Source organism: Castor canadensis, chromosome 3 (assembly GCF_047511655.1).
Source record: "Castor canadensis chromosome 3, mCasCan1.hap1v2, whole genome shotgun sequence".
NCBI lineage: Eukaryota > Metazoa > Chordata > Mammalia > Rodentia > Castoridae > Castor > Castor canadensis.
In genome coordinates this window covers 102,487,249-102,775,606 of record NC_133388.1, presented here as the reverse complement: position 1 = coordinate 102,775,606, position 288,358 = coordinate 102,487,249, and the positions used below count along the sequence as shown (strand labels likewise).

The window sequence follows — 288,358 nt, the reverse complement described above, 5'->3', positions numbered from 1 at the left end:
TCTTCCTGTCTTTTGGCTTCCCAGCATGAAGTGGATGATTTGATCTGCTGCACACTCTCAGCCATTACGTGCTGCCTCATCACAGACCCAAAAGCTGCTCCATGTCAAGACTGCCACACCTGTTGCAGCAGCACTGGGATTTGGGTGGTGTGCCCCACATGGTGGACAACAAGGTCAAGCATCCCACTTAGGCCTTGCGTGTCATACTACCCATCTTTGTGTCCTGAAATGACACTTTTTTTCTCATTTGGTCTTAATCCTGAAAATCAACATTTACTAGCAGAAATGGAGCCAATAGAATAGAATGAATCATCATGTTGGTGAGAGGTGAAGCCAGAAGTTGCTCATCATTTGCAGAAGGCTGAGCAAAAACGGCTGTGCTGGCAGAATTTCACTGGGCAGTTCAGTTTTTTCCCTTCTGGAAGCTTCATTTGGAACCTGCGGGAAATGGGTAGTCTAGGCAGAGTGCCCTGCCATCCTTGTGTGAACAGTGGTGCTCCTGGGGCTTGTGCAGACATGACCTGCACCAGGTAGCAAAGAAGAGGGATAGCCAAGGCCTCATGCCACATGCCAAGGAGGTGGCACTCGGTCACCTTCACATTCTGCTGTGGATCCCGTGACACTCACCTGTGCATTAAAAGGAACCTTTGATTGTCAACTGATGGAGTCTTCTTCCCAGAGTTGGCAGAGTCCCAGGGTGACTAGCTCCCAAGCCAGGCCTCGCCAAAGCCGCACAATTAAAAGGGCTCAAGCTGGAGGGCATGGCGATGTGGCTTTGACTCGGACCCAGCAGCCAGGGAAGGTGGCTTCTCCCTTTGTTGCAATAATGCTTTGCCAACAGCAAGATGTGTTGGGGGTGTGGTGGAGCTGAGATGGAGAATGATTCATGGGAAAGATCTCAGGCTAGGGACTTGCTCCTGTGGGATTCCCACGTTATGTACTCCTCAGTCCCAACGCCAAGTGTTTGCATTCCCTCTTATAAGCGACTGGTCCCCGTGCAGGCAGTGCCAGGAAGTTTCACAGAACACTCATGCAGGAAGCTGGAGGAGCTGCTAACAACCTTGCCATAGGTCCACTTTTCATAGTCTAATTCCATTTTTCTAGCACCAGTCAGGATATCACCAAAAAGATTGGTACATTTCAAAGCTGGGTACATCCAGTTTCTATCATATACTCAATTTTTCAATTTGCTGTAAAAAAGCAGACGAATGCGCCTTAAGAGCACTGTGACAATCCAGACTTGAGACACACCTGTGTGTTTTAAAGTAAGTTCTTAAAGTTGCATACATCATGAAACTGATGATGGCAGAAATATTTCCTAGTAGTGTTTTTATTCTTAAAATATATTCTTCATTTAAGTACAAGGTGGTTAGTTTTTAATGTGAGAAGTCGAGATGGCAGGATTTTTTTTTTGAAAGAAAGATGATTTCTGGAGTAATTACTTAAGATTTAGTATGTTTTTGTTTAAATGCAAATGTTGACAGAAAGAAGAGAAGTAGATCAATGTTTTGAAAAGAAATTAAATCTATTTTGCTTTCCTCTAAAAGGCTTAGGATAATATTAAATTGTGGCAAACATCACCTGTATGTTAACAATACCTTTAATATTAACCTTTCTATTGTTTTAGTTATTGGTGAAGACAACTTGATCTGCAGTACTCTACCAGCTTTTATTTTAAATTGATTTGGGTTATGAGCTAAGTCAGAAAGATTATATTTTTTTTCTGTTTCCAGTGTTCTGAATCCATTTAACTTATACTCCATAAATAAAACTGACTGGTTGACCAGTTCCAATGGAATTTACCTATTAAGGTAACCACAAAATCTTACATCTTTTCTTACCTTATCTTGACTCAAGGATAAAGATCTTGGATTCACAGCCAAATCTACTACATAAAAAATACACTATTAGCATGTATTTTCAAAGCATAGAGGTGTTTCATGACAGCATTTTGGTGCATCGGGTGGGATTGGAGGCACCCAGCATGTTCTGATCTACTTCCTCTTCCTCCTGGAGTCACTGAGGCATGGGGAGGGGATGGGCCACTCTTTCCGCTCATAAGGCCCCAGCACCTTTACAGCAGGTGCATAGTAAATACTTGAAGGACAATTAAATAAAATGTCTGGTAATTTCATTTTTAATTAGTTGATAAAGAAGACAGAGGAACTTTGGGAAAAGGTGCTTAGTGTGGCCTATTAAATCTGTATTGAATGTGGTTCATATTCCTGCCCTGTGCCACCAATGGCTCACTGTCCCTGAGGAACGCATTTAAAGGTACAGTCCAAGCCAACCTGAACTTTCCTTTTATAATATGTGTTTTTATAATATATTTACATTATTTATATGATATAACATACACACCTTAGTCAGCTCTCTGTGGCTATAATAAGATGCCTGACTCTGGGTACTTTATACAGAAAAGAGGTTTATTCAGCTCACAGATCTGGAGAATGAAATGTCCATTAGCATGGTGCTGGCACCTGCTCAATGTCAGGTGAAAGCCTTCCTGCTGGCAAGAGGGCATCGCATGGGGAGACAGAGCAAGGGAGCCTGAGAGAAGTTGCTCATATAGCAAAGTCATTCCTAAAATAGCCCATTGATCCATATATGGATTGATCTACTTGCAAGGGCACAATCCTCATGACCCAATCACCTTTTAACATCTTGCCTGGTGCTACTTCTTAAAAAAAAAAGTCAGTGTTTAAATATCTTTAATTTTTTAATTCAAATGAAATACAATCGTACATTTATCAGGCTGGAAAAAATAAAAACAGTTGACATTATCTGCAGTGGTCCTACTTCTCAATACCTCACAATGGGGATTAATTTTATCACTTTTGGTGTGGACATTCAGACCACAGCAATATGTGTTTTAAAATATGTATGTGGACCCATAGCTATACACACATAGTTTATACAGATGTGGTATTTGTATAACACCTGCATGAGATGTGTGTAGATTTCACCTTTTCCTCCTGGAAAGCCCCATCATGAGGGCTGGAAAGGAAAATTTCTAAGGCATTGGTGCTCTGGATTGGCTGCCTGCCTGCCTTCCTTCAGCCTCAGAGTCTTCGGTTGGGATTTTTCTTTTTAATCTGACTTGATGATTAGATGACTAAAAACTGTTAAGAATGATTATGTTCCCAATGTCTTTGATCCTACTTTTCATTAAAAATAAAACTCTTAAATAAAACAATGGGGATGTGGCTTAGGTGGTGGAGAGCTTGCCTAGCAAGCATAGGCCCTGAGTTCAAACCCCAGCACTAAAACAAAACAACAGAACAAAATAAAACATAAAAAGAAGATAAATTCAGGTTTTACTTTGTGTGCTTCTTCATAAGCAATTTTCTGTCTTTAAAAGCAGTATTCAATGCATAGTCCTTTTGTTACCCACAGTTGTGACAACAGCCCAGGAGTGCATTTGGCAGCCTGGGCTTGGGCAATGAGGGCAGAGCTGGGTTCTCATCCTATCAACAGCGTGAGAAAGTTTCCCAGGGTAGTCTATGGCTGGGAACCTGCAGGAGCTCAAACCTGCTACACAGCTTTGTCACTTGGCCACTCACGAGGCCCGTCCCTCCAAGCCTTTACTCAGCTCCCAGGTCACTCCCAGAGCCCTGTCCCCACTGGGCAGCTTTCCCACGTGCTGCTCCTGCCGCTTGGCTTCCTGAGATTGTGAAACCTGTTTATTGAATGTGTTTCACAGCAAGCTGTGGATCATGCATTTCCCACGAAGCCCTGCCCTTTTTGTTAGGTCAGATGATTAGTTCATAGGGTTTGATTTCACCGTAGGACTTGCCAAAGCTTTGAGTGCTGTCACTTTCTAGGGGTGGTTGCAGGTCACTTGAGATTCTAATATGACAACAGAGCTCTTTTTTTTTTTTAACTCTTGGGTGTCATTTGTGGGTTGGTGGTGCTCATTTGGTGGTGGTTTTATTTAACATACTCAGAGGTCAAAACCAGTGTGTTTTGCACTTTATGAAAGTATCCTGCTCAGAATAAAATGAGAATGAAATAATTGCCACAGACTCCCTGAAGAGCTCACCCCACTCTTGTCTCTTTTACAGTCCCTTCCACAGAGTTCTGAGAGAAAGAATTGATGCTGGACACCTGGGGCCTTTGTGTCCTATGCGGGGCCATCTCTTTTATCTGATTTCATTGGGCTCGTGGTGGATCGGTCCAAATGTATCAGAATTTGTGGGAAAGACTCAAAACAGGGAACACCTTTTTCCCTATTCTAAATTGAAAGGTTGCTGAGATGATAAATAAGCACTGAGTTACATGGAGAGTATCACATATTAAAGAGAGCAAAGACATCCAGGGTTTCAGAGGTAAAATTTACCTTCTTTACCTGATATACCTTTGCCCTTGCCTCGAGATCTACCCTTTCAGCCAGAAAACTGATGACTTCTGGGAACTGTCAGTTACAAAGATTAAGCAAAGGTAATTTAGAATGTACTGGTTGTGCTTCCATCCCTCTTGTCAGACCCACTGTCACACAGCTGTGCCAGCCCCTACTTCTGCTGCATTGCATGTGCTCCTAGGAAGGAAGGGGACTCGGGGCTCTGGAGAGAGCAGGGTGCTGTCTTGGAGGGTGGCACAATGCCAGTTCAGCATGAAGGTGGAAAGCAAGGCAACTCCTTTACTCCTGCATTGGTCCCTCTTTTTACCAATATAATAATATATTATCTTTTACTGAAGAATAAAAATAAAACATATGAAGGTCATTTCTCCCCCCTTCCCCCCATACATTGTATGCACATATAAATAAAAGAAAAAAAAATTTATAATCATCAAAAAATAAAGTAAAATAAAAAAGCAAAGTAAAAAAAAAATGAAGATGTTTATTAATGAAGAAGGATATTATGCTATATTATTAAGTGAAAAATGGAAAAATATAAACTAGAATTCTAAGGACAAAAAATTACAAAGAAATCTTAATTCATATTGTAATAATACTATAAGCAATTCAGTGTATTACTATTTTGAATATGTATCATATTGTAATAAGTAATAACTATTATTTTGAATATATCTTGTTGCATAAAGCAAAAATTAATTCTAAAAATAAAATATGAAGGTAAATTTGATTTTCTCTTTGTGCCAGATATTCAAGAAAATGGAATCAGGGTTGTTTCCTTGAACCATCCTGTGGTAGCCCACTGGCTTTATTATGACTCTCATGGTCATCCAGTTTTCTGAATAAAGCAAATTGTAATATAAAGTAAGTCCACTTTACTAATGGGTTTATTACACATGCTTTTGACCAAGCCTGATTAAGGAAAGAAAGAAAGAAAAATTTCCCACACATCACACAGCTCAGTTGATGCAGAGAAGCTCTCAGTCAGTCCTGCTGCTAGCATTGGGTGTGTTTAAACCCCATGCACCCCAAGTGTGCAGGCTCTTCCTCACAGTAGTCTCCTTGGAATCACGTACCTGCAGGTGCCTGGGGTGTACCGTACGTTAACAGTTGTAAGATTTTACTGCTTTTGAATTAGTTTCATGAGAAGTCAGATGCTCTCTACTCATTACTCTTATAGTCAATGTTACTGTAACCCTTTCTTAATGAGTTTGATCCATTCATCGATTGATCCAGTATTTACTGAGGACACGCTAAGTGTTAGGCAATGTACTGGCTCCTGGGATTGTTCTCTTTACACCTGTGGAATGAGCTTACAGTCTGGTAAGAAAGAGGATAAACTGGGGTGTGGATAGGAAATATTGTATTTCCTACTATATGCTTTTCTACCTTACCCTTTAAAAACTATATTTTAGTGTGCATATTATTTGATATATAAAATATAATACAATAGTGCAAATATGCACTTAAATTTTTTTAGTGGTACTGGGCCTTATGCTAGGCAAATACTCTGCCACTTGAGCCATGCCTCTAGCCTTCTTGGTTTGTAAGGTCTCCTGGTTTTGCCCTGGCCAGCCTCAGACTGCTATCCTATTACCTCTGCCTCCTGAGCAGATGGGATTGCCAGTGTACACTACCACTCCCAGTTTACAATAGCTTTTAGGTGAAATAAGACAGCATTTATCTCTCTTGTCTGTATTAGAAGATATTTAGTCATTCAAGTCTAATATCATTTACACTAGATTAGCTTCTTTCATGCTACTGTCCACTGCAGAGTTCTGTATAATTTATGACTTCAATTATTTCCCTTAATTGCCTTGCCTAACTCTAAGATCTGGGCATTTCCTGGTCACTTTTTGTCTCATCATGTTTTGTTTTGTTTTGTTTTTCCCCTCTCTAGCTCTTTGATTTATTACAAGGCATTCTGTGTATATGACAAATGTGTGAGAATTTAGCCAGGTCAAGATATGGAAAAGCACTAGGAAGGGTGGTCAGTGGTCAGGGAAATGAAACCATAGCACAGAGTGTTTCCAGATAAGTCAGTGGGAGCTACACTCCCCCTCCCCAAATCTCTGCCTTCCTCTTGAAATCACAGTCACATGCTGCATAATGACATTTCTGTCAGTTGATGCTGGTATCCCATACATTATAATGGAGCTGTAAAGTTCCTATAGTCTGGTGACATCATGGCTACCACAATGTTGTAAAGAGCACATCACTCATGTTTCTGTGGCAATGCTGGTGTAAACAAAGCTACAGTGCTGCCAGTCCTGCAAAGGTAGAACTTGTACAATTACACACAGTACTTAATACTTAATAAGGATAATGACTTACTGTGTGCATGTGTTTACTATGCTATACTTTTAACCATTATTTTAGAATGTATTGTCATTTATAACATGACATTTCTAAAAATGTGCAGTGTTATACTGGCAGTAGCCTTGTACATCTTGTGTTTACAGTCTGTTGTGCTTCATTGCTTTCATTTTATTTTGTCCATCATGGCTCTGGAAGCAGTAGGCTGTACCATATAAATATATCATAATGTAGCCTAGGTGTGCAGTACGCTGTACCCTCTAGGTTTATGTGAATGTACACTATCATATTTACATAACAGCCAAATTGTCTAAGGACACATTTTTGAGAATGTGTCCCCATTGTTAAGTGATACATGACTATCTGTTCTTCTTATGCTTTCATGTTTGCTCCTTGTAAGCTTCTAGACTAAGCAGCATCATTGGAATACATATTAGTTATTGGTAACATGGTGAAGGAAGTTGGTGCAATATTGTGTGAGGCTTGGGAATTGCTAAATATTCTTCACTCCTTTGCTCCAGTGCCCTGGCGACCTGTTCTTTGCACTGCATAAGACTCACTCGCCCAGCAAGCATGCCAGAAGTACTCTTTCCTTTGGGCATAACACTAGGACCTCTATTACTATGATAATACAACTCAAAAAAATATAAGTAAGTAAATAAAACATAACATTTTCTCTGGAAACATCTCCCAGTCGTCTGTACCATTTGCCTTTCCTATACATTTATTAGTCAGTGTAGCCTCATTGTGTTAAAAAGAATTCTGAACTCTCAGAGTTCAACCCAATGGTTTATTTCTTACAACACTTACATAGATTTGGGGTTGATCAGGGAGAGTGGTAACCGTTGAGTGTAGATGTGGGTTTGTGGGGATGTGAAGTCCTTGTTCCACATAGTCACGAAGGAACCCAGGCTCTGCTCAACTGGAAATCAGCCATTGCTGGGACAGGGTTTCTAAAATGTTGACATTTTAGGCTGGGTAATCCATTGTTGTGGAACCATCCTCTGCATTGTAAGGCTACCAGCATGCCTGAGATCTCTCTATCCACTAGTTGCAAGTAGCACCCTGCTGTGTTGTTACTGGAAATAAATTTACCCGTAACTGAGACCCTCCCTTGGCTTCTATGCAATGACCAGCAAGCAGAAGAAAGACAGTGGGGAAGACTGTACAGGAAGGTTTGAGGGCTAGAGCCAGAAGCTAGTGTGTCTCACTTAGCCCACATTCCATTGGCCAGGCTCAGTCACATGACCCCTGCAAAGGAGGCTGGGAAATATGATGAGGCTGACAAAAGGGAGAGAAAGGGAGGGAGAGAGGATAGAGAGAGAGAAATAGTATTTTCACTTAAAATCACAATAGTAAACCGTCCAATATGCAAATGTTCTGACTCTCTGAAAAATTATGTCTTCAAATATTTTTCTTCCTTATAAATTTCAGCTGGTTTTTATATGCTATATTTATACACATTGTGTGTATGTGTGTACATGCGTGTACATCTACAGACATAAATGATTTCTCTACATTCTTTGTCTTTATACTGTGATTATCAATTGAACAGTGGAAACTGATGTGATATATAGTAAAAACAAAACAACTGGGGAGGCAGGAGGTAGCTCAAATAATGTATACACATGTAAGCAAATGTAAAAACAATAAAATAAAATTTAAAAAACCCAACTCAGTAGATCCTTTATGACTGGCACATAAATAGAAGTATGCTTCATCACACTCTCCCATTGTTGTAGGAAAGTCTTCAGTGGCTCCAAAGGGAGATGCTGGTGAGATGGGCAGCAGGTGCTCAAGCACTGGAGATCTCAGTGTGTTCCCAAGTCCAGTGAAGGTGGAGCAATCTGTCCACTCAGCAGAATGCTGAAAAACTTAGCCAAATAAGCGTGGTGGTCTGATGATTTTATGTATTATAGCATATGTGGTCCTGGTTTTGAGGGTGTAGATGTAACCCTTTAAACAGGTCTGAATGTTAACTTCATATTGCACTAGATGCAAGGGGAGGGCACAAAGGAAATGGAAGTCATGGCCCATGTACTCAAGGAATTTACAACTTGATAGATTATACACACATGCCGTGAATATGGGACGTTTTGGCTGACAGCCAGAGGTAGATCCGTTCCCTTATTCACTCTGTCTTCCTACATTTTCCACTAGGTATCTCGCACCAGAATAAGCAGGATCATCTGAAAGAGCTCTTCCTTTATTAGATGACTGTTTTGTGTCTTTTATGGTAAATATCAGCCCTCTTAGAGATGGGGCATAGGTCTACATGGCCAAATAAGATGACCGAAATACTTTCTGAGTACATTAAAGGCGTGAATTATCATATTATTCTGGATGCTTTTGCTTTGTCACAGCTTTTCTTTTTTCATTCCCAAATCTATGAAGACTCTCCATTCATCAGATTTCCCCCAGAAACTAACTTTACCTCCCCAGCTTATTTTACCTGCACAGCTACTGCTCAGGTTATGATGGACAGCTGTCAGTCTGGTAGCTGAAGCACTGCCAGGCCTGTGGCAGGCTTGGTGCCAGTAGAGGCTGCTGCATTCATGGGCAGACAGGTCTGTGCTACACTGGGGAGGACTCTGCCCTTTTGAAGGGAGGCAACCTTTCCCAGCAGAAGAGAATGCTTTCCCACCTGCTTTGCAAGGCAGTATCATGCAGTCTTGAAGCCCTGCAAAATTTTGGGTCCTTTTAACACATAAAAAGCCAAAACCAAACTAAAGAAATTTAACTTAGCTATTTAAGGATGGCCTCAATTTTCTGCTTTCCATCTCTTCCCTACCTTCACCTATCACCCCAGCTACTTATGAGTAGCCAGGGGAGGTCCAGGGAGTGTCCTCTCAGGCTAACGTACACACACACACACACACACACACACACACACCAGAGCCACAGGGCATTTGTAGAGCCAGGTCCCTGGGCAGCAACAGAATTTAAGTACATTTGGTTGTTTTTGTTTGAGCTCATGTTGGAGGAGAAGACCCAAATGAAATAACATAATACCTATTTGGGTTAACATTAGCTGGGACCCTTTTATTTTCAGAGTGTGAATGGCTTCATTTCCTGGGTTTCCTATGATGGCTGAACTTCTGTGTACACTGATCAGTTCCCCAAAAGGTAACTGAAACATAATCTGAAATGGACCACCTCCTCAAATAAACCAGCAAGCAGTTTGGGGCACAGATCCTTATTTTATTTCATTTTAGTCAAATAGTGTTCTATTTTTTTAACAGCTGTGGTTTTGTGAGAAAAGCTACATTTCTTGGTCTGCCACAAAGCACCACTGGATGCCTTCCCTGGTAAATCTCATTGGAAAGTCTGGGGAGGAAGTACTAGTCCATTTCCCCATTCTATAATCAAGAAACTAGATGGTAACAACCTTAAACTTCCCAAGCTTACAAAGCTTGCACCTGTAGGGTCCTGAATCTAGGCCCATATACTCCGAGGTTAACTCAGTACTCACAGAGCTGAAGTTCTAATGAGGTCAAATTGATGACATGGTAGTAGGAGAGCTTAGAAGGTAAAGTAGTTCCTCCATCTTCCCTTCTACTCAGGTTTCAAACATATTTTAGGGTTTTTTTTGTTTGTTTGTTTTGGCATGTAGTTTTTATTCCTGGAATGTTTTAGCTGTCTAACACGTGATTACATTTATCTTGTAGTTCTTCATAATGCCATCATTTATGGTTCTTAGCACAAGAAGGAATCCATGCCTTGTGCAGTCTCTCTTGAAGCCATACATTTGCATCCTTATACAGTAGTCAGGGGACAAGGCAGAACCAATGATACACAAGGAAAGAAGACTCTCATCTGGAGATCAGTCCTTGGAACTGAACTATACTCACCTCAAATTGATATGTCAAAAGCCTGCCCCACAATGTGATTGTATTAGGAAGTGAGGTCTTTGGGAATTAATGAGATTTAGATGAGGTTCTGGGGGTGAAGCCCTCATGATGGGATTAGTGTACTCACAAGCAGAGACAGAGAGGAGAGAGCTTGCTTCCGGTCTGCTTTCTGTAGGGTGAGGATTCAATGAGAAAGGGCCACCTGCAAACTTGGAAGAGAGCCCTTGCCAGACACCGACTTTGTCAACATCTTGACTTGCCCAGCTTCCAGACTGTGAGAAATAAATGCTTGTTCTTTAAGTCACCCAGTCTAGAGTAATTTGTTCTAGTAGCCCAAACTAACTGATGTCGCCCATATTTCAGACTGGTTTATATTCAGTAGCTGTGTGACTCTGGGCAAACAGATGAGTTTCCTCATTTGTTAGTGGAGATATCAATACTTATTAGGAGGGTCATGATAATAAAATAATTCATGAAAGTATTTTGGAGGGTTGGTGGAGTGGCTCAAGTGGCACCTGCCTACCAAGTATGAGATCATGAGTTCAAGCCCCAGTGCTGCCATAAAGCAAAAAAAAAAAAAAGTATCTTGGAAATGACCAATGTCCATGCACAGATGACGAATCAAATTGGGTTTCATCTCCAAAGAGTCATCATTATCATGACGAATCATCTGCTCAGGTCTGGACGACTTTCAAATCTAAGTCCTGGTGAGTCAAACCATAGTTGGGTGGTCTTTGGGGATAAGAACAGAACAGGAGTATAGAAAAAAAAAAACATTTCTACTTGCTTTACTTTTTAGTATCTCTATCGTCTGTAATTATTAGCAAATACAATTTGGTGGTATTTAATGTATTTTGCGGAAATACTCTGCAACATTCTCTTGGTGGGATTTCATTTTTCATTTAAATCTTACATGGATAAACAAATCAAAATATGAAAACACCAGATTGACTATTTTAAAATCGTTGCTGCTCAGAAGTGCCTTTTTTCTTAAACTGAAGACTTTTCTAGATCATTGGTAATAGAGATGGTGCCTTTGAGTATTTTACATAGTTTGAAGGAACTCAGCCACATGCATTGTTTTCTCTTGACAAAACAGATTTGCTAATTCAGTTTTCCATATAAGCCTGTTCCCACAGGACCTAACTTCTTCCATTTTTCTACAGTGCCAGAAATTCTGCTATGAGATTTTATTCTATGAATTAACATGTCAGCATACATGGATTAATTAACTCTGTGTTCAAGGGTTTTTGTAAAAAATAAAACTCATTTAGGCCTGTGCCTGGACAGTGGAGCAGGTGGGTTCCATCTTTCACTTCCTGCACCAGAGGGCAAGTGCAAAGGAAAATGCCAGCACCATTCTAGCCTGTTTGGGGTTCTATGAAGCAATATAGGGTAAATTTAAGACAGAATGTAAAATACAGTTATGCTTCTGAAGTTTTAAGAGTTCATAAAGTCCCAAACTATTGATAAGCAAAGCAAAACAAATGACCCACTGTTCTGCTCTGTGCTTGGGGAACTCCATGTCTCAGCTGTATGGCTTGGAGTCCGGGCTTCTGTAACCCCAGGACTTCCTTGTGAGTCACTAGAGACTGGTAATAGCCCCAGAGCACTGGAGTGGAGGTCTGTGCAGTCCAGTGTCTCCATCCTCTTTGCCTAGTTGGGCCAGGATGTTGGCATCGGCCGAACCCCCTACACCTGCTGTCTTCTGAGGCACAGCTAGCACAGAAGGCCAGCCAGATGCTGTATGAATTACCCTGTCCTTCCTCTGCTTCTTTCCCTGTGTCCCCACAACAAGGACCTGGAATTGGTTTCATTGGTTTTAAACAGCGCATTGGAAGTTGTATGAAATGATCATTGGCAACACGTGGGCCTGCAGTACTGTGCGGGCGAGGCCAGCGAATGGGGCGCGCCTTCAGGTTCTGGCTGGGTCCTTGTCAGGGTTCTCCCAACACAGTGCATCCGGCCCAGTCCATTCCGTGCCAGAACAGGACCGGCCAACGGGGCCCTCCTGTGCCACAAGGAGAAGGAGCTGCTGTCCGCGGCCCGCAGCCAGCTCGCGTTGTGCGCCACGGTGGCCGGGCGGGGACGGCCCCTCTGCCTGCTGCGGGTCCCCACCCCCCAGGGTCGCCGGGCCAGGCAGGGAATCGCTGTGCTTGACATCTGCGCCATGCACCTTTGTCCTTGAGTGCTCTGGAGACGGGTTTTCTCCCAGCGGGGACACCACCCCCAGTCGGGCGCTCCCAGTTAGTGGCGAGACGTCCCAGCAAGGTCTCCATCCGGAGCACCCGGGCCGCCCGGGCAGCCTGACGGCTTCCGGTCCCAGCGCTCCCACAGGCCTCGCTGCCTCTCCACGCATCTGTTTTCATTTCTTTTAGTGTTTAAACTTGATTCTGTCCCCACCTCCGTGTCCTCCCACCACTCCCATGAAAGACAGAAGATGGATTTCATCTGCGTCCGGAAAGAGGGCAAGGAGCACTCAGGACTGGGGACCCTGGAATGCACAGTGCATCAGTGCATGCTATGGCCTGGGCAGTCTCTGGAGAAATATAAAGGACAGTTACAAGTTTTAATTAAGACTCCAACAGAAAGGTCCATCATTTTTTTTAACCACTCAAACAAGCTTTACCAATGATATATGAGATGCACAAACCAAATGGTTTCTTAGGTGCATCCCTGTTTGATTCATTTACTTTTCTTTAAAAAAAAAAAAAAACTACTAAGGTAAGTGGTTGGAACCAGGAGATGCATCTCCTGATTACATCTCTTTGCATCTCAGTATCTGGATATTTAGTAACCTTATTACTCCAGTGGTATTCTGTATGTAATCAGTGACTCCACCCAGATGGACCAGCAAGGATCCCAGATACCATGTATCTATATCCATATTCATCTGTGTATCTATCTCACAAAATTCCTCAAATTTTTCTCTAAATTGGCAGAGGGCTAGAAGAGGAAGGAGAGAAGAGGTAGGTGTCAGACCAGTCTCTCAATCCCTCTCAGTTCCTCACTCCCAGCCACAGCATGCCTGAGGTTTCCAACAAGACTGCCCAGGCCATGACCCCTCCCAGTTCCAGTCTCACAGTTTTAGGGAAGTTACATTTAAAAAAAAAATTAAACATAAGTTTAAGACTAAAGGGATTAAGCACTCTAGAGGAATTTGCCCTTGGGGGTGGGGTAGAGTTGAAAAGAACTTTGCTGATAATGTACCAGGAAGATTTCCTTCTCTTTTTAAGAGGCAACCATGGAGGAAGAATTCTTTCCCAGTCATTCCTGTAAAACTCACTTCCCCAAAGATTTCTGCCAGGTGGCTTTGTGACCGTAGGGTCAGTTAGCAGGAGACTAATCCTGAGTTTTTCTTTGAGAAATATTGTTCTTGGAGTACCTTTCCACGTCACTGTGTTTTACTGGATTTTTCTTGCAGCAAGATGTTGTGCTTTGGTAGTGGCTTCTTCCTGGAGTTGTCCCAGAAGATATTTTACCTGTCCTGGCACTTCAGTAGAACTCCAAATTTTATTGGGATCGATACTGTTGAAAATCAAAGTCTGCTAAGAACAAAAGGATTTTTGTTATTTTCACTTGAATACACTCTTTGAAGTTTCAGTTGATGAGATAAATTCTAAGTTGGCTAATACAAGTTATCTGGTGTGAATTTTCTCTTATGTGACCAAATAAAAAGGAATAAAATTTCCTCTGTACATATATGTATTTGTATATGAATTCTAATTTTTCATATTTAATAAGTTTTCATGCATATTAGATGCTATATAAAGTATATATAACATTAAAAATGATTGATAAGCAAATAAAAACATAGAATGACGTATTTTATCTAATGGATTTTCAAAGAATTAGTTTACTTTTAATATAGTTTGACTCATCCCAAAATCAGAAGCTTAGTCTCTTGATAACCTCATTTGCAGTAAGGCTGCTCAGTAGCTCCTGGAAAATGGAAACCTAGAATGAGAATTTCCTCTAACCTCCCTTTTCTTCTTCCTCCTACCTCTTTGTATTAAAAATCACTTAAAACAATCAGTACCTTTTCACTGCAAGGGGTAACTGACAGGAAGAGCAGAATGAGTCATTTCAGAAACAGGGAAGGAAAAATCAGTGTGACTCCTTTCATTTTCATCTAAAGGGAACCAGTGAATGTGTTAATGTGGTCATCAAGAGCTGCCAGCGGGAGTTTCTCAATGACTGCTTTCCAAGGTGGCCCCAGGGGCCCATCCTATTGCCAGCATCTTCCCTGGGGCCATGAAGTTAATCTCTTTCCTGAGCACTGGAGAGGCCAGAGCTTTTCTCAATGCATTACCTTCACTGGAACTTTGAATGGACAAGGAAAGAAGATTCAGAACTGAAGTCAGAGGAAGTAAGCAAGGCAAACCTTTCTAAATGGCAAGGCTGTTTTTAAGGAGCACTTGGTGACCCTTGCCTTGATACAAGTGAGCCATAGTGTGCTACTTGTCAAAGGGAAACACTGAACCTTTATGCAGAGTTTGGGAGGTTTAGAGGTCTGAGATTTATGGAAACAGGATTTTTAAAAAGAAGAAGCCTCCCTTGACTGGCTGCAGGTGCAGGGCAGGTGGAGCCTTGCCTTCTTGGTGGAGTAAAGAGATCTGCCTTCTGGAAGTCCATGTTAGGTAGTGTTCTGGTCTGCCGGACCTCAGCTGACTCTCCATTTTTTGGGATCAAGACAGGAGGAGGGTAGGGCTCCACCTGGGGAGGGCGGGCTTGCTGTCCAGAAACAGAGTTGGGCTATGAAGCATTTGAATGGTCTTGGGACACAAGGAACAAGCCTTGAAATGTGATCTGGATTGCAGCAGCGTCTGACTCCTGCTCAGAGGCTCTATGTCTCCCCTGTGTTTCCATTGAGGTTGACAAGAAGAAAGGCAGTTTGGGTTAATGAAACCAGATAACGACTGCACTCAGAGTTCCTTGGGCAAGTTATTAAATCCCTCTGGGCTGATTTGGAGTCAGATTGCCCAGGTTTTAACACTGATACTGGCTGTGCAATCTTTAGTGAGGTGTTCAATCTTTCTGTGCCTTAGTTTCTTGCCTAGTAGTGAAAGTACCTACTTTGGTTATTATGAGGATTAAATGAGAAAATACAGGTGCTTCAATTAGAATTCTTGTTTGCAAACATCATCCGGTAACCACTGGTTTACTTAAGCAGGAAATTAGCTTATTTGGAAGGGTACCATGGCACAGCTAAAAAAGTATGTTTAAAAATGAGCAGGAGGCAAGGGAGGCTGGACCCTGGCAGCCCCAAAGCCGTGGTTGGGTGTCCAGAGCTGCTGTAGGACAACCCCACTGAGGCCTCAAGAAAGACTTTCTGTTCTGAAATGGGACAATTTCCTCCAGATTCAATCGCCCATCTGAAGGCTGGGATGAAACTACCAGTGTGTACTGAGGAAAATGGGATTCATTCCTCCACATAGCCTGGGGGTTCAGATAGATGCTGAGTTACCAACTACTGGAAATGTCCACCAAGACTCATCAGGTATGTGGGATCATGCTTGGAGAGGAGAAGCTGATATCACAGCAATTCACGTGTGCATTCCCTAGGGGTTATGGCAGCATCTGCCTGGAAAGCCAGAACTGTATTAAAGCTTTCTTTACCTGACATGTAATGACATGTGGTCACACGTGCCAGCTGACATCATTAGGGAAATAGAACAGACAATTCAAGCTCATAGGTAAGTTAAAATAGTTTAGTCTGATCAGTAGCTACAATGCTTTCCCCATGAGTTGTTTTAAAGATATCACTATAAAGGAGCAGATCAGCCAGGTTTCCTCTCCTTGGTTTATGTTTCTGCTTCACTATCATCACTTCCTTGTACCAGCTTCCTAGGAGGGAGAACATTTCCTAAAAGTGAATTTTCTCTGAAAAACAAATTATATTGTGAAGTGTGTACATGTGACACAGAAAGCAGTATCTATTCATTTCTACTTTATTTTCTAAATCTTGGGTAAATGCTTGTTTTTAATTAAGAGCAATGTACATTGTGTTGGGAAGAATGTAAATGATGTCCGTGTGCAGATTTGTTTTTAAATTGGAGCTGTATGTGCTAATGATGTTCTTAGACCTCAGATGAGAACAAATTAAGGGTTAAAGATTTTATATGTTTCATATACTTTTTATGAAAAATATAACCTGTTCTGGGGATTAAAAGGCGTAGAGGAGAAAAAGTGCATGAGGTACATACCTTCCATTCTGTCTGAGGATATGTTCCCGCATAAGGAAAGCGCCATTTGTGAGGTTCCACTGTCAGATGTTCCACAGCTACCTGTACTTGCTATTTCTCCTGTAATTAATACACAACTTGTCTTTGTTTAGTCTCTGTGTTCTCCCTTAGGACTCAGGAAAGCAGGAGCTGTTGATGTTTTGTGGGCTGTGGTTGTCATGGGATCCACCAGTGGGTTAGTACTTGAACTCCTGAGCAGAGACCTGGGTGAAGTATCAGGTTTGCTCCTTCTGTACTGTGTTTCATGTGCCAGAGCCGAAACCTCTTCACATCTCAGTTTCCTCATCAGGAAAACTGGGCTGAGGAGGTTATCTGCTTCATAAGGTACTGTGAAGGGCAAAGAAGGTACTGCAAACAAACCAGGACACTGCAGGGCCTGCAATAAACATCAGCAAGGATCAGGAAGGGCTTTTTGACTGTTGAGTTACAGGTGGTCTGTCCTGCAAGGCATGAACCTACCCACCCACCCACCCCAAAGACGGAAAACTTTAAGGTCATTCAAGAACAACTGGAAGAGCAAGACCATTTGTAAGACACTTATTAGAGACACAAATGCAAAAGACTTAGGATTTAGGATGTGTTCTGGAAACAGGACTACAGAAAACATAAGAAGGGCCTTATGAAACATGTATGTTTGGTGGCTGATAAATTTTCTACTTAGGCAGGATTTCTTAAAAAAAATTTTTAAATAGTGTTCACCTGAAAGCAAGTCAGCAATTCTACTGGTTTTGCATTACCCCAAACACTTTGGTTCACTTGGGAAGGGGTTTTCTGTGTGTTGGCAATAGCATAGGATATAGTGGATGGGGATGTTAAGCGGGGAAAGCTGACATGCTTCATGTTCTGCCCTACAAGTGTTCATCCCTGTGCAATGGCTGCTGGGTAGTGGCCCCACTTGTCCACAGTAGAGTTACGTTGCTGTAAGTGTACAACAAGGGCATAGACACAGTAAACCTCCGTGCACTTCCCTTTTGACAGTGCTGGGGCCATTTAAGACCCTAATTAAGGATTTTGCCAGTAAGTGAGCTTGACTCTGAGGCTACAGGAAACAATATGTCTGTCTACTGGCAAACCCAGGCTCTGGTGCTCAGATTGGATTTCTCAACTGCAGGGGCCTCCCTGGGTTTCTTTGGCACTTTTCATCTAAATAAAAGCTTCTTGGAGAGCTAGGAAGACTGACCAGAGCCTCAGCTGCACAGCTTTACTGGTAATCAGTAGCTCAGCAGTCTCGAAAAAACAGCAGCAGAAGTTGGTTAAGTAGGTTTTGGCGAATCCGTGCATGCACCTGTACTTGTATGCATTTGGTGTCCGTGCTTGCTCATTTCACAGGTGGTCCTTCGGCTTTATCTGCCTTGTGTCTCCCTTCTTCTTGCTATTTGCTCCTGTAACTCTGAGCATCACGGGCCAGGTTACATGAGGTACTTCTGCGGCTGGCTCTGTTCCAACATTGTTCACTATTGTTTTGCCCTTTGAGCACAGGAGGAAGTAGGCCTTGGGCCTCTGAAAGCCCATGCTAGAAGGACAAAAATCTCTCTAATCTATGTTGCTACGTTTATAAGTGGTTTAATGATGAGTGTGGTGTAGAAAAGTATTTTGGGGGAGGGAGAAGGGCTGGCAATAAGTTAGCACCATTCAAGATGGTACCTTCAAGGAATAAACATCCAGGAGGAAACCACATATTGACCACAATGAGCTGGATTGTAGACCGCACACAAGAATAGACAGGCCACCACTTCCTGAGGAGAGTGGCTTTGCTTACTGTGACCTTAGGGAGTCATTGGAGAGCAAAAGTGAGGGGTTCACCTGAGCTCTGGTTTATGCGGAATGCTAAGCATTTTGAGTCTGCTAACACTTGGGGTTCAGATTTTACCTGGAAGCAGGTACACATACATGTGGAGAAGACCAGAGAGTGGTCTTGCACACACTGCACGGCTTGTAACCCAGGACACGAAGGAAGCAGCCAGAGGAATGAAAAAGAAGCCTCAAATTATTTCTCTCTTTGTCATGAAAATATGTCTTGCCTGTGTTTCCTTGTAATGTTAAATCCATCTACAGAATATAATGATGCAACTGTATTTACATGTTCATCATCAGGGTGCTTTGCCCACTCTTGAAAAGTCTCACTCATACACTGTGGCATTCCTTATCTTTTATCACCTAGACACTAATTTAGTGTCTCTCTGCAATTAGATTTGGCTTCCAACATGGATTCATTTCTCAGCAGGATTACTCAATGAATTACTTTATTGTCTCTTTGTTCCATTAATGGGGTCCTTTCAAACAAGCAGAGGGGAAATGTTGCTGCTGGGCAAATCCCAGCACCCAGGGGGACAGGAGGATAAGCAATTGACTGATGGTGTCCTCTGGGCCTTGGTTACTAGGACATGTTCCTTTCCTCCTGTTTGACAGCAAAGAGTTAGCAAGAAGAATCCAAAGCTGATAGCTTTTAAATAAAGAACCCCCTAAGACATGTTGGCTGTGGAAATTCATGCTTAATACTTAGTAAATACTTTCTTCACTCTGAAACACCCATCAGCCCATCAGACTCCTGAGCTCCACAGGGAGTTTTTGCCTTTTGTAAGAACGCTTAGCACAGAGCATTCCTTTTAAATTGGAGACAGAGAGCGTTGTTAGAAATATAACTGGGGCTCACAAACACCTGCTCACCCTCCCACATCATGCATGCATGTACAAGTGCATTCTTCAGGTTGATTTCCCAATTGCTTTAACAGGTAAAAACTGGCAGAACCTGCACTCTAATTGTCCTTCTAGCTGATACCTGTTCTGAGCTGCTCCAAGTGGATCTTATAAAGCCCTCCTATAAGGATCCAACTATGAAGCATTCCAGTGGGCTTGCTTTGAAAGCTTGGTGGTTGCACAGATCATATAGAATGAATTTGAGAATTACAAAGTTGCTGGAGTAGGAAGCAGTACATGGTGTGACTTCCCAAACACCCTGGGCAGAACAGGTGTATGTAAAGGTGACTCTTACTCTCAGGAGACAGCGCCCTGAGGGGCTGCAAGTAGGAGCATGCTATGAGGTTTTCAGGAGTGAGGCATAAAATTCCAAAGGGTTTTGGAATTTTGGGTTCAGTGCAGATAAGCACCCACATGTTCAGCAGAAGCCTGTCTGAAATGTCTCAACAGCCTGTTAAAACACATTGGAAATCTTGCAGTAAGTCCCTTTCTCCAGAGGTCTTTGCTACTTCCTGTGTCAGCCCAGAATAGCTTGGCTATGTCTGCGCCAGAGATGGAAAAGTAATGAGGCAGCCTCCTCGCGTTCTGTTGTTTTTTTGTTTAAAGGTTGTGCTTACTGGATGGTCGTGAGTGCTTTACACACAGATGAAGTAATAGGAACATTCAGACATCCAGACTCCTGCTTGGTTTTGGAAGTCTGCAGAAGCAGGGGTGGGAGTGGGTTCTGATTTCACTCAGCTGGTTACCCGCAGGCAGTCTCTTCCCGCTTTGTACTCACTGGCCTTCTGAGGAAGGAGAAAAGCTGAATAGTGGACCTGCTCTTTGTGCCAGAGACCACATTCTCTGGGAGTTGATAGAAAGATTGTGCTGACCAGCGAATCTGAGTTGATTTCCTGGGGACTCTGCCCAACAGGCAGCAGGGGGACAGGAAGACTTGACCTGTTGGTGTCACTGCAGAGCCAGGGCAGGGGGCTGCAGGCTGGGAACTTTACAGACCCAGCTTTTCCAAACTCTACACTGCTCTCAAATATTATACAAGGCTGCGTGTTGGGCTTCTTGCAGTGGAAGATAATAATGAAACAGCTGCTTCCATCAGAAGCAAAACCGGATGCTTTTTGCTCACCAGGAAGAGACAAAACTGCATTCAGGTTCCTAAGAACTTTGCAAGCAGCAGCCCCTTTTCAGAGGGTAGGAAGGCTGCAGAAACAAGACCTGAAGGACTGTGGGAAGTGAGGCAGCTCATGCCTCAGTGATGGAGATGTTGCAAATGAGCTTCCCTCTAGTCCCCTCTCATGATGGTGTATCTGATTTTCAAAGCCCAGAAGCACTGGAAAGCATGTTGGGCAGCCACTTCCTGGATTTTCTCAACATCCTTCTCTATTATTCATTTTAATGCAACTTCAAAGCAGTTTGGGAAAGAGTTTTTCTTTTTCTTTTTTTTAGCAGGGCCATGTTAGATGACAGAATCCACCCTGCTGCTGGGCTTTTCCTGGTGAGTCTCATTCCTTTTAGGGACAGATGCCTGGTGATTCAGCCCAGGGGGTGTGGTTTGGATCTGACAAGTGCCTTGCTCTGGTGCAAAGCACCATACTGCCTTGAGGGGTGAGGGGCTGATGTTTCAGCCCACCATCTCTTGGCACACTGGGGGAATCCTGCTCCATCTGGTATGGCAGCTGAATTGTCTGTGGAAACCCGGGGTGGGGGAGGGGGTTCAGGCTGCAAAGGTGGAGCTAAGGCTTCACACCTACTTCCTTGCTGGTGGTGGTGGTGGGGAATCCTGTCTTATCAGTAGTCAGGGTCCCTTGGCTACCAGGAGACCAAGGTCACCCCGGGAAGCATCTCCTCATTGTGGAGAAGTGTTAATGATGTCGGAAGCCAAATGATACAGAACATTTGGAAATATCTGAAGGAAAGATCAAAGTCTTTGAATTTAATTACCCAACCCCACCTAATTAGCTGCGGCTGTGCTGCTCTGCCTTCCATGCTGGGATTATTGATGGGCTGCTGCCCTCTTTCCTGCCTGCCTTGGGTGGCTGCACCCTGAAAGCAAGTTTTCAGATATTTGCAGATGAAAATTGATGACAGCAGCAGGGAGCTCAGGTTGGGTGAAGGGCCTAAGACAGGAAGAGATGAGAGTGGTGGAGGGACAGAGGGACAGAGGTGTCCTCTGACATGTTGTGGACTGTGTACACTTGGGAGCCAAAGTCATGATTTTGTTTCAGAATCTGAAGACACCAGATGGACTGACTTTTGACTCCTATCTGATGCACAAATCTCTGCGGTATCAATACTGAAATGCTTCCAGGGAAGACTATTCTTTTACTAGAGTCTGCAGCTGAATGGAGTGGGTGGGTAGGTGCATGGGGTTTACAGCATCCTTGGGTGGGGTCTAGGTGGCAGTGACCAGGGACCATGGTTGGTTGGCTGGAATTCAGCATAGGTCCATTGGCCTGTTTACTGGCCTCTAGTTGTCTCTTGCTTGTCCTGGGGTGTCTGCTCTGCAGAGGAGTTGATCCACTTTAGGGTACAGGAGGCATCCCTAAGAGGTTACCGGTAGTGGGCCCCTCCTGTCCTGGTGGAGTGAACATCCTGTGCCTTATAAGTCACCCAAACAGAGCAAATCCTTCATCCAACTCCCATAGAGTTTTAGAACCTGTAGCATTAGTCTGTTTAGCATGGTGCTCAAACATCATGGAGCACATTGAGGAGCCAAAGGTCTCCCACAGAATGATTCTTTTACGTTTCATTAATGTGGACACTACTCTACAATCAAATGCATGTTAGAAGGGCTCACACATTCTGAGCCATGGCAGACAAGTGTCTGGGTCTCCTGGGTTCTAAGACTCTGTGTGTTTATGGCACTGGTATGCTGTGGGAGAGAGGGGGTCATAGATACTGATGAGGTGAGTCCTGGCTCTGCTACCTCCATCCTGCAGGCTAAGCTGATGCGAATGGATCATTTCCTGTATGTTTCTCAAATACTTTCTTCAGGATATATATTTTAACCCTTCCTTTGGGGTTTCATTTCAAGGTCATTGCTGTGGTTTCCTTTCCCTTCACCTGGATTACTGTTTAGGTAATATTTTGGGGCTCTCCTTTTCTCCTCCCCCTTCATCCATTTGCTGGGTATTTTAAGTCATAGATACATATTCAAAACACTCCCATCTATTTTGTATTCCTCAGTTTCCTTTAACCATCATTGACATTACTGGACTCTGGATCAGAAAACAGGCTGGCCCAGCCTCATGGAGTGTTAGGGAATGTGGGGACAGAGACTCTCTTGGACTTTGGGGGAGGGGGTCCACCTGATGCACAGAAACTGCTTATGAGTGGCAGAAGCCTCAGCAGATCATCCAGAAACCCTAGTCTGTCCTCTGGGGTTCTTGCTGTGATTGGTTGATTATTTTTAGGCTGTATTAATCTTCTAACTAGCATTCTGGAAGTCATTTATTTTCCAGAGAATCTTGCTAGTGTCCTGTCATGATCCATTTTCTGTTTTGGTAACAGAATACCACAGACTGGGAAATTTATTTAAAAATACATTCAGCTAATGGTTCTGGAGGTCCAAGGTTGAGGGGTTGTGTCTGGTGATGGCTTTCTTGCTGGTGGGTACTCTCTGCAGAGTCCCAAGGAGTTGCAGGGTATACATGAGACAGAGCAAGCTTACTAACTTGGGTCTCTCTTCTCACAAAGCCACTAATGCTATCACGGGGATCACATTCTTATGGCACCCCTCGATCATAATTGCCTGCCAAAGGCCCCAGCTCCAAAACCCATAGCCAAACTTATCTCCACCCTCCTAAAACCTCACAATGGCGATTCAATTGCAACCTGAGTTTAGGTGGAGACATGCAAACCACAGTCCCTCCTTTCTCTGGAAGAAACACAGTCCAGGGAGCCTAGAGAAACCCAACAGGTTGCAGTAAGCTGGGCCCTTTGTGTCCATGGTAAGGATAGAAGCTGCCCCTGAGGTCTCAGAAGGCACCAAGAAGTCACAACACTTTGCAATTCCCTCCTCAGCCACCCAGCCACATTCAAACCCTGTTTGGGAGAGCAGTGCAGGCATATGGCTTTCTGGGTCTTTTCTGACATGGTCAATCTCAGATTCTGAGTCTTTAGATCAAAAACTGACTTGGCCTTTGGCCTTTGCCCTTTAATTCCCACACTGCTCTGAATCCACATGCATGGGCAGTGCCCCATCTGTGGAATACGTGTGACCATCCGTCCACTCCATGCTTCCTAAAGGTCTTGTTTGTTTACCATCCACACACAGGTTTGCCGAAGTGGCAGCCTGAGTGGGTTCTCCCTGCTTGCTTTTGGTGTGTGAAAAGCACAGAAATTTCATGTTTATTATTGTTGAACTTTTCTCAGCTAAACTGAAGAAATATATCGAGATAGTTTATTCTTAGGGGACTGAGTTCAGACATTTCACAATGTATAAATAATTATCTTTTACATAAACCACTTATTCTATGTCTTCTTTGTTTACAAAGAATTTTCCTTCTTCAGTATTAGTAAAATGGCTAACGCACACTTTGTGGATTGGGGTCTAATGCCATTTTCTTGATCTAATCTCACATCTTTGATAAGAGGATTCTCATCAATGTGGGACCCTTGGCATGCTTTGAAGTTCTTTGACAAGCCTCACTGTGTTCTACTCCCTGCCCTTGGTGCTGGGGATGCGATACAGAACATGACAAAGACCCATGGTGTCTCCTCAGGGTTCAGTCCCAGAGCATTCTCAGTTTGGTCCAAATGAGCTTCTACAGCAACTCTTGAATGGGCACCTTACATTAGAAAGCCAAAGGACTCAACATAAATTAATTTCTCAAGAACCTTAATCCCAGGTCCTTTGAAAACATACTGGTCATTCAATCTCAAACCAGAGGAGGACTTTTCCAGCATAATTTCTCCCTGTGTGTGGCAGGCTGGTTCTCCTAAAAAAAAAAAAAAAGCACATGTACTCCCTGAAAACATTGGTATCTATGTGAATCAGTATTCTTGCAAAAGTCATGACTCGATTTCACAATGTTGATTTTGGTTGCCTTAATCATACAAAAGAACATTTTCTGAGCTCTAAAATAAAATGGGAGGCTATTTCTTCTTCATCTTATTTCCATAACATTCCAGACTCAGAATCACAAAAGGGAATGTGCCAAAACGAAAAACTTTTGGGAAACAAGAAAACCCACAAGGCATTATTAAGCAATCAGCATTCAAAGCTTGCAGGTTTTGACCCAACATATTATTTTAAAATGCTTTGGAGCCAGACATGTCTGGATTGCCACCTTCTCTGTCCCTGAGCAAGCTCCTTCCTGATCCTAATGTTCTCTGTGCCATGAGGCAAGTGGCCCCAGCCACATGGGAGTCAGGGGACGATGTGTAGAGCACCAGCACCTGCACAGAGGAGGTGCTCAAAGTCAGCACATTGGTTAGTTATACTATTCTTTGCTGTTCCTTCCTTCCCTTAGTGTTATCTACCTAATTGGTAAATGTGTTCTCTTTAAAAAATGGATCCCATTGTGGTGGCAGCTGGTAGATTTCTCTCCAAAGTAAAGGGAGGGATAGGGGGCCTATGTGGATATTAAGGGTATTGGAAAATGGTGGCAGGAACTTAAGATTGGATCAGACCAAATTTATTGATGGGAGCCCACTAAGCAGAGATTCTGCATTTACTTTTGTAGCTGCTTGGGAGTTGGTTGGTTGGTTGACTGAAACATAGACTAAAAGATGGCCCCCAATTGGGTGCTAGTGGCTCATGTCTTAATCCTAGTTACTCTGGAGGCAGAAATCAGGAGGATTGCAGTTCAAAGACAGCCTGGGCAAATAGTTTTGCAAGACTCTTTGTCAAAAAAACCCATCACCAAAAAAGGGCTGGTGAAGTGACTCAAGGTGTAGGCCCTGAGTTCAAACTCCAGTACCGCAAAAAAAAAAAAAAAAAAAAAAAAGATGGCCCATAGTGAGTGAGTTGGATATGCTAGGCCTGTAGTAATTTAATGCAGAGGAAAGGAGTCAAAGACAGGGAGACTGGAATGCTGGGGTTGATTTTCCACTTACGACCCACTTACCCACACTGGAGGGTTCAGAAGTCACAGTCAGAACTGTGAGCAATGAATTTGTGAGGACAGCCTGAGCATCCTTGAAGTGCTCTGTAGGCCAGACCTACAGAGGGAACTGCTGTCACTGCGCTGGGAAACCTAAATTCAGCAGGAGTAATTGGGTCCTGAAGTGACCGGGGTCAGGTACTGGCATTCGTGTGCCAAAGGCAAGGTTGGCCTGGTTACCAGCGGTGGGCAGCAAGCAGAGTAGTCTGATCATGGCTAGCTAGTTTATCGTGTTGTTCCTAGACGTGAAGTAGACAGTAAGCCTCTCAAATCCTTTCTCGATCTGTGTAAGCTGAGAAGTTCTAGGTCCAGTGAATGAAGTTTATCTTGAGCTACAAAAACAGACAGCCATAATCCCTCAGACCTGAGGCAGTTTACAGACCCAGACCTCTTGAAAGAAGGATACTGTGGGTCCCGTTGAGGAAGGACCTCAACACACGACCAAAAGTTTACACTCTTAATCTTTCTCTCAGCCATAGACACCTAGAAGCCTCCAGACTCGAACTGCAGCATTTCTTCTCCTGATTCTCCAGCCCAGTGGCCTTTGGGCTTGGAGCCCCAGCCTACCAGCCCACACTGAAGATTTTGGATTTCCTCCTCCCATAATTGAGTGAATTTCTTAAAGTAAATCTCTCTACAGATACACACAACCTATTTTGATTCTCTGGAGACCGTTGGTCAGCAGAAATGCAGTAGAGCTGTTGGCCAGCTGTCAGTGTCCAATCACCCTGGGCTGGAGGTTCAGAGTGCAGTGCTTTCTGTCAGGTACCCTGATGACTAGGGACCCTTGTGGGGACACTTTTCTCCATTCTGCTTGGCATAGCCTTCAGGCTGTCATTCTCTTTCTAGTCCCAGCCAGAAACCTCTGTGCCTTGAGAGTTGTGCTGTCTTTCTGGGAAATGCAGTTTCCTTACTTACTCCCGGTTCTTCTGACAGTCTCTGACAGTCTCTGTTGCTGTTCACTTTCAAGCACCTTTGAAAGACTCCACTCCTGGGGATACTCTTCTGCTTGTCCTCTTTAGGAGCAAGCTGAGCCTGGCTTGTGGGTCACTGCCTGTTGCAAACCAGGCTGTGCTTTGGAGTCTTTGCACGTCCTGTTCTCTGTGTGGTCTTTCTCTTGAAGTACTCACCTCGCCTTCTGTGTGACTGTGCAATATTGAAAGGCAGCATTTGTCTTTTGTCTTCCTTTATACTTGTTGTCAACTGGAACTTGTGTATACATTGATAGGCGATTACCTGACCCTTCAAAGTCCCCTTCTCCCGAATTTGTGAAAAAAATAGCATAGACTTCACTAGTCTGCATAGTCATTCAATTGGGGCTCTCCTCACAAATTTATCATTGAGGCCAGGTGAAAGGTTTGACTGTAGAGCCTTTGGCATGTAGATCACTGTCATGCATTGCAAATTTACAATGGAACACTTCATGCTAGCAGAGTTGATACTAGAATCTGATCTTAATTTCCCATGTCTTGCTCCTACATACAAGCCCACCAAAAACCTTTGGAACCATGGTTTCTTTCTTTGTAGAGAGAATGTTAACAATCCAAAAAGCTAAATTTTAAATGAACATACAGTAGAACAGAGTTTTCTGCATGTGTGCACACTTCCATGAGGTTCACTGATGCCTCCATCATCAGCATGCAGAGTGCTGCAGCTCCCAAACACTCCCGAGCCACATATATGTAGTCACACCCTCCTCCAAAGCCTCCAGGAGCCACCAATCTGTTCTCTGCTCCACAAATATGATCCAACGTTATGGAAGCTTTGAGATTGGCTTCTGCTCGCATAGTTTCCTGGAGATTCCAAGGTGGAGAACATTACTAGTTGGTTCTTTTTTGTTGCTGGCTAGTATGTCATTGCATAGAAATATGACCGTTTGTTTATACATCCATTATAGGACATTTGGACTATGTCCAGTTTTTGGTTGTTATGAGTAGAACTGCTATAAACACACACACACACACAGAATTTTAAGTAAACATAAATTTCCACGTCTCTAGAGTAGGGCTGACAACCTTTTTCTTTAAGGGCCAACTAATGAATATTTCAGGATTTGTGGGCCAAGAAGTAAAATCAAAGCTAATGTGCTGGTACTTTTCTGATTATTTGAAACCCTTAAAACCATTTGTGACTTTCTCTGATCACAAAACAAAACTAAAACAGGTAGCACCTATCCTTGAGTATTTTTTATTGAATGTAGTCATGCCCACTTGTCCCATATTTTTGGATGGCTGCATTCTACAACAGTGGAATTGGGTTGTGACAAATACCTCAAGTCTGAACTATTTACTCTCTGTTCCTTTAAGAAAAGCTTTCCACACTGGGTAAAGTGCTTATATAGCACCAGCATGTACAAAGTCCTGGTCTGATCCCCAGCACTGAAAAAAGAAAAAAGAGTTTTCTAATCCTGTTCTAGAGGAACTACCTAAGTATGTACATTTTAATTTTAATAAACTGCCAAATTGTTTTTTAGAGCAACTGTACCATTTTGCATTCTACTAGCAATGTACATGACTATTTCTGTTTCTTCACATCCTCACCAGCACTTGGTATTGTTAGAATTTTTATTTTTTTTACTTCAATATGTGTATAGTAATTTCTCACAGTAGTTTAATTTGCATTTCCCTAATGAATGATGCTGAGCATCTTTTTTTTAAATGTTTATTTACCATCCACTCTCCTCTTTGGTAAAGTATGTTAAGTCTTTCTCACATTTTAAAAAATTTAGGTTTTTTTATGTTGCATTATGCAAATTCTTTACATATTCTGGATACATGTACTTTCTCTGCTTTGTGATTTGCAAATATGTTTGCCCAGTCTGTAGCTTGACTTTTTATTTTCTTAATAGTATCTTTGGCAAAACAAAGACTTTCAGTTTTGATGGAACCTGATCAATTATTATTTTATTTTTAGATCATGCGTATGGTGACATATTTAAGGACTCTTTGCTTTACTCTAAGTCATAATGATGGTTTTTCTTAATGCTTTTCTCTAGAAGTTTCATAGTTCTATGATTTACATGCCAGCCTATGATTTATTTCAAGGTAAGTTTTATATAAATTTTGAGGGTAAAGCTGAGGTCAAGTTGAGCTTCATCTGATGTCCAGTTGTTTCAGTCTCATTTGCTAAGATGACTGCCTGTCTCCCTTGAATTGCCTATCTGCCTTTGTCAGAAATCAGTTAGTTGTGTTTGTGTGGATCTATTTTTGGACTCTTTTATGTACCAGTCTATCTATACCCCACCAATACCATACTCAGTTCATATATGTAACTTTTCAATGATCTCTGAACTGAGTAGTATTATTTAACCTTAAGCTTTTCTCACTGAGCATTTATTTTACAGGTTTCACAGGTGATCCACACTCACACTGCTAATGTTTCTTTAGTTCCAACCAGCAAGTCTCTATTTGGCACAATTTAACTCAGATAATAGATGTACAAGCTTGCTACAAGGGTACAAGCTTGTTTACAGAACTGGCATTACCACAGAACTTGTAGTACCTTACAGAGAACGCACTTACTCTTTTACAGCTGCAGAACTGGGCATTTTGCAAAGCATCTCCATAGGTATTTTTTCGCTTAACCTCCCCCAGACGGCATGAGATGTTTTCTGAGGTATATTTAAACATGGGGAAGTGAAGGCTCAGAGAGATATGTAACTTGCCTGAGAAACCAGTTTCCAAACATGAAAATGGACTGAAGCACATCTCAGTCATGTCCCCATTTCACATCCTCCTAAAGAGTCTTCTCAGACTTTTTCCTCAGAGTAAGGTCCAAAGATCACACCCAACTCCCAGTATGTCCTGGATGCTCTAGCAGCCTGGCCTCCTTGCTGTTTCTTGCATGTCCCAGGCACGCCCCTCCTGGCTCTCCGTGCTGATCTCAACCATCTGTTTCAGGCCTCTGCCCCAGTAGCACCTCCTCACTCAGTCACCCCTCCATTAGAAAGGTACACTGTACTGCACGAATCTTCCAATTTCCCTTGTCACTTTGCTGCTTCCATTTTACTTGGTGGTTATGTTTTTTGATTCTTCCTTCTAGACTAGAAGCACAAGGATGGTAGGACTTTGTGCCTTGTTCACCTCTTATCCCAGGCTTTTTTTCTTTTTTTTTTGTAATAGATCAAGGTTTCCACTGATTAGTTTCCTATATAAGAGAGCATTTTTTTTTTTTAAAACTCCTTTGGCTTCCAGTAGATGTCTTTGATCAAAATTCTAATGTCCACATATGAGGGAGAACATATGATTTTTGGTCTTTTGGGCCAGGCTAACCTCACTCAGAATGATGTTCTCCAATTCCATCCATTTACCAGCGAATGATAACATTTCGTTCTTCTTCATGGCTGCATAAAATTCCACTGTGTATAGATACGTTTTCTTAATCCATTCGTCAGTGGTGGGGCATCTTGGCTGTTTCCATAACTTGGCTATTGTGAATAGTGCCACAATAAACATGGGTGTGCAGGTGCCTCTGGAGTAACCTGTGTCACAGTCTTTTGGGTATATCCCCAAGAGTGGTATTGCTGGATCAAATGGTAGATCGATGTCCAGCTTTTTAAGTAGCCTCCAAATTTTTTTCCAGAGTGGTTGTACTAGTCTACATTCCCACCAACAGTGTAAGAGGGTTCCTTTCCTCCCCCCCCCACCCGCATCCTCGCCAACACCTGTTGTTGGTGGTGTTGCTAATGATGGCTATTCTAACAGGGGTGAGGTGGAATCTTAGCGTGGTTTTAATTTGCATTTCCTTTATTGCTAGAGATGGTGAGCATTTTTTCATGTGTTTTCTGGCCATTTGAATTTCTTCTTTTGAGAAAGTTCTGTTTAGTTCACTTGCCTATTTCTTTATTGTTTCATTAGTTTTGGGAGAATTTAGTTTTTTAAGTTCCCTATATATTCTGGTTATCAGTCCTTTGTCTGATGTATAGTTGGCAAATATTTTCTCCCACTCTGTGGGTGTTCTCTTAGAAGAATGCATTTTAAAATGCAAATGGACTCATAAGGAACCATACTTTACCAAAATGATCTTGATAAAGAGAAACAAGTCTGTAGCACTCATACTTGCTGACTTCAAACTTTCTATACAGCTACCGTGACCAAAACAGTCTACACAAATGGACACATAGACTGATGGAATAAAATAAAAGCCCAGAAATAAATCCTTACATATATGGCCAACTAATTTTTGACAAGTATGTTATAACTATCCAATGGATAAAAGGAAGTCTCTTGAGCTGGAGTGTAGCTCAGTGGTAGTGTTAATGGCAATGATGCAGACACTGACCAGAAGATTTTCAAATTCTTTGCATCCCATGTAGAAGAATCCATGTAGGACACATGGGTGTAATGAAGTTTATTAAAAATTAGGAGGGGAATTACAAAAGGGGTCATGGTGGGGCCAGGTGGAATCTGGAAGCAGAGAGAGAGAGAGAGAGAGAGAGTCTTTCTCTTTTCCAAGTGCTTTTAAAATTTATGCTAACCTATGGGAAGGGAAGAACCTGGTGATTTCTAACCAGTAATTGATGAGTAGGGAGGGGCCATAGGTGGTCCCTGGGCCAGGTGAAGGGTGTGAATAACCTACACATTTGCAATTAAAAAGACAGCCCAGAGAAAGAGAGGAATTGTATTGTAGAAAAATCGAGGAAAATTTAATGGCTTCAAATTTGATAATAAATAACTTCTTGGATATGACACCAAAACATAGCAAACAAAATAAAAAAAATAGATATATTGGACTTCAATGAGTTGAAAAATATTTGTGCATTAATAGACACTATCAACAAAGTGAAAAGGAGACTCACAATGTTGGGGAAAATATTTGCAAATCAGGTATGTAATAAGGGATTGATAACCAGAATATATAAAGAATTTCTAAAACTCCACAAGAACAAAAAAAAAAGACCCAATTTTAAGAGCAAAAGACTTGAATAGACATTTCTTCAAAGAAGATATACAATTGTCAATAAGCACTAGAAAAGATACTCAACATCGCTAATTATTAGGGAAATGAAAAACAAAATCACAATGAGATAGCACTTTATACCTATCAAGATTGCTCTCTAAGACACAGAAAATGACAAGTATTGAGAAGTTGGACTGCTGGTACACAGTTGGTGGGATGTCAGGTGGTGCAGGTGCCATAGAAAGAATATGGCAGTTACTTCAGAAATTAAACAGAATCACCATACAAGCCACAATCCCTTTCTGCTTGCATCTGAGAGAATTGGAAGGAAGGTACTCAAATACGTTTCCATCAATGTTCATAGCACCATACTTATAACAGCAAAAGGTGGAAGCAACCCAGGAATCCATTGATGGGTGAATGGAATATTACTCAACTTAAAAAGAAATGAAATTCCAGCTGGGTGCTGGTGGCTCACACCTGTAATACTAGCTACTTGGGAGGCTGAAACCAGGAGGATAGCAGTTCCAGGCCAGTCTGGACTATAAAAAAAATTTCATGAGACCTCCCCACCCCCCACATATCAATGGAAAAAGCTGGAAGTGGTGGTACACACCTGTCATCCCAGCAACAGAAGGAAACATAAAATAGGAAGATTAAGGTCCAGACTGGCCTGGGCAAAAAGTGAGACCCTGTTTGCAAAATAACCAGAGCAAAAAGAGCTGGAGGCATGACTCAAGTGCTAGAGTACAGGAAGCCCTGAGTTCAAACCCCAGTACTGCCAAAATAAAAAAAAAAGAAATGAAATCTGGACACATGCTACAACATGGATGAAACTAGGCAATACCCTGAGAGAAGTAAGTCAGACACAAAAGGAAAATATTGTCTGATTCCCCTTATGTGAAATATCTTGAGTAGACAGATTCGTAGAGAGAGGAAGTAGAATGGTGATTGCCAGGACTGAGGGGCAGGGGAAAATGGGGACAGAGTTTCTTTATAGGAAGAGAGAGAGGTTTTGCTGATGCATAGTGGTGTTGGTTGCACAACAAAGCGAATGTAGTTAATGACACTGAACTGTGAACACTTTGTAATGGTTAAAATGGTAAATTTTATGTTATGTATATTCTACTATGGTCTTTAAAAATCATCCCGTCACTGCACAGGAACCACAAGGTCAATGTGTAATGGTATCTCCTAAAGTAATGTTCTGTCCGTGACAACTGGAGAAGTTGGTCCAAATGTCACTGATGACACATGGGCCTAGTGGGAGGCCACAGTGACTTCTGGGAGCCATTGGTTCATTCTAAATAAAGCAGATTCAGTCAAGGAAAAAAAATGAGCTGCAATTGCAGAAAATTTTCCTGAACACACTATTATTGTATTAAGTTCCCTTGAACCATGGGCTCTTATTACATGAGTTCTTTGCCCATGTCTGGAACTCTATCTTGTGGTCAAAGAGGGAAAATTTTCTTAAAATGTTGAGGATATATATTGCATGTAGAGAAAAAGAGGCCATTTAAAAAGAAAGCATCTTAAAGCACTTAAAAAATATCTACCTCTGCCTGACACCCTCAAAATGGCTGAACTGTAACTGCTGTATGGCTTTGACTCACAGCCCCCCTTTTGTGTGGGCTCCATTTTAGACCACATGGCTTTAAGGTTGCAAAATGGGTGTGGCTTATAAATACCCAAATTATAGCAGCCAGCCTGCATGAATGATTTTCCCCTTTGTAATAATAATTTCAGGACTGTTATTACATTGGCTCCGTAGGGGACTGGAAGTGTTCCTCAGATGGCAAGCGCTTCCAGCACTAGGCTCTTTCAAGAGCTCCATTCCCATGTACTTGCTGGAAACTTTCAGGAAACCGCATTCCTTTTCACATCCCCATTTAGCAATGTGATCTCTCCCAGCCAGAATGCTTCCCAGACCACCTCATCAGCCAGGCCTGGGAATGGAATGTGCCCACAAGGGGCTTGCACATTGGGGGTTAGGTCCTGTTTCCATGTTGTGTTTGTAAGAGAGGAAAGGAATGATTTTTTTTTCCTCCTGAGAATATTTTGTCAACCCCCAGCATATTTCAAAGAATTCAACATCTCTAATGAATTCAAGGATTCAGTCTCTAATCTGGAAATGTGGAGAATGGAACTTTTGATTACAATAATATCAAATTCTGTCACAAAGTGGCTACCTGGAGTTTAGGTCAGTGGACATTTGACAAGTGTCAGGAAAATTCATAGGACTTGTACTAGTAATTTTCTGTTACTTGGAAATAATCAGACCAAAGGAGATTAACTGTAAGAGGAGCAAGATGGTGATCGCTTATTTTCAAATTCAATACAAAACAAAAAAGAAAAAGGGAGGGATGGGGCGAAAAAGAAAAATCAGTTTTTGAAAAACAAGACAGAAACTTTGAATATTACATGATTTTGAATAAGTGATTTGCTTTAGAAATCCCGTAAAGCAAATCTCAACACAAAGCAAGAATATATATATATAAAAAATTGAACCACATGGCTTATTGGATTATTACTACACACCATCACAAGTCATGGGGGGGTTGTGTTGCCGTGGTAACATTTGGCATACTGAAGCTCCTGACCACATGGAGACCAGCTTCTGTAGGATGAGTAAGTATATGTGGTAGAGCCTTGACCATGGGAGGTGAGATGGTTGGAGTAACTACCTTTAAGGGGAGGTGGCATTTGGTGATTAGATAGGGCCACATTTTATTTTTTCAGGTGTTCATTTGATTCAACTACTTAGTTTTCTATATAAAACAAGTAAAATTTATTTCCTTCCTGATTGAAATCTGTAAACTCCAATTATGTTAGTTGTCAAAGATTTCTGTGCAGCACAAGGAAATATGGGAAAAGCCCCTACTAGTCCCTAAACTTCTCCCTGTGGTGGAAAAACTTACTTTACAATTTGCTTCTTAGAGGGGGAAGTCTGTTTGTAGAAAAACAGAGAGGTGAGTTCTGTGCCTCTTTCCTCAACAGCCTCTGTAACCATGAGCTGTTGCTGGGCACCGTAAGTTTTATGTATTCCTAGAGTCAGTAATTGCTTAGGTGTATACACATGTTCGTTGATGTCTTGGCTCACTGATGCTCCTGGCACCTTCCACCTCCCCCTTACGTCCTTTATTAGTGGTACTTCAGTGAAGGCTGCGACTGATAAATTCCTTATTATCTGAAAAAGTCTATTTTACCTTCCTCTCAAACAGTAATTCAGCTAAGTGTAAAATTCAACCCAACAATGAGTTTCTCTCAACACCTTTAAGATGTTATTCTATTATGTCTGGCTTCCTTTTGAGGAATCTGCTCTCAATCTAAATGTGTTTCTCTGTAGTGACTTTTATGATTTCCTATCTCCCCTTAGTGTTTTGGGTGTGTCTAAGCACAGATTTATTTTTAAACTTTCTGGTTGGGACTTCATTCTTAGTGTTTGCCTTAGAGACTTTCTATTTAAATACTGTCTCAGCCCTGTTCTCTCTATTCTGTCCTTTGAGACTATTACACATTTTTTCAACTAAAAACATTTCATCAAGCTACATCAGATAGAAAATGCAACTTAACAGTGGCTTGAATAAATAAGAGAAGTTTTTTTTTTTTTCCTCACAGGCTGAGGACCTTTAGCTTTCTGGTACATCATCCTGACACGGGGTAAGCTTTTAAAGAACATCCCCAGGAACTTGACTTAGACATTTCCTACTATTTCATTGACAGAAAGGCACCACTTGGCTACTTCTCTGCTTTGGGGAGCTGAGAAAGTTTTTTTAAGTGAGCACAATGTAATCCCAAACAAATCAGCAACATGTGAGTAAAGATGTCAGAGTTGTGGCTCAAGTGGCTAGAGACCATTAGTTCAAACCCGATACCTCAAAAAAAAAAAAAAAAAAGAAAAAAGGGATGTTAGAAATATATCTGGAGAAGCAACAATCAGGCCATGCTGGGGGATGTGCAGGAGGGGTGGTGATGGTGCTTTGCACATCTTATGTCTCTCAATGCTGCTTTTAGGATTCTGTCCCTGTCTCTCTGTGTCTTGAGATTCCAGATGACTTTCCTAGATACATATTCTAATTCACTAATTCATCTGTGTCTAACATGGGATGTGAACCAATCACTAATTTTTTTCCCAATCACTAATTTTTAATGCCTGTGTTTTTGCTCTGTAAAAGTTTTCTGTTTTTCAAAGAAATAAATTTAAAAATATTTTTAATTTAAAAGTATTTATTTTATAACTCACTTGAGTCTCATTATTTCAGTTTCCTAGGATTTAATGTATGAAGTCTTACTCATTGATAAATAGTTGTATATTTAGAAACTTTAGTTATGAGATTCTCATAAAAGTTATGAGAGAAATCTCATGATTTTCTCTTGCAATCTTGTGAACAGTTTTGTGCTTGCTTTTCAAGATACCTTGGGCCAGGTACCAGTGGCTCACACCTGTAATCCTAGCTACTCAGGAGGCAAAGATCAGGAAGATCGCAGTTCGAAGCCAGCCCAGGCAAATAGTTCATGAGACTCTATGTCAAAACAACAACAACAAAAACCCCATCACACAAAAAGGCTGGTGGAATGGCATAGGTGTAGGCCTTGAGTTCAAGCCCCAGTACCGGGGGAAAAAAAAATGTCTTGGTGGTTCCTTAACCAGGACATCAGACCAAATGAGGCACTCTTCCTTGGTGAGGTATATTTTTCTCATGGGGGCCTTAGCAAGCAACTGGGCTGGCTTGCAGCCCTTTTTCCTCCAGATGCTTTGGGATTTGGGTTCCCACTCATCTCTGCCCCCTACATGGTATGTGGTTTGCCATATCACCACAAGGCCTGGAAAGAGTTAACAGTACAAAAGAGAGCTTTCAGTGAACTGAGGGACAACTCATAGCCAGCACAGACATTGGAGGCTCTCTGAGAAGTTGACTATCTTGTGGGAATAGTGTTTCAATAAGAGTGGGAGTAAACAGTCAAAAGAACAATGCAGGAGGTATCACGATACCTGACTTCAAACTATATTACAAAGCAATAACAATAAAAACAGCATGGTACTGGCACAAACACAGACATGAAGACCAGTGGAACAGAATAGAGGACCCAGATATGAAGCCACACAACTATAACCAACTTGTCTTTGACAAAGGAGCTAAAAATATATGATGGAGAAATAGCAGCCTCTTCAACAAAAACTGCTGGGAAAACTGGTTAGCAGTCTGCAAAAAACTGAAACTAGATCCATGTATATCACCCTATACCAATATTAACTCAAAATGGATCAAGGACCTTAATATCAGACCCCAAACTCTTAAGTTGATACAGGAAAGAGTAGGAAATACTCTGGAATTAGTAGGTATAGGTAAGAACTTTCTCAATGAAACCCCAGCAGCACAGCAACTAAGAGATAGCATAGATAAATGGGACCTCATAAAACTAAAAAGCTTCTGTTCATCAAAAGAAATGGTCTCTAAACTGAAGAGAACACCCACAGAGTGGGAGAAAATATTTGCCAACTATACATCAGACAAAGGACTGATAACCAGAATATATAGGGAACTTAAAAAACTAAATTCTCCCAAAACTAATGAACCAATAAAGAAATGGGCAAGTGAACTAAACAGAACTTTCTCAAAAGAAGAAATTCAAATGGCCAGAAAACACACAAAAAAATGCTCACCATCTCTAGCAATAAAGGAAATGCAAATTAAAACCACGCTAAGATTCCACCTCACCCCTGTTAGAATAGCCATCATCAGCAACACCACCACCAACTGGTGTTGGCGAGGATGCGGGGAAAAAGGAACCCTCTTACACTGTTGGTGGGAATGTAAACTAGTACAACCACTCTGGAAAAAAATTTGGAGGCTACTTAAAAAGCTAGACATCGATCTACCATTTGATCCAGCAATACCACTCTTGGGGATATACCCAAAAGACTGTGACACAGGTTACTCCAGAGGCACCTGCACACCCATGTTTATTGCGGCACTATTCACAATAGCCAAGTTTTGGAAACAGCCAAGATGCCCCACCACTGACGAATGGATTAAGAAAATGTGGTATCTATACACAGTGGAATTTTATGCAGCCATGAAGAAGAACGAAATGTTATCATTCGCTAGTAAATGGATGGAATTGGAGAACATCATTCTGAGTGAGGTTAGCCTGGCCCAAAAGACCAAAAATCGTATGTTCTCCCTCATATGTGGACATTAGATCAAGGGCAAACACAGCAAGTGGATTGGACTATGAGCACATGATAAAAGCGAGAGCACACAAGGAAGGGGTGAGGATAGGTAAGACACCTAAAAAACTAGCTAGCATTTGTTGCCCTTAACACAGAGAAACTAAAGCAGATACCTTAAAGCAACTGAGGCCAATAGGAAAAGGGGAACAGGTACTAGAGAAAAGGTTAGATCAAAAAGAATTAACCTAGAAGGTAACACACACGCACTGGAAATCAATGTGAGTCAATGCCCTGTATAGCTATCCTTATCTCAACCAGCAAAAACCCTTGTTCCTTCCTATTATTGCTTATACTCTCTCTACAACAAAATTAGAGATAAGGGCAAAATAGTTTCTGCTGGGTATTGAGGTGGGGGAGAGGGAGGGGGGAGAGTGGGAGGTAAGGGAGGGGGTGGGGGCAGGGGGGAGAAATGAACCAAGCCTTGTATGCACATATGAATAATAAAATAAAAATAAAAAAAAAAAAGAGTGGGAGTAAAGATGTTAATTCTACATACTGGTTTCATTCCTTTTGGTTATATACCTAGCAGTATTGCTGAATTCTGTGGCAATTCTACTTCTAGTTTTTTGAAGAACCTCCATATTGTTTTCTATAATAGCTGCACTAAATTACATTTCTACAAAGAATACAGTTATTTTCTTTTTGATAATACCCATTCTAAATGGGATGAGATGATAGCCCACTGTGGGTTTGGCTTGCATTTTCCTGGTGATTGGTAATGTTGAGCATTTGTTCATATTCTGGTTGGTCATTTGTTAAGGCTTCTTTTGAGAAATGCCCGGATAAACCCATTTAAAGTAGCTCTACCTAATATACTTTGTAACACTTCAGTTTTTTAATTTATTATCTACATTCGGTCTTCCTATAAGATAGCAAGGTCCATGCAAACCAATTTTTTTTCTACAATGACTAAAACACACTGTATTATGCCCACAGCAGAGAAAATTATTCAGCACATAATAAAATGTATTCATCAGGTGGGTGAAAGGACATGCCAAGGTTCTGAATGTGGGTAGGCAGAGTAAAATCCTTCTTTGGACCCTCGTCCAGGGTAAACAGGCACCAGGAGGTGCATTGCAGCTGTCTGAGGTCACTGAGCAGGAGAGCCGGGCTCTACCTCTCCATCCTGCATCTGCCTGGGTCTCTGGCCTTCCCAACTTCAGCAATGCCCTTATGCCAGTTAGGATTCTTTCTATTTTCTTTCTTAAAATAATCTTTTAGCAATCTTTTTCTCTTAAATTTTTCACCTCATATCTACAGAATGTACTTATTATTCCTGCTATGAATTACTTAAAAAGCATTTTTCACTGCTCATGTGCACCTTCCCAAGCTGTGTACCCTGTTTGCTTCACCAGGAGAATCCATAAGTGGATCAAATCGTGTCCTTTGCCTTTGCAATGTGCAAAGTAGAATCTGACTTAAACCAGAAAAAGAAAGAGAAAAGGCATTCCAAACTCAAAACAACCTTCGTGTTCTTTCTCTAGTCCCTGTGAATTCAGTCAGTGACTCTAAGAAAGAATGTAGTGCTTAGGATAAATTGCCATTTTTTTGAAAGTCAAAGTGAGCATGACACTTGAGGGTTCCTTTCCACCCCAGTAGGAGCAAAGTACTGAGTATGGGGTGAGCAAGTGAAATCTGAGGTTCACATGATCGTTCCACAAATAGCTTCGTCTCGGAGGCCATGGAGTCCTTGCCTGCCGAAAGCATTTGTGCTTACTAAGAAAAGCAACTCTGAAGCTCTTACTTTCCTCCTAAAAAGTAAGCACATAGCCTCGGTACTTATTCTGTATGTGTATTCTTTGACAGCTACTAAATTCATAGAGAGTAGGAGACAGATTACTGGTTCTACTTTATGCTTTCTGATTTTCAACCCCCAGGAAATCTTAGGGGGGGCACAGCACCCCATCTTGTAGTCAGTCACCAGCCATGCCACATGGCGAGCTGGCCAATCGAGGCCAGAGGCATCTGGAGAAAGCCTTTCAGAGAAAGACATTTCTGCTATCTTTGAAGGAAGCGTCCTTTTGTTCTCCTTCCAGAAGGTCACATGGCTGGTCAGCCTCCTCCAGAGCAGGAGAAATTCCTCAGGAGCTCCCTGGAATTGGGCTTCTGTTCTATATCAGGCCACAAGTGGCTGGCTGATCTGTTTACAAGATACCCTGTGGCTTCTCAGGGTGACCTGGTTTAAGAGAGCAGGTCCCAGGTGGAACATGAAAGTTGTTCCAGCTCTAGAGACAGCAGAAGGCATTTGTCAGCAAGGCATGTCCTTGGAGTGAGGGAGCACAAAGGCTCTTCCAGGGGGGCTTGCTCTTTGGAGTTCTCTGATTCAGTAAGAAATTGGGGAACGTGCTAATCTTTGCAGGGTCCTGAGCACTCTTCATCTTGTATTTATTCTGGCCAGACATCAGCCTCCTACATCTTCGAAGAATGGGGGAGCACAGGGAACTTCAGTGTGCAACTCAGGGCTCCCACATCTAATGGCTACCCACTTGTCACTTGTGAGTGGTATAAAAACTTTTGGTAATAGTTGATGAAGCAGTTTCTTCCACATTAAATATTTTCACTTCGTGGTCCTTGAAATTGAAGGATGTTTCAATATAAATTGGGGCCTCAAATTCACTGTACAAGTACTCAATCAACAAGAAAAGACTAGATTACTCCCTCATGCTGGCTGTGAGCAAGCATACCTTGTTACACTTTTAAAATATTACTTTTCTCTCCCAAAGGATGGTGATTGATTCATAAGTCCCTGGACTTGCTTAACTGTCTTATTTTACCATAATTTTAAAGTTTGTAGAAGTACCATTTTGAACCACAAAAAACCAATAATATTGCACCTTGGAAAAATTTTTAAATGCTGCTCAACTTTGTTTCAACTGATATCTCAAATTTCCTTCCTGAAACAAAGGTAGCAAGCATTATTATGATTTTTATTGCAAATGTGGTGGTAAGTTGGAGAAAGACCAAGGACTTAACTGAAGTCAAGCTGAAGGAGAGCCAAAAATTCAATAATTTTGGATTTGCTCCTCACATAGGTAATATTCACAAAAAAGGGTTCTACTGTAAATGTAATTCTTTAGAATTTTTGTAAGTTGAGTTTTTTTTTTGTTACCAAATAATATAAATTCCAGGTCAATGGAAAGAGTTGGTTTTTAACATTGTAATTGAGAAACCCCATTTATATTGTATGACATTCTCTATACCTGATTATCTTTTTTGTGTGTGTGTGTGCTAGGGTTTGAACTCAAGGCTTTGTGTTTGCTAGGTAGGCATTCTACTTGAGCCATGCCTCCACCCCTATACCTGATTATCTTGAGTGAAGCAGTCCTCTCTGCATTTCATGACGCATGCCTGTGACACACTTCGTGTTCTCAATGTACTCAGGCTGCTATCTAGAGCCAATGGTCAGGGCTGGGAGTCTAGCTTCACGGTACGCCCTTGCCTACCATGCATGAGCCCTTCGGGCCCAATCCCCAGCACTGTAAAAACTACAGCAATAAAAACAAAGAGTCTTGTGTGTGTCCTGACTGGTTGGCGGGGGTCAATCCTACAAGGATGTGCACATTTGGACACGTTGGAAGTACAGTATATCATCAGGAAAGTCCTGGGAGGCTAAGGACATCCTAGATGCAGCTTTGAGAGTAGCTCTACAAGTTCAGGTACACAACCAACACACTGTACTTGAGGCTGAGGAGTGGGGTCTATCCCAGTGTAGCTTGGCCAGTAGTGTGCTTGGCCACCATGGGCACATCACTCTACTTCAGCCTTGCTTTTCTCACCTATGAACGCACAGTGCAGAATGCCAAACTCCCTCCCATTTCAAAGTTGTTACAAGGATGTGGCAGGCCAGGCAGGATAGGATCCAGGGGAACAATGGAGTTCCAGCAACAATGAGTCTCATGGTGGATTAGGGTGGGCAGTGAGTGGGAAAGGCTGATTCAAGGGGCAAGCCTAGGAAGGCAAGATTCTGCTAAGCACTGTGAATACCAGATCTAAGGGTTCAGTTATAGTCACTGGGATGGCAGGAAGCAGTCTGGATTTGGAAAAGAGCTAGGCTTTGGACTTTGACAAGGGATAGACTTTACCCTAAATCTGCTGTCATTCTCAAGGAGTCAACCTCAGTGTTCTTGTCTGTAAATGGGGATAATACTACTAGCCTTACAAGATTGTTCTGCAAATGATGTCAGATATGGGGAAGTCCTTAGCACATAACAAGTGTTTGGTGAATGTTCTTTCTTTGTTTTTGGGGGGATTTGTTTGCTGAGTCCACATGGTGAGGACTTCAGTGACCACTATCCAGTAGGGTTGGTGAGACAGGATCAACACAGTCATCTAATGACCCTGTGTCCTAGCTGTGATGTCCTTGTTAATCTCAGTGAGGCCATCTTGCAGCAGTGTGTGTGTGTATTGTGTTATCAGGGATTGAACCCTGGGCCTCAAACTTGCTGGGCAAGCACTGTAACACTTGAGTCCCACCCCTAGCCCTTTTGTTTTGTATTTTATTTTTAAGATAGGGTCTCACTGATTTTTGTCCAGGTTGGCCTTGAATTCATGATTCTCTTGCCCTTGCAAGAGAATAGACGAGCTATACCACACCTAGCTTACTTTGCAGTTCTTAACACACATTAGGAGAACTTGTTGGAGACACCTACAATTGTTCTTGCTCTATTGGTGCCAGTATTGCCGATCTCAGAGGTGGCTATGCAGATAAGGTCAACAGTGTTGCTGTGGCCTTCCTTGGAAAGAGCTAAAGGAGGACCAAGGCTGAAAGGTTGAGGCAAGGAAGGCACATTATGTTTCTGGGTTCTTCCATCCCTCCTTTTGAGGCCTAGAAATGCTGAGAGGAGACCTCCTTTTGAGCTTCCAACCTGGAAGTTTCTGTGTTGAGCCCGGGCTCGGTTCCCTCACTTGTGGAGAATATCATCGGTGCAGATGTACCCTGGAAGCCCACGTTGAAATGTGCCAGGTATAACTTATTCTGAGATGGTCTGAGTAATCTTCTTTTGAATGTACAAAGAGGTTGTCTATGTGGCTACTCCACATAAAGATTGTATGTCAGTTGTGGAGCGGGTTCATGGTGACCAGATAGATACCCCTGGTGCAACCTCCTTCCTCAGGGTGTTGGCCCAATCTCAGGGTACAGTCACAGTGGCAGGGCAATCTCTTTTCAACCAGTTGTGGTGGTGGCTACTCCCTCACTCCACTTAGAATGGGAAGACTGGCCTCTGTGTTTAATTTTGTAACTCTGGTGATCTGTGCAAGGCGAGGCGCACAGGTGGTGCTTATGAACTGGTAGATGAATGAAAGGCTTGAGTCAGCACATGGTGCTGTCAGACCCTGTTTAGGATTATGCTACTTCTATACTACTTGGGTCAAATGCATGTGTAAACCTAGCATCCACTGAAACTCCCTTTTTATGTCCTTTCCAGGGCCCATCCTACCTCCCAGCATTGCTTATGTACAAGTTCACTTGTGTATTTGTCTGTCTCTCACTTCCCACTAGAATGTAAGTCCTTTGCTGTAATGGAAGAGATATTTTCTGTCTTGTTGATATTCTTCTCAAGTGCTTGGAACAGTACCTCATCCACATAGGCACTCAGTAAATATCTCCTGAACTCATTTGAGTGGTTTATGATGGTCATTAGATACATAGATATGCAATACAGCAGTATTCAATCATCTGGAAGTCAGAATTTTGGCAACTTGAACTTTCTAGAAAATGTCTTTGAACCTAGAAATAAAAAAGGGCTAATGGCCAGATGTGTCAGGAAGAAAACTCCTACATGAAATGAGTATTAGACTTTCAGCCTTGATAGTGTGCTAAACTGACTTCTAGATGGTATTCAAGTCTTAAATCAGGCTACCTTATTTTTAAGTTCACACCAGATTAGTAGGAGTAGACAGGAACTGTGCTGGAGACAGATATGGACACAACAGCTTTCTGACAAAGTAGAGTGGCAAAACTAAGAAGTCAGGTTCTCTGAATGCATCTGGTCATCAGAGACCTTCTGCTTAGCTGGGACACCTCCTGAGTTGTTGGGAATCCTGTGGTTATGAGGTAGGGGATCATAGATAGTTCCCCCAGACACATGGATAAGGCCTGTAGACGTACCTCACCCTCCTCTTGCTACCTTGTAAGTGTGAACACATAAAAGGGCGAGCTCTATTCATTTGGTGTATATTTACCTATTTCTACATTGTCCAGCGGGTACTCATTTTGTTCTAAAGAGAAAAACACTGGTGTTGCTATCAAACACAACTCACATGAATGAATTTTTCTTTTTATGCTCAAGTGTTTGTAAGAAGCATGTTTTCACTACATTGGTTAGATAGCTCCTGTAGACCATTTCTTGTCTCTAGACAATGGTGTTAGGAATATGGCTATCTCACCACTAAAGACTGAGTCTGTAAACAGGCTTTGTGTGGCTGGCATGGCCACAGCTGTTCTTATTTTTAACTGCTTTTGCGTGAAAATACAGAGAGAAATATCATGTGAAGAATGGGGTGTTTTGGACATCTTCTCTCTGCATTACCTAATACTGAAGTTGTAGATTGCACAAGGTTCAGCTGAAGGTGTTACAAGCAACACAGATGAACATTCTTACATGCTAGGCCCATGATGGGAGCACGTGAAAAATGCCACAAATGATCTTATGATGCCATAGTTATTGGTCTGGGATGATCACTCTGATGTGGCACAGAGGATCTCATTTACGGAAGTTGGGTTCTCATTGTATTGCCCAAGGCAGTTATCCAACTTTGGGGGGATGGGGTTGGTGTCCACATTAGTGAACCCAGAAAAACAATGTATTCTGTGACTGTTAGACAGGGCCACCATGTAATCAGGTGAGGTGCTGGTGGGAGTCTTACATATGCAGACTTTCCTGTCCCAGGGAAATTTATTGGAAGGTGAATTTGGCACTTGCATTTCTCAGCAACTACTTGAATCTTTATGCTGTTATTCAACACAGCCCAAGTTATGGGAATAAATTGGAAGTGCAACTCTAAAACCATTCCTCAGAAAGGTGATCATCTGAACATAGCACCTGCTCATGGCAACACCTGGTCCCTGAGTGCAAACTCACAGAGGAGCAGTGTTGAAGAATAACCTTCTCCACTTTCCCAGGGCTACGGGAGATGTTCGGTGGGACTCCTTCACCAAAAACCTTGGGCCATAGGACCTTTCCTTGTTAGAGCTTCAGCTCCATCAGGGTTTCTTAAGGCTACCATGCAACTTTAGGGAGTGAGGCAGGCTAGAAGTAGGTCATGGAACTCCTCAGATTTCATGTGGCTTATTTGTGGCACATTTCATGCTAAACTCCTTACCTTAGCCCAATGTTATCCTTTGCTGTTGTAAATTGTGGGACAAAGTCTTGGGATGATCCCATCCTCCATTATCCCTCAGATAGAAACATGAATATTGATCACACTCTAGGCCAGGGACAACCCAAACCCTAGCCCAGGGACCACCTGAACTACTCTCCACTAGATTATTGGTGATTGAGAACTGCCCAGGTTTTTCCCTTTCCATAGGTTAGCACAGGTTTTAAAAGCATCTGAAAACAGAAAAGGTTCTGTCGCTACTGCTGGCTCACACCTGGTCCTTCATGGTCTTTTGTAACACCTTTCCCTAATATTTAATAAACTTATTATCACCCTTACTATGTGTACGTATCCTGCCTGGATGCATCCACGTAGGATATAAGAATCTGGAATTTCTGATTACCAGTGACTACAACAGGAGCATCAGTGGACTTAAGGGTGGACTCTACTCTGTTCTCCTACAATGTGGGTAGAGGTTTATGGCTTCCCTTTTGGCCAACTCTTCCAGCAGCACTCACAAAGGGGGAAACAGAAAAGCTGATCTAATTACACCAGTGATTGAAAACTGCCCCAAAGAGCAATATAAACATCATGGCATTTACTCCAGCCAGGAACCATGGTTAATAACAGAGCATTATGGTTAAAAGCCAGGCACAGAGTTGAAACCTTAGCTCCTTCCCTCTGTATGACAGTGGGTGGGTGTATGACCACTCTGGGACTCAGTTTCCTCGATTGTAACATACTTGGTCATCAGTGGATATAGTGGGATTTAAATTAGGTTGACACTGGAGCCATCAAGACAGTGCTGGCACACAGTGACTGCTTAGTCACTGCTCACCACTTCATTCTTCTAAGGTGAGGAGAATGAGGTGCAGAAGTGAAAGGTCTTGCTCAAGGTCACCCTGTCAGGCAGCTAGTCCATTAGTCTCCTTCTTAAACTCGAGACTTGTTCACTACTCCCAGCAATGTCTACAGTAGAGGAGGAAAATGCAAAAAAGCTTGCTGTCTCTGCTGAGGACAGAGTTTTGCCCTCTTTTGAGGTGGAAATTCCCTTTAGATTTCTCTGAACCTGGGGCCAGTGAAAAACTTGGCTAGGATGAGCAGCCCCACAGTAGCCGTTTCATGGCTATCATTTATCCTGACATTGGGGCTGGTGGCTCTGCATCTTACTCAAGGAAATCAAACACAGACCACAAATGAACAGTGCTACTGCATAACTGGCAAACGCTTTCCTTTTTTCCTGTATAAAACTCACCAAGATAAAATATTTTTCTTGAAATCATATGCCTGTAATTCTCACCAACTGCTTGGCAGAAGGTGACCGTGGTCTGAAGATGACATTGATTTTTATTTCAATTTATTTTTGCAAGAGGTTTGGACTGTTGCTCTCTCCCTGTGTAGTGCACACTGACTCCTATCTCTGCTTAGCAGACTTGACTGCTGGGTTTGCCTGCCAGGAGCTGTGGATTTCAAAGTGGTTCTTGCCTCGGTAGCTACAGAGCGGAGAACACGTAGAAGAGTTGTGTTGGGATCCTCTTGAGGAGACAGATAGGCTTATGTGTTCATCAGGAGTCCTTGGCCTCGGAGCCAGATGATTCTGTACTGGCTGCTGAGCAGCAGCCCCAGTCTCTACTCAGTAGGTGCCAGTCATACCCACAACCTACAGTCAGGACAACCGAGAATGGCTGCAGACATGGCTTCATGTCCCTGGGGGAGGGGGTCACCCGTAATCAAGGGCCACTGTGTTAAAAGTTTGGAGCCCTTGGCTTTAGCAGGGTGATCAGAGGCAGGTTGGGCCTACATGGAGTAGGGAGAGAAGAAAGCTTTCATGATAGGGTTATTTGCATATTGAAACATAGACAAAATAACTATGCCAGCGCTTTGTGGCCTAGCTGGCCTTCAAAAAACCACTCAACTGTTTTTAGAATGATCTTGTACATCCAGAGGCATGTTGCCCTATTTCTCACTGTGTAAAAAAGTTTGCTATGTGTAAAGATATCATGTCCCTCCACATATCACTCCCACCTCTTTAGAAATAAATTCCACAAAGCAGAGGAAAGGTTTGGAACAGGTAGATATGCTACCTGTTGCATCAAGCCTGCTCTGCGACTTTCATTTCTTCTGCCCTGGTTTCTCGGAAGCTCATAGCATGTTTGCATAGCAGGGCTAAGTGTTCCCCTGCCCCGCTGGGGGCAGAACTAGGATAATTAAGATAAGGGTGGGGAGCAGAAAAAGGACAGCTGGCTTTCCCAGGCAGCATTGACCACAGTCCAGTGCTCCTTTGACTGTTTCTGTCACTGCCACTGTGACTCGTGGTGTGTCTGTGTGTCTCTGTTTTGAGAGGTGTGTGTGTGTGTGTGTGTGTGTGTGTGTGTGCGTCTCCCTGTCTCTCTGTGTATATGAGTGTGTCTGTGTGCTCCTGTATATTTCTGTGTATGCGTGAGTGTGTGTGTGTCCGAGTTTCTCTCTGTGTGTATCTTGGTGCCTATGTGTGTGAGCAGGTATCTGTGTGTTCCTGTGTATGTCTGTGTATACACTTGTATGTCTTTGTGTTTCTTTGTTTCCATGTGTGCCTGCACACATGTATGTGTTTGAGACTTGGTTGTTGGTCCTGGGTGGGCCTTGCCATCTCTTCATGCCCAGCACAGAAAAAGCTGTAGGCAAACGCCCTGAACTTTGGAGGGCAAAGATAGCATTGCTCTGTGGAGCTGGTTTCCAGTGGGTTTTGTTTTGAATCTACAAGTTCATTCAAATCCAATCACAGCAAAATTCATAGATTGTGATGTCATGTGGATAGAAACCAAAAAAGGCTGTCCGGGATGCTCTCTGCCAGATCCACTCCCAGCGTCAGGAAACTCCCCCACCCACCAGTCTTTTTTCTTTGCTTTGCTTTGCGAGCCAAAACTTCAGGGCCCTGCTTTACTCAACCTCACATCCATTTACAGAGTTTTCTTTTTTTAATAGCCGCTGGGCCTAAGGAAGTCACTGTGCTACTATTTCTCTAAGCTCATATCAATGTAATTTATTTTTACATTATAGAGGGAATCTATTCTCTTAATTGTATAGATTGGAGCAGTGTTGATGGCAGAGCAAGGGTGGATATAGCAGGACTCTATCAATGACCCCAGTCACCTGCTGTGGCTTTTTTGGAGTTCCCTGAGCTGAGGGGACATCTCCATGCACAGGAGTGTCCTGTTAGGGTTGTCTTCCTGCTGAGTGACCTCCCTAAAGCTGAGCTAACTTTCCCAGGCCCATGGCAGAATCAGCATACTTTCTTGTCTCCGTGGGTGGGGCTGGCTGTTGGGGTTCTGAGAGGAATGGAAGTGATTTTAAGAGAGGCTGTGGCTGTTGGGACCTCAGGACAAGCAAGGCAGGCTCTTGGGTTCACACCCTCCATTCCTCTGTGTCTGTCATGCTCAGAATGTCAGGGGCAACTAGCATTCCTTCCACACTGCCCTCTGGGGACAGGGCCACACCCCTTTCTGGACTACATTAGAAGTAGGGTTACACCTAATTTCCTGTAGGGAGCCTTTTTCTAGCTGGAGAAAACCAAAACCCTCCTCCTCATGTTATTCCTGAATGATACTAAAGTGTTAGATCAAATGGTCAGGAACAGGGAGTGGAATTCAAATAATGAATTAATTGATAGGTGTAGAAGTGACTTAGGAGTCAGGTGTACTCAGTGAATTGTCTCAGTCCAGACATCCTCCTTTTCTACCATTTTCTTCCTTTCCAGCATCTTTCTGCTAAAGAGATTATACTCACATGTTGTTGAGTGGGCCCTGGGTAGGCAGCTGGGGGCTGCCTTGTTCACCTTTGTATCTCTAGAGCAGGAGACAGGGCCTGGCCACTGCAGCTCTATCAGAGAAATCAGGATGAGTGATTAGAAGTGAATGTGTTGAAGAGAAACTATGAGGGTATATGTGGGCTTCTGATAGGGACCGTGATGTTATCTTTGGTAGACACTGGAGACACAGGGGGACCAAGGAGTCCAGTTTGAGAAGGAAGAGGATACATTTCCTTGCCAATGTACTGAATTTCAACGGATGGTGTGAAATTCAAGTAGAAATGTCTAGTTTCAGTGGAAGAATGCACCTAGAACTTGAGAAATATGTCTAGGCTACAACTTTAGATCCTAAATCATTAGTTTAAACATCAGTAGGGAGATACCTGCTGAAGAATACAGTATGTAGAGAGAAGTAGAAGTCCAGGTTCTCAGACATGGGGTTCAACTAGGATGAGCTGGTCAGGAAGAAAGACATCTGGCAGAACAGTGATGAGAGGCAGTGAGGAGCAATGTAGAAATCGTATTAGCTGAGCAGGCTTGCTAGCAACATCAGGCTGCTGTTTTTGAGTCCTGAGTTCAGAAGAGACAGGATGAATTGGTTGGGAATCCTGTCATTACTCGTAGCCCAGAGTGTGGGCAATGAGAGCGGGTAGCTTAGGGAACCAGGTCACAGGGTTTTCCAGTCTCTGATTGTAACCTTTCCACTGACAGACTTCAAAGTGCTGTGTTCCAAAGGTAAAAAGTCACTGCCAGATAAGGAACTTTTGCTGTGTTGGTTTCTATCTCTGAAGAAGGCCTGGATATAAACAAGCCCAGTCCTTGAAGTTCAGAGGCAATTCCTGAGAAACAGACCCTCCCCTACTGCACAGATGTGAAGAAATTTCAGGCTCAGGGAGTAGGATGTGTTCTTGATGGATCTATAAGAATTCTTCATCTCTTGTTTGCTTTAATGTTATTTTAAAATAGTGTTTGTGGTTTAATCGTTTTTTGAGATCTTGCTACTAGATTTTAAAAATCTGTTGTTAGAAGCCAAGATAATTTGCTCATATAATTGTTTTTTGAAACAGATCTTATGCAAGATATTCTGTACTGGTAAAGCTGAGTTGAGCATCTGCTGACTTGTGGCCAGACACCAAGAAGGACCCCAGCTGATTAGCAAAGTTGTACCCTTGCCAGGGACTGGATCTGAGACACATGTGGCTGTCCTCCTGACTCACAGGAGGTGGGGACTAAAATCACTGAGGGCAGAACAGGCCTGGCTGGAAGCCGGCTCCCTCTTCACGGGAGGGATAAGCTGAGATAAGCACTTCTTCTCCAGCCAGCAACATTTGCCTCCCAGACCCTGGGGAGTGGGCCCAGCTTCCTCTGCTACCCTGCCCCCATCACGGGAGGCTCCAGGCCACCACAGTCCTTCCCTAGAAGAAGCATTGGCCAGCCTGGGCTTTTGCTGCAACGTTAACATTGCCATACATCGTATTTCTGTAAGTCCTGAAATGGGTCAATAGAGTTACTCAAGAAAGACCGGGTGGAGGCTCGCCCAGATCCATTTCAGATAGTGATGTTACATGTTCTTGGATTTTTTGGGTCTGGCAAAAAGCAAGGGGGAAAAAAGATTTCAATCATCAGAATTACTGTAAAATTAAAAACAGTTTCAGCAAGCATGGCTACAGTCTGCTTGAGCCCAGAGATGGTTGGTGGGAACTTGGGATTGTTAAAAAAAAAAAAAAAGTTCCTGTCTTCTTTTTATTACAACTCCACTAGCAAGGACTGCGTAGGCGGCAGGCGATCAGAAATAAATGTCTGACTTGGATTTTGCACAATTGGGTCCTGCTCCAAAGCACGCCCGCTGACCCAGCTCGAGTTTTACAGGGACAGTAAATAGGTATAGTTTGGGAAATCTCAGGGCCCCTCAGGGCTGCACTGGGCACTGGCTGGTTTGCAGGTCGCTCCTGATTAGAAGGCCCCCAGCTGTTCCGCTACCCTGTTCTATTCCGAGAACACCACAAAAACGCATCTAGTTTCTTTTAATTTTTTTTTCCGGGGGCATTTTCTTCTTCTTTGATTCCTTCTCCTCCCTCCTCTTTCTCTTTCTCTTGTTTTTACAATCTCCCTGTAATGACTAATTGGCAGTGTTTCCCAGCTTTTTTTAATGTTTCTCTTGCTCTGGTTACAAGTCGTACTAACCCAGTAATATCCACAGGGACCTATAGACAGCCAACATTTCCAAATGATATACAGCATTCCCCTTTCTTTCAAAGTGTAAAACATTTACAAGGAAATGTACAAATGTATTCGGAACATTTCCCGGGTCGGTCATTAGCGCGCCTCCCCCGCGCCCGGGGTGCGCCCTGCCCAGCCCCTCACGGTCCCCTCCGGAGCGCACGCTTCCGTGTGCCAGCGGGGCGGCCCGCGAGACCGCAATTGCTCTGGCTGGGTTGACGAGCCTCCGATGCCCATTTACTGCGCGCAGCAGCCACTCTGGAGCCGCCGCACATCTGGATGGAGTCAGCTGTGAGCGCCAGGGGCCAGCGCGGCCGAGCCAGCCGAGCGCGGCGGCGAGCGCGAGGGAGGCCGGCGCCCGGGCCGCCTCCGCCGGCCGCCCTCGTCCCCCGTCCCCCGTCCCCCGTCCCCACCCGGCCGAGTTTCCTGATGTAAACAGAGCCGCTCTGCTGAATGTGTCATTGAGTGTTCTTTATCTGCTTGGGGTCAGCCTAGCGACTTAGAAAAACAGAAGCGTTGCTTTGAATCGAAACAGCTCCGAAGCCACAGACATTGCTCTGCGGGGCGGGGGAGGGGGCGCCTGGAACCCTAGCTGCCGCTTTGGTGTTTACTTGTTCCACTTTATGGTAATTCGGGGGCTAATTTCATTATCTACAGCCAAATTGGAAACAAGATGCCTTTTCTGTTAGTGGTGCTAAAGGCATGTGTGAGTTTCTGTGCTGGAGGCTCCACGTCCCCGGCGTCCCCCCCCCCCCCCCCAGCACTGGCAGGCATGCTGCAAAAGTGCTGGGACTCGGTTTTCCCCAGGGAAGAGGGTGGTAGCGACTGCCAGGCTTTGGTAGTATTGCTTCCTGTCACTGAGCTCCAGCCAGGAATGCCGCTCCTTCCTGGGTTCCCAGAAGGGCTCCAGGTGCAAGGACCTTCGTCTTACGTTCAAGAGCTGGACGCCTCTCCTCTTCTGCTTTTAAGCGAGCAGAGGCCATGGCCTCCTCCACATGGCCACATGGCCTCTGCTTGCGGCCCGGGCTGGGGGTCTCCCTGCTTCACTGTGCTGATTGACTTCCCTCCTACTGCAGGCCCGAGCTCTTAAGGAGTTTTGGTTCTGAATGCTCATGAAAGTAGAAATCAGTGAAGGATAAAACCATAACAAAGTCGTTTTGACATGGACGGTAGAGAGGGAAAACTCAAAATGACGGCAGGCCTGTGTTGTCATCGCCGATAATTAAAATGAAATGTGGATGCGTTTCCAGCTCAGTCTCAAACCATTTAAACTGTCGCGTCTAGAAATTTCTACTGGCTGCAACTTCCTCGGGCACTGGCACTGGCAGAGCTTCTCTGAGGGCAGTCTTGGCCCTGAGTGGATGCAGCGGGCCTGGGGAGGCCGGGCTGTGTGAGACTCCAGTCGTGAGGCTGGCTGCCTGTGAGTTCTGTCCAGGCGCCCAGTCACAGGCAACTATTGCGCTTAGGAGCACGTTCACGAGGAAAGAACCCTATGTCCCTGTCACTGTAGGCCAGAGCAGGTTCTGTATTACTGAAGGGGTTGCTCACAGCCAGCCCTCATTCCTGCTGGGATTTATCAGCACGTATAGGTTAATAAGGCACTTCTCTTCCTCTCAAAGGTAGTATTTGATGGAGGTACCAGAATTGTGGCCAAAACTGGTGGAAAAACTAAGTTTCCACTGAGCAAATTGACAGATCTGCTTGGTGGTTTGATAAGATAGGGCAAACCAGTAACAATGAGTTTTACTTTGCACCATCTCCCATTCCTACAAAGGCGAAGAGAGGATGACTGCAGAGCTCCCGTCTGTGTTGAGGCAGTAGGATGAACCAGGGAAGCTCTGGATCACTCCAGTGTCCCAGCCCAGTGTCCCCAAGAGCTCAGGAGTTCAGAGCAACTGTCCCTGACTTGACATCAATAAAAAAAAATTTTTTTTTCTTTTATTATTCATATGTGCATACAAGGCTTGGGTCTTTCTCCCCCCTGCCCCTACCCCCTCCCTTACCACCCACTCCACCCCCTCCCTCTCCCCTCCACCGCCTCAATATTCAGCAGACACTATTTTGCCCTTATTTCTAATTTTGTTGTAGAGAGAGTATAAGCAATAATAGGAAGGAACAAGGGTTTTTGCTGGTTGAGATAAGGATAGCTATACAGGGCATTGACTCACATTGATTTCCTGTGCGTGGGTGTTACCTTCTAGGTTAATTCTTTTTGATCTACCCTTTTCTCTAGTTCCTGGTCCCCTTTTCCTATTGACCTCAGTTGCTTTTAAGGTATCTGCTTTAGTTTCTCTGCGTTAAGGGCAACAAATGCTAGCTAATTTTTTAGGTGTCTTACCTATCCTCTCCCCTCCCTTGTGTGCTCTCGTTTTTATCATGTGCTCAAAGTCCAATCCACTTGTTGTGTTTGCCCTTGATCTAATGTCCACATATGAGGGAGAACATATGATTTTTGGTCTTTTAGGCCAGGCTAACCTCACTCAGAATGATGTTCTCCAATTCCATCCATTTACCAGCGAATGATAACATTTCGTTCTTCTTCATGGCTGCATAAAATTCCATTGTGTATAGATACCACATTTTCTTAATCCATTCGTCAGTAGTGGGGCATCTTGGCTGTTTCCATAACTTGGCTATTGTGAATAGTGCTGCAATAAACATGGGTGTGCAGGTGCCTCTGGAGTAACCTGTGTCACAGTCTTTTGGGTATATCCCCAAGAGTGGTATTACTGGATCAAATGGTAGATCAATATCTAGCTTTTTAAGTAGCCTCCAAATTTTTTTCCAGAGTTAGTAGGTATAGGTAAGAACTTTCTCAACGAAACCCCAGCAGCACAGCAACTAAGAGATAGCATAGATAAATGGGAACTCATAAAGCTCAAAAGCTTCTGTTCATCAAAAGAAATGGTCTCTAAACTGAAGAGAACACCCACAGAGTGGGAGAAAATATTTGCCAGCTATACATCAGACAAAGGACTGATAACCAGAATATATAGGGAACTTAAAAAACTAAATTCTCCCAAAACTAATGAACCAATAAAGAAATGGGCAAGTGAACTAAACAGAACTTTCTCAAAAGAAGAAATTCAAATGGCCAAAAAACACATGAAAAAATGCTCACCATCTCTAGCAATAAAGGAAATGCAAATTAAAACCACGCTAAGATTCCACCTCACCCCTGTTAGAATAGCCATCATCAGCAACACCACCACCAACAGGTATTGGTGAGGATGTGGGGAAAAAGGAACCCTCATACACTGTTGGTGGGAATGTAGACTAGTACAACCACTCTGAAAAAAAAAAATTTTAAGTACCCATGGAAACAGACAGCAGAAGAGAGAACATGGGCACTCAGTCTTCAAACCACTCTCACCACTGTTTCCTTATCTCTACTATGTGAACATCTGCATGCCAGGTTACTTGAGGTTAAATTAGATAATGCCTATGGGGCTCACCTGGGGCCAGTTACTGGTAGATATCTGTGGAGGAAGCCTTCTTCCCCAGTGCTTTGGTTTTGTGTTTGGCCCTTTGTCTTTCCACCTATAAAAGACAAGACATTTTGTTCTCTTGTCCTTGAAAAGATCTCTAACATGCATTCTAGCCATACACCTTGCGTTTTGTGAGAGCTTGTTGATTTCAAACCCTGTGTTTTATATCAGTCCTATGTCAGGCTGAGCGTACTGGCTTTTGGAGGCTGACTGATATGTTTGCTTTGAACACTGTCTTATCTATTGGATCTGTAGAAACAGATGTGGTGCCCAGTCAGCCATGCCATCCTGTCTCACCTGGTCTGGCCAAAGGATGATCAGGAGCCCATCTTCTGATGGTGGTGGTATTGGCGGGGGGATTCTGAACCAGAAAAGAGCCCAGCTCAGAGTACTCCCTCAGTCATAGCTCATGATTTTTATTTACCTGAAATTGTTGTTCAGATTGTAATAGATCTACAGGTAGTGTGAGACATGTGAAGAACCTATGTACTCTTCACCCAAGTTTCTTGGTTTTTACAAAGCTATGGTATAAGATCTACTGGGATATTGATACACACTCAGGTTTATTGGTACTCATTTTCATGTGTGTATTTATTCTTTGTAATTTTTTCACGTGTGTAATGTTTTCACATATACACTGTATAATTATACATCCTTTTATAGCCATACCTACTTCCCTCCCACACTTCCTTCCTCCCTTTTTTGTCCTAATCCTTGACACTGCCAATCTGTTTTACTATTCCAAAATTTTGCCATAAAAATGAAATATAAATAGAACCATGCAGTGCTATTTTGGGGATCAGCTTTTCCACTCAGCCATAATTCCCTGGAGATTCATTCAAGTTGTTCCTTTTCATTGCTGAATTGTACTTCAGGGTGTGCCTGGATTACAGCTGGTCTTTCCCCCACTGAAGGACATTTGGGTTGCTTCCAGTTTGGGGCTATTACAAGTACAGCTACTATGAACATTCATGCACAGGTTTTCATGTGAACATAGTTTTCTGGGCTACATGTCTTAAAGTACTATTACTGGGTTGTATGGTAGTTTAAGGTTCAATTTCTTGTAGACATTGCAGTTTCTCTGGAGTGGCTGTATGCTTTTACATGCCTACCAATGTATGATCAAGCCAGTATCTTTGCATCCTTGGCAGAATTTCTGCTGTCACTTGTTTTCATTTTAGTTAATCTGATAAGTGTGTGGTGGACACCATTATGCTCTTAATGTTTAGTTCCCTGAAGACTAGTGATGTTGAACATATTTTTGTGTGTGCTTATTTGCCTTATGTATATTATATCTTCTTCAGTGGAATATCTCTATGTCTCTTGCTCATTTTATAATTGAATTTCTCTAATGTAGAGTTTTTAGGATTCTTTATATATTCTAGATACTAGTCCTTTGTCAGATGTGAGGTTTGCCAATAGTTTCTCCCCATCTGTAGCTGGTGTTGTCCTTTTCACTTGGGCATTTTAATGAGATCTCATTTTTCAATATTTCCCTTTATGGGTAGGTTTTGGGTTTCAAATCTTTTTTTTTTTTGGTTGTACTGGGATTTGGACTCAAGGCTTTGGTCTTGCTTGGCAGGTGCTCTGCCACTTTAGCCACACTTCCAGCTAAAGAATCCTTTGTCTAATCTTAGATCTTGAAGATTTTTTCTTATTTCCTTTCCTGAAAGTACGACTATAATTCTACATTTTACAAGTCTATGGTTAGGTTAGAATTAATTTTTGTATACGAGGTTTTTATTTGTGTGTGTACGGTACTAGGATTGAACTCAGGCCTCACACATGCCAGGCAAGCACTCTACCGCTTGAGCCATCCCCCTTCCCCCCGCCAGCCCTTTTGGGTTTTCTTGAGATAATTTCTCTAACTTCGTCCAGGCTGGTTCTCCTGCCTCTTCCTCCTATAACCCCTCTTGGGATTATAGGCTTGCCCCACCATTCCCAGCCTAGCCTTTCCTCATTGTATTACTTTTTCACCTTTGTAAAACTATTAAGAATATTTGTTGAGCCCAAACAATGTGTACTCATGTGAGTAAATGTAAAAACAGTGAAATAAGAAAATTGTCTGAGTCTGCTTTAGGGTTCCCTACTCTGCCTCATTGATCTGTGGGGCTGGGTCTCACCGCAGGATACACCATCTTGTGTAAGACTTGAGAGCAAGTACAGAACTTCCTTCCACCTTGTTTCTTTACAAGGCTATTTTGCTTTTGCCTGTGCTTTCCAGACAGGTTTTACGAGTTAATCGGAATCTACGAAGAAAGAAAAGAAAAAGGTAGGGTGTGGTGACTCACACAACTTGAAATCTTAGCAACTTGGGAGACAGAGAGCCAAGGGATTGTGGTTTGAGGGCAGCCAGGGCAAAAAGTTTGTGAGATCCAATCTGAACCAATAAAAGCTGGCCACCTGTCATCCCGGCTATGCCAAAGGTATAAAGTAGGAAGATTGAGGTCCAGGCTGGCCTGGGCAAAAAACATAAGACCCCCCGCTAAAGCAAAAAGGGCTTGAAGACATGGCTTAAGTGGTAGGGTGCCCTGCTTACCAAGCACAAGGCCCTGTGTTCAAACCCCAGTACCTCTACACTGGCAAGCCTCGTGAACTTGCTGGCTTTGGAGAGAATTGTCTTTAGCTTACAGACCCATTTTAAGAGATTTGACTTTGTTGTTAATGTTGAGTTTTCCACTCTATTAACAGATATGTCTCTTCATTTATTTATGTCTTTTTTATTTTTTCCATCAACATTTTATAATTTGCAGCATAGAGGTCCTGTATATGCTTTGTTCAACATATATCTAAACGTGTCAGTTTCTTTGGTGTGATTATAATTGTATGAGAGCATAACTTTAGTCACTGCATGTTCATCGTCACACGTAGAAATGCAAGGGGTGTTTGTGGGCTTATCTTGCATCCGGTGGCCTTACTGAACTTATTCATTGCTCTTGGAGTTTTCTGTGTAAATTCTTCGGGGTTTTATTTTCTCTCTCTCTCTCTCTTTTGGTAAATACTAAGATTTGAACTCAGAGCTTCACACTTGCTAGGCAGGCACTCTCCCATGCCTTCAGTCCTTCTTTGGAATTTTCTACATAATCAATACAATGTACAGATCAAGCAGGTTTTAGCTCTTCCTTTCAATATGTGTGTCCTTTATTTCTTTTCCTTTCTTTTGTAGTGGATAGACCTAGTACTAGGTTGAATTGAAGTGGCAGAACCTCACTGCAGGGGAAACGCTGTTTCACCACTAAGTATAATGTTAGCTGTAGAATTTTTGTTAGAAGATACACAAGTTGAGCTAGTTTCCCTCTATTTCTAATGCCTACTTTTGTTGTGAGTGAGTGTTAGATTTTGCCAAATGCTGTCTCTGTATCAATTAATATGGCTTTTCTTATTTCCTTACTGAATTTAAAATATGCTGAATTAACTCTGCACACCTGCAACAATTCCACTTGGTCATGGTGTGTAATTCTTTTAATGTACTGTTAACTTGATTTGCTAACATTTTATGAGGATTTTGCATGTAAGTTCATTTTATGTATAAAATGATCTGATTTTATAGTTTTCCTTCCTTCCTTTCTTTCTCCCTTCCTCCCATTCTGCCCCTCCCTCCTTCCTTTCCCCTTCTTTGCTTGATTTTGGTTACAGAATCCTGTTTACATTATTGGGAAGTGTCTGCTCCCCTTTCATTTTTATGGAGGAGACTATAAGATTACTTTCAATTTTTCTCTGTTTGGTGCAATTTTTAGTTCAGTGAAACCATCTGTCATAAAGATTACATTTTTGGTAGCTTTTTAATTATGAATTTAATTTCTTTAATACTTACAGAACTATTCAGATTATTTTACCTTGTAGTTTTGGTAGTTTGTGGTTTTTGAAGAACTGGTCATTTTCTTCTATGGTTGAGAATTTGCAAATGTAATTTTGTTCATAGTATTAACTTTTACCTTTTTAATTACTGCAGGATCAGTACAGACACCACCAGTTTCATTCTTAATAAATTCATGTCTCCACACTTTTTATTTTTGTTATTCTTCTATTACTTTGTCAATTATATTAATTTTTCATAGAACTAGCTTTGGCTTCATTTATTTTTTGTCTTTGATTTTCCTATTTTCAGTTCATTGAGTTCTGCTCTTATATTATTTCTTGCCTTCTGGTTTCTTTAAGTTAATTTTGTCCCTTTTTTCTTAGCTTTTTCAGGTAGAAATGTAAACACTTCCTTATTTCTAGTATAGGCATTCTTACTACTGTAAATTTACTTCTTGTAACTGCTTTAACTGCACCCTACATATTTTGATATATCATGTTCATTTTTGTTCTGCTCTGCATTTTTCCTTAAGTTACCTTTGAGATTTCCCTTTGACGCATGAATTATTTAGATTTTTTTTGGAGATTTTTCCTAATATCTCCTTATGATTGATTTGTGTTTTGAGTCCATTGTGGTTGAGGACTCTGTATGGTTTTATGTTTCCAAATTTGTTGATCTTTGTTTTATTGTCTGACATGCCATATGTGCTTGAAATGACTTATATTCTGCTGTTGTGTTGTAGGGTGTTCTATGCATGTCAGTTAAATCCCATTGGTTGCCTCTATTTGTGTTTAGAAGCACTGTCGACTGTCCAAATGGGCTATTGAAACCATCAGTGCATTTGTGGATTTATGCATTTCTCTTTTCAGTTCTATCAGAAGTTGCTTCCTTTTTTTTGAGACTCTGCCATTCATTGCACACACAATTAGGATCACTTTCAGCCTGGTGGACTGATACTTTATCAATATAGAATATCCCTCTTTTCCGCTAGGAATTTAATTGCTCTGAAGTCTACTTTATCAATATCAATAAAGCTACCCTGGGACTTTAAAAATTAGTATTTATACAGTATATCAACTTCTGCACTTTTGTTTTTAATCTGCCTATCTCATTGTATAGGAAAGAACTTTTTGTAAGCAGCACTTAGTTGGGTCATTTTTCTTTATATATTCTGCCAATTTACATTTCTGATTGGTATGTGTAGATAATTTACAGTTAAGGTGACTAATGTGGTATATTAATACTTAAATGTGCCATTTTATTTATTTATTTATTGTGGTACTGGGGTTTGAACTCAGGGCTTTGCACTTGCTAGGCAAGTGCTCTACTGCCTAAGCCACACCCCTAGCCTCATTTCATTTTTTGTTTAAGTAGGCTCTTGATCCTCTGTTCTGCTTTCTTTTCTCTGGGTTATTTGATACAGCTTTAGGATTCCAACTTGGTTTTTCATTACATTTTAGTATCATTTTAGATACATTTTAGATACATTTTAGTGTATCTCTTTAGGTAATTTTTGTAGTGATTAATCTGGATTTCAGGATATACATATGTGACTTATCACAGTTGACGGATACCACTATCTGACCACTTTCAGTACAGTAAGGAACCCGCACTTCTCCTTTGGGGACCCCAGCTTCCCCCCTTAAAATGTCATTTTCTTGTAAGTCAGAAGATAGAGTTTTTGGCCCAGTTTTCAAATATAATTTATAAAACTCACAAGGAAAAGAATAGTGTATTGTCTGTATGTATCCATGTGTATTCTTTCCATTGTTCCTTCTTTCCTGATTCTCCCAAATTCTTTCTTCTATTATTTCTTTTCTGTTTCTTTCTTTAGACAATGTTTAAACCAAGACTTGGCACTGAGTGGTCCTCTGGCTCTTTGCTAATGACAAATTACTTAGTTTTGGCATCTAGAATATTTTATTTTTCCTTCATTGCAGGATAGTTTTGCTGGATATAGAATTCTAAGAATTCTTCTCTTTCTATGCTTTAAAAGTATCATTTAGGTTTTGTTCACCTTTTTTTTGGTGGGGGCTAGGGGTTTGCACTCAGGGCTTCTCATTTGCAAAGCAGATGCTCTACCACTTGAGCCACACCTCAAGTTCTTGTTCAGCTTTTTAATCTGTTTTTTGGCTGATTAGTGAAGTTTTCAGCTACCATTTTTTTCCATACACATTCAGCCTTATACTTCTCTTTTTGTTTCAGGACTCCAATGATAAGAATGTTGGAGCTTTTGTCTCAGAGATGCCCGATGCTCTGGTCAGTTTTTAAAACCTGTGTTGTTAATGGAAAAGTAAGACCTGTTGAAACTATTCCAGGAATGGGGGGAGGGAAGACAAAGGAGAATGATGGAGGGGGTGAATTCAAATATGATATATTTGGTATCTTGTAAGAATCTTTGTAAATGCCACAATGTACCCCCGCCAAGCACAACAATAAAAATAAATATATTTTAAAAATTAAAAAACATCTGTGTTGTATGTAATGGGTGAATTCTTTTGTTCTGTCCTACAGTTTATTGCTTTGATCTGCTTCACCTTTGATATATCACTAAGTATATCAAGCACATTTTTATATCTATTAGTGTGTATTTAGTTCTGTAATCCCCATTTGGCAATGGAAATAAATTGTATTTATTTTCTAAAATTTACTTTTTTTGTTTCAATTTTTTAATTGATTGTTGAAACATTTTTGTTTCTTCTACTTTAAAATCCCTTCCAGTAATTTCAACATTGGATTGGTCTTACTCTTGGCATCAGTTTTATTGTCTTTTAATCCTCCACGTTGTGATTTTCCTGGTTCTTGTTATGACAGCTGATTTTTAGTTGTATGCTGGGCATTTTGTCTATTATGTCAGGAGTCTCTGGGCACTGCTTAAATCCCTATTTAGGGTTAGCACACCATCCTGGACTATTTTGTGGATTGTGGTTCAAAAGCAATTAATTTTCAGTGTTTTGCTGTGTTGCTTCAGTTTTTTTTTTGGTTCCTTGGGGATCCCAAGGGTTTGTACTGATGCCCCTGTCCAGGCATCTGTCAGTGGGAGAGTGGTATGGCTGGATCCATGCACATGTGCTCTAGCTTCCCAGGTCTCTGCACAGGGGAGGAGAACCCCAGGCCCTTTGCAAACAGCCTCTGTCACTAGCTGCTTGCTGGAGTGGTGGGCGGGTATGGGCGGTCACTTTTCTGGTTCTTGTGTCTTGGCAGGAAAGGGTGTCTTGGGCTCAACATGAAGGAGATCCTCTAGCTACTAGTTATTACTCTCTATATATGTGACATTTATATCTGGTGGGGTTCCACTGTGCTCCTGCTGGTGGCTCACATGACATTGTTGGAGGAGCCTGGTTCCACTTGGAGGATGCACCACCTGAGTGCCTGCTGGAGCTGGGTGGGGTTGGAGACCACCCCTGGGGGCCTTCCTCTGTGGGCAGAGACCAAGGCTTGGTACTGAGTGGTCCTTTTGGGTCCTGATAAGCCTGCCTTCCTCTCCTCTCCTCTGGCAGTCCTACTGGGGTACTTGTGTTCCTCTCCTGGGTTTGCAGGTGTGCTTGGGGTGGACTTGCAGGAGCAGAGAGAAGGGCCTTATCCATTTTGTCTTTATACATGGCTTTTATCTTGGCCCTTCATCAGGAAAGTAGCTCAGTGATTTATTTGGGTGTCTGTCATGCAGCAAGGCAGTGTGACTATGAGCCCAGCCTTGGATCACTGCTTCCTGGTTCTATTCAGTGTGTACCACAGCCTCACACCATGACCTTGGAGGTGTGTTTTCAGTGCTTGGACACTGCACAGCTGTGCAGTATGGCTGGAGTGGACTCTAAGCCAGTGTATTGTACCTGCTGCCATGTGTGGTTCCTGGAAGGGTACCCCTTCCACTCCTTTGGGACTGTGATTTGGACAGTAAATTACGTGGTCACCCCATCCCTAGGGCTGTTGTGAGGCTTCTATTGGAGAACCCAGGTGAAGAGCTTGGTTCATAATAGCTCAGTGAATGTTATCTAATGTTATGATATACATTTTTTCTTCAAAGGTGTAATATAAATATGTATGTCCTACATTAACCATTTTTTGAATATTAAGAAAGCTCTGTTTCTTATTTTAATAAACATAAATGTGAGTTAAAGTTCTAATGTCTCCTTCCACACCCTAGTGGTGTGTCTGCTGTGCTTCTGGGCATCCCTGTGTGGACCAGCCTGCAAGTGAGTGTTCTTAGTCTGATTTGAACAGGTGAGCACAGGCAGGCAGTGAGTGAGAAATGTGCAAACCGGGGTGGAGGTACGGCAGGTAAGGGACAAGGGTGGGAGGCAGCATCGCTTCCTAGTGGAGAGCATGTCACAGGACAATGCAGGCATACTTTCCATACTTCCTTCCAACTTCATGAACACTGCTTTTTCCCTGTATACAAGACAGCAATGGCTGACTTTGCTTTCAGTCTGGGACTCTGCTTAGAGACCCAGCTGTTGGGGACACTTGGTGTGTTAATTTAGAGAAGGAAGATTTGAGTTGTGGATGAAGTAGATGAGCAAACAGGAGGCAATATCTGTTTTATTTGAAATTCTTTAATTGTGATTACTTAAAGTTTTAGGAAGTGCTGTAACAGCAAGCTACATTCCTGCCCTTGGGAGTGAGCAATTTGTTTTAAAAAATATGCTATTAGTCGATTCATGGATTTCCTCTTGCTTTTTGCAAAGTCTGTTTGAACTTTGTTCCACTGCTGGCTTGTTTAGCATCCAGACATTTTTAATAGTGACAGAAACATGTTTCTTTGCTTCTTGATTATATTTTTGTTTTAATTTAATGACATATTGTACAGAGGGGCACAGTTACTTATAAAAAGGGGATTGTTTTACCTGTATTTTCTTGCCAAAGGATTTCCTGATAATATGGATATTTCTAGAAGACTTACTACAAATTTGCCACTCATTTCAATATATTGTTTCAAAAAAGATTCATGTTTTCAGCAAACTGGTTTTTAAAAAGGTGATGAAGGCCGTCTTTGCCACTCAGGGAAAGAGTTGAAATTTAGTTAGTCATCGTCCCTGCTGGTATTCACTGTGAAGTTTTTAGGAGATAATTCATATTTCCTTCCCCAATTTTCATTTTGATATTTTTTCAGCTATGTAAAAATCTTATAGGGGGTAAATGAGATTCTTGGCCATACAATGCAGGAATAACTACTTTCATTTTTAATCTTCAGTTTACTTCAATAATATTTTCCATCTATTCTATAAAAGCTAAGCCAACTACATTCCTGTGATTTGTCAGAGTGAAAATTGCTTTCAATGAGTTGGTTCCCCAGTGAGATACTGAATCTGCCTGAGAACCTTTAATAATATGACGCTTTAAATGTATACTTGAAGGCCTCTAGGTTTTATCTTATAGATGTGTTTTCTTTAAGGAAAAAAAAACATATTGGAGACTTTTTCACTTGTGAAAGCACTCCATATTATTATTATTATTATTATTATTATTATTTTGGTGGCACTGGGGTTTTAACTCAGGGCCACACACTTGCTAGGCAGGCACTTTACCACTTGAGCCACTCTGCCAGTCCTTTTTTGTGTTGGGGATTTTTCAAGATAGCTATTTGGTTGAGCTGGCTGCGAACTGGAATCCTCCTGATCCCTACCTCCTGAGTAGCTAGGATTATGCATGAGCCACCAGTGTGCGGCCTCATGTTATTATTTAAGAGAACATTTAGAATAAGACATTTCTTAAAGCCCTAATGCTATAACTGTATTACTGATTTAGACAACTTCCCACGAAAGTCTTAAAATGTTTTATACTATTTCCATACTTTCTTTTTTCACTAGAAGAACCAAGGCCTTGATTCCATAGTCCTATCATCCAAAAGCAGTACTCTGCAGGAAGTATGGTTGGGCACAGTCCAGCCTGTTGGTGCCTATACGTTATAGTTAATTCACTAAGTACACAGCATAACCAGGGAAAGCCACTTATAATAGCCATCAAATGACATGGATGAGGCATTATGGACAGCTTAGGTCAGATAGAAGGGCACCCAGAAGAATTTGGAAAGTGCAGATGAGAGATGAGTAACTTCATGCTAGCTGTGCACATAAGGGTACCAGCCAAGGGCAAAGACAGCAGGTGGCCACTGTCTGGGTGTATCTTTGTTAAATGATAATTTTCAGAAAATAAGTGAAAGTGTCATTCTCATGCAGACAGAACTCAATGCATGGTGAAGATTTTGTTTTACTTGGTGAAGATTTTGTTTTACTTTTTAGTTCACAAGGGAACCAGACATATGTTAACACCAGCCCAAAGAAAAGCAAAAGCACACGTTTATACAGAGTTAATGAACTGAGTTGCAAATGGAGATAGAAATTAATTAGTTAATAATTAATTAATTAGTTTTGTAGAACTGGGGATGGAACCCAGGGCCTCCTGCTTGCTAGGCAAATGGTCTGTCTATGAGCTGCATCCCCATCCTTGGAACTGATCTTTCCCCACAGAAACAGTGAAGTGAGTTGAAATTCTCCAGAAGAAGACATGTTTGCATATCCATCCCTCACCTGTAGCTTTCAAAGATGTGCAAAATAGCTTGATACCAGCAAACAGGGTAAAAGGCAGACCAGCTGGAAGACTGTGGTATAGACAATGCCTCGTTTTTCACTGAAGCACAAATTCTTTTTTCTGCGTTGTCCTTGGATTCATTTTCATGCCTTTTCTCCCTTGTAAATGAATTAAATCAGGAAAGGGACTTTGAGACAAAAATGGCGCTTGAGCAATCCTTCATTTCACTGGGAATAAGCCACAGAAATGAAAGCACATTGTTTCCAAGTCACTTAGTGAAAGGCAAGCTTGAGCTGCAATGGAACAGGTTTTCTTTATTAGTAAGGCCATCTTATTATTCTTTCAGGAACATTACTTTTGAGGTCAGGGAACTACTGAACTAATACTGTCTACAGAGCAGAAAAAACAAAGTCTCATAGAAGCAGGGGGACGTGAAATAGTAACAATGTCACATGCTGCACAGACAAGTATTTACCATAGCTTTTCATATATGTCCCAAGAGCCTCCTTTAAATTTAAAGACCTCATCCTGCTAGGGTCCCATCAGCCTTGAGGCACAGCCACCATGACTGGACATGGTTCAACAAGAGCTAGAATAGGATTAAAAAACTGGGGAGTATATTTCACTTGTTCCAAACTTTTCCTCACTAGCTTAGAGGTAAAAACAGTTTTAAACTGTCAAGAATTTAGCATTTCATCTGCCTCTGGGAAGGTGAGAAGTGGAAGAAAGGGTTGATGAACTAGTTTTCCTTTTGGGCAAGAAAAGCGTAGGTGCCTTTTAAACCAAACAAGAGAATTTAAGGTTGTTTTGATGGTGTATAGCCCCAGTAGCTGAGATGAGCCAGTTGATCAGCTCAGCAGGAACATTAAATACTGCCTCCCTGCACCTCGGGTGATCTGCATCCAAAGGCAAGGGCAGGACCTGCCGCGGGCCCTAATTTCTCCAAGAGTGGCTTGGCGTTAACTCAAAATGGATCAAGGATCTTAATATCAGACCACAAACTCTAAAGTTGATAAAGGAAAGAGTAGGAAATACTCTGGAGTTAGTAGGTATAGGTAAGAACTTTCTCAATGGAACCCCAGCAGCACAGCAACTAAGAGATAGCATAGATAAATGGGACCTCATAAAACTAAAAAGCTTCTGTTCATCAAAAGATATGGTCTCTAAACTGAAGAGAACACCCACAGAGTGGGAGAAAATATTTGCCAACTATACATCAGACAAAGGACTGATAACCAGAATATACAGGGAACTTAAAAAACTAAATTCTCCCAAAACTAATGAACCAATAAAGAAATGGGCAAGTGAACTAAACAGAACTTTCTCAAAAGAAGAAATTCAAATGGCCAAAAAACACATGAAAAAATGCTTACCATCTCTAGCAATAAAGGAAATGCAAATTAAAACCACGCTAAGATTCCACCTCACCCCTGTTAGAATAGCCATCATCAGCAACACCACCACCAACAGGTGTTGGCGAGGATGCGGGGAAAAAGGAACCCTCATACACTGTTGGTGGGAATGTAAACTAGTACAACCACTCTGGAAAAAAATTTGGAGGCTACTTAAAAAGCTAGACATCGATCTACCATTTGATCCAGTAATACCACTCTTGGGGATATACCCAAAAGACTGTGACACAGGTTACTCCAGAGGCACCTGCACACCCATGTTTATTGCGGCACTATTTGCAATAGCCAAGTTATGGAAACAGCCAAGATGCCTCACCACTGACGAATGGATTAAGAAAATGTGGTATCTATACACAATGGAATTTTATGCAGCCATGAAGAAGAACGAAATGTTATCATTCGCTAGTAAGTGGATGGAATTGGAGAACATCATTCTGAGTGAGGTTAGCCTGGCCCAAAAGACCAAAAATCATATGTTCTCCCTCATATGTGGACACTAGATCAAGGGCAAACACAAGTGGATTGGACTTTGAGCACATGATAAAAGCTTTAGCACACAAGGGAGGGGTGAGATAGGTAAGACACCTAAAAAATTAGCTGGCATTTGTTGCCCTTAACGCAGAGAAACTAAAGCAGATACCTTAAAAGCAACTGAGGCCAATAAGAAAAGGGGACCAGAAACTAGAGAAAAGGTTAGATCAAAAAGAATTAACCTAGAAGGTAACACCCACGCACAGGAAATCAATGTGAGTCAATGCCCTGTATAGCTATCCTTATCTCAACCAGCAAAAACCCTTGTTCCTTCCTATTATTGCTTATACTCTCTCTACAACAAAATTAGAAATAAGGGCAAAATAGTTTCTGCTGGATATTGAGGGGGTGGGGGTGAGAGGGAGGGGGCGGAGTGGGTGGTAAGGGGGGGGGTGGGGGCAGGGGGGAGAAATGACCCAAGCCTTGTATGCACATATGAATAAAAAAAAAAAAGATAGGAAACACACTATTTCTCAAAATTAAAAAAAAAAAAAAAAGAGTGGCTTGGCAAGGCATACTGACTACTGAAGGCACTTAATGCTTTCTCCTACACTAACCCTACCAAGCCTTGGGGCTAACAATAGTGATCATATAGAGTTATAAAAATAAAATAACACTGTATCCAGTGCAGAGGCAGACTTTCTTGCTCACCAGTGAATCAGTTGACAGAGGCTCTGATTGAGGCCACCCACCCTAAAGGAGAGTCCTCTCTCCAGTGGCCCTGCCTGGCTTCATGCCAAGCCTGTGAGAGGTTGGGCCCTGTTGACTGAGGACTAGAATGGAAGGCAGCTTGGCCTAGGGAAAAGGATATGGCTTTAGATGCAGGAAGATGCAGGTTCAAATCTTTGCCTTTCCCCTACAAGTTACATATGTGGCCAGTGGTAATTTAATAAGGTTTCCATAAATGAAAATCCATAAGTGATTCTGCCCCACCAGTAGGCATTTAGTATGTACTTAGTAAGAACTACATGAGGCCACAGGGTTAATCTCTTGGTTCCCAGTGCTTCATAAGTGATGTCATGTCATTATAATGTTCCTGAAGCTGACCCATGAGATCATTCCTCTCTTCTCAGTCTTTGTGATCCATTGCCAGCCATCTGTGGTGCTCTAGTACAAAGAGCCATTCCCTTGTGAGGCTTCCCTTGATTTTGTGGCTAATGAGCCAGTAGCTCCCTCCTTCTTTAGCTCTGTGTTCCCTCATTTGCCTTCAGGCCATGATGCCCAGGGGCTCTCAACAGGGGCTGAATGTGGAACGTTGGCACCTCAGAGGTTCATTTGTGACAATTTGCTGAGGGAAGAAGTAACACGTGGCCCTATTCCTGACCAAAACATTGTATAAACTTTCCTTGAAATCAGCAACATAAGGGTGAAGTGCTTGGCTTTCTCAAATCTTGTATTCCTTATCACTAAAGTGATGGTAATGGTAGCTTATAGATTTTTATAGTCTTCTGAAAGAGATTGGCTGTGAGCACAGGAAAAGCAAGAGTTTATTGAATAGTATCCCAGCTTCCACAGATACTTCCTGCATCATAGGATGGAGTTTATTCATGTGTCTTCTTGGTCAGTGCAGTATCTGCAGACAAGGCCCTTCATGGCCCCCAACTCTCATATTCTTTCTTTTGTTGGGCCCCAGTTCAGACATACATGGAAAACTCAAGAGAAGACAACTACCTTTGAAGGCTTTTCTTCTGCTTTTCCTAAGGGTGTCCAGGAATCACCTGCATAGTCTCCCATACCTTGTTTCCACTGGTCTTCTGATGGCTACAGTGGAGTCAAAACCAAGGAGGAAGCTCCTTCTCCCCTGCAGTTGACCACTGTGCTGCTGGAAAAAGCAGCTCCTGTGAGATGCAAGGGCAACCCCATAGCCCATAAGGACCAGAGAGGACTTCCATCCGAAGACTCCACTCTGCACTGGCATAGGTGGCAGAGAGCAAACAGCTCAGGAGGACGCAGCTTCTCCTCACGTCTCTGATTCCTCAAATGCAGGGCATTAGCAAAGCTGCATTCAGTCCAGAGGAAAGGGGGACAGGAGAAAAGAGGGAGCCTGAACTTAAACTAGAGTGGTAAGTGATGACTTCCGGAGGCCTCCTGGTTGGGGTGCATACTGCTCCATGTGTGTGCTTGCTCTTTCCTTTTAGGAATTTCCCTATGTTTTGAAGCCATGTAGTGGAGTGAACCATGCCACCTTAGCATCAGACATCCTGGATCAAAATCGAGGGTACACGACCTGGGACAACTTACTTAAACTTTGTGTGTTCCATCACTCCAGCTTCCAAAAATGAGGATAACAGTCCTCACCACACTTAATCATTGTGAGTAATACATGAGAAAATTTGTGAAATTGTTGGCTGTGAGTAGGTACTCAATAAAAGTCCATTAATTAATTTTATTTTGCCGATACTCATGTTGACATAAATTTTTCTAGAACTTAATTTTTAAATTCCTATTACACATTAATACTTTAATTATTTATTATATTGTCCTTTATGGTAATTTCCTGCTCAGAACCTTTACCCTCCACACTCTGCCTAGACACTTTGACCCTGAAAACCAATGTCACACCTCTCTCCCTACATTACCTTGGCCTTATGCTATTCCTTTGGTTTGACAAGCATCATTTCCTTTGTCTGGGAATCTCCTGTCTAGGTAGACAGTTTGTTCATTATAGGAACTTCTGAGACCCATCAAATCTTCAATGGAAAGTTTCATAGATAGTGTATTCTCTAAGACCCAAAGGAATCTCTGTCTCCAAGTTCTTGCCTTGCTGTTTCCTCCTGTCTTAGATGATTGTGTCTTGATTTTTACCCCATCTCAGCTGAGTCTGCTTTAACTCTGACCTGCTCTTTTCTGTTCTAGCCCCTGATTAAGTTTCAGGAGGTGTTGTTCCCCCTCACTGTGGTGTGTCATGAACTCAGCTCTGTGCTAATGGGTTGAGTTGGTGATGTTTGGGGAGCCAGGCTTCAACAGTGTCAGAGGTCTGGTTGTCTGGTCCTTGACTGGGACACAGTGCCCTGCTCTGAATCCTGCTGGGCCTGGGACTCCTGACTGCAAGGCAGGGGTAGGTGGCTCTGTACAGTGGGGAACACAGAGCTCCTTTGATGGACTCTCAGGGCTGAGTTTATTTTGTCTCCTAGGAGCAAGGATGCTTTTGAGATATCTGTTGGCTGGATGAGCAGATTTGAGAAATGTTTGCCATTGGTGGAAACTTACCTCATTATTGTTAATAATTATTATTATTTTGTGGTGGTGAGGACAAAACCCAAAGCCTTGCAAATCCTAGGCAAAGGCTCTACAACTGAGCTACATGTTCAACCTCCTTATTAACACTATTTGTGTCTATTTCTGTCCCTGTTGTTTTTATTGTCCCTCCATTGAAACCATTCCTCAGTCCTGGGGGTTGAGAAGTTCTGAGATTTTGTTTTGGGACCAGTATCCTTTGGACCACATTTGGTCCAAATGTCATTCATCAACACTGTTGGAGAACTTTCCTCAGTTTTGTCTTCTGTCAGGCAGAGGCAGTCTGGGAGACATGGCCTCAGAAAAATCTCTCCATTCTTCCAAGGTCACAAGTCTTATATGTGGTTTGGAGTTGAATGGCTATCTGCTAGGTTGAGGGGAGGGGAGTCTGGGATATGGGGTACAGAAGCAACATTTTTGGACAAGTTTTCCCTACACTCTCATGGATTTGTTCCAATCTAAATGTAAGTCTAATCTGGACTCTTGTTTCATGAATAACATGTTCATACTATTATCCCAAATAGTGTGCTAATCTTTCTAAGTGGCATAGTTTCACTAAGTTGTTTGTGAAACTTGATATGACCAAGAAAGTTTATTGGAGATACATCTTAGAAAAAAAAAGGACCAAAGTTTTAAACTTCAGTAGCCTCCATTCTTTAATTAATATGAGAATGCCACATCACTAGATCAAAACAAAGACCATTTTAACTGCCAAAATTTCTTCCTTAAGAGATTCCTTCACTCAGGCAAAAGAAACATGTGGAAAACTTAAAAAATTGGGTTTTTCAGATCCTCATAACTCACAAATTTTGTCTGATAGCCTTTCTCCTACTGTTTCCTTCTGCATCCCATATGCCGTTTCCTTTTGCCCCTGTTTTGTCCTCTGGTCCACTCTCTTCCCTCCTGACCTTCCAGAAACCTCTAAGACTCAGGGTAAACCTCCTTCAGAACAGGAAGTCCTGTCTGTTGATCTGAAGCCCTGGTCTTTTTCTGAACTGACTGCCATTGTTAGATTTTTTTCAAAGACCTGACTGGATAGAGAGACATTTGCAGAATGATTTAGATAGTTTTAGGAATATCTAATCTGAGATATGGCAATTGGTTTATTGTTAGAGAGGACCTTAATTGATAAAATCTAGGTTGAAAAGGAGGATGGGAATTACCAAGAATGATTTAAAAGATCTCAAATTTCACAGGCAACCAGAGGGGCTCAGAAAGGCTATGGTAGATCTCTTGGAGGTTGTTCCAAAGTCTTCCCTGTGAAAATAGTTTGGACTCTAATCTAGTTTTGCAAGCAGGGAGAGGGCAGAGGTGGCAACCTCAGGTGAGCTCCAGGACACTATGGACAGTATCTGGGGTGGACCTTGAACTAGATGGACACCTGCTCCTGCTTTGCCTTTTGGAAATAAGCGTTAAGCTAGAAATTAGGGATAAATACATAAACAGTAGATTCCAGTAGATCTGGAAATAACCCCATTGACAGAACTCCTTACTAAATGTCCTGAAAATGCCTTAGAATGGAAGGAAAGTCAAATCCTGAGTAAGCCTGTGGCTTTATAGATAAAACAACTAGATTCTCCTGCCTCTGTCATCCATTCACAAAGAAGGGAATCTCATGATAAAGATTCTTGTAGACAATGTAATCTAGAGAATATGGAAATAAGAATTGCCTATCTTGGCTAAGAAAACAGAGACCATACTTAAAAACATGAAATGAATGGTCAATAGAGTACCCAGAGGGAATTTTCAAGAAGTTGATCTAAAGATTAGAAGAGCTCTTCTGGCTTGTAGAGGTAAGTAAGTGCAAATAATGGATCAAAAAAGCTATGAAATGTGTTAAAATCTAAGCAAAATTTGCTCTACTTTGATGTGCTTATTTCTTTGGTTTACTGTATATGGCTCACCTAAAGTATGAGAGGGATAATTTTTCCATGTAATTTATAAAAAACATTGTTTTGGCAGGATACTCTGTGTTTGATCAGGTACTTTTATGATTATTAAGTGTTTTTTTACATTTCATAGTACTGTTTTCATAAAATATATTGATTGTGCAAAATTAACTGTAAAATATATTCATTATACAAAATAATGGATTTCATTATGTCATTTTCACATGTTAAGTGTTTTATTGTTGAAAACATAGCCACATACTCTTTCTCAAGCACCCACAATCCTATCTTGAATGTTCAAATTTCCTGACATTTTTTCCTTATCAACAATAATTTCTAAATGTAAAATGAAGTAAAATAACTTTAAGGCTATATTTTGTACCTAAACATATCTTTGCGATTTCCCAGATCCCTGAAAAATCTCAAAGGTTTCTTCTTCCACCTTCAAAACAGGTATGCCTGAAATAATTAGGATTGTTTCACATGTTATTATTATTGATGAGCTTCACAGAAAGAACTCGAATCAGAAGAGATACTCAGCCTTCTTTATATGGAATATTTCAGAAATTGTATGCTGTGTTGGAAGGAGCTAGCTATTGGTCAGAGACTTGCTATTATATTATTTTCTCCTCAGGGTCCTGATGCTAGGCAACAACAGTGCAGTTATCAGCCCTAATTTCAGTTGATATTGAAATGTTTACTTAGTCACAATCCTACTTTCATTTGAGCCTATTGTCTTCTAGGTTAGTGCTTTTAATATGAGATGCACTTAGGAAATTCCATGTTAACTGAGATGTTTAGAGACTGCTTCAGATTCACTGCATATGTTTATACTTGATGTATTTTTGACATATTTTTATATGTCAAAATATAATATATATAATTTTTTCTCAGTATTGGGGTTTGAACCCAGGTCCTCATGCTTGCTGGGCAAGTGCTCTGCCATTTGAGCCATGCCCCTAGCCCTTTTGTTTTTATTTTGGTTTTTAGATAGGGTCTTGCTACCTTTGCCTGAGCTTTCCTGGAACTTGTCATCCTCTTGAGTAAGTAGGATTACAGTTGTGAGTCACCACACCTGCCTATGCTTAGTATATTCTTATGTGTTATACATGTTATGTCTCTGGATAATTATATATTGTATCTCAATATTTTTTTCCTGTATGACAAGTCCACTTTTATAAATCAGATTCACAGTAACTGTCTTTGAAATTACTCTTTACCATTACTCTCATAGACATTTGTTTTAAAACTCTAGATATATTTATTATGTTCTTTCTGCATGCCATAGAAACAACCACATTTGTTTGTCACTAACATTATTATAATTAAGTATCATCAGATTTTTCATTTTGGAAAGAATTGGTAATATGGTAATTGTGACCATCGTAAATTTTATCACTTACAAATACTGTTTCTTTGGTGATTCCTTGAAGTCTCAGCAGTAGGCCAGAGTTCCTGTCTTCCTAACACCAATCACAAGAACTCTACTAGGGATTATTAACAGGTACCCCAGAAGTGCTAGGGGATTGGGTACTGGTTCATGTCCCTAAACTAAAGAAACATCAATATCTTCAAATCACAGGAAGATCACCCCCATTGGGGACCTCTAGCTCAGGATTCTTAGGAGCCCCCAAAATGAAGCAGCTGGGCTTAGGACATAGTTGGCTTCCACCCAAGATCCCTGGATTTAGACACAGATCTGGACTCTGGATTCTGCTTTCCTTCTCTATTCTAGCTGCCTTCTTCCTCTTACTGGCTTAAGGCATCTTTAACTATTTGTAAGTCTCCTATTTTTAATATTGATTGGGTACCCTTACTGTTTCCATGGGGCTCAATATTTGGCTATAATGTACTATGAGCTGATTGAAGCCCTAAGATTCAAAGGGACCTCTCATCTCAAAGGCCTGGCCTTGCCATTTTCCCCAATCCTAAGGGATGTATTGAGGTTGCTGCCCAATCCTAATGAAGTTCCTATTTTGAAAGTCCCACTTTAAATTTTAACTTTAGTTTCCCATAAATTCAGACTTGGCCTTCCCTCCCCTGAAACCCTGCCAGTGTTTGAGGGGTGGTGTCTCCCTTACTGCTATGAGCTGTCAGCTCAGCTTCACCTTATCTCAGGGTCTATTGATGATGTTTGGGAGCCAGGCTTTGACACACCTCTCATATGCTAGATATTTCAGAGAGGTTATGAAACACAGGACTTGAAAGAGGACTGCTCCTTATGTGCTGAAAATTTCTGCTGTCATTCTGAATTAAGCTTTATAGGTTTGAACATCATCTAAAATAAATGCAGTATTTTTTTTCAAGGTTCAACAGACACCTCTTTGAGTTTTTTTTTTAACTAATGATTGTGCATTTGCTAGTAATTCTGGGACTATCTGCGAGTTGGGGTAGAAATGAGCATCTACTCAGTGTCTGGCCTTTTTCCAGAAGCTACCCATGTGGCCATCATCATCATCTTTAGAGTGATTGGTTACAAGGTTGTCTTGTTTTACAGGTGGGGAGACTGAGGCTCAGGTCACAGGTCTCAGCTGGACAGCATTTCAGACCTGTGCTTGTCTTTCATTCTTCTTTTGCCTTGGTGTTTACTGCCTTCCTGCTAAAGGTGGCTGTGGCTATAGACACTGGGCACCCAATTGTGAGGCATAGCCTGGGCCATCAAGAGCAGGTGGGCTTTCCTTTCATGGAGAATTGTGAAATGAGCCACCTGTAAATGCAGCACCAAACCTGAATCTTTGCTCCAAAGTTTGAATTGAACTAGAATGTTTGGATTCTGAGCTCTCCTCTTTTCCTTCAAGGGTTTCAAGGGCTCCCCTGCTCAGGGTTTCCCGTCTGTCTTTTTGGTTCCCAGGAATGTCAGCATGGTCTATTTTGGTTTCCATCTTCCAGCTGCACCTGTTATAAGCCCAGGTGGCCATCCTTGCGTCTCACCATCATTCACTGACTCCCAGATGGTTCCTTATAGTACTCGTTCATGTTGTGACTTCTTTATTGTGTTTGGGATCTGATACCTCAAGGAGGTGGGGGAACACACCTGTGACACAGAGATTCCCTGTCTGCACCAGCCTCACTTTCCAGGAGTCACTTGGGGTCTTCAACTTTCTCTTCTCAGAGGGAGTTTACTGCTTGGAGACTGCCTGACAGGCTGTCCAATCTTTCTCTTCATTGTTTCATTCAGGGAAATATGAACTGTTCATGTCAGAGGACTTCTGGCTCATGATGACATGTCCGAGTTTCCAGAAGGAAAATTAGATTAGATGAATCTGGGATATTTAACACACTTTAAATGACTCAATTCCTTGAAATGCATTCAAGTCTTATTCAGGGCCATCTTTCTTATAACTCACAAAGCATTATTCTCTCTCTCTCTCTCTCTCTCAGTCTCTTTCCCTCCCTCCCTCCCCTCTTTTTGTGTTTTCTGAATAATGTACCATCAGGTAGCTATTAGCAAATCTGCTGGAGGATACTGCGTTTTGGAAGGCAAGCCTTCTCAACTGTCATGAGTTTAATTCAGGTTACATAACTTTTAGTTGGTCCTTAGCCAAAGACCATTTTTATTGGGAATAAGTTATTACTATTAAGTACTACATTCCTAATCCTTTTGGATATTTAAGAATCCTTATCAGAATCAAGAGGGACACCAGTAACTTTTGGTCCTTTCCAAATAAAATAACTTTGTTCCACTGTAGCCAGAATTTATTTCAGTGTTATGACAGATTTTAATTGTATTATTTACAACTCACTTATTTATCCCTTTGAGGGAATGATGTCCTAGAAGGAAGTTTACATCAGGTTTGGGAAACTTTTCAGTTTCTCCTTGTGAGTAGCTTCTCTGAGACTGGGCTGCGGAGAGTAGAAGGATGGGGGAATTGGGAGAGGGAAGTGATGCCAATGAGCCAGTGCCTCAGATGATGAGAACAAGGGCTGTGTAACTAAATCCCCTGGGAGTAAAACCATGCTGACATAAGCATCCAACCAACCAGAAAAATATCTTTTTTGGAAAATATCAAGGTTATGGATGCCCCACAATGTTGAATGAAAATAAATTTTTAAAAAGTCAAAAGGAAAACTTTTCTTTTTCTTTTTTTTCCAAATACTATCTATATGAGATCATCTAAGCATTTTGGGTTGGATAGATAGCCTGTTTTGTGATGGAACTGATTTCATCTAAAAAAAAATGTATTCATCTTTAGAACCCCCAAATAAGGAGACGGACGGGAATCCTTGCCTGGAGCTGATACAGGCTGCTCTTTTCACTTCTACAGAATAAAAATCTTCGTCTCAGATTCCAGAGGCTCTGTTTTTGTTGTTTGTAAAGTGACCTTATAGTAGAACAGAAGGGTACTTCATGGATTCTATTTTCAGGATTTATAAATTCTTAATCATCATGGATACATTCTTACTAGTGGAGTTAAATGGTCAAAGCTCTCACAGTCACAGGCTGAGAACCCAAGTTAGAGGAAGTCCAGATCAGCTGTGTCCAGATGTTCCTCCTTCAGCCTATGGCCAGAGGCCTTGAGAGGAAGAGGACAGCTTGCTTTGCCTGCACAGTAAAAATGTTAACTGCCTCCTGTTCCTGATAGATTAGATTTAGGGTACAGCCAAATCTGTATCTAAAAACTTTAACCAACAGGAATCCTGCACTAACCCTTTAATGCATAGGCATACATATGTTTGAGAACAAAGTCTGGTTTATCAGCAAATGTATGATGTCAGATGCATTTTCTCAGCTGCTTTTTGACATGTAGCAGTGGTTTCAAAGGCAGCATAATTGAAGGACATTAAAGGTATAATTTCAAAGGTTGAGTTAGTTTGAAGTCCTGGATATTGTTTACTCATACTGGTACTTATTCAGATGTATTTGGATTCTCTGTGATTACGTCTAGTTATTGTCACACAGGTTTTTATTGAAAGCCTTGTAACTCACCAGTCTTTTGGGCATAAGCTGAAAGTGACACACAGTTCAGGAGCTTTGCTTCAGGTTGCAGTTCCACTTTCACTGCCCACAAAAAGGCTTGGAAATATGGCACAAACATGGCCATACTGCTATGGGAGCATATTTGGAGATTAGAACAAAAAGGAGCTCTAGACCTGAGCAAACACCTGAAATTCCAATTCCAGTAAAAGTAATTTACAAAAAGCAATGCCAAATAAACAGCCAGGTCAGCAACCCTGTCATGCCACATTGGACTTATTTGGGTAACTCTGCCAGTTTGGCTGAACTGGGGAGGGTCAGTCTAATTAGCTTTGCATTTTCTTAGGCACAGCATGATAATTGCTCTGTGTCTTTACACAGAGAATGCCAAGGGGTGTGAATTGGAGCTCTTGCTGCGATTAGGGCTGGTTTAGAGAATGATCTTGAGTGTCTAGTCTTCAGCAGTGTGCTTTGATTTCAGGGAAGAAAGTACACAGATGACAAACCTGGTTCTGTGGATGCCCCTGGTTTGCACATGCTGGCTGTGGTTGCCTGCACTTGGATTCAGCAGCATGTTAAGTACCATGCCTTACAGAGACATGCCACCAGCCTCAAGTGTGGTGATGGCTTCTGTCTGAGGACATTATGAGAATGGGGAATCAGCTTTCAGCAAAACAGGGAGGGGATGGCTGGGAGGAGCTAACTCTTAGAAAAAGTAAAAAAAAAAAAAAAAAAAAAAAGGATGTACTTATCACCCACACTTTGAAATCTTCTTTGACTTTGTATCCATAAAGTCTAAACTTGGCCTTTACAAATAGTCCTTTGTAAGGGCATTTGGGCTAAGTCATCATGGAAGACTTACTTGGCTCCTTCAGGATTTGGAAATGGCATTCTTCACCTCCTCCACACTAGTCTTTTCAGTTGCTTGCCAAGCATAAGGGGAAAAATCCCTTAATTCTGGTTAGAAGTGTTTTAAATGTTACATAAAGGGTAGCTTGGCTGGTTAACTGCGAGAGCAGTGTGGCTCCTTCTAAATAAGTTTTATTTCAGGAAGCATTTGGACATGCTCTGTAGGACAGCACTGCTGGTACCTATCAGTGATTTAAAGCCCTCCCTACCACCTCAGCATCTTTACTGCCTCATTATTCTGCCCAAGAATGCCACCAGTATATAAAAATAACAAATACATTGTGGCGGCTCAGACATCTTTTCCTACATTTGCAAAGGTGCAATAAATTCCAATTAGAAAAATACAATTCTCTGATGAAAATATTTCTTTTTTCAGGTTTTGCATCTTTGGCCTTCACATGGATTTCACACATCGACATATTCAACATTTCTAATCCAAAATATAAGATTTCCATTCATCAATGAAATTAGGAAATGTGCTATTATGTTCCAACCTTCTCAATGCTGTCATCAGGTCTATTTTTGGTTCTCTATTTTTCATTTGTACAGAAAACCGAAACAAATTCCCCTGTGCACTGACTGTTGAGAGAGGAGCATTGAGTCTTTAAGTTATAAAAGTAACTCTCAGTTTAACCTGGTATTTGCAATTTGTAGGAACAAATTGTGTGTCCTTGTTTTGGTAAATTCTGTGGATGCCACAATGGTGTGTCTCAGTGTTTTGTGGTTGGGAACAAAATTTCATGCTCGATCTTGGAGTAGAAGTGGAAAAAAGTTCTTCTGTATTACAGGGGTGGTCATGGTAGATGACTCCGTGTGGCTGCTTCCAGCCACAGGGTACCCTTACTAGGTACTCAAGTGAATAGGGATGATGTGGGTGGAATTCTCTCCAGCTGTTGGCACTTTGTTTTTGCTGGGGAGAACTTGTTCCCAAGTGCATGGGTGATTATATGCCAGGATTTGTGAGTTATAACAAATAGGGTTCTTCCTGGTATTTCTAAATTCTGTGGGAGCCACAATACTAGCACCAGGCACCTGTCATCAGCAATGCTATCTCTCCAAGAAATTTCCAGCATCTTCCACATTTGCTCTTCCAGGGTAAACATTGTCTCCTGGGAGCTGACTTCATTCTTTTCCTGGTGATTTTACTGGGCTGAAATGTGAGCTGATTTTTATACCACTTGCCCTCTCTGCCCTGTCTCTCTCTCCAGGGTCTCCATTCATTCTCTAACCCCCCCCCCCATAATGAACTATTCCCTCTACCTCCTTTTGTTGCTTGTTAGTTTAAGGCATGTTTATTTTTCTTAAGAATCCCTTTTATAAAACTTGAAGCTTTTGAGATAAAAACATTAATAAGTGCTGTGTAGAAAACTTAGTGAAGGAAATTAAAGAAATACGGGTTTATGCTTTTTCTATATAAAGATTCTGCCCAAGAGAAATACCTAAACCTGGCTTTTCAGATGGACACTTTAGATACCCTACACTTTGCTAGGAGGTGGAAACATCACAGAGAAGACAGATTTTTTTTTCTCATGTATTCATATGTGCATACATTGTTTGGGCCATTTCTCCCCCCTTTCCCCCCTGAGAAGACAGATTTTGAGTGCAGCCATGTCATGGATTGCAGGAAGTTGGGATCCGGGATGGGTGCACAGGAGGTGGGGTCAGCGCCTGGCCTCTAACAGCTCTGTCAGCTCAGATAAATTGCAGAGTCCTGGTCCAGATCCTGAGTCTTCAAAGCTGGGGTGTCAGATTACATTTTATAAGTAGAAAGTCAGATTCAAAAGACTTACAGAGATAATACAGCCCTAACTCAGAAACCCTTAAAAACGTACTTTTGATAGTTCTGTGCTTTACTTGCACAGACTCTGGCTTCTGCCAGCCCTGTGTAGGCCAGAACTGTAAACCTGTGATTGTCTTCATCCTTCCACCACAAAGCTGGCCTGACTTCTGGCAGCTTTACTTCACCATCTCCTATCAGTTTCCCTTCTCCCCCAATCGGGGCAGGTCCTTCTGTATGAATGGAGCCCATCATTGGGGCTCCGGAGACCCGGCACCCCGACAGCACAAGGCAGTTGTCACTTCCCTCACGGCAGGGCTGACCGTCCAGTCGTATGAGTAACTAGTGCATCCGGTGCCTCCACAGCTGCTTATGGAAACCCTCCATTACACTTCATTAAATAGCCGGCCTTGGGCGCTTCTACCCAGCCCAACTCCCAGTCTCGCGTGGACACGCGGTCCCTGGGACCATTTTGACGTCCCCGTCCCCTCTTCAGTCCAAACTCCAGCTTAGTTCCTTCGACTTGAATCTCTTCATGGGATTTGGGCCTATTGGACAGTCCTCTTTCAGAGAATCATTAGGCAGTTCCCAGAATTCCTACTTGCAAGCGAATGACACCACCGAGTCCCCGCTGTCTGCTGACAGCAGGTCAGGGCCCGAGTTGGCCCTGGTGGGGTGGGCAGGGCGGCTTTGGGAGCCCAGCCCTGGGGGTGGTGGCTCATCGCCCAGCGGTGCAGCGCACACTGTCCCTTGCGGGCCGGGCTTCGCTGCACCTCCAGGGCTCCCCGCCCGCCCCCACCGCGCGCTCTCATTAGGGAAATAACTTGTTTTCTTTTGCATTCCACTACCTCCCGCTTCTCATTTGACGCTCTGGAAATCCGTCGTGCTGGCTATGGCAGATGGAGCGGAGGGCTGCAAGGGGAAGAAAAAGCCCAGGGAGTAAATGAGTGTCAAGGAACTCATTGTCTGCGCTCCACCTGTTGTTATTCTGGTCCCAATCAACCTGCTCGCCAGGCTGGAGCCGGCGGCCATCTGGAAACACTGCTCTGTTTATAAACTTGGCACGGAACAGCACTCCCGGCCCTGACCTCCCACACGAATCTGGAAACAATTAGAGCAAGATGATAGGCAGGCAGGGAGTGCTCCGGGAGGGAGGGGGAGGGAGGCGCGGGGCGGGGGCGGTGACGGGGGTACGGGGGTGGAGGTTTGCGGGGAGGGGGGCAGCCTGAGCCTGGGGCGGTGGGGAGCAACGGGGTACCCCCGGAAGGCTGGGGAATGGGCTTGGGCGGCCTAGCAACCTGGTGGGGAGACCCCAGGGAGGCCTGGCTGGAGGTGAGGTGGCGAGGGTACTGGAGTTGTGTGGAAGAAGTGGGGGTTAGGGGGCCGCTGAGGGTCTGGTTTGGAGTTGGGATTCTGAGAGTTGCCCAGACAGCTCTGGGTGCTGGTAAGAAATGGGAGTGGCCGGCCTGCCTGCCTGGGATGTGAGGACCAGGAGCAGGCTGGATGCTTGCTTTAGTTCCATTGCTGCATGCACCCCGGTGTCCCTAAGCTGTAGCCTCATGGGGTGACCTTCTAGTTTCCTGAGACCTCCCAAGAAACCAGATGAGTGAGGCTAAGAGAGCACCCGCTTGCCCCATTAGGGTGAGCGGAGAGCCAGTGTATGGTGCACTCCGTGAATGAAGGTCTTTCATGTCCTGCAAAGTGAGCACTGCACACTTTCATGTTATGCTGTTCCTTTCAGAAACACATTTTTGGAAAGCCCTTTTTCACAAAGGAAGTTGAAGCGTGTTTCTTTCTGCTGCAGAAGAACAAAGTGTTCCTTGGACTGTAGGGGTGCTTAGGGTGTTTGCTTGCAAGAGTACACAAATCTGTGTCCACCCATGCCATGCTTTCAGGTTTGGGGATCTGATACAGGCTTCCAGATTCCTGAGCATTACCAAGAGATTCTGTACTTGGGAAAGTGTCTCTCTCTTTTTTTCCCTGCAGTTTTGAAATGTGATTCCTGACTCCAAGTCAATGCTGTTTTCAGCTGGGTTTCTGATTCCTGAAATACTAAGCTGGAGGAGTTGCTGGAAAACCAATAATTGGCACCAATTAACGGGCTCCTGGTTAGCTAAATGGTACTTTAAAAGGGAAGTTTAGTTTGTGTTGGGTCTTCTTGGCTCCTGGGGGCTCAGAAAGAGCAGCAGGGCTCAGTAAAGTCTGTTCTCCTCTTGCCTCAGACACACAGAATTCCTGGCCTCAGCCTGGAACCCTGGCTCCAAGTGTATCCACTTAGATGTTTGAAATGCAATCCATTAAAAGTGGTGCCACCAAGTAGTTTAGAAATCCTGTCCTTTCCTGGTGTGATCCCTCCTGGAACCTTGTTCTTGGCATTGAAGTCCCAAGAGTTCTCTTTTTTTGCCTAAACACATTCTTTGCACTTCCTGCTTCTGATACACTGGTTGCTAAACTCCAGCCCAAGAATGTTCGAGACTGCAGAACATGGGACATGCAGTGGTGTCACAAAATAACCAGGCAAGAGCAGCATAGGTGCAGAGGGCAGGGTTGGGTCTGGAGCTTTGCCCCCGGGGGCACTTGGTGCCCCCTCCTTCTGGCTGCAGCTCAGAACACTGCTCATGTGTCCCTGGAGAGACTGAATCTGGTAAGCCAATTTTCAACTCTTAGTCTTGTTGCAAATGGATTAATTTGAACTGTAATGCAAAAATACTGTGTTTATTTAACCCAGTAAACCGATCTCCTTTGTCTTTGTGAACTGGCTGGGCAGCTAAGGACCACATTTCTTCCATAGTTAATAAAATTCATATTTTTTCTGTGTTCATAAATTTAATTACACTTAGACCTATTTAATTTTTCAAACTTTACCTAGATTAAAAAAACCCACAATACTAAAACATTCACCATAATCCTAAACTTTAGATGACGAGGCATAACTGAAAATTCAATTTGCCTGTTTTTTCCTCAAAAAATCATTTTGAGTTTTGTCCATTTTCAGGCCTAGTAGTCAGAAGCTAGAATTGATGTCGCACTCCTACATTTCCACCCAAGATGGTAGATCCATATTTAAAATGGCATCGGTTCCATCTTACTAAGTTAAATTTAAAAAGCGTCACAAAACAAAAAGTCCAAACCTGTGAATTCCTAAGTTCTTTCAAACACTCAGGATGTTCTTGGGATTTGTAGAAAATCAGGAAATAGAAAAGGTGACCTCCCTGGGAGCGGCCTAACCTGGACACTCCTTAGCACCCACAGATCAGTCACATTTCCTTTTGCTCCTGTGGCCCTTCTCCAGACTTTGTTGAAAATTAGTGGTATTTTTGTAAAGTGCTTTGTAGGTGCTCTACATCCAGATGCTCCCTGTATCTTCCTTGGAATTTCCCCACTTAGCTAATGGGGAAGTATTGTCCGTTTTGCCCTTTACTGGTATAATCTCATCTCAAAACATCTATTCAAATGATGCTTTCAAATTACAGGATCCTCTGAATTAAAACCTCTTGTCTTCACTTTCTTCTTCACTGTGGGCCATCTTGCATGACCCCTTCCTATGACTCCTCTGGACAGACCTGTCTGGGGACCACCCCTCCTCTGTTCCCATCCATTTGTCACCATTTGCCTTGATGTGACTGGTAAAATGGCAGTCTTTGCTCCTCCACTCACACATGAAAATGAAAACTTAAAAACCAACACAAACACAAAACAAGACCCAGACATTTTCTAGAGAATTTTTTTTCTATTGGATTGGTTCTTGAAAACTTTCATTTTTCCATAATGTATTCTTACAATAGCATTTTGTTTAAATGTTTGGCACAAGCAAGGCTTTAAAAAATGAATGTCTGCAGCTTTCTCATCTGAAAGTCAGCGAGTATTCGACTATTTGATGAATGGAAGAAGAATGACTTTTAGTTTTTGTCTTCTAAGGAATGGATCTGCAGAGAAATAGCTTTGAAGCAGTCTCTCTTTCCAAGAATGCTCAGCGTGCAGTGTAGATTAAAACTCAAAACATTTTACAGACAAGTGCCCATCTGAAAATGGAACAGCAATTTTTTTCCTGCCCTGATCTTGTTGGAGGCATTGGAGGGGAGAAGGATCAGGAACATTTCCAAGTTTATGATGTGTTCCTAAATGGACTGTGTTAGCTGCTTAATTATTGGATCATTTAATGGAGTATGTTGTGGTTTCTTTTTTGGTGGTGTTCTGTTTAATTTGATTTGTTTGAGAGAGGGTCTTGCTGTGTTGCCCAAAATAGTCTCAACTCCCTGAAATGAAGTGACCTTTGCGCCTCTGCCTCCTGAGAGGCTGGGACTGCAGATGTGTACCACCATGCCCAGCTTTGGAGGAGGATTTTTAAAGCAAATCAGAAGAGTGAGAAGTCTCCCAGACCTCTGTAGGGGGTGGAGTGTGGACAGCAGGGTCTAGTTCCCCTTAAATGAAGGGCAGCAGCTACAAGCAGAGGCTGACAAGATGGCAGGCACCTCCCTCTAGCCCTCTTCAAACTTGCATGTGGTAATGATGATGCTGTGTGAGCCTGGCTGTGCTCTTTTACCATTAGTGTAGAAATGCTCACTGAACCTTTGATGCCTTGGTAGAGCTATGTAGAGAGGGCTGAGAGCCTGATCTCTGTCTGCCCTCAGGATAACACTTTTTCATGTCTTCACCCTCGTCCTAGCTTATTGCCTGTTTAGCAATAAGTTGAAGACATTTGGTAACTGTATGGTGAGTGAATGAGCGGTGGGACATTTTTGCTTTGAGAAATTGGGAAACATTTTACAGTAAAAAATAACAGAAAGCTCAAGACTGCTGGAATGATACATTGAAGTTATATTCTTCCTTCTCTCCTTCCCCACTAAGGAGGCTTTGCTGTTTGAATTTCTTTGGAGTTGTTCACTGTTACTGTCCTTAAAAACACCACTGGTACAACTACTAGCAGTGGTAAAGGAATGCAAGTTTTGTAACAAGGATCACATTTCTGGAGGGATTGCCATGTTAAGCTCACTGTTTCTCCTATAGAATTCACAGCCATAGAAGATACTAGCTTTTGGTTCTACAGGAAATGGTCAGGCACCTACCAACAACAAAGACATTTCTTAGTTTTGAAATTCTAATTCAAGTTTCATTTAGCCGCTTAGTATGTTTGAAAGCAAAGCTTTGCAGAGGGAGGGGAGAATGGGACCATACTTTATAGTCTCTTAAGCATATTAAGCATGCATGGTTCAGGCCATAATGTCACCCACAAGTATAAAGAAGATTTGCCATGATGTTGCTGCCCCAAGGAAAAAAGAGAATTGATTCAGAGGTAGGAAAACCTAAAGCCCTTGCCTCATGAGCACCAAGAGTGTATGGGAAGAAGAGTGAGGTGTCAGGTGACATACGTGGTGGTAATTGTAGGAGCTTAGAGCCTCCCTCAAGTTGGTTGCATTAGAGATATTCAAATTGGTGCAGGAAATCTGGAGAACTGGAGGGCTAGAGCTATCTCTACTTCCTAGGATAGGAAGGCTGCAGCTCAAACAAGGAGCCACCACATAGCCACTTCAACAGTAGCATCCACACTGCAAACACCCATGGCTGGAGGACAAATCAGGCTGGGCTTTCACCGAATGAGCCTGAGTTCTTCAAAGGTGGATATTTGAAACAAATCTCGTGGAGAGTTTAACTAACTAAGGGTGCCTCCCTGCGGAGTGAATTCTGTGAGGACTCTCAGAGCAATCTGATTATCACAGTCACACTGCTTGTGTCAGCTGACACTGCATCATTATAACAAATTGCCTGTGACAACTCAGGAAAGGTCTTGGAGGTGTCAGTCCATGGTCATTGGTTATGTTCCTTTTGGGCCTGTGACGGGAGAAAATGTTATGGTTGGGAGCATGTGGCAGATGAAGGTGCTCGCTTTCATGGTGGCTGGGCAGCAGAGAAGAAGATGACAATGAAGAGGAAGAGGAAGAGGAAGAGGGTGGGTTCCCAATATCCCCTTCAAGGGCATCTCCCCAGTGACTAGCAGACCTCTCAGAGACACCATTTCTTAAAGGGTCAGTACCTCCTAATAGTGCCATGGGCTGGGGAGCAGGATATTGATACTTATCCAAGTCACAGCACTGTTCACATAAATTTCCTTGTTCACTGTTTTGTTCTTATCATCTGTGTCACTGCAGAAGCAGTGCATGGTGGGATGTGGGCTCTGGAAGGCAGGCACAGTACTCTCTCAGGGACACATGTTCCAGCACTTGGCCCCATGCCCGGGACATAGGGACCCCTCAATGAATGGGGAGACTTCTAGTTCTCCTGTAGAAACACTGCGTTCATCTTTGCTGAAATGAGAATGACCTAGTCCAGTGAATATGCTCTCACGGCAGTGACCTGCTCCCAACTACACAGAAATACTGGCTCAGAGCAGCCTTACTTATTGGTATGTGTATACGTATGTATTTCTATTCTATAGCATTCTTCCTATACTCCAATTATAATTTATTTGTATTTGAACCTCTGGTGTTGGGGCAGTGGTGATAGTGCTACCTCTGCTTATATTTTTAATTTTCAGTGTTTTTCTTCTACACTATGCAGCAGTGTACCATCTGCTGTTGCTCTAACTTTGCTTTTCCTTTCTCTTTCAAGTTCTGTTTTCTCTTACCTTCTTTTCCCACTCCCAACCAGATGACTCCCTTCCCCAAGCAATTGCTCTGGTTCATTCAGCTTTCTTCCACAGCCAAGGTTTCTACTTAGAGCACCTTGTGCCGCTCTCAGTGCTCCTGTCAGTCACTGAGAGATGGGTTGCAAAAAAAATAGCCCTGATTTTCCTTCCCTCCTTTCAAAGATATTCATACCATTTGCATTTTGACTGTTAAGGGGCTGTTCATTTCCTCAGACCTGTCCAGTGACTTGCTTGGGCCAGTAGAATACGTGGTGGGGTATGTCAGTTCTAAATCTAGCTCTCATGGGATCTTGCTTGCATCTTCTATCTTGGAACCTGTCACTGCTGTGGGAAGTGTCCAAGCTAACCCACCAGCGAATGAGAGGCCACAAGGCATGGAGCCAAGCCATTCTTGGACAGTTAACCCCTGCTGACTTACACTAAGGATGGTCTTGTGAGGGAGCCCAGATGACATTGTCTGGGCCCTGCCGAGATCAGCAGTTTCCTAGCCAATCCATGGATCCATGAAAAACAATGGATCATTGCTCTTTAAATCACAAGGTCATACCAGGAATGGTGGCACACATTTGTAATCCAAGAACTCTGAAGGCTAAGGCAGGAGGATTGCGAGTCTGAGGCCAGCTCATGCTATATAGTTAGACCCTGTCTCCAAAAAAATGCACAAAGTTTTGGGGTCGTTTGGTAGGCAGTGATAGCTAACTGATACTGTTAGTAATTACCCTTTGTTGCTGAATCTAGAGAATTTTTCTTCAGAGTCCTAAGGGAGAGACCGATAAAAGTTAATCTTGATAAGGCTAAGAGATACCTGTTTCCCAGGTATGTACCTACATGACAGTTCTCACATCCATGTGGCCATAGAACAGAGTTCTGTCTAATGGAATGTGGGAAGAAGCTACAAGTGCCACTCCCAGTGCCTTGCCTTATCATCTCTTTCCATTAGCTAGCGGCTGAGTGGGAAGAACCAAAAGGAGGCAGAACTACAGGTGGAAGAGGTGCCAGTTCTCCAAACACCGTGGTGCTCCTCAGGGCATCTGAGGTGGACTTTGTGAGAGTGAGAAACAACTTGTCGTTGTGAGACAAACTGTTGAGTTTCTGATATCTCGGGGTTTGTAACAGCAAATAGAGTTGTTCACCATCATCAAGACCCTCCTTCACTTACATGGCCCCTCTATGGCTTTAGGCAGGACTGAAACCCCACCTTTACGACAGCCTCCTCCTGGGTTCCTTGACTCCACACCTACAGTTTTCCTACATGTATACCAGGGACTGTCCAGCACCTTCCAGATGAAGCCTGGGAAATTCTACTTACTGCTGCCCCTTCCCTCTCATTGTCATGGCCTCAACCCCATGCCTTCACATAGACATGCCACACTTTGGTTCTTCCGAGTGCTTGTGTTTGTTCTCCCTTTTGCTTGCAACACTCTTTTCACTGTTTGCCTGATTAATTTTTTCAGGGCTGATCCATCACCAGCTCCACAATACTGGCCCTGAGGTTGGGTAAGAGCCCCTGGGGTGCTCACTGGAGTCTGTGTTTTTTTCTGTGATGGGACTTAACCCTGCATCCCTGCATTGCCTCTGCTCTGAGTGGCTTCACCATCCTGGGTTCATGATTGCATCCTGTCCTAAGTGCATAGACAAATGCCTGTCATTTAGCCATGTGGAGCACCATTTGGTGAGTACATCAATTAATGAACTCTGTAAGACTAGGAAAAAACAGTGCATGGAATCTAGAAATTTGACTCAAAGTTCAGTAACTGGTAATGAACGAGGAAGTCATCCAGGAAAAAATAATGCTGCTTAATCTTCCTTGGAGATTATCTGTACTTGTCTCTCTGACAATGACTAGACTGTTTGCAATTATAGGTATAGCCTAGCCTTCTTTCAAATTGTGTTTCCTTCTATTATCATTAGTGAAGAAAATTGGGCAGGATTTATTTCACCTATTGCAATGTAGAATTTGATGTTGTTTTTATGCGAACATAACTGCTCTGTGAAACCTCAAGCATTTTTCTCTGTTAGAATTGGCAGATGAGAGGTTATATAAACTTGCATGCAACCCAATTGCAGGGTTTCCAAAACATCTCTGTTAAAAGAGAAGAAACAAAGGGCGTAATGTGGTGTGTGAGAATCACTTGTCCAGGATGGCGCAGACCCACGGTTGCACCTGCTATTTATTATGCTGCTGCTTTTAACCATGGCTCGATGGCTTGACTTAGTTCTGTATGGCTAGCTCTACTGCCTAAGCCACAGGATGCATGGGTTCCATGCAGTATTTGAAAGCAGGCACTGCTGTCTTTCCACAGGAACCCATGCTGATTCTGTCTTCTGCACATGAATAGTCACAAAGAATCACTGACAAACCTTGATGCTGATGGCATGTACTCATGAGGTGGCATGTGGAGAATTTCCCAAGGGATATCTTTAGCCCAGGTTTACTAGGATGGCAGACTGTCCTAGTGTTTCCTTTGTTGCTAAGCTGGTCTTTTTGGGGACCTGTCTTACATGTGCTCACCTGTCCTGACATCTGACTCTGGGAGGAGTGTACAGGGGACCAAGGAAAGGGAGCCTGTGGGGTCTTGCTCATATCTCACCATGGTTAATGGTATCATGTTTCAAGCTTCTTGCCTGAATGACCTCATTTAAGCCTCCCTGGGCACCACGAGAAGTACTGTCATTATTATCAGCTGGCAGAAGTCTTCAGCGATTGGACTGAGGCACCTCTGAAGCACATGCCCTCCCTGTCCACCCAGGATGGGCTCTGCCCATGGGATGAGGTACTGATCCTAGGGGTTCGTCTATGTGGCAGGAGCTCCTGTCCTTAGAGCTCCAGATGTCCTGTCATGGGGAGGAATAGGTTCTGTATTGCTTTCCCCATGTGCTTCTTTCCCACTACCCAACTATTTAAGCTTACTGGTAAGAGCTATTTCTTGTACCCTGATGTACAGGTACATGCATGTGAACACACAAGGAAGATGGTGAAATGACAACTCATGAAGTAAATGAAGCAACCTTGCAACCACACAACAGTTGGGGTGGTGCTTAGCAGATTCGCTTAGAAACCTCTGTTCCTTGCCATGTAGTTTGTATCGATTTGAACGTGTTGGCCATAGACAGCAAGCAACAACTGCTGGGAGATGGAAGCAGGAAGGGACTCTCCTCCAAGCAGCATCCATCTCATTATTTTAAGTGTGTGATCCTCTTCTGACTCGATCCTTCCACACAGCCTCTGAGCAGTATCTACCTCCACACATCCTGTGCAGGGTCAATGATAGACCCGCAGAATTTTCCTGCTAGTTTTCAGCAACACAATATGAGGGAAAGGCGAAATGCTGCAGATCTCTGTACAATGTTTGTAGGGCTGTGAGCTGCTATTTTGCAGAGTGGAGAGGCACTTCTGAGCTCTGCAGGGTTTCTGCAGACTCTCAACGATAGAAGCCTGTGGCCTGCTTCCATCCCACACAGCCTCCCTTGTGCCTGGCTGTGGTTTCCCAGGCAGTCAAATCTGTGTGTCTGCTCTGTATTCTGATACCATGGTGAGTGGACAGGTGGCAGAGTTTAGGGGAGAGGCCTAAGAAGCCTGAGTCACCCAGAAAACATCCATATCCACCTGCCTGAGGTCACTGAGGTCACATAACCAGGAAGAGAGCCCAAGATGAACAGGTTGTGGTTAAGGATTTGAAAAGAACATTTGTCTGCTGACTGATGTTTTCACACACATAGAGTTTCTGACTCTTTGGGCCTCCTGCAATCATCTGACTTAAAGCTTGATATTGATTGCTGACCAGGGGGGTCCCTGTCTGCAGGGAGTTCACATTCTCTTGGGGGTGAGATCTCAGTTGGCATGATTGATAAGTCATTTTCACATTATGTTAAAAATTATCAGAATTTAGGAGACAAAGCATAACGGAGGATAAGGAGAGCTAAAGGTGGGGCCATAGTTTAAAACAGTGTGACCAGGTTGACCTCTGCAGAGGTGACATTGGAGAAACGAGTGGAAGGAGGTACAGGTGTACGTGTCTAAGGGTAGAGCATTCTAGAAGCAGGAAATCACCAGTTCAAAGGTCCTGTGGAGAAAGCATGCTGGGGAGCCAGGGAACATAGTGTACCTAGTATAGCAGACAGAGCCATCATTTCAAAATCTCAGTAAACCATTTGAGATCTCTGCTACTCACCTTCTAGTGGCCACTGAGCGTGCTGAGAGAGAAAGCTAAGGTTCAAAGTGGCCTCCAGATGCCAGCCCTCAGCCCCTTTCTGGCCTCCCTTCCTCCCATGATGGTCCCCTTGTTGTGATGGAAGTGTGGAAGGGGATGGCCATTAACAGGTTACATAAACAGTCCTGCACACCTCATGACCTGTGGCAACACCTTCATTTCACTTGGGGTTCTGGGGGCTTAGTGTGGTCCCCCTGCTCCAGGATGTCCAGCCAGGTGAGCCTGTTCCTGGAGAGTTATCATCTGTTGGTGGCGTGGACAATCTAACTGGCTTAAGAGCTTCTCATCACCAGCAAGATAGCCCAAGACAGCGAAGCTGAGGGATAGGTTGGTGAAGGGGAGCGCAGGACTCAGTGTGTGAAGTGCACATCAGGACACATTTCAATGGGGCAACCTAACCTTATTAAGAGATGGTGGTCTGGGCAGGTGCTTAGAATGGTGTCTTTTGTAGCTCTGATACCAAACAAAGTGTGGGGCACTTTGTGAGTTGCTGCATTACTTCTTGTTAGGCTTATTTTAGTGGTAATGAATAACAAACTTAACAAGAGGGTCACCAAGAAGTGACCCTCAGGGAGCACACTTAGCCTTTCAGGTCTCCACACTGGCCAAAAGCCATGGTTCAGTCTGTGTGGGAAAGCAGGACCAAAGTGTCTCTGCATGGAGCTTGGAAACATTGGCCATTGCTCCATCAGCCACCAGTGGTTATTGTGGGTCTGGGAGAAATGCTTGTGTCCCAAACTAGGGGCTGTCACCAGAGATGGCTAAATGGGCAGCTTGGACTTTTTTCTGGAGCTGTCAGATCAGAATTTGCTGATTGAATGGACATGGAATATGAGAAGACTAATCATGGGTGAATTGAGTAATTGAGATGAGGGTGCCCTTAACTTGGGTGGGGAGCAGTCTTGGGTAGAATGGGGCTCCATGTTGAGCTGTCTGTGTTGAGGTCTGTTGGACCTCTAAAATGTTGAGCAGATGTTGCCTATATGGATCTGGGGCGTGGGGGATGTGTGGCTTGGAGGTGAAAATGCCATTGAAATTCTGCATAAGACCTGCAGACTGGATTGGAAAGAACCACAAGGGCATGCAGCCCACTGTATTTATCCTGTCTTTACTTAGCTGTCTCTAGTGTATTGACAATTTGACTAAATTCAATTAAACAATCACTGAGCATTTATTCTACACAATATATTACAGAAGTCCAAAATGATTTGGGATGCAAGAGCATAAGTAATATTAATACAGTGCTTTCTCCATAGGTGCTCGTCTTATGCCCAGTCATTCCTCTGGCCATATTCTACTTCATCTCAAAGGTCCAGCTTCCATCTTTAGCACTTCATTTATTTTTTCATTTACTCATGTACTAGTTCATTTAGTATTACTGGATATTTCATAAGTGTCACATATCTTTTTTTTTCCTTGGTGGTACTAGGGTTGGAACTCAGGGCCTCATGCTTGCTAGGCCAGGAGCTCTACCACTTGAGTGCCAGCAGTGTCACACATCTTGTTAAGCATTGGGAATACAAAGAAGCTATTGTAAGCACCTTCACAAGCCTGCAAGACAGATACAAGACTAGAATTTGCATCTATCCGTGCAGTGAATCCTGTAGTGGTGCAGGGTTATGCAGGTATAACTGGGTATCTGAAGACAGCCGTCAAACCACCTGGGGGGCAGGGAAGGGTTATTTCTTCAGGAGACAGGCCTGGCCACTGTCTCTTACCCTAGGTTGGTGTCTCCTTGGTATGCATCCTGATGTGCACGTCACACAGTGAGCTGCTTGACCCCCTACACTCATCCTTCCCCTAGGCCCATGTTTCAGTTATTCCACTGGCACTTTTAGTCTTCAGCTAATATTCTCACTTTTCCAGAATAATATTTGAGGCACTTTCAGTAGAAATACAGAGGACCATTATTAGGACAAGAGACAGCCAGGGGAAGAGAGAAATAGGTGCCATTAAAGGTCTGTTGTAGTCATGTGACCCTCTATTGGTTCCTTGCAGCCAGATTGCCCTGTGGTCCTTGGCCAGGGTCCCCTACAAAGCAGGTGCCTTATTTTAATGCTAATTGGTACACTAGTAGAGAACAGAAAGTTTATGAACTAAAGCAGAATGTAAGCTGATAAGTTTTAAAATGCCAGGTCTTCCGTAATTTGTAGAAAGTTGGGGATCCCATGTTGAATTCTAGAGTTCACTGTTCACAGCCTGCAGCCCTCCAAAGCCATGAGGTTAAGGACTTCAGTCTTCTGCATAAAGCATCCAAGGAAGCCATTGGTTGTTTCTTTTCAACTTCATGTCTCTTTTCTATCTGTGATGGTTCATCTTGATTGTCAACCTGATTGGGTCAAGGGATACCCAGGTTACTGAAGCACACCTTGGGTGTGGTGGTTAAGGGATTAACTGAGGGGGAAGGCCTGCCCTGAGTGTGGGCAGCATCACCTCGTAGGCTGGGGCCTAGATGGAGTAAAAGGGAAAAAGAGGAAACCCACAGTGCAGGGATTTACTCTCTTTGCTTCTGGCTACCATGAGGTGAGATTCTCTTTTTCTGCTACTCTCTCCCCACCATGATGGACTGAAACTTCTGAAACCCTGAGCCAAAATAAATCCTTGCTCTCTTAAGTTGTTTCAGTTAGGTATTTGTCACAGTGACAGAAAGCTGACATCATCCAAGTTTGAGCCTGGCATTTTTTAATTGTCAGTCAAGCAGATAAGAACCAGCAAGCAGGGAGAAGGTAGATGAAAGAGAAAAGAGCAGGGAGGAGCAAGACTAAGGGAGTGACAGTGGAGTAGAGTGGCCAAGAGAGGCGGCTCAGTGAAGACTTACAAGTGCGTCATGTTGTCTTGGCATAGCCCCACAGTGGCCAGGCTTTTCTCATCTCTCCAGAAATGTCTTTAAGGCCAGAAGATTCTACAGCAAAGTCACCATGGTGACTCTTGATGCTTTTTGCTTGATGTTTTTAATTGCTTCCCAGTCAGTCTTCCTCTTCATTCCAAGGGTAGCTGTGCTTAGTGGTATATTTGACTCTTTATAATACTTTAGTGCAAAAGACTCTTACTGGATTCTTATAGCAACCCCATTCATTTCCATGTAAAAGCAGACTGAGAGAGTTAAAATGACATGCACAGTAAGATGAGGCCCAAGACAACTTCAGGATTTCCTCCTCCCTTAAAGAGATATGGCTTATTTCTCTTATCATAACCCACAGTTCATTTGCATCTTTTAAATTCTACAACATGCATGTAAGAGCTGGCTGTTTCCTCTGTCCAAAACCTATGATTTTTGTTGAGAAGTTTGACCTGCTTGGGGAGGTGTTAGGTGCTCCTCAGTCATGAAACTTACAGGACATGACTTCTCATTCCCCTACACACTCTGCTTTTTAACTACACTCAGAAACTGGAGTGCCAGAATTATTTTGGTACCTTTCTGCCTCTCAGGATTTATTCAGTTTGTTATTGCTGCTTAAGATCCTAGCTTCCCCAATCTTGGTGAAAGCTGTTCAGCACATATTTGATTCTCCGTGTTTCCTTTTTCTTCAAAGCTCAGATCAAACATTTTCCTTCTCTATGTTGCTTTTTTAGTCAACTGAAGTCCCATGTTGCCAGGTCTTCTTTTTTATCTCCTTACCTCCACAGGGTCCAATGGAGTGCCTTGGGAAATAAAGATTCAATAAATATTTTGAATATTTTCAATGGCACCAGTGTAAATTCAAAATGCATCTTATTCATACACACCAATATATGTTTACTTACATACATTTATTTTTCTATTATGTGCTATTTAAATCATTTATATTTTCTAAAGCTTATTTATGAAAATTATACAATTTTTATGTTACTTTAATATTACTAATAGAAAGAATATGTTATCATAGTCTTTATTGAATGTAAAACTTCATAATCAGAGTATAACACATGATGAAATAGTTTTAACATTTCCTTGAGTTTTAAATGATCTGACCACATAATTTCATTCCACGTGAAAGTTTTAATTTCATTGAAGTTCATGATATCAAGCATATGTGAATTGAGAATGCTACTTCCAGGGAAATTGAGTACACATAATTTTCCCTGTACCTCCTTCTAAACCAACTGAAAACTCAGCATAGTATATATAAACCAGTTGCAGCACTCTGGATGTTGGGTTAAGAAGACAGACCCTCTAGGGACCTCAGGACAAAGCAAATGACATAACCAAGAGTTCCTAGACTTTCTTTGGGTACTAGGATTGGAGTTGAAGAAACCAGAGAACTGGAAAGACAAATGGACTCAGATCAAAATGTCCCAAGTAAAAAGTGCTTTCTCCAACCAAAGGACCAAGAAAGAAGCAGCAAGACAGAAAACCTTAATATTTTTCTGCTTTATTCTAACCAGAGTCAATAGAACAAATGATGGTCTCATCCTGTGGATGCCAGTACAGGATGAATGAGGGTCTGGGTATAATGGGGCATCTCCACAGTGCTGATGGGAGGTGTCAGAGAAAGTCAAGTAGGGATCCCACACTTCCATCCCTGCCAGCTGGCCTTGAGCCCCTGGTGCATTCTGGGTCAGGAGCCTGGACTTCCATTCCCACCAAACAGGAATGCGATCCCCTTTTTGTGCCAACTGGGTATCAGAGGAAGCTTAATGGAGAGTCAGGACTTGTACTGCGGCCCAGAGAGAATGAGGCCACCTCCACCCTCATGCAGTGCCAGTAGAGACCATGTGCAGAGCGCCCAAATCTGCTTAGCAGTTACAAGGAACAACAGCCCCTCCTGCTCCACCCTCAGTTGTCCACAGAAGTGAAGTGAAGAACCTGGGCTTCTCCCTCCACCTGGCCATAATGAAGGACAGCCTGCTCTGTTCCCTGCTGGTGCTGCAAAAGAGAAAAAGGAACTGCATCCAGATTCATAATGTAAACATGTCCACTGACACAAGTAGCCTCGCCTGAGCATGAAAAGCATGCATGTTCCAAGAAGCAGTAATGTCCCCCACAGAGGGACAAAGGACACAAACCAATAGATGCCAATACCAAGAAACATGTTCTGAAAGTTTTAGAATTATCTGAAAATATCTTAAAGCAGTCACGATAAAAATGCTTCAATAAATAATTTGAATACATTGGAAACAAATAAAAAAATAGTCTCAGCAAAGATATAAAGAACTAAATGGAAAATTTAGAATGTAAAAACACTATAATTGAAATAAAAACTCAGTGAATGGGTTTAATAGCAGAAGAGAAGGGACAGAGAAAAACCAGTGAATAGGAATGAAAAAAATAAAAGAAATTAGCCAATCTGAAAAACAAAGAAAATGGAATTTTAAAACATGAGCCTCAGGGACCTGTGGGGCTGTAAGAAAAGATCTAATATTGCAAGTCATCAGAATGCGCAGGAGAGGAGAGGAGAGGGGGCTGAAATGTACTGGAAGGACCCAGTCACCAAAACAGTCTCTCAGGTTTGGCAGGAGAATAAACCCACACTGGCGAGGCTGAGAGAATCTCATTAGCAAGAATTTGAGACATGTTGTAATTAACCTTAGGAAAGCTGAAGACAAAAGATTGAAAGCAGCTATAAAAATCAACATTTTACCTATCGATAAAAATTAGAATGACAAAGAGTTTCTAATCAGAAACCATGGAAGCCAAAGAAAGCAACACATTTTTTTAAGCATTGAAAGAACTGAGCCAGGGGTGGTGGCTCAAGCATGTAATCCCAGCACTCAAAAGGCAGAGGGAGTAGGATAGTGAGTTCAAGGCTAGCCTGGGCTACATAGCAAGACTGTGTCTACACACGCACACACGCAACACCAAGTAAACGTTTTCTTCTGGAATGAGATGAAATTGAGACACTATCTAATGAAGGAAAACTTAAGAATTTGCCGCCAGCAAACCTACCCTAAAGAATGGCTAAAACACAATCATAAACAGAATGGAAATAATTAAAAGGAACCCTGGAGCATCAGAAAGAGAGAAAGAACACAAACAAAAGTGTGGATAAATGCAATAGGTTTTTCTCATCATTTTGAGCTTTATAAATTATGTCTGGAGGCTGTAAAGGAAATATTTCTGACAATTTTATTATACATGGGACACAGGGGAGTTAAGACTTCTGTATTTATGAGAACTGGTAAACTAATGGCACTGACAGAGTGACGAGTTATGTATGTCACAGGCAGCACTTAGAACAACCACTTCGGTAAATAAAAATGGAATTATAAAAAATGTTAAATAAGTCAGAGGCAGAAAAAGAGAAAGAAAAATGTCAAAAATAAGGAAATATTGAAATGAGCATGTCAGTATTGAGTACCATATTAAATACAGATGGTCTAAATATACCAATAAAAGATAGAAACTGGCAAGGTTAAAAAATGTGGCCACCTCCTTAGAATCTATAAAAAATTGTTCGAACATAACTATAAAGGCAGAATGAAATTAAAATAATGGAAGCATACATCATGCAGATATTAATTAAAGGAAACTGAAATGATTTTAAATACCAAATAAAGTGTGCTTCAGATCAAAGAAGTAAAAAGAATATTGTATAAAGATAAGAGGTTCAATCTATCAAAAAGACAAACATATCAAAAATAGAGTTGCAAAGTATGCAAAGCAAGCAGAGGTGAAAGGAAAAATAGACAAGCCCATGATTATAGCTGGAGTCTAACACCCATCTCTCAACATTTGGTGGAGCAAATAGAAAAGGAACAAAGAAGTAGATTAAGGAGGTGGTGGATGTGAAAGATAAGTGGGTGTGTGGCTATAAAATGTCACCACGTGCTGTTCTTGAGGCAGTGACTGTATTTGTGTGGATACTCCAGCCGTGACATTGTACTTTAGCTGTGCAAGCTTTTTCACTGGGACAGTCTGACAAATGACATAGGGATCTCTGTCCGCTTCTTATAATTACATGCGACTTCACAAATATTCCAAAGCAAAATTTAGTCAAAACACAAATGTGATCTAAATCTTTGTAAACATGTTAGGTAATTGGGCATAAACATTGACAAAGTGACTTGGTCAATTTCTGCTCTGAAAGTGAAAGTATACTGTATTGAAAAACATATTTTAAAATGAAGCCAAGTATTGTATTCACAAAGGTGTTCTTGGCCAATTTCAATCCATATCCCTTCACAATCACAGGATGCTTGCTTCCCTTTCTTCACACAAAGATAATCTGTTTATCCTTCTCTTAACATGGAGGGGAATGTAAAGATTCTATAACTGAGTTTTCTATTTCCCCTTCACTCATTGACCAGCTTTTGTTAAATCCAGTAAAGTGTCAAAAGTAATAGACTGCACAATGAAGTAGTATTCACTCAGAAAGAAGAGCAACATTATCTGTAGGAAAATGGATGGAACTGAAGGTTGTCATGTTAAGTGAAATAAGCCAGACTCAGAAGGACAAACATTTCATATTTCTCTCATATACAGAATCTAGGAAAAAAGATCACAAAGGGGGACTACTAAGGAGAAGGAGGGTGGTGGTGGGGGAAGGGGGAATAAGAAAGGGTAATGAGAGTGAATATGATTAAAGTACATTATATGCACTCATGAAAATATAATGAAACCCATACTTTGTACAATTAATATATGCTAATAAAAAGGGATAGACTTTCATGGAGTTTGCAGGTTAATGGAGGAGGTATTAATAAAAAAACCATAAAAATGTTGGGGACCACTTCACAAATAGTAGAAGTGACAGATATAGTAGAATAGACTTATTCTGAGTGGGTATGTATTCTCAGTGCAATAAAGATTACTCTGTGTAGTAGACAGCCATTGTCAGTGGGGTGAGAGGAGCTTTCTTTCAGCAGTAAAAACTGTAACATTAGCAATCACTTAATGAAACAAGTTGTACCGTATCCCAAACAGTGGTGTGGGTCTAAGTGTCACACAACACAATGACACCACGAAAGGATAGCTTGCATTTATTTAGGGCTTGCTGTTTAAGTGCTTCGCACCTAGTACCTCTTTCATCTTTACAATAGTTTGTGAAGTAAATGTTAATATTATCCTCATTTTACAGAGAAGGAAACTGAGACATAGAGCAATTAAGTTACTTGCCAAAAGTAACTAAGCGAGTAAGTTGTAGAGATAAGTTGGATATTGTGTTTTGGGGAGAGTCTAGAAAAGTCTTCTACTCCTTTCAATAGTGTGATGTGTGTTAGAGTTTTGTTTTTTCTGTATCCATCAACTGAAGAATGGATTAAAAGAGGTACATATATGCTGTGGAATACTATTCAGCCATGAAAAGAATGACATCAAACATGGATGGAACTGGAGATCATTATGTTAAGTGAAATAAGCCAGGCACAGATAGACAAGTACCACATGGTCTTATTCAACTGTGGAATATAAAAAAAGTTGGCCTCGTAGAAGTTGAGAGCATAATGGTGATTATGAGGCAAGGGAGAGAAGGAGGAGGGAGGGATAGAGAGAGGCTCATCCATGGGTTCGAGTCTGCAGTTAGGTGGGAGCAAGATGTTCTGGTGAACGAGTGCACAAAAAGGTGACTGTGGATTACAATAGTGCCCTGTGCATTTAAGAATGTAGAAGAAAGGAATTTGAAGGTTTTCTCCATAAAGAAATGATACATGTTTGAGGAAACAGACATGTGTCAAAGTATCACTTGGTGCCACATAAATATGTATGATTTTTATGTGTCAGTTAAAATTTATACTAAAAAAAGATACTGTCATTAGGTCCTTTTTGGCATTGAGTCTGTGGACTGTTGATTTGCTTCTAGCATCAGCTCTCTTCCTGCTTTCAGAGCAGGGTCATTTCTCAGCAGCTGCCCTGAAGCACACCTATTCAAACAGACAGTGATGAACAGAGGCCTTTGTCTGCAGAAAAGGATATAAAAGTCAAAATACTTTTCCTGCCAGCTATGGAGTTGATCAGGATGCAGTATATTGTGTTTTAGGACACAATTCAGATTTGTGAGTTATTTCCTCTCTCCCTCTCACTTACCATCCCCTGGTTGCTGAATCCACACTTTTTCTTCTGACTTTTAGGAAGTGTTTCCTGCACAAACATGGTTCACTTTTGCAACATCTCCCACAAGACCACCTGGATACTTCCCACAAAGTCCTAGTGCAGTGTGGTTCCCAGACCCCCTTGGGTGGGATTCTTTTCACATAAAGGATTTCAATCATAATTTTTGCAGAGGTGCTCTGTGCAAATGGGGCAGATCCATTTCAGGAGTATGTGTAGGAGGAATCAAAAGAGTTTCCAGAATCCTTGAGCTCTGTTTGGAAACTCAATCAAATACTTTTAATTGATGACCTGTGTGTCAAAGACACAGGTGACATGCCCTCAAGTCTGTGTTTAACATGCATATAAAATGAGAGCTTTGCTTGGTGTGATGGCTTAAGCCTGTAATCCTAGCTACTCAGGAGGCTGAGATCAGGAGAATGGTAGTTTGAGGCCAGCCTGGGCAAAAAGTTTCTGAGACCCCTATCTCAACCAATAGCTGGGTTTAGTGACAAGTGCCTGTCATCCCAGCAGGATACAAATAGGAAGACTGTGATCTAGGCTGTCCTGGGCATAAAGCAAGACCCTTTTTCAGAAATAACCAATCAAAAAGAGCTGGGGACATGGTTCAAGTGGTAGAGTGCCTGCCTAGCAAGTGCAAGGCTCTGAGCTTATCCCCAGCACCACCAACAAAATAAAACAAATATATAGTAAGAGCTTTGTTGTTCTATCATTCTCTTTGTGTTGATGGAATCAAAGATGAGTCCTGGTGACATGAATGATGTCATTCAGCACATAACCGTGAAATGTATGCTGCAATTGCATTGCATTCCTTGGTGGTTGCATGGTCTTTATCTTATATTTTTGAATAGAATCCTTATATTACATATACAAATTATGGGCTGTATATTTTTTCTTTATTTGTTTGGATAAGGTTTAGTACTGGCACTGGAGATCCCACGGCTTGTGGAAGGTACCCAGGCGTAGGACAAGTGTTAGTGTGAATTCTCCTTGTCCCAAGTTCTTTGTTGTGCCATGCCTGTAGACTTTCCTTCACTTCACCCTGCTGGTCTGGAGGGACTTGGGGAATTCTAAGCAAATGGCTTTTGCAGAGTGTTCTTTTGCATTCCTTCTGCCACCTCATTTTGGACACTCTCACTCTGACTTCTGCTCAAGGATGAGTCAGATGGTCTGTCAGTGTTTGCCAGGAGAGATTAGCTATTTTCCACCATGAGACATGGCTTCAGTAAAATAAATGTGCTTTTCTTTCAAAGTTATAAGAGAGTCTATCCCACATGTGTGGTAGGAAGAAGAGGACTCCAGAAATAGAAAGCACCCCATTAGATAGCCCAGGGGGGCAGCTCACCTCCCACACTGCTCCCCGGATTGCTTCTTGGAGACTGATTATTCTAGACCATCATGGATGGGTCAGCAGGCCTGTTTGGACACGGTTCTAGTTCTGGGAACACATAAATTAAAAAAGGGTTCTTGGCCAGAATTAGTTTCCCCAAATCCCTTTTTCGATTATTGAAAATAGTTTTGCTTTAACAAGCATTCTTTCCCTCACAGTTCTGCTTCTCATTTGGTCCATCCCTCCATGAAGTCATAATTTTGTGTTTATGATATGGTAGATAGTCACCAAGATGGAAACAATTATGACGTCATGGATGCCCAGCACTGGGATGGATGAGCATGTGGGTAGAAGGAGTGACCCACTTCCTCCAGCCACAGGCACTCACTTTCCTCCCCATTCTCTGTGGTCCAGATCTCACTTTATTCACTGCTGCTCTTAAGAGTTTGTCAGCTGTGGCCTTAACAGTTTGGACAACAGTCTCTTGACCAGCTGTTAGCTGTTGTCACAGGAATTCTGGGATTTCTCTGGGAATAAGGCGAGGCAAAACTTTCTGGGATACCTTTCAAGTAAGAAAACTGCAGCAGATGGACTCGTGGACAGCAGCTGCAGGAAATCTGGCAGAGACGGCTATATACTCTGCTGAGAACAGGAATGGAGCCTAACCATGTACTGGGATGACTTGGAAAGAAAAGTGAATTTGGAAGGAAAGGGGAGGGAGTTTCTAATTTAAGATTCACTGCAGAGTTTTCAGAGGAAGAAAACTATGGCCACTGAAAGTTAAGTTATTAAGCTTTTAGGAGATATTTTAAACTTAACCTCACACAAAAAATGAAAGGTGAGATTTTCTCAATATAATAAGCAAAATCTGATTTTTGCTTGTCTTGTGCAGTTCTTGAACTTAATGTAGTCTCATCTATTGTTGCAGTAGGATGGTGGAAATCAAACCAGGCTGCTGTTCTCCTGGCCTTGGGACCTGCTCAGCTTCTTAACCCTTCTCTGTGGGGGGCCCTAGGCAGCTGGATCTGTCCTTCATTCTCAGTGAGGGGGATGCATGAGTCAAGTGTACATGAAAAGCTCTGCTTTCATGGAGAGACCAACCGGGCATCCTCAGCACCCACCTCACAGCTCTCTGAGATATCTGTAGTCTTCTGAGTTTTTCCACAGAATTCTCCAAGCTATCCCTCACCGACTTCAGCAGGATAAATGCAGAGTTAAGAAATAACCCTTGGGCAAATCTTTCCTTTCTCGTAGGTGGAAAGTAGAATGACTCTGTAGGAATCATTTGGGCTGAGCTCATGTGGAGTCACCAACATCAGAGAAGTCTGTCCTGTAGAGGTCGCTCTTTAAGCCACCTGATGGAGGCCTATGGGGAAGGTTATCCTGATTTTGCCCCCACATGAGAATCACTTTGGAGAAAATAACAGCCCTGGCATGAGAAAGTAATTTTGAGGCATGAGAAACCGAAACATTGTTCAAGGACTTGGCAGATCTGTGTTCTGCATTTTTCCTGATTGTGTTTTTTAGTTTAAGTAAAAGTTAGGGATTAAGAATCTATTCTGTTGCCTGTGGGCTGACTTTAATCAAGCAAACACAAAAGTCTCTTGTCTTGATGGAGTCTGTGTTACATATAATTGGGGGGTAACCAGTATCCAGAGCTCTTAGGGTGAAGAATGAGGATGCTGAATGCAGGATCACTTCAGTGTTGTGAACTAGAAACCCTTGCTTTGGTGCTAAAAGATCATTCCATTCCTATTCTCCCCAGAGGATACTCATTCTATAAGAGTTATAAGCACTGTGTTAAAAGATGGTAGCAGGCATTCCCATGTAAACTGACTGCAAGCATGGCTAACAGGACCCAGGTTTACCATGTGGGAAATGTTTGCTGCGAGGAGAGGTCCCCAAGGTGAACTGGTTTGTTCTGGAGCTGCTGGGGGACATTTGCTCAGGGGCCTGATTGCTACTGTAATTCATATGCTTAGTGTCTTCCTGACTATTTGTCTGCAAGTCTTTGAACATTAACAAATGGATTTGATTTCTACTTTGTAAAAACACTCTTGAGTTAAAAAAATCATTGCACTTCCCCATGAAGTGCTCCATGAAAAAGACCATCCATTCCCCTTCTGGGAGAATGCTAATGGGAACTGGGTGCATTTGGTGGATAAATTAAGACCTGCATATCTGGGGTTGAGCTGAAGTTGCTCTTGAAAGGTGGCAGGTTTTAAATAACTTTAAGGCAGTGTCCTCTTTTCCACTGGGAAAAGGTCTGATGGTCATAAATTATGCAAGGACAATAACTTCAACTGGGAAATCCACACTGTCACTGCCAGCCTACCCTTCCTGTAGGCAAGATGGCTGGCAATTGTGGAAGAGAGTTCACATAGCAAAAATGTAGTTTTGAGGCTGTTCCAGATAATTGCTGCTGGAGAGTTGCTGCTTTTGCAGGAAGCTTATTTCATGGGTAGATGCTACTGTGGAGCCAGAAGTAATTTAGGTCTGAAAATTGGCCCTGTTCTGAAAGTAGTTGCTGTGGATGATTTCAGATTTAAGAATTTACTGTGCTAGGTTGGACAAAGCCTATCAGAGTTGAAGATCTGTTACGGTCTCTCCTTACTATTGCTCAAGGAGTGATTCAGCTAATTAGAACTATGCTTACACTAGATAAATGTATCAAATTGCACTGGGTCTTTTGCCCCAAGTTGTCTTTTTTTTCCCCCATTCGGTTAGGCTGTCTTCTGAGCCTGCACAGAAACCCAGGGTAAAAAGGCTGTCTCTGTGAGGGGGGCTGGGGACAGCAACTGTCTAAGCAACACTATGGTGTGGGGGGGACCACAAAGTCTGACTTATACATTCTTATCTGTGTAATCAGTAGACTGATTTATGGTGGAGATTCTGGGTAATAGTTCAGCCTTAATAAATTACTTAAAGATGCAAGTCTGGGCTATCAGATGGGGCAGTAAATGATAAGGACCCAGAGGCAGGAAGAAGAAAGGATTCAGGGGACCTGTTTAGATGGGAAGAATGGGATCTGAGAAGAATCAAGTCCCCAGTTCTTGTTGGGTATGATTCCAGGTATCTGTGAACCTCTCTCTGCACCAGTCCTTTTACAGGCTGGAAGCTCACTCCTCCCCTTCACATTTAGTGAGATCACCATAGCCCACAGCTCTCTGCACTTTGTAATGGGCTCTGGATGGACCTCTCTCCTCCAGTCCACTTGTCTTGCCCTAATGGTCAGCCCTCATTGTCCGTGATTCTCCCCTTGGAGCCTTCACAGGGGCTCACTACATGTGCTGTGAGCCATCTCACCCCAGCTATTGGCTGCACCCACTCCAGTTAGCAGAATAGGACAGAATAGACAAAATCTGGCACATTATAAGTACTTTATAAATGTCAACCAGTTTATTTTTCCCAACAGCACCTATGTGGTAAACCTGACCCTTCTCCCCATTTCATTGTGGAGTAAACTGAGAGTGAACTGTCATATAGCTAGCACTTGGTAATCTGGGTTTGAGATACATGTGGTTCGGCTCCATATCCCATGCTCCTCATCACTGTGCGATGTTGAGTGGAGTTGGTCTCAGCATGTAGTGACCCATCCTGTCCGTTAAGAGCACCTTCAGTCAGCCTATGCATTTCCTATTTCTCTCCAAATAGGCCACCTATTGGCCACCAAGAGACTGGGTCCACAAATGAGAATGATGATCAGCACACTGTTACTTCCCCCACCCTGGGCAGGGATACTCTGCATATGTTAACATCCTTATTTGACAGGTCAGACTGTCACTCAATGAGTTACAAGCTTATTAAAGGCTGCTTGTTGATGCCAATGTTAGGACACAGTTCCCCACCACCCCACCAAGGGAACAGAAAAGGTGAATAGGTTTTGTCTTGAGTTCAGCTCAGCCCCAAGGATTGTCTAGGCTACCTGGAACATGTAGAAGAAAAACCTGAGTCTGAGTTTGGTCTCTGTGGGAAGATGTCCATGTAGGTTAGAGGCCTGGGCTGGACCTGGGGTGGGGGGAGGGCAGTGTGTGTGTATGTGTGCATGTGCGCACGCATGAACATATGTACCATCCTTGCCCAAGAGCTATTGCTCAGATATTTCACTTTATACCCTCAATGAGAATTTTTAGGCACTATTTCAAACAGTCTTTTGGACACTTTTCTTCTCAGTAAGGGAGAAGTTAGTCCACAATGTGTTGGCTGGGCAACCTGTGTAATAGTCTCCTCCACACTGATGGGAAACAGGCAGCTCTGGCCTCATGATGACGAATAGGTGAAGAAGTCCTTGTGGAATAAGCTCAAAGCAACTCTAAGGACTATTGGCTTGGCTGGGCATCAGCAGGGGCAAAGCTTGTGCTGGGTGACTTTTCATCCAATGTGGGAGCAGGTGTCCTCTTTATAACACAGTGGCTCGTTGGCCTAGAGAAAGGGGACATGGAGCAGAGGCCATTAGTTCTTACAAAGCTGAAGGTTTCACTAGTTGTACTGACATTTTAAAACTTAATACCTCATTGATTTTTGCATTGTTTTCTGTCTACTTTCTCAGCTGGAAAATAATGTGCCTTCATAACCCATAAGTGGCTCTAGGACAGCCATTTCTTACTGAGGATGCAGAGGAGATGAGCAACTGACCAAGAGGCATGGCAGCACAACACAGAGTGCAGAGCTTTCACGTCACACTGGGGACATGGTTAGAAATGCTTGTCTCCTGCCACATTGCTCTTCAGAGAAGACTGCATGGCTGCAAAAGCAATAGGTTTACCACCTTCTCTGACAACACTGGAACCCCAGAATGCTAATAAATGGGAATCTGTGGCACACTCTTCAGCTATTGTGCATCCAAAAGCGATTATGGAAATGATGCTGGCGAACTGCAATTACTTCCACATTGTCTGGCTGTGCTCCAAGACAACTTTCCTTCCCGTCCCCTGCCTGTCATGCTTTTCTTTTCATATCCTGTCTCTGTGGGGCTCCAACATTATTCAGTAAAGTGCACAGATATGAAACGTGAAATGGGCATTTTTCTCCATAATTATCTCTCAGTCTGACATCATTTTAGCAAGACTCCTTGGTTCAGAGAGGGTTTGGTGAAATTGTATAGTTCTTTTGGCCATTGCTTTGCTGAACCTGCCCAATATCATGACTTACCTTCTAGTTCCTTTTTTTCCTAAAAAAATATTTTCAAGCTTCTCATTCTTTAAATTTAAAGAAAGTAGCATTTAAAACTGTTTTCCTGGTTTGCAAATTCCAGTTTATGTTCAAATGGTAGAAATTCTCATTCCAAACTATTTGCTCTGGAAACATATGTTAGCCTTTGCTACCTATTTACTTCACCTAGGGTTTATTTTCCTTAGACTAAATTGTCCATAAATATTAGATTTTACACAGCATTCAAATTCTGCATAAATAGTATTTTGCCTTTTCTTTCTTAGAAAGCTACTATGGGTGAGTAGGCAGAAAGACGTGTATTGGGCAAACAAGCCTGGATTCCAGGAGCGAATTGATCCTCCATTACCTGGATTCCAACTGACTTTAAGGTCCGGAGCAATAACCAGAGTCAGTTGATGTATTTCATGAACCTGTAGTATGTGTGTTCATGCACTATGCCTGTGGCCTTACCTAAGGTTATTGCTTTTTCCTTCCCTTTTACAGCTCACACCACTTGGGGCTGTGTGAGTGTGGGCAAGGTCGTCTCTTCTGTGCCTCACCTGGTTCATATTAAATGGAGTACATAGAAATACTAGCCTCAGAAAGTTGCACTGAGGGTTTAGTGAGCACATTCAAGCAGAATATTAGGCTGGGATGAGCAATAAGAGTGTTCGTGGTACTCTTTCATCATTGTTATTCCCTGTTTTATTTCTTCTTGGTACTTACTACCAACTAACACACCATATGTATTTTCTTCCTTATATCTTTTATTGTCTGCTCCATTAGAAGGCAGATTCCATTAGGGTAGAGATTTTTTTCTGTTTTCTTCACAGTTGACTCTGGTGCTTAGAGCAGGGCAGACATCTGGTAGGTGCTCCACAAATATTTCTGGAAGTAACAGATGCCTCTACGCTGTATAGACGTGAGTAAAAGGCAGCAATTTTGAATAATGCTCAGGTAGGCATACAATCTTAGGGTTTCTCTATTTTTCTTAACCCCCACCCCACCCTGCAATGCCTGGGATGCCTTAAACCCTCCTGGGTTTTAAGCCTCTTAGCACAAGGCCTGGGCTGGCATGGCTTCTCAGTGACTTCTGAGTGGATTATTTGCTTCACCTGGAGCATTAGCTGAGTCGTAAGGAACCTAGGACCAAACCCACCCAGGTATTCGTAACAAGGAGAAAGAGGGATTTGGCTGGGGTCAGATCCTAGGAGAAATACACCATAGGTTTATTCAAATCAGCATTATGAGGATAAGGAAGTAGCGACCTTTTCCCTGGGGTTTCTCAGAGTTCACTTTGGAAGAAATGAGATTAGTATCCATGGGCTTCAACTGAATTGAAGGAATGAAAAAGTTGTCATCTAGCTCTGATAGTTTCAATAAGATTCTGCATTCTCTTCCCAGAAAATGCATCTGTAAGCATCAGGTGGCAATGCTATGTACGGTTTGCTGGCCTCTGCATCCAGGGATACCTAGGGCAGCTGGCTAAGAAGTGGCCACCTTGTGCAGCTGGAAGTTGCCCATCCCGTCAAAATCAATCTAAACAGACTGCACCCTCTGCAGGGTGTGAAGCTCCCTGAAGACAAAGGTTGAATGAACTAATGTGTCATTATTTTCTGTCATCAGAAGACACAATGTGAGCCATGTGGTTCAGAAGAAGGTCATTGGTGGGAGGTTTCCACAGGCTTCATGGAGGGACCTGAGAGGTGAAAACCCGTGCCCAGGGAGGAGGGGAGAGCCTCAGATGAATAATTTGTCAGCATCCATGGAACGCCCACAGTAGTTGAAAACATAAGCCTGCATCTGTGTGTTGCAATAGTCAAGTCACGCATTGGGCCGCACTTTCCATGGGGAGAAATTACTTGATTAAAATAAGGAAGGAGGGAGTGGTCTGGACCTGACTCAGCATCCTCTCTTCCAGCAGTCTTCACCATGGTCAGGGCATGGGGTTTCCTTGGCACAGGTGCAGGGGTCTCTTTCTTCTCTTGCATTTCATGGCATTGCCATCTTGGGGTTGCCCTTTCCTAGCCTCGTTTTGTCCCCACTCCCTGCAAACCAAGCTTGACCTGGGCTTCAGGTGCGCTCCACGTGAAGCTCCCCTGGAAGACTCCTCAGCAACCCCCGCCCCAAGGCCAGGTTTTAAGTTCCAAATCCTTACGTTCTTGGCCAGCCCACAGAGTCTGTACCCCACACATCCACCTGCTGCTTGCCATTCTCTATGGAACATCTCATGCGAATGTCGAAGTTTATGTGGATACAGTGTAAGTCTTGATTGCCATCCCTCCCACTCAGTACAAGTTGAGTGAACACAATAGCGCTTCCGCCCAACTCCTACGCCCAGTCCGCTGAGCGCGTTTCCCAGTCCTCCATGTGCACTCTGCATCCTTTCTGCTCATCCTGTGTGACAGCAGGACCCCATGCGGCTTCCCCGCCACTTTGGCCTACAGTGGAGTCCCCACGGCTGTCAGAGTGGTTTTGAAAGCTGTCGTGAGATGGTACTGTACAGTCGCCCCACTGTTTTTTCTTTTTGCAGTATTGGGGTTTCCTGCATACTAGTCAAGCACTCTATGCCTTGAGCCGTGCCCCAGGCCCTTCTGTTTTTGAGGCATGGTCTTACTACCTCAAACCTGGGATCCTTTCGCCTGTGCGTTCTGGGTAGCCCCATATTTTCTGGTATGTACTTTGCCTGCCTTAACCCTGGTTTACCACAATTCACCTCTTGGTCAGAGAGCTTGCCCTTTCCCTGGAGTGTGATTGGGCCCTGCTCTCCCTAAGGGCCATACATTCGCTCTCACCAAATGTTCACGCCTTCACTTTCCCATGCCCTTTGCCGAGTCCAGGAACTACCTCCTGCAACAATCACCTAAGGCATGGTTCTTGGTGTGTTGTTGATATGTGACTGTCCCCTTCCTCAAACAGCGTGTATGCATTGAGTGTGTGTGTGTATGTGTGTGTGTGTGGGGATACTGTTGTATACTCCAGCACTTGTAAGATTTCCAGTGCTGGAGAAAACTTCACTGAAGGAGCAGGTAATTGTCCACTGGAGGCTCAGCCGTCCCTGTGGACTCACCACATGGCAAAGGGAGCACTCATGACAGACATCTCCTGACAGGATTGGCATAGCTTGGAGCTCCAGGCCCCAAAAGATCCAAGACCCAGATCCCATTTCCTTTGGCTGAGGAGCCCAGAGATGTGTGTCCCAGAGTCAGCTCTAGGGACAAGATGGTGAGCTTTCTGCTTTCTAGGCGAGTCCCTCACAGGGTGATGGAGGGAAAGTTGGGCAGGGTCTGACCTCTCCCTCCAGCCCTGACTGCCCTGGCTCTTCTCAGAGCAGGCAGAACATGGATTCAGAGAATCCCCAAGAAGCCCTTCCTTCCCTGTAATTGTCATGACTCAAGATTTTACTCTTTAGAGCTTTTTTCAGCAATGGAGCACAGTGATCATCACAGTTGGTCTTGGAGGCACACTCTCTGAGTTTGAACTGGCCACTGACCTCATGCAATTTTGTGTGTATGATGTATGTTTCTGTGTGTGAGTGTGTAAGCATGTGTGAGTATGTGTGGGTGTCTAAGGTTCTGTGAATGAGTGGTGTGTGGCTGTGTGTGTTGAAAAAGAAACCATGAGAAAGGAGGAAGACAGCATACAGCAACAAGAAGCAAAGACCTGGAGCACTGGAGAAAGGATAGACTTTGACAAAGGGCTTTGGACTTGCATACGGTAGCTAGAGGGTGTTGGGCTTCCTGCGTGAGGACCTAGAAGGACACCAGAGGGGGAGTGGGAAAGAGAAGCAGAGTGACACAGGCCCAGTTGCAGGGCAGCTGCCCATAGTCCTGCCCTGTTCATATGGCCTCCAGTTTGTGTTTCCCTTACTGCCATCTACATGATCCCAAATTAAATGCCTCAATTATTTTTTCTATTGGTCTCAAATAGTCACTCTATCTGCATTAGTTGCCCCATCTTCTGCATATATTTTAGTCAGTTTTATTAATCATATCTCTGGAATGTAATTTGTGGTAGTTTGTTGACTTTAAGATGTATCAAATTGGCCCATTGTAATTTTAATAGGTGAAATTATAAAAAGATGGTTCTTAGAATTAAACAGGTATGGAACAGAATCAATATGGTTCCTAGACATCCCTGGATAGCACCCACTTGCTCTTACCTGTTCTGTGAAACCCAGGGGTGTGCTATCATGGGCTCACTTGCCTTGGAACCATGGTGTGGTAGGACCCTCTTGTGGCTTCCAGGGTCATAGGGCCCGTGGGCAGGGATGGGATGTAAGACCCAGAGTCATGCTGGAGGATTGCTTGTGTTATAACTTTTTTTCCTGACAATGAGAAACCAGACTGTCATCTACCATTCATTTACTCATTGGGTCAAGGCTGACATAGGTGTAAAGTACTTTTAGAGTTGTTAACTCACTTCTGTGAGAAGCAGATTTACCCATTAGAGTACAGTGTCAAAATACAGTTCAATATTTAAAAATTTTAAATAAACTTAATTTTTCTAGGACAGTGATAAAATGGTCTTCTACTACTGAAAAATTGGCAACAGTACAGAGTTGCCATATACTTCATACCCAGATTTCCTATCAGCCTCTTACAATGGTATGGCACATTTGTTATAATTAATGAAGTGTTTTTGTTTTGGCAAAGTACCTTAGGCTGGGTAACTTAAAAACAGCATAAATTTATTTCTTTCAGTTCTTTATTTCTCTCAATCCAAGACTAAGGTGCTAGTGGTGTGTATGTAGTGAGGGCCATTTCCTGGTTTCTGATAGTGCCTGCTAACTGTGACCTTCTGGGGGCCAGGCAGCTCTCTGTGGCTTCTTTTATCAGGACACTAATCCTATTCACTAGGGCTATGCCTTCATGTCCTGGTTATGTCTCAGAGCCTCACCCCATAATGCCATTGCATCGGGGATTAGGTTACATGAATTTGGAAGGGGCGTACAAACAGACCGTAGCATGGATCAGTATTGCATGCCATCATTAATAAAAGTTAATGTGCTACCTTTTTGTTCCAGGACACCGTATTGTATTTATTTGACATGGCTCCTGTTGATTGTGACAATTTCTCAGACTTGGCTTATTTAACAATTTTGAGGAATATTGGCCAGGTATTTTGTAGAATGTCCTTCTATTAGGGTTCTTTAGGTGGCTTTATCATGAGTAGGCTAGTGTTGTGGGTTTGGGGCACAGAGATGATTTTCCATTTTCATCTCATCACATCTAGGTTGCACTCCATGAACATGAATTAGTGTGCTGGTGTGGAACTTGATCACTTGGCTGGGTAGTGCTTGCCAGGTTTCTCCACTGTGAAGTGATCGCCCCACCATCCTGTCCTCTCTAGAAAGATGACATGTGCACAGCTGACACTTATGGAATGGGGAGTTATGCTTTGCCTCCTTCAGGGTAAAATATCTACATAAATATTTGAAATTCTTCCACATAGATGATTTATATCTTTTCCCCATTTATTTATTTCTTTAACAGTTCTCTTATTTGTGTTAGAATGGGCTCATATTTGTTATGTTATTTTATGTATATAAATTAACTTATGTTGGGGGTTGATCTTAGGGCCTTACATTTGCTAGGCAGGAGCTCTATCACTTGAACCACACCTCTACCCCTTTTTGCTTTTGTTATTTTTGAGATAGGGCCTCTCTTTTTGCCCAGGCTGGCCTGGACTGAAATCCTCCCATTTATGCTTACCTGAGAAGCTGGGGTGACAGCTGCGTGCCACCATACCCAGCCATTGGTTGAGATGGGATCTCATGAACTTTTTGCCCAGATTAGCCTCAAACTGTGATCCTTCCAAGTAGCTAGGATTATGGACATGAGCCACTGTGCCCAGCCCTTATTTTATATTTTGAATTATGATTCAAAAGTACTTTATTTTGTTCCTTGAATTTCTCCTGCATTGTTCTGTGGGAGCTCTTTCAGTTGACTTCCATGATTCTTTCTGAAAACTTATTTTAGAGCACCTTCCTACTTTTTTGATGCCAGAAGATATTCCTGACTCATTCATGTGCTTCCTACCACAAGCCAAGAATCAGCCACCTCTGCACTGGGCACCAGTTCTTCATTGCAGAATGACATTGTGTCCTACATGTGCATGTTGCTCCTGGGGTATCTTTGCTTCAGAGCCCTCTCAGCCTGCACCGCAAGAAGATGTGTGTTTGTGTGTGTGTGCTGATGCAGGTATATATATTCATCTTTAACTATTTCTACAAGTGACCAGCCATGTCTAATTTAAGCAAAACGGGAGTTCATACTGATGTCTCCAGCTTTTATTCATCACCACGTGGGCCATTCTAACCGAGTCCCTTTGCTGTGTGCAAGCTGTCACTCCAACAGTGAGGAAACTGGGTCCCAGTATCTGCCACCCATTTACCTAACTGTTCAGTTTCAGTACACACTTACAGCAGTGCCAGCTTTGTTAATCTACACGCCCATGAGAAACAGCTTTGTCAAGTGAAGTGGAGTGCTCATGGACTATTTGCCTTTCATGCTATGGGCTCTGTCGTTTTTAGATTTACTCATCAGCTCTCCTCTCCACCCCACACCTTCAGTGAGTTGTTTCAGACATTTGTAATAGAGTTAGAGTTTCTCATCACATTCTGTATTCCATTTTTTGCTTTCCTGATTAATTTTAGTTTTACATTAGCACCCCTTAAGGGTCATGCTTTGATCTTCAAAGTCCTGTGGGTTTTGATAAATAGTTCGGCTCATGCACCTAGTTTCAGTATTGTGTAAAGAAGTTTTTGTTCCCTGCTGAGACTCCTGTGCTCCATTGATTAAAGGCTCGTGGCTTCCTCCAAGTCTCTGGAAACCACTGATCATGTTGGAGTCCCTGTAGTTTGGCTATCTTCAGAATGTCACATAATTGCAATCACACGGTACACAGGCTTTTTAGACTAGCCTCCATTGTGTAGCAATTTTGTGTTTAATTGTCCTTTTGTGGATTGAGTTCTTTTTTTTTTTTGTGGTGCTGAGGTTTGAACTCATGGCTTTGCACCTGCTTAGGCAGGCTCTACCACTTGAGCCACACCTCTAGCCAGTGGCTTGATTTATTTTCATTGCTGAATAATATTCCATCATATCAAATTACTAGGCCTGTTTATCCAGTCCTTATTGCCTCTAGTCTTACCAATAAGGCTTCTATAAACCTTTGTTTACAGGCTTACTTGAGAACTTCTTCTTTTTTTTTTCATTTTTCTTTTATTATTCATATGTGCATACAAGGCTTGGTTCATTTCTCCCCCCTGCCCCCACCCCCTCCCTTACCACCCACTCCACCCCCTCCCGCTCCCCCCCTCAATACCCAGCAGAAACTATTTTGCCCTTATCTCTAATTTTGTTGTAGAGAGAGTATAAGCAATAATAGGAAGGAACAAGGGTTTTTGCTGGTTGAGATAAGGATAGCTATACAGGGCATTGACTCACATTGATTTCCTGTGCGTGGGTGTTACCTTCTAGGTTAATTCTTTTTGATCTAACCTTTTCTCTAGTTCCTGGTCCCCTTTTCCTATTGGCCTCAGTTGCTTTAAGGTATCTGCTTTAGTTTCTCTGCATTAAGGGCAACAAATGCTAGCTAGTTTTTTAGGTGTCTTACCTATCCTCACCCCTTCCTTGTGTGCTCTCGCTTTTATCATGTGCTCATAGTCCAATCCCCTTGTTGTGTTTGCCCTTGATCTAATGTCCACATATGAGGGAGAACATACGATTTTTGGTCTTTTGGGCCAGGCTAACCTCACTCAGAATGATGTTCTCCAATTCCATCCATTTACCAGCGAATGATAACATTTCGTTCTTCTTCATGGCTGCATAAAATTCCATTGTGTATAGATACCACATTTTCTTAATCCATTCGTCAGTGCTGGGGCATCTTGGCTGTTTCCATAACTTGGCTATTGTGAATAGTGCCACAATAAACATGGATGTGCAGGTGCCTCTGGAGTAACAGTCTTTTGGGTATATCCCCAAGAGTGGTATTGCTGGATCAAATGGTAGATCGATGTCCAGCTTTTTAAGTAGCCTCCAAATTTTTTTCCAGAGTGGTTGTACTAGTCTACATTCCCACCAACAGTGTAAGAGGGTTCCTTTTTCCCCACATCCTCACCAACACCTGTTGTTGGTGGTGTTGCTGATGATGGCTATTCTAACAGGGGTAAGGTGGAATCTTAGTGTGGTTTTAATTTGCATTTCCTTTATTGCTAGAGATGGTGAGCATTTTTTCATGTGTTTTTTGGCCATTTGAATTTCTTCTTTTGAGAAAATTCTGTTTAGTTCACTTGCCCATTTCTTTATTGGTTCATTAGTTTTGGGAGAATTTAGTTTTTTAAGTTCCCTATATATTCTGGTTATCAGTCCTTTGTCTGATGTGTAGCTGGCAAATATTTTCTCCCACTCTGTGGGTGTTCTCTTCAGTTTAGAGACCATTTCTTTTGATGAACAGAAGCTTTTTAGTTTTATGAGGTCCCATTTATCTATGCTATCTCTTAGTTGCTGTGCTGCTGGGGTTTCGTTGAGAAAGTTCTTACCTATACCTACTAACTCCAGAGTATTTCCTACTCTTTCTTGTATCAACTTAAGAGTTTGGGGTCTGATATTAAGATCCTTGATCCATTTTGAGTTAATCTTGGTATAGGGTGATATACATGGATCTAGTTTCAGTTTTTTGCAGACTGCTCACCAGTTTTCCCAGCAGTTTTTGTTGAAGAGGCTGCTATTTCTCCATCGTATATTTTTAGCTCCTTTGTCAAAGATAAGTTGCTCATAGTTGTGTGGCTTCATATCTGGATCCTCTATTCTGTTCCACTGGTCTTCATGTCTGTTTTTGTGCCAGTACCATGCTGTTTTTATTGTTATTGCTTTGTAATATAGTTTGAAGTCAGGTATTGTGATACCTCCTGCATTGTTCTTTTGACTGAGTATTGCCTTGGCTATTCGTGGCCTCTTGTGTTTCCATATAAATTTCACAGTAGATTTTTCAATCTCTTTAATGAATGTCATTGGAATTTTGATGGGAATTGCATTAAATATGTAGATTACTTTGGGGAGTATCGACATTTTTACTATGTTGATTCTACCAATCCATGAGCATGGGAGATCTCTCCACTTTCTATAGTCTTCCTCAATCTCTTTCTTCAGAAGTGTATAGTTTTCCTTGTAGAGGTCTTTCACATCTTTTGTTAGGTTTACACCTAGGTATTTGATTTTGTTTGAGGCTATTGTAAATGGAATTTTTTTCATACATTCTTTTTCCGTTTGCTCATTGTTAGTGTATAGAAATGCTAATGATTTTTCTATGTTGATTTTATATCCTGCTACCTTGCTATAGCTATTGATGATGTCTAGAAGCTTCTGAGTAGAGTTTTTTGGGTCTTTAAGGTATAGGATCATGTCATCTGCAAATAGGGATATTTTGACAGTTTCTTTACCTATTTGTATTCCTTTTATTCCTTCTTCTTGCCTAATTGCTCTGGCTAGGAATTCCAGTACTATGTTGAATAGGAGTGGAGATAGTGGGCATCCTTGTCTGGTTCCTGATTTTAGAGGGAATGGTTTTAATTTTTCTCCATTAAGTATAATGCTGGCTGTAGGTTTGTCATATATAGCTTTTATAATGTTGAGGTACTTTCCTTCTTTTCCTAGTTTTCTTAGAGCTTTTATCATGAAATGATGTTGGATCTTATCAAAGGCTTTTTCTGCATCTATTGAGATGATCAAGTGGTTTTTGTCTTTGCTTCTGTTTATGTGGTTTATTACGTTTATTGATTTTCGTATGTTGAACCACCGCTGAATCCCTGGCATGAAGCCTACTTGGTGGTGGTGAATAATCTTTTTGATGTGTTGTTGAATTCAGTTTGCCATTATTTTGTTGAGGATTTTTACATCAATGTTCATTAAGGAGATTGGCCTATAGTTCTCCTTTTTGGAGGTGTCTTTGCCTGGTTTTGGGATAAGTGTAATACTGGCTTCATAAAATGTGTTTGGCAGTTTTCCTTCCCTTTCTATTTCATGGAACAGTTTAAGGAGGGTTGGTATCAGTTCTTCTTTAAAGGTGTGATAGAATTCAGCAGAGAATCCATGAGGTCCTGGACTTTTCTTTTTGGGGAGACTCTTGATTGCTGCTTCAACTTCATTTTGTGTTATAGGTCTATTCAGGTGATTAATTTCCTCTTGGTTCAGTTTTGGATGATCATATGTATCTAGAAATCTGTCCATTTCTTTTAGATTTTCAAATTTATTTGAATATAGGTTCTCAAAGTAGTCTCTGATGATTTCCTGGACTTCCATGGTGTTTGTTGTTATCTCCCCTTTTGCATTCCTGATTCTACTAATTTGGGTTTTTTCTCTCCTCATTTTAGTCAGGTTTGCCAGGGGTCTATCGATCTTGTTTATTTTTTCAAAGAACCAACTTTTTGTTTCATTAATTCTTTGTATGGTTTTTTTGGTTTCTATTTCGTTGATTTCAGCTCGTATTTTTATTATTTCTCTCCTTCTATTTGTTTTGGGATTTGCTTGTTCTTGTTTTTCTAGGAGTTTGAGATGTATCATTAGGTCATTGATTTGGGATCTTTCAATCTTTTTAATATATGCACTCATGGCTATAAACTTTCCTCTCAAGACTGCCTTAGCTGTGTCCCATAGGTTCCGGTAGGTTGTGTTTTCATTTTCATTGACTTCTAGGAACTTTTTAATTTCCTCTTTTATTGCATCGATGATCCATTCTTCATTAAGTAATGAGTTATTTAGTTTCCAGCTGTTTGCATGTTTTTTGTCTTTACTTTTGTTGTTGAGTTCTACTTTTACTGCATTGTGGTCAGATAGTATGCATGGTATTATTTCTATTTTCTTATATTTGCTGAGGCTTGCTTTGTGCCCTAGGATATGATCTATTTTGGAGAAGGTTCCATGGGCTGCTGAGAAGAATGTATATTGTGTAGAGGTTGGATGAAATGTTCTGTAGACATCTACTAGGTCCACTTGATCTATTGCATATCTTAGATCTTGGATTTCTTTATTGAGTTTTTGTTTGGATGACCTATCTATTGATGATAATGGAGTGTTAAAGTCTCCCACAACCACTGTGTTGGCGTTTATATATGCTTTTAGGTCTTTCAGGGTATGTTTGATGAAATTGGGTGCGTTGACATTGGGTGCGTACAGATTGATGATTATTATTTCCTTTTGGTCTATTTCCCCTTTTATTAGTATGGAATGTCCTTCTTTATCTCGTTTGATCAATGTAGGTTTGAAGTCTACTTTGTCAGAGATAAGTATTGCTACTCCTGCTTGTTTTCGGGGGCCATTGGCTTGGTAAATCTTCTTCCAGCCTTTCATCCTAAGCATATGCTTATTTCTGTCAGTGAGATGAGTCTCCTGTAAGCAACAAATTGTTGGATCTTCCTTTTTAATCCATTTCATTAAGCGGTGTCTTTTGATGGGTGAATTAAGTCCATTAACATTAAGTGTTAGTACTGATAGGTATGTGGTGATTCCTGCCATTTAGTTATCTTAGTTGTTTGAAGGTTTGATTGTGTGTACCTAACTTGATGTTACTCTCTACTGTCTTGCTTTTTCTTTTCCTGTGGTTTGGTGCTGCCTGCCTTTTCATGGTTAAGTTGGGTGTCACTTTCTGTGTGCAGGATCCCTTGCGGAATCTTTTGTAATGGTGGCTTTGTGGTCACATATTGTTTTAGGTTCTGCTTATCATGGAAGACTTTTATTGCTCCATCTATTTTGAATGATACCTTTGCTGGGTAGAGTATCCTGGGGTTGAAGTTATTTTCATTCAGTGCCCGGAAGATCTCAACCCACGCTCTTCTTGCTTTTAATGTTTCTGTTGAGAAGTCTGCTGTGATTTTGATGGGTTTACCTTTGTATGTTACTTGTTTTTTCTCTCTTACAGCCTTCAATATTCTTTCCTTAGTTTCTGAACTTGTTGTTTTAATGATGATATGTCGTGGAGTAGTTCTATTTTGATCTGGTCTGTTTGGTGTCCTGGAGGCCTCTTGCATTTGTATGGGAATATCTTTCTCTAGATTTGGGAAATTTTCCGTTATTATTTTGTTGAATATATTACGCATTCCCTTCGCTTGCACCTCTTCTCCTTCTTCGATGCCCATGATTCTCAAGTTTGGTCTTTTGATGGAGTCGGTGAGTTCTTGCATTTTCTTTTCACGGGTCTTGAGTTGTTTAATTAATAGTTCTTCAGTTTTTCCTTTAATTACCATTTCATCTTCAAGTTCTGAGATTCTGTCTTCTGTTTGTTCTATTCTGCTGGATTGGCCTTCCGTTTTGTTTTGCAGTTCTGTTTCGTTCTTTTTTCTGAGGTTTTCCATATCCTGGCTGTTTTCTTTTTATTGTTGTCTATTTTTGTCCTGAGTTCATTTATCCATTTGTTCATTGTGTTCTCTCTTTCACTTTGGTGTTTATACAGTGCTTCTATGGTTTCCTTAATTTCTTCTTTTGCTTTTTCAAATTCTCTATTTTTATTGTCTTGGAATTTCTTGAGTGTCTCCTGTACATTTTGGTTGACCCTATCCAGTATCATCTCTATAAAATTCTCATTGAGTACTTGTAGTATGTCTTATTTTAAATTATTCTTGTGGGCTTCATTGGGTCCTTTGGCATAGTTTATCTTCATTTTGTTGGAGTCTGGATCTGAGTTTCTGTTCTCTTCATTCCCCTCTGGTTCCTGTACTAATTTTTTGCTGTGGGGAAACTGGTTTCCTTGTTTTTTCTGTCTTCCCGTCATTGTCCTTGGTGTTGTTACTGTCCCTGTACTGTGTGTAATTAAGTATTTTCTAGCTTGTAATAATAACAATGGTAATATTGAGAATGGAAGAGTGAGCTGAGATGGAAAGCAAGAAGTTAAAGAAAAGGGGAAAACAAATATACAGACAAGAGGGAGAAAGCAGAACAAGGTATCAGACAAGAGAGTTTCAAAGGTATAAACAGGGAGTGTTAGTGTACTAATCGACAGTAAGCTGAACAGACAATAGAGAGACAGAGAGAGGATTGAAAATCAAAGATAAAAAAATAAAAAATAAGTATATGAAAGTAATATCTATTTATAAAAATGAATTAAAATAAAATGGAAAATAGAAAATTAAAAAAAAAAAAAAACCAAAAAACTTCCAAGTTTATATGCAATGCAATTTCAGTCTTAATAATTTGGATGTCCGTCTCAATCTCCAGTCCTGGAGTTGGTGCCTCAGATGTTGTTCTGTAGTTGTCTCATCAAAGGGGATGCATAAAGTAGAACAAAACTACACTCACACACACACAGAAGAAAAAAAAAAAAAAAAAGCCCCACCAAGTGTCCCCAGTTCAAATGCAATACAGTTTCAGTAAGTTTTTTGGCTTGCAGGTGTAATTCGGTTGTTCTCTCATCAAAGGTAGGGAGAAAAAGAAAAAAAGCGTCTGGAGACAGTTCTGAGAGTGGTATCTGCAACTGTGGCTTGCCTGCCTGCTGCTCTCAGCCTGCTGTAGCTAGCGGCATTATTTATGCAGATCTCTGGGGTGAGCTAGCACTCACCTGGTCCCACAGGCTTTGTTTGCTCAGATTTCTCCTGTGCAGGAGACTCTGCTACAGGCTTTCCCCTTTCCAAGCACTGGGAAAGGTGACACTGCCCCGAGTTGTCAGGCCTGCGTGTTTATTTACAGTTCACGTGGGAAGTGGGTCTTCCCTCCTCTCACAAGCTTCCCCGCTCCTGGTTGCTGGGCGTGCCCCGCTCCCGCCAGAGCCTCTCCGGCCCGCCCGGCTCATTTATTTACAGTCCCGGGAAGGATTCCCTTCCCCCAATCTTCAGCGCTCAGGGCGCCCCACCCTCTTTCCAGCGTGTCTTAACTGTTCTTATTGCTTAGTACTCAGTTTCTCTTTTTTTCCCGGGTGGAGGTCAGTCTGTCCAGGGGGCTATGCTGCTCTGGCCCAGGCTTGTCTGTGGGGCTACCGCGGTACTGCGAAGCTCACCTGGTCTGCGTCTTCCCAGGCCGTATGGGCGCCGGCCACTGGCGGCCCTGGGGGCCTCCTCGGTTCTCCATTTAACGTGAGGTGGAGATTCTCTGCGCCGCCTGGAGATGTGGAGGGGTCAAAGTTATGCCTTTTCTCGGTGATTATGCCTGCAAAGTGTGTCTCCAGCGTCTCTCCAAGATTTCACTATAGGAGGCTTGCTTTGTGCTTCCTACCTCTAGCCGCCATCTTGGAATTCCAGAGAACTTCTTCTTTAATACACTTGGATAAAGCAAGTGGAATTGCTGGGTTTCATAGTAAGTCTGTGCTTAACCTTATAAGAGACTGCTAAACTGTCTTCCAGTTTTGAAGACGTTTTTTCTTTCTCATCAGCAATGAATGGGAACTATTTTTGTCTTGTCTTCTGGCCAGCATTTGGTATGAGGTTGCAGGAAATCAGGCCTCTCAAAACTAGACATTGATATCTCATTGACATTTTAATGTGCACTTCTATCATGGTAGTCAAGGTTTATGTTATTTGTCATCCATAAATCTTTCTTGATGTGTCTGCTCAGGTCTTTTGCCCTCCTTTTTTTTGTGTTTTTTTTTTTTCTTTTATTATTCATATGTGCATACAAGGCTTGGGTCATTTCTCCCCCCTGCCCCCACCCCCTCCCTTACCACCCACTCCACCCTCTCCCTCTCCCCCCCACCCCCTTAATACCCAGCAGAAACTATTTTGCCCTTATTTCTAATTTTGTTGTAGAGAGAGTATAAGCAATAATAGGAAGGAACAAGGGTTTTTTTTTTTTAATTGTTGAATTTTAAGAGTTCCTTATAAACTCTGAGTATGTGTCAGTAGATATAGGATTTGTAACATTTTGTAAATCTTTTCTTCAAATCTATCATTTTCATTTTCATTCTTTGGTAATGTCTTTCTGAGGTCAACCTTTTTAACTTGTCACTTTTTTTCTTTCATAAATGGTGAATTTGGTATTGTTTTTATCTTATTTAACCTCATTCTTTCAAAATTATTTTATTTTAGGCCAGACATGGTAGCTCACTCCTGTAATGCCAACTACTTGCAGGTGGAGGTAGTAGGATCATGGTCCAAGGCCTGCCAGGGCAAAGTTAGTGTGAGACCCTATTTGAAATACAAACTAAATGCAAAAGGACTGACTAGGGGGCATGGCTCAGATGGTAAAATGCTTGCCTTGCAAGTGCCAGGTCCTGAGTTCAATCCTCAGACACACACACACACACACACACACACACACACACACACACACACACACACACACAGATCCTTTATTTGGTGTGTGAAGTTTTTTAGAATTAAGACTTGTCATACTAATTTTCAAATAGTCTCTTGGCATTACAAATGATCCAAGAACAGTCATACTAATTATATAGCCAAGTTGAACTTTATTAATAATTATAGGAAATACCATCAAATGTCTACTGAATTTTTAAAGGACCATATGTCTTTTTTTTTTGTCAATAAATGTTTGGAAACTAAGCTAACAAATTTGTACATTGTAAAATAATGTGTTATCATATTTACAGTACATTTTTTTCCTGTGGATTGTATTAGCCTAGATGATTTTCAAAATAAGTGATTTATATAGGCCCTGCAATTTAATACCTGCACTGACATTACATAAAGTAATGTGCTCTGTGTGGCAGATACACAAAGCACTTCACATGAACTCTCCTATTTACTCCCCATCATTACCTTAACTAGTATTACAATTCCTATTTTATAATGGAGGACACAGCACAGAGAGACTAGATGCCTTTAACTTGTACTGAATGAATGCAGGGCCTGGGTTTGGGTGCTGGGAAATTTGATGAGATCCATGTCCTCTGTTAGATGGACTGCAGAAAAGGAAAATGTGGAAGTGGATCCATAGCCACTGGTTATCCAAGTGTGGAATTACAGGCTCACAGAGCTGAAAGAGACCTTTGAGATCATATAGGCACATGTGGCACATGGTGGGATCACATAGAGAGCTGCAAACATACTAACACTGCCCTGACTCCAACCCAACCCAAGAGTAGTGACCATCTCATGCCACATGGCTTCAATATTTCATCTTGCTGCTGAGATTCTGATTTCTAGGTTCAGCCAGGGCATAGAAATACTGAAAACCAAATAACTATTATGCAGCCAAAGTTTGGAACACTGGTGCTATAGTGGCCAAAGAGGCAAGTGTTAAAGACTTGGTCCCTACTTGGTGCTATTTGAAGGTTGTAGAACCTTAAAGAGGTGGGGCCTAGTGGAAGGTCTTACTAATTTTGAGGTGTTCCCTTGAAGAGAAACCCCAGTCTCTTCCTCTTCCCTTTTTTCATTTTTCAACCATGAGTTTTTTGACTTTGCTCCACCATGTACTCCTGCCATGACATGCTGTCATAGTCCCAAAGTCAACAGGACCAATTGGTTGTGGAATGAAACCTCTAGTATTGTGACTCAAAATAAGTCTTCCCTCTTCATAAATTGATTATCTCAGGTATTTTGTTATAGTAATAGAAAACTGATTGACTCAACTGGTATTTCCAAACTCCTGCTGAATGTTGACATCCTTCAAAGTTATAGTCGGGCCTCTGACTTGAAGATTTCCAGTGCTAGGATATAAAACTAGTTCGATCTTATTGAGAACATACCACACCTAAGACAGGGCTTTCCATGAATGTCACACTTAATTCTCTTCAACTGCTGTATGCTGTTATCAGGAGTAGGAATCCACTGTGGATGAGCCATCTGTGTTTTTACAGGAGATGTAGCTGGGTCAAGTCTTCACCACCTGTTGCACAGGATTTACCACCACTCCTCACCTTTCAGGACTGATTTCACCATTGGATAATCCTAATTTTAGCAAATTCATCACTCACTCGCTCACTGTTCATCCTTCAGTTTTTTCTATTTGCTTATAATAGTTTTACTGGAGAATACATTGTGATGTTTACATATGTGCTTACAATATATTTTAATTAGGTTCACCATCTCCATCATTCTCCCACATCCCTCCTCCCCACTTCCTACAAAATTTAAACAGGCTTCATCATTCCATTTTCATACATGTAGACAAAGTACATTGACCATATTCACTCGTTCACTCTCTGCATTTACCCTCCTCCCTCCCGCTGGTACCTACCCCTAGACAGGACCTGTTTCACCTGCCTGTCCGTCATTTTTTAGTGTATATTGATTGTTCAAGGGGGTTTCACGTTGCTGTTTCACACACGTGCATATATTGTACTTTAATCAGATTAACCCCCCGTCAGTTACTCTTCCTCTATTGCCCAGTACCAGTATTATTCAACAGCTTTTAGTGCATTATGTTATACTGTCATCATGTACAGATGCATTGCATTTTAATATTATGCACTGTAATTGTCTTTTCCTCTCCTCCCTCGCTCTAGTCTGCCCAAACAGACCCACTGTTACCATCCTGCTCTCTCTCTCATCTACATAGATGTGATGTTTGTCCTTCTGAACCTGGCTTGCTTACTTTGCTCAACTAGATGATCTCCAGTTCTACCCATTTACCTGCACACGACATAATTTCATACTTCTTTATGGCTGAATAATACTCCATTGTATAATACACCACATTTTCTTAATCCATTTATCACTTGCAGGACCTCTGGGCTGTTTCCAAAGTCTGCCTAATTGTGAATAGTGCTGCAATAAACACAGCTGTGCAGGTGAATATGCTGTATCCTGGCTTACATTCCTTTGGGTGTATGTTCAGGAATAGTATTGCTCAATCATATCATAGGTCTGTTTTTCATTTTTTGAGGAACTTCCATACTGCTTTCCATAGAGGTTGCACTAATTTACATTCCCACCAACAGTGGATAAGTGTTCCCGCCCCCCCGACCCTCACCAGTATTTACTGTTGTGCATGTTGTTGATGACAGCCATTCTGACTGGGGTGAGGTGAAATCTCAGTGTCATTTTGATTTGCATTTCCTCCATGGCCAAGCATGTTGAGGATTTCTTCAGGTATTTGGTGACCATTTATATTTCTTTTTGATAATTATCTGTTCAGTTCATTTGCCCATTTATTCAGTGTGCTGATTCTTTGCAGAGCTAGTCTTTTGAGCTCCCTGTGTATTCTGGATCCCTTGTCAGATGGATAGCTGGCAAAGATTTTTCTCCCATTCTGTAGGCTGTCTCTTCAGTCTACTGCCTATTTCCTTTGCTGTGCAGAGGCTTTTTAGTTTGATGCAGTGCCATTTGTCAATCCTTTCTCTGTTGGAGCTATTGGAGTTCTATTCATAAAGTTATTACCTATTCCTACCTGTTTCATGATTTCCTTATTCTTTCCCATAATAGTTTCAGAAATTACCTTAAGATCCTTGATCCACTTTGAATTGGTACTAGTCAAAGGTGAGAGACCAAGATCTAGTTTCAGTCTTCTACATGTGGCTATCCTGTTTCCTCAGCACCATTTGTTGAAGAGGCTGTCTTTTCTTCAACACATGTTTTGAACTACTATGGGAAAAATCAAACAGCTGTAGCTGTATTTGTGTCTGTGTCTTCTATCTGTTCCATTAGTCTTCTTGTCTGTTTTTGTGCCAGTACCATGCTGTTTTTATTATTATGGCTCTGTAGTATAGTTTGAAGTCAGTTATTACCGTATCTCCAGCATTGCTCTTTTTGCTTAGGATTGCATTGGCTATGCAAGGTCTTTATTGCTTCCGTGTGAACTTTAAAATTAATTTTTCTATCTCTGTGAAGAATGTCATTGGAAATTTGATGAGTATTGCATTGAACATATAGATTGCTTTTGGTAATGCAGCCAGTTTCACAATATTGCATCTACTGATCCATGAGCATGGGATGAGCTTCCATCTTCTAGAGTCTTCACTGGTTTCTTTTTTCAGTTATTTGCAGTTTTCATGGTATGGGTCTTTCACTTCCTTCATGAACTTTATTCCTAGGTATTTTAATTTTTTGATGTTATTGTGAATGATATTGTTTTCCTGATTTCTTTCCCAGACTATCCATTGTTGGTGTATAGAAATGCTATTGATTTTTGTGTATTGATTTTCATTTTGCTACTTTGCTGAACTTGTTTATGAGATAAAAGAGTTTTCTTGGTGGCATATGATCTTTCAGGTATGAGATCATATCATCTGCAAATAGGGATGATTTGAATTCTTCCTTCTCTATTTGTATCCATTTTATTTCTTTCTCCTGTCCTACTGCTCTGGCTAGCAGTTTCAGTACTGTATTGAACAAGAGGTAGGGAGAGTGCACACCCTTGTTTCCTTCTTGATTTTAAAGGAAGTGGTTTCAGTTATTCCTCATTTAGTATGATGATGTTGGCTGTAGGTTTGTCATATATAGCCTATTAATGTTGAGGAATGTTCCTTCTATTCCTAGTTTCTTCAGAGCTTTTATCATGAAAGGGTGTTGAGGTTTTTCAAAGGCTTTCCTGTGTCTGTTTGGATGTAGTTTGTCCTTGGTTCTGCTTATGTGTGGTACTATATTTATTTCCTTATGAATGTTGTGCCATCCTTATATCCCTGGAATGAAAACTACTTGATTATGGTGTATGATCTTTTTAAGTGTTTTGTTGGATTCTGTTAGCAAGTATTTTATTGAGGATTTTTGCATTGATATTCATCATGGTTATTGGCTATAACTTTCTCTTTTTTTTTTTCATGCATCTTTACCTGGTTTTGATGTTAGGGTAATACTGGATTTGCAGGATGAGTTTGGTAGTATTTCTTCCTTTTGTAGTTCACAGAATAGCTTGAGGTGCATTGGTGTTAGTTTTTCTTTAAAGATCTGCTAGACTTCAGCAGCGAATTCATAAGGACATGGCCTTTTCATTTTTGGGAGTTTCTTTATAACTGTCTTTATCTCATTACTTGTTATAGATGCTTAACTTGCTAATGTCCTCTTGGTTCAATTTTGGTGGGTAATATGTGTCCAGATATTTATCTGTTTCTTTGTGATTTTCCAGTTTACTGTAGTATAGATTTCCAAACCATTACTGCATGATCTTCTAAGTTTCATTAATGTCTTTATAATATCCCTTTTTCATCTCTGATTTTATTAATTTGGGTCTTTTCCTTTCTTTTTGTTAATTTGGCTAAAGGTTTGGGGATCTTGTTCATTTTTTTCAAACCACTAACTTTGTTTCACTGATTTGTTGTATTGTTCTTTTGGTCTCCATTTTCTTTCTTGAATTTTAGAATTTCTTCCCATCTACTGGTTTTGGAATTGACTTGTTCTTGTTTCTCTCAGAGTTTGAGGTATATCATCGGATTATTGGCAATTTCTCTCTAATTTTCTGGTGGGGGTACTCATGGCTGTAAACGTCCCTCTGAGACTGCCTTTGCTGTGTCCTATAGGTTCTGGTAAATTGTGTCCTCATTTTCATTTGAATCTAGGAATTTTAAAATTTATTTCCTAATTTCTTCAAGGACCCATTGATTGTTCAAAAGTGTGTTGTCAGTCTCCAAGAGTTTGAATGATTTTTGTTGTATTCTTTGCCATTAATTTATAATTTTATTCCATTATGGTCTGTTAGGATAAGAGGGGATTATTTAATTTTTTTTGTATTTGTTGAGATTTGCTTTATGACTTAGGATACAATCTATTTTGGAGACAGTTTCAGGGGCATCTGAGAAACATGTGTAACTGCTGCTGTAGGATGGAGCATTCTATAAATGTCTGTTAAGTCCATTTTTGTCCATGGTATTGTTTAATTCAAGCATATCTTTGTTAATTTTTGTCTAGATGTTATATATACTGAAGAGAGTCAAGTATTGAGGTCTCCTACTATTACTGTATCTAGACCTATTTGTTCCTTCATGCTCAGAAGTGTTTATTTGAACATGAGGCAGTACATATATGTTTAGAATTATTATGTCTTCTTGCTGCATTATTCCCTTTATTAGTATGTAGTGACTTATCTCTTCTGATTTTTGTTTAAATTCTGCTTTGTCTAATATAAGAATAGCTATTCCTGCTTGTTTTCAATTTCTGCATTCCTGGTTTATCTTTTTCCAACTTTTCACTTATAGTTTATGATTGTCTTTCATTGTAAAGTGTGTTCCTTGTAGACAACAGATTATTGAATCTTTCTTTTGATCCAGTCAGACAATTTGTCTCTTTTGATTGGAGATTTAAGTCCATTTACATTTAGGGTTATGATTGAAAAGTATTTACTGATTCCCGTGTTTCTATTGCTTTTTTCCAGGTTGAATTTCATGTTTATTGTTCTTTTATTTTATGGTTAGATTCCGTACATTTTCCAGTTATACATATCCACAAGATACAATGAAATAGTCTATTTTCACTTAGCATGAGTAGTTCCTCATATCATTAAATATATTCATAAGTGTATTTTAAAATTTTTAAGCTGAATACTTTATTTTAAAATTTCACTTATTTTATAAATGTGTTACATTCACATTTCACCAAATTCAAAATATTAAAGAAGGTATACCAATGAAACATCATGATCCTTGTCCTTCTAGTTGAATATAATGTGCTATGCTTTGCTATATTTTAGACATCCTTTTAAAAACACATAACTGTTTGTGACTATTCTATCACATGGCTTTTCTTCTTAGTCATTCATTTTAAATTGTTTTGCTCTCATAAGTAATTCTCTTCTAAACTTTCATACATAACATTATATGTATATATCAGTATATAAAAGGAATATACATTATTTCTTGAAATAGATTCCTAAAAGCGCATTCTGCATCAAATAATCTCTCTCCATAGAACTAGAATTTCAAGTTTAAAGCAGCAGTATTTAAGTGTCCATTTGAGGTAAATGTTATTTTTTTTAGACTATTAAAGTGCTAAAGGTGTATCTCACCTACTAGAGGCCAGCCATCCCATACAATTAAATGTAATTGTTTTAAAATGTTTACTAAACATAATACCTTAAATTAATATATCTCTTTACAAATCTATTTCCTTCACTGGGTTGAAGTCCAAGGACAATACACTAATCATTTTTCTAAAGCCTAACGTAGACATATGGATGGAATAGTAGCTCTATAAATTTATGACATTTAACTGAATGAAAAAATTGAAAATCCCCACTAGTTTGTTGGATTTTTTCTATATTGTCTCAAACTCTTAAAATTTTATCATCTCTAATTATCACTATCTAGAGTTTAGCTGGTCAATATCTAGCTGTTTCAAAGTTTGAAAATACTCTATCCTTTCCAACTTTGAATCAGGTAAAAATTTGGTAAATGTGGATTTTATATCTTCATTCATCAATGAAACTCAGTACTGACCCAGACAGAAACTATGGCTCTATACCTATAACTTCTGAGAGGCTGATTACCATCTGGGAGTCCCCTGTCCTCTGGGTTAAGCATTCTCTGAAGGTGTTATCTTTTCCCACTGCCCCCTACTCCAACTTACATGATCAAACATGTCCAAATGAACCTTAGTCTCCGATAAATATTGTCTACTGTATTTTACTTTCCAATAGTCTAGTAAACCTGTCAGGAAGAAAATTAAATTAGCTCACAATACATTGTTGCAGGCAAACCCACAGGGCATTGCACTGCTTGCTGCTCTCTCACGGATGCTCCCAGAGCTTCGTATTCATTGTGCTTTACTTTGGGAATTGCTCATCTTCAGATTTTGCTGGCTTACTGAATTGATGATACTTGATAGTTTCCTAGCTCTCATGGGTTCATCAATTCTCCTTTGAAATTTTATTCTTTCCTGCCCTCTAATATTTGTGATCATTCTTCTTCCTCTTCTGGGTGAATTATTCACACAGAATAATTATTCTTATAATTATTCCCTTGAGTGACTTTTGTAACGCAGGCTTGGTAGACACAAACCACTTTACGTATCCTTATCTTGGAGGGTTCTAACTTCTCCATAGAGATTGAAGGATAGGTTTGCTGGATATGGTATTCTTGGTTTGCAGTTATTCTCTCTCAGAGTTTGAATTATATTGCTCCATGCTTTCTTGGCTTTTAGGGTTTGTGTTGAAAGGTCTGAGGTGATGGTGTTTACTTTTGTGTGTAAGCTGGTGTTTTTCTCTTGCGGCTTTCAAGTATCCTTTGTTCTCCAGTTTTGGCATTTTATTTATGATATTGTGTGGGGTTGGTTCTCTTCTGGTCATGTCTATTTGGAGTTTGAAATACCTCCTATACATGGGTATCTATATCATTGCATAGAGTTGGGAAATTTTCTGCTATGATTTCATTGAATAGGTTTCCTATGCCTTTAGTTTGTATTTCAGTTCCTTCTTCTATACTGTGAATTCTTAGGTTTGGCCTTTTGGTCATGTTTCAGAGTTCTGGTATGTTGTAAGTGTATGTTTTCATTTTTTCTTTGTGATTGTTTATGTGCAATACCTGCTCAATCTTCCCCTCCATCTCTGATATTCTTCCTTGTGTTTGAGCTTCTCTGGTGACAATACCATCACTGTGTTTTTTATTTGATTTTTTTTGAGGTTTTTCATTTGTAAAATTTCTACTTGATTATTTTCCATAATTTGTATTTCCTTGCTGAATTCCTCTTTCATGTTGCTGACTTTCTTGAATGGGTCTTGGGTTTGTTTCCTAACTTCATTTATCTGTTTATTCGAATCCTGTTTGAGGTCAGTGACCTCAAAAAAGATTTAATAGTAGGCTTATGAATTCTCTCTCAGACATTTCAGCAAATTCATTATCTTTGGATTTAGTTGTTGAGTTGTGAGGTTTGGAGAGAAGACATTGCTTTAGTTTTTCATATTTAAATTTCTACACTGTGATTTGTGTATCTGTTGTTCTAAGTTTCTCTTTTACTCCCTTGCATAAATGGAGAAACTTCTGCAGAGGCAAGGTTAACAATTCAGGAATTAATCAAGTGTTTGAATAAGAAACAATTGGTACTCTTATCTGTCTCTCCTACTAAGGTTGTATGGGATCACCCCTCTGTTTCTTAGGGGGATGATCTAGGAGCTTAACACTAGTTGAAATGTATAGGATTGGAAATTGTATAATATAGGGGATGGGAGTGGGGAAAGGAGAGGAGTGGAAAGGTAGAAAGAAGGGGAGGGAGGGGTAGAAGATAATAGTGTGAGAGAGCTCTTGAGGTGGAGGCCTTGGCTTCCTCTCCCTCTAGAAGAGCTGGGGCTTGAGCCACAGTTGTTCCTTGACTTACTTTGTTGTCTTTCTGCTTCTCTGTATTTTTAATCTGTCCTGTCCCTCTCTGTGGCTCTCAGTGTTCTTCCTCTCTTTGGCTTTTTTGTATGTAGTCTCTTCATTATCCATACTTTTATTCATGGGCTCCAGTGGGGAAAGCTTCTCCTCTGCCATCTTGTCCTTCCTTCCTTGGTTCAGCTCTTAAAGACTGCTCCCTCTTTTCCGAAGTGAAGGCATCTTGACGCTTCCCATTCTTGATTCCCTCCCATTTGTCCTTCTGCTCCTCATAGCTCAGGCACCCACACCCCCCAGCCTGGTCCCCTTATCACCACCTGGAAAAGACACTTAGAACCCATGGGTCTGAGTTTTGACCTCCACAGAGTTCAGTGGGTTTCTTACCCCATCATTTTCTATTAAAGGTTTTATTAGATTTCTGAGAAGCCTGTCGCAGTGCTGGCTCATATTAAGTAGATTTTTCCACATGAACTTCTGGCAAACAACATGGTTTCCCAAACTTGTATTTTTATAGTTGATTTTTTAAAAATCCCAAAGCAGAGCGCTCATTAATCCTTGTTCCACAAACATTCTTGCTTCCTACACATTATTCTTATCTCTCCTGGTCATTTAATGTGAAGTCTCTCAAATATATGATGGTATAAATCTGATAAGCATATGCCATTGTCCACTCATTAACAATGAGTTAGGCCTGTAAGAGCTTGGAGAGTCCCCAGACCCTTAATATGGTGCTCTTTATGTATCATTGTTCAGATGACATCTACTCCACATTTCTTTGGTTTTCTCATGGGGCCATTTTAAAAAGATTTGTACTAAGCTTTGATAGAATCCATACATGTATATTAATTATATAAATTCCCTTTGAATCATGCAAGCTACCTTTTTTTAAAAAATAAACTTCCAAATTCTTATAAAACTATTTTGATCAATTCTTAACTTACTCTTTTCCCCCAGTTATCTTTAGAGAGAATGAGGATTGCTTTTGGCTTTCTACATAGGTGGGAGAGAGGGGTCAGGCTCAGGAGACATGCCTGGTCCATTCTTTTCAGTGTTCACATGCCACATGCACATAACATCATGTATTAGTTTTCTCTTGCTGTGTATAAGTTGTCCTACAGTGTAGTGGATTAAAACAAGGAAACTTGATTATCTTACTGTTTCTAAAGGTGAGGGTCTTAGGAGTGACTTTGCTAGGTGGCTGGGTCTTGAGTTGTCTCATGACGCTGAGGTCAGTTTGTTAGTTGGGCTGCAGTCAGTATTCTGAGGCCATTCTGAGGCTGGGGCTGCTTCAGGTGTACCTTTCCACAGGCTGTGTGAGTGACCTGTAGATAGGGACACACCTTACTCCAGGATGAGAGACCCAGAATGGACAAAGTGCCACAGAAGCTTCACCCCTTTATGACTTAGTCTCTGATGTCACACACTCATGCTTCTGCTTTATTCAGTTCAAGTGACTCACTAAACCTAGGCCAGCGGGAGCAGAATTAGATCCCACCTCAGATAGTGAAGAGTGACAAAAAACTGTGGACATATTGAGAAATCACTACACATCAAATACTGAAAATTTTCTTTCCAATGCAATTAACTATTTATAGCATTGTGTGCAGGTTATTTACACTAAAAAAATAGCCATGGGTTTGTGATCAGGAAGGTGTGGGCAAAAATATAGCTGGAACATTTAATCTAGTTTAGAAAGCTTTCCTCTGGTCAATACTCATGGCTCCCATAGAAATCACGGTCCTCCTGATTACCTTTTGGAGATCTTTAGAGATGGATATCTTCTTTCTCAGCATGTAATCATCTGTTTGTGCATGTTAGAATGGTAATAGGAGAATAGAACTTGGTGTGGGTTCAATAAGAGCCCATAAAGGCTTTGCTGAAAATGTGTAAGTTGGTTTAGAATCACCTTTTTTCATGCTTCATTTCTTGTTTTTTAAATGAACATTTAATTTTAGAAAAACTACTAACATACTACAGAGAATTCCATGTACTCCAAGTTTGCTTATTTTTAACATTTTCAATATGCATGACTTATTTGTAACAGTGCAGCAATATTGATCCATTATCATGAACTAAAGTCCATATATACTTCATATTTGCTTGTTTTTAATTTATGTACCCTTTCTGTCCCAGGATCTTGCATTATATTTAGTTGTGTCTCCACAGGCTCCTTTTTGGCTGTGACAGTTTTTCAGAATTTGCTTGGTTTTGGTGACCATACAATTTTGAGTATTGGCTAGGTATTTTGCAGATTTTTCTTCTGTTTCCTTTTCTATTAGGAGTTAGATGTTTTTCTCATGACAGGGCTGGAGTTACAGGTTTGGGGCACAGAGATAATTTTCCATTTTCATCACATCACATCTAGGTTGCACTCCATGAACATGAATTATCATGCTGGTGTGGACCTTGATCTCTTGGCTGGTATTGCTTGCCAGGTTTCTCCACTGTGAAGTGAATGCCCTACCCTCCTGTCCTCTCTAGAAAGATGACATGTGCAGAGCTGACACTTATGGAATGGAGAGTTATGCTTTGCCTCCTTTAAGTGAAATATCTACATAAATTATTTGGAATTCTTCTGCATAGGATTTTTGTGTGTGCATGTGTGACCGAGGTTTGAACTTGGCTTTGTGCTTGTAAAGCAGGTACCCTACCACTTGAACCACACCTCAAGTCCATTTTGCTGTTAGAGATGGGGTCTCATGAACTATTTGCCAGGGCTGGCCTTGAACTGCAGTCTTTCCAATATCAGCCTCCCAGGTAGATAGGATTAAAGGCAAGTGCCACCGTTGCCCAGCTTGCATAGGAAATTTGTCTCTTATTCCCATTTTAAAAATTTCTTTAACAATTCATGTATTTATATTAATATAGACACCTGGCACTTATTTTATACTTTGAGTTAAGTTCAGTATCACCTTATTTTGTGGTCAACTTCTCTCTGACTTTGTCTAATGTATGGATACATCCAGCACCAGCTTGTGTATTTCCATCCCAGGGCTTGGAGAACAGCATTAGAAAGCAAGATCAGGGTGCTGTGTGCTTATTGCATTTTGGATGACTTCACTTCTAGGCCCTTTCAGCTTTCAGAGCAAGGAGATATGTGTGTGTAGTAACCCATTTATAAATATTTCTCCGTAAATGATTCTATATAAAACTAGCTGTATCTATTTTAAGCAAAAGGAGTTCATACTGATGTCTTCTACTCTCACTTATTACCACATGGACCATTCTACCCTTTATTCTTTGCATACATGTAACGTCCCACCTCAACAGTGAGAAGCCAGGCTCCTAACCACCTGTCACCCATGACTTCATTGTCCAGTTCTAGTATGTGTTTCCAGATAAACACCTTTATCAGCTAATGAGGACTCTATGGACGATATCTTTCTGCTTTGTATTACAGAATCCATTCACTTTTTGCTTAGGTCAGTGCCTTTTTCCTCCATCCTGTTCACTGAAATATTTGAATTTTGGTTAGTCTGATTTAATATGAGTTTCAACTCAAAGTATTTCGATAAAGATGAATAAGTGACTGAACCCTGGGATAAAATTTGGAGATTTCTTCATTGCTACTTAAAATAATCCTGCTATGTTTCAGAGTTTGAAAAGTTGACATTAGCTACTCATGGATTTCATCAAACAGGGTTTGGGGGAAAACAAAAACTATGTGGCTATTTTTAGCTTTCATAAGGTCAATGATAACTAAGTGTGTGTCTGGATAAAATAGAAAGAAAGAGGAAAACGTGGGTTGGCTGGTAAACTGTGTTCTGTGGCTTGTATGGAAGTATGCGGAGTTATTGTATTCTTAGTAACACTGTTTGTGCAAAGGAGAAAATGATAATAATCTTGATCCAGAAGGTAATGCATGCATTTTGCTGCTATGGAGCCTTGAATGCAGGTGAGACAGTGGTGAGATACTTGCTATGCTAGGGCATTTTATATGTGTCTTTTTTTGACTTTTTTTTCTCTTGTAGCTGGGGTTTGAACTCAGGGCTAGGCAGGTGTTCCACATAATATTTATGTTCCTTGAGTTGAAAAAATTGTTCCAGGGATTTCCTTTCATATTCCTCCTTTTTGTCCCTTGTAATGAACTAAATCAGCGTTAGCATGTATGTGTGTGTGCACATGTGTGTGTTTGTGTTGTGTTACAGGATTTTGTGCTTGCTAATCAAGTACTCTACCACTTGAATCATGCCTCCAGCCCTTTTTCTTTTGTTTTTGGGAAAGGAATTACTAATTTTGCCTGGGAGGGCCTTGAACTCACAATCCTCCTTTCTCTACCTCCTGAGTAGCTGGGATTACAGATGTATGTCACCATGCCCAGCAAGTCAGTCTTCTTGGAAAAAAAAAAAAGCAAGCCAGGATAATGAGTTCCTTGGAACACTCCTGACAGAGCTCAAGCCCTGGTATTCTTAATATGTGTGTGCCATGGTGAAAAGTCTATCCCTTAATGCTTATGATACTGTGAGGTGGTAGCTTTCTTCAGATTAGGCACGAATCACATTCCACCTGCTGGTGTCCTCCTTCACTTTCTTTTTTGTAAGCATCTAAGGTTAGAGAGAAGGCTCACTCTTAGTTTGTCCACACTGATGTTCACTGATTTCCCAATACCAGGTGTTTATTGTTCCTCCCAATATTTGCACTTTCAGGCAAAAGAATAAGGAAGAATGCCACTAGAATTTTCCAAATTTCTCTTTATCCAAAATGTCTGTCTTGTCAAGTTATCAATTAGTCAGTAACTCACTCTTCAGTGCCTCTTCTATTTCTAATCTGAGCCTTTTTATTCTCCAGCTTGAAAATTCCCTCTTTAAATTAGCAATGGCTCCTTGTGGACATTGCTGTGACATGCATGGACCTGTGTTATGGACCCTGAAAGTTTTTGCCTATTTCACAAAATATATCTTGTGATGATGATGGAAAGTCCCATGCTGTAGGATGACTGCTTTTGACACTCCTGCTTATGTAGGTATTCTCTTCCATCATAGACTTGTAACTAACTTGCTAATAATACCTTCCCCTAATGACTTCCTGGCAAGCTGGAGGCTTCTCAGTGTCATGGTATATGCCATCCTGTTCTTAGGAGCTTGGCTATACAAACATCTCAATGTCAGATGCTTGATTACATCACCACAATTCTAGTTCTTCCTATTTCATTAAGGAATGGATATGTGTAAATACTTCCTAGGTTCAGTGTTTCATTTTTATTTTAGTTTTTTCAGTACTGGGGTTTGAACTCAGGGCCTACACCTTGAACCACTCCACCAGCCCTTTTTTGTGTTTTCTTTTCTTTTTTTTTTCAAGATAGGGTCTCAAGAAATATTTGCCCAGGCTGGCTTTGAACCATGATCCTCCTGAACTCTGCCTCCTGAGTAGCTAGGATTATAGGCATGAGCCACCCATGCCCAGCTTCAGTGTTTCATTTTAGGGGTCTTTTTCTCCTATATATCTTACTGTATTGAGAACTTCCAAAGATCTTGGAATAAGGATGCAAATAACTCTGGGGTATTTGTTCCTGTCAGGTCCTCTTTTCTTTCTTCTGCTTCTTTTTCTCAGTACTGGAGTTTGAGGTCAAGGCCTCTTGCTTACTAAGCAGGTACTCTATTACTTGAGCTATGCCTCCAACCCTTTTTGCTCTGGTTATTTTGGAGATAGGATCTTGCTTTTTGCCTAGATTGGCCTGAACCACAATCCTCCTATTTTACACTTCCTATCATAGCTGGGATGACAGATGTGCACCTGTCATCCAGCTTTTTTTCTATTAAGATGGGGCCTCATGAATTATTGTTTTTGGTTGGGCTGGATGTCCTGGAATCTCTATCCTCTTTATCTCAGCCTCCATGTAGCTTGGGATGACAGGCATGTGCCACCGCACCCAGCTGTTGGTTGAGATGGGGTCTTGTGAACTATTTTCCTGGGCTGGCCTGGAACCATGATCCTCTGAATCCTAGCCTCCCAAGTAGCTACAGGTGTGAGTGACAGGTATCTTTTCTCTCTCTTTCTTTTTTTCTTTCCTCCCTTCCTTCCTCTCTCCTTGCCTCCCCCTTCCTTACTTCCTTTTTTCCTTCCTTCCTTCCTTCCTCTCTTTTGTTCTCTCAACTGAGGTTTGAACCCAGGACTATGCACTTGCAAAGTAGGCACTCAACCATTTGAGCCATGCCTCCAGTCCATTTTGCTCTGGTTATATTTTAGAGATGGGTGTCTCATGAACTATTTGCCCAGGATAGCCTTGAATTGTGATCGTCTTGATCTCAGCCTCCCTATTAGCTAGGATTACAGACATGAGCCACCAGTGCCTGGCTGTCTTTTCTTGATAAGCTCTGGGTTATGGTTGCCATCAACACTGGAGCCAACACTTGCTGTAATGAGAATACGGTGGATAGGCTAGTCATCTGCCTCTAGCCCCCATTTTTCTTTTTCTTTTTTTCTTTTTTTTCTTTTATTATTCATATGTGCATACAAGGCTTGGTTCATTTCTCCCCCCTGCCCCCACCCCCTCCCTTACCACCCACTCCGCCCTCTCCCTCTCCCTCCCACCCCCTCAATACCCAGCAGAAACTATTTTGCCCTTATTTCTAATTTTGTTGTAGAGAGAGTATAAGCAATAACAGAAAGGAACAAGGGTTTTTGCTGGTTGAGATAAGGATAGCTATACAGGGCATTGACTCACATTGATTTCCTGTGCGTAGGTGTTACCTTCTAGGTTAATTCTTTTTGATCTACCCTTTTCTCTAGTTCCTGGTCCCCTTTTCCTATTGGCCTCAGTTCCTTTTAAGGTATCTGCTTTAGTTTCTCTGCGTTAAGGGCAACAAATGCTAGCTAATTTTTTAGGTGTCTTACCTATCCTCACCCCTCCCTTGTGTGCTCTCGCTTTTATCATGTGCTCAAAGTCCATTCCCATTGTTGTGTTTGCCCTTGATCTAATGTCCACATATGAGGGAGAACATACGATTTTTGGTCTTTTGGGCCAGGCTAACCTCACTCAGAATGATGTTCTCCAATTCCATCCATTTACCAGCGAATGATAACATTTCGTTCTTCTTCATGGCTGCATAAAATTCCATTGTGTATAGATACCCATTTTTCAATTCTTGTGATTCTCTAGTTATCCAAGCCAGAAATTAAGGAGCTGTCCTCAACTCATGACCAGTACCTTCTTTCATATTGAATTTGCCAAAATTCTGCAGGTATTTTGTCCTCAATATTTCTGTCCTCAGTATTGAGGATAACAGATGTAGCTTCATCTCTGTTACTATTGCCTTAATTTCAACCTTCTTCAAATCTCACTGGACACTATAACCATGTGCTATAGTTTGAATGTGTTCCCCAAAAGTTCATGTGTTGGAAACTTGATGTCCAAATTCAGATGTCTATGGTATTTGGAGGTGGAAATCTTTGGAAGACAAGTAGAATTAGATGAAGTCATAAGGATGGGACCACTATAATTGGATTAGTGGCTTTATAAAAGAGGTGATTCACTGATGTAATCTTGCTAACAGAGAAAACCAGAGAAAGAGGAGGGAGGGGAAGAGATGGCTGGTTGTGAGGAACTGTTAAAAAGATTTTAAAAGAAGAGGAATAGAGACCTGAGCCAGCCCACTTTGCTCTTGCCATGTGATTCCCTCCTCTGTATTATGGTGTGGCAGAAGGCTCTCATCAGATGTCAAGCAATGCAGCACCATGCTGTGACTTCCCTGCCTTCATTTGCTGAGACAAATGAAATTCTGCTCTTATAAATTACCTGAACTCAGTTATTTTGTTATAGCAAAAGAAAATGGACAAAGATACCATTTAACCCTGTTTTTTTCTCTTCAAATCCATCTGTCAGAAGTTTCCAAAGTGATTTACCATTTCTTGCTTCTTATGGCAATGATATGTTCCCAAGATTTTGTGTGACTGTCCTTGTTTACTTCCTGAGCTGTGTTTCAACACTTCCCACCTCAAGCGTGTCTCTCTGAAATTGCACCATCAAATCTAGTAGCCACCAGCAGAGTAGGCAGAGCACTTGTGGCTGTGGCCAATCCAAGTTAAGATTCACTATCAGCAAGCAGTGGACTCTGAAAATATGTCTTGTGGTTTCTATATTGGTTACCTATTGAAATCGTAACATTTTGGAAATACGTGATTAATAAAATATTTGAATGTTGATCTTACCAGTTTCAATTTTTTTAAGTGTGGGTACTAAAAATTTTAAACTTGTATCAGTGGCTTGTATTTGTGACTTATGTTAGGTTTCTGATGGATACTGTCATCCTAGACCAAACCCTGAAACATTCAAACCCTTAAATTTTGTACCTAATTTACTGATTTTCAAGATTGAGTTAAGGAATTCCTCTTTGAGCTTCCACTGTGTACTTGCTTACGATTGCCATAAGACATAGATGACATGTTAGATAGTGTGTTTATCTCCTCTGCTAACAGCATCAAGGTGTGTTTATTTTTTATCCCAAGCCCCCACTACATACACATAATACACATAGAATAAGTGACAGAACTGCATCATAAAATAGTGTTCCAAGCCATACAAGAACAGAAGAGCATACTATCATTTTGCAGGTTATAAAATTTAAATGCCCATGTAATTGAACCTTATAAACATATTATGCCTACCTTGTGAATATACACACATGGAGCTAGGAATAATTAGTAAGAATTTATGATAACAATGGATGTAATAAGAGGTAGATCTGTTTATCGAGTAGAGAGGTCACACAGAAGAACGCACATGGTATACGGGACTTCACTGGCACATGTTGCTGACTCTGGAATGCTTCCATCATGGCAGCAGTTATTTGTGTGGGCTGATAAATCTTTAAGGTAATCTCAGTTTCATTGTTACGTGAAGCTTGGTTGCCATTATTTAAAACATGTGGTTCTTGACAAGTTAAATGTCCCAAAATATTTAAAAATAACAAACATGGTATTTTCTTAAAAGTCTTAGGCTCCCAAGCATTCTTCTACAAAATTTCCCTGAATATTCTAATGAGTACCTGCTCTCCTCCTCCCATTCCTTCTGCTCTACCATGGAATAAAAGCCTTCCAATTTTCCTACAGGGACTCTAACCTCCCCACATCAGTCCCTTTGGGGACAACCTTGACTTGGGGAAATCACAACCTCATCTTCCCATCATGGCAGTCCATTTATCTCCTCACAATATTTAGTTCAGGGATGGACTTGAAGCCTAAGTGTGGCCGATATGTGCCAGGAATCTGCTCAAGCTATGGGAGAAGCAGTTCTCTCTCTCCTTTGATAGTTCTGACTATAAGGACTATGGCGGCTTGGAGTGATGTTTGTCTCCAAGGTGAGAACCAATTGGTCTCCCATGTTATATGGCTAGTTTAAGTTGGAGTCTGACATGTGTACTCACAACCTCCTGGAATGACACCAAAATGAATCTGAAGGTGTGTCTCCTTCGAGGCTTTTTGTCCCCTTGTTACCTGGGACCAGTGTTCCCTCAGATTGATCCCATGCAGTAGGTGCAGGACAGCATGTAGAGAGCAGGCAGGTAAAGCTCAGCCCCTGAACCCAGAGTGCATAGGTTCACCACCTGTCTCTGGCATTTTCTACCAATTAACTTGGTCTCTTATATGAGTTCAGTTTCCTCATCTTTAATAAAAAAATTTGCCCCACAGGTTTTGCCCAAAGATTGAGATAACACCCATACAGCACTTTGCATAAGATTTGGCCCAAAGTATTCAATAAATGCTACCTGTAAAAGCGATGATGATATTCTGATAATTCCTCCTGCGCCTTCTTAGGTCTCTGAGGACAGCTGAATTTGGGGATTCAAGATGGAAACTCTCCATGAATCAAGCTCTTGTCTTGTAGCTTCTACCTAAGCAACTCTCTCTTCAGTGTCTTGCCAGCGGACAGTCCGTTAGCATGTAGATCTGGGGTTTACGAGTGTCACAAGTCAACAGCCAGATTTAAGAAGACAATTTGAAACTTCCTATAATTCTTTCTGCAAAATGCAAGCCCTGGGAAATAGTTCTGCCATACACAGCCACCTCCTTAAAATACATTGTTAATATCTCACAAGTGATGGATGTGTCAGCCTTTAAAACAAAGTGCTACTAAATATATATAAGCATACAGGTATGCACACATGTACTGTAATGGTGATTACATGGACGTGAAGCCTAGGCTTGCTTTTTGACAGCAGATGAGCCTAAAGCAAGCCAGTTCTTTCCTGCCTGTCTGCTTGACAAATGGTTAACATCTCCTTTGGTTGTAAGCTTTTAGGAGTAGTGGGAAAAAGTTTTCATTTTAAAACTTCAACAATTAGACACATGGCCTTAATAGTGCTTCTCATTCTAACTGAAGCCCAGTGACTGGGTTGGGGGGGGTAGGGTGGGGGACTGATTGTGGGCTAATTGCCTTCAAAAGTAACTTTTGAAGAGCAAATTGCTAGCTGGTCCCTGCAGGGCAACCTAAGAGAAAAACCTCAGCAACCACTTGGGTCAAGGAAGCGGCACAGTCCTTTCCAAAGTTGCTGAACTAACCCCTTTGTATTTAAGTGATTCATCTTGATAAAGTTAAGTGGGAATTCAGACTTTTCAAGATTTTCATGCTTTTATCTTTTGTGTGATTGGGAACATTCTAGAGTGTTGTGAAAATGTGTCTGGCTGTCCTGCACTTGGAAGGCTCCACTTATCTCCCTGGGAAATGTCAGCTGGATTTCTCATGGCTCTGGGATCCTTCACTGTCCAGCTGGGCACCCTGGAATGTCCAGCTCTGCAATCCAAGTGGCTCTGTTCTTAATCCTGGGAGGCAGAAGCGCCGTGGAGACGGAGAAGTTAGCTCTGAGGAGCCGGGTTAGCATTTCATGTGGTTCTGGACAGTCACCGATATGTAGGACTGAAGTAAAGCCTAAGGATTCCTCTTCTGCCCCTTCTCATCTGTAGATAACAAATCTGAGGCCTGCAAACACTCCTGTGTGCTGAGGTCACACAGCAGTGGATGGCAGAGCTAGGCTGAAAGGCAGGTCCCCTGCCTGTAGGGCTGGTGTGCTTCCCTTGGAAGGCTTCAGTAACATCTCCTGATGGGCACAAAAAGAGGCAAATAGAAAATGTTCACATGAGATTACATATTTGGGGAAAAAAATGAAACACATCTCTCCAAATGCACAAAAGCTAAAAACCATCTGTGTTAGTCAGCTTTGTAGTACTGTGACATAGTATCTGAGATAACTTCTAAGGAGGAAAATCTTATTTTGACTCATGGTTTCAGAGGGTTCAGTCCATTGTCACTTGGCCTGTGGTTTTAGGTGTGTGGAGCTATCATGGTGGTAGCACGTGCCAGAGAAGGCTGTTCACATCCTGGTAAGGGGCTAGGATCCAAACATCCCTTTCCAAGGCATACCCCAATGAACTAACTTCCTTCCATTGAACTCCACCTCCTTTAGGAAAAGGTTTTGCCACCTCCCAACAAAAATGCCACAGTCTGGGGAAGCAAGCCTTTAATACATGGGCCTTTTGGATACATTCTAGATCCAAACTATGTCACCATCACTTCCTCTTGAATCTGTGTGATACAAGAATTCTCTCACACTAGACCTGAGCAGAGCTTCTTGTTTCCGTGGAAGTGTGTGCAGCTGGGTCCTGACTGCAGGTGGCACAGCAGCGGCCCCAGATTGCTGTGTTAGCGTGGTTTTGTATGCAAGTGCTACTGAGTACCTTATGTCTCTGTACAGCAAGGTAAAAATGGATCCATTCACTTTGCTCATAGTTTGTTTTAGATATACCTATTGGAAAGAGATTAAATTGTCTTAAGTTCTGAATTCATTTGAACTATGTGAAAAAAAAAGTGTAGAACTAAAGTGAAAATAAAACTGTAGAACTTTGAAATTCTTAAGATAGACCAGTGGAGCTCTCCTCGAAGCCGAGTTCCTGAGAGTCAGAAACTAATTTAACGAAGAATGAAAAACAATTTTACATGAATTCCATAAAAGATGGACTTTAGAGTTGAGAAGAACAGTCCTCAGCTGCATAAATTGGATGAGCAAACCCTGATTTGGTGAGTGTTTAAAGCATGAATGAGACATTTGTGGCCAAGAAACCATGGGAGACCTGCCAGAGAGAGGAGCTTCCAGGTGTGGGGTGAAGGATGGTTGCAGTTTGTTTTAAGCACAATTAACTCCATGGGTTTTTCTAAACCAGAATAGTTTTGCATCCTTACTTGTTTCATAGCTATCACATGCTAATGCCTGCAAAAATGCAATTTTCATTTTATAGAATTTAATAGAATGCTTCTATTCACACTATTCATTTGATCCTTATAATAGTCCTATATGGGGACTGTAAATAAACAAGCCAGGTGGGCTGGAGAGCCTCTGGCGGGAGCGGGGGCGCATGCCCAGCAACCAGGAGCGGGGAAGCTTGTGAGAATGGCGGAGGGAGAAAAACTCCACAGGAGAGGAGGGAAGACCCACTTCCCACGTGAACTGTAAACAAACATGGAGGCCGGCAGGAGCAGCAGCACCACCCAGTAACCAGGAGCAGGAAAGCTTGTGAAAGTGGCGGTGGGAGGAGAAGTGCACAGGAGAAGGGGAAGACCCACCTTCCACATGAACTGTAAATAAACACGCAGGCCTGAGAATGCGGGTGCAGTGTCACCTTTCCCAGTGCTTGGAAAGGGGAAAGCTTGTAGCAGAGGCTTGCGCACAGGAGAAATCTGAGCAACAAAGCCTGCGGGTCCAGGTGAGTGCTAAGCTCACCCCAGAGAGCTGCATAAATAATGCCTCCAGCAACAGCAGGCTGACAACAGTGGGTAGGCAAGCCACAGTTGCAGAAACCATTCTCAGAACTGTCTCCAGACTCTTTTTTTTTTTTCTTTGTCTCCCTACCTTTGATGAGAGAACAACCGAATTATACCTGCAAGCTGAAAAACTTACTGAAACTGTATTGCATTTGAACTTGGGACACTTGGTGGGGTTATTTTTGTGCGTGTGTGTGTGTAGTTTTGTTCTTTATGCATCCCTTTTGATGAGACAACTCCAGAACAACATCTGAGGCACCATCTCCAGGATTGGAGACTGTGACTTCACTGTATTTGAACTTGGAGGTTTTTTGGTTTTTTAAAATTTTCTATTTTTTCATTTTATTTTAATACATTTTTATAAATAGATTTTTCTTTCATTTACTTATTTTTTATTTTTATTCTTACCTTTTTTTTATTTTTTATTTTCAATCCTCTCTCTGTCTCTCTAATGTCTGTTCAGCTTACTGTCGATTAGTACACTAAAGCTCCCTGTTTATACCTTTGAAATCTTCTTGTCTGACACCTTGTTCTGTTTTCTCCCTCCAGTCTGTGTATTTGTTTTTCCCATTTCTTTAACTTCTTGCTTTCCATCTCAGCTCATCCTTCCATTCTAAATATTACCATTGTTACTATTACAAGCTAGAAAATACTTAATTGCACACAGTACAGGGACAGTAATAACACCAAAGACAATGATGGGAAGACAGAAAAAACAGGGAAACCAGTTTCCCCACAGCAAAAAATTAGTACAGGAACCAGAGGGAAATGAAGAAAACAGAAACTCAGATCCAGACTCCAACAAAATGAAGATAAACTATGCCAAAGGACCCAATGAAGCCCACAAGAATAATTTAAAATAAGACATACTACAAGTACTCAATGAGAATTTTATAGAGATGATACTGGATTGGGTCAACCAAAATGTACAGGAGACACTCAAGAAATTCCAAGACAACAAAAATAGAGAATTTGAAAAAGAAAAAGAAGAAATAAAGGAAACCATAGAAGCACTGTATAAACACCAAAGTGAAACAGAGAACACGATGAATAAACAGATAAACAAACTCTGGACAAAAATAGACAATATAAAAGAGGAAAACAGCCAGGATATGGAAAACCTCAGGAAAAAGAACGAAACAGAACTGCAAAACAAAACGGAAGGCCAATCCAGCAGAATAGAACAAACAGAAGACAGAATCTCAGAACTTGAAGATGAAATGGTAATTAAAGGAAAAACCAAAGAACTATTAATTAAACAACTCAAGACACGTGAAAAGAAAATGCAAGAACTCACCGACTCCATCAAAAGACCAAACTTGAGAATCATGGGCATCGAAGAAGGAGAAGAGGTGCAAGCGAAGGGAATGTGTAATATATTTAACAAAATAATAACGGAAAATTTCCCAAATCTAGAGAAAGATATTCCCATACAGATGCAAGAGGCCTCCAGGACACCAAACAGACCAGATCAAAATAGAACTATCTCACGACATATCATCATTAAAACAACAAGTTCAGAAACTAAGGAAAGAATATTGAAGGCTGTAAGAGAGAAAAAACAAGTAACATACAAAGGTAAACCCATCAAAATCACAGCAGACTTCTCAACAGAAACATTAAAAGCAAGAAGAGCATGGGGTGAGATCTTCCGGGCACTGAATGAAAATAACTTCAACCCCAGGATACTCTACCCAGCAAAGGTATCATTCAAAATAGATGGAGCAATAAAAGTCTTCCATGATAAGCAGAAACTAAAACAATATGTGACCACAAAGCCACAACTACAAAGGATTCTTCAAGGGATTCTGCACACAGAAAGTGAAACCCAACTTAACCATGAAAAGACAGGCAGCACCAAACCACAGGAAAAGAAAAAGCAAGAAAGTAGAGAGTAACCTCAACTTAGATACACACAATCAAACCTTCAAACAACTAAGACAACTAAATGACAGGAATCACCACATACCTATCAGTACTAACACTTAATGTTAATGGACTTAATTCACCCATCAAAAGACACCGCTTAATGAAATGGATTAAAAAGGAAGATCCAACAATTTGTTGCTTACAGGAGACCCATCTCACTGACAGAAATAAACATAGGCTTAGGATGAAAGGCTGGAAGAAGATTTACCAAGCCAATGGCCCCCGAAAACAGGCAGGAGTAGCAATACTTATCTCTGACAAAGTAGACTTCAAACCTACATTGATCAAACAAGATAAAGAAGGACATTCCATACTAATAAAAGGGGAAATAGACCAAAAGGAAATAATTATCAACCTGTATGCACCCAATGTCAACGCACCCAATTTCATCAAACATACCCTGAAAGACCTAAAAGCATATATAAACACCAACACAGTGGTTGTGGGAGACTTTAACACCCCATTATCATCAATAGATAGGTCATCCAAACAAAAAATCAATAAAGAAATCCAAGATCTAAAATATGCAATAGATCAAATGGACCTAGTAGATGTCTACAGAACATTTCATCCAACCTCTACACAATATACATTCTTCTCAGCAGCCCATGGAACCTTCTCCAAAATAGATCATATCCTAGGGCACAAAGCAAGTCTCAGCAAATACAAGAAAATAGAAATTATACTGTGCATACTATCTGACCACAATGCAGTAAAAGTAGAACTCAACAACAAAAGTAAAGACAAAAAACATGCAAACAGCTGGAAACTAAACAACTCATTACTTAATGAAGAATGGATCATTGATGCAATAAAAGAGGAAATTAAAAAGTTCCTGGAAGTCAATGAAAATGAAAACACAACCTACCGGAACCTATGGGACACAGCAAAGGCAGTCCTGAGAGGAAAGTTTATAGCCATGAGTGCATATACTAAAAAGACTGAAAGATCCCAAATCAATGATGTAATGATACATCTCAAACTCCTAGAAAAACAAGAACAAGCAAATCCCAAAACAAATAGAAGGAGAGAAATAATAAAAATAAGAGCTGAAATCAACGAAATAGAAACCAAAAAAAAACCATACAAAGAATTAATGAAACAAAAAGTTGGTTCTTTGAAAAAATAAACAAGATCGATAGACACCTGGCAAACCTGACTAAAATGAGGAGAGAAAAAACCCAAATTAGTAGAATCAGGAATGCAAAACAGGAGATAACAACAAACACCATGGAAGTCCAGGATATCATCAGAGACTACTTTGAGAACCTATATTCAAATACATTTGAAAATCTAAAAGAAATGGACAGATTTCTAGATACATATGATCATCCAAAACTGAACCAAGAGGAAATTAATCACCTGAATAGACCTATAACACAAAATGAAGTTGAAGCAGCAATCAAGAGTCTCCCCAAAAAGAAAAGTCCAGGACCTCATGGATTCTCTGCTGAATTCTATCACACCTTTAAAGAAGAACTGATACCAACCCTCCTTAAACTGTTCCATGAAATAGAAAGGGAGGGAAAACTGCCAAACACATTTTATGAAGCCAGTATTACACTTATCCCAAAACCAGGCAAAGACACCTCCAAAAAGGAGAACTATAGGCCAATCTCCTTAATGAACATTGATGTAAAAATCCTCAACAAAATAATGGCAAACTGAATTCAACAACACATCAAAAAGATTATTCACCACGACCAAGTAGGCTTCATGCCAGGGATGCAGGGGTGGTTCAACATACGAAAATCAATAAACGTAATAAACCACATTAACAGAAGCAAAGACAAAAACCACGTGATCATCTCAATAGATGCAGAAAAGGCCTTTGATAAGATCCAACACCATTTCATGATAAAAGCTCTAAGAAAATAAGAATAGAAGGAAAGTACCTCAACATTATAAAAGCTATATATGACAAACCTACAGCCAGCATTATACTTAATGGAGAAAAACTGAAACCATTCCCTCTAAAATCAGGAACCAGACAAGGATGCCCACTATCTCCACTCCTATTCAACATAATACTGGAATTCCTAGCCAGAGCAATTAGGCAAGAAGAAGGAATAAAAAGAATACAAATAGGTAAAGAAACTGTCAAAATATCCCTATTTGCAGATGACATGATCCTATACCTTAAAGACCCAAAAAACTCTACTCAGAAGCTTCTAGACATCATCAATAGCTATAGCAAGGTAGCAGGATATAAAATCAACATAGAAAAATCATTAGCATTTCTATACACTAACAATGAGCAAACGGAAAAAGAATGTATGAAAATAATTCCATTTACAATAGCCTCGAAAAAAATCAAATACCTAGGTGTAAACCTAACAAAAGATGTGAAAGACCTCTACAAGGAAAACTATAAACTTCTGAAGAAAGAGATTGAGGAAGACTATAGAAAGTGGAGAGATCTCCCATGCTCATGGATTGGTAGAATCAACATAGTAAAAATGTCGATATTCCCTAAAGTAATCTACATGTTTAATGCAATTCCCATCAAAATTCCAATGATATTCATTAAAGAGATTGAAAAATCTACTGTTAAATTTATATGGAAACACAGGAAGCCACGAATAGCCAAGGCAATACTCAGTCAAAAGAACAATGCAGGAGGTATCACAATACCTGACTTCAAACTATATTACAAAGCAGTAGCAATAAAAACAGCATGGTACTGGCACAAAAACAGACATGAAGACCAGTGGAACAGAATAGAGGACCCAGATATGAAGCCACACAACTATAACCAACTTGTCTTTGATAAAGGAGCTAAAAACATACGTTGGAGAAATAGCAGCCTCTTCAACAAAAACTGCTGGGAAAACTGGTTAGCAGTCTGCAAAAAACTAAAACTACATCCATGTATATCACCCTATAACAAGATTAACTCAAAATGGATCAAGGATCTTAATATCAGACCCCAAACTCTAAAGTTGATACAGGAAAGAGTAGGAAATACTCTGGAATTAGTAGGTATAGGTAAGAACTTTCTCAACGAAACCCCAGCAGCACAGCAACTAAGAGATAGCATAGATAAATGGGACCTCATAAAACTAAAAAGCTTCTGTTCATCAAAAGAAATGGTTTCTAAACTGAAGAGAACACCCACAGAGTGGAAGAAAATATTTGCCAACTATACATCAGACAAAGGACTGATAACCAGAATATATAGGGAACTTATAAAACTAAATTCTCCCAAAACTAATGAACCAATAAAGAAATGGGCAAGTGAACTAAACAGAGCTTTCTCAAAAGAAGAAATTCAAATGGCCAAAAAACACATGAAAAAATGCTCACCATCTCTAGCAATAAAGGAAATGCAAATTAAAACCACGCTAAGATTCCACCTCACCCCTGTTAGAATAGCCATCATCAGCAACACCACCACCAACTGGTGTTGGCGAGGATGCGGGGAAAAAGGAACCCTCATACACTGTTGGTGGGAATGTAGACTAGTACAACCACTCTGGAAAAAAATTTGGAGGCTACTTAAAAAGCTAGACATTGATCTACCATTTGATCCAGCAATACCACTCTTGGGGATATACCCAAAAGACTGTGACACAGGTTACTCCAGAGGCACCTGCACACCCATGTTTATTGCGGCACTATTTGCAATAGCCAAGTTATGGAAACAGCCAAGATGCCTCACCACTGACGAATGGATTAAGAAAATGTGGTATCTATACACAATGAAATTTTATGCAGCCATGAAGAAGAACGAAATGTTATCATTCGCTGGTAAATGGATGGAATTGGAGAACATCATTCTGAGTGAGGTTAGCCTGGCTCAAAAGACCAAAAATCGTATGTTCTCCCTCATATGTGGACATTAGATCAAGGGCAAACACAACAATGGGATTGGACTTTGAGCACATGATAAAAGCGAGAGCACACAAGGGAGATGTGAGGATAGGTAAGACACCTAAAAATCTAGCTAGCATTTGTTGCCCTCAACACAGAGAAACTAAAGCAGATACCTTAAAAGGAATTGAGGCCAATAGGAAAAGGGGACCAGGAACTAGAGAAAAGGGTAGATCAAAAAGAATTAACCTAGAAGGTAACACCCACACACAGGAAATCAATGTGAGTCAATGCCCTGTATAGCTATCCTTATCTCAACCAGCAAAAACCCTTGTTCCTTCCTAGTATTGCTTATACTCTCTCTACAACAAAATTAGAAATAAGGGCAAAATAGTTTTTGCTGGGTATTGAGGGGGTGGGGGGGAGAGGGAGGGGGCAGAGTGGGTGGTAAGGGAGGGGGTGGGGGTAGGGGGGAGAAAGACCCAAGCCTTGTATGCACATATGAATAATAAAATTTAAAAAATAAATAAAAAAAAAAGAAAAAAAAGAGATAAAAAAATAATAGTTCTATATGTCGGTATTATTGGTATTATTTACAGATTACAAAACAGATTCAGAGAGAAGAGCAGACCAACATGGTTCAGAATCTAGGTTATAAAATCTCAGACCTGGGTCCCTGCTTTGAAGCTTCTGGGTTGCGCAGCTAATATAGTCTTTTAAAATCCCAATTCCCTCTTCTGTAGGGTGAATATTTCCATGTACTGCTAGTCATCAAAGGCTAGTTAAAAGAAGGAAGTCAGAGAATGCTTGGGAAGCCATGATCATTCTGTGCTCATTTTAGCAGGGAATATTTTCATAAACACCTCCTTGCCCAGCCTTGGATGATGGGGTTTCTTTCTAGCTTCTTCCCTTCCTCTGCTTCCAGCCTCTTTGCTCAGAAACATCAGTCTTGAGACAAGTGACATTTCCTGGAGTCCTATTGCTATGAATAAGACTGCAGCCAAAGCCTGAATTTGAAGCCTAGATAGTGGGTTCAGGACATCCATTGGTGAGTCTGAAAGAACAGTGAGCTGATAAACATTTTTTTTCTTTGATTTCTAGGCACCTTCCAGACTTAGGAGAATAAGATTTGTCTGGTGGCTCACGCATCATATTTGGGTCTGCTTCCAGTGCCCTCACCTGGACAGAACCTCTGGGGTCTCCATCTGCCCACACAGCAGGTAATGGGGAGGCCCAGGGGTGCTCGCTGCTGTCCTGGTTGTCCATGTCCCCTCTGAGCTGTGTCCTAACTGGAGGCAGGGTGGGCAGAAGACATATTCTATGTGGAAAGCCCTGACAAGCTCACATCTGGACGAAAAGTCAGGCCCTCATCTAAAGATGAGCATGTCAGTGGCAACATGACACAGACCTGATGATCACATTTTCTTCAGGTCTAATAACTTGAAAAGAGAGAAATTCTAGCTCATATAAAAAGAAGGTGTGGGGCAAATAGTAAAAGCAAGACATTCCCTACTTGTCCTTCCTTAGAAGTCCAGCAACACAAACAACCAAAAGCTTTCACAAGTCAATTGTAGTCCTTGAGTTGCTCACATGACCTCTCTCAGGGAAGTACGTGAGCTTCTTTGGTGTTTTGCTGGATCTTAAATTTTCTGTGTTTTAGAGGAATAACTGAGAGGGGATATGGGCCTGTGTTGTACCCCAGGCTGTGCCCGGCCCCGTGGTTAAGATCCTTCAGGGCTGGGATCCCCAGAGCTGTAATCTTACCCTGACTATATTCATGTCCCAGAGCTGTGTCTTCCCAGGACTGTACCCACCCCCCACTAGGACTGTACTGGTACTCAAAGTCATCTGCCAGGGGTATGCCGCCTGGGCTGTGTTCCCCAGGCCATGCCTACTTCCCGCTGAATGGTGTTTCCCATAGGAAAACCTACTACCTGTAGGTAGTAGCAGTGTGCCACAATGCTCTCAAGGACAGTGGCTCTTTACCTTTTCTAAACCAGGCAGAGCGACAGGAAGTAGAGGGACACACATTGTCCCTCCATGTGTAGCCTCGACCTGACCCAGGCGCTCTAGTGGCAGCTTTAGCAGATGTGCCTATGATCAGTGTTCATTCCAGACAAAATCAAACCATTTAAAAACATGTTTTAAATAGTATTTTTGATACCTGTGAAAGACACTCAGGTGTGTAAATTGAAATGAAGCTTTAAAAAAATGTTACAAATTTAAAAAATCAAATTTCCATGTAATTTACAATCTTGAGTTACTGGCATTTGTATCAGTTTATTATAGAACCAAGGATTCAGGAAAAAAATTGTATGCAGGATGTTTTCATACGTTATTCTTCACTTTAAGTTTGTATGTATGATGTGATGCACTTGATGTTTCCTTTTCTCTCTCCACGCATCCCTTACCCCAATGTCTGAACCATTAGGAAGGAGGGAGCAGCCCTGTCTCTTAATATCTGTCTCTTCTACTAGAAGATCTCTACTAGATCCTGACTTGGTGAGGAATCTTTGAATTCCAAGCTCTCAACATAATGTCTGGCCCTCATTTGTAGGTGTTTTATTTTGTTTCTGCCAATACTGAGGTTTGAACTCTGCCTTGTGCTTGCTAGGCAGCTGCTCTACCACTTGAGCCAAGTCTCTAGCCCTTTCTGCTTTAGTTATTTTTCAGGTAGAATACTCCATTTTTGCCAGAGGTGGGCTTGGACCATGATTCTCTTACCTAAGGCCACGTATACCACTACACATGGCTTATTGATTGAGATGGAGTCTCACTAGTTTTTTTGCCCACGTTGGCCTTGAGTCATGATCTTCTTGTTCTCTGCCTCCAAATAACTGAGATTACTGGTGGGAGCCACTATGTTTAGGTTTTTAATTTTATTTATTTTTCTTTTCTAGGGACAGAACCTAGGGCTTTGCACATGCTGGGCAAGTACTTTACCACTGAGCCACACCCCACCTAGGTATAGCCTTTAAGTCTTCTGTAAATCATCATGGAAGGTAGAAAGTGTGGACAGGTATGGGAAATTTATAAGAAGGAGCAAATGCTGCTTGGATACTCAGAAGTGAATGGAAAGATGTCTGGACAAGTCTGCAAGGTTTCACAGCACAGGGATGAAGTGAGCATAGCAGGACTGGAGCACAAGGTCTCAGGGAAAATAGTGAGTGGTGAGCCTAGAAAAAAAAGGAGGATCCTGTATGCATGCCAAGGATGCTTCATCCTGAAGATTGTGGGAATAGTAGACACCTTGTGCTGCTCTTGGATTCCTATGGTACAGTGAGTAATCACTAGAGGTCAGTGTGGGGTGAGGAGACAGGATAGAGACCGTCAAAACAGGTAAGTGGCACCCTGGATGACCAACAGCGAGGAGGAGTCTGGAACCAGGAGGAGAGAGAAACCAGATGGGGGGACTTGCTGACCAACTCTGTTGTTATTCAGGTTTCTGGCTTGAAAGATTGGTTGGTGATGGGGCTGCTCTTATGGGTAGTGAGTTCCAGAGAAAAGCATATCTGAGGTGTGGTTCAGGGGTATTTTGAGTTTATGGTCCAGCACGTGGGGTGTCAGTGGGATTTCAGTGGCCCACAAGTGAAGCCCAGACCTTCAGTGCTGTGAGAGCAGGCTGAGGGAGGAGCTGGGGAATTGTGGGAAGACCTACATGGCAGGAAGAGATCAAGACAGCCAGCCACAGAATGCCAGGGAGGTAGACCAGAAGGCCTGCTGAGAGGAGACATTTTCCACAAAAGAAGAACATGAGCTTCCTTAGGGAAGCATGGTATCAGTTTTGAGATGTGGAATGTTTCTTTATAATTCTGAGTATAGAACTGAAGACCCAGCCAGTGTGGAGCCTATGCAGCACCAATGAGTTGTGTCTGACTTTGTGCAGGTAATATAACTTTAAGATCCAGTTTCTTCAGTTTTTAATGTGGACATTGGTGCAGGGGATGTAGCTCAGTGGTAGAGCACTTGCCTAGATGCTCAATGTCCTGAAAAAAAAATAGACAAAAATAATATAATCTACTTCAGGATTCAGTGATAAAAATGCATGCAAAGAGCTCAGCTGAGAACCTGCTATATGGTAAATGTTCAATCACTAAGAGTTGTCATCCAGGTTACAATTACTATGAGTGTTTCTACATGCAGGGATGGCTTTGGCAATGGAGGGAAACTTGAGATATGAGGAGGAGGGAGATGGTGGGAGGTTCTTATAGACCCAGGTGGGAGGGATGCTCTCAGCACAGGCACTGTGGTCAGCCTTAACTAGTGCAGGCAACTCTTTGGAGACTAAGAAGCAGGCCAAGTGCTCACAGGATGAAAGTTCCCTCTGTATACCTCCAGCCTGAATCTTCTTACCCAAACCCTTTGCAATCAAGTCAGAAAGGAGAATTTGAATGGATGTCCTGGACCACAGAGGCCTTTTGACACTCTTGGGGCTACATCTGGGTGTGAGTGAAGTATGCATTTTTGTGCACATGTACAAAGACATAGTATAAATCAAAGAACATGAAGACAAGAGTGAAGTGCAGAGTCACTGAGTTTGTCCCTTACAGACTGCTGTCCTTTTCATTTTCCTCCTAGATTGTAGGAAGGCAGTTCTTGCTTTGGCACAGGCAGCTGGCGTCAGACGAACTATAATTCACTAGAGCTGCAAATCAGGTGTTTTCTGGACCTCCACTGAGCCACACCTGACTCTGAGCTGGTGGCAGTCAGCGGCTTATGGTTCTTGCTTGTGAACACAGGCATGGCCAGATGAGCCACTTCTCCATTCTTTCCTTCAGAGCTGGCATGCCTACCACATGTGTGATTCAGAAAGCAAACCCCTTTTCTCTATAAACAGCCTGACATGTGGCTTACATTTATACAAAGAATTCACACAAAGGCATGTGAAGAGGAAACTTGTTGGTTTTGCATTTGGATTGCTTTTCATGTGATATATACAAGTGTCCTCATGCATCCATTTTTATATTTAGAAGGTGACTTCATGTTTGCAAATATCCTTTTGCAATAGCCACAGTTATAATAAAACATTTCTACTTAATATATTAATAAAAAGAGGTGGGTGGCTTTTAGTTCACTTGTGAAGAGAGGAGGTCAAATGACCTTTCATTTGACCGTGAGCAATTAAACTCCCCTATCCCTGTCCTCCCATCCTCCATGAGATGACCTAAATACTGTGCTTCTAAGTTCATTTCCCTCCCTCTCTCTCTCCTTCCTTCCTTCCTTTTTCCTGATATTAACCCTTTATCCAATGAATAACTGGAGATTTTCTCCCAGTCTGTAGGTATTCTTTCGATTCTGTTGTTTCCTATGCTGTGCAGAAGCTTTTAAATTTAATGCAATTTCATTTTTCAAATCTTGTTCTGATTTTATGAGTAGTTGGGGTTCTATTCAGAAAAGTGTTACCTATGCCTATATCTTTAGCATCTTACCTATGTTTTCCTCTAGTAGTTTCAAAATTGGTCTCATCTTTGATCCATTTGGAATTGATTTTTGTACATGGTGAGAGATAGGGATCTATTATCAGTCTTCTACATGTGGATAGCCAGATGTATCCCAACACCATTTGTTGAAGAGACTATCTCTTCTCCAACATTGGTTTTTGGTGCTTTTGTCAACAATCAGATGGCCAAAGCTGTGTGGGCTTATGTGTTTATTTTTGTGCCAGAACCATGCTGTTTTTGTTATGGTGCCTGTATAGAATAATTGAGAGAGAGGTATTGTGAAGAATGTAATTAGAATTTTGATGAGGATCGCATTGACTCTGCAGATAGCTTTCAGTAGTATAGCCACTTCACAATATTAATTCTGCCAATTCATGAATGCAGGAGGTCTTGAGGTCTTTCCATCTTCTTGTGTCTTCTCGATTTCTTTCAAGATTTTATAGTTTTCACTGTAGGGTCTTTGAGTTTCTTAGGTTTATTCCTAGGTATCTAATTTTTTTTTTTGGTACTGGGGCTTGAACTCGGAGCCTACACCTTGAGTCACTCCACAAACTCTTTTTGGTGATGGGTTTTTTCCAGATAGGGCCTCATGAATTATTTGCCTGGACTGGCTTCGAACTGTGATCTTCCTGATCTCTGCTTCCTGAGTAGCTAGGATTACAGGCGTGAGCCTCCAGCACCTGGCATCTACTTTTTTTTTTTTTTTGTAGGCTATTGCAAATGGGATTGTTTTCCTAAGTTCTTTCTCAGCATGATCATTATTGTATTAGTATATTGAAAAGCTACTGCTTTTTCTATCCTTCTACTTTGTGGTATGTATTTATCAGATCTAACAAGAATTTTTTTTTGGTAGACTCTTTAGGGTCCAGTAAATACAGGATCATATCATTTGCAAATAGTGATGCTTTGACTTCTTTCTTTGCCCTTTGTATCCCCCTTGTATTGTGTTTTGATGGTGCTATGGTTTGAAGTCAGAGCTTTGCACTTGTTAGGTGGTGCTGTACTTCTTGATCCATGCCTCTAGTCCATTTTGCTCTGTTTATTTTGAGAGAGAAGGTCTCATGTTTTCACCAGGGCAGCCTGGACTATGATCCTTCCAATTATGCTTCCCACAGCAGCGGGGATGACAGGCACATGCCACCATACCAATGTTTTCTGGCCAGATGGGGTCTTACAAGCTTTTTTTTTGCTCAGGCTGGCCACAAACTGCAATCCCCACAATCCTTGCCTCTTGAGTAGCTAGGATTACAGGCATGAGCCACCAGTGCCCAGCCTTTTATATCCATTTTATTTGTTTTTCTTGCCTTATTGACCTGATTGAGAATTCTAGAACTGTATTGAATAAAAGTGGGGAGAGTTGAACACCCTTGTCTTATTCCTGACTTTAGAGGAAATGGTTTCAGTCTTTCCCTATTTAGGACAATGTTCTCTATAGGTTTATCATATATAGCCTTTATTATGTTGAGGTATGTTTCTTCTATTCCTAGTTTCTTCAAGGCTTTTTATCATGAAAGAATGTTGAATTTTGTCAAAGGATTTTTCTGTGTCTATTGAGATGATCAGGTAACTTTTGTCCTTTATTTTGTTTATGTGCTGTATTATGTTTATTTATTTGCATATGTTGAAGCATCCTTGCATCCCTGGAATGAAACCAACTTGATCATAGTGTATGAGCTTTTAAATATGTTATTGAATTTGGTTTGTGTGTATTTTGCTGAGAATTTTTACATGTAGGTTCATCAGGGAAATTGGTCTATAATTTTCTTTTTTGTTGTATTTCTAATTTTGTGTCCATTTTTGATAGTAATACTGGATTCACAGAGTAAGTTTGGTAGTGTTTCTTCCTTTTCTATTTTATGGAATATTTTAGGACCTTTGATGTTAGTTCTTCTTTAAAGCCTGGTAGAATTCAACTATGAATCCATCCAGTCATGGGATTTTCTTTGTTGGGACTCTTTATTATTATGTCAGTTTCATTGGTTGTTATAGATCTGTTTAGGTGGTTTATATCCTCTTGGCTCAATTTTGGTAGGTCATATGCATCTAGAAATTTATCCATTTTTCAAGATTTTCCAGTCTATTATTCTAATATATTATATTCTAATTCTATATTCTAATAGGTTTTCAGAGTATTCCCTGATGCTTCTCTGGATTTTTTGATATGTGTTGTGATGTCCCCACTCCATTCTTTAATTCTATTAGTTTTGGTTACCTCTCTCTTTCTTTGGGTTAGTTTGGCTAAAGGATTATCAATCTTATTTATTTTTTTAAAGAACCAACTTTTTGTTTCATTGATTCTTTGTGTTGTTCTTTTATTCTCCATTTCATTAATTTCTACTCTGCTCTTTATTATTTTTTTCCATCTGTTGCTTTTTAGGTTTGACTTGTTCTTGTTTTCCTAAGAGTTTGAGATGCATCATTGTGTTATTTGAAATTTCTCTGATTTTTTAACATAGGCACTCATGGCTATAAACTTTCCTCTTAGTAATGCCTTTGCTGTGTCCCAGGGTTTCCAATAAGATGTGCTTTCCTTCTCATTTGCTTCTAGGAATTTCTTTATTTCCTCCCTTGCTTCTTTAATGGCTCACTGATTGTTCTGAAATGAACTATACAGTTTCCATGTGTTAGAATACTTTCATTAGTTTCTGTTGTTATTGATGTCTAATTTTATTACATTGTGATCTGATAAAATACAGAAAATTATTTGAACTTTTTCTTTTTGTTATGACTTGCTTTATGTCCTAAAATATCTATTTTGAAGAACGTTCTATGGTGTGCTGAGAAGATGTGTATTCTGAGTAGAATATTCTGTAGGTGTTTGTTAAACCCATTTGATCTATAGTGGCAAGTAGTTCTGAAGGTTCCTTATTGATTTTTGTATGGATGAACTATTTGTTGGTGAAAGTGGGGTATTGAAGTCACTATTATTTTGTTGGGGTCTACATGAGCTTTTGTATCTAGTAGTATTTTCTTTATGAAATTGTGTGTGCCGACATTCAGTGCATATATGTTTATAATAGTTAAATCCACATGATGAATTGTTCCCTTTAGTAATGTGGAGTGACTTTTGTTGTCTCTTATGACTAATTTTGGTTTAAAGTCTGCTCTTGGGCTGCATTGGCTTAGAAAATCTTTCTTCATCTTTTCACTTTAAGCTTGCATTTGTTTTTGTCAGTAAGGTGCATTTCTTGTAAACAATAAATAGTTGGGTCTTCTTTTTTAATCCAGTTCAGCAGTCTGGAATTGAGACCATTTATATTCAGAGTTATTGCTGAGATATATGCAGTAATTTCTGCAATTTTTTGTTTTTGTAGTATTTGATTCTTCCCTACTCCTCATTTGCTTATTTCCTCATCTTGTGAGGTTTATTTTTTCCCCATATTTTCATGATTGTATTTATCTTCCCCTTAGGTGTGTAGAATTCCTTTGAGTATCTTCAGCAGTGCTGGTTTAGTATTTATACATTGCTTTAGTTTTTATATATAAAGGAAGATTTCCATTTCTTTTTTGATTACGAATGATAGCTTTGCTGGGTAGAGTAATCTAGGTTGGCAGTTGTTTTCTTTCAGAGCTTGAAATACATTGATCTATGCCTTCTTGGCCTTTTGTTGTTGTTGAGAAATTTGCTGTTTTTCTGATGGGCCTGCCTTTATAGTGTACTTGGTGTTTCTCCCTTGCAACTTTCAATATACTTTTCTTGTTCTCTATACTTAGTGTTTGAACTATTATATTATATGGGGAAATTCTAGTCTGATCTTGTCTGTTTGGCATCCTAAAGGCCTCCTGTCCCTGGCTGGGCATTTCTTTCTCAAGATTTGGAAAGTTTACTGCTATTACTTTTTTGAATATATTTCCTATTCCTTTAGCTTGCACTTCTTCTTCTGTCTCCAGGATTCATAGGTTTAGCCTTTTAATGGAGTTCCAGAGGTCTTGCATATTGTTTGTACTTATTCATTATTTTTTCTTTATCTTCATGGGACTATTCTACTATATCTACCTTGTCTTCAAGCCCTGATATTCTGTCTTATAGTTTTTCATTTCCAAAATTTCAATTGCATTTTTTTCAGGATTTCTATGTCTTTATTGATTTTCATTCATCTTGTTGATCATTCTTTTGAGTTCAGTATTTGAGATTTTATTCACTTCACTATTATTCAGATCCTTTGTTGTGTGATTGTCAACTTTTTGAGGTGTCAGTTTGCCTTATTTTTTCTTATTTCTTATTTTCTGCATTGCAATTGCTCATCTGAATTCAAGTTTTTGATTGGAGGTTTTCATCATGTAAAGTTTTTCAGTTGAATTATTCTTTATGTTCTATCAGGACTGGGTACTAAAAGGGTTGATGTGTTATTTCACACCACTGGTGTGGTTATATACCTCATCAATAACAGGTTCACTAATTCAATACCAAACCAGGCATTTACATGAAGTAAATGCCACCAATCATGTTATAGGTGAGAGTGATTAGCATTTTTATATGGTAACTCCCGTTAGAAACATTTTTTTGAAGGGGATAGGGGACAGAGGGGAGAAATGGCCCAAACAATGAGTGCACATATGAATAAATAAAAAGAAAATAAAACTTTGTTTCAGTAGGAGTTAAAAGTTACATAGCAAAAATAAGGGGGAGAGTGAGGGAAGAAATAAGAAAGGAAAATGGGGAGAAGAGGGGTGAAGGGTTTGGTCTGGAGGTAAACAAAATAATACAGTGCAGAAATCTAGTTCAATCATTGTGGAGAAGGATGCTGTAGTCAGGGATTGCAAAGGTGCAGAAAAATTACAAATAATTATTTAAAAGAAGGTAGAATAAAACAATACTATAAAAAATTGTCAAAGAGAAATTTAAAAAATAAAAAAATAAAAATCAGTATTTCTTCCTTGTTGAGGAGAAGAGTATATGCCCACTGGACTCCATCAGTTTAGTGAGTACTCCTCCAATCTGTGATATTCAGCTTTCAGTCTGCAGTTCTCCTGTTGTGTTTACTCACTTATCACTTCTGTACTCTGCGTTGCTTGGGCGCAGTCTGAGTGTGGTATTCCATGGTCAGTTAAGGCTCAACCAGGGGCAGCTGTTGGAGTGAGGTGGGGCAGGTCCTGTGGAGTAGCAGCAATTCCCCAGAGTTGGGCTGCTCTGCCAAGATACTGGTAGGGGTGAGTTGTTCCTTAAGAGATGATTCCTATACTGTAATTCTAAGTTCATTTTCCACTTTCTTTTTTCTTACTAGTTTTTGGTTGTCAAAATTCATCTTAAAAATTCTAAAGAGAGAAAGAAAGAAAGACAGGTAGATTTAAGAGTGAACCACCCAGTGCATCTCAGGCTTTTCATGACCAGAATGCCCATAAGGGGCACAATTCCATTGCCAACCCTATTTGACTCTTTCAGATTCCAGAATTCATTAAAAAATTTGAAATAACATAGAAAGAATGCTTATGGCAAAAATCTGTGAACCATTGATGTTAGTTCAAACAGGAAGGGCTTTCCAAAGAATAACACAGAACAACCTCACAGTGGATAGAGAAATCCAGTTAGAGCTGTTAGTCTTGGCATTTCAGTTAAACTCTTATACTTGAGTCTGAGGGTTAGGTCTGATGGTTTGCTTGTTGGAGAACATACATAGTGTACCAGGACTGTGTTCTACCATTGTGTGTTTTTTTTTTTATATGGGGAACATGGTCACTGTGTAGATTATAAAGCCCGTAAAATACCAAGCTGCTGGGAAGCATGCACCACTGAAGGTAGAGAGCAAAACTTTTCTTTGTCCCTTAGGGACAGTTTCACAGATGTGATGACTTCTGTAGCTGAGGTCCTCCATGCTCAATGCAAGGATTTTGCCCACCCTGAAATTCATCTGCAACCTGAAGGTGTGGCCCATAAGTGGGAGAGTGTGCTGCCAGCTGCAGGCTTATTCCCCTAGGCACCCCAAGCAGGTGGCTTGAATTCTACTGATAGGTGTTATCTACTTCTGTGTCAAGGACAGCAGGTTCTCTCCCTCCACAGATACTGGAACCAAAGTATTTTGTTTTAAGGGAAACTTTTTTAAGCCAAGTAGATTTATTTCTATCTTAATCTGGAATCTAATTCCCTGTGTGATGTTCACTATGGCCTTAATTACACAATATCCAAAGTGCTGGCTCTGCACTGTGCAGCATGCCATGGACTCACTTGATTTGTTTTGGCTCAACTCTTTTCACTTGCTCAATAATACGAATCTTGGCAAAGAAAAGGGAGCCAGAGTCCAAGTCCATATGACTTGAAGTTTGCAACACAAGAAGACATGAGGTTTGTATATATGTCTGTGTCATATGTGTATGTGCATGTATGTGTGCTCACATACATTTCCAACAGCTCTGGAAATTGGGTTAGAAAAATGTTTACTTTGTAGACCTTAGAGAAAAAGGGAGGAGACAAGATGAGGAATTATCAGGTGTCTAAAAAGGTTTGCAAAGGGGGCTTGCTGAGAGCTGTAGCTTCAGTGACCCTGGACTCCATGCAGTAGCTGGGAGTGAGGTTGCTGTAACAGCTAGGACAGAGAGCACCAAAAGGTCCAGTGTCCTACTACCTTCTTGTCATCAGCTCTTGGAAGCTCTTTCCTATCACCTGTGGAACTCTGTGGCCCGTTAGACACTGATAGCAACACAATTGCCACTGGTCCTAGGGAGGTTTCAGGAGGATTCTTGATAAGGAGTAGGGCTTACCCGACCTATACTGAGGACTGTACTCACTCTTTTGGGAGCAAAGTCAGAGACATTCATCCAGAACCAACTCAGGTATGGAGGTTGTACAACAAAGGTATTTGGTAGGTGGGTCTATGTCTGAGAATTACATGCTTTTAAAAGTTTGGTTCAAGTTATCACATTTCTAAAAATTATCCAGACTGTTTGTACATTCCAAAATGTGAGAGAACACAATTTCCAGAGAACTGAGGTTTGGTGCCAAATTATTAAAAGGGAAAAATGCACAGGACTTTTAATTTAATTTTACTTTTTTTTAATTTTGCTCAGGGATTTTTAGAAGGCCATTTGAAAGTGGTTCTGTAGCAATGGTTTTGGGAGAGGTTTTTTTTTTTGTCTTTTCTTTTTTGGCGATGGGATCGAACCCAGGGCCTCATGCATGCTAGGCAAGCGCTGTACCACTGAGCTACATCCCAGCCCTGTAGCAACAGTTTTATAAACTACTTTTGATCAGAAAGAAATGAGCACACAGGTACGTGTCTGAGAGTTATACACTTTGCAATAAAGTCATTGTTTTGAATTAATGTATGATTTCTATACCTATTTCTAATACATGTCCAAAGGCAGGAAACAACGTTCCTCAGGAAGATGAGAGGATCGAAAGGTTTAAAAAATACTCATGGGTAAGTAAATACACTAAAATCAAAGCCTGAAGTGGATAGCAAAATAACTAGTATTTGCATTCTGATTTAAAGTTTAGAAATCCTTTAACATGTAAGTTGAGTTGGGTGGAGAAATGAAAATTAAATCGTGGATAAACTTCTCTCTCTTTCCGCTGAAATTTTTGGGATGCTTATTTTTTTGATTGTCAACGTAACACATACTATTCAAAGTTTAGAAAAAGAAGCATAAAAAAGTAATTCAAAACCATTTCTGTTATGATGCACAGATAATATACCACTATTAACATCTTGAGATATTGCTTATTGTTGCAGAAGTGTTTAATTACAAAATAGGAGCCATGTTGCTCTTACCCCACTTTTTCCATTTATATCATGGTGTAAGCATCTCTGTGCCTTCAGTATTGCTTACAAGTCACGATGGGAGCATTTCAGAACACAAGCTCCATAATCAAGTGCAGTATCAGCTTCAGCTCTCTGTTACCTACATGCTTTCCATTTTATAGTGTCCTCTGTCACGTGGTACAGTGAATAGGACCTGTCTCCTGTGGTTGTTGTAAAGATCAGCAGTGGGGACAAAGGCTTGCTGCATGCTAAGTGCTTCATACATGTCAACTGCCATTACAGATTTTAAATGGCCACATAGTACTCCATCATGCTCAATGTAACATCATTTGTTTCCTCATTCTTCAAATTACCTTGCTGTTGATTACAATTTGTCACCTAAATAACCACCACTGTCTTGCGTGTTCTTGTATACATCAAGGCCTGGGAACACCTCCATTTTCTGTATTGAGCCCCCCAGTATGGACTCTGGGAAGTAGCATTGCTACAGCAAAATATATAACTGGCTTAATGGCTTTGCATTTCCGTAAGCATGCGACTTCCCAGACTTTTCCTTTCATAGAGCCTATCTCACTGCACTCTGAGGCATCCCTGTGACTGGGTATTGTGGTGTGAAAGTCAGTGCAGGGTTCAAGGTGTGTGTCATGGACAGCACCAGACCTGCAGGTGCAGGAAAGGCACCAGCACCATCTTGTTTGCTGAGTTAAAAAGCTGAACCCCCAAATCACTTTAAGTGGAATGGTTTTCGACATGTGAGAAAAGTGTTCATTTCCAAAACTTACGTGATTCCTCCTCTAGAACTTAAACTCCTTGCCTACAGGGAGCATGTGCATTTTATTTCTGTCTGTGTCTTTGCATCTAGCATAATAGTTAGTACATGGTAAATTCACAGTGCTTAGGGAAGAAAGGAAGGGGAGGAGGAAAGGAGGGAAGAAGGGAAGGAAGAGGCAGAGGCTGCTATGCACAGCAGGTCTCCAGCAGGCCCTCTGCTGATGGAGCATGATGGAGTACTATGTGGCCATTTAAAATCTGTAATGGCAGTTGACATGTATGAAGCACTTAGCATGCAGCAAGCCTTTGTCCCCACTGCTGATCTTCACAACAACCACAGGAGTTGGTCCATGGAATGTCATTTCCTCTTGGATCTGCACTGTGGCTGCTGTATAGGCAGAAGGTGCCTGGCAGATTATGAGGAAATAGCAGACCCCCAGCTTCCTTCCTTTGCCAGCCTACCAGGGAGGTGATGATCCCTGAACCAAAGGAGAAAACTGGAGTGGTCTGAGGTGGGTGGAAGTCTGTCTGTCTTAGTGATGTAGCTTGACCACCTCAGCCTTTGGAAGTGCAAGGCAGAAACACATGTACTTATGACTAAATTTTTCCTAGGCTCTAAAACTCCTAAGCTGAGATTGGAGGCATTTTCAAGATACATATAGTACCTTGATAATGTGGTTGAGAAAAGAATGGATTAGAAAATTCTATCCTATCATGGAGACCTGTTGCAAATCAGTTTATTAATGTTGGACTACAAATGGGAAGAAAATTGAGAATGTGCACATGAATCATTCTGAAGAAACACATCAGTGCTCAGTGTATTGTGTAATGTGAACATAAATACTCAATGTTGCAGAAGGACAATGTTTGTCTTCTTATATGGCATTGTAGAAATACTTCAGTATATACTACACCTATGTGCATCATAGAAAGGCAGTATATTCTGTGCAAATGTGGCTTTAGAGATACTTATAGCATATTTTAAGAATACATGGCATATGCATATATGTCATTATAGAAACACTTGGATGAATCTCTCAATTATAAATTATATAATGTTTCTTTAATTTATGTTAAGGTTAACGAACCCTGAACTCTTCCTGGAATTGCATAGAACTTGCAGAGACATATTGTATCATTTAGTATTCACAGAGTTCTCATCTGAAGCCACATTGCTTGAGATTTGCTAATTTTAGAAGCCAGATGCCAGGTGGTTGCAAGCACTGCCTCTCCAGTGGAACATGTGCCGAGGGCCAGGTGGAGGGACTGGTGGGTAGGAAATGGGATGGAGGGGCAGCTCTGAGCACCTCAGAGGACACTGGGCAGCAGCAGAGCCTGGGGGTGAGCTGGGGGAGAGCAGGGCTGCCTGTCGAGCATGCACAGGGCCTGGGCGAGACTCATGCTCACACTCCACCTCTTGTCCTAGGTCACTGAGACCATCTGGAATGTCTCACGTGTCCTGGAATTGTTGCTAACCAAAAAGTTTCTCTAGTCAGCAACTATAAACAGTTACTTACATAATCAAATCCATCACAAATATATTAAATACAGCACCCAATTTCCTGCAGACACAGGCTGCTCAGTCCCTCTTCCTCCGCTCCCAGTAGCCACACAGCATTCCCAGAATGATGATTTAGGGTAGAGTTTTGTTGTTTATGTCAACCCAGTTTTAAACCACACATTTCTGCACCTTATCCTCTTGGATATTTTTTTCCTTAATAAATGTTTATGAGACTCCACTATCAATTGACTTCTGAAATCCCAATGAAGTGGACCTGGGCCACCAGGTGGACCTGGGTTGTGTTCAGAGGCAAGAGTGCTGCCCTGCTCTGCTAGTTAGTGCTTCCTTGCTGGCCACGCCAGGACCCTAAAAGGAAGCAATTGTCCAGAAAAATTATTTTTTTAATTAAAAAAAATTTTTAATTTTAAATAAAAATGACACTTTTCCCCTTTGGATTATATCTGTGGCTTAGATTGAGGTTAGCTGGTTTCTCTGAACTAATATTAACTTAGAAACTGGGGAAGAAGAGGTCCTCATGACCATGGCCTTGCATCAGCCTGGTCACTACCCACAGAGCAAGGCTGATGGGTGAGGCTGTGAACCAAATTGAACATGTCAGGAAATGCACAGTCCAAACTCACATGGGCTCTCTGCACAGCCTGAAAGACTTTGGGGATGAAGCATGGAAAAGAATGCTGATCTCAGCTCTCTGCTGCCAGGCTTGGCATTGTGGTGTGTCATAATTTAAAATCTATTTTATGTCTGCTAATTCATCTTCTATAACTATGCTTATTCATAAAATATTTATTAAGTGCCTGGTCTGTCTCAGGTATTGTAATAAATTGTGACAATAGCTTTGTGTTTCCTCACATGGTTAACTCCAATGGTAGCCATTAGTAATAGTGAAAATATGGAGATTTAAAATACAGATGGATGTAGAGACACAAATATGAGCAACTTGAAGGCTTAGGTAGAACACAGAAACAGAGAAATGATGGTAAGGAGTTGTCCTCTGCATTGGTGTCTGACACAAGCCTTTCTAGAATGATGAAGAGGTAACCTAGAAATTTCTTAGTAGATTCTGTGAAATAGTCTTCTGTGCTTTGGATGTGGTTTGCCCCCCAAAGGTTCATGTGTTGGAGGCATGGTCCTAAAGTAGCCAAGTTGAGAGGTGGTACCTCATTAAGAAGATGGGCTTTGGGAGAGGTAATTAGGGGCAATTAGGCCACTGGGGGCACCATCCTCTGGAGAGATAGATGTTTTTCTCCTTGGGTGCCACTTAGTTCCCTACCTACTTTCTGGCTATATGATACCTTCCTCTCCCATGGGCATCAGCCATGATGATATTCTCATCGTGTGTGTGTGTGTGTGTGTGTGTGTGTGTGTGTGTGTGTGTGTGTGTGTGGCTTGTAAGAGCCACACTGGACCATTTAGACTTTCAGTCTCCAAAACTGTGAGCTAAATAAACTTCATTTCTTTATAAAGTATTTAGCCTCAGGTACTTTGCTATAGCAATAAGAAACAGAATAATACATAACCCAAACTACTTGATCAGTACCTTCTCTAATACATATTTTTTCTTTTCCTCTAGAGAAAGATACAGGAGAAAGATTATAGGACATTGGGCATCATTAGCATGGAACCCTGTGATGAATCATTTTATGAGGTAGAGAACATTAGTTATTCCCAATCCTTGTCTCCAATTTATAACTTTATAATTTTTTTTTTCTTTTTGGTGAGACTGGGGTTTGAACTCAGGGTTTTGCACTTGCAAAGCAGGTACTCTATCACTTGAGCCATACCTCCAGTCCTAACTTTATAGTTTTTGTTCCTTTTTTTTTCTTTTGGCAGTATTGGGGTTTGAACTCAGGGCCTCACACTTGCTAGGCAGGTGCTCTACCACTTAAGCCACTCCACCAGCCCCAAGTTTACAGTTTTTAAAATAAAAATTTCAGTATTTCAAATGCCCTCTGCTTCTTTCCAGACCACAGTCCAGAGCTGCAATACACAATTCAGTGGCCACTGTCACATGAAGCTATTTACATTTTGATTAATTAATATTAAGTTGACACTTTAGATCCTCAGTCACCTAGGCCACATCTCCAGGGCTCAGTACCTATGTGACTGGGGTTCCCATTGGAGAGCACAGTCATTGCAGAACGTTTGCTGAATGGCCTAGGTTTTTGGATGCTCACTCAGCCGTCAGTTTGGGTCAAAGAATGTTCTGCCCTGTGTTTTTCAACTCTGTTCATGCCCCAGGGGATGGCTCCCCCCACACCCTGTACCTTTCTTTGCTGAAAGGGAAACAGATCCACTTGGAGTCAGATTATATTGCACATGTGAAAGGCAGTAGGCCTTTTGAAACCTGGACAAAGAGAACAACAGCAATCTACCTGAATGAACAGCAGCAGCCAGAGCTGCTGTCCTCAGTGCAGTGACACTGTCCCCAGCCAGGACGCAGCAAAAGCTGATGCCCTCAGTGCAGTGATAGACTGTGCCAGGGCACATCCAGAGCATCTGGGCTTGGTTTCAACTTTCTCCAAAGACTTTTATTGCTACTGAGATGGCTTCAGCAAAGGATGTCTTGGATGAACACGATATAGATATATACATGAGTCTAGAAGCACGCCATGCCTTTGAAGAGAGCAGGAAAATCTCATCACCAGCTGAAGAGACAGTGGGACAGAAGTCAGCGCTTCCCACACTCTGCACTGGAATTCTCTCCAGATTTACTTTCTTGTAGGGATACTGAACAGACAGAACCTGTGTTAAAAAAATTCAGTATTATGTATTAATCATGACCCCTTCCTGTCTTTGTTAAGGTAAAACAGAAATCTTTGCAGTTTACCAGAGGAATGGAAAGGAATGAGAAGAGGAAAAAAATTCTTGATGAAAGAAAATAGAAATATCTTAACATGTAGGATCCGATGAGCATCATTTAACTGTGTGTCATTTTATATTCTTTATCTCTAGAAACAAGATTTTGAGATATAAGCTTTGTTTGTCAAAAACCTTAACCCAGAAGTGATTTATAATTTCCTTCTAATGGACACAGCTAGCGGTACATAGAAGTATTTTAGTTTCTGGAAAATTCTGGGTCTTATCACTCGTGTATGATGTGAAAAAAGATCTCAAAGTTCAGATACTGGTTTTGGTAGCTGCAGGAAACTTAATTTTGAAACATTTAAACCTCAAAACATAGTTTTGCAAGTTTATTTTTTTTTCCATGGTACTGGGGTTTTTAATTTAGGCTTCCAGCTTACTAGGCAGGCCTTCTACCACTTAAGCCACACCCCAGCCTTTTCTGCATTGGTTATTTTGCAGAAAGGATCTCACAGTTTTGCCCAGGCCAAACTGAATCACCATCCTCCAGATTTCCATCTTCTGGGGTAGCTGGGATTACAGATGTGAGCTACTGTGGCTGGCTGTTTTGTAAGTTTTGATAGTTCTTTAAGCTCTCAATAAGTATTTGTCGAATAAATGAGTTGTTTGGTGGATCCTAGTGGAATTAAGGAGAGTGGTAAGTAGAGTCAGAAACTCCATGAAGAGTCCTAATGTCATAGAGACTTGTTATATAGGGGCCCTGACAGGGTTCCTTGCCCTGTGTGTAGATCAGCAACTCTCAAACTTGGATACAGACAGAATCACAGAGGTACACAGCTTAACTCTGACCCCAAGCATAGGACTTAAAAAAGACAGGCTGTCTGGGGGAAGTGACCAGAGAGGGTGTCTCCTAGCTCAATTTCCTACTCCCAGCACCACCTGTAGACTAGCTAGGTTACCATGGATCCACAGAAATCACAGACAAATGTTTACCTGCACTGGCCAGCACACCTGGGGACTCCTTGTCCTGGAGCAAAATCATTTGGATTTGGGCTTAGTTGATGGACTATGCCCTTCCTGCATTAATGGAAACTCCTCACGTTGGTGTTTGTTGGGAGGAGTTCTGGTTATGCTTATCTGATACTCTGAGAAGCTTCTTGAGGGTAGATGTGCCCCAACTCTAGCTCTGCCTCCTCAGGCTTATTTCTTACTCAGGAAGGAAGGTCTGAGGTGCCCCTGGGTTAAGTGGGTAGTCTCTGAGACTCAGTGCTGGAGCTCTGCACCCCCAGCTAGCAGCCCCAGAATTTCAAGTGAGTGGAAGTAGGGTTGGCGTTTACATATCCGTTTCATAGTCAAAAGAGCAACATGTATTTATCTTTTGAAGGCAAACTGAAGGCAGAAGCATCAGGTATATTTGAAAGAAAGAAATCTGATTTGCTATTATTAGTGTTTGGTGGTAACTTGGAATTACTCACTGGCTTTATCTAACCACCTAAGATGATGGAACACTCACTCACTCATCCTATTTTCCTTGGCTCTTGACTCCGTCAGTGACAAAGGTGATGGGAATTTGCCCGCATTATGCTCGCAGGTCCATGCGGATCATGTATGCGCTAATTTGTGCCACGCCTGAGTGCCCCTCCTGTGCAGGAACGCACAGGGCTTCATGCAAAGCTCACCAGGGATTCACGATCCTATCTCGCCTACTTATGCTTGGTGTCAGCCATGGCGGAGGATGCAACACCTCAAAGCCCGTGGGGTTAACAGCCCAGGACAGGTGTGGGGTTCGGGTACCAACATATTCTGGGAGGCCAGGTGTCCCTACCACAACAAAGAGAAGGAAAGAAGAGTTATTTCTGGAGTTTTAGCAGGTAGTTTTAAGGAATCCATTGGTAGCAGGCGTGGAGAAAAAGAATATTATACGCAGCAGACCAGGTGAACGAGTTTGAAATGGGAAAGAGAAAAGGTTGTGATCATTGTTCGAACAAGTTCTACCTTCCCTCCAAGAAATGAGGTGTGGGGTGTGGAATTCATTGTAGCTAATTGTAAACAGGTGCATCTTAAACTTGGATGCCAACCTGCTGAAACATGCTGGCACTCACCTTATGCTATAGCTAATTACCTGTGTGTCAGGATTGGTGCAGGCCCAGCGAGCAGGGTGGAGACACGCTGGGCTGCATGCCCACTGAGACCCACAAGGGGCCAGGGTGAGCCCTGTGGAGCCAGGAACCCCTTCTTTCCCTCATCCACCAAAGCCCCGCTTGACACTCTGAGATGATCAATCAGGGTATGGCAGTGTGACTTAGCTTACCTAGAGAGTGATGGGAAATGTGTTTTTTCTTTTAGTGAGTTTTAGGTTTTAGAATCATGGTGCAAACCAACCTGAAGATATCATTTTGGCAGGTGATCTCAGATCACCTACACAGATGATTTTTGTAGGATGACTGTCTTGGACAAACATGTTGCTTCTTGTGATTTTCCTTACCCTATGTTTTAACCTGATGTATTTTATTCCTCTTTTGTGGGATTTCTGAGGCTAATGTTCTCAATCTCTACTCAATTCTCAGAAATGGTAAATTTCCTAACTTCCTGAACTGGTCACTAAAAGGGGTAAAGGATAATTGATCACTAAAAGGGGGAGGTGAATACTGTGAAACCCAAGTAGAGCTTCAGGGCCCTTCAGCTGCAAGCGAGAGCATTTTAAGGCCCTGAATCTAATTTGAGTGCATGACCTTGTTATGGATCCCTCAAAATCTGTATCTGCCACTGGGTTGATCATTAAGATACTACATTGTCTTAACAGATTCACATCTTCAAATGAGATTCTCTCTGAACAATAAGAGAAATAGATGCATACAAATATTAATAACACCTGCTAAGTACTATCCTTTTAAAACTTATAAAGCCAGTACAGATGGCTCCTGTTTCCCTTCACCCAGCTTCCCTATTGTTTATATCTGCTACAGCTGATAAATTAATATTTATATGTTATTAACTAAAATCAAGACTTGGTTCAGATATCCTTTCTTTGTTCTAGTACCCCCATCCAGGATTCCACATTACACACTTGTTTTATCTCCTAAGGCTCCTCTTGACTGTGACCATTTTTCAGATTTCCCTTGTTTTCGATGACTTTGACTGGCTTGAGGAGCACTAGTTAAAACCTGTGTTTTGAAGAATTGGGGTTTGTCTGATGTTTTTCTAACATTTGGGCTAGTGTTGTGGATTTTTGAAAGGAAGGCCACAGAGGTACAGTGCCATTGTTATTAAGGATACATGTCGTCAACATGACATCACTTCTGATGTTGACCTTAACTATCTTGCTGAGGAAGTGTTTGTCAGGATTTTCCCCTATGACCTTCCTTTCCTCCCACCTCTCCATACTATATTTTTGTGTTCAGCCCACATTTAAAGGAGGGTGTGTTATGCCTCACCTCTTTAAGAGGTCAGCCTCTCCATCAATTACTTGGAAATCTCCTGTAGTAAAGATTTATTTGTTCTTTTCTGTCAGTTTATATGTTTAATCAGTTATTTATATCACTAAGGAATCATGCATATTTGCTTTATTCTTTGGGCTGTTTATGTGATTTTTTCAAATTGTTTTGGCATTGGCCACTAGGAGCTCTTTCAGTTGATTCCTGTATTCCTTTGCCATTCCACATCACTGCGTGGGGCGGGGGGGGGGGGTTGTTTGTTCTTAGTTTCATCCTTCTTTTCTTGCCCCAGAAAATGCTCCTGGATCATACTGTATATTTTTTATCTCAGGCTTGATATCAGACATTTCTCCAATGAACTCTGGTTACTTTTATTGAATTATGGTATTTAAAACCAAGATCTGGTTACCAGGTATGCACAATGCTACTCAGATACTATTTTTAAGCCCTCTCAGTTACAGAGTAAGGAAATGTGAGTATGTGTTCTAACCCATGTCTATGCACATGTACAGATATGTTATATGAAATTATCTGCACTATACTAAGCTAAGTATAATTTAATATCAATGTCTCATCCCTTCCTCTTCTCTTTTGCTTGTCTGTAACTGCTCACCCCAACAGTATGAAGTCTGGCTCCCACAATGTCCTATCCATTTACTTAGCTGGTTAATTAATTTAAGCATACATGTATGGGTTTCAGAACTGTTAGCCCATATTCTTAAGGGGAACAACTGTGTAACTGGAGTGCTGGTCTATGGATATTTTCTTTTGCTCCATTCATTTCAAAAATCACGTAGGCAACCTTTTTCTTCTACCCCGGTCTCTGAAGTTGTTTTATACAAGTATGAAGCACATGCTTTTCTCACCACATTTTGTATTTTATTCCAGAATTTTCTGATCTCCTACATAAATTAAAAATTTGCATATATGGATGCTCTCACTGTGCTATAAATTTCTATGGTTTTGAAAATAGGTCCATATAACCACCACTATACTTCACCTTTCAACCTCACTACAAACCACTGGAAACCACTCATCCATTTTCCAAAACCACAGGAATTCCTTTCTAGAATGTCTATAAGTGGAATCATAGAGTAGGTAGCATTTTCATGTTATAAGAGATACCTCTTATCACTTAGCAATACGTACTTCCATTTCATTCCTGTTGCTGTGTGAATTGATACTTCCTTTCTTTTTTTTTTATCACAAATTAGTATTCCATTTATGTCTGCACCAGGGTTTGTTTATCCCTTCACATATTTGAGGTCATCTTGATTGATTTCAATCTGGGGCAATTATGAATAATGTTTCTTTAATAAACATTCATATGTGCTTTTTTTTTGAAGGGAATATACAACTTGGTAGGAGCACAGTTGCTGGATTATATTAATAAAACTCTATTTATTTTATAAGAGACTGCCGAACTGCCTTCCAAAGTGACTGTATTTGCAATTTCTGTCTATAGTGGAGTTCTTGTTGCTCTGCATCCTCATCGAAAATTGGTATTGTTTGTTTTTTGGATGGATTTTCACCACTTTAATATCCATGTAGTGGCATATGAATATTGTTTTAATTTTCATTTTTCTGATAAAAATGATGTTAACATATTTTTAATGTTTACTTGCCATCTGTAATCCTGTTTGGTGAGGTGTTTAGTTCTTTAGTTTTTTTTTTTAACTGGGCTGTTCATTTACTGTTGGTGAATTTGAGAGTTCTTTGCATATTTTGAATACGACTCTTTATCACACATGTGTTTTGAAAATATTGCCTGCTATTCTGTGCCTTTACTTATTCTCTTAACAGTATTTTTCACAGTGAAAAAAAATTTAAATGCTAATAAAGTTTGGCTTACTAGGTTTTTTTCTTTCATGAATCACTTTGCAGTTATATTATTTTTCATGTATTTTTGAAGTTCTCTTTCTAGGTCTATGAATATTTAGTACTGTAAAGTTCTGTTGATTAGCTGACTCTCTTGAAACTTCTTTTTATTATTTCTTTTAGTCAAGTATGCTGGTGATGATTTCTGTTGCTCTTGTACATCTTAAAACGCGTTTCACCTTCATCTTTGAAAGTTTTTTCTGAATGTAGAGTTCTATGTTGACATTTTTGGTTACTTCACTATTTTAAAGATGATAATCCCCTGTTATGTTGCTTGTATTGGTTTCCAGCTAGAAATCTGCCATCATGCTTGTCTTTTATCCTCTGTGAAACATTCCTCTTTTGTTTCTGACTGCTTAAAAGATTTTCTTCTTAATTACTTTTTTTTTGGCAAATCAATGCTGATATGCCTTGCTATACTTCCCTTATGTATTTTTCCTTGAAGTTTGTTGTGTTTCTTGAATCTGCATATAAGTTTATGATAAATCCGGAAAAATTCAGTTATTCAAATTTTTAAAATTCATATCCCCTCTTTTCAGAAATCCAGTTATGTATGAATAAGCCTTCTGAAGGTGTCATATCACACTATTGCTTTGTTCATTATTTTTAAATTAATTTTTAAAATCTCTGCTTTGTTTTGAATCATTTCTGTTTCCAAGTTCTCTAATGTTTTCTGCAGCCATGTCTATTCTACCAAATTCTTCCTGGCCTATTTTTCCTCTCAGATATTATGGTTTTTATTCCTAAAAGTTTAATATTTTCTATTTGTCCATTTAACTTTTGAACACATGAAATCCAGTTATAACTGTTTTAATGTTCTTATCCACTAATTTCAATATATATGTTAATTGTTGATTTTGATTTTGCTCCTTATGGTAGATTGTGACATCATGAATTTCACCTTTTTAGATACTGGCTATGTTACATTCCTACAAATACTGAGCTTTGTTGTAGGAAGCAGTTTGGTCCTTTGGGTACTGCTTATAAGCTTTGTTAGGTAGAACCAGGCAGTGCTCTATCAAGGGCTGCTCATTTCCCACTACTGAGTTGGTAATCTCCTGAGGGGCATGACTACTTACACTCTTGCTGGTGGGAACAGGCACTCTTCCCAGCCTATGTGAGAGCTGGCCATTCTCTCAGATGGTGTTTGCCCAGCAATGCAGTGCTGATCAGAGCCCAACTGAATACATGAGAGGGAACTGTGTGCAGTTTTTTGGAGTTCTCTCTTCTGTCTGGTTCTGCCAGTGCCAGCCTTCTGGGTCTCCGTCAGACTTCACCTTCATCATGTCAACTCAGGTGTCTGCCAAGCTCTTCTTGGGTCCTTTCTGAGCTGGGAGTTCCCTCAGGCATTCATCTGGGCATCTCAGGGGTCCCCCTGGTTTCTTTCTTGTCCTTCAGAAATTCTTTGTTGACCGATACAGTGTTTTAACATTATTCTTTATATATTCAGTGTCGGTTCTTGCTTGTCAGAGCCAGGAGGGTAAATTGGCCCCTGTGAGTCCATTTTAGTGTCAAGCAGAGCCACATGGGGAATATGTCTGATGTTCTCTCCATTATCTTATCTAATCCTCACAAGCATGTTATGGAAATAGGAACTATTATGCCCAGTTTTTAGGAGAGGAAACTGATGCCTAGCCAGACCAAGTAGTTTTCCCTAGACCCACCGTTGAAATATTAGTAGTATTTCTGTGACATAATTCTAAAGCCTGCAATCTTTATGACCATTTTACATGCTTCCAGATTAACTTCCATGTGAAAATTTTATAACTGCTTTCGTCATTCTTTAAAAAAATTGTTTAATTTTAGTACCAAAATTTGGGAGAAAATAGTCTTGGTTTCTGAAATTTTTACTGTGATGCTAAAAATGATATTCCATTGATGGTGCTTTAATGAAAGGGTTTAGGACACACGTGCAGTTCGTACTTTCTAATCGGTAATTATATGAAGTCTGACTTTTTAATCATTAAGTCGAAGACAGAGACTTCAGTCAGGGGCATTATATTTATTTAGGTGAATGTGGGAAGAAGTTGTCTGGTAATACAGGTTAAAAACACAACCTTCTATACAATGGTCAAGAAGTTTACATACTGAGAGGAGAAAAATGAAGAGGAATATTCTTTCTTTTTTCTGCCAGATAGGGTTATTTAAGGTGAAATCTGACCAGTGAGAAGAGTGACCCTGTAAAGAGTGCTTCCAGGAGAGAGAACAGCCTTGCAACAGCCTAGGGCTGGAGGTGGGCTGTGAATTCGGACGTGTGGCCGGCCAGTCCAGCCAAGAAGCAAGGCGTGTGGGGAGAGGGCTGGGCTCACCACACGGGCCTCAACAGGACAGGCATGGCTTGCCCTTTAACCTAAGAATGTTTAGGGTTTTTTTTGTTGTTGTTGTTTATTTGTTTTTGTGGTTCTGGGGAAGGGACCTAAGACCTCATGCAAGCTAGGCAGGCACTCTACCACAGAGCTATATCCTCACTCCTTGGCCTTAATTCTTGCAATCTATTCTTTTTAAGCTTAATGATACATGGTATATTCAGGTACATGTGAAGGGCCAATTGCTTTATCTACCTCACCTTATTTAATTTAGTCAATTAATCAGCCACAATCTTAGAGGTGATTATATCTCATTTTGGACATGAGGAGATGACCTAAGAGAGGTTGATTGATCAGAAACTGGTGTTTGTGGGGTGCGTACTCACATCCATTTAACCTCTTCCTGTTATTCCAAGCTGCCTCCTGTAATGGCATCTTTATGTAACTGTATGAGTTTGGAAACTAAACTTTATGAAGGAGGTTTATCTTACCTGTATTGAGTTGTGAACCTCTGGCCTACATATTATGATCTCTAAATGGCACTGCTTAGTGAAAGATAACTGTGCTCTTTTTGGGGACTGACTAACTTCAGTTTAGAGGCAGGAAATTCACAAGATAAGTCCAGACCCTTTTGTTACTCAAGAAATTAAGAGTGTCCTGGAGTTGTGTCAAATGGACATAGGACCAACCTCAAGATGTAGTAATTTGTGGGTCATTATGAATAATAGCTGCAATAGTTTGAAATAGTCAAACAATTAAATATTACTCAGTAATCTTTCCTGGATGTCTAAGATGAGAAGCCCTATCCGTTCTCTTAGCATTTCCTACCATCCCTCTCTACCAGCCTCCCCAGTGAAGGAGCCTCAAAAACAGGAGGTATTTCTGTCTTATCTACCACTGATTCCTCACAGCCACCCAATAAATATTAATTGAACAATAAATAATAATTCTCACTGTTAGAGTGAGAATATTGTGTGCTGAATGTTTATACTTAAAAGAGAGAGCAAATGGGCTCTTACTTTGTTTTAATGTCAGGGGACTCTTGGATTGTCAGGGAGAAACCATTCTTTCTCTGCAGAAAAATCCCTGTAGCTACAAGTACAACATGAACACAGTTTCCTACACAATTACAGGTGTCTCAGGATTTGCAGCAACCTGTCTACAGCATGAATCTACTAACTGCATTTTCAGAGGCCATGATTTTAGTGTGTGGCAGGAACTTTCATATCTGATTAGGGTCACAATTATACTTTTTTATATTATAGAAGAAGAATGAATGTTTGGAGCTGAATTACTTATGGTATATTTGGAAATCATGCCATAAAATGTTATATTTTACTTTCTGTAATCCATAACTTATCACATTTTGATGGATGATTTAAAACCTGGATGGAGTCTATTTAAGTAACCAAAACACCCAATTATCTAATGTCTTTATTTTTGTAATGCATTTTATTGTAGTTAAATCTAAATTTTAAGATGTCGGTAATTGTCCAGAAAGTTTTAGCAAGTATAGCTTCAGAAATATTTTTTTAATTTACAAAGTGTTCACATGTTATGTGTATTCCTAGCCAACTTTTCAATGCACACTTAGGAAAAGTGGTGTGGTGTGATCCAATAAATAAATACCTACTCATTCAGTCAAAACACACCCCATTCCCATTCTTTCCTCTACATCTTGCTCAGCTTTTTTGTTTCTTTTCCTTTGTATCCTATGGCCTCTTGCTTAATTTTGATCTTAAATTTTTAGCTATGCATGACAGCTGAGTTTTTCCATGTGTGAAACTGAAAGTGTATCTCCTTGCTAGGTTTCTACTCACAGAACTTTGTCTACATACTGGCTGCTGTTAACTGTTATGGAAATGACATGAGAGACTCAAAGTAAGATTATATAAAGCCGGATGGCCCTTTGGGCATCTATACAATACCCCAGCAGCTGGGGCCCCTTGGGTTTACATTTCATTTACATCAAAGGCACATCACAAAGCATAATGACATTCTCTGGAGTAGATAGTTGTCCTTTGATAAGTGCATGTGCAATGTGTCTGAACCTCGTAGACTCATGTCCTTGACCAGGAGAAAGATAATGAGGATTTCATTGTGGCTTTGCATAAGAAAAATTATATCAAAGTATGGCAAACAATTACAAATCATATTAGGACACTCACTTTTCCCTCCTTGAAGTCAGGAAATGTGTTGTAGTGGTGCTTTCTCCAGGGAACAGGGGTACTCTTTTCATACCTGGGAAGTATTATGTAACAATAGACCCTCACCTACTAATTGTTCAGTTCACTTTTGTTTGTTTCTCTATTATGGTGTCAACTTGTAAGCATTTTTAGAAAGAATTTTCCTATTCTTGAGTGTCTTGTCACTCAAGATAGCCAAGGAGCTGAAAAATCAATCTTTGAAGTAAGATCTAGCAAGATAATAACACTTAGTTTCTCTTTTTCCATGAGGAAGAGACTATTAAATTAGCAAAAGTACCCGATCAATTTCTAAGATTGATTTTTGTCATGAGGAATCAGAATGAATGTCTATATAAAAAATCTAAGCAATGGGACATTTATTTAGATGACTGTTTTCTTGTTCTCTTGCCTAACCATTGATCAAACTCATGAAAGTTTGAGCTACTAGACACGTTTTTGAATAAGCTGAATCTATACACAAATTGGTTGTGACCACTTGGCTGGGGTTAGCCCTGAGTGTGCAGATCTTATTTGCCACATCAAACATACAGTGACCCAGCTGGCTTTCATCGTTGGAATAGTGTTCCTTGACACCCACCAAGATAGATTCCAGCCAGAAAGTGATCAGGAGTTTTCTAACAACAACAAAAGGCAAAAAAGAGAACATCCCATTGTTTCACTAACTGCTATAAATCAGGAACACTTGGTGTCATGAGAAGGATATACAAAAAAATACACAATGATGCCCAGCCTGGTCTCATCGCTGCAACATGGAAGATGGCCCTAGGCAACCCCATGACCTCACACTTAGAGTTCTTGGGAACACAAAGTTTTATTTGTAAATGTCAAAATGATGATGAAATTATTTAAGATCTGAAAGGGAGTCTGGAATTTTGAAAAATGAAAAGGAAATGATTAGGAACAGCAGGCGAGGAGCCAAAGAGTTTTTTGTACACTTCTTATTCTGTGTCCATCTGTGGGAGATGACCGTCCACTCTTGCTCCTCTCAATGTGTGACTCAGGCTTGGTAAGAGGGAGGCTAGACAGGGGGAACACAGGTTGCTCCTGCTTGTTTTATCTCCTGCTGGCATCCATGAATCACATTTCTTCCTGATGTGGCCTTGGCCAATTTAAATGTGTGATTCTTTTTTTTTTCCTTAAACAGTAAATATAAATGTATGAGTGAGGTACCTTAATAGGTTTTCTACTGTGAATCAGATGAGGCTTATTGTCTGAACACTGAAGTGAGCTTTCCTCAGTCCTGATTGCCATTATAGCCAGTCCATCACACCTACCTTGGGCTCCTCTCACCAGCTTCCCAAGGCTGTATTTGGTAGGTGACCTGGGTTTCCATCTTTGGTATGTCTCAGATTTGATGGGGCCAGTTTATTTTCCTTCCTTACCCCCCACCTCCCACTCCTTCATTGTAGGCTCTTAAAGACAAATCTTGAACATGATTAATGGTGGCAGAGATTAAGCACATAAAGTTCAAGCTCTGAGTTGTTTATTTGTTTAAGAGAGCTGTTTGTAGGCTGTTTCTTTATGCAGCCACATGCCCAATGGAAGAGTCTTGACTGTTGTTGACTGAAGAGTAAGTCTGAGGGAGGTGTGAGGGAAAAACTCATTTTTCTGAGTATAGCTACCCTTCATATCCATGGGCTCCACATCCAAGTGTCCAACCAGCCATGGTTCAAAAATATTAAAAAACTATTTGTGCCTGTGCTGAACATGTACAGGTGGTTTTCCTTATCACTATTCCATAAACAATATACATTTACTTTGTGTTATAAGTATTATGAAAAACTAGAGATGATTTAAAAATATATAGGAGGATATGTATATGTCTGTAGAAATACCATGCCACTTTACCTAAGCAACTCGAGCACCTGTGACTTTTGGCATCCTGTGGGGAGGAGAGCTGACACCACAACTCCACAGGTATCAATGAATGGCCGTGCTGTAGTTGGGTGGTGCTATTAGGAGGCGGTGGATTCTTTAAGAGGTAGGGCATAGTGGGTCTTTAGGTCACTGGGAGTGTTCCCTGGAAGGGGATCCATCCGGGGCCCTTCTTTCTCTTGACTCCTGGTCATAAGATAAGTGGTTTTGATTTGTAACATACTCAAACCATGGTGTGATGCCTCTCCACCTATCCATAGGGACAAGGCCAATTGACCATGGACTAGAACCAAATCTAGAAATTATTTCTCTTTGTAAGTTCATTGCCTCAGGTATTTTTGATGGTGACAGAAAGATGATTGACACAGACTGCCATGCTTTTCCATCTTCAGAATACTTCTTTCACCTTCCACAGGGAGGGAGATGCATTTCTAGTGGGGTTTGTATCAATTTCAGCACATCTCCCAGAAGCTGAAATCTGAATGCTGGATTGAAATGTGTCATTGGATTAGTGGGGAGACTTGATGAAGCTCAGAGTCCATAGAAATGTTTTCAGTTTATAAGATCATATCACCAGATGTATTTAGCAAGGGAGGCCTGGAGCTGTCAGGGTTTACATTCAGATTTTGCATCTTAATAGGCACCTCATTCCCCAGATTAGAATTGTGTAAATTCCAACTTCACTCACTCCCTCTGTGGATTTGGTGTAATTCCTCAGAGAGAGATTTCAGGTTACCAAGTCACCTGCTTTCTTTTTTGGAGGATAGGGGTTTGAACTTGGGGTTTAGTACTTACTGAGAAAACACTCTACCACTTTAGTCACATCTCTAGCCCTTTTTGCTTTAGTTTATTTTGCAGTAAAGTCTCCTGTTTTTTGCCTGGGCTGGCCTTAAACCAGAATCCTACTACCTCTGCTTCCCATCTGTTGGGATTACAGTATGCATTACCACATCCAGCCTGTTTTTCAAGATAAACTCTCTCTAACTTTTGCCTAGGCTGACCTCAAACTGTAATTCTCCCATCTCTGCCTTCCATATAACTGGGATTACAGGTGTGCTCCATCACACCTGGCTTATGCTACCTGCTTTCTGACATGCCGTCCTGCCGTACTCCCAAGGAGTGGGTTGAAGGTAGAGATGACTACACTGCAGGTGAGGCTGTGCAGGAATCAGTGTCTCTGTCTGGATGTAAGGATTTTGTGTTGGAGAAGAAACATACTAGTTTTGGTGTTAGAAGGCAGTGCAACTGTATGTGCTACAGTTGGATCAGAAATGGCTCTCAAAGGTCCATGTTGAGGCTTGATTCCCAATCTGTAGTGTTATTGGGAAGAGATGGAACCTTAAGGACTGGGGCCTTGTGGGAGTAAGTGAGGTCATGGGGTCATGCCCTTAGAAGGGGATGTTGGAACTCTGGCCTTTCCTCTCTTTTTCACCTCTCTTTTTTCCTCTCTTCATGCTTACCATGAAGTAAGCAGCTCTCTTTAACATTTGCTGGCCCAGATGAAATGGACCAACTGACTATGGACTGAAGCCTATAAACAGCAAGCCCAAACAGACCTTTTTCCTTTTAAGTTGATTGTGTCAGGTGTTTTGTCACAGTGATGGAAATTTTACTGACACAGGTGTGCCAGATCTTCACAGTTCTGGTGGACTGCTTAAGTTATTTCTTAGCTCAGGGTCATAAGTGTTTGGATCTGATACCAACGTATTTGTCATGGACAGAATTTCACTGAAAGCTTTCTTCAGTTTGTGACTCTCCTTTGCCTCATTCTGGCTGCTGTGTTGGGTGACACTGTTGATTGGGGCTGGCCCAGCAGGATGGGGAGGCCTGGCCTTGGGAACTGGCTCTGCTGTCTCCTCAGAAGTCTCCGTCAGCTGCATGTCAGGTTCCCTGTAAACAAAGCCCTGCATTTTGTTACTTCTTCATTACTCAGTACAAAATGTATGGTGACATTTTGTGAGAAAGAAAAGAAGGTTCTGTTATTTTAAAGTTTTTTCTCTTTCCTATTCGGCGTGGTACTTATATCAATTTTAGAGTCTGCCTTTACAAAATAGTCCTTACAACTGGAATAATGTGAGTTTTCAGCATGTTCCCTTTCTCTGGAGAATATGGACTGTGGATCTTTCAATTACTTGTTTGCATAGGCAACTTTAAATCTTTATTTTCCCCCTGTATCTGTCACAAAAAATGCTCAAAAGCTACAGGAAAAATAAAGCTTTAGCATTAAAATTCTGAGTTTTCTCCTTGATTGTAATTTTTCATGCATTGATTGTCAAATAGTTCTTAAAATTATAGCATTTGCTTCCTGTTTTCAAGGATTATTTGAAATCAGCTATTCAAATATAGACACTGAAAAATATGGTGACTAAATTGGCTTTTGTGAGGACTACAGGGGAAATCTGTCCCAGGGCAGGCGTAGATGCTTGAGTAGCAGGGTTCCCGCTCACACAAATTGCCCACTAATGGTACATAGGTAGGTGTGATTCTCCATAGATCACAGTCCCTCCTGGTGTCACCAGGGTCTGAAATCTGGAGGTCAGACTCTCATGTTGATGTCTCCAAAAGTTCCAGGAAGTTATTAAATGCCTGAGTTCTTTGGTAGCTTTCTTTTGTCCAAATAAAGAGAAGAAATCAAAGTTCTTTCCATGCATTTCTTTTGACATGAACTTTCTTTTTGACTAGACGTCTTTGTAAGTGTTCTCCCCATACTGCATTTCCTTCAGGAGGCTCTTAGTGGCAATACTGTATTATTACTGTTCTTTGCAGTGGTGGAGGCACATTTGCTCTCATTAAGCACCATAACAAATGAGTCCTGGTAATTGCTCTGAAAATAATAACTGACTTAGTTCAGTGTCAAAGATTTAGGGAAAAAAGGAGTGGCTATAGAGAGCGGATACTTGAGCATGTGATTCTGTGGGCAATGATGAGTAAGTGACTTTGTTGTAGAGTGATCTCTCTTAATAGCCTAATACTAAAATGCCAGCCCAGTGACTTCCCTTTATTCAACACTAAGACGCCATTGTGATATTGATATTAATGGCCTGATAGTCCCTCAAGGCAATGTTTTCTAATTTGATCACAGGGTCCTGGTCACACTGCTTAACATCAGTGTCAGCCTGCAGATGTCCCTGGTTAGTGACCAACCATATTTTCAGTCTGTGAGCAGTGTGGACAGTTTCTTACTGGTGGTTCCTAAAAGCCCTGGTACTTTGCTTCAAGAACAAAGTGTCCTTAGACTGAGCATATATCAGTCTCTTTCTTCACCCACAGTGTCCAAGGTCCTCCTGTCACCAAACATCTGGTGCAAAGTGCTGGCTGGTGCTCTCCATGTGTCATGAGATGGCATTTAGTGAACCATTTCAACTCAGTTCACCATATGTCACTTGCTTGTACATCTTACGCTAGAAGAAAGTCTGTTAAGTGAGGTAATTATTCTGTATTCTTATACATTCCACATGGCAGTAGGCTATCATGATAAGCCATCAACACTGTGTTTCCCATCTGCTTTCAGAGATGGTGTTTGGTGGGTGAATGTTAACTATGCTCATACTGATGGCGTGGCATGCTGTGAGTGTGTCATCTCGCGGTATGCCCAGCACATTGTGGCATGAGTGTGCAAGTCTGTGGCCCCAGAGCCAGTCTTGAATCTGGGGTTCTGAGAGGCCTGACTCAGTGATGCAACCCTTACTTGCTCCTTGTCAGGCTCTCAGAACCTAGCAATGAAAAGACCCATTGCAATCTTCACTTTTCAACCCTAGCTCACTTCTGAATGAACATCTTAGATGACTGGAGAGTCTCCAGTTAACCCTACACACGCATTCTGAGGGTGGGCACCCAGCTGGCTGGGGCTGGAGTGTGAGGTGGAAGTCCTTTTTCCACAACACTGCTCCGTATTATGTCCAGCAGAGGTGGACGTTGGCTGACCTGAGTCACCACACCATGAGGATGGCTTCCTTTTGTTCATCTCCTTCTTCCCTGCAGGGCATGCCTGCATCTTACAGCTCAGCATACCAGCCCAGCTTTGCATCCAGACTACAATTGCTGTAAGGTTTGCACAGAAGAGCTAGGAAATCCTTGTCATTCTTCATCACTATTAAGCAATCAATTTCCCTGGAATCCCCTTGTGGTGGACCAGATAAGCTGTCAGCACTCAGAGTGGCCTTTCACTGATGTGCAGCGCCTGGTCCCCTGTTTACTTAAAACCTGCCTGACGGTCAGAATCTGTCAGACCTGGTGTGTTCACTGGTTGTCTCCAGTCCTCTAGCTGGTCCTCCCTCAGGTACACAACCAAAAGAAAATTAGAAGCAAACAGTAAAAGATGTGCAGATTGACTAGCTCCAACATCAACCAGTGCAAAAGGAAGTCTGTCTGTTGTTGGGGACTGTAAGGGGGGCAGCTTCGGTGCTAGGCCCTGGGGCTGGCTTTCTCTTGACAGATAGTGATGGAGAGCAATTAGAGTTTGGAAGAATAAGCAAGCCAATCTATTTTGTTTATACAAAGAGTTTCCCCCAGAAGTGAGGCAGGAGCAGAGACATAAGTAATGAGCACATGTGTTTGGAAAGTGTATAAGGCACTTATAAATATTATAGTGGCGTCGCTACAGTTAAAGGTCTGGCAGCATTTCCATTATAAACTCTCATTGTCAGGGTTTAAAACTCAGCTGTAAAAATTCCAGGCTGCAACTTGGCATCCCAAGATATGCCTGGGAACAAAGATTTCTTCCTTGCCCCCCTGCAGGTCTTGCTTGGGTTCCCATGCAGCCCTGCTTATTTCTCTGCTCCTCTAGTCCTGTTTGCATCTGCTGGGGTGGGAAAGCAATGAGTCTCCAGCAGAGGCCTCTTTAGTTATTGAAAAGGGAAGCCAGATGAGAAGTATCCACTGATTTCATTGACCTCTTCCTCATGGTCTACATAAGACGTCTCCCCAGGTGTTATGAGTGGCTCCTGTGACCACAACACCAAGGACCAGATATCACTGACCATACAGCAATGAAAATCATAATAATAATAATATCTGGAAGGCAAACATCTTCCATAATCAGCTTCTTTAAGGTTAACCAACTGTCTTTAACAGAAATCTCACCAAGGCTACAGTTTCAGCATTATACTCTTCAAAGAAAGCACTGCCTTTCATCTTTGATCTATAACCCAAATGACAGAAGGAAAATGGATTAGCAAACTTGGTTCAGGATGCATAAAGACAATGAACATAGAAACAGAGGGTTCCAGAATTAATCTGTAGACTACTTTAAGCAAACAAAACATTTTTCAGAGAAAATGTCCCCTTCCCCATTGGATGACAGGAACAAGTGGGGAAGTTAAATTAATAAGTGCTCTATTCTGGATGAGCATTGCCTCAAACTGAAGCTCAGCCTGGGTAACATGCACCCAGCCCTAGTGACCCTCCAGGTTGTGTGAGACATGATATTCACCTTGTTCTGGACTGAGGGAACACAATTGCAGTTGTACACAGTCCATCTGGACCTTGATACAAGCTGGAGGTGAACTTCCTGTTGCCATGCTATCCTATCTCATCCCTGACACTGCTGCCCTTTTATCATTAAATCATCCTCACTTTTGTTACATTCCTGTAGCAGCTACAAATGAATGTCTCTTCCTTTCTTAACAGACTGACATGTGCTGTGTCCCTAGAGACATTGTTAAGGAGGAAAAGATTAAGATAATAAGCCAGGAAGCTTAATAAAGGATAGAAGATGGGTCAAGAAATTTGCAGAAGTTAGAATTTTTATTTTATTTATTTATTTTACATTTACTCACATGTGTATACATTGTTTGGGCTATCCCTACCCCCTTTACTTCCTCCCCCCTCCCCCTGCTTCCAGGAAGAATGTTCTACCCTCTTGTTCTCCGATTTTGTTAAAGAGGAAACTTAAGATATAATAAGAAAGACATAGCGTTTTTGCTAGTTTGAGATAAAGATAGCTATACAGAGAGATTCCTAGTGTTGCTTCCATACACTTGTGTATTGCAACTCACATTGGTTCATCTCTACCAGACCTCTTCACTACTTCCTGGTCACCTTCCTATAGTGGCCTCTGCTAGTTTAAGATTACTTTATTAGCTCCGCCATAGTGCACACATCAACCACATTCAAGTTTTAGGTTTCCTTCCCTTTCCCTATTCCTCCCATGCATGTTCTCCCCTTAGTGTGTGACCCATGTCCAATAATATTACTGCATTTGTTTTAGGTCTAACTTCTGTATATGAGGGAGAACATGCGATTTTTGGCCTTCTGAGCCTGGCTAACTTCACTTAAGATGATATTCTCCAGTTCCATCCATTTATTTGCAAATAACAAAATTTCATTCTTCTGTGTGCCTGAATAAAATTCCGTTGTGTATAAATACTACATTTTATTAATCCATTTGTCAGAAGTGGGGCACCTTAGCTATTTCCATAGCTTGGCTATTGTGAATACTGCTGCAATAAACATGGATGTGCAAGTGCCTTTGTAATAACCCAAGTTGCATTCCTTCAGGTTTATCCCTAAGTGTGGTATTGCTGGATCATATGGCAGATCTATGTTTAGTTTTTTAAGAAGCCTCCATATTGTTTTCCAAAGTGGTTGTACTAGCTTACATTCCTACCAGCAGCGTAGGAGGGTTCCTTTTTCCCTGCATCCTAGCCAACATTTTTTTGTTGGTGGTGTTCTTGAGTTAGCCATTCTAACAGGAGTGAGGTGGAATCTTAGTGTGGTTTTGATTTGTATTTCCTTTATGGCCAGGGATGGTGAGCATTTTTTCATGTGTTTTTTGGCCATTTGGATTTCTTCCTTTGAAAAAGTTCTATTTAGTTCAGTTGCCCACTTCTTTATTGGTTCATGGATTTTTGGGGAGTTTAGTTTTTTGAGTTCCCTGTATATTCTGGTTATCAGTTCTTTGATATATAGCTGGCAAATATTTTTTCCCGCTCTGTGGGTGATTTCTTCATTTTAGAGACCATTTCTTTTGTTGTGCAGAAGCTTTTTAATTTCCCAGTTTGTCCATTTTTTCTCTTAGTTGCTGGGCTGCTAGAATTCTACTAAGGAAGTCCTTGTCCTATTCCTATTGCTTCCAGAGTATTCCCTGTTCTTTCCTGTAATAACTGCAAGGTTTCAGGTCTGATATTAAGGTCCATAATCCATTTTGAGTTGACACTAGTACAGGGTGATAGCATTTATCTAGTTTCAGTTTTCTGCAGGCAGATAACCACTTTTCCCAGCACCATTTGTTGAAGAGGCTGTCTTTTCTCCATCCTATGTTTTGGTGCCTTTTTCAAAAATAAGATGGGTGTAGCTGTGTGGATTCATATCCGGGTTCTCCATTCTGTTCCACTGGTCTTCATGTCTGTTTTTGTGTCAGTACCATGCTGTGTTTATTGCTATGGCTCTGTAGTACAGTTTGAAGTTGGGTATTGTGATACCTCCAGTGTTGCTCTTTTTGCTGAGTATTGCCTTGGCTATTTGCAGTCTCTTGTGTTTCCAAATGAACTATAGGGTGGATTTTTCAATCTCTGTGATGAATGTCATTGGGATTTTGATGGGAATTGCATTGAACATGTAGATTGCTTTTGATAGTATAGCTATTTTTACTATGTTGATTCTGCCAATCCATGAGCACGGGAGATCTCACCACCTTCTATAGTCTTCTTTGATCTCTTTCTTTAGTGGTTTGTAGTTCTCCTTGTAGAGGTCATTCACATCCTTTTTAAAGTTCATTCCTAGATATCTGATTTTTTTGAGGCTATTGTAAATGGAACTGTTTTCCTATATTCTTTCTCAATTTGTCTGTTGTTGGTATATAGAAAGGCTACTAATTTTTGTAACGTTGATTTTGTATCCTGCTAGTTAGAATTTTTTAATGAAAAAAATGGACCATGACAAATGGAAGACCATGCCAAACATGGTTTGCTGGTGAGCTGAGAATCCTTTGATGCATTCATCTGCTACCAAAAGAGTCAAGTACAAGCCTGAAACTTCAGAAAAGCATCTTTCGTCTGTTATCAGTCATGAAGTCATGTTCAATAAGAAGCTGACATCTTCAGAATTGCCATATCATGTCCACATGGGCAGAATGGATTTTCAGCAGAGGGAAGTTTACTAGCTATCACCATTTGCCATCTACTCCATTTGTAAAAACCTGACTTGCATGATGTACAGGAAACCACTGTACATCCCTAAGTGAGAAAGATAGTTTCTATTCAAACTGACTCTTTAACCTCTGCTGGGCCCCTTGAACAAAAGAATAAGAGACAAAAAGCCAACTTTTTGTCATGCAGCCAACTGCATGAAGGCCAACTGACTGGCCTTCCTGGGTTGTCCTTGTCCATTCATCTTGTTGAGATTCCAGGACACCCAGGTCAAGGGCTGGAAAGGATGTTAAATAACAGGTGTGCGTGATGGGAGTGGAGAGACACACAGGCTAAGATTCAAAGTTCCTTCTGGCTAGGGTGTGGCAGATGAATAATGCAGAATATTCTAAAAGAAAACAGAATGCATTGAAACATACTTCTTAACCCAATGCTTTCTGGGGTTAGGAGTTCCTGATTCACTGCATGTTTTAGTTTCAGAGTCAAGTGAACAAACTCTGACCACTCAAGGTGACTGTCAGCCCCTCCTCCTCCTTCCTCTGTGCTTGCCCTTTACATCTATCATCCTCATCCCTTCTCATCATCATTTAAAAGTATTTTTAAAATTTTCAGTTGGTGCATAGTGCTTGTACATGTTTGTGGGACACAGCGTGACACTTCACTGCAGGCACACGCCATAACATTCACATCAGGGTAATTGGCATGCCCATCACCTCAAATTTGTCATTTCTTTGTATTGGACACATTCAAAACCCTTTCTACTGGTTTTTTTCAAATATATAATTGTATGTTGTCAACCATAGTTACCTTCCTGCATTATAGAACATTAGAAGTTATTTCTCCTGTACCCATGTACCTACTAACCACCTCTCTTCTTCACACCCTTCCCAGTTTCTGGTAAGCAGTATTCTACTTTCTACTCTTATGAGATCAACTCTTTTAACTTCCGTGTCTGAGTGAGAACACATAGTATTTGTCTTTCTTTGCCAGACTTATTTCTCTTAATACAAGATTGTCTAGGCTCATCCACATTGCTCCATCATCATTTTTATGTACCCACAGGCAGAAAGATGCTTAAAAACACATTAACTATTTCTAAAAGAGTGAGAACAGCGAATGACAACACTTGCCCTGGGGCACTCAGGTTTCACGGTTCACATGTGACTTTCTCCCAGGATGTTGATCACCAGTGCTTAGAGACACCTGACTGTGTGTGAAACCAGAAACAACAGCACTGACTTGTGGCATACACATGGAAAATGTCACTACTGCATTTGTTTTATAATTAAAAATTGCTTCAGAAATTTGTTTCTCCTTTTTTCCTGTTTCTATTAGCATATATTGTACAAAGGGGATTCATTGTGATATCTCCATACATCAAGATAAAATGTACTTGAATTGAATTCATCCCTTCTATTATTTTTTCTTTTCTCCCTCATCCCCATTTTTAGCAGGACTCATTATTCTGTTTTCATACATGTGCATTAAGTACTTTGGTCACTCCTACTGATTTCCATCCCCAAACAGTCCCTTGTTTCTCATTTTCAATAAATTTTTTTTATCAAAAGGGACATCTAAAATCTCTTATTTCAAGGTTAAGTCTTGCAAATTTATATTAGCTTCTTGAAGCCACTTACTTTCTACCACATTAAACACAATGCACACACCTTCCTCAGCAGAGCAGTTACCATGCATAGAGATTTCATAAGATTGACATAGCATTCATATAATTCCTGAACTGATATTTTTTCCTTTTATTGAAGTTGCTGATAAAAATGACTTAATTCCAGTCACTATTTGTTTCTTTTTTGAGGCCTTAATCTTAAAGTGCCCTCAGCAACTCTGGCCATCAGCAGTGTGGAAGATCCACCAAGACTGTCTTGTGTTGCTTTTTGGTTTGCTTGTTTCTCATGGTGAACGAGCCAGCTGGGGACAGGTCTTGTAGTAAAGTTGAAGTAGTGATACATCTTTGGATGGTCCTGAATCCTAACTTCACCTTAGTCTACCAGAGGGGAAAGCCCACTGGCTTTCAGAGAGAACTGACAGCTCTGGGACTCAGTAGGACTATACACGTTCCCCTAAAGAGCAGGGAAGACTGGCAGAGGGTGGGCTGTGCAGCCAGAGAGAGCCTCGTATACATCCACTTGCAGCAGCATAGTCTGAGTTTGCAATACTTGTTAGTCTACTCCATAATTTAGTCATATTTTGCCTTTTTGGGGAAATTAATCCTTATTTCTATGATAAAGTAAAACACCTGCTTGGGGGAGGGCATGACCTACTCAACCTGAGTCCTTGGAGAATGCCAGTGAGAGGGCCACCAGCTTGAGGTCAGAGGCTGCAGAACTAGATCCTCCAGTGGAATGGGCTGCACAGCCATCCTTTCAAGGTTTCTGACTCCATCGTGTTTCTCTACTGTGGTGTGGGTGGCCTAGGTTCCAACCACTGCTACCCTGCATCCCAGCCCCCAGCAGCAGCTGGGTCACAGGGAATCTGATGGTGCTTCATGATGCTGTGTAACACACCCAGTGGGGTGACTTCACACCTGTCTGTCCACCTGCCCTAAGATGTAGACTCTGAGTTCAAACCCCAGTGTCACAAAACAAAATAAGCAAACAAAAACAAAACATGACACAGCATGCATTTACCATGCAGGAGAAGAGAAGGACTTCTGGATGAGAGGCTGTGAAGAGCAGGGTCACACTGGCAGTATTTGCCTGTGGCTCTTGGACCTCCCAGCAGCCTGGGTTCAGATACCCATGCCCTGAAAAGTCCTCCGGCCAGAGCCTCTCTCCTGGGGACAGCAGAGCATCTGGGCTGTGTACATTAGTGTGGCTTGATAATCTTGTGAGAAGATCCAGCAGGGGTTCAGGAATTTCCTTACTCCTTTCCTAAACGTGGTCTTAATTTTCTTAGGTCCAGGCCTAAGAAAAATAGAGGCTTTGTGGGTTTAGTCATAGTGCTAGGAAAAAATGTCTACACTTTGCTTCATAAAATTATAAAATTAATGCTTTAATTTTCAGATGTAAAATTTAAACTGCCTCGCTGAATCAGTTGTGAGGTTAAGGATTAAATATTGTTAAACTATTTTGTTTTATACTATGAATATGGTACAAGATAGGGGCCGATATCCAAAATACTTGGAACCAAAAGTGTTTTGAGTTTTAGATTTTTTTTTGGAGTTGGAATATGTGCATATACACAATGAGATATCTTGGGGATGGGACTCAAGTCTAAGATATATGTCTCACATACATCTTATACACAAAGCCTGAAGACATTTTATACAATATTTTAGTCTGCCTGTGTTTTGACTGTGCTCTGTCACAGGAGACCGGCTGGTGGGCATTTCTTCTTGTGGCAGTGGGTTGGCATTCAAGAAGATTCAGGTTTTGGATCTCAGGTATTTAGAATAGCAGTGGTCAGCATGTTTAATATGGATGGTATGGTACAACAGAAATAGCTAATAGTGGCTATAAATTTTAGAACTTTTTTACTGGGGAGCAAACTGCACTTATTTCTATTTATTCACTTTTTCATTCATTCGTCTATTTATTTGGCAGCATTGGGGGTTGAACTCAGGGCCTCATGCTTGCTAAGCAGGCACTACCACTTGAACCATGCCCCCAGCCCTTTCCTGCTTCAGTTGTTTTTCAGATAAGGTGTTCTGTTCTAACTCAGGGAGAGACTCAGATCAGGATCCTCCTACCTATGCCTCCCATGTAGCTAGGATTACAGGCAAGAACCACCATACCCTAGCCTTATTTCTTCATTTGTAGATGAGAAAAAATGAGTCTTTTGGTGGGGGAGGGACTGTGTTGTAATTTTTTTTGCCCAGAATGGTGCTTGGTATAAAAAAGGTGCTCAGTAAGGTTGGTTAAATATAGAATGCATTTGAAATCAATAGTCAGTCCTGACATACTGTAAGAATGGAAATCCTTTTTCCTTCAAGTCTGCCTTTATAATACTATAATTGTTTTTCTCCAAGTGAAAGATATCAATGCAACATTCTTAGCCCCTTCTTAGAATAGGATTCAGTATCAATCTTCAACTTTTACAAGTTATATGCAAAAACTTGAGAAGATTATATAAGAAAATTTTAAAATGATTTGAATATTGGGAGTGGACATGAATTGACTGTAGCTATTTTAAGCTAAAGAAGAAAAGGTTAAATTAAAAAATACATATGAATGACAAAATAACTTACAATTTTACAGAAAACCAATTAAAAGAGATAGGAAAGCTGATAAAATTCAAACAGGTTTTGGGGTATAACTGAGTGGTTGAGTGCTTGCTTAGCACATGTGAAACCCTGGATTCAATCCCCAGACCACCCCAAAAAGGAAGGGAATTGTTTTAAAAGGCCTGTGGATTCTTAAACCTTGGAAGTTAGAAACAAAAATATGCCATAGTTCATCCTTGGAAGGTTTTTGAGGTCTGCTCCAGTGCTGAGATTTTTACAACAGTTTTTGATTAAATATTTTCTCCAAAAAGAACAAATGCAGTTTTCCTATATTAGGGTCACAAAGGTACTTAGCAGTTTGAAGACACAACCATTGCCACACTAGTGAAAGTGGCATAGGAGGCATTTCTAACAAAAATCATAAAACTTGGAAAATCGCTGGGTACCTACTGGCTGAGCAGGGAAGCAGACCTGCCCCTGGTGTTGATTCCACAGAAATAGAGCATGACATTTCCCCTAGTCCAGCTCCTTCTCTGGGAGGGAGACATTCCTGGTCCAGGATGGAAAGGTACAAGAGGTGCTGTTTACTGGTCTCTCCTTCCTCATTAAGTGGCCAGTGGCCAGAAGGCAGCCTGTGGAACTGACAATGAAACAGGGCATGGTTTGTGATGAACACTCCCCTCCAACGTCCTGATCTGACGGTTAAGCTGGAAATGCTCGAATGACTAATGTGTGTGATCTAAAATGCTTTGAGATTGGCTGTAGGATGTTGTGAAAATAAATTCCCCCGTATTTTGAAAACTGAGAGAAAAACTGATAGCCAAGTAACAACTTAAAATCTAAAAACTGTACACAATTTCAACATCAACTAACATTCTATTTAAAGAAAAACTTTTTTTGTGGTATTAGGATATGAACTCAGGGCCTCATTCTTACTAGGCAGAAACTCAACCACTTAAGTCACTTCACCAGCCCTGTTTTGTGTTGAGTTTTTTTGGGATAGAGTCCCAGAACTATTTCCCCGGGCTGGTTTTGAACTGTGATCCTCCTGATCTCTGTCTCCTAATAGCTAGGATTACAGGTGTGAGCCACTGGCTCTCAGCAGAAATAGTGTCTTCAATGCCAGATACAAAGTTGTGAAAACAAAGATAATAAAACAGTTTGATACTGGTGAAAGCTTGTGTTGCAGTCTATAATGAATATGGAAGGTTTAGAGCAAGACACAGTGGAACTGACACTAACTTCCACTGACCACTGGAGCCTGTGAGAGAATAAGCCCCAAAATCTTATGAAATGAAGAAAATCAACCTTTTGTTTCTCATAAACTTTCTATCCTTACTGTGTTCAGCATCAGTCCTCTACTAATGTGTTTACCCTAGCCGTGAAACCTTCCTCCGTGTTCATTTGTGAACTTAGGTTGAATACTGTCACTTGTTTTGTATGTCTTTGTTTAGCATACTCTTTCTCAGAGTAAAATGTATTGGTTAGGACACTTCTTTTCTGATTTTTTTTTTTTTGCAGTCAGTAGCCTCTTAGCCTTCTTAAATACCTTGGAGTCATACACTTCTTGCAGGCTATGTATACAGACCTGTTTTCTACTCACAGATGAAGGAATCTGCTTACTCTTCCAAAGTTTTTCACAATACTAATTAACCAACCATCTGCATGATGAGAAAAGTAATTAAACTCTTGGCTATTACTATACTACATAAAGGAAGCATTTCTTGATCTTTTTCAGAGCAGTAGAGTATATTTTCCAACTGTAAGCCTCCTACCTATATGTTTTATAGGGCTGTGAAAAGCAAAAGGGAAGAAATGAAAAGCAAGTTAATTAGTCTTGCTGGCAGACTGCCCTTGCTTTTAGCTGCAAAATTCTGATTGATCTAATCTTGTAATTTAGCCTGCATGGCTGAAAGTTGATATAAAATCTAGGGAACTGTTTATCAAAATTGTTAAGGCTGCACAGGTGCTGGATTCCCATGCCCTTCATCCTTCGAAGTTTTTAGAAACCTCACAAGTGTCCACCTCCCACATGGGAGAGTGATCCTGGAGCTCTTCCCTCTCAGACTCCACCTCAGCCTGGAAGGAGCTGGCACTTCTGCCTGAGACCCACCAGGCCCTTGTCCCTGTTTTCTTACCCAGTGGAGCCCTGGGCTTTCAGCTGTCTCATGCTTAGGACCAAGACATAGGTGCTACCTGCTCCCAGTTTTAGCTGGAGTATCTCCTTTTCTTCTTGGATGTTTAGAAAGTATGGTCAAGGTAGATTTGACCTATGTGGCAAACAGTAAGACTCCAACAGAGGATCCGAATATGGAAATAAATTCTGATTTTGAGAGGTTCATGTTGGTTATTCCATTGCAAGAGTTAGAGTTCTTCTGATGTGAGGACTTGGAAACGTGTTATAAGACAGAATACTGTATAAAAGGGGAGCAAAAGAAAAATACCCTCTAAATCTCTGAGTGCTTTCTAGGCCTTATGCTTGCTAGGCAGGTGCTCTAGCACTTGAACCATAGCCCAGACTTTGATGGTTTAATTATTTTTGAGGTAAGGTCTTGTGTTTTTTGTCCAGGTTGGCCTCAGATTCCCTCCTTTGTAGTCAACAACTGGTTTGTTGGTTGAGGTGGACTCTTGCTAACTTTTTGCCCAGTCTGACCATGAACTGTGATCCTCCTGATCTCCACTTCCTGAGTAGCTGAATTACAGGTGAGAGCCGCCGTGCCTAGTTCAGATACTCTTAAATCTATGAAAGATTAAAATTCCATTTTGTTTTAAACAGATATTCTGGTTAAAGGAGAGTAGAAGAGTGTCTCAACGTACAGGGGCCATGGGCTGAGCTTCAATAGCCACTAGAAGCCGGTGAAGAGGAGTTCTGGAAAGGCCCATGCATAATCACTGTCATAGTTAACTCCCCAATTAGAAGGCCGGCCTGCTGGGAAAATAAATATAGGCTCCTTTCCAACTTCCATACTCATGTCTGTACACGTCGCAAGATCAGAAAACTACCGTGGTCAGTACAGAGTCTCTAGGGCTAAGGCACCAGGCATGGGTGTCACAGTTTCCAAAACCTCCAGTTCTTCCAGGTTGTAGAATACATGTGTATAGAATGTGACATGTCTGTCCTTCTGCTGAAATGCTCAACCCTTTTAGTAGTAATACAATCGGGTTATTTGGGGCCCACTTACATAGGTTTGATTACTTAATTTTCCATGGTACTTTCATGATTATTATTACTGTTAGTTTGTTGTACTGGGATTTGAACTCAGGGCCTCACGTTTGCTAGGCAGGCGCTTGAGCCATGCCCCTAGCTCTATGATTTTTTTTGTTAAGATATCAAAACGTGTGTTGTTTCATGCCATTGATCTTCATAGTTCTGATTTTGTTACCTTCACTTTTAGCTAGAAGTTGAGTATTTCAATAATTTGAAATGAGTTCATGTGAGCCCAGATCTCAATCAGATCCAGAATTTTAAGTGCTCATAAAAGTCTGACACTCTGCTATCACCCTAAAACCCCATATGTAGAAGAAAAAATAATTCACATTTTTGTGGCACTGGCAGGGAACTTGCAGACATGTCTGCCTGGGTTGTCTGTAAGCCTCCTACTATATTAATGTAGCTTTGGAAAAAAAGGGCTAAGTTAGGTTTAAAATGTCACATTCAAAACATTTTGAGTATAAGAAATATAACCCCAGGGCCAAAATTAGCCAATGAAAAGAAATTATACTGGTTGTGTAAACACTGCTCTTAAGGCAAGGTGGTGACCTTGTTTTTTTTTTTTTTTCTTGGTGCAAAAGGAAAAACTTGTTCTGTGAAGGGAGGGAAGAGAGGCCCCTTCTGAAAGAGACAAATTAAAGGAAGGAAGGCTGTGGGCAATATGCTTCTGTATACTACATTGAGAATAGGTGACTGGTCTGGTTAGGCATTGGTGTGACTGGATGGAGGCAGGCTTTCCCTGCCCAGAGAGCTCCCCTCTGGTCTTTCCCTAGCAAACCAGTTCAGCACACCTTGGCTGGGAAGCTGTTTCCTGTGGACCTTTCCTGACCTTTCATTTCTGGGTCAGTCTTCCCTTTTATGAGCTCCATAGCAGTTTGTGCTTACCCCTAAAACATGATGGTAGCAGTGAGGACATAGCTCAGAGCAAGTATCAACAACTTTTGCCTTAGGTGGTCCTTCTCCTGCCTAGATGGTTGTTCTCCGGCCAGAGGCCTGAAGATCATTCATGTACACTTCTGCATTCTTAGGAAACAGCTCCTGCCAGCTTACCAAGCCAGAGGCCGTAATGGATTGACACTCTATATAGGAAATATGGGTAGAGTTACAATCATCAGAGTTTAAAGAACTCAGAATTGAAAAGAACTCGGAATTTGAATTTGTTGAATATTGTTTAGAAACAGGCTCCTCAGTGGGTGGATGATATCAGGAAGTAGACTTGATCTCTCTCTTTCTCTTTTTTTTTTTTTTTTCAGTGCTAGGGATGAAAGCCCTCTACCACTGAACTCCCCCAGCTCTCTTAATAGGCAGCCTGGCAATGACCTGTGATGCAAAGCCGATTAGCAGAGTAAATGGCCTCAGCCACCCCCTCCAACCCTAACTGTAAGAGATAAACAATGAAGGTGGTCTTTATGGAAGTCGGTAGATCATATCCATCAATGCCCTGAATTCCTGATTCTAGAAGGTTATAGAAGGATATGTGAGCTAAGTAGAACCTAATGAATGCAGGACCAGGGCAGACAGACTCAGGGTTTCATCCCTGAATATCCATAGTTTTCTTAAGCTTGTGGCAAAGTCACTTCTCCAACTGCACCAGGTAATGTTAGGGACATGACCGGGGAATCAAGGTAGTCATGTATGCAAATGAGCTTTAAGTTCTCAGAGGACTAATGGCTGTAAAATTTAGGGTATTACTATAAAATATGGCCTAATGTTAATCAGAGACTATACAGCTGTCTCTCAATATTTATTCTCAATGAATTTATATAATATCTTGAATTAAGGAAACAGGAAAAAGAACACCCAGTCCATGTTTCTGGGTGGGATTTCTAAAGAATATAATGTATTTGGAGAAAAATTCAGTTTTCAATGCAAATATATTTTCATTTAGGCTCAATTATTTTACAAAATTATCTTCCTTGTTGAACTCTTTGAATACATCCAGCTATTTCTATTTAGCAAATAGTGATTTGAAGTTAAAATGAATTGGTAGACTGGGGGGACACAAACGTAGTTCTTTGTGCTTCCTCAACTTCATGCTTCCCTGAAAGCCAAACCCTTAAACAGATGTTATAAAGAGTTTCCAAAATGTAAATAAGTGACCTCTGGAGAGAAAAAGAAAAAGCATAGCGTGGAAACTTTTCAAGAAAACATAACATGTTTTTAGAAAATTATAAACAAAGGGATAAACGAGATAAATGCAAGTCAAACAATATTTATCCAACTTGAACTCTAACATTCTCTTCCTAGTAGGACTGTAATAATGATGTTTTATCTTTTTAAATACTTCTTTTATAATTTTGTCACCAGAAACTAGTTTGTACTCATTTGTTTCTGACTTGAATCTTGGCTCTATTTTTTATTAAAAGATTAAAAAAATCTCTTATTACCCAATTTCTGTTTCCATGACAACTTAGGTTATCTCTGGGGTTGTACGGCATTGTCACTTCCATGACCAGGGAACAGTTATCATTACTGCTTCTGGAGGTAACTTGGAACTTATACTTCCTTAATATTTGCCAGTAGATTTTCAAATACATAAATTCACTAAAAGATTTAGTTTTTACTTTCTCAACCCTGAACATACAATTTTAAATATTCGTCAAAATGGTAAACCATTTAACCTGTTGAAGTTTCTTTGGCGGAGCATCTCATCTGTGGAAAGACAATAGCTTGTAAAAGAGTCCCAGAGAAAAGGGGGGAGGAGTGGTGAGAGAGAATATTTGACTCACTGTAGCAAAACGACTCAGATGATTTTAACTAAGACACAGCTGTGTTATCCAACTACCACTGGAAGTGAAGCCATAAAGAAATGAAGATAGCAAGGTCTAATTGAGGACCAACATTCAGAAAATACAGTCTTCTAGAAAACAGGGCCATTGATCTTCATGCTATCTCTTCTCTACTTTTCACTACATGTGGAATTTATCTACTGGGACAATTATAAAATATGTGCTAAGGAGATGAAGTTGGAGGGATGGCAGGTGAATAAAAAAGTGACAGATATACAAGAAAGGGAGGAACTAGGATAATTAAGAAAACTGAATAAACCTGATTTTAGATTAAGCTGATTGCACTGGGTCTCACTGACCTTGGCAGTACTCAAAGGGTCATATTTTATGTGGATGAACTGTCTTCAGTTTCTTCTGCTTCTCTGAGACATGCAAATGTTTTTCTTCTAGCCTGTATCAAGGCATTCTTTATATTCCTCAAAGTATCATTATATTAATAGATGGGCTGTGGTGCCTGTGTATTTGAATCCCTCTTGACATTGTGTTTTTTTAAATCATTAAAGAATGACACACTTTTTTGTTTTTGCTTGAACTTTTGAACTTTTAGTATGTTACTGTAGCTATCCTGACACACTCCTCAACCCCACTGTGTTTTAGAAGTAGAACAATACAATTAATTGAGTTTATGACTCACATGAAGTCATCCTCATCAAATATCATCATTAACATGATGGTGCACACTCAAAGTCATTTTATTCATGGATTTTTATTTGGAGAGGCCATCCTGTTGCGGTAGTCCATTACTCTACTAGGAAATCATTTCAAGTGGTACCACTTTTTAATTTAATTTTCTCATTCCTTACTGAGAGTTTTATTAACATAGAGAAATACAATCAGGTGGAATTAAAGATAAAGCAAGGAGGTAGAAACAGGTCTTTAGCATGTCCAAAGTTCCTCAGGTGTCCTATCACCAGCTCTGTTGCCCCTCGGATTGGGGATGGAATCATTTTTAATGAGTGAGGGATCTTGCTTACTTCACTTTCCTGTTGCATGTGATGATAGCACATTGTCTCAGAAGAAATTACTCAAACTAGGTGAGCTTGGAACCCTGCTTTTAATACCTTCAGGTATCTTTGACAGTGGAACAAAATGTAGAAAAGACTAATTAGACTGCAAATAAGAGAAAATTCTAACAATGAAGATGATTATAATTTCAGAGAAAGAAATCCAAAGATGGGTTTTTTAGCAGTTCCTGACTATTTCACCATCACCCTCTGCCTTCTGCACTGGCACCATTCTCTGGTCTATGCATAAAATAGCATAGCTCTTGAAGGAATCACATCCAAACCAAGAATGTCCAAAGGCAAGAAAAGGGCCACGGATTCCAAGGTCTCCTTCCTAGGCATGTGAAAGCTTTTCTTAGAAGTCACCTCTTATGCCCACAAGGTCTCCTTTTATATTATGTTGACAGAAATCGATCACTTGCTTAGATAAAGTCTTGCAAGGAAGTGCCCATGATGACTGACTTAGACTAATCATACTTAGATGCCAGGACTGCAAGGGTCCTAAACCTGAGAAGGGCTCAGGGTAGGAATGAACAGACCGGCTGGCCAGATTTTATTTTTCTCAGCAAGCTTTATACAAAAGAGGAAGAGAGACTTAAATATCAAAAACACTCTGACCTAGTTACAACCTTTTTGTGTTTTCCACCCTGCATTCTTACTGCCAGTGTCCTTGACTAAGTATAAATTTCTTTTTAGTCAAGGGAAACCATTTAGTGTTCCTTCCCACCGTGATAGAGACATGGTGCACCTGCAGATTCTGAATACTGCTAAGCCACAGTGACCTTGTCAGACTGTGGCTTTTGGTTCCCAACATCTCCTCTCTTTTATATTTTTTAATTGAACATGGTGAAGGTCCGCTTTTAATTTGAAGAGCTGGTACATGCCAATTTGGCAGACGACTGGACATAAACACAGCATAAGTAAAATTAGAAAAGCCATTCCAAGCATAATCCAAAATTAGTGTCTTAGTGTGTTAAAGGGATTAAAACCTTGATTTAACATCATTTGAGTAACTTGGGTATTAGGACTAACAAGTAATAGCTCCATATCATATCCTTCAGTACATCATGTCCCCATATATTAATAGGGAGACGTGATAGGATATATGGTTGAAAGTAACCAGTATTTTACTCCAGGTCCTCCCACTGAAGAAGTGAAGAACTTTGATAAGGAGACTGGCTCTGCCCAATGTCACGAAGCTGAGTTATGGCTGGCTGCATTGGTCAGGCGTCAGGCCAATGAAACAAAGAAAGCACTGAAACATCTGCTCCAGTATCAATTAACCTTTTCAATGTTTTACCATTAATTTTAAGCTCTAACTCTGGACGAGAGTCTCTGATCTGTTGGAGCCAATAAACTTTATTGGAGGACCCAAACCCTTTTTTTCCCCCGAGGTTGATTGGTTAATACCCTATCTGAGCCCAAAAGATAAGGAATTAGAATTAGCTCCACCAATTTTTGCTCAGGAGTGAGGGTAACAATGCTGGAGAGAGTACAAGCCACGACTTTAATTTCCCCCTGAAAGTTGGAATCAATTACCCCTGGAAAGACATGAAGTCCCTTCATGGTCATACCACCTCGTCCTAAAAGCAAGCCAACACTACCTGCAGGCAATGGCCCATAAATCCCTGTGGGAACGGCTTGAGTGCCCATTTCAGGGGTTAATACGACTCTGGAGGCAGGGCTGAGGTCCGTCCAGTCCTGCACTTCTGGGGGTTGCTGGTTGAAGATCTGAAATCCCCCATTTGGATTCTGAGCTGATTTGAATGTTATTGCTGCCATTGTTTGAAGGGGCCAGGCAGCCAGGCTCCTGAGGGAGTTTCCCTGCTGTGCATTGGATTGAATACTGAGAGTGACATTGAGTTGCCCAATGCCATCCTCTCCTGCATCTCAGACAAAGTGTAGGAGGAAGCGGCATTTGTCCTCCAGCTTCAGAAGGAATAGGCTTGGAAGTACCTCCTGACTTCTGAGGACACTGCTTAGCCAAATGTCCAGGTTTTCCACAATTAAAACAATTTCCTTGAGACTGCTTGCCGGATTGATGAATTGTTTTCCATAACTGCGGTGGTGTCATTCCCCTCATTGCAGCAGCCATTGCCACACCTTGCAAATAGGAAGGTCCTATTTCACCGCACAATCTAATACAATCTGCCAAAGTTCCCTTTTTTCTATAGGGTCGAATGGCCGTTTGACAAGCATCATAGCATTCTCAAAAGCCAGTTGCTTTACTAAGATCATCCCTGCTTCTCCCTCTACCACCAACCTTCCTACAGCTGGCCACAAATGGGAAATGAAATCCTGATAGGGTTCATCTGGCCCATGCCTGATTCTACTTAGCTCCTCCATCTGTAAACCTGAAGAAGGAAGTAGCCTCCAGGCCTGCTCAGCCAAAGTAGTTACCTGCCTATAGTATTCCATGGGGAAATCCAGCTCTTGCTGCACACTTCCCCATTGGCCTTCCCCTGCCAGTTGATCAGCAGTAAAGGAGATCTGGGCGTCCGATTCCTATCAGCTTCACAAAGGCATCTATCTTGAAACTCAGATCTCCATAGCAGGTAATCACCTCCCAAAAGACAAGCCTTGGGTAAGGCCTTCCAATCAGCAGGAGGCAAAGGCTCACTCACGAACGTTTCAACTATTCCCAGAGTGAAAGGAGCAGTGGGTCCATATGCATCACTGCCACTTTCAGTTCCTTTAAAATTTTGAAGGGCAAAGCCTCATAGACTCTGATTCCCCCGTAACCGAATAGGGAAGCAATGGAATCCCTTCATATCTTCTTCTTGTTGCCTAGCCTCTCGCACAGCCTTTCCTAAAGGGAAAAGATCAAAAGTCTCACGGCCACTTATCCTAGGGCCATTATGAGGTGGCTTAAAAGAAACTACTTTTGGGGCCCTTGAGACAGATAATTTTTTAAGGAGGTGCATTACACTAGGAGAGTCATGATGTCCTGCAGCCTTCTCTTCCAATTCGGCCTCTTCCTCCAGGGACAAGGTATCGGAGTCAGGAACAAAATTATCCTCCCGAGGAGGAGCCCCTTGGCCGTCCTCACTCCTCAGGAGGTGGCAAATTTAGGTCCGCAAGAGAGACAAAAGGGGAAGCTGGTATTTCAGTTTCTCTCTTTGGAATCTCCTCCCGGTCGCCTCTCAGCGGCGGAATAGTGGCGACCTCGGGCAGCGGGTCAAGGCAATCTCTAATCAGGTTCCATAAAGAGAAGGCATCTAGAGGGACAAGAGTAGGTCCCTCGCACTATAATGGTCTTTTATCCGCTGCCCCACCCTCTCTCATGTTTTCAAGTTAACAGTTCCCTCATCAGGAAACCAAGGACACACATTTCGAACATAAGACAAAAACCTCTCTAATTGACTTTTAGACACTTTACAACCACTACTACACAACATCGAGCATAAAATTTCTGTAAAGAGAACCCGCTCCTTAGTTTCTTGTTGGCCCATTTCTCTCTGGATGTTGCTGCGTATCCGCGTGCCTCCAGAGCCTTCCTTACCGCAAGCCTCTATTCAGGTCCCTATTCGGGTGCCACGTGCTGGGATCACAAGTGTCCTAAACCTGAAAATGGCTCTGGGTAGGAATGAACAGACAAGACACATAATTGAGAGGACGAGAAGGCTGATGACCAACTGGCCAAATTTATTTTTCTCAGCAAGCTTTATTAAAAAAAGGAAGCGACTTAAACATCCAAAACACTCTGACCTAGTTGCAACCTTTCTGTTTTGGCCACCCTGCATTCTTACTGCCAGGGTCCTTGACTAAGTATAAACATCTTTTTAGTCAAGCGAAACCATTTAGCATTTCTTCCCACCATGATCGAGACATGGTGCACCTGTAGATTCTGACCTTGTCGGAATGCTGCTAAACCACAGTGACCTTGTCAGACTGTGGCTTTTGGTTCCCAACACTTAGACCTACACATGAAGACAGGGTAACACATGAAGACAGGGTACACTTTCCATAGTGATTGAAATTCATACTAAATGCATGCTTTGCCTTTTAAAAAGAAATGGAAAGTAACACAACCACTGCACCTGCAATTTTAAGGAGTATTTCAAAGAGAACTTAAAAGTTTTCTTTTTTGGTGGGATGGGGGATTGAACTTAAATGCAGGGCCTTGTGCCTGCTAAGCAAACAGTCTGCCACTTGAACCACTCCCCTCAGTCTTTTTTGTTTCTGATGGGGTCTCATGCTTTTGTCTGGGCTAGCCTTGGACCACAGTTCTCATTCTTTGACCTCCTGAATAGCTGAGATTACAGGCATGAACACCATTCCTAGTCCTTTCAAAGTTTTCTTATCTCCCAAATTCAAACCACAGAAATAATTTCATATTCAAAAATTAAATATCTTGGGAGTGAGAAAATAGCTCAGTGGTAGAGTGTGAGTGAACTTAGCATGTGTGAGGACCTGGGTTCAATCCCAAGCAACAAAAAATAAAAAACTAAAAACCATGGTATGCTTTTATTTGTTGATGTCTAATTAGTTACCTTCTATGATGATTGTGTTTCACAGGAACTCATTGGGATTCCAGCATTTTCAGCCATATTACCACAAAGCAAATAAATGTCAATTAATATTGAATTATCTCTGAGTATAAAAGATGCTAAATGTCTCTCATTTACAAAGTCAGATGAATTTCTCATAAAATGTCTATGACACAGACGTTAACCCATTTTCCACATAGATTAATTATGGCTTAGAGAATATGAACAAGGTCTCATAACCAAAAATTCAGACTCATTTCCTATATATTTTGAAAGTGTTAATTTAACCTGGGAAATGGTACAGTGAAGATACCAGGCTACAGGAATTTTTCAGCTCCGTGATAATCTTCTGGGACCACTGTTATGTATGGGGTCAGTCATTGACTGTAATGTGGTTAAGTGGTGTACGACTATAATTAAATTAATGAATGAAGTCAAATTTTACTAGTGAACAAAATAATACACCAACTAGGCTAGATCACTGCTCTGGATACTCAGTGAACCCCTCTTAGTTGTCAGATGGAGGCACCCTGATTATGATATGCACAGTAGTTGCAGGGCCTTGTGCTGAGTGCTTTGGTATTGTGCTATAGTTTGGATCTTGAATGTCCCACATGTATTAGAGGCTTGGTTCCCAGGGTGGCACTATAAGCAGCGGTTAAAAAAAAATCCTTTCAGATATGGGGCCTAGTGGGAGGTCCATAAGTCATTAAGAGTATGTCCTCGAAAGGGATAGTGGGACCCTGGCCCCTTGCTTTTCCTGGCCAAGTAGGCAAGCAGTTTGCTCTGCTCTGATCTCCCCACCACTGGTATCCAGCATGCCCACTAAAGACCCAAAGCAGCGGGTCTGACTGAGCATAGATGGCAACCTCCAAAACTGAGCTGAAACAAACCTTTTCTCTTCATAAGTTAATTATCTCTGGTACCTCATTATAGTGATGGGAAGCTGACTAATAACGAAGATAACAAAACCTTTATAATATAGAACTTTAAATTTTAAATTGCCTCAATAAAGTATCATTTCATGACAACCTCATGGAGGTTGTAGGACATTTAAGGTTCATGAACAAGTGGCACAGATAGTCCACAGCTACTTGGAACTGGGACATCAGCCATGCCTTCCAGCACGGCAGGTTTTTCCATTCTGCCATACTGTTGGCAGAGTGGTAAATCTTCATTTCAGAGCTTGTGGAGCTTGCACCAGCTCTACACAGCTGGACCAGGCCTTTCTCAATCCCATGACAAGTGGTTTCCATCCTGGTGGGAAGATTTACACCAAATAAATGGGCAAATGCTACAGATAAGGTCTTCATTCTGCCTTACACCTCAAACACCAACTATTAGGCACTCACCACCAGGCCACCAGTTAAAACATTGTTTATATATATTGTTGATTACAGGCAGTTGGATGTACATAATCTGTTTCCTTTTTATTGATCCATAATCTTTTGCAGGCTGGGCTTTGTATATGTATAGAAAATAAAAATCTACTGTTTCTCATTTGCTTCTCTTGGAGGTTGTGATTGCAATTGCCACAAATGGGCACATCAGATGTGCACAAAGCATTCATCTTCGTCAGAAGTATAATCATATGTTTTATTTAATCAGCACTTTTCCTCTGGGAAACTTTAAGCAATACATAGAATTTACTCTTGTGACTTTCTTGTGATACGTATTACTGCTCTTCCCTCCTTTATACATGCTAAATAGCAGAAAAAGCACAACAGGACTGCGTTCTTTAAGAGCTAACAATTCTTGGCTGATGAGAAGAGGAAGCATTTTGGTGGTGCACACAGAGCAAGGTGCTTGTTAAGCCAACAGGAGCACAAACTCTCTGGATTTACTGTCCAAGTCTCTCTGTCAGAGTTGAGGCTTTATTCATCTACTTGTGATGGCCACACAAGGGGGGACCCAATGAGCTAAACCCTTATGGAAATCTGCTCATCTGTCAGCTCCAAGGCTAAAGCATCAGTGGTCTTTGTTAAAACATGTGCTTAGGAGAGAGCAACCTGTTCAGCTAGGGCCACCCATCAAGACATCTGTGCACATGCCAGAAGAGGTAAAATTTGGTGGGAGAGAGTTGGTGGAGAGGTAGACCTGGTCTTATATTTGGTGACTGCCTATCTGGGGAGTTTGGAATGGTAGGACAGGTCTGCTGCTAAGCTGAAAGTTAAATGATCTGGACCAGAGAACGAGTCAGAGTAGAAACAAGAGAGACTGTGTTTCCCACCTGCTGCCTGCTGCTCTGCCTACCTGCATAAACTCCCTATGGTTAGGGGCTGGGCCCTACTGCCCTCTCTCCTGATTTCTTAGTGTAGTACCTGGGCCTTAGTAATCTCAATACTATTAAGACCTTCAATCCTAATAATAGTAATGGCAGCAACAACAGCATTATGGTAGCCTGTTAAATGGCAAGCACCTTATTAAGCTCTTGACAAGCATGACCTCACTGTGCTATCCCTAGCACTCTGGGAATTAGGTATAGGGTAAGAAGCAGAGATATGCAGCTTGCTCAAGATTGAGCAATTATAAGTGATGAAGTCGAGTCTCGAAGTCTGGCCTACATGATTCTGCAATCAAGGAATGGGGTTCTAAATAAATGTATAGAAATGCCCTAAAATATGCAATTTGAGTAGCTTTAGGTAACTTCCTTTCTCAGCTGTTAGATAACCATACAGATCTCAATACAGGCTGCCCATTTATGACCTCTTATTCTGTTAAGGCTGACCTTGACACAAAATAAGAGAGAAACAGAGGCCAGAAACCTAAAATGACAGCATCATGGGAGAGATAGCAGACCAAAGGCGGGTGCCTCATGCCCTCGTCCTACACTTGAGGCCATCAGTAACGCCAGGGTGGTCACATGCAGCAGAGGACCATGCTTCTCTGCTTTACTATGTCTGACTGCACTCATCACTCTATACTCCCACCCCTGGACACCCTGTCCTCCCTCCCTTTGGCTGCAGACTCTATCTGGGTTCCCAGAAGCTTGGCATTAAATTCAGACAGACTCAGTCCCTTCCTGGCTCCACCACCTGGCTCTACCCTGGCTCCACTCCAGGGAGTGCTGGACACCTTTATGACTCTAAGCCTCAGTCTCCCTCCCACAATGTGACAAAAGGGCAGGACCTGCTCAGAGTGAAATGATAAGCAGAGCACTTCTGGGGGGGTGTGGAGTTATGCTCCTGAAGTGATTGGTACAGAGCCTGGTGCACCTTGTGGTAGGGCTGCCACTTAACTCTCCAGCTTCAGGAGTGTATGGACAAGGATCACTGGTCAAATGAAAAACCAGACATGCTGTTGCCTGATCTGGCCCTAACCCCCACCCTGCAGAGGCTCATCAGGGTCATCCTTAGTCTTTCCTCCCTGTTCTAAGACAGCAGGACCCAGTTTTATGGAAGAAGCAGAGCGATGAGGGACTGAAATCTGCCTTGCAAAGCCTGAGCTTTCCTCTGGGTGGCTTGTGCCCTTGCCGCATGTGGAGAGTGGTTGCCTTCTTCAGGTTTATGGCCCCATCCTGGGCCAGAGATGGAACATCATTTATTATAAATATCCCTATCTCTTTCTCCCCAGATGGAACTTGAGCAGGTAGCTGGGGGTGATATTTATTCTTAACGACAAAGAGTAAGCACTCAGTAAATGTTAGTTGGGCAAGTTAGTCATTCAATTGCTTTTTCCCCACTGTGGAACCACATGAAAAGGAGAAATATCAGGAGAATTTTGCCAATTGCATTAATTTCTCTAAGGCAGGGACCTGCAAACATTTTCTGCAAAGGGCCAGAGTAAATATTTAGGCTTTGCAGGTCCCGTAGTCTTTGTCAGAACTAAACTGCAGTTTAGTTACAGTTACAGTACAGAAGCAGCCATGATACATCAATGCATAGGTATTTCTTTGTTCCATTTACCCAACTGACAGAAACAGAGGGTGGGCTGGGTTTGGAGCGCAGGCTGGGATTTGCCTACTCCTGCCTGGGAGGTTGGCAGACCTTGGTGGTTCAGCACCATAAGAAAATTTTCATTCTATGTGCTCTCCAGTCTTCAGCTTCAAGCTCACCTTAGGAACAGCTCAGCACATCCTCATTCACTCGCCATTCCCTTCCTATGGCAAGCCCTTTTCTATATGTAACAGAAGAAAAATTCCCAGAAGCATAACTTCATTGTCATAACTGGTTTGTCCTGAGAGACTTGCCCCCTCAGAGGTGCTTTTCTTATCCTTTCACTCTGGCTGTCTTCTCTGGCTTCTGGATATTTCTCCAACAGCTTTGAAACTATACCTTGCTCACTTGAGATCATCTATATCCCATCTCACTCTGGCACTTCCTCACCTCAAATGATTCCTCTCATGGTGTCTTTGTCTTTGTTTTTGTAACATGCTTTAGGGCTTTCTTGGGTATGCCCCCCTGGGATTGGTACTACAGCTGGGATCTTGTACCCTTCCCAGCCCCACTGGGTTGACGTTGAACTCTTGAAAATGAACTGGACAATGAATATGTTGGAGTATCCTTGCTGTCTCTCTTCTGAAAAAGTACAGTGTGTATAGATGTACTTGTATGTATGTGTGTCTGTATCTGTGTATTAAAATATATAAGTAAAAATTTAGGGGCTGGTGGAGTGGCTCAAGTAGTAAGAGTATCTGCTTTGCAAGTGTGAAGCCCTGAGTTCAAACCCCAGTGCTGCCAAAAAAAAAAAGAAGAAAAAAATCCTTATTTAAATAATAATTAAAATAATAAAGTATATAACATCATTTAAATTTTTTGACAAGAATATACTTTAGTCCCTTCTTATTCAAGGGGGATATATTCTAAGACCCCTCCCAGTGGATGTCTGAAACCATGGAGAATACCTTACCCAAATAGACTGTTTTTCCTATTTATCCAAGCCTATGATAAACTTTATTTTATAAAGTAGATATAGTACAATATTATCAGCAAGAACTAATGATGAAACAGAACTTTTAAGTGCTCAGGATTAAACCCAGGGCCTTGCATATACGAGGCAAGTGCTCTACATCTGAACTACATTCCCAGCCCACTTTTAAATAATATGCTATATAATAAAAGTTATGTAAATGTGGTCTCTATTTCAAAATATCTTATTGTTCTATCACCTTTTCAGTTAAAGGACGAACTTATGGTTTCTTGTTGGCATATCAGAATTTCCAGCATCACTACGCTTGATCTTTGGAACCATTAGATAAAATGAGAGTTTCTTGAACACAAGCTCTGCAGTACAATGTCAGTCGACTTGAAAACCCAGATGGCTACTAAATAACTAGCAGGTGGATCGCGTATACCGTGTGGATCTACTACACGTGGGATGATTCACATCCTGGGGAGAGGAGATGGAGCAGGATGATGCGAAATTTCATCTATTTAGAATGTCATGCAATTTAAAATTCATGATTTACTTTTGGAATTTTGCATTTAATATTTTTGGACCAAATTGACTTTAACTAAAAATGCTGAAAGCAAAACTATGGACAGGGGTAGGGAATTATCATAATTTTGATGATATACATGGCAATATTTTTCAATGCTCAGTCATACTAGAATGGTGTTTTCCACACCTTTTTTTTAGTATTAATATTTTGGGGAATCATCTTTTAGTAAATATCACCAAATAAATTGTTTTCTTTTTTTTTTTAATATATGTTTTGTTAGTACTGGGGAATTGAACTCTGGACCTCATGCTTACTCTACCACTTGAGCTGCAGCCCCCAGTCCTTTTGCTTTTATTTTGTTTTTCAGATTTGTTCCTATGCTAACTTTGCCTATGAGTCTCCTATCTCTGCTTCTAAGTAGCTAGGATTAAAGGTGTGTACCACCACTCCCAGCTTCAAAGAAATTTATCTCTTAATTGGAACTCTTTCTTCCTGTAAACACAACATATCCCTTAACTTTTCCTGAGTAAAAATATTTAGCAAATAGATCTCCTTTAGATTGGCTATAATTTTTACATGCACATAGAAAAAATTAATAAAGATACTGAGTAAGTAGAGTGCTGGCAAATGTTTAACAATCAGCTCTTCAGAATAAAAAGGCGTGCCCCTTATCATTCGCAAGTAAATGGATGGACCTGGAGAACATCATTCTGAGCAAGGTTAGCCTGGCCCAAAAGACCAAAAATCATATGTTCTCCTTCATATGCAGACATTAGATCAAGGGTAAACTCAACAAAGGGATTGAACTTTGAGCACATGATAAAGCGAGAGCACACAAGGGAGGTAATGAGGATAGGTAAGACACCCAAAAAACTACATAGCATTTGTTGCCCTCAATGCAGAGAAACTAATGCAGGTACTTTAAAGCAACAGAGGCCAATAGGAGAGGGGGACCAGGAACTAGAGAAAAGTTTAGTTCGAGAAAAATTACTTTAGAAGGTAACACATATGCACAGGAAATTAATGTGAGTCAACTCCCTGTATACCTATCCTTATCTCAACTAGCAAAAACCCTTGGTCCTTTCTATTATTGCTTATACTCTCTCTTCAACAAAATTAGAGATAAAGGCAAAGTAGTTTCTGCCTGGTAGTGAGAGGGTAGGAGGGGAGAAGGAGGGGGCGGGGTAGGTAAGGGAGGGGGCGAGGGGAAGGGGGGAGAAATGACCCAAACATTGTATGCACATATGAATAAAAGAAAAATAAATAAATAAATAATAATTAACAACAACAATGACAAAAAAGAAAGGTGTGTCTATATAGACACACAGTTTTACTATCAATCATCCTTGTGTGAAGACATAGGGCACACAGGTTATAAAGAGTCACACAACAAACATGGATTCTTATCATGAATTCCATTTTATTCTCATAGAATGGTTTACTTGATTTTTCCTGAGCTCAGGTATCAATAGACAATCTAGCATTGTAGCTGAAAGTGGACATGTAATTCTGATGTGAGTGTTAGTTAATATTTTCATAATTATTCCAATGAGTAAGGTGAAAATGAAACAGTGAAGATGGATTGTTGGAACTCATGTGGTTTGTTCCTCAGTGCTGGGAGTAAGTTCTCTGCTGAGTTGAATAATGGGTTCTGTATACAAGGAAATATATTTCCTCAATTTGTTGTGCTAGTTTACAGTGAATGGACTTTTAAATTTAGTATGTATGTTAAACATTTGCTTCTTCACTTTCTTCCATCTACACAGTCAACAAAAGAGTTTACCACCTCTGATTTGTGGTGTTTGCTGATGTCTGTGATGGAAATACTTCAACTATCACCTATTTCTGCTATGAAAAACACACCACCGAGCATCATTTTGTATAATTCATTAAGTTATAGCTCCCTATAATTTGATATTTAATAATGGCAGAGTTTAACAAATAGCTTACAAAATTCCTGGACGTTTAATAGGTGTTTCTTGTGCGCTGTTATGAGTTGGTTCTGGATTGCTCTTTGTCAAATGTGTTTTCTATTGATGCTGATAATTACCAGTTGAGTTTGGTGAGTGGCTCAGAAATTAAAATTAAAGCCTATTTTAGAAAAACCTTTTAAGAAGTTGTAATATTTCAGTTGTGGATCATATTTACAGTGGCTTCTAATAAGATCAGTTGCTTGCATTTCTTTCATATAGGTACCATAGCAAGCCATTACCTGGTGGTTTCTATTGAAAGGATCAATACAGATATACATATTGACATAGTGAGGCAATTCTCTGACCTAATTATTAATAGATTTTGTGGATTGTATATTGACAATGAGTGGGGAATTGTAAGAAACATACATTGCAAATTTCACATGTAAGAGGACTGAGTTCCTCTACCTTCTTGTAAAATAACATATATTTGGTTATTTGTATCTAAAATTATTATACTCTATCATTATGATAATGTGTCAGCCAGATTTGAACCACTCAACAGAGGTAAAACCAATCATTAGGTTAATAGAAAAATGTAGACCTTGGACCAAGTGTTTGGGTAAATTGATCACAATGACTTAATTACCAGGTCAGCAGATAATTGTAGATATGAAGGGGATACAGAAAATCTTATCTAAGCTTGAAATCTTTAAGTCTGTAGGCTACTTTGGTAATTTCTAGGAGATTCTGTAACAATTCAAGTGAAAATAACACAATTTTTTCTGTCCCCACGTCTTTCTGTTCTACTTGCTGATGAAGCATTCGCATCTTCATTGTGAATTAGGGTGGCAGTGTATGCAGACATCCCAGATGCCAGCACTGTGGATTCACATGGGTATATTTAAAGGAATGAATGGTGTACCAGCTGCCTGCTGGTTGGGGTGGGGAACACTCCCCCACAGACCTGATCAGTGCCTTTAAAAATGCATTCTGGGGCCAGGATGTGCTGTGGTCCCTTCAGACTGTCAGGACATCATGTGGACAGTGTCACTGCTCAGCAACTTGGCCACATCCACCCATCTGTGCAGGTGTCCACTGCAGTCAAATTTAAGTAAAATTTGTACTCCCCCCCAAGAAAAATGATTTCTCCCTAATTTGAAACACTTTTTTCCCTCCCTACTCTACCTATACTTACAAAATCCAATTTCCTATGTCACATCCCAGGTGGGGTCTGAGACCTGGTCTCACAGGTGCGGCAGGTGTGGAGCCTGGCTTACTGGGGTGGGTGGGGTAAGAAAGGGCTGCAATCTGATGTCCTCCTACCCTGAACTACAGGAACAACCGCTCTGCCAAGGAGGTGCTGCCATTCCTGCTTAATGATCCCAGGCCTCAAAGACACAGGCAGACCATGTGTACCATAAACACAATTAGTGACCTTGTTCAGAGACCAGCCAGCCCTCCTAGGGTTGTTAAACTTGTGCCTTCAACGACTGTGAACAGCCTGGTCGCTCAGTTCCCAAGCCATAAGCAGCTCCCAGGTTCACTCTCCCCTGGTCAGCCCTGTGCTCATAATTGGGCTGTAGATAGAGAGAATGCACACTCTAGTTATTGTTACAGGAGGTAAAAGTTGGAGCCTTTTGTAGGAACCATTTCCCATTTTAGCACAGGAGATGTGGACAAATCTTCATCCCTTCCCTGCACTGAACGAAACACACCACAAAAACAAAGTCATTGCACACTAACACTGTCAATCCTTTTCACAGTATGGTTGCCACATTTCAACAAATTTAATTCAATGTCTGTTTTTTTGTTTTGTTTTGCTTTTGTTTCTGGTGATACTGGGGTTTGAAGTCATAGCCTCACGCTTGCTAGGCTGGCACTCTACCACTTGAGCCACTCAGCCATCCCTCAATGGCTGTGGTTTTTAACTAGGCCTGATAAAAAGGACGTTAAATAATTTAAGCTGAGGCAAAATACAAGAATTAACTAAACTTTCCTATAAAAAGCAGTGTAAACATATGGAAATAGTGTCTCAGGGAACCAAATCAACATCAGAGAAAATGCTTTGAAGTAATGGTATGCTAATAATATTGAGGATGGTACAAATAATAGCGAACACATAATAGAACAATGTGAATTACCTAATTACTCCTCAAAACAATGCTTGTAAGTCAACATCCCAAACCCCAGTGGGGGACCTGAGGTCTGCCATCAAAGGGAGGCTGAAATGCTGTGGGTGTGGGTCTTGTGGGGAGCATCTATGGCCTCAGTTTCCTCATATTAATGGTGGGGTAGCAAGGCCCACACACCTTATACATGCAGAAGAGGAGGAGCAGAAAGGGCCTTCTGCACTGAGAGAGCTGCTGGAGCAAGGCCTGGAGCTCTGCAGGGCTGCCAGGGAAGGCCAGGGAGCCTCAAGTGCTTTGGCATGTGAGTTTGGGGTGGGGAGGACAAGAGGCCTCCTTTCCAAAGGGCTCCACCAGAACATCGAAAGAGCTCCAAGTGTGAACCCTTTGGAAGTATCAGGCCAGAGCTTTGGTACAAAGAATATTTGAAAGCCAAGTGGCCTTTGTCAAGGTTGCAGAGCTGGTGTTGTATCAAGGCCTTACCTGCTACACTACTTGTAAGGAGCTGCAAGTGTCTGGGGCTCACCTGGGGGCACTTGCAAGTCAGGCAGGGCAGTGACAAGAGGTAAGCATTCACTCCAGCTCTGGCTTAGGGCTGCTCTGATCAAATGTTCCTGTATTGCAAATTTGGTTGTAGGAAAGTGCCACTTGAGCATTCTCTGAAGGTCTGTGGTTCTTGAAGAGGCAGAGAGCAGCACTGTATTTTTGCAGATGAATAAAGTGCAATGAGGAGCAATACCTTCCTGAGCTTATCTGGTCTTAGATTCCTTTCATTCAACATTCTTTTTCTTTTCCTTTGAAACCTGATTTTCATAGACACGAGGCATTCTCATATAGAAATAATATTCCCAAGGAAAGAAGAAAAGAAGTGACATGTTGAGTATTTAAAGAATGCTTAGGCTTTATTTTATTTTTTATTTTTGGTCGGACTAAAGTTTGTATCAGGATTTTGTGCTTGTAAAGCAGGTGCTCTACCTCTTGAGCCACACCTGAGTCCATCTTGCTTTGGTTATTTTGAATGGGGTCTCTCAAACTATTTGCCCAAACTGGCTTCAATTCAAGATCCTTCCAATCTCAGCCTCCTAAGTAGGTAGTATTATAGGAGTGAGCCACTGGCACCCAGCTAAGAGTCTATTATCTGCAGAATTTTCTCCTCCAGAACTTTTTCCTAAGTACTTGAGCATATTAACCTCCACACTTTAAAAAGGACCCAAAACAGACCTTACGCAGGGTTTGCTTGGGTGTGTAAATCTTCAGAACAAATGGGAGTTGCAGAATTTCTCAAGCTGCACCCCCATGGAGCAGATGCCAACATCTGTGACACATTGGGCTCATGCGTGCTCTGACAGTGAGACGCTGACAAAGAATACTGGGGCTCCTGCTCAGGCAGCAAGCTCCTCCAGGCCACAGGGGGACTGTGCATCTCCCCTAGATGACCTAGGAAGGAAGTTCACTGCCAGCAAGGCCTGTCTTCATGCCCTCGGAGCAGCCGTTAACCAGACTGAACACAAAAGATGAAAAACATTGCCGCCAAGTGTGGAAGGAGGGCTCCTTTGAAGGAGCCGCTGCAGAGAAGTGGTTGTGTGAGATCTCAGGCCCCTTGGCTGGGAGCCACTGGAGGCCTCTTGCTAGGTCAGAGCCTGCCCCCCAGTCCCCTTCTCTGATCTTGGTATATCTAGGATGTTGACAGAGAGCCTGCGGTCCACAGTGTGGGGAGTATTGTCTGGGCCTGGCTTCAGATCCCGGGACTGTGTAGCTCTGGGCTGTGACTCAGGTCCTGGTGGGGAGGGTTGGGGTGCCAAGGTCCCGATGCTGGTATTGGGGCACAGGGTGTGGATGCTGCTTGTCTCCTTGGCTCCTCCACAGCGCCGTGTGTCTGGGGCTGTGATTACTGAGGCAGCTTCCAACAGGCCGGGACTCGCTTGTGTACATAGCTGAGGGCACTGACAACACCCCCGACTGTGCAGGTGCCTGCTAGAGACACAGAGCCCGCAGGAGCAGGTGAGCAATGCTTCAATCTGGTAATGTAGTTCCTCATGAGACATGGCTCCCAGCTCCGTGGAAATCTACAAGAACAGCAAGCACTGGGGACTACTATGGAGGTACAGCCAAAGCCAAAACAGAGTCCTCAGTGCACTACACTTCTCTGTTTTTGAAGGAATAACCCTGGGTTTCTTTATGGTGTGAGAACTTCATAAGAAAATACAGAATTATGCCTTCATATCCTTCATAACCAAATTATTCAATACAGTTTATAAAAATATGATTCTACAGAAATAGCTTCGTACTTGGAAACTGCATTTTAGTTAACTTTTTAACCCACCCTCCCTTTGGTGTCTCAGTGTAAGACAGAACTCTAAGCCACTCAGAGACCTTTGTAATTTGAATTGGATGCTCTGTGGAACTAGCTGTCCTTTATCACAGGCAGCCTTCAAATGGTCCATGGTAGTCTGAGTCTACAAAACCGGGTCTTACAATGCCTTTGTTTCCCCGTATTTCACTTCATGCCAAAATGTAGGTCCCTTGTGAGCTCCTCAAGGAGTTCTTAGCCAAAGAGTCATGGTTACATCCTGCTCCATTAGAACTGCTTCTCTTTAATCCTAGTTAATTTTGCATATTTATGACATTATTTTGAGAAGGAATTTTATAGGCTCTATAGCAGCCAAACTGGTCCATGCACAAAGACAGACTAAGAACCTCGAACGTGCCCTCAGACATCCCAGGCTCTTGGAAGAGCTCTCAGGTTTCCCCAGAAATGCCCTAACTCAGCCTCCTTCCACATCACTGCCTCCTGAGGTCCCAGGATACCACCTCAGCCTGGCCCATGGCCCTGAGTGGGGAACATATTCTACCACTTCAACCCACCCCAAGATGAGCCTCTTCATGGGAATACTGACAATGAGAAATGTTCCTTTCTACCAAAGGAGTCCTGTGTTCTCCATAGGAGTGGGAGCTTGGCCTTAGGTCTTGACAGAAAGTCACATAAGCAGCTAGGGGCATGCTTCTCAGAGCTGAGCATTCTGTGAATGCAGAGCAAGTGCAGGACCCACACAGCCAGCCTAGGGGGCTGTTCGAGGCCTGACAGCATCCTCATCATTCTCTCATCAAGGTCATGAGAGACCATAGTCTCATCTCCCCCTTGGCAGTTTGGCTGCATGCAGATGACAAAGGTACGTGGTTTTGTTCCAGTATGGTCCATATGGAAAGTAAGGAGACAAACACATCTCCCCCCACACTCCCAGCATCTCAGGAAAGCAAGAATTGAATAGCTTTGTAGGGTGGCATTAGGGGTTTGACCTGTGCTGGGGGCAGGCCACGATGAGGTATAAGAGGGAGGGGAGGTGGCTTTTCTGGGAAGTGTCTCATATATTGACCCAAGATTCACACAGTTCTGTTCTTCCATTTTTCTGATCACCTGTGCAGAGGCCACCATCCCTTGAGCTGTTTTGTGTAGAGATTGACTGTGCTGGTTCTGCCTGGGTCAGAACTCTGCTGTGCTGGTTATTAGCTGGATGACTTTTGACCCATTACTCAGCCCTAGTCTCCTTATCTGTGAGACAGGGAGGAGCAGAACCTGACTCATTTCATCCTTGGTCTTGCGCTGACCAGCAAGCCACAGGCTGGGGTGACATCAGCACATGTTCCTTGTCTACAAGATGAGCTTCTGATTTATGAGGTCTCCACTCTCCCCTTAACCTGGCCTCTTAGGATGGCATTTGGTGATTTCTTGAGGCTTTCTTGTCTTGGCATTACAATATAGACTTAAGTGCTATTTCCAGATCTTTCTGACCTGTGAAATTCTTTCTGCTCTTAGTAAAGGATCTTGGTTGGCTTCTTGTTTCAGCTGGTACAAAGCTGGCCATGCAGTAGGCTCACTGAAACTCCTCCTTGTTAATACTCCAAGTATTCTTTAAAATTGCTGTGAATATTCCTGTGTGTGCTGTTTTTAAAGTTGATTTTCTTTTAGAGCTCTCTTGACTTCTGAAGATTTTCCTGAAGTTCATGTTCCCTTCCTGAAGTATGAAGCAAGTACTGTGACTTCATCCCTTCTTGGGTTTGTGCTCATGTCTCCACATGGACAAGAAGCAACACCTTGAGCTGGGCAGTCCCTCCCCAAGCAGGGCGGTCAGTGCTGCTGTGGAGAGGCATCCCAAGGACAATCGCGGCCTCCCCACTTCCTTCCACTTGCCCACATGCAAGTCTCCACGGACAGCAGAACACGACATTGTTCATAAACTCCCTGCTGCCAGGACCCAGGCACGACTTCCCTTATTACATGTTAATATAATTGCCATGTTTTTCTTTTTGTTTTTGTTTCTTCGTAGTGTTGGGGATCAAACCTAGGGATTTATGTATGCTAGGCAAATACTCTAACCACTAAGTTACTTCCTTCATGTTTTTCTTTCTCTTAACTAAGAACCCTCCACATTGAAGTTCTTATGAGACATTCCTTCTATCATTTGGTAGACATGAGAGAAGGGCCAGAGGGAAAAGCAATTTAAGACTGAGGCCAGAAGTCTTTGTTAAGAGCAGTATTTCCAGAGAGTTCTCTCTTCTACTTCCAGGTCTCAAGTTTCCAGACAAGTTGCATACTAGAGCAACAGGTGCATGTGTGTGTGTGTGTGTGTGTGTGTGTGTGTGTGTGTGTGTGTGCACATATAGGGAAAATATGAGAATGCCTTGAGGGATCCCACCTCCAGGAAATCCTGTTGCTACAGTTGATGCAGAGAAAAAAGTAACCCTTCTCTCAACTTAATTTTTTTTGTTGTTTTAGTTTATAGAAGTGCAAGTATTGAGCAGTTTGGTGGTAGTAATGATGCAGCCACTTAAAAAAAATTCTTTGAACTTTTTAAAGCCCTTTGTGTTTTCCTAACAGTTACTCATAGAAGGGTTGGGTTAGGAAAAATGCAGGCAGGCTGGTGCCTGCTCCTGAGTGCTCAAGTTTGAGCAATAGTATACCTACAAATTCAGCGAGTCACTTTTTATTTTTTTCCTAGTGGTGGCAGCAAGAAGTTGGGTGGGTGTATGGGTACATCTCCTCCTCCAGTGAAGTGAATGATTTCCTTTCAGGCTTGGAGGTGTGAAACGAGCTCCTGACACCAGGTCTGTGTCCTGTTGGAAGCTGCTTGTCTGTGTGAAACCAGCCAGCAGGGCACAGAGGGCCTCAGGCAGTAAGACCACTCTGTTCTAACCAGGCCTTGCTGCCCCTCTTTCACTTGGGATCTGTGGAAGGAGGGGATCTTACTGCCATGTGGGCCTCCCTCCAGATGTCTCAGGTCACCTGTGGGCTCTGATGTCCTAGGACATAGGACATGTGGTGGATCCTCCTGGCAGGAGCTGTCTGCTGCCTTTGAATTTGAAGTGTCCTTGCGGCTGGTGGGCAAATGGCCAAGAGATGGTATCTTTATACCATCTGCCGTCATCTTTGCTGTGTGGGAACTAATGGCTGCATTTGAATAATTAGGCCTTTGCACCATAGCACAACAAAAGCAGGGATTGCTCCATGAAAGCCAGCATAATTACTGTAGCTTGCACATTCAAAGCCCCTTTCATCCCTCTAGAACCTGTAGCACTTGGGAAGGTCTGCACCTCAACCAGGCTCAGGATGCATGGAGCCAGGCCCCTCTCTAGGGGAGCACAGTGCACACCAGGGGAGTCCTCCTTTTCTCTTCCTCCCTGCTTCCCAGCACTGGGGGCAGACTTACCAGCACCAGGGGCAGTCAGCACTTGTCACACTTCTATTTGGTCATCTGTGAATTTGTCTTTTCCTACCAAGCTGCAACATTGCATGTAGCTCAGTCATTTCTCTTGTGCATACTTTGAAATGGAGGTCTCCTAACCATTCTGGGCTTAAGTTTATTCACCCTTTAGTTACACACATCTGCCCATCTACTTCCCGGCTGGTTATAAAGATCAAATGAAGTCATGGATATAAAAGTGACCTACAGAGTATAAAAATATCACACAAATAATAATAAAAACCCTACAGTTTTCCAGTGGTAAGGAATGGAGACTACTCAATCAGCCCTGCCATATTTTTAACTCAGGATGAGGCCTTTCAGCAACTCCCTTTGGGGAAGTAGGTTTCATAGTGACTAGGATGACCCTACAGAATCATAATCTTGTTAACTGCAAATTCTGGCCTTCAGTTTCCTGGGAGATGTTTACATCAGTGACTGATGAGTCCATTCCACTTAATCAATCACACAGTCTATATGGAATATCTATAATCCATAGCAACCTGCCGTATTAATTGATGCTGAAGTATGAATAAGCATGGGAGCAACGGTAAATACAATCCTACAAAGTCCCTAAGATCTGAGAAAATTTTGCCATATCAGTGGTGAAAAAAAAAGACAGCATCAAGACTCAAAAGATGGAGGGTCCTGCACCTCTTATTGTCCAGTTCTGTTTTTTTTTTTAAATCTAGCACTGGGGATATGTCATGGAATAAATGGCATTTGATTCATACCTTCAAGGGTGGATAGACTCTTAGTCTATAGAGAAATAAATTTATAGAAGAATTCACTGGGACCACCTATAAAAATCATGTAGAATGTGCTCTGAGATGCCCAGACCCCAACTACTTTCCCAGTGACAGCTTTTTATGCCAAGTCTGAACCCCCTACCATCCAGTTGGGGAGTCCTGGTGCAGGGAAACTAAAGATCAACCTGAGACAGAAGTCTCCAAGGAGTGGTGGTTGTTTTACATTGGTGGTGGAAGGGGAAATGAGTGCTCCTGAGTGGAGAGCCATTTTTTTTTCTCCCAGTTGGAATTTTAAGCCTGTGAAGGACCCCAATGAATTTCATTTGACTTTCTTTAGTCTAGAGTGCTGTTGCTCTCCAAGGATCCCGATGACTTGGTATCTTCTACCAAGACCTCAGCTCTATAGACCCTGCCCAGGTGGTTTATAGAATCTTCATAAAATGTGACAGATTAATCAGTACTTACTGACACAGGGAAGGCAGGTGAATCAGACCTATTTTGTCCCTTGGGAAGCTTATATTTTCTAGTGTAAAGGCACACAAACAGGAAAGTGCACAGTGAAGGGCTAAGTATAGCAATAGGGTGACAGAAGTTTGTGCCATGAGTGTGTGCCCTGTGCTCTCCAAGGGTACCAAAAAGAATTTCTGAAAGAGACCAGGCCAGAGACTAATCTGGTACATGAGGAGGAGTTGTGCAGATAAAGAGGATAGGAAAAGCCAGGAAGAGAGAATGTGAGGTCAGCCCAAGCTGGTAAATAGGGAGAAAATGTTGGGATGAAGACTGTGAGGGTGTTCATGACATGGAGGCAATGTGAAGTAAGACTGGAGATTGAGAGGCAGAAATCGGGGAAGTCATGGTCAAGATTAAACTAGGTGAGACTAAGCTTGAGGGTGTGTTCTAGTGAAGACCAGGCCCCTGGCATGGCATACTTGATGACTGTCAGGCATCAGGAACCATGAGGTCAGTATAGGACAAACTGTCAATGTGGAGGACAGCTGAATCCTGGGGGTGTTCAAGGACATTTCGGAGACCTCTAAAGTCCATGAGTTTGGTCTGAGAACACTCCCTTATTTATCTAGCTCTGTTAATGAGGATTTCCATGTGCCAGACATGGACACTAAAGTGATTGCATCCCAGACCTCAGTGACATCCACGTCGATAAACAGCTCTCTGATGCTGGAAGAGACTCCTGGACAATGTACTCTGGGTAGCCCAACTTCTTAGCAGAAACTAGAAAGATTTCACAGAGGAGGTAAAATTTGACCTGAAGGTAGACTATGAGTTTTTGAGGCAGAAGAAAGAAGGAAGTCCATGATGAAAGGGGTGTGAGATGTGGGGTCACTGGTTGGCGCAATTGTGTAACCATCACCACAGAAGTAACTTAACGGGATTGTAGAAATTCAGTGTGTTGGGTCAGGTATAGTGGTGCGTATCTGTAATCCCAGTTCCTAGGGAGGTGGAGGTAGGAGAATCATGGAAAGAGACTGGCCCAGGCAAACAAACTAAAACAAACTAAAGCAAAAAGGGCATGGGGGAATGGCTCAAGTGGTAGAGTGCCTACCTAGCATGCATGAGGCCCTAAATTCAACTCCCAGGGCAGAAAGAAAGAAGGAAAGGAAGAAGGAAAGAAAGGAAAAAGAAACTCAGCATCTTCTAAAAGTATTTAGGGATGACGCTAGGAATCTAAGCAATGGCTCAGAAGCAGCAGGCTGCCATAACACCTTCTCCACTGGTACAGACATTACTTGTGTCTACAGTGCCTGCTGAGGAAAAGAAAATGTCTCTCCACCAGTGTCACTTTAATCATACAATTTCATACCCTATTGACCTGTACACTCACCAACTCTAAAGATGAAGATTTTGTGGTTAGCAATATGCTAAAAACCTGTGAGTTTAGAGACTCTCACCATTATAACTTTACCTGGGGATGGAAGACCAATAGATTCTCATCATGGTGAAATCCTGGAGTTACCTGCACCTACCTGCAAGGGCTCATCTTAGGAATCAGGAAATAGCTGACAGTTTAAATTTTAAGTTTCACAGGTATGTATTTCTTTTGGCAGTACTGGAGTTTGAACTCAGGGCTTCACACTTGAGAGGCAAGCGCTCAACCCCTTGAGCCACACCTCTGTCAGATTCTTATTTCTTAATGGATTGGTGTAGTTTATTCTTGCCTTATTGCTAGAACAATCTTTATTTACATTAACCCATACTTCAGTTGGAATCTGTTCACAGTTTTTCCTTTCTTTGGAGGATACATTTGATGGGATAAATTTACTTAAGGTAAAGTTCAAGGAAAGTCATCAAATCAGCTCTTATTTTTCTTCAGAAAAAAAATACTTATCCCAGCACAATTTTAGGTATGTGAGTGTCCAGGACCAGCCCCTTTTGTTCTTCATGGGGCATGCTCAATTTTGTTTGAAGACAAAAGTGAACAGGATGCTACTGAACCCTGTGCAATGATGGGTTGGGATAAAGGCATTGACTCCTCTGGTCTTGAATACAGCCCAGGCCATCAGGGCCACATTGAGCACTGGGGGAACTAATCCACACCCCCAATTTATGTTGTGGGCAAAGTCATATCCCTCCAACTTTCTTGACAATCAACATTTCCACGAGCAGGCAAGCACTGCTGAGATCCAACACAGAGGCTTTCCTCTGGTTCTGCACCTTGGCAGCCAGGCCTGCCCCACTCCTTCAGCAAACGTGAATTGAGCACCGATTGTGTGCTGGGCCAGGGAAGACAGAAGTGAATAAGATTAGTGAGGTCTGTGTTTTCATGGATTTACATTCTGGTAGCAGACGTGAGCATCACAGGGTGACATGAGAAACTTGCTCTGCCCAGCGTTCTCCTGTGGATGGAGAGCACTTGCCCTATTCTCCCTTCCATGGGAGGCTCTGATGTCATGATGGTGATATTATTGAGTTTTACATTTATCTTCTAAAGTTTCATTAGCTTAACGGAAAATTATGTCTTCCATGCTTTCATAAAATAGCTGATAGAAATATTAAACACAGGCCAAGGATCAAAGTCCTCTGGAGAAAGCAGAGGGCTGGATTTGAATGTGCATTTGGAGCACTGGAAACTGTTTAACTTCTCAAGAGGTCAAGAGAGAGGAGCACCATCCTAGAGACAAAGGGCTGTCAAGGAAGAGTGGAGGCTTCCCTACTGCCATTCCTTCTCCAGCACGGTCTCAAACCCCCAACCCTGCCTCACCTCACCTCACCCCTCAGGCCACCCCTCACTTCTGTTACAGCCTGTGTGCTATCAAAGCCTCCAGAATTGGAGACTCCACCAAAGCACTCCCTCCCTCTCATCCCCTCCCACTGCAAGCCATAATCTAGCAGGCAGACAATGAGGACAGGACAGCTATTCAGAAAAAAAAACTCGTGGCTGGGGAGGCTCAGGGCATGTCCTGACTGCACCTGCAGGTTTTCTTTTCCTGAGGCCGCCGGGCACTGGCTGTGCTGCACCTGCCGCGGGCCAGCGCCTGCCTCTCCACACATACCTGGGTGCTGGTGCAGGCCCTGGCCTGCTCCACATCCTGCTGCCTGTGATTCCATCGCTTGCTGTGCCCTTCCCAACAGCCTCTTGAGACCAGCCTGTCACTCTCACACCCACCTTCCAATGTTCTGGAACCATGTGGCCATGAAAGGAATAGAAAAGCAACCCCCTTGTGCCTTTCCTTCCCTATCACAGGCCATGGTGAAAGCTTGCTTGTCCCTGTCTGATCTTTCAGTCAGTTCCTTTCCTGATTATGGTGTTTGCAGAAGCAAGCTGGTCTGATATATATGGGTGGAAGCTGTGTTTATACCAGGGGCTGATCTCCAAAGAGAGACGAAACCAATCATTCAGCAAACAGGGATGTGCTACAATTCAAAGGTTCTTTTGAGGAGGTGGCCAGTTATTCTTTTACATTAGAACCAATGCTTAAGCTTTCCACAGATCCAAAGGGTATTTGCTACCATAGGTTGGCATTTTAAGTAATTTTTCAAGCTCTAATAGATGTCTACAATATGGGTTTGCTCAGAGACAGGGAGAATACTAAAAAACATGGAGCAGCATACAACTCATAAGCAGTGGTCAGGATGACAGAAGGGACAGGGAACTTCTCCAAATCACTCACGAGCAAGGCTTGAACTCCATGGTTTGCAACATTCTTGCTCCTGTGCTCAGTCTCCCAGTGCTCAGAAATGAGAGTTTTGCTCTGAATGACTAAGCAGGTGTCACTAACTTTTGTGATCAAAAAGTGATGAGATACTCTGAGGACTCCCTAGTGACCGGAGTTTAGAGTCATGTTCCTGATTTCCTGGACTTTTTCACATGGGTATGTGTGTTTCCCTTGACTCCATTTGTCTGGGGCCAGGAGGAGGCTCCATCTGTTGCACAGGTGGTGGGTGACTGGCCGTTGGGTAGGTGTTGGTGGTGGAGGGCGGAGAGGCAGTGAAAGTGCACCTCAGGTGAAGGGGAGGAGGCACCGCTGTGTTGTACCCATGTATTCAGATGTCCTTTAACCTAAACCCCTGGTACAAGGAACTCTCTGGTTGAGTGGCTGGGGCCATATAATAGGTGCAGTGTGAAGCAAACAGGCAAGAGAGAGGTAAAAATAAACAAGCCACTGTGTGTCTTAGAGGGAGGAATATTTTCCTGATGGACTAAACGGCAACATGAGGCACACAGCAAGCCACAAATTACCAGGCAGAGAGAGCCACTATGTTCTGCACCCAAAGGCCTCCAGCGAGTGCATGCAGATGTAATGACACGCTGAGAGGCTTTGGGCACTCCCTGTTGTGACTCCTGAGGTTTTCAGGCAGAGATCCACACATGGGAATGGGAATGAAAGGCTACACAGGGCCCTGTGTTCACTTGATGTTCACATTGGGGTAAAATATCTTCACACTATTGATTGGCAGACCCTCAAGAGTGTATTGTGCTGTTCCTTCCTGGTGCTTGACAAGCCAAAGAACTCAGCTTCCCCACGGCCTCTCTGGGCTGTGCTGCCTTATCCTGAGGATAAAGCTAGGAGTCCTGCTGCCTGGTCCCCAGCTACCAAGGTGCTCTTCCTTATGTGACTTACCAAATTAGCTCAGGCTGCAATAAAGACCATGTCCTTTTATTAAAAAGTGTTTGGGGTATATATAAAATTAGGTTAACATTGGCATTTGAACAACTCCTTATTTATTCTGTGGCAGCTGCTCTTTAAAGATTACATGCAAGGAAATGAATCCTTGGTCTTCATTCCTCCCGCCTCTTGCAGTCTGCAATACACGTGCTGAGGTCACACTTGGAGGGTCACCAGGCCCTGCAGACCTGAGCTTTTCACGTGTACCCGTGTGTCCGCAGCGTAGTAGGAGCTAGTGAAATGCTAGCTACAGGGCTGGGGCCTGAGTCTCTGCATTACAACACGAAGAGCAACAAGACCTCAGATCCAAGGCTGTGATGCCAACAGAAAGCCAGCACTTCCAGATTTTCCTTCAGAGAAAAGGCAGCACCCCTGATGTGCACACAAACTGCCTCCACTGAAGCACTGACCTCCAAATACTTGTGGACCCCAGTGCAGTGGCACCCTTGGAGCTCTCAGTTCTCACTCTGGGCTCTGCTGTCCCCTCCACTCATCTCTGCCAATCGTCTCTTATTCACTTTATAACTGAGCCCAAAAGGAGACGCTCCATTCCCAGCTCTTCCCTCCACGCAGCCCCTCAGGTGTATGGAGATTGGCTCTGTGCTATAGGATGGGATCCACTGGGAGGCCGCTGTGGGCCAGGGGCCCCTTCTTGCTCCTTATGGAGCTTGTGGTCTGGCTTGTTTACTATTTCCGGAGACTGTGCTTAGCTATTTCCTCTGCCTGCCTATCAGAAATGTGTTTTCCTTAAGGGAAGGGAGTGCACATCTCCTCTGTTTTGCCTTACTGCACACCTGGCAATTCGCCTTTAAGGATAGACTCATGCTGTCCTTTCTCTTTCCTCATCCTTTTACCTTCCCCTGTTGCATGATCCTCATCCTTCTCTTTTCCTTCCCTACCTTCTGCTTGCATTCATCTAGCTCGATGTTACCCATGAATGTGTAGCTTTGTGTGTTTCTATCTGGGCTCATGTCATGTAGTGATTAGCATCCTGTATCAGCTAGATCAACTCTCTTTTAAAACTATTTCAAGGAGCCAGTGGCTCTTTAGACTCCACATGGCCTGGTGGACTTGGGTTTTACTTTCCCATCCTGGGCTTCACAGTCAGCACTCAGCAGCAGTTTTCTCCCCGCTACCAGCTGCCCTCCTGAATAGAAGCACGAACCTGGGTAGGAGCCTATATCCAGGGAGGCCTTGTGCCATAAGGTTGTAATCAGAAGCCTGGAGGCATATCTGCTTTCCCTGCCCCAAATGTGTACAGTTTACCTTTATTACCTGACCTCCACCTTGGGCCAGCTTTCACATGATCTCTGAAGTGTCTGGAAAGGCCAATAGGCCTTTCTCTGACAAGACATCCAAGTAGCTGAAACAGCAGATGGGGCTGAGGACGTGGGAGATTCAGAGACGAGGAAGTCCCACTGGGTACAAGCATGAGCTTTTACACACACACACACACACACACACACACACACACACACACACACAGAGCTTAAATTAAGACCAGTTAACAAAATGCTCTAAAACCCACAATGCGACAGGTTGCAGTTTGGTGGTTAGTAAAAGGCATAAGAAAGAATTTCTTCAGGGCAACCTGTGTGTTTCTAGGGTGCTATTTTCATAAGGAGAACACCTCTGTGCTCTCAGCCAATAGGGATATGGATTTGACCTGGAGTCAGCATTCTATGAAAGTAGACCATTGTGTTCTTAGCTGAGCATTTTTGCAGGGAAGGTATTTGTGCATCATATAATGAGGAATCTCTTAATCACCTACTCACGGCAGCTGAACTGCACCTGCCTTGGCTCCTTCCAGGCATGCCCACTTAGGACGCTGATCCCTGGAGGAATTCCAGTTCTGCTCAGCAACTGTGGCTGGTGGGCCAGCAGCCAGCTGCACTCACTGAGCGCTGCCTGAGCGTTGTGAGTGGGAACCAAAGCAGTGGCCAAAATCATAGGTATTCTTGAGAAGGTGGCCAAAGCACACAGATATCTGCGTATAATAATTATGACAGCTAGCATTTATTGAACATCTCATATATGCCAGGTCCTTTTCTAAGTGTTTTCAGTCTGTTCTATTTCCCTACCCTGCATGCCAGGTATTTTAATGACTGCCTCCTCCTTTCGCGCACACACTGCAGTTGTGTGAAGCTAGGCTGAGTGCTCCATGTACTTGTCTGGGCCCCTCATGAAGGGCAAGGGGTAGAGCTGCTGTCCCACCTGGCTGTGCAGCCCACACATCAAAGTTGCGGGTTTGTGCGTGTGTGAGTGTGTATGTGTGCTCATGCGAGTACCATGTGGCCAGATCAGTTTTGCAGGAGGGAACTCATTCTCTGGGATGGTGCTGAGAGTTCTCACCCAGTGACCACAAACCAAAAGTGCATTTGTTTGCTGGATCCTAGAGAATGCAGCCGCGAGGGCTGGGTTCACAGCACAGGGTGGGGGATGGGTTTCAGGGCCCCCAGCTGAGGCAAGGAAGGGAGGAAGCAAGCGGGGAAGGCATGCTGCACCCAGTCCATGGCAGCTGCCCACTCTGATTTCATAAACCAAGGCGTAGGAAGACTCAATCATTCTCTTAAAATTATGCCCCCTTTTCCCAATATGTCTGGTCTTTGTGTCTTTGGGCGTATGGTCAGGTCTTCTATTGTTCTTTATTCTGATTTTTAGGCTGTTAACACACACACACACACACACACACACACAGAGAGAGGCACTGTTAGGTATGCTTGTCTCTTGCAGCGTTCGAAGAGATTTCATATTCTTTCATTCGTTCTCACAAGCAACAAGCAACAGGTCCAGACAGAACACTTGGTTGTAGCTGCCACCTGCATGACTTGGGTGGACTGAGGAGGCCAAGAAGAGACAGGAGGGGTGTGAGGCAGCCAGAGCCATGGGTGAGAAAGGAGAGATTTAGTCCACCATTGCCTCTGGCCATCTCATGTGGCACTGCTTTCCTGAAGCTCTCCTCACCTGTCCAATGCCAGTGTCGCTGGAGCTCCTTCGGTTGCCTGTTGGGAAAAAAAGACCCCACCAGATGTACTGGGCCTCCACACTACACTGCTTCCAGGACATATGCACCAGCCTGATCATAAGACTTGGCTGTCCCGCCTCTTGTCTCCAAAGCCCCCTTTCACTACCTCCTCCTTCACACGCCCCTCAACACAGCCTCCTTTAAAACCCCACCCACCTACCACCTCCACACTTCTCAGCCCCCTCTGGCCTCTCTCCAGACGGAGTCCTCTAGGGTGTTCCAAGACCTGTGTTGCTCTTTCACACACCATTTTGAAAAGACTCACTTGTTCTTGCTGACTTCTCTAACCTTAGTTTCAGAACCTTCTCCAAGCCCCAACACTTCCTTTTCTCATCCCCCCTCCAGATTCATTCCTGGAGTCGGCATCCAGGTGGATCAAGCTCTTACCCTCTGTTCCCTCTTCCTATTCCCTTGGTCACAGCCAATACTACAACTGAGGCAGGAGGATAGGGAAGTGTAGTTTGGACAAGAAAGGGTGAATGCGTGCTAATACAAGTTCTGTCTTAGAACACATCCCCAAGTCCTGCCCAGGACATGTCCCGTTCACTAAGCATATGGATGGGAACATCCTCAGAACCCCCTTCTTTATGGTCAGCTCAGTGGTCACTGCAAAATGTTAAGGGAGCGTACCAGCCCTGATGCATGTGCTGAGGGTTGGGGAACCTGTCCTCAGATGACCTTGAGTTACCCTCCCTACCTAAAGTGTCATACTTATGGACTGCCTCTCATGCATTTAATTACGACAGGATGCATTTTGGGTAGGGACACGTGTCGTCAGAAAAGGAAGTTACATAACATTTTTCTGTCAATCTAAGAGGGTTGTCCCTCTCAAGCCCCCTTTCAACCCACCTTCAGTCAAAGCTTCACCTTAAATCACAACACAGTCAGCCTTCTTTTCTCAGGCCTGCTCCTGTCTGTGGGCCTGTATTCTACTTTTGGTACACCTATGCTTTGCCTGTTAGTTCTGTGTGTTTTGTGCAATTCTTTGTTCAATTCGCCAAGAACCTGGATCTCACAACAGAGAGGCGTCCAGACCCCTTCTTCACAACAGAGAGATGCACAGACATCCCCAGCATCCCAACTATCATACTTTGAGTTATCTTTCTGAAAAGATACAATGTCCCCATTTTCCCCCTTTCCAGACCCCCACCTCCACATCTACAGTAGACTTTCCTAAACAGAAAGGACAGGAGTTGCCAGGACCAAACACTCAAAGCCAGCAAAAGGCACATGGCTCCACTTCTGTCTCTGGTTTCCAGTTGACATTGCCTGTTTACAAAACTGCCTTTGATTGTGGGTGCTGAGATAGACTTTCACAAACAACCAAGTACCTATGCTGTGTGCTAGACCATGCTGACTTCTGGGATATTCAAAGAGAATGTGGACAGCCTTAGGAAGTTCTCAGGATTGTGGGCACTGAGTTGGGATGCTGAAGGATTGACAGAGAGAGTCTTAGCTATGCAGGACAGTGGACAGGACCTAGGTGGGAGGAATATGTAGGCTCTGTTCTATAGCTAACAGACTGCCTTGTGTCTACCATGGCCTGGGGACAGCAGGCAGAGAGATGTGTGCCACAGGGGGACAGAGAGATGGGCTGCCTGGGGGCATCTCCCTAACTTCAGGCACAGTCTCCCTTCTCTCACAAAATAGCTGAAAGAAGTATTAAACATTAGCCAAGGATCAAAATCCTCTGGAGTAAGCACAGGGTTGGATTTGAATTAGGAGCACTGGGCCCTGTTCAAGACTTCAAGAGAGTGGACCACATTCCTTGGGGATGAGGGGCTGGTGGGGGCTTTACTACCAGCCCTTCTCCAGCACAATCTCAGCCAGTCTATGCTGGCCCTCAGACCCCCAGCCCTGCCCTGTCCTGCCCCTCAGGCCACCCCTCACTTTTAGAGCAGCCTGTGTGTCATCAAAGTCACCACTCCCTCCCTCTCATCCCCTCCCACTGCAAGCCATAATCTAGCAGGCAGACAATGAGGACAGGACAGCTATTCAGAAAAAAAAAAAAAAAACTCATGGCTGGGGAGGCTCAGGGCATGTCCTGACTGCACCTGCAGGTTTTCTTTTCCTGAGGCCGCCGGGCACTGGCTGTGCTGCACCTGCCGCGGGCCAGCGCCTGCCTCTCCACACATACCTGGGTGCTGGTGCAGGCCCTGGCCTGCTCCACATCCTGCTGCCTGTGATTCCATCGCTTGCTGTGCCCTTCCCAACAGCCTCTTGAGACCAGCCTGTCACTCTCACACCCACCTTCCAATGTTCTGAAACCATGTGGCCATGGTTTCATTTCCATGAAAGGAATAGAAAAGCAACCCCCTACTTAGCATTCCTATTCACTTCTTCCCATGTTCTTTCAAAGAAAACTCATGCATGAAAGTGATTTTTTCCACTCAGTGTATCTTTTTCTTTTTCCACTATCTCCTCCTCTGTCTTCCTTGTTCTTCTTCTCCTTTTCTCTCCCTCCTTTTCTTTTTTCTTTTTCAAGACAATGGTCACTCTGATATCCTAGAATGTGTGCTCCTTGAAGGCAAGGACAAGGCTCCTCTTTTTTTGTCTAACGTATGGTCTGCAGTTATTGGGGGAGGAGCAAGCATGCACCATGCACAAATCCAGACAGGATGAGGCCAGGGCCCTTGGGAAAAAGAAAAGTGCACTCATGTCCTAGGTTGTGACCAACTAGTCCTCCTGGAGCTGCTGTGGTCTCTTCTGTACTTACAGGAATCACAATACATCACCAACTCATTACAAATTCAGAGAGACACAGGCTGCAATGCACTTAGTCGAATTTCCACTGCCCAAATTAAGACCACAGCGTGCGTACGTGGGTATATGTCCTTGTTGAGTTGGTGATGAGGGATATTTGAGTTTGTGTGTGTGTGTGTGTGTGTGTGTGTGTGTGTGTGTGTGTGAGAGAGAGAGAGAGAGAGAGAGAGAGAGAATTTCACTGAGTCCATGAGGGGAACATACATGAAAATTCTACTGATGTTTACATTGGAATTATCCTAGTTTTTTGAGATTCATTTCTCTAAATGAATTCAATTATTGAAGATATTTAAGAAATATCCTTCAACTTCCTCAAACTGATTAAGATGCAGCGACATCACACTGTTAGTCCAGGGTAGGACCCAGGTTTATCCTGTCTAAGTTGGTGTTCATACATGCGAGTGCCAATGAAGTGCACACACATACTTCAAGATAGCACTCAATGCTTAGCTATACATTTATGTCATACTTTATAGTTTACAAAATAATATCATAGACATTATCTCATTCCCTTGCAAGAACCATGGCAAGGAGAGGCAGAAAGAGCAGGTGTAATTCCATTTTACAGAAAAGGTAATTTGTGGGGCAATTTATAGCCTATGAAGAGGTGACCATGCATCCTGCTTTGCTTGGAATGACCCTAGACTACCTTGTCATGATGTAATAATCATCTCCTCTCATTCTCCATTCTGTCCCAGTTGGGATGATAAACACTATGGTCCCCACCAATCTATACATCACTTTTCACTTTTATCAGACTTCCAAAGTGCAAGTGATCTGTGTGATGTATGTGGGTTTTGTGGCAATCAGGAGTCACCTATACATGTATTAGCTATTTGCTTGGGCGAGTTACTGGCTTTTGTAAGTGCTACAATTTCTTGTGTTTTCCAGTTGATTACAAGTCCCCTTATTGTTGACATCTTCTCCAGATAGACTCCCTTTTCTTTTGGCCACACATGATGGTCCAAAGACACCTTCCTTGTCCTTCTCCATTTGAAGGATCCTGCTTCTGCCGTTGCTCTCACAGCTGGGGGAAGTCTCAGCCTCTCTTCTCTCTGTGTGTGCTCTTTGACTGGCATTGGTGCTCCTGGAGTTTGACAGCCTGGTGACCACTGCGTGGAGTTTATCATGTCTGAATTCTTCATAAGGCAAGGGCCTACCCTAATGCCTAGGTTGCTATTAGTACCAAACATGAAAGCCTTCACATTCAAACTGGAATCTTTCAACCAAAGTCAGGGTCCCCAGGTATATTCATGACCATGGGGCAGTGTCAGCAGTCTTCTATACACTTCAGAGCTACCACCACCCACAGCCCCAGGGACCCATTTGAAGATTCTACAGAAAGCTGAGGACACTCAGTTATTCCATTGCTCAGGGATATGGGACTAGAAGAAGAGATGTTGTTGTAGAGAAATCTTTAATGTGAGAACTAGGTAAGCCTGAATCTTAGCTTTGCCCTTTACCAGTTGGGAACACATAGCAAGTTTCTTGATCATCCTAAACTCAGTTTCCTCAATCTGTGGGGTGAAAATAATAAATAACATTCACATATACTTGCTAGAATAGTTGTGAGAAATTGATGAGATAATGAACACGAAAGTACTCACTGGATTTTTGTAATTTATTATTGGGATCCTGGGGGTTGTTTTTGTTGTTTTCTAAGTCTGCCGTAGTTTTGAAGGAGCCATTAGGGAGGACTTGACCAAATGGTTTTAATTGGTATTCTGGGCTGCTAATGGTTCCTCCTGGGAGGAACCAACTCAAGCTGCCAATGCAACTTGCAGAGAGAACTTCTGAATCCCTCTGCTCACTGCTGGTCTCCATCTCAGCCTCAGTGTGGCTCAGAGCTGCAGCATCCTCACTCAGGCAGCAGTGCGTTCAGGATCCCCTCCAACTACAGCAGGACTTGGTGATGTGGACAGGAGACAGGAAGGTGCACCTCAGGTTAAGGGGAGGACAACCTGCATCACCAATTTATTCAAATGGACTTTAAGGTGATGAGCTCTCACCCCAGGGAGCTCTCTGTGAGCCTGGCTGGGGCCACATAATAGGGGCAGTGTAGAGCTGAGCAGGCAGGAGGGAGGCAAAAATAAACAAGAGGATGTGTGTCTTAGGGGGAGGAATATTTTCTTGGCAGATTAGGTAGAAGGCAAGAGGTACACAGAAAGCCACAAATTACCAAGAATGGAACCTTGAACAGTTAACTGCCTCCGGGGTAAGTTAACCCCACTCTTAGAGTCTCTTCCCTTTTCACCCTCCCATGAAACCGAGCAGGTTTCCTTGAGGTATTATCTGATGAGAGGGGCCTGATTTACTTGGTATGTATTTGGGTTAGCTCCTTCTTTGGTGCTAACTTAGACTAGAAAACACTTCAAGAGATCATCTCCTTTGTAACAGAGAGGCTTTCACTGCACCAGAAAACATAAGCACATCACCGCTGCCTCTGTTGGAAAATACTACCCACCAACCTTACTCACAACTTACTGGATGGCGACTAACTCATGGGCTAGAGTTCTACTCCATTAGGTATATTTTAAAGTTAGTCTATGGATAATGCAATTCTTCAAACTTTTGTTGGCAATACTTGGTGAGAATTGACCACTATGCTTGGAAAGAAATAGAGGATGACAGGTGAGGAAGCAAGACCCCCTCAGACTAAGTACATGATCTGCAAATATGGAGATTCTAAGAATGGCTCAGAGGAACTTTGTCCAGAAGATTGTCATGTTTGATTTTAATTTCTCTCATTGACTGTCTTTGGTTTAAAGTGATATAACTTTCTCTTTCTCTCCTCTCTCTCTCTCTTTCTCTCTCTTTCTCCCTCTCTCTCTCTCTCTCTCTCTCTCTCTCTCTCTCTCTCTCTCTCTCCTGTGTATGTGTGTGTTTAGGAGGAAAGGAACTGTTACCATGGCCCCAAACAGTGACAGTTAATGATGTAACCTGTTCATGGTATGGCACTGTCTTTCACACCAGAATGAGGAGAGGCCTGGGCAACGGACTGATGCTCATGACTTTGCACAGAGTGGGAACTTAGTGAATGTTTTGGATGATTTTATGGTGCCAGCAATTGCAGGCCTGGTTTCTTACAAGTGCAGTCTTGTACACAGAGATATTTGTGGGTTAAGAATGCAGGACTACCAGTTTCCAGTGGTGGTTTTTAAATCCTGTAGTTAAAAAAAACAAAAAACTTGATTGTTTCCCAAACAGAATCTCTCTGTGCTGCTTGTGGGGTGATGTGTACCTCCTCAAAAGGCATCCAGGTTGATTTTCTGCTGGTCCTGGAGAGCAGGGAGGGAAGGAGACATCAAGACCTTGAGGAGCCAGTGAGAAAAAGGCTATGTCCAAGCTTCCAGATTATAAGCACTTGTCCATGCTGTCCTGAGGGCAGGCAGCGACTGGGTTCCAAGTTGGCTGTGCACAGGGAGCTAACTTAGGCCATGCTGAGCAGCAGGGTGGTAAAGGCCCAGAATGGGTGAGAGGGGAGAGAGCTGGTCTTTAGAGATGCTGCATGTATGCTCAGATGGGCCTGCTATCAAGTGAGTGAATTTTCATGTTAAAATCATTTTTGAGCCATTACCATAGTGAACTTAAGTGAATGTGACAACCTACACATAGTAATGGAAGGAAGAACTTTGGCACATTGTGAAAAGGAGCAGAGAAGGTGTGTTTTGTATACAAATCAAGAAGTTCCTGGATGGAACTTGAGTCTTCACAGTCATGAGCAGCGGCATCCTAAGCTACACTAAAATTATTTAAAATGTTTTTAATGAACATTTTTTTGGTTTGCATGATATTATATAATAAAAAGCATTGTTAACATGGAGGTCAACCTTCAATAAAAAGCAGATGAGTATCTTCTTTTTTTTTTTGGCACTGTGGATGGAACCCAGGGCCTCACCCATGCCAAGCAAGCACTCTACCACTCAACTGCAACCCCAGCCACAGATAATATTATAATATAGGTAACAAAGATCTAACACTATGTTTAATAATAAATCAAAATCTTATTCATGAGGGTCCATGACATGGTGAGGAAAATGGACAGACTGCTCACTTCGGCAAGGAGACTAACATTCTTACATGCTGAGCATGGTGTGCGTGTGGCGGGGACTTCAAGGAGCATGACCAGGCCAGGCTGTATGTGCTAGAACCACAGAATTACACAAGCCTCCAGCCCAGCAATTCTACTTCTCAAAGTTACCCAAAGACAGAACATAATAAGGCATGTGAACAGATTAATCCACAATGATGTTCATTTTTAGAATTATTTATAATTGTGCAAACTGTTGGTACAACCAAAACGTGCACATCAGGTAGGCACCACACAGTCTGCTGTGATGAAACACCATGCAGTCATGGTAGGCCAGGCTGTAGACAAACAGTGACCTGAGAAGCGGTTACGAGGCAGTGTGCATTTAAAAAGCAGCCTCTGAAATGTGCTTCACTGTGACCATCTCTTTGCCAAAGTACAGCTATGTTTACAAATGCCTCTAAAAACCTGAAAGGATCTACCAGAATATTAATCAACATTTTATTTTTAGTTTGTAAATTTTGTAAACTTCTAAAATATCTCCTAGTGAACTTCAATTACTTTGTAATCAGAAAAATCAGTTAAAAAATAAAAGTGAGAAAGTGAGATCAGCAGATAATGAGTAAGGAGGTCCCAGTTCTCACTCCCCTCTAGCACCAACAATTTAACAATGACTCATCAACAGAAAGAGCTCTGGGAGACCTCCAGAGAATGAAGAAGCTGCAGCAACCCACTCAATGCAGGACTTTCTCCATCCTCCCAGCTGGGCTCAGACAGGTGACCAGGGAAATCTACAGCCATTAACTCTTCCCTTGGAAGAAAAGAGCAGTAGAGCCCAGGAGCTGTCCCCACTAAGGACCCCACCACAGTCACCACAGTTTTTGTGAGTGGAGACTCCACAGTCCCCACCAACAGTGACCCCAGTTGATGGGCTACCCTGGAGCCTCATGGCCACACCTCCCAGCTAGGGCCCTTGCACACACTCCTAGGACCCAAAAAATGTAATAAAAAATGAGCAGAGAACCTGACTTCACATTTTCCCAAAGATACACAATGGCCAAAGGTATAGAAAAGAGTTCTCAATGTCACTAATCATCAAGGAAATACAAATGAAGCCACAATATCGCCTCACTGCAATGGGAATGACTATTACCAAAAAGACAAAAAATGTGTGCTGGTGAGGATATGGAAAAAGAAGTGAACACCATTGTAAGGATATAATGCAAATGTATGTAATCGGATAAGTGCACACCACTGGTGGTAGTTAGTACAGCTATTGTTGAAAACCATACAACAAATTAGAAATAGAACTACCCTGTGATTCAGCAGTTTCATTTCTAGGTACATATCCAAAGTAAAGGAAATCTGTATCACAGGGAGACACCTGTAGCCCACACTGATTTCAATATCATTCACATTAGCCACAATATGAAAACAGTCTAATTGATAAAGACAATAAGTTATATGCATATAAGTATTATGTACATATACACAAAGGAATATTATTTGGCCTTTAAAAAGGAAACATGTCTTTTATGGCAATATAGATGAACTAGGAAGTCATTATTATAAGTGAAATAAGCCTCACAGAGAAAAATAACTGCTTCAGGAAGTGAAATCTTAACTACAGAAAAGCATAGAAGCAAAGAATTGGATGGTCATTGCCATTTGCTGGAGGAGGGGCAAATGCGGACATGTTAGTCAAGGGATACAAAGTTTCAGTTTTGCAACATGAGTAAGTTCTGGAGATAGTTAAAGTGACTACAATTATTAGAGACTTGAAGCTTGCAGATTGTACCCAAAAAGAGAAATCAGTAAGGTGAGATGATGGATATGTTAATAGTATGATAGGGACAAGTATTTCACAATGTGTGTCTATCTATCTATCAAAACATATATATATGTACATATATAACAAAACATCCTTGTACACCTTAGATATACACAGGCTTTGCCAGTTATCTGTCAATAAACACAGGAAAATGAAAAACATTTTGTGTTGCTATATTTATGTCTATTGTGGCTAGAATAATTGTGTCAAAGTCCATCTATATTGAGCAGCTAATTTTAAGAAAATACTTGCAGAGTAAAACTTATTCACAGACTTGCTTGCTACATTTATTCGTGACAGTCAATTTTGTGATTTTTGCTTGAACTTAATAATGCGTATTTGGTGACTAATGGAATGCACTCCCCCAAGTAGCCTCTGATGCTGTGCACATAGGAGCAGATATTCTGTTGCATCCTCTCTGCTGCTTCCAGGTGTCTCCTAAGGAGGGAGAAAGTAGCTCACACATACCTCACTAGTCCACCCTTCACATGGTGCACACACTCCCCTCCTGGAGTCTTCAGGAGGTCACAGCTGGTGGGTACAGTCAGAACACAATGAAGTACAACCCCTGATAGGGGGTACACAGGTAAATCCAAGGAGCAGGATACTATAACACTGCAGTGCACTGGGACAGTGGCAAGGGGACCCAAAGCAGGGGTAGAGTGGGGAGATACTGGGAGCCAGGACCAAGGGTGGCTTTGCCAATAGAAGGCAGTGGGCAGGAGTCTGAAATGAACAGAAAGCTGCGCCCATGTGTTATCCATTAAGCCTAAGAAACAAAGCACATGCTCCCCTTTCTCTGTTCACCATGAGGTTGGATTTATGTTGTGGTACTTTTCAGTTTTCAATCCAGCCCATACATTGAGGGCCCATGATTTGCACAGGACCAAAGTGTTATGGTAGATACAAAGAAATGTGTGGATATAATTCCTGCCCTCAGACCCTTCTGAGCTGGTAGGACTCCACAATGAGGTAAATCATATTAAAATAGGTCCCATGTTACTTATATCTCTCTAGCAGAAAGGTGTTTGAATGCTAAATTCCACTGTTATTCTCTTGATCTCATTTTATTTACATAATGCTATGAAGCAAACTCAGTAGTTTCAATCATTTTTTAATGTATACCCAATCTCTTTCTTTCGTGAAGACTACTTATGTTCATATTTGTTGATTATGTAATGTGTCAAATAATTTGATGAACTCAGAGGTTTTTATAACAAGTATGTGTTTCAAAAGGTGGTCCATGTGATAAAGCATCCCTAGCAATGTCACCTTGCCCTGCTAAGCCCAGCATTTACCAAGGAGCCCCTTGTCTCTTTCTGTTTCACTTGGACCTTGCATTGGAGTTAAGTGAGACATGTAAGTGAACCCCATCATCACCCCCAAACACAATTTGGCATCCTCCTTCTATGCTACGTAGAAAATAAAACTATGTGAGCATCTCCTTTTATACTCACTTGAAAGAACACATTTAGGAGTTCACATGTCTTGGAAATCATTTGGATCTTTGAATACTTGGGCTTCAAATCCTGTCTGGCTCTGTAAAATAAGTATGCAACTTAATACAGACTTCCAAAAAAGGTAGAACAAAATGAAGTGCTCTGTGTGTCTCTGTGTCTGAGCAGAGACAGATAACTAAGGGAGGGCAGGTGTGGAGAACATTTTTAGTCTTCTTGTGTTTTTCACTCACAGATATGGTCAGTGCTGATCATGTTCCAACCACAGCGCTTGGTTCTGGGGCCACAAAGATGAACACGACTCCACAACCATCTCTTATGACCCAAACCTGACAGCAGAGACTGGCCAGAAGCATAAGTCAGGGTATAGGAGCTGCAACAGGGGTCAGCCCTTGTGGACTCTGGGTGTCCTGCAGGAGAGGTCAGGGTATGGCCAGGTCATGGAGAAGAGGGAGCAGCTTCCTGGAGCAGCTGACTGAGAGCCACTGGTGAGGAAAAGATGCTGTCCAGTAAGACAAGGATTCAAGAGTGCTCATGGGATTTATTAAGATGGAAGGTAGGGTGACCTCAGCAACAAGGGACTCGGGGGTGAATGAGAAGGAGCAAATGGTAGTGCAGGTCTTAAATGTGGACAATTCTTTTTTTCCCATTTATTCATTTATTCATATGTGCATACATTGTTTGGGCCATTTCTCCCCCTTATCCCCTGAATGTGGACAATTTTTGCAAGAAGCTTGGCTGTGAGAAGGATAGCTATTAGACAGGAAATAGAAGTAGCTGTGGAATTAAGGCAAGCTCTCTCCTATTCCTTCTTTTCATCTTTTTTTTCCTTCTTTCTTTCCTTTCTTTACTCCATTCCATTCTTTTGTTTTTCAGATGGGAAATTTAACATCTTTTAATATGCTGACAGGAAGGTTTAACTAGTGAGGCAAGAGGCTGAGGATGCTGGATAGGTCAATGTGAATGGCAATACAGTTCCTGAGGAGGAGGATGGTACCTCGAGATCATCCATCTATCTAGCCTCCATCTGTCTGCCATCATTCATTAGGCATTTACTATATGTGACACAGGATGTTGGAAAACAGAGTGAGAGAACCAAGTGCTTGACCTCAGGGAGCTTGCATCTATGTGGTGAGACAGACAAGAAGTCAACTAGTAAATATGATTTCAGAAAGAATTCAAAGAAGAAGAAAACAGGGTTGGGAATGGAGAGGGTAGAGGAGATCAGATGGCCAGAATGAGGAAGTACATTGAATGGAGACTGGATGAAATGGGAGACTGAAGCACATGTAGCTCTGAGAAGAGGGTGCTGGCAGAGGCCACAGCAAGTGCAAAGGCTCAGAATGAAGAACAGCAAGATGGCTGGTGTAGCTGTAGTGACCTGAGAGGATAGGGGACAGGAGATGTGGTGGGGAACACTGTATCCACTTCAGAACCCACTGGGGTGGGTTGAGTAAGGGTGGGGCATGGTAACATTTGCATATTAAAACACAGTGGACATTGTGGAGAAAAGGCACTAGGGGGTCCACAGCGGAAACAAGAAAGCTAATGATCTAGGCCAGGGGACGATGATCTTGCTAACAGATGTGGGAAGAGGTTATTTTCAAAGCTATATTGTAGAGGAATAACTCAGAGTGCCACAGGACAGAAATTAAAGATGACTTTCAGGTTTTTGGCTCAATAGTTGGATGTGTGATGGTGCCATTTAGTGATGTGAAGGAGATGGGAGAGCATGTCCAGTAGGTAGTTGGAGATATAAACTTGAGCTTGTGGTTGGGGGAATTAATAAATTACATCAGTCTGCCTGCTTAAAACCTCTAATGAATGGTCATCATTTTCAAGACAAACCAGCTGCCTCATCCCCAGCCTCCTGCACCAGGTTCTCTTCTGAGACAGATTCATTTGCACCTTTTGCTCACTCTTATTCCCCTCTACTACACCCATTTTGTACATACTTTGTTCCTTTTGCTTAGATTATTTTACCCCATTTTGCCTTTGTTAGTGTATCCTTTGAAACTCAGGCTTTCCTTCTCTTACCTGCCACTCTCAGTGGTTCATACCTGCGATGTGGATGCCCTCTTCTCATCATCACCGTACTCCACACATCTCTGTGGACTCTGGCTCCAGCTTACCCAGGCACTCCACTAGTGAGTGAGTGAACTTGACAAGTTGCCTAAATTCTCAGAGCTCTATAAAATGAGGATAATAATACCACCTACTTGATAGGGTTGTTAGAGGGCTTAAATAAGGTGGCATGGAGCACAGAACTTATGACACTGCCTGGCATACATGAAGCAAAATACAAGTCATTAAATATTATTATAATAATACTTATCACACTGTTGTGTAATTTTTTCATGTTGGTTTTTGCCCTTGAGCGCAGCCATTGAGCCTTTCATCTGTGTTTTTGATTATACATTAAGTCTCATTAATTCTTTCTAACATGAATGAGTGAGTTCATGAATGAAAAATACAGCATTGGGCTACAAATAGTACCATGAAATAAACTGTCAAGTTCTCCTTTAGTGACCCTCTATATTTAAAAGCTGTTCTGTGTATGAATGTGGTTTGTCTGATTCACCACTCACCAAACTAAGTTCTAGATTGTTTATCCTAGATTATATTTTGGTTATGTTCCAAAAAAACTAATATTATTACCTTTGGATCAGGTAGGCAAGGTCCAAAAGCTTCCAGCAAAAGAGTTTCTTCTCTCACAGCTTTTTCATAGTCTGCAAAAGACAGCTTTCCATCATGGTCATGGTCCTGGGTGGGGGAAGTGAGTAGCAATGTGTGAGTCATCACATCATATACTTATTGCAATTGCATACTCTATTCATGGTCAACTGGTAATAGAAGAAATGTACTAGAAAAAATAAGAGATTGAGTTGTGAAATTGTAAAGAATTTTGGGAGAGTTCTGGAATTGAACTCAGGACTGCATGTTAGTTAAGAGCTCTGCCACTGAGCTACACCCATAGTCCAAGAGAATTCTTAACATTATAAGAACAAGCATAATTAAAGTGTTTTATTTAACTAAACAGGAAACCAAAAATTATCATAATTTGGATTCTCTTTTCTATCCCATATGTGGCCTATAAATTTCAATATAAGACTCTAAGTTACTCATAATTACCATTTTCTTAAGTGTTATTTCAACCAAATCTTTAATTCCTTCATCAGGGTCTTCCTCAGATGGCTGTTTGAGAAGGCTGTTCTTCAACATGTGAAACATTTCCTCCTTCGAAATAAAGCCATCACCATTCAAATCAAACACTTCAAAGCAATCTTTTAAAAAAATAACAAATCATGAATTTGATACTGTTGCTACGTTAGCATTTTCTATGACCAAGTTTTCAAGACCAAAACTTATCTTGCCAACACTTAATCAGCTCTGTGAGCCTTGGTACAAGTTGGTGTTCATGGCAAACGTTAATGTGTACTAGCAGATTATGTTCACCAATGTTCCCAAGTCTCTTACTCTCAGCAGTGCAAAAGCATACCTAGGGACAAAAACTTGACCATGGTCATCTTGACCCCTTGGAAAGTGATTAAATACCACTTCAACTAAGTTCATTAGAATTAATTGAACACCTGAATCAATATTCCCTGGTTATATGGTTATAATTAAGTAATGTAAAATATTTAATATAGAAATGTAAATATATATGCATAATTAGAATGTATAGAAATGCCTATACCACCTTCCTTGGCATAAATTAATTCTCAGAATTCTTGATTTCCTTTCTCATCAATAATCTTTTTTCCTTTATTGACTTAAATTCACTCCATACAAAAGTTAATGAGGACTCCAACCAACCAACCAACCAACAAACCCCCTTCTTTGGCTGGCTGGAGGACAGTGATTAAACATTTTAGCCATGTTAACCATAACATATAAACATAGAGTAGCCTGTACTCTTACATTTCATTTTTTCTTCTAAAGTTCCTCGAAGAAACACAGATAATCCATGAACCCACTCGGACACATTCACACAGCCATCATTGTCTCTATCAAAACCTCGGAATACTGAAGAGATGGAGAGATACAATGTAACAATTGTGCTTCAATTTAATCCTCCAAAATGTATCTGCCTTGACATTAGTTGACTTTAAAATTTAGAGACACTTCAACAAAATTAGAGATTAGGGCAGAACAGTTTCTGCTTGAAGCAAGGGGGTAGCGGGGAGAGGGAGGGGGCTGGCGGGGGAGGAAGGAAAGGGGCTGGGGGTAGGGGGGAGAAATGACCCAAACATTGTATGCACATATGAATAAACCCAAAAAATAAAAATAAAAAAATAAAATTTAGAGAAAAACCCTAGGATCCCATGGCCCAATATTCTCATTTGACCAGGGAGGAAACTAAGACATCATAGCATTAGAAAACTATTTTAATTACACACTGAAATTTTCTCTTTGTGTTTTGTGGGAACCAAGAATATTCTGAATATTAAAATATATGAATCATTAATAATGTAATATATTGGTGTAGTAAATGTGTTAACTGTATTAGACATGTTAAATATATTTATATAAAATATCTAACTTTAGAGTTATATTACTCAAGACTAGTGATAAACTACATGATAGGACTGTAATTTTAACTTTTGTTGAGCTATTTTCTAGATATAGGGAAATTTAACTATTTAGTTAAAACTATTTTATTGCGTCTTCTAAGTACAAATATGAGTGTTTAGGGTTTTTTCTTATATAAAGTAAGGGAAGTGTTGTTATTCAATTTGACTTTGTCTACTTCTTAACTACAAAATAAAGAGTATTACTTTTCAATGATCTTTGGAAAATTGTTTTTATATTCAAGTAAAATTTGAATGGAGAATATTAAACATTCTACCAACAGTATGACCAAACTCCCCAAATTTTTTACTTACGGCTGGATTTGGCTGATTTGAATCATATGTGTCTCTCACCTCTGTCCATGATCATGTCGTCTGTCATTCCAAATGTTGTGTGTAGGATGTTTCGAAATGCATTACGATCTAGTCCAATGACCATACCTGGCCGCTCCACATCTCCCACCAAGTTATAGAAAAGCTTTATGAGACAGTTCACTTCAAATTTATTAACTGTAGAAGAATAAAATTCAGATGTTACAAAAGTTCACTTATAAGTTTTAAGGTCTAATTCAAATTTTTCATTGACTTCATATACATACAGCATCAGAGACATCAAATATGTAGTTGTTTTCAGAAGGCGTTTTGACATTCATGATGCTTAAGTAAATGGCAGGTGATGAGCAATGCTGCATGCATTGTCCACTAAGAGAAAGGTAGCATTCCCTCCAAACAATGAGCCAAATAGTAACAGAGAAAGACATTTTTATTTAAAGAATATATGCACACAGGTACTTGGCTATATGCATAATTGCATAAAGGGTGTTTAAGAAAAACGAAGATAGGATTAGTCAGGCAACAAGAATAATGATTGTGATGCCAGATTCTACACTTCATAAGAGTAAGAAGTCTGATTCAAAATAACAATGGTTGAGACTGAAAACATTTTCCTTAGTATTTTGATTATAAATGTTCATGAGATTTACAAATCAGCTTTTTTTCCTAGAAATAGATACCAGGCTCCTAAAAACTAAACTAAATAATTTTTTTCATTTCACTTTAGCCTTAGTGAATTCATAAACTGGATTTTGGAAATCAGAATCACCTTTTCCCAGTAAGGAAATTTTAAGCATATTCTATCACACAATATGCTTTCTTTAAAGGATTATAAGACAACTAACATGCAACTACTCAGTAGTACTCTGGAGAAAGACATTTTTATTTAAAGAATATATGCACACAGGTACTTGCCTATATGCATAATTGCATAAAGGGTGATATTTATAAATGCTGAGTTAATTATTTGTGTTCCAACCACCACTTGAGGCACCTAGCTGGAAGGGTTATGGCCGAGCATTAAGAAACATAAAAGTGAGTTTAAATATGAATGGAAAATTTTATTTCAAACCCAGATAAAATTATAGTTGAATACTTTCAAAGATAAGGACAATATATGTGTGTCTAAGAGAAGGCAGCACATGGGAATGGAGAAACCACACCTCATCCTTCAGGTCAGGAAAGGCTGGAGTATGGTTTCTGGTTTTGAGAAGCACATTTTAGGAGAAAAAAAAAACTTTGTAAAAGGAAAAGATTTAGTAAATAAATATCAGGAAATAATGTAATTATTAGTTATGATTTTAAAATGAGCTGTTAATCACTGTGAAAAACGTTATGGTGATTCCACAAAATTTGTGTCCAGCAATTCTACTTCTGAATATACACACAAGAGTACTGAAAGCAGGACCTGTGTTTGTTGTAGTATTATTCACAATAGGTAAAAGGTGGAAGCAACCCAAGTGATTATTGATGGATGAATGGCTAAACAAAATGTGGCAAATTCATACAATGGACAGTATTTAGCCTTGAAAAGGAAGGGAAATCCTATTGCATGCTATCAAGATGCATGAATATGAATGGCCATTAACATAAGCAAAAAAGTCAGAAATAAAAGAACAAATATTACATATTACTTATATGAGGCACATACTCCAGTCAAATTCATAGTGACACAATGTAGAACAGTGGTTTCCAGGGGCTGGGGGAAGGAGTGCATGGGGAGTTGATGTTTAGTCGGTACTGAAAAAGATCTGGAGATGGATAGCAGTGACAGCTATATTACAGTGTGAATGGACCACTAGTCTGCCTGCATCTGAAGTCCTGCTTTCCAAGGATTCAGTTACCCACCATCAACTTCAGTCTAAAAATATTAAATGGAAAACTCCTCCCCCAATTTATAAGAATAATATGACTTTTACAATATATTGTTATAACTGTTCTATTTTATTATCTATTATTGCTGTTAATCTTTTACTATGTTTAATTTATAAATTAAAATCTATCATAGATATATACATATATAGGGAAAATATTGAACCTATAAAATTTGGTACTATCTACAGTTTCAGGCATCCAATAGGGGGCTTGAAATACATTCCCCCATGGATAATGGGGGAACTCTGTACTTAATGCCACAGAAGTATACACTTAAAACAGTTACATGGTAATTTTATGTTATGCATAACACATACACATATATACATGTATGTATGCAGAGTAGAAGAGATGTTAGTGGCTCAGTGAGAAAACTTACATGAAGAATAATTACTCTGTTGATGTACATGAAATGCTATCAGGAGAGGTCAATCGGCTATTTTTTTCCATCTCAGCTGAGATGAAAATTAGCTTGATTTATGTCTCAAAGGATCAAAGGCTAGCCATAAGTAAACCTTTTTTTACTGAAATATTTTTAAAATTTTAGATTACTACATGAAGAGAAGAGAAATTCAAGAATGGCTGTTCAGTTTTTTAGCATGCTCTGTGTGTGTCCTATGGGTCAATCTGTAGAATGCTGGGTTAAATAGATGCTCACTTAAGATCCTTTCTTCTTCTCTGGCTCATCCATTGCATTATCATTTGACAACTTAAAAGAAATTTACTTTAGGTAAACCCCCCTGTTTAAGGAAGTTTAAAATTATTATAATATCCATGACTTGTAACTGTTTCTAACAGAATTTATTATCATTTACTTTTAACTAGTAATTATCAAAGTTTTGGGGGCTCACTTTTAAAATTTTATGTAAGAACAAAAATCATAAGTTGATTTTTTTCCTGACATGTTTTCATTTATCTTTCAATTACTAGCAGAATGTTCATTTGCAATGCATTGCAGACTTACTGAACAGAGACTAAATCACATTCAGTACTGTGTACCACAGTTATTGCATTGTTTATGAGTATTACCAAAAATGTCTATTGGATTTCCTAAGAATACCTACTCTTTTTCCAAAAATGAAAGTGTTTTAAGAAAAACAAGATTTTCATTAAATCATAATAACCATAATAACACCTTAAATTACAAGCCACCTGTTTTCTAAGAATTTTTTTTGTCTTTTCTTTTTTGGTGCTGGGATTGAACCCAGGGTCTCACGCATGCTAGGCAAGCACTGTACCACCGAGTTACATCCCAGCCCAATAAGAATTTTAAGTTGCTTATATGCACCATAACTTTTATTTATGGCACCATCCCACCAAGACAGCATTTCTTACCACTCACTACATCAGATACTAGTGGTGATGAGAAGGTACCAGATCCTGGAATCTCCAGCACTACATTAAAGCATGTGTACTCCTCCTTCTTTGCACATAGGGGTATTTTGAGGATCATGCCTTCTCCTGTTTCAAGTGGCCAGCAGCTCTGCAATCAGCACATAACTTCTAAGCTTCCACAACAGAAAGTATTTTCCTTATCTAAGTCACATCCATGCTTCTCAGGCCAAGTACAGTTCTGTGGTTGAGTCTGACTACAGTCCTAAGGTGTCCTGAGAAGTTTTATGACTGCTTATTCAAATGTGAGATTAGAGATTTCTTTCTTTCTTTATTCTAACTGGGGTTTGAACTCAGGGCATCATGCTTGCTAGGCAGGCACTCTACCGCTTGAGCCTAATCTCCAGCCCCAGAAGACATTTTTAATAAGCAATCTGATCACTTGCGAAATCTCCTTTATTTTTCAACCTCACTAAAAAGTGAAATAAAGTTAGGAACAAATTCTTTACTACGTGTTTAGGTTTGCTGAGTGATTTGGTTTCCAAACAAATCTACTTGCTGAGGCACAGGTTTCTATGTCCCTTCAACTCGTCCTTCCTAAAGATGATCTGACATCAAATGAGTGTTTTCCTCCATAGATCTGTGGCTAGACTTTAGACCTGCCGGTTTATTTCGCTCTAGAAAGATCTAGAAAGCAGATTAAGTTGCATGATGTACTTGGTTCTGCTACTTTTCTTGACTCCAGTTTCTTTTAGCACTTCTTTCGCAACCTGTCTTGAGGCTAAATCCACTTGTGGGCACAAATCATCTCGTTTCTATAAAGCAAAAATAAGGTCTGATAGCAAGCAAGTGCTGTACGGGAGTATAGGCAGCACTGGATGCGGGATCCTGGGAGTGGGTGCAGGCCCAAGGAGCTAGTATCCCGGGATGGAATTCCATTTCAGACGTCTCTTTTTAGAGGGAAAGGGTAGAGGGCGATCCATCACACAGATCTTGGAGACAGGAAGCAGACACCAAGAACCTTAACACTGGGTGGGATCTAAGCTTAGCCCAGCAGACCCAGGAGCTTGTTAATACCTGATCTTACTTACAATGCTTGCTATTTTTAGTTAAGGTGTCCGTCAACTTCTGTAGCTTCTTTCGGTTCATGGCGAGAGCTCATGCAATTGGGCCGCGGCGCTGGCGCGTATCTCCCAGCGCGTGGTGCCACGACCCTCAGAAGCCTGTAGCTGGGGCAAGCTCACCAGGTCTGTGCTACCTGATGCATGCGCGACCCTAACAGATGAGGCGGCCATGGCAACAGCTCAGCTGGCCACTGATTGGCTCCTGGGCTGAGTCGCGCGGTACGTATAAGCTGCCCAACAAGCAGAGAGGCCATGGCAACGACTGAACTGGCCGCCGATTGGCTCTTGGGTAGGGGTGTGCCAGAAGTTTACAAATCCAACACACAATGTAGCCATGGTAACGGCGCAGAAGGCTGTGAATTGGTTCCTGGCTGGGCTCCGAGTGGGCGCGTGGTCCAGTTGGTGGGCACCAGCCAGGCACATTGCAGACTATATTCTGATTTTTAACGTTGGAATTTTAATTTTCAGTTGTCACTGCCTTTTGGGTTCACAGTCTCTTAGACTGCAACGTAAATAATCAAACTCTAAAAGCACAGTGTGCACGCTATTGGAGGGATGTTTTGGGTGGTGGCGTCACCCCTCAAGGTGAGGCGTAAGGTCTTTAGAGAGATCTGGGGGGAATTGAAAGAGCTTCACGAAACTGTTATCCAGACAATTGTATCCGGCTTTGCGCTGGCTGCTGAGGAGCTTGAACTTCGGCAATGAAGTACCTATTAGGTTGTTAGTCTTTGTGTCCTGACTTCAGCACGGAGCCTGACACAAAATAGCTTCATGTTTTTGGCAATGTTGCTGAGAGTAATAGGAAAATGGAATCCGGTTTTTTCTTTCTTCCGGCTGCTATCTCACTCATTGAAGGAAGAATTTGTCAGTTGAATTTGGGAAGAGATGATGTCAATTTTTAAACTAAAGAGGCACCCTTCCAAATGGAAATAGGCCGCCACTTAGTTTTGGGGTAGAGTTTAACCTTGATTTTCTGAAAAATATTCCATTAAAACCAATCCTTTGGTTCTTTGAAAGATAAGTGCCTGCAAAGAAGGAAGAAGAAGGAGAAGGAGGAGGAGAAAAGAACCGTCCTACACCCGTAACGCAGGAGGACTTACTGCCCTTTTTTTTTTTCTTTGTAGTGGTACCGGGGTTGAACTCAGAGCCTCACGTTTGCTAGGTGGGCACTCTACCGCTTGAGCAGCACCGTCAGCCCTTTTTGCTCCGGTTATTTTGGAGATAGGGTCCTGATTTTGCCCAGGCCAGCCTGGACTGCGATCTTCCCAATCTCAGCCTCCTAAGTAGCTAGGATTATAGTGAGAGACACAGGTGCCCGGCTTTCTGCTTTTCTTAAAAAAAAGCAGACCCTGTTGGAATTTAGACAAAGATGACCCTGTTGGAATTTAGACAGCAATGGAATGAGCTAGGTCAGACCAGAGCATAAAACCTACAGAATTCTCCATAGTGCCTACTTGTTTGACTTCAGAGAAGAAAGGTCTCAGAATCTGTACCATTTTATAGTATTATACTCTTGTTTTGTTGTCACTGAAAGCAGCAAAATTCTGCCAACCATGAGTAACAACCCAAAATGAAATATTTCCAATGTTGAAGTATTGGTGTTCTCTTGCTGTTTCATTTGTTTGTGGAATGAAGGATCGGGATGCCGTTTGCAATCAAAGGAGCGAGTGCTTGGTAAAGGCAGGGTCTGTTTTACCCTAAAGCAAATCACCTGAGACCATTTAGCCACCATGAATTGATAGCTACTATGTGTTTCTACAGGACTTTGGCTAAATGGTATTACTGTGTGAAGCTGAGAAATTTCTGATCTGGTAGGAAACAAATGGGATGGATTGGATGTATTCTACCTGCACTTACCTATGAAACTTTAGTGGATTTTTGTTAGATTACAAAGTTGAATTTGTAGAGATTATTGTAGTGCTCTTTTCAAGACAGGGAGCTGGTGTTTTCAGCAGTTAACAAGGGCAGCAGTGGGCAGGTGAGGTGTGCTGAGGGTCACCCTGTGTGCATAATGGGGAGCAGGCCTCACTGCTCACGTGATAGCATGATGAGCTTGCCTGGGCATCTTGGGAGATGCACTGGGTGCCTCTGGGGAACACCTATAGGTAGGCTGGTCACTTGGCCAGGGCCCATATGGTAAAGTGAGTCCACATTCCTTTCAAGTAGAAAACATGATGTGCACAGAATATGTCTGTTGATATTAAAATAGGCAAATGTGTTACATCAGGCAAGAATTTCTTAGTCAGTTGAGCAACATTTGTAAGATGTCTCCTGCCCCCCCACCCAACAACGTCATCTTTCTCCCTTTCTCCTCTCCCTCCCCTCTTCTCCCCCTACCTCTTCTGTCCCCTCCCCCTCCCTCTCCTCTTTCTGGTTAAAATTAATTGTGTGAAACTCATTTTAAGAAAGTAGTCTTCAGAGTTTACCTTATCATAAATTCTTCTAAATCTTTGTCAGAGAATGTACAATATTTATTTGAGGCATGTTTTGTCAAAATATGGGTAATCTTTAGAGCTATCTTTATATTCTTGTGAACTTATTTTTCAATTCTGGGTTTTGAACTCAGGGCTCCAGCTTGCTAGGCAGGTGCTCTGGTACTTGAACCATTTCTCAGCTCTTTTTGCTAATAGGGTCTCATAGTTCTGCCCAGTGCAGGCTCTTTAGACTGTGATCCTACTGCCAATGTCTCCTACATAGCTAGGATGACAGGCTTGCACCACCGTACCCAACCCTCTTGCAAATCACATTTTAAAGCAAAATCGAAACTTCTGTTTGTAGCTTTTAGTTGCTTGTGCTGAGTAGACTCAGGATTGCCTTACCCCAAGAGCTTTTTCAGAGTAAGGCAACTAAGGTTGAATGGTTACCTCATTAAATCAATCAATAACGGAATAATAAAAGGTTGTGTTTAATTTGTATTGGACACACATTTTACTGTGAACGAAATTATTGTAGAACTTTCCCAAAACTAAGCAACCTTGAGATGCATGCTTTTTAAATACAAAAGCACATTAAAGTGACGACTAATGCTATAATGTTTCCTTTAATTTTGTGTGCAAAACACCCTTCTCTTTGACTCACCATTCACTGGAATGTTGCCATGAGAAATAGCTTGGACCTTGACATGATGAAAGTGTTTTCTTTAACATGGACCTTTATGATGAGGGCATTTGGAGGCTGTTAGGAAATGACATCATAGAATTGATCTCCAAATGCAGTGTGTTACAAATCTATTATGAAATTGCTTTAGTAGAAGGAAAACAGAGAAGTTGGTCATCTACGTCACTTAAATTCAATTTTACTAATTTTATTTTATAGAGATAGTGATACTAACTTTCTTTTTTAAAGACAGTGATGAAAAATTTGGAGTTAAGTTTAGCCAACGGTTTGAATAGTTATAATATCCCCTATCCCTGGCCACTTTCTTCTTTGCTCTAACACTGAAGTGACAACCTGCTTTCAGTACTTGAAGCCCACTGAATGTGTTCACACTCAGGACTTCTGCATATTTTCACCCAACCCACTTCCAACAGCAGTTCTTCAAAGAGCTCTTTGGAAGTCACCAAGGAAAGTGAATCCCTTCTCTGAGTCATGGTTGCCCCAGGATCATTTCCTTTGTAGCGCTCACCACTGCGTGGAATAACTTTACTTGCTACTTCTAATCTCTTCCCTTTACTAGACTGATGATGTCAAGCACTCTCTCTATTTTTATATATTTTTTATTTTTATTTTTTGGTGGTACTGGGGTTTGGACTCTAGGCCCCAGGCTTGCTAGGCAGGGGTTTTACCACTCAAGCTATGCCCTCAGCCCTTTCTGCTTTAGTTATTTTTTTATTAGGATATATTCATTGTACGGGGGGATTCATTGTGACAATTCTGGTTAGATCATCTCCACTGTCTCTCTTCCTCCACCCCCTCCTTGCAGTTGAGAGAGATTTCTTTGTTCTATTTCATAAATGAAGTCCATCAACCATATACCCTCACCTTAATCTCCTTCATTCACCATCTCACAAGTACCCCCCACCACACACACACACCACACTGTTTTATAGTCCTGTCTTTTGTTATTATTTAAGTTGATGTTCCAAGGGGTTTCTCAATGGGTCTCTGCTTTCTCTACTCAAAGTAGTGAGTCTACTTTGCTTTGGTTCATTCAATTCTTACATTGCTCTCCCTTACCCTTTTGCCTCCCACCACCCCATTTTTCAATAGCTTTCAATATATATCCTTATATCCTCTGCCAACACAGATGGTATGTTTTATGATATTGTTTACTTTTTACCATTCTCTTTTCCTTTCCCTCCTTCTCCGAGTTCCACAGAGTAGTTCCACTGTTACAAACATTTTCTACATATGAGTTTGTTTATGATCATGTTTGTTTTTGTGTATAAGTTTATCTTTTGGATTTATCTTCCACATAGGAGAGAAAACATGTAGCCTTTGTCTTTCTCAGCCTGGCTTACTTCACTTAACATGATGTCCTCCAATTACATGGCTGAGTAAAACTCAATTGTGTATATACACCACATTTTCTTGATCATTCATCAGTTGTAGGGCTCCTGGGTTGTTTACATAGCATGGCTATTGTGAATAGTGCTATGATGAATGTAAGTGTACAGGTGTCTTTGTTGTATCCTGATGTACGTTCCTTTGGGTAATATGCCCAGGAGTGGTATCACTGGATCACAAGGCAGTTCTATCATTAGTTTTTTGAGGAATCTCCATACTACTTTCCATAATGGTTGTACTAATTTCATTCCTACCAATAGTGTATAAGGTTCTTGTTTTGATGCATCCACCAGCCCTTGCTTTAATTATTTTTGAGATAGGGTATCACATTTTTGCCTGGACTGTGACCTCCCTGTTTATACTTCCTATGTAGCTGGGATGACAGGCATGTACCACCATGCCCAGATAATGGTTGAAATGGGATCTTAATAATTTTGGGCTGTCTTGAACCTCAATCTTCTTGATCTCTACCTTCCAAGTAGCTGGGATTATAGGTGTGAGCCACTGTGCCTGTCTTCTATTCCTATATTTAAGTCTATTTTAATTACTACATCTCTGTGTCTATTTATCTTTCCTCTCTCTATACCTCTGAAGTTTAACAGCAAATCCCTATTGTGTTATCTGTATTAATAGAAATGGGTGGGAAAAGTGTGTGAGCAGGGATGGTTTCTAAGTCCCACACAGCACCTGGTAGTGGAGATTTCAGGGAGTGCAGACTAGGGCACTTTAGAGGAAGGGTGCAATGCCTACTGTGGGAACCTTACAGAGAGCTGGAAACTAAAGAGCTTTTTTTAAACTGACCTTTCCCCAAAATATATGTGGTGTCACCACCTTTTTACATTTACCTTTTTGCCATACTTAAATGACTAGAGGGTAACTTCAATGCTCAAGGTTTACTAAGGATGAGATTCTTATATCTTACATGCAATTTACATAGTTCTAAATTAAGGTGTGGCCTGGATAAGTAATTATTGTGATAACCCTAATGTCAGCAGCTTGAATAATGAAACTGGTTTCTCTAGGCCTGGTGGAGCCCACCAAGAAATCCTGTGGAATTCACTGAGCTCTGGGTCATGAGCTACTATGAGAGAGTCATTGGGACTGCTGTCAGCATAGCTCCCTCAGGGATAGCAGGTATTTGTCTTTTCCAACAAAGCCCAGGGCCCCTGGTAACCTTCTGACCCTACCTGGGGAATACTGCATGTCACACACTTCCTCCACAGAACAACAGGGCCTAGGCTCATGTGCAGACCAAGCCAAGGCACTACTAGGAGCTCTTAGCCAGTGATGACCAGAAAGTGATTTGTATTGCTCCAAAGATTTCTGACAAGGCCATTTTAGCCACTTTCATCATCTCCATAAAAAAGGAAGCTCACAGAAGTGCTTATCCTCAGATAATCCAGTCTTTCATTAAACTTTATTCTTTGCCTACACCTCTCTAATCCTGTCTGTCTGTATTCAACAGGCCCCCTCACATCTACCTTACCTGCTCCGTTATTGTGCAACTTCTCTAAACCTACTTTTCCCTGAAAATATTGTTTCTCATACTGACTCACTCATGGCCAGAAGGTCAAAGTCCTCACACCCTCACTTTTCCTCTTCACCCTCATACCAGCGTTCTCCTTTTTTTTTTTTTATCTGCACTCCTCAGTGAGTACAGGCTGTACTTGCTACATTCATTGCCTTACCTCTTTCTTTACTTTCTGTGCTCCTGCCTAGTTCCTGTGTTAGCCTGCTGTCTTCCATCTTCTTCAAATTCCCCATGATCCTCGTGCTAGATTTACAGTGTGCTAGAGGAAGGATTGTGAAGTGCTTTTCTTCAATGTATTGCCTGTGTTGGTGGGGAAGACTACATGACTGTACCTGGATCAGGAGTTGCTGTGTTGTTACTTACCCAAGAGGCTACCAGCTGTCCAGAGTGACTGACAGAGATACCTTGGTGACATATATATATATATATATATATATATATATATATATATATATTGTCTTTTCATTAAAATTGATGCTGCCAACCAAGCAACTCAAAGTGCACCATCTTGTCTAACTCTTGAGAAAAGCAACCATGTTTGAAGAAAATCGTTTCCTACTTGTGATGTAATCTGTAACAGGAAGTCAAATTTAGGGGCATTCAAAGGGACATTTTCTTTGTAGTACTAGAAATACTGGCTAATCAAGACAGGTGACTTCACATTCAAAATTGTAGAAAGGATTTGACCAACACTGTTGTTGTGGATATGCTCCCAATCTGTTTCATGGAAGACTTTTTTTGGTAAATGATACAAATCCCAGGATAATTTCCATGTGGTGCACTTGTTACATTCCTTCATTTATTTGCAGTAGTTTTAGGTTACCTGTTATTAGCCAGGTGTGTCACTTTAGGTACCAATGAAATATGTCTGGCCCCTGCTGCTGGGTGCTGACCCTCTGTGTTGGAACCTGGCAAAGTGGTATATGTGTGTGGGGGAAGATAATGCTCTTCCTGTGAAGTTTCACAAGGGAATTCCATCTTGGAGACATGCTACTCCAGGCAATGTTTCCTAAAATTCAATAGTGTGGCAGGGCTCCATTCATTCACTCAGTCAAATGTGATAAGATAGGATATGTTTTATATGTTGCTATAAAAAAATGGGATCTCTGGGGGAAGTTAGGCAAACAGAGAAGTATCAGGTCCTAAATACAACGGCAGCATGTCACAATTAATCCAATGGTGAGCAGGCTTGGGATGGTGGTCCCTTCAGCTTGCACTATCCCCTCATTGTTCTCTGTCATCCTCTTAAGGCAAGTGTGATGGTCTTCATCAGAGGATGATAACTGGAGAGTACTGTATACACTCATTCAGTCAATAACCCTCTCTATCAATCCCTAACCATAAGCCCAGTATCTGTTCAGACATGGAGATACAACTCTGAGCAGCCAGATGAGATCCTTCTTAGAGAGTTTTTGCTCAATGAAAAGACAGATGCTGATTAAATAATTGGAAAATGAATCACTACAGGTTATGCAAAGTATTATGAGAGTCCATACTTACTTTTTACTTAAATATGATTATGCATCAATTAACACAAATAACACAGTGACCAAAATACAAGCATCACCATTCTGTGATTTGCATTAAGGTAGATGTGATGTGAACATCTGCTCTGCCGTTTACTAGCCCAGTGATCCTGGCAACTTGTGCATCTTTTCCATGCTCACTTTCCATATTTGGCAGTTACTAAAGAAATGGCACCTAGTTCATGAGACTTCTGGGAAGAGTACAACTGCACTGAGACTTTGAGCACTGAGTGCATTGTCTGGTGAACCGTAGGCAGGACACAGTGTCTGCTGGTTAGATATTACCATTGTCAGTGGTAGTAGGTAGTGGATGAATTTCTTTTCTCCTATATGCTTCCCTGTAGAGATAATATTATGGACCCCAAGAAGATTCATACCCTAATCCACAGACTGTGAATATGTTACTTTTCATGGCAAAAGGGTACATTGCAAGTGTCATTAAGGTTCATAATCAGTTGATCTTAAAATAAGGAGATTATCTTGGTGGGGCCAAGTAGAGAGATTAGAAGCACAAGAAGGACTGCATTGCCATGTCAAGGCAATGAAAACTTCAGTCCTGAAGCCACGAAGAAATTAAATACACCAATTACTGGCATAGACTTGGAAGTAGATCCCCCACCACACCTGGAGCCCCGGGGTCACTGACACTCTGCTTTTGGTCTTATGAGACCTTGAACAGAAGAAACCAGCTAAGCCAGCCAAAACTATGAGATAAGTGAGTATTTTTTAAATCTGCTAGTTTTAAATACAGCAATAAAAAATAAACATACCAACCTTTTCATTTTTTAACTTCAGCATGAATTGTAATAATAAAAACATTCATATTTCAAAGAACCTTTAGAAAGTATTCTTGAGATATAGTTTACATAAATTGAAGACCATCAGTATTGAGTACAGTTTGATGATCTTTGAAATGTTAAGTTTATGTAACTCTCAACAAGAACTGTTGCAGAATGTTCCATTACCCAGAGTCCTCTTTTGCACCTTGGCAACAAACCCCTCCCCTGTCACCAGCCCTGGCAATGACAAATATGCATGTTGTCCCTTTGCTTTTTCCTACAGTGTCATATAAATATGGCTCTGTATCTGGGTTCTTTCACTTTCCATGGTGTTTTTGAACTTCAACATGTTATATGTGCTAGTAGTTTATTTCATTGCTGAGCAGTGTTCATTGTGTGAATATATCACATGCACTGTGTTCAGCTTTTGGCTCTTACTGATAAAGCTGCTATGGACATTCAAGTGCAATTCCATTAGACATAGGTACTTATTTCTCTCGCGTGAGTATGTAGGAGTGGAGTTTCTAGGTTTTACAATGAGTACAGATTTGTCTATGTGAGGAGCTGCCACACTGGATTCCATGGTGGCCACAACATTTTGTGTTCAATCCAGCAGTGCCTCGATCCTCACTAGCACTTGGTATTGCCACTTTTTAAAATTTCACTGCTATCTCATCATGGTTTTATTTGCATTTCTTTAATGACTAATTGATTGTTTGTATTAATACTGGGTTATAAATTTTCTTATGAATGGAATATCCTTATCAGATAGATAAGTTTGTGACTTGCCTTTTATTTCTTATGAGTGTCACTTGAGAATTAAAGGTTTTGAATTTGATGAAGTCAAATTTATCAATTTTAACTTTATGTGTCACACTTTTTATGTTCTTTCTAAAAAAATCTTTGCCAAACCAAACCTAGAAAAATTTTCTTGTGTTTTGTACATGTTTTCTAGTTTTATCTATTACATTTATATTTTTGGTCCATTCAGTTAATTTTTGTGTCTGTGTGAAGTAATGGTCAAGGTTCATTATTTTTCATATGGCTATCCAACTTATAAAGAAGGCTATCCATTTTCCATTGACATTTTGCTGATACTTTCTACTGTGAACGTATGTTGAATTTGTTTCAAATGCTCTTTGTGTATGTATTGGGGTTACCATAGGTTTTTCTTTTTGAGTCTGCTGATATGATTTATTTTATTGAAAAATTTTCAAATGTAAGACCAGTCTTTCATTTTAAAAATAAACCTTTGGTCATAATGTACTGTTATATGTTCTTGGATTCAGTCTGCTGTGTTTGTGTTCATGATTTTGGCATCCATCTATATAAGGAGTGTTGGTCTATAGTTTTGTTTTTTTGAAAATATGACTTTCTTGGTATCAGTGTGATGGTGGCCTCATAACATGAAGTTGGAAGTGTCCTCTCCTTTTTATTGCAGATGTTGTGTGACATTGATATAATTTTTTTCTTCAACAGTTGGCTTCATCAATGAAGTTGTCTGGTCCTGGAGTTTTCTTCTAGGGAAGATTTTTCTCTAAAATTCAATTTTAATAAATAGATATGTGATAATTCAGATTATCTATTTCATCTTAACTGAGCATTGATAGTTTGAGACTCATAGGAATCTGTCTATTTCATATAAAGGTAAAATTTACTGGATGAAGTTGTTCCTAATATTCCCTTATTGTTCTTTTAGTGACTGTAGGATCTGTAGTGATGTCTGTGCTTTAATTTTTTATTATTAACAATTAGTATCTTTTCTTCTTTACTGTCTGTCTGGAAATACATTAATCAATTTTAGTAAGATTTTCCAAAGAAGTAAGCTTTTTATTTCATTGATTTTTCTCTATTGCCTTTTTATTTCTTGTTTTACTAATTTCTGCTCTAATTTTTCTTACCTCCTTCTTTTGCTTAATCATTGTTTATGCTTCTCTTATTTTTCTACTTTTCTTGGTGGGTATCTCTGTGAGATGTTTTTCTTTTCTAATAGAGGCATCTAATAATCTAAATTTCCCTCTAAGTACAAATTAAATTTGTATCTTACAAACTGATACATTATATTTTCATTTTTATTCCTGATAAATTTGAATAGATGCTAACCATAATGAATTTATATTATTTGTTGCTGGCTTTTGCTGTATTGCTTTAAATGAAGTTGAACTTTGTTCTTGCATGCAGTTATGTTACTTGGAGTCATTTAGATTCTTTAAGACTGCCCTTAAACTTTGTTAGAAAGAGTCTATTTGTTTTTCTAGAGCTAATATAATCCTACTGTAAGGGTGATGATGTGCTGAGGATTCCACCTGTTGTCCCAATTAAAGTCCTTTCAACCATTCTTGAGAGTCTATGAAGTAATCCCAGCTCTCTGTGAGCTCTGGGCATGATTTTCCCCTTGCTGTTTGCTTTGCCTCATTGTGGGTCATTTTATCTCATGCTTTTCCAGATCAGAACCCAGTCAGAAATCAAGGAGAACCTTCTTGCAATGTCCCCAACATGGCACCATGTCCCCAACATGCCATCTCTGCCTCCATGATCTCCCATCTGTGTCTTGGTCAGCAGGAGGCCCAGCCTGTTCTTGCACACCGACCTGGATAATACTTTCGGAAGTAGGCTGTGATCAGCATAGGATTTGGTCCTGTTTTCCTTTCTGCTTGGGATTATGATCCTCTGCTGCCTCCTGTCCAAAGCCTGAACTATTTTTAGAATATTTTGTCTGCCTTCTTGGTTTAGGTTGGGAAGGTAAATCTGATCCCTGTAATTCCATCTGGACTAGAAGGGAAAGTCCCATTCTATTTTTTTTTAAAGAATTGTATATTAGGAACTTGAGGTCTGAGGTTTTTGGAACTTGTAATGGAATAATAATAAATTTAACTTATGTTACCCTCATGAAAAGCTCCCTTGATACACTTTCAGCCTGTAAAACTGTTCTGGATCTCCATACTTTTATGGTTTCCTAATATCCTTGTAAGAAGATGTATGCTTGTTTAGATACTTAGAGATTATTTGCATTCATATGCATGTATTTTATACTAATGTACTTGTACACTATAAAACATATACATGAAAGTATAAAAAGATGGTCTCATTAAAAAATATTGCTTTGTCAGAAGTGTGATTAAATGTGCTTTTAATTTCAATATAAATTTTTAAATCAGTTTGCCAGTTTTATGTAAAATTCCAGCTGGGGTTATACTTGGGATAGCATCAAATATATTCATTAATTTTGAAAGCACAGAGACTCTAACAATATTGACTATCCCAGGGTATGTGTATAAAACATTCTTTTTATTTTTAGTTGTCTTTCATGTTTGTGTTCCCCCAGAGTTCATACACTGGAATCCTAATCCCTAGTGTGATGGTGGTAAGAGAGGTGGGGTCTTTGGAAGATGGTTAGGTCATGAGGGTAGAGACCTCTTTAATGGGATTAGTGCCCTTCTAAGAGTGACTCTGGAGAGCTCCCTCACCTCTTCTGTCATGTGTGGCCACAGCAAGAATTCGGCCCTGTATAAAGGAGGAAGAGGCCCTGGTCAGATGCTGAATTTGACATTGCTTTGATTTTGGACTTCCCATCTCTAGCACTGTAATTAATAAATGCTACAGTTTGAGTTACTGTGTCTATGCTCTTTTGTTACAGCAGCCTAAATAGACTAAGACAGATATGATTATATGTCTTACCTAAGTGTATATTATTTTAAGAGTGTGCTTTAGGATACATTTTATAACTTAAAAGAAAAACACAAAACAAAACACTGAACTCATTCTAACTTAATAACTTGTGGGGAGAGGTTCTTCCTCTCAGAAATTTGTGAGATCTATTGCTGCATTTTCTTGTTCCTCATGACACATAGAGTGTCTTGACTTCCTTGTCTTCTACTTCAAACAAGAAGTAGAGGACATCCCATATGAGCTCATAAACCCGTACTTCTTTTCTTCCTACCTTGAGCAATCACATATACCCTTCCTTCCTATTGTAGGGGAAGAAGTGCTCTCCTGGTGACTGCTAGAGTTTGGGTCTGGAATGTCTCTCAAAGGCCCATGTGTAAAAGGCCTGGTCCTCAGCTTGGAGATATTTGGAAATGGTGGAACTTTTAAGAGGTTTTAGGTTACTGGGGAATGTGTCCTGTAAGGGGATAGTGGAGCCTCAGTCTCTCATGTCTTTGGCCATGATGTTAGCAGATTTGCTACATCACAAACTCTGCCATGCCTCCAGTGGAGCCATAAAAGCAATGAGCCTGCCTAATTACGGATGGAAACCTTCAACACTGTGAGCCAAAGTAAACCTTTTCTCTTTATATAATTGATTATGTCAGGTCTTTGTTATAGTGGCAGATACACTTACAAACAAATGATCTTAATGTTTCCAAAAAGTATACACAACTCTCTTCAGGTTTTAACTTATATTCAAGTGTACTTTTGAACAGTGTCCTTGTAACTTGGCAAATCGGTTTTATATTTTCTCCCATTTTTATCATGCCCAGGCATCTGCCTACCTTGAGTTGTGCTGTATTCTGTACAGTGATATTGTATCCTGTACACAAACAATAAAATGTTCCTACCAGAGCTTTCCTTAAAGTCATATCATGTGCCTTATTAAAGTTGGGTTTTAACTTGTAGAGAATTAGTTTCTTACAATTTTCTGGTTCTTTATGCTGTGTGATGACTTAGCCTAATGACATATGGACCTTCCCATCCTCTTTTACATTCCCCACTGAACAGAGTATTATTCTTTTTCTATTTTCTTTTAGCCATACAGTTTAGCTATACCTAAACTGTATTTTAAGCCAAGAGACAGGGACCACACATTGACCTTAGTTGTTTCAGGAGAGCTTTGGAGGCATCAAATGCACTTTCCTTTTTCATTTGTTCCTGGTGAAATCAGTTGCTGATTGAGGTCAAAGTTTCAGTTTGGCAATCTGAGTCTCTTATTAAATTCTGATCACCTGCACGTGACTGTTCAGCATCACAGTAGGCAAGGGGTCATTGTACAAAGACTGATGTTGCTTCTACTTATTTTCCCCAAAGTATCCAGAATGTGGAAAATGTGATCAACTGATCATGTCAATGAAACTTCACAGTGAATGCATCCTTTTGAATTTCCCTGATGCAGTAGCGTTCAACCTAAACTGTGACCCATACTAATTTTTGGAGCAACTGCCAGAGATGATGTAGGGGAGAAAGGTTACATCACTATGGTGATAACTGTGGTGGTGAGGCATTTGAAAGGCCTGCTGGGGAGGCTGGGCAGGATGGTTTGTTGACAGGTTTAGCAATTGTAATGGGATTAGCAGTTACCTGGAAATTTGAAGAAACTATTAAACCTCAGTATAGAGAATGATTAAGTAAAAATGAAAGACAGGACTATAATATAGGTACAGTGGGAAGTTACTTGGAGGAGGGGGGAGAGTGAATGGAGAAGATAAAGCTGGGGAATATGGTTGATGGGCTTCATATACATATATGAAATAGAACAATGAAACTTCTCGTAATTGCTTTAAGTGGGGTGGGGATGGGGGCTGTGGGGGGGAATGGTGGATATGCTTTAGTCAATGAACAATGTAAGCCTATCTAGAATTGTCACAATGAATCCCCCCTGCACAATGAATACATGCTAATAAAAATGAAAAAAAGGCGTGATTCAGTTTAATGTCTACTTCAGAGCCATCAACGGCTCACCATTAATGAGGTCACAGTACGTATGTGACACAGGTTACTCCAGAGGCACCTGCACACCCATGTTTATTGCAGCACTATTCACAATAGCCAAGTTATGGAAACAACCAAGATGCCCCACTACTGACGAATGGATCAAGAAAATGTGGTATTTATACACAATGGAATTTTACTCAGCCATGAAGAAGAATGAAATGTTATCATTCGCTGGTAAATGGATGGAATTGGAGAACATCATTCTGAGTGAGGTTAGCCTGGCCCAAAAGACCAAAAATTGTATGTTCTCCCTCATATGTGGACATTAGATCAAGGGCAAACACAACAAGGGGATTGGACTATGATCACATGATAAAAGCAAGGGCACACAAGGGAGATATGAGGATAGGTAAGACACCTAAAAAATTAGTTAGCATTTGTTGCCCTCAATGCAGAGAAACTAAAGCAGATACCTTAAAAGCAACTGAGGCCAATAGGAGAAGGGGACCAGGAACTAGAGAAAAAGTTAGATCAAGAAGAATTAACCTAGAAGGTAACACACATGCACAGGAAATTAATGTGCATCAACTCCCTATATAGCTATCCTTATCTCAACTAGCAAAAACCCTTATTCCTTCCTATTATTGCTTATACTCTCTCTTCAACAAAATTAGAGATAAGGGCAAAATAGTTTCTGCCGGGTATCGAGGGGGTATGTGGGAGAGGGAGGAGTGGAGTGGGTGGTAAGGGAGGGGGTGGGGGTAGGGGGGAGAAATGACCCAAGCATTGTATGCACATGTGAATAATAAAAAACAAAACAAAACAAAAAAAACGAGGTCACAGTACATAGACTGTGCTGCAGCAAGGGCTCTCTGGAATCCTGTACCTTCAAATTCAATCTAAGAACTTAGAAGGTTCCTCCTTTTAGGGGTTAGAAAGCCACATGTGTGAACAAAAACTAAGTCTGGGGTGGAGAAGATTTTCATGTAGATTAAATCCTACAGTGTTTCATGTTTCAGATTTCAGGTTTTTAAATGTCTTTACCTCTATTTGAATTTTGATGCTTATGATACATGTTTTAAGAATTTTTTTTGTGGTACTGGGGATTGAACTTAGATCCTTGTACTTGCTAGGCAAGCTCTCTATCACCTGAGCCATACCCCCAGCCCTTTAAAACTTGTTTTAGCATTTCATGTATATATAGCAATATAACCAGATAATAGCTAATCCACTCATTCTGTATAGAGACTAAATACTGATTCATTTCAGTGTTTTCTTTTTTTGCTAATGCTGGTGTTTGAACTCAGGGCTTCATGCTTGCTAGGCAGGTGTTCTACCATATAAGTCATACCTCCAATCCTTTTTGTTCTCATTGTTTTGGAGATAGGGTCTTGATTCTTTACTCAGTCAGGCCTGGACTGTGGTCCTCTTATTTTATGCTGGGGATATGCCACTAGACCCAGATTTTTTATGTTGAAATGGAGTCTTGCAACCTTCCACTGCAACCCAGGCTGGTCTGGAACCATGATCTTTCTGATCTCAGCCTCCCAAGTAGCTAGAATTATAGGTGTGAGCCACTAGCACCCAGCTTCAGTATTTTCTTTTTACTAGCAGAGCCCTGGATAACAGACAAGCAACACAAAAGGTGAGTGACTGGCAAGAGCCTTTTTTGATGCCAAAAACAACAGGAACTGGTCTAGGAACTTCCATTCCCTTATTCTAGGCTTTACCTAAGATCTTCTGTAAGGCTTTCCTTTAAAATAAATGCCAGTTCCTATGGTAGAATTGTTAGTTTCATGTAAGCAAATATGCTTCCAAGCACTTTTGGGGTTACTCTCTTAGTAGCTGCTGAGAAATTGTTACTTAATATGAACCTGTGAAGGGAAATCTAAGATACCGATTTTCCATGATGGGAGTCTCTGGGGAGGCTGTTACATTCCCTTTTTACAACAGGACCTGGGGTTTTTCAATGTGGACAATGTGTTCAGACATCTTGTGCCACCTTAGGTTGGTTGGGCTCTATTTTGGACAGGATTATTTGGATATGTCTTTCTTGTTCTTCTTCCCTCTTGTGCTCATGGATCTCTAAGCATGCCTCATCTATGTGAAGGCACCAATTAAATGTAGTGCCTGTGTTTACACTTATAGCCACATTAAAAACAATGCAGCTGCCACTACCATGGTCTCCAAATGCCCCACACTTAAGTTTCTTCTTATCGCCAAGTAATAACGACTGCTGTAACAGAGAGAATTGCTGTGTGAGGGAAACACACACTTCCCAAAGACCAAATATGCCCTTAGCTAGTTGCTTTGTGCTTCTCCACATTGGTCCAGATTGCACTAAAGAACTTGTGTCGCCTTCTGAATTCCAGTCTGCTTTCATATTTGTCATTTAATTCCATTCTCAATGATACCTTCTGAAGGTATTTTGAAATTTTCTAGAAAAAGAAGCTGATGATTAGAACAGTTAATTGATTAGTCTAGAAACTAGCCAGTCAGTGGCAGGGATGGACTTGAGCCAGGAATTGAGGATCCACATCTGCTGCACACTCCCTGGCTTCATAGTCTCTCCATCATCTTGATTTCCTGCCCTGTGCAAGACTGGATGGTTGTTTTTCTCTCAACTGACTTTGGTGGCTCACAACAGCTAATCCATCATGTCTCTTAGTTAAACCAGAGTGGCCTGGCCACTTGTCTCTCTTTTTTATCGTGAATTCCAATGTTATTTTGGCACAAGTTTCATAAGAACAATTGATGAGGAAGTTACCCTTTTGTGAAAAATTATGGCCAAGTCTCTGTCTGACACTCAGAATCTCCTCTCCTTTTCAAGGTCATGGACTTATAGTTGGACACCTGACTGCCCATCCAGACCCCCAGAATCAGCCTGCTTTGCCAGTAGGGGTAGCCATAGTGACAGGAATGATTTGTGTCATCTTGAGGTCCATGGCATAAGATAACTAAGTAGGTTCATGTTCCCCTTTTGTGAGCAGAGATAAAGTTTTTTTCCTGCCACCTGGCCTCAACTCTGCAGGACATGGTGGAGAACATAGATGGAGGAACCCAGATCCCTGAGTTCTTGTCAACAAAGCCACCTGCAGGCTTGGAAGGCTCAGCATGGATCCAATAAAAATGAGCACTCTGTGTTAAGTCACTAAGTTGTTGCTGGATCTTTTTGTTGTAGCAACCAAGCTTTTCTAAGCTTGGTTGTGGTGTCTTATGACCAAACCAATGGAAACCTTGCTCATGGAGTTCCTCTGTGTGAGGCAGCCAGAAAATAACCAGAGAGTTGTTTGCAAAGCAAATCACCCCAAAATTTAGTGGCTCAAAATTAAGAGCTAACTGTTGTTAGCTCTTAATTCCATGGAGTTGGTTGTGTGGACTTCTCTAATCTGGGCAGCCCCTCAAGTTAAAGGCTCTACAAAAGATTGTGCTGGTGAGGAGTGGGTGTCTCTCTTGCCAGGCCACCTCTCATCTTTACAGATGCCAGCCCAAGCTTCTTTATAGCAGGAAGCACCCAAGTGGATGCTGCCAGCACCTTGAAGCCTTGCTGCTGAAGACTCTCACAATCTAAATGTCAAAGCAAGTCACGCAGTGAACTCAGATGCAAGGGGTGGGGAACTTGCACCCCTTACTGGGAAGAGTGGGCACGGTGGGGGTGCTGGAGGACCCACTGTGACCATATTTGCAGGTTTTCTATTGTAGAGCAAACAAGGGTGAGAAGACATCCAGGTGAAATAGACTGCTCAGTGAATACAGCTGGCCCTCCCTATCTACAAGTTTCATATCCATGGATTCCACCAACTATGGTCTGCAAATATTTTAAAAAATGCATCTTCATTGACCATGTACAGTCTTTTCTTTCTCATCACTATTCCTAACATTTAGTGTAACAACAGTTTGTATAGCATTTACATTGTATTAGGTGTTACACATCATCTAGAGAGGATTTGAAGTCTATGGGAGGCTGTGTGTAGGTTATGTACAAACACATACCATTTTATACAGGGAACTTGAGCATCTGCAGATTTTTGTGTCCATGGAAGGTCCTGGAGTCAGTCCTCCCGGGACCCTGAGAGATGGCTTATTGTGCATGATAGCTCCTCCTTACCTGAAGCCTCACTTTCTGAGGTTTCACTCACTCATGGTCAACTGCCACCTCAAAATAATCCTATAGTGCAACAGGGAATGAAGATGTTTGCGAGAGAGGAGAGACTACACACACATAATTTTATTACAGTATATTGCTATAATTGTTCTATTTTATTAGTAATGTTGATATTATTGTCTAATTTATAAATTCAACTTCATCATAGGTACGTGTGCATAGATATGGTTCAGTACTATCTGTGATTTCAGGCATCCACGGGGAGGGGGTGTCTTGGAACTTATCCCCACAGAGAAGGGGGGACCCTTAACAGGGAACTATGTGACTAGTGGCCACATGGAATACCAATATTGTTACTAAATGCTTACCTTATATTAAGACTCACTCTGCAGCCACTGGGAAAGACCTTTCATCCACTGAGTCGTTTAATTCCAAACAGCACAGTGGGTGGAGGATATAGAGAGAGCACAGAGAGGTTTAAATGACTTTCCCAAGAAGGCACATGTGGCAGAGCTAGGCTATTTATTCAACCACCTTCTACCTCTTTGGGAGAGGTGACCTTCTGTGGCCCTGAGATCTCCAGAGTCTAGAGCAAGCAGAGGATGTGAAGTCAGAAGTATGGCTTAGGAATACTGTCCACAGGTAGAAAGGAGCTACCCCAAAGACCCAGGAGACAGAGGTTTCTGGAGGAAGAGCCCAGAGGCAGCATCCAGGGCTTTTACTAATATGGACTGTCTTAGTCGCCAGGAAGTGCTTTGTTTCAAAAACAGCTGGTGCTTTTCCAGGAAGAGACTTGGCGCAGGGCGCCATTCAGCTCATGCTTAAGATGCATGGGCCTCCGTGGGTGGTGGGGAGGCCTCCTCCGGAACTGCAGGAGGTGGTTCCTCATTCCTGCTGGTGCCTAGATATTTATGCTTGGGGCAAAGGCCCAAAGAGGCCAGCAGGAAAGAAGGGTTTTCCCCTGTTCCTTTCCTTAAGTTGGAATTGTTACTGTGGAGAAAGTGTCTCAAAACACAGTTGAGGTAACTGGAGAAATTGGTTGAGGAGAAGATGCATCCTAAGAACAAAATTTGAGCTAGCCTCATTGGAATGTGCCAGCGTTTATAAGCAGGGATTCATGTTTTAACAGGTAAAAAGTTGGAGGTAGAGGGTACATACCAGAAAGGTGGCAATGAGCAATCTATTTTGTTTTGAAGAACATGCTGCATTTAGTAAATACTTATTAATGCTAGGCGCTGTTGCCTGCATTCATTATGAATTAAATCATGTAAGCCTTATGCACACCTTGTCAGGTGGCCACTACTATCGTGTGTGTGTTTTACTTGCAGGGAAATTGAGGCTCAGAGAGGCTAAATAAGTTTACACAATGTTGTGAGCTAGAAAAGGATGGAGCTCAACCTCAGAGGGGCTATGGATTCCCTTCTATGATGTAAATCTTCAGCCAAATGTTGTGCACAAGTATGACTGCAAGTACACAAGTTTGTGCATGTGCACATGTGTATGTGTGTGCATGTATGAGTATATGTGCATATGTGTATTTGTTATGTGAGTGTATGTGTTTGTGCTGGTATATGTGTTTATGTGTGTGTGTATATGTGTATGTGCATGTGTGTATGCATGCATGCATGTGTGTGGTATTCTGAGAATGCATGCATTTGCCTGCATAACTGCCATCAAAATTTTTTTGGCTTTCTCATTCTTAGGGGGCCATTTGTCCTTTGACGCCAGTGCTTCATTCATCACTTGCCATTTCTTATCAGCCTGTAGTCCCTGGAAAGCTATTTCCCTTGGAAGATGGATGTGGACAGAGCTTTTTGGGGAAAGAGAAAGAATCTGTCTCCAAATGCCCCTCTGCTGAGCGTCTTTAGCAGACGTGTGTGCACTGACATTTGAGTGCAGAGCCCTGCTCAAGTCTGGGTTGTGGTCATTTCTTGGCTTGGGTACAGATTTGGTTTTATCATTACCTGCATTGGAAAGCAGATGTCTTCCTGCAAAGAGAAGCTAAAGGTGAAGTGAAGATTCTAGGTATCTAAACAATAGGCTGTATCTGTGCGTGTGAGGGTATATGAGCATATTTGTTTACTTTGTGTGTTTTACCACATTTTATATTATGCTCTAGACTTGACCTCACTTGGTAGCAAGGAATAATCTTTCTTTAAGTGGATTAAGCAGTCATCTATGTTTATAGGAAAACTCAAGAGTATGCATCCTGAGATGTGAGACGGTGCATTTGTTTGCTAGTGCTGCCCCCACAAAGTGCCACACACTGGGTGGGTTAAACAACAAAAATTTATTTTTTCATAATCTTGAGGCTGGAAGTCCAAGTTCAAGGTGTTGGCAGGGTTGACTCCTCCAGAGGCCTTTTCCTGGCTTCAGTATGGCCATCTTCCACATGTGGTCATCCTTCCGTATGTGTCTGAGTCCTACACTCTTCTAATAAAGACACCAGTCATATTGGATCAGGACTCACCTTGCTGGCCTCATTTTATCTTAATTACCTCGTTACAGACTATCTCCAAATGTAGAGATGCCCTGTGGTTACCTTCAACCTATGATTTTTTTTTTTTTTTTGAGACAGGCTCACACTATATACCTCAGGCTGGCCTGGATCTCACTACGTAGCCCAGGCTGGCCTCAAAGTCGTGATTGTCCTGCCTCTTCCTCCTGAGTGCTGGGATTACAGGCATGTAACACCATATCCAGATTCAGCTTATAAATTTTTAAGGGACAGACAGACACTTACTAGCAAAAGTAGAAAGTCTGCTGGGAGTTCCAGGAAAGTTAAGCCAAGCTTCAGGAAGGGATGGCTCCCAAGCAGAAAGCGCCTCTTACTCTGGTTTTGTTCAGCCTCCTTCTCTAAACAAACAAGGTACTTTGGTTACACAGAAGGGACTGAGACCGTGGGAAGTGTCTCCTTGTACACTCACATAGCTACCAGCTTCTCATTGTTCATGGCTGTCAGACAGTTCATGTACTCCCAAGTATATTTCATAATTTTAAAAATGATTGATGGGGTTTTCCCTGCTCTTTGAAAGAGATTGTTTTTTACATTTTAATGAAATAGAAAACAAATGACACGTTGTAGTGGACCCTTTTGTTAAGCATTAATTTGTCCCGAGGAAAAGTTCTTGATTTTTTAATATAACATATGTGTTTAGATTTAGCAATCAGGTTTTCTTTGACCTCAAAAATCCATGTAAACCAAGGCTCCAAGTGTAAACTATTTTTCTTTCTTTCTTTCTTTCCTCTCTCTCTCTCTTTCTTTCTCTTTCCCTTCCTTCTTTCCTTCCTTCCTTCCTCCATCCTCAAATACATTCATATTTTTTTTCTTCTCTCTTTTTTTATGGCAGTACTGGGCTCATATTTTCTAGTGGATTAAAAAACCAACTGAGGTCTCTGTGCAGGGAAAAAATAGCAGCATAAAAGCCTCCTTCCAAACTTGTTTAGCAAATGCTTTCTTATTTTAATCTTTCATTTTGATTTATTGAGTATTCAAAGTTGGTCCCAGTGTCCCACCCCAGCCACATCAGGCTGTGGAGATAAATGTCCCTGACTTTTAGCTGCCTTTGGCAATCTACTCACGGCCAGTTTTTACTGCACCCCTAAGGAAATAAGAGTACTGTGTATTCTAGGGAAAAAAACCACTCCTTTCAAACATCCCTCTTTCCGAGCTGTGTGTGCGCCATGCAGCAGTTCCTTGGTGGCCAGGAACAGAGTGGCTTTCTGTGAAGCTGGCGCTCCTGTCTCCGCAGCAGACTCAGTGTCTGTGCAGGGAATTCCTGCTCCTGGCCAAAACCCACAGGCCCCCACTCACCAAGGCCATAGCACACACTCTTTTTCTTTTGCCTGACCAGTATTTGTGCCCTGGAGAAGAGAAAGAGAGAGAGAGAGAGAGAGAGAGAGAGAGAGAGAGAGAGAGAGAGAGAGAGAGATTGAGAATGAGACAGAGAAACTTTCACTCACTCCCATTCCTGACTGAAAATTCAACTTGATTTTTGTAAAGCAGACTTGTTCCTGAGTCCTTCTACTTCTACTAGGCAGCTGACAGGGATTAAAAACTGTGTACTTGCTGGGCGCTGGTGGCCCACACCTGTAATCCTAGCTACTGAGAAGGCAGAGATGAGGAGGATCGTGGTTTAAAGCCAGCCCTGGCAAATAGTTCAAGAGACTCAGTCTTGAAAACACCCTTCACAAAAAGGGCTCATGGAGTGGCTCAAGGTGTAGGTCCTGAGCTCAAGCCCAGTACCGCAAACAAAACAAAAACTGTGCACCCGCGAGTCCTGACTTCTTGAGTAGGAGTCAGCTATGGTCTCTTCCCTGTGGGTAGCGGGAGCCTGTACTACCATGCTCCACACCTCATCTCCCCAAGCTCTCACCTAATTGGCCCGGGTTTACCTCGCTGGCCCACAGACCATGGTTCCATCTGGAAGTACTTGTGCCCTTCAGATTTAAGTCAACCCATCCAGAAAACTTAGTATATTTTCCAGAACTGGACATTAGTGTCACTGGAGTGGACACTTTAGTAGGAAGGCATAGGCTTCAGTGGAGCCACACACTTTAATATCGGTGGCTCACAAGTGATACCTCCCACAGAATGTTCTAGAAGTGACACCCCTCACAGAATGTTCTAGAAGATGACCGGGGTGTGTGTTGAGTGGCAGTGTGCCCTGGTGGAAAACCTGAGTTTCTGGAAGCAGCACGCTGGCTTTCTTGGGAGCTACCTGAAATGTGGGCAGGCCAGGGAGACCTGTGGTCTCCACACCATCTCTGCCTCGGCAGAATCACCTGCGGGATCTTGAAATACACAGTCTCCCAAGTTCTGCCCCCGGGGACTCTGGCTCATAAACGAGGGTGAAGCACCCGGGCACTGCAGCTCTTCAGAGCTCCAGATGTGATTCCGACTTCAGTGAGGTCTGGGAACGTTGATGAATTCTGACATCCATGTGGCTCTGAGATGCTGTTGACTGGGAAGCAAACATCTGGAAGAGGAATCCTTTCAGTCCATCCGGCTCCCATGCCTCTCTCTATGTTTAATGAACTACTGGCAACTTCATCCAACATGAAATCCTGAGTGGGTGCAGAGCTGACCATTCCTGAGGTCGTCATTTTGGTCAGCCAAAGGAGGTTCTGGGAGCAAGGGGAGGAGGAGCCCTACTCCTTGGAGTACTTGTATTTTCCTCCACACAAGGGGAAGAGACATTCTTGTCCACCTGGTTCATAGCCCTCTGGGAAACAACATCCTGGTGATCTCATGGAAACAGGTTTCTTGCATTTTAAATGTTCTCTTCCAACACACTGATAATCAAGACATCTTGTCTAGTTGAATTATTTTCCTAATCTTGGTCACATGCACTTTGGAGATGGATCTGGGTTCAGCAGGCTTGGACATCTCTATCTGCAGGTTGTAATGGGTCTTCCTGTTACTGAAATGCCTTTTCACACTGAATTATTACATAAACTCTTTACTTGCTTACATTTTAGTGAAAAAAAAGTACTTTTATGCAAGCACCTAAATATGCACACAGAAATAGAAGAGGCAATAGAGGGGGCACATGCTGTGTGCATTACCTTTGAAACTCATGAACATGCATTGATAGATTGTATGGGTTGAATTCTTATTTATTCTATTTATTATTCATATAACTTACTTGTTTAGGGTAGGTGAACTGAATTATTAATTATTTGCACTTACTTATTTAGGATAGATTGGTTCAGCTAAATTATCTGCTTGATGCTTCTCAACTTCCTTCAGAAGATCAGGAATTCACTCTAATATTAGGGAAATGTGAGTCTCTAACATCTCAGAAACACTATAATGCTTGTTTGAAAATGACCAATCAGAAATAGTTTCTGCTGGGTATTGAGGGGGTTGGGGGGAGAGGGAGGGGGCGGAGTGGGTGGTACGGGAGGGGGTGGGGGCAGGGGGGAGAAATGACCCAAGCCTTGTATGCACATATGAATAATAAAACAATAAAAATAAATAAATAAATAAAAAAGAAAAAAAAAGAAAATGACCAATCAGGACTGGAGACATGGCTCAAGTGGTAGAGCACCTGCTTCACAAGTGTGAAGCCCTAAGTTCAAATGCCAGGACCACCAAAAAATAAGAAAATAAAAATGAAAAATCAAAATATACTCTCAGAGAAAGCAAAACCAAAATGCAGTCCCATGCCTGGGTAGGACCAGAGTGGCCCTATAGCTGTTAGCTACAGGATGTCCTCGGGTCTTTCTGTGATTTGAAGTGTGGGAAAGAAGACGTCCCCTTTGTTCAGACCTGTTGTGGCTGCAGAGAGACAGACACAATAAAATGGAACTTTTGCATCCTGGGGGATGATTCAATGAGCTTTATCCTATTCCTCTCCCTAGTACAGCTAGATATAATGGGCAGTGCACATCAAATAAGCATAAGATGACTTTCACACGTGGAGAGAAGGAAGATCTGCTTAGGACCTACGTACCTGAGGGAAGTGCAAGGATTCCCCTGGTGCTGTTGTGGTATAAATTACCCATCCCTCCTAATGTGCTAGCATTTGAAGGTGAGGCTCTTGGGAGGTGATTAGGTCATGATATAGAACCATCACGATTGAAATTACTGTCCCCATAACAGAAACTCAGAGAGCTCTCCTCCCTTCCATTATGTGAGGACACAGTGAAAAGGCAGCTGACTGTGAGCAAGAAGACCCTCCTCAGACTGTGACTCTAGTCCTGGACTTCAGACTCTTTAGGACTATGAGAAATAAATTTCTGTTGTTTATAAGACTGTGGATCATGATATTTTATTATATAGCACCCTGAATCAATTAAGACAAAAATTGTTAAAAAGAAGTGGAGTGTAACAAATACCCCAAAACGTGAAGCAGACTTTGGAACTGAGTAATGGCTGGAGATTGGAAGAGTCTTAAGATTCATGCCAGTAAAAACCTATTACAGACTCTGCAGATGTCAAGAAGATAATAAGAGAGTAAGACAAAAAATTCTGCATATATAAATTTGGCATCTTAGATGAAATAGACCAATGCCTTAAAAAATCAGCACAATTCACCCATTATGAAATATGTAATCTGGATAGTCTCATAACTCTCAAGGAAATTCCGTTTGTAATTAAAAATCTTTCCCAAAAGAAACTTCCAATCATAGATGGTTCCATGGAGAGCACCATGAAAATTTAAAGAAGAATTAACACAAGGTAATTATCTGTGTGTTCTAGGAAATCAAAGAGGAAAAGAGCCTTATAATGAAGTCAAAACTAGAGAAAACAGTACAATTAAAAGAAAACTATAGACAAATATCCCCTATGGAAATTGACTAAAAATTCTTAACAAAGTATTAGCAAATACAAGTAGTAAATATATCAAGTGAGTTATATACCCTAACCTGTGTGAAGGCAAAGATGTGTCAATATTTGAGATTCATAAAAATTACATGTCATATATAACAAGCTAAGGAAGAAAAAGAACCGCATGATTGTATCAAATCACATATGCAGAGAAAGCTTAACTGTAACACTCATTCATGATAGAAACTTTCAGAATAATAAAAATATAGAGGACTTTAATTTCACGTAGAGTGTTTGTAAAAATCCTACAGTTAATATACACTAGTGGAGAAATACAGAGTGCTTTTCCTTCAGACTGGAGCAAGTCTAGGATATCTGCTGTCACAAAACACAACGCTTGGTGATTACTGAAGCAAGGCAAGAGAAGAAGATAAAAGGCGTAAGTATCAGAAAGCAAAAGCAAATCTCTCCCTTTCTACAAATGGCATAATCATCTATTTAGAAAATCCCACAGAAGCTATGAAAACTGAATTCAATAAGTTCACACCATACAAGATCAGTATACCAACATCAATTTTATGTCTTTATACTAATAACCACCACTATGAACAATGAAACAAAAATCCAAAACTACTTGCAAGGAGTGCACTGCACACAGAAGCTTATAAAATACTTTGGTGAAAGAAATCAAAGATGTAAATAAGTGGTGAGATGTACCATATTCATGAATTTGAGTAGTCAATTCTACCCAAAGTAGTATCCACATTCAACAAAAATTCTGATAAAAATCCAGGTAATATTTCTTATAGCTACAGACATGATTATTCTAAAATGTATATGGAAGGGGGAAATGAATATAACAGTTTAAAATTTGTAACTCTGAAAACTCAAAACACTGCCCCCTGTAATTATTAGAAAATGGGCAGAGACATGGGTGAAAAATTTCTTTGGAAAAATGTAGATGGAAAATAAGCCCATGAAAAGCTGTTTTCAACATTATTAGCTATCAGGGGAATGCAAATTATAAGCACAGAAGATATATCAATATGTCTATCAGAGTGGTTAAAATAATAGCGACAAGCATCAAATGCTAATGAAGATGTGGAGAAACTGGGTCACACATAGTACAGGTAAGAAAGTAAAATGACACAACTACTCTTTTTTTTATTGTTTTATTATTCATATGTGCATACAAGGCTTGGGTCATTTCTCCCCCCTGCCCCCACCCCCTCCCTTACCACCCACTCCACCCCCTCCCTCTCACCCCCTCTATACCCAGCAGAAACTATTTTGCCCTTATTTCTAATTTTGTTGTAGAGAGAGTATAAGCAATAATAGGAAGGAACAAGGGTTTTTGCTGGTTGAGATAAGGATAGCTATACAGGGTATTGACTCACATTGATTTCCTGTGCGTGGGTGTTACCTTCTAGGTTAATTCTTTTTGATCTAACCTTTTCTCTAGTTCCTGGTCCCCTTTTCCTATTGGCCTCAGTTGCTTTAAGGTATCTGCTTTAGTTTCTCTGCGTTAAGGGCAACAAATGCTAGCTAATTTTTTAGGTGTCTTACCTATCCTCACCCCTCCCTTGTATGCTCTCGTTTTTATCATGTGCTCAAAGTCCAATACCCTTGTGACACAACTATTCTTGCAAACGGTTGGGCAGGTGTTTAAAAAGTAAAAATGCACCTACCATACCAATAAGAAATTGCAATCCTGGACATTTATCCCACAAAAGTGAAAACTATGCTCACACAAAAACCTGTATTGAATATTTGTAGCAAATCTATTGCTGATAGCTCCAAATTGGAAACATCCAAGATGACCTTCAATGGATGAATGGTTGAATAAAACACAGTACATATATTCCATGGAATACTACTCAGCAATAAAAAAGAATGAAATATCGACTCAGCATTTATATCCAAAGGACTATGCTGAGTGAGGGGAAAAAAACCAGTCTCTCAAGGTCACATGCTGTGTGATTCCACTCAGACAACATTATTAAAATAACAAAATTAGAGTGACAGAGAACAGATGAGTGTTTGCCAGAGACTAAGAATGGAAGCAGGAGAGGGGACAAATTGTGGGAAAGTTGTGCTATTGGAAATGGTCTGAGCCTTGGCTGTACCAGTGAAGAAGAAGGGCCATATGTGTTCTTCTCTTTGGCTCTCCAGTTACCAGAGACTGGCCCTGGAGAAATTTTCCCTCATCCATCTCATTGACCCAAATCAGATCACCTGCCATTCCTGGCTAGCCCAGGTGGATGTCTGCTGCATGTCCTGTGAGGTACAAAGAGATGCTGCTTGTTGCTGAGAAAGATACACTGTCCCCTACTGTCCACCACAGGTGTTAGGGGCTCTACATTGGTCCCACTACAACTTTACCAACTAATTAAGTGGGATGTCCAATTTCTAGAGGACAGTGATGTTCACAGCAGTGAACTCACATGACACTAAGCTAGGAAGGGGCTGGTCTGGGATCTGAGGAAGGAGACCTGTCTTCTGCTCTCAGCTTTGGTTGTTTTGTGGATTTACACCATCTAAATAACTTGTTCAATTATATGCTTTAATTCACTTGCTTGTTAATTATTTTGATGAAAGGTAGGACTTCTCGTGTGACTTACTGCTCTGGGTATGGCTGGGTTGGAATCAAATGCTGAGCAGAGAGCTCTGGAATGACTCAGCTACGTTTAATTCTGGGCCTTTGATTTAGGCAGAATTGGCAAACACCCCATTGACTTTCTACGTCTCTTCTGGGTAACAGACAAGTATGCATTTCAGTTTCACCTTTTGATTATTCCCTGTCTTTGAGATTTACAGATGAGGGCACTAGCCATGCATGGATTCCTAGACTAGAGTGCCTTGGCGGGCAAATAACTAATCATAAGCACTGTGTTCTGTAAGAGGGAGAGATGAAGACATTGGAAGCATGGAATACCTGTTCTTTTCTGCTGTTTTCAACATAAGCAGCAGATTCTACTTCAGAGCAACCAGGATTTTGAGCATTGACCCTCTCAGAGAACCCAGAGTGGCTCGCTGGTTTGTTAGGAAGCAGAACAGGGAAGGTGATCCATGAGTATAGGCCAGCTTTTGGTAGGTCTGGCATTCTTCTTATAGCACCTAGCCATTATAAGGATTCAGAGTGCAGACATTGCAGATTAATGATTATTTAAAAGCAGCAAAACCCAAAGTTAATCTAGTTTTTTTCCTATTATGCTCTTCAAAGCAGTTTTGGTTTGGCTTTGACATCTGCTATGGGAAAGAGTTTGGAGCAAGTCGTATTTTATCTGTAATGCTTCCCCATCTCTGGTTTGCAGGCAAAGCCCCCAGTCCCCATGGGTATCTCTGCCAGTCCAGACTAAATAGTGTTGATTGTATATTTACAATGTGCACCACAGTTGGGAAAACAAGAGAAGCAGGAAAGGGGCTTTTAAATTCTCATCAATGCTTAAATATATTTAAATTTTTAAAAATAAATGTAACGTGTGCCAAGGATCCACCTTCTCTGAGTTAAGTCAGTATGCAAATGTGTGTGTGCGCACACTCTTATGCCTGTGTGTGAGGAAATGTTGATGGGGATGGCCTTGGAGAATATAATTGAATACAATCACCGTTCTGTGCAACTATTCATTAAACATCATAGCACTACCCATGGGGGAATACTTACAGAAATCTCATAGTTCCTTTCTGAAAGGGATTCACACAAGCAAAAGTTGTTTAAGGCTAAGTCAGGTTGCTTAGCAATATTGTGTGTTGACTTAATTTTATTTATCTTCTATTTTGTAGCTCCCAGGCCTTTAGGCATTAGGACCAATTCATAAGAAGGTTCACTGTGTTTCTCTTATATTTATTTTATGGTAGGAGAATATTTTCAACAAATTATGGATTCTGAAATGTATATGTTGTTTATAGACTAGGATCACATTTGCACTATCATTCATTGGGTCTCAGATCAAAACTTATTTCTCACTTCAAAAATACCAGTCGGGGAATCTTTCTTTCTCTTGTCTTTCCTCCTTTTGTCACAGATGGTTTTCCTTTATTTTTGCTATGATAATCTTATAAATATCTTAATTATTTAAATAAGAATGATCAGTGTTACCAGGAATGGGCTTCCTGACTTATGCCAAAGAGAAGACAAATCAACATTTCAGAGTGGGGACCTGAAACTGATTCTATACAATTAAATTTTTCAATTCAAATTATAGAACTAGTAATTTGAATAAGAGGGAGAAAGAGGAGGGAGAGAAACTCGAAGGCAAGGGAGATATGAAAAAAATTAATTTCTTTGAATTTTTCTTTTGTGCAAATAATTTTTATTTTCAGAGATGCTTATGAAATTTATTTAATTAATTTATTAATATAATGATGTGTGCACTATTACACACATCATTGTTTAAGGTCAAACATGATCTTAGTGTGTCAGCCCACAAGGGGCTGCTTTCTATAAATACACCTTCCCTTTGTACTTCTCTATGCTTCCTCTCCTAAGACCACTAGTTCCTTATGCTTGTTACCTGCTCAGTAAAGCAGTAGTTTGTTTATTTTGTCCTAAAAGAATATTTCTACTCTACCAGCATTTGATAAAAACATCCATATTGCACCTGGGAAGGACTGACACACCTGTGTATTCTGTGCTTTAAAGCCTATGGAAGCTCAGGTGACAGACTTCTGACAAGTCATGCTGGCAGAGCTCACCTGCCATTCTCTGTCCTAGGACCCAGCCTGATCTGGAATTTCTACCTTTTCCTGTTTTTCTGTGTTCACACAGACAGAGGCATGAATTTTATGTCTGAATCTCTTCTGCAGACAAACCCAGCTATCTAGGCAACATCACTCTACCTTTTTTCTCTGCTTAAGAAAGCCCCTTGGAACGCAGAGGAGAGTGGCTTTGTTACAGTGAGAATTATATACTTTCCAGTCCACAGCTCTTGGTAACTTGCTGTGAGTTAACAAGTAACATTTGGCTCTCTTCCCACATGAGGTAACATGTAGTGACCCCCTGGTTGCTTTGTCCCTACTGTGGAGAGCACAAAAGCAGAGCCCTCCTTTCTCTCCTCCTGCCTCCAGCACCAGGGATGGCAGAGGTCATGAGCTGGGCTGAGGTCGCAGGGAGCTCACACTGAGCACTTCCTCTACTCAACCTACTGGAGAAGTTGCTGAAGCCATCCATACTTCAGTTTTCTCATCTGCAGAGTGGGAAAGCAGATAACCCCTACTCAGCCCTGTGGATTAGTTCATGAAATCACAGCACAAAGCACTGAGCCAGATGCCTGGTAAAGAATAAATAACTGTTCAATGTTAGCTCTATGATTGTTTAGATCTTTTGTGCTTACCTACTCCCCAAATGCTTCCAGCAAGTGACAGTATATCATAGCCATCATAAAACTTCAAGTTTTAAATGTCTTCAAACTTCTTAGCAGAAGGGTTCCCTTTACTGACAAATGAAATCATTGCAAAATGAGAACTATGAAATTTAAAGACCATAGCTAATAAAATGGCAATTTGTCTGTACTTATTCAATAGCATTTTGAAAGATGTTGCCATTTTAGCATTTATTGTTCTCTGTGTCCTTTTACATAAAGGAAGTCAAATTCCCTAGACATTTTATGGGACCCATAACTACTGGATTTCTTCCTGCTATAGCTTTCATCAGCATGTGACATTGTCAATTGGTTGATGAGGGTTTTTAAATCAGTATAAATCCTTAAAATTATGTCTGCTTATGGCTTATGTGTCAAAAGTTTAGTAAAATAATATAAATCTATGTTTGTCTGCATTTGTGTGAAAACACCAGAAGGAAGAGATCTGTAGACTTACATTCTTTTGAGCTGTAAAAACGTCACATATTCTTAAATTTCAAACTAACTCAACAGGTGCTTTCATTTTTGGATTATTCATTACATTATCAGAAAATCAGTATAATTGCATATGTAGAGCAATCTGATCAATGACCACACAGTTCTTTTAATTGAATATGTTCAATAGAAAAATAGAATTTATTGAAATTATTGAATAGAAAAATAGAGTTTATTGGATAGAAAAAACACACTGCCTGTATTAGAGATTTTTTGAGGGAGGGTGTGGTCCATTCTTTTCTTTTGTTTATTGTTGTGCTGGGTGGGGATACATTGTAGCATTTGCAGTGGAGTGGGTGAATTCAAGTATGGTACATTTGATACTTGATTTCACCCCCTCCGCTGCTCTCCTTCATTCCTCCCCCTCCACCAATTCCAGGAACAGTTTCAACAGGTATCACTTTTGCATTTACATACATGCGTACACATTATTTGCACCGTATTCATCTTCCTACCCCTTTCTCCACCACCTCCCCTGTCCCACCGGTGTCAACTCCTCCCCACCAACCCCCCACCCCCAGCAGAAACTATTTCACCTTCCTGTTCTCAGATTTTGTAGAAGAAAAAACATAAATGATAAAAAGAGAAACATGACTTTTTTGCTAGTTTGAGATAAAGATAGCTACACAGGGAGTTTCCTTGTGTTGTTTCCATGCAAATGTGTATTACAATCATAATTGGTTCATCTCTTCTAGTCCTCCTCACTCCCCGCTAGTCCACTTTCCATGGTAACAAATTTAGCAATATTATGGGACATGGGTCACATTAAGGGGAGGCCATGCACGGGAGGGATAAAGCAAGGGAAGGAAACCAAAAACTTGAATGAGTTTGATGTGCTCACTATACAGGAATGAACATATCAGAGAATTTGATAACATCTTTAGAAATCAACTCCTTTTTACTTTGGATAGTCCTACAAACTCTTTGAACAAGATTTAACTTTGCATATATTTTCAGTAGTTCTAAGCCATTCAGTCTTTGCATATATGAAAAAATCTTTTTCTACCTCAGTATGCTTTACTTCAAAATGCCCCAGGGAGGGAACCAGAACTACTCTATTCTGCAAAATTTCATTGTATTCATTGCATTGTCATCTTAGGTATTGTCTTGTATTTGGATATCTTTTGCCTCCCTTGTCACTGACTTGGCTTGAAGGTCACCATTCTTATGTCATTTCACACATTGTCACCACAATCCACAACAGACAATAATCAGCTAATGCAATATAGTTAATTTTGTATCAAAGCTAGTCAACAGCATCACAATCCTTATTAAAAATTCTTTCACAAAAATTCTCTCAAATATCTTGCTTTTAATCAACAATTTATTGCTAGTCTTAAAAGCAATTCTTTTGCCCCATTCAAAATAGTGCATGGTTTCTGTGGGACAAAATAATTAGGCAAGAAGTACCCCAAATTTACAATCAATTTCATAAATGCAGTATAAGCATGTGCAGAGTTGACGTGAAGTCCTGGCAGCATCTTTAATCTAATCTCACTTGATTTTAGCATGTGTGTGTGTAATTGTTACAACTTGGGAGGGGATAACAGGCCCAAGTGAACCCTCACAGGAATTTCATTCCCAGAAGCACAGTGTGGGGATCCTTGTGGTGGGGGAGTGAGGCAAGGGGTCTAGGGCAATCTGCCAGAGAAAAAAAATGCTGTGTGAAAATTGTAACTAATTGAATATAGGTGGATTTGTCACACATGCCAACTGAGGAAGGCAACTGGTTCTATTGGAACAAGAAAGGGCTCTGGAGTGGGATTAGGTTAAAATCCTGGCAATGTAACTTCTAAATATTAGGGTGCAGTATTTATATCATTATAGTGTAATTTTAGTTTGTGTATTAAGCTTCTCAACCTATCCCAAATTTATAGGGTTTATAATATGAAATAAAGGCCGTTAAAAAAGTTGGAATGGTTTATTATCAGTAAACAGAGCTTTCTATTTTATGAATAATATGAATCCTCTAAACACAATGACTATTTGTAGGCACATTAAAACCAGAATTTGAGTTGCTTGCATTTTGTGGATTATTTCCATTCCATTTTAAAATTTCTTTTTAAACACGAGACGGGTATAAGCAACACTGAGAATCTAAGAGTGAGTATTCTTGCTGAAATCAGCACTTGAAAAAATAACTTATAAACATGTGGCATCTCTTTCAGTTATCCAAAATAACATCTTTATGGTGTTTCCTTTTTCTTGGGAAGTGTTGTCCTCTGTGGACAGAGCCAAGGTAAGGGACAGTAGGGAACAGATCGGCATCAGAAACGCTGCACCAATCTCACACTGAAGGAAAACCTTTCTTTTCTTTCCACCCCTTCTAGTCTTCTTTTTGTGTCTTTTTTGTAAGAGAAAGAAAGGGTGGTGGGGGGGAAGTACATATATGTACAAAATTGACAAATTTTGACACACTGTGCAATTTTTATCATGTGCAAAGTGTGAAATCTATGGTTAACAAATGCCATCACCTCACACAGTTACTAAGCTTTGCATCAAGTACTTCCTTGCCTATGTTCTTCTTCCATCCAAGCTCCCACCATTATGACCGTCTGCATTTCTTTCTCTACTGACTCTGTGAGAAGAGTGCAGAAAATAGCAGAAAGAACTCTGGTAAGTGTTTTTGCTTGACTGCTTCTATTTATGTACACTCAAAACACAATCTACTCTGTGGTTACCTTAAAATTTTGTCTTATGATATAGTCAGTGGATATAATTGGATTGATATAAATTTAATTAATAACTCAGATTTTTCAAATGATAGTCCTTCTTGATGGCATTGGTTGTTTGGGAGGTTGCTAGAGGAAATAGCTATAGCATAGTTTGTCTTTAAAACATCGTGTGATGTTCTTTCTATTAGTAACAGTTTAACAGCTGCTACTGGGCATGACATACTTTGGTAGTGTTTAAATGCCTGGCACTCAGATATACATTTTCTACTATGCAGAAGAAGAAATGTTGGAAAACTCACAGTTTGGGGGTGACTACAACATAGAAATTATGTATAACCATCCCTTCTATTCAACCACAAAGGGTGTGGATTCCTATTTTATAATGGTCTGTTTGTTGAGCACAGAACCTAGCCTTCTGTAAGGGAGACATGAAATCAAAGCCTTCATGCATAACCATAGAGCTGCTGTGTTTATTTTCGTATTAGGCAATCAGCTCAACAAAATCTTGAACCTCTTTGTAAAATGTGGTCATACTTACTATGACTCCAAGCCTTAACTTTTGGGGCTATTTCATAGCTAGCTAGTGGTTTTAGGTTCTGAAAGAGTTTGGTGATTTGTCATATACTTCCTTCAGAAGTTCTTTGTCATTCAGATCTTTGTGTATATGATTGCTCCCTAACTGTCCCAAGGGCAGAGAAGGTCTGCTTCACTTGTTACCCACAGTGGTACAGGAGGCCACCCTGCATCCTCCTCCTGCATCTCCCTCACATTTAGAAATTTCTCTGCTTCAGGGAGGGGTTTTCTAGTCAGTTTCTGGATTCTTTGTGAGCATGAGGTGGTTACAGTTGTTGTTTGCCCTCAACCGAGTGCTGCTCCTTCTCTGGTCTGACATGAACTGTCTCTGCGCAGGATTTAGCTGCCCGGGACCACACCCCACTGGCAGCAGCCTGGACCATCTCATGGTCCTGTGGACGGCCTGCTAGGCGGCATCTGTCACAGTGTGGGATTGCTGACCAGAAGTCCCAGGACTTTAGTGGGGACCAAGGAACCCCCAGACCATCTAAGCAGACAGAATTATTGGTTATTTGCTCTATTCATCTCATTCCTTAAAACACACATGCCTCTTTGGAATAATCAGAGAGTATGCTTCCCTGCTTGGGTTAGATCCAGGTAGTTTTTGACTTTTCAGGGTAGGATGATGAAATAGCTCTGCAGAATCTAGTCAGTCTGGGAAGAGGCACACCCAGTTGGTGACCACAAGGGTGGACTCTCACTACCCAATGGTGTGAGGAAGTCCAGCAAGATGCCCCTGAAGATGAACAGACATCTTTGAGTTCTCTCTCTGGTCTTAGTGGCAACAGTTCTCAGGGTCTTAGGATGGTTGCCAAGTTTATTCGCCTCCTCAGGCCCCATCTGCCTACAGATATACTTCGTGTAGTACAGCAGGAGCTCAATCAATGCTTGCTGTTGCAGACAGAATTGAACTAATTCTTTCTTAAGCCACGGTGTTTGTCCTTCAAAGGCTAAATCCCAAAAAGAACCCATGGCATGAATAGAATGCAGCCCTGCTCTGTGGAGACTATGGTATCCAAAGTCTTTGCCACATAAAGCAGAGAAAACTTTAGCTAGACAGGAAATGTACAGTTGAAATGTTGCCTATCGAATTCTGTGGAGAAACAAATTTATTTCTTGATCATTTCTCATTCTTTCACAATGATATGATGTAATTGTAGCAATATTTTATAGTATATCAAGACTTGGAGTAAAATTGCACATGGTATTACATGTTGACTTATGTACTGAGTTCCAGATTTCTCATTTGACAAACTCCCACTTATAAAAAGTCTATTCTTTTGCCAAAAGACTGAGTAATCTCTGAAATACTATGGTCTTTACTTTAATCTGAGGCAAATTAGTCTTTAGGAAGAAGCAAGAGAAACAAATGAAGTCTTTACTTATTCACTAGATGTAGAGCCTAGCAGTATTCAAAGACTTACTCTCCTGGCAGCGCTGTGTATGTCCTAAGCTGACAGAACCCCTGTGTTATTTTTTCATGCCATGGCTGTTTTCCAAAGCACTGCTGCATTTGACTATCCATCCTGTTTTATAATTGCTCTCCTAGTTTTAAAGGAACATCATCTTTGAAAATGAACTTGAAAATTTAAAAGGCAGAGGTAATTTGCAAAAGCAGCTGAAGTAGTATGGACATCCTGACTACAACTGTACTCCTCTGATGAGAGAAAGCAACATTAAAGCTATGGCTTGGGCAAACACAGTGGACCCTGGATTAAAAATATAAACTGCAGAGTTGGGGTGTGTAGCTCAGTATTATATAGCACATGAACACGGGACCAGAATACGCACATGATAGTTAAAATCCACTTGGTGGAGAAGTTTGGTATTGTTAGTGCATTAACTTGTATTTTAAGAGATAAATGTATAGCTTTTCTCTCATTTGTGATACCCTCCCATGGGTTCCCCTGCCTCTTCCTGCAGTACTGGGGTTGTACTCAGGGCCTCACGCTGGCTAGATAGGTGCTCTTACTACTTGAACCACTCTGCCAGACAATGAAAGGAAGTCTCTTTTTCTTGTCATGAAAGATATTGCCAACATGTGACTTTTAAGATCTGGTAGAATTCAGAGATTAAAATGAATGTTGCTGAAAGATGAGTCTTGGCCTTTTTAATTTTTTACCACCTGTCTAATTAAGATGATTTTTTTCTTAAAGTGATTAACCAGTAATCCAGTAGCTTCACAGAAGTCCAGATACTCATGACTTTTGGGATGGTAAGAGAACAAATTGCATCATGGTCCTTCTTTGAGGTATATCTCATTTTTAGGGGCTGTTTTTTTCCCTCTCAAATGTGACTTCAGGGTGACCATGCCATGGTTTGTGCTGCCTGCCTAGGGTGTAGCCTGTCTTCCATCTCTGTCTTCCATCTCATTTTCAAATACAATACATTATAGTTTTCCTTCTAGTTTAAATTTTACAAACTTTTTGCAGTCTTAGTCCATTGTCTCTCTGATATTTCTGGCATGTCACAGATGAACAATAAGGGCTAAAAGGTACACATGTAAACTTTTCTGTGTTCTGTTCGTCCTCAAAGTAGAACTCCTATCTTTTGGTTCTGTTTCTTTTCTGCACAGAAAATTTCAAAACTTATAGATCTGAATAAAATAGGTGAGGAAACACAGGCTTCACCATTTAAGTAAGTCTTCATTGAGAACATTGCAATATACTACAAGCTCTTTATACCTTGTTGAGAGATTCATTTCTTGAAGTCACCAAGGCAAACTTTGTTCAAAGCTCCTCATAATTTCTCTCGACAAGCAAATGGCTTTAATAGTTATGGAAGGAAGCTCATTTACAGGTCTCTGATGGGGAGAGCATCAATAATGGATTTACTTGCATGGATCCAGGGCTCTGTTACATGGCAGGATCCAACAGGGAAGCCTGATTTATTCTGTCTATCTACCACCCATGTCTGTGTTTGCATAGTTTTGTTTGAGAATATTATTCTTCATTACTTTGCAAGGTTCAAGCAAGAATTGAGGAGGACCTAAGAACCACTATGATAGAGCAGACTTAGGGGATCCTAGTAAGATGGCTGTTTATGTCCACTACATTAAATACTGCTTTTTGGTTCCTACAGACCTGGTGTCTTGGCTGAAGCCACAGAAAGGACAGAAACATAATGAAGTCATTGATGGTGACATAGAAACCAAGACGATCCCTTAACATCTATCAGCACCACAGTAGACATGAACTCCAGGCTTATTTTCAGGCTTGTGACTATTTCTCATCTATGGAACCATTGAGCAGAGGCTAAGAGAAAAGTGTGGGCAGATGTTTATTTTGCTTTAATCCTCCAATGGTCTGTCTTCTCTTTTAACATTGTAGATTTAATTCACAGCTAATATTTCATGATGGAATTTATTATATAATTGTCAAGCCAATATTCTATCATTTTTCTTGTTAATCTCCAGAATCTCTCATCTAGACTTTCACTGAAAACCTTGTGACACTGTACAGTGCCATGAGTCTGTAAGCATGTAATTGTGTGCCTGTACATATGTACTTAACTGTGTATGTATGCGTATCATTATAGAGAAGAAAAACTTTCTTGAAGGCAATAAAAGAAAGGCACTGAGCTAGGTTACCAAAGAGGTACTGGCCCAGAGCATAAAGTCCACTTAGGGAGTATTTATTGAATGAATAAATACAATCTTTGGGTGGGATGAGGCAAGCATAAGCATTTCTGCTCTCAATTGAAATTATTCTATGGTGTTTATTTGATAAAGGAGGAAAGCTTTTATGATAGAATAAACATCTAACGGGTATATTTGAAGGAAGGAAAAAACATTCCACTTATTAAAGTGATTTTCAAGGGTCTGGAATTTCACACAGAACAAAAAATAGAGACTATTACTTAAGAAATATGCCCAACAACCTCTAAGTGATACGTGTGCCACACAGCCTCTTTTTGATGTTAAAACAAAACAGAAAGCACAAAACACCTCCGTTACTTAGAAACTATGTTTGTGCTCGCTTTAGAGTGCTCTACTGAGATTTGGTCAATGTGACAAAAAATTAGGAAAAGGCAATTTACCTGCCTTCTTGGTATAATTTTTAAAAATGGATAATTTTTATTGGAACCTAATAATTTTGCATAAAAGAGAATCTAAAATATGAACAAAGAGCAGTCTGACATTGGAGTGTCTCTAGCAGAGTGCTTCTCCCTCCCTGTCATGAAGTAGACATTTCCCAAATGTCTACAAATGAAGGAATGGCTCCATTGCTCAGCTTTCACTCTGTTTGTAAACACCCCAACTGGCCATGGCCAGGCCACTGGCACGACATCCATGCACAGTGTACTTAGAAACCAAGCAGTCACATACATTGTTCCTTTATGCCTTCTACTCAATCTTTTTTTTTTTTTTTGGTGGTTCTGGGTTTTGAAATCAGTGTCTTGTATTTGCTAGGCAGGTGCTCTATTGCTTGAGCCACACCTTAGCCCTTTTATGCTTTTAGTTATTTTTCGGATAAGTTTTCACATTTTTGCTCAGCCTAGGAAGGTGATTCTTCTACCTATGCCTCCTGCTTAATTAGAGCCACAGGTATGCACCACCATACCCAGCTTGCTTGTTGATATGGATTCTACTAACTTTTTGTCTAGGCTGGCCTGAAACTGTGATTCTCCCAGCCTCTGTCTCCCAAGTAACTGGCATGAGCCGCTGTCTACTCAGATGTTTTCTTCTCAATCTGTCACCTTCAAACTCTCTCTAGCATCTCCTTCTCCTCTGATCTCCTAGGCTTGGTCATCAGCTCCTGTCATGTTTTCATAGGACACTGCTCTTCCTGACAGCGTGGGTCATATTCTGAAATGACATCCTGATTTTTATTTGCTTTGGATAATGCTGTTTTCCCAGAGTGTGCATTCATTGAAAGCAGGGGTGATTTACTCACTGTTTTACCTGTAGTATTTATAGTTCAGCTTTATGTACAGACTTAAAATGAATGTATGAATGAGATCATTGTAACATTATTGGCCAAGTTACAGTGGCTATTGGCCCTTTCCTACTCAGACAAGCCCCTTGTAGAGCTTGGTCCACCGAAAAGACTGGCTCCCAAGGGCTGTAAACCCTCCCATCATGACCACTGTATTCTCATTGACATATGTTCTCTTAGCCATTCACCATTACAGGGTCCATAGTGAAAATTCAAGGCTGGAGCTGAGTGTAATGCCTTGTGATGGTGCTAGAGCTGTGGATCCTTGGAAGAGCTCCCTCACTCCATGCAGCAAATTTGCTCCTTGCAAATTTCTTCTTTACAGTTGAGCTGTCAACCCAGTCCCACAGCAATCCTCATCCTCAATTGCCTTTCATTTCTCCATCCTTAGACAAAGTAAGAGTAGTCAGAATGTTCTCCTATCATTCCACATTTATATCCAAGTATGTTTGCAAATCCCAGAAGCCTGCCCCTCGTTCACACTTGTTCCACCAATGTCAGGCTTGCATGCTGAAGCCCTGTGTGGGACCAGCTCCAGCACCTGTAGTGCCATTGAGATAGAAAGATTCTCCCACAAATATCCATGTTAATCTTGCTCCTTTGTTTTCTCCAGCAGCATTTGAGAGACATAGCTGAAGCTAAGCCCGGGATGAGGAACTCTGTACAGCTTCTTCTCCACTACAGTGAAAGCCATTGACTTTCACTGGTTCCATGGCTATGAATGGAAAGTATTTCTGGCTTAGTCCTTAGAGCTCATTGTAAAAGCAGAGCAGTAAAGGGGAAAGAGGGAAAACCACAATTGTGTTGTGCTGGAATTGTGGCTCCATCTCTCCTGGCATTGGAAATGCTATTTAAAACCTATTGGCCCCCATTTTCTACAAAGTGTTGAACACTGATAAGCACTGTGTTGAGATCTTGTGAGGGTTCAGCCTGCTGTGCTGGGAAAGCACAGCACAGTTTAGGTCCCTGTGATCCACCATGAGATCAGGGATTGTTTCATGGCTAGTCTGTCTCCAACATGCCCCAGCCTATGGGCTGATGGGCTGAGAAGGCAGCTCCAAAGTAGGAGGGGACATGTAGACTTACTGACTCATTCTAGAGCTAAAATAGGATTTCTCAGGCTTATGTAGTAACCTGAACTTACTTCACTATTGACAACTGTGGAAATGAGAACTCATTGCCTAGCTCATGAAAACTTATTCTTCTGACCTGTAGTTACAGGTAGGCTTCCTAATCTTCTCTAAAAATAGTTATTTAATGCTCTCTGTTTTTGGTAATATTAGCATTTTGAAATATGAAATTTGTCTTGCATGAGAGAAGATGTACATTGAATTTCTAAATTATGTAATTGGAATATTTTTACTAAAATTTTAAAATGCTAATTTTCAGAAGCTCCATGAAATATAATGTACCACTGAGAATTCTATTTCTGCTAATTTAGGAAGAAGAAAATTAGAGATTAATGTCATTCAGGAATGTAAATGTTAGAAAAATTAATCCAGCAATATAAAAATAGAGTAGTACATTATGACCAAGCAGAGATTATCCTAGAAAAGCAAAATTCCCTTAATCTGTGGAGGACATCAGGGTAAAAAATCACTACAGCTAATATCATACTTAGTAGTGAAATACTGAATATCTTCCCCCAAAGATTGGTTCTAAGGTGAGAATATCTTTTTTCATTACTTAAAGTCAGCATACTACTGGGTATTTTAATAAGTGCAGTAAGAAATGTAAATATAAGTGATTAGAAAAAAAGAAGTAGTTATTTATTTTCCGATGATATGACCGTTGACACAGATATGCCAAGGAATCTCCAGCGACCACCAGACCCCATGGTGGATCCAGCAGGTTGAGGGATACATGGTTGATACATTAGTAGCAAAGAGTTGGATCACTAGAGCATATACACAAAAGAAAATATTGAAGAATAGGTTCAAGAAAAGTCACACAGGACCACTGCATTGAACCTACCAAGCACTGGAGAAATTATAGAGCCTCAATAGATGGAGAGTGATAACCAGGGTCACGGATCAGAGGAGCTTTCTTAATGTGCATTTTCTCCTCCACACTGATCTATTGAGTTAACACAATCTCAACTGAAATTCCAATATATACTTAGGAAAATTAAATGAGCTGATTCTATAGCATATTTAGGAAGGCAAAAGCATTAAGAAAACCAATGCTGAGGGAGGGGAAGAAGAGCATTGGAGGGCTCACACCAACTGATATCAATTCTTGTGTAGATTTACATTAATCATAACAGTGATTGATCGAAGAATAAATGACTAGATGAATGGAAGAGAATAGAGTTCAGAGAAAGACTCACCTACACGTGTCAATTGATTTTTGTCAGAAGTTTAAGCATGTTCAGTGAGGAATTGAAAGTCTTGTCATCAGGATGTAATAAACATCTCTTCAGCTGTATAAAAGTGTGGAAAAACGAATCTCAGTCTTTATCATGCCCAAGCACACGGAAAAGTAATTTAAGTTCTGCAGAATAAAAACTGACTGTACCACTTCCACAGCATAACAATGGAGAGTATCTTTGCAACCCTGAAGTAGGGAAAGACTGTTTAGGGAGAGAAGAAGTTCTAAGCATAAAGGAAAACATTTGATTATAAGGAGGACTTAAAGTCCAAAATTTAAACTGCTCATCAAAAGAGATCACTAATAAAGTGAAAATGCAAGTTATAGGCTGGAAGGATATATTTATAATACATTTTTCTAACAAAAGCCTTTTTTAAAAAAAATCCTTTTAACAGCGTAATGTGTCTGACAATCCATTAGGGGCAGTTGTTCTACGTGAGCCCATGAATTTCCTTTTTGCTATGGGAATGATGAATTTGGACCTCTGCATCACACACACACCTGGGAACCCTCTGGTTGCAGTCGGCCACGTGCTTATCACATCTGTATGCATCATTTTATTTCAAGAATAGGAACATACCTGTGCCTAGAACCCAGGCAGCTGCAGGTCTGGGACGCTGAAGACAAAATCCCATGGCCCAAGGTCGGCCATGGTCAGGGTTCCAGCAGCCGAGGGCGAGGCCCTGCCCAGAGCCCCTTACAAAGTAGCATTGGATCATGGGCCAGCCAATCCCATAGGACAGAGAGCTAGCAAAAGGCTTTTATCAAAATGAATGATGCATTGGAATGTGCAAAAGACTTGGACACTTGATGCACACTTTATGATTTTGCTTACAAAGAATCTGAGAACAGGTGAAATGAGTGTATGGTGGTGAGAGTTGGAGAAGTGGCTGCCTCTGCAGTGTGGTGCCATCTGGCAAGGGCAGACCCAGCTGAAAGGACATGGTGATGGGAGCATCCTAGCCTGGACTGGAGTGGTGGTTCTCAGCGTACATTTATCAGAACTTTAAGTTGTATTCTTGTAATTCCTGCCTCACCATGTGTGTTTTACCTCAGTAAAATTAAAATGCAGTATTAAAAGTCT

General features: G+C 41.4%; 1 protein-coding gene and 2 long non-coding RNA genes across 6 annotated transcripts in view; 2 read left to right on the top strand and 1 right to left on the bottom strand.

The window, feature by feature from the left end:
• Window positions 1-50,082: 50,082 nt before the first annotated feature.
• On the top strand, window positions 50,083-257,957 carry LOC141421323 (uncharacterized). Its single transcript, XR_012445919.1, has 3 exons — window positions 50,083-50,291; window positions 149,527-149,645; window positions 256,281-257,957. It is a non-coding gene; the product is annotated as an uncharacterized lncRNA (long non-coding RNA).
• Window positions 225,387-245,682, bottom strand: Clxn (calaxin). Of its 4 annotated transcripts, none has more exons than XM_074068489.1 (7): window positions 245,460-245,682; window positions 241,183-241,338; window positions 240,179-240,283; window positions 239,390-239,541; window positions 238,916-239,020; window positions 236,258-236,339; window positions 225,387-226,153 (listed from the first exon to the last, which is right to left on the bottom strand). In XM_074068489.1, exons 1-6 carry the CDS (start codon window positions 245,515-245,517, stop codon window positions 236,280-236,282), a joined length of 636 nt encoding a protein of 211 aa, XP_073924590.1. In that variant the 5' UTR covers window positions 245,518-245,682; the 3' UTR covers window positions 225,387-226,153; window positions 236,258-236,279. The 4 variants fall into 4 exon arrangements, with proteins under 4 accessions (XP_073924590.1, XP_073924591.1, XP_020009139.1 ...); XM_074068490.1 differs by lacking the exon at window positions 225,387-226,153 and adding an exon at window positions 231,970-232,217; XM_020153550.2 differs by lacking the exon at window positions 225,387-226,153 and adding an exon at window positions 234,186-235,238.
• A 28,085-nt stretch (window positions 257,958-286,042) lies between the features above and the next one.
• The window catches only part of LOC141421324 (uncharacterized), a 21,443-nt gene continuing 19,127 nt past the window's right edge, over window positions 286,043-288,358 (top strand). The window contains exon 1 of the long non-coding RNA XR_012445920.1: window positions 286,043-286,125. This is a non-coding gene — a long non-coding RNA (uncharacterized lncRNA). The remainder of the gene's footprint in view (window positions 286,126-288,358) is intronic.

Bases quoted from the DNA above. Each gene is read 5' to 3' on its own strand.
- Clxn (XM_074068489.1), bottom strand. From the start codon at position 245,517: ATGAACCGAAAGAAGCTACAGAAGTTGACGGACACCTTAACTAAAAAT. The intron at 239,542-240,178 runs GTAAGAGTACAG...TTTTTTTAAAAG, and splicing joins TTTAGAAGAAAAAATGAAAT to ATTGCTTTGAAGTGTTTGAT. The intron at 239,021-239,389 runs GTAATTATGAGT...TCCCCCACCCAG, and splicing joins AAATAACACTTAAGAAAATG to GACCATGACCATGATGGAAA.